Source organism: Theropithecus gelada, chromosome 15 (assembly GCF_003255815.1).
Source record: "Theropithecus gelada isolate Dixy chromosome 15, Tgel_1.0, whole genome shotgun sequence".
NCBI lineage: Eukaryota > Metazoa > Chordata > Mammalia > Primates > Cercopithecidae > Theropithecus > Theropithecus gelada.
Window position 1 is genome coordinate 33,929,711 of NC_037683.1, and position 288,358 is coordinate 34,218,068.

The 288,358-nt window shown below is 40.0% G+C and overlaps 2 protein-coding genes across 3 annotated transcripts; one reads left to right on the forward strand and one right to left on the reverse strand.

Annotated features, from left to right (window-relative positions):
• Positions 1-68,880: 68,880 nt before the first annotated feature.
• Positions 68,881-220,736, reverse strand: ZNF462 (zinc finger protein 462). 2 transcript variants are annotated; one of them, XM_025360577.1, is made up of 13 exons: positions 220,478-220,736; positions 159,986-160,235; positions 156,418-159,455; positions 152,892-153,056; positions 151,029-151,132; positions 147,902-148,020; positions 144,191-144,382; positions 110,993-111,260; positions 108,674-108,810; positions 98,581-98,804; positions 79,113-79,245; positions 72,860-72,983; positions 68,881-71,702 (listed from the first exon to the last, which is right to left on the reverse strand). In XM_025360577.1, exons 2-13 carry the CDS (start codon positions 160,203-160,205, stop codon positions 71,495-71,497), a joined length of 4,932 nt encoding a protein of 1,643 aa, XP_025216362.1. In that variant the 5' UTR covers positions 160,206-160,235; positions 220,478-220,736; the 3' UTR covers positions 68,881-71,494. The 2 variants fall into 2 exon arrangements, with proteins under 2 accessions (XP_025216362.1, XP_025216361.1); XM_025360576.1 differs by having other exon boundaries at positions 153,823-159,455.
• Positions 220,737-223,290: 2,554 nt separating this feature from the next.
• LOC112608737 lies at positions 223,291-223,869 on the forward strand. Its single transcript, XM_025360803.1, is given in 4 exon segments — positions 223,291-223,335; positions 223,337-223,702; positions 223,704-223,808; positions 223,810-223,869. Coding segments are annotated over 4 exon segments (576 nt in total).
• The last annotated feature ends 64,489 nt before the right edge of the window (positions 223,870-288,358 follow it).

The following is a 288,358-nucleotide window of genomic DNA, read 5'->3' on the forward strand; positions in this document are numbered from 1 at the left end:
TTTGTTACATACCCCCTCCAATCTGCTCTGCATGTCTCCTTCTACCATACTTATTTGTTCTATTAGGTTGGTGCAAAAGTAATTGCACCATTACTTTCAATGAGAAAAACTGCAATAAAGTTTGCACCAAACTAATATCATACTTTTTAATTCACTCCTAGCACTTAGTACTTATCTTCTTTGGAACTTGTGAACTGTGGTTACTGTTGCCAATTTGGTGAATCTGTCTGCATTTTACGGTTTGAATTTTTGAGACCCCGATCAGCTAATTTTGTCCCTATTTTGGCAGTACTTTTGACAACTAGATTAACTAAGTTGTTAGCATGCAGTGGCTGCTCTTGGATCAGGTGCTGAGAAAGAGGGCACCACACCATAATGCATGATTGCCTAAGGCTGAGCCCTCAGCAGGGGCTCAGGAAGGGGCAGGCACCAGTGAAGGGGCTCAAGGATGCGACCTTTACCATAATTTACTTCTCTGGTTTTCTTGCACCATGATAAACTCTGTGGCTAGAGGTAATTAAGAGAGCTCTTGATGGTGGGAGACACAGAGTCTAGTAGATATGGGACACTAGATCAGGATTAAGGTAAGACATCTTCTGTGTGACTATTGCAAATCAGCTGTTTTTAAACAAAGTATAACATAAAAGGGCTTAGCAAAGAATTGTTAAAGGTAATTAGAAGTAAGCTATTTATGACCGGGCACAGTGGCTCTCGCCTGTAATCCTAGTACTTTGTGAGGACGAGGTAGGAGGGTCACCTGAGGTCAGGAGTTGGAGACCAGCCTGACCAACATGGTGAAACCCCATCTCTACTAAAAATACAAAAATTAGTCAGGCATGGTGGCACACACCTGTAATGCCAGCTACCCAGGAGGCTGAGGCAGGGAATCGCTTGAACCCAGGAGGTAGAGTCTGCAGTGAGCCGAGATCTTGACACTGCACTCCAGCCTGGGTGACAGAGCGAGAATCCATCTCAAAAAAAAAAAAAAAAAAAAGGGGGGGACAATTTGAAGGAATTGGGAGAAGTATGCATTCCAACGAAAGAGGGTAGTGAAAATGCACTGCAGTGTAGTATTAAGAACAACGACTTTAGAGTCACAGATTTAGGTTGTAGTTCTGGTGTATCTCAAGCTAACTGAACGACTTTAAGCAAGTTATGTAGGTTTCTGGAGTTTGGTTTCTTCATCTGAAAGTGAACTAATAATATTTACCTTGGAGTTTTTATAAAGATTAAATGCAATAATGCATATAACATAGAGCCTAGAACATAGATGTTCAATAAATATTAGTTGTTAAGTTGGTGCAAAAGTAATTGCAATTTTTGCCATTAAAAGGGCAAAATTACTTTTTGCCAGTGCAGTAATTACTTTTAATGGCAAAAATCACTATTACTTTTGCACCAACCTAATAATTAACAACGATAAAGATGTGTTCATGGCGTCAAAAAGGTTCTTGGTTTACAATGCCTGGGAAGTCAACAAAAGATCAGCCTTGTAGCTAGGAGAGGAGGTCAACCTGAGCTGGGGTACACTGAGGGCGCCTGTTTGGGTCCAGGGAGCTGGACCATTAGCCAAAGAAGTTTCAGAAACTTTAGGCTTTGAAGTCCATTAGGATTTTTCCCCAGACACAGGACACTCCAAGCCACAGATGTGCATATCAACAGGAGTTCAATTAATGATTATTGAATCAGAAAAGTCAAAGAGATCGGAAACTTTCATGAGAAAGGGGAGTGCTATAGTTCATCCTTGGACCTTGGTTACTCCAGCCGTCAAAAGAGGCGATTCCTCTGAGTTATGACATCTTAGGATGGTGTTTTTATTTAGTATTTTAAAACTGACAATAAAAATGGCCTGTATTTATGATGTACACCATGATGTTTTAGAATATGTATACACTGTGGAACTACTAAATCAAGTGAATTAACATGTACATTGCCCTCACATGCTTATTTTTTGTGGAACACTTAAAATACACTTTCTTAGCAACTTTCAAGTATACAATATTAACTATAGTCACCACGATGTACAACAGATCTCTTGAACTTATTCCCGTGTCTAACTGAAATTTTGTATCCTTCAGCCATGATCTCCCCACCCACTCTAGTACCCCCAGCCACTGGTAACCACCATTCTGCTCTCTACTTCTATGAAGTCATCTTTTTTAGAGTCACATATGAGTGAGGTCACGTGATATTTGTCTTTCTGTGCCTGGCTTATTTCACTTACATGATGTCTTCCAGGTTCATCCATGTTGTCACAAATAACAAGATTTCCTTCTTTTTAAAGGTTGAATAGTATCCCGTTATGTATATATACCACATTTTTCAGGAAAGACTCTTCTAGTAGATCAGAGTGGGTGAAGAGTAAAGAAAGGAGACAGCACCAGCACACGACACAGCTTTTTTTCTTTTAAAGTCTCTTATAGAAAAAGTTACTGAATTTGGAATCTCCTAAGATTACTGTTAATTTTGGAGAAGTTATTTGCCTGCATTTATTTCTGGGGACTCTTCTGTATTTTTGTTGTTGTTGGTCTTTTTTCCATAGACTCTAACACTTCCTTTTTTTTTTTTCTTTTTTTGAAGCAGAGTCTCACTCTGTCACCCAGGCTGGAGTGCAGTGGCGCAATCTCAGCTCACTGCAATCTCCGCCTTCCAGGTTCAAGTGATTGTCCCACCTCAACCTCCCAAGTATATGGAATTACAGGTGCCCACCACCACATCCAGCTCATTTTTGTAGTTTTAGTAGAGACGGGGGTTTCACCGCATTGGCCAGGCTGGTCCCAAAGTCCTGACCTCAGCTGATCCATCCGCCATGGCCTCTCAAAATGCTGGGATTACAGGCGTGAGCCACCGTGCCTGGCCACATTTCCTTTCCTGTCAGAAGTAATTTATGTTTCAGTGAAAACCACAGAAAAATGTCCCATTTCACAGATATTATCAGTAAATTCCAGAGCTAGCATGGGGACTGGCAGGGGGTAGGCACTAAAAAAATGTTGGTCATATGGATAAATAAATGAAGTGTCTTAGAAATAGTGCAATCTGCCTATTTTACAGATTGGGAAACTGCAGCCTGAAGAGGAAAAATGAGTTACACGAAGTCAGTGATAGGGCAGGTATACAAACCCAAGATTCTTCCAAGCTTAAACATTATTATAAAGTTCCAGGTTTGTAATGACTAGGTAGATGTAATTGTGAACAAAAGAGATTCAGTTTTAACTGGCAAATTGTCTCTGGCAGGCATTGGCAAAATTTTTATATATAAAAAAAGAGAGTAAATATTTCAGGCACTACAGGCCACACAGTATTTGTCACATCTACTCAGCTCTATTATTGGAGCACCAAAATAGCCATAGATAATATGTAAATGACTGAACACAGTTGTGTTCCAATAAAACTTTATTATTCATAGACACTAAAATCTGAATTTTATACAATTTACGTGTCATAAAATATTATTATTCTATTTTTCAACCATTTAAACATGTAAAAAAACATTCTTAGCTCTCAGGTTGCACAAAACCAGATAGTGGGCTGGATTTGGCCACACTTTGGTCTGTGACATTAAAAAAGAGAAAAAGTCTAACCATCAAAATTTGCTTTTTTTCAAAATTTTTGGCAGCTTCAGAAATTCCCTTAGCCCTTCTCTCACACTGCAATTGGGAAGAGTGTCGTAAGCTTAGAAGAATGGAATTCCAAAACTTATTTTAATTGTAATCTGTTTCTGTCCACATTTTTTCAAAGACAGTCTTTTCAGGATTGGACTGTTTTCTTTCAGAATAGTTCTGTGGGTTTGTTCAGTGCTGAAAAAATTAAAATGATCTATAATGAGGGTTGGTTAAATATTTGTACACCCACATGGCATAATAAGCAGCCAAAACATTTATGAGATCTATTGATACGGAAAAATTGCTCATAATTAAGTGTGGAAAGGCAAGTTATTAAACGTTATGTCTATCAGTGTCATTGAAGTAAATTTAGTGCTGTGTAAATCCACAGGAAAGTTATAAGTAAACATAACATATTAAACAAAGCTAACATGTTTTATTCGTATATTTTTCTATTTTTATTTTTCTATAATTCATAATGATTGTGTAATAATTTTAAAATTACATGCAACAGAACCTTTAAAAGGACAAAAGACTTCCGATTCTTTTTTTGAAATTAGGAATTTATTATTCAGTTTTAAGAGTTTCCTTCTTTATATAATCTGAATATGTCCTTTATGAAATATGTGATTTGTAAATATTTTCTCCTAGTCTATGGGTTTTCTTTTCATTCTTTTAAGTATGTCTTCAATAAAGCAAGTTTTTAATAATAAAGTCTCTAACTGGTGATCTTGAAGCAAACTGTACCAAAGACCAGATTCTACCCATATAACGGCATTGACTTAGATCCTTCCTGCTCTGCATATTTTTCCACACCTCAATCCTGTTCAAAGGGCACAGATGCAGCCATACATGACCATTCCTCCACTTGTTTTCTTTCTTTTTTGTTTTTTAAGCTACAAATCTTTCCATTTTACAGACATGCGCCTCTTGGATGGAGGAAGCACTGATAAATTTGTTAATAGATAAATCAATTTCAGCATCCAAGAAAAGAACATTGTTTGTCAGTAGAGCAAACTTCCAGCCTTATTTGGGGGAATTTCTGTAACGTTTTATCTCATGCAAATCTAATCCAAATGTTAGATATAATTAATGACTCAAAAATATTTCAAGGACATTATCTCTTTTGTTTATGTATAAATTATTAAATTAGATGTGGAGGAAAGAAGGAAAGCAGAAGTAAATATTTGTGGACTGACTGCTGAGTGCTGGGCATTGCACCTGTCTTTCTTCATTTACTTCTCATACAACTGTGTAAAGAAGTTAATAGTCCCTCTTTATAAGTGAGGGCTGCAAAGCTCAGAGAGGTGAAGTAATCTGGTCAATGTTACACAGCTAGTATGGAGAGGAGCAGTATTAAGAGTACAACTCCACCTGGCTTCAAAGACTGTGTGCCTTTCATTATGTCAAGGTTATTAATTCAGTTTTACCCATGTAAATGGGGCTCACTCATTTTGCTTTTAGGAAAAATTTAAGAAACAAAAATTTTGTCAACGGCCTTAAGTCTCAAAATGAAACAATACTGACTAAATATTTAATAAGCATATCTATTACACAAGTTTACATACAATTAGAGCACACATCTCAGGAACTGTAATGAAGCAATCTGAAAACTGTTCTAGAATCCAAGATTTTTAGAGACATGCGAGAAAGAGATTCTGTAGTCCAACCAGCTCATTTTACAGATGAGAAGACTGAGGGTCTAAGAAAGGAAATGGTTTATTGGAATTCCTAGCAATCAGTGAGACAGCTGAGGCTAGATTCAAGTTTTTCATCTCCTCTTTCCTTCTGCTTAATCAGAGGGTTTCATGATTTTCTGTTCAGCAAATTAGACTCTGAAATGTTTGAGAGGTTTTGAGAGCTCAAACTGAGGAAGGAAACAAAGATGAGTAAGAAAAATGCCCTGCCCTCAAAGAACCTACAGTCTATTGCAGGAAAATCCCTGGGAAATGAATTCAGCATGTTCAGTGTTAGAATAGAAGGAGACATACGTTGATGGTGCAAACAGCTGCAGGAGGTAAATTGATTTTAATTTTTCCTGTGTGTGTGTGTGTGTGTGTGTGTGTGTGTGTGTCTTTTCCATAGGTGACCTCTTAAATTCTCAATTAAATTCTGTTTTGAGTCACAAAAAAACATATTTTAAGGGTGTCCCTAAATTTTGCTTCTTGAGATATGAGTTGGATTCATAACTGGTCCATTGCTTAGCCTCTCAAGAAGTAAAATTTAGGGATACCCTTAAAACCTGGTTTTTGTAATTCAAAGCAGAATTTAATTGAGAATTTAAGAGGTCATCTATGGAAAAGCCACACTTCTTGAGATATAAAAGTTGGATTTATAACCGGTCAGTTCCTTAGCCTTTTGTTCAGGTCCGTGTGGCTTGAAGAAACAACTCTAGTTCAGAGGGAAAAAATGCTGACAGTTCACAGCAGAGCATTCCCCAAGCAAAATAAAAGTATTGAAAATCTTTTCGGGTAGCCAAACTCTTGGCAAACAAGGAGTTTGTCAACCTGCTTGGGTCCTTGCCAGAAGGCTTTGTTGCACAGCCACACAGCTCCTAATAAATCCTTTTGAGGCACAAACTTGTTGTATGCCTCTTGGTGCTTCTCTTTTGACAGCATCTGAAGGTCTTTATGAAGAAAAATAGCCTTTAACCAAGGAACTGGCCTGTGCTTCAGACTTGTTGTGTAATCTTGATCCAGTTTTTTTCTCTCTAGACTTCAGGTTCTCTCTCTGTAAAAGGAAAATGTAGGACTATCTCCGGGGCAGCAAATGTGTGCCATTTATACCAGTGGTGTGCTAGAATTTCCTTGTACCAGTTCATGAGAACTAATTGTTAAATTTTTAGAAATTTTGTGAGCCAGTTCACAACTCAGTGCTTGCTTGAAATCAGCCATGTGAGAATGTTTACACCACATAAATTGATAAATGCTACAAATCAGGATGTCACCTCCCCACTGCCATCAACCCTGAGAACTAGTTACTAGTACTAGTTAAACATTTGCCAGTATACTACCATCCTTATCCCATATCTGTGCTGTTCTACACTCATGGCAGATAATGCTAATCTGTCACAGAATTCTCACCTACTCCAGCCTGCATATGACTTAGCAATCTTCCCTCTCTCCCTTCCTCTCTCACCTCTATTCCCTCTCTCCCTTGCCCTCCCTTCCCCTACCCTCCCTTTCCTTTCCTTTCCTTTCCTCCCTTTCCCCTCCCCTCCTGCCTCCCTTTCCCCTTCCCTCCCTTCCCCTCCCTCCCCTCCCTCCTCCCTTTCCCCTCCCCTCCGTTCCCCTCCCCTTCCCATTCCCTTTCCCCTCCCCTTCCTTCTCCCTTTCCTTTCCCCTCCCCTTCTGTCTCCCCTTTCCCATCCCCTTCCCCTCCCCTCTCTTTCCTTCCCTGCCTTCCTTCCTTTCCCTTTTCATTCTTTCAAGCAAAATAATCTTTAAGTGCCTTCATGTACCAGGCAGTGGGGATGGAGTAATAAACAAAATCTGTAAGATTCTTCTCATAAAATTTATTTTTTAGTGGCAAGGAACAGATACTAAACCTGTTAAAATGAAAAGAAAACATAACTTCATACAGTATAAGTGCTGTAAAGGAAACAGACTCAGGTGATATGATAGTGCCTACGGAGATACAGTCATCAGGGAAGACGTCCCTGAGGAAGTGGCTTTGAGCTGAGACCTGGATAAGAAAATAATTGCCTTGCACACCGAAGGAAAGGGCATTCAGGGGAGAGGGAACAGCAAGTGCTAAGGCCCTGGAGTGAGAACAAACTTGTGTTGAAGAAAGCAAAAGTTGCATGCCTAGCCTGCAGAGAAATAAGAGAGGTGAGAGAAGTCGGCAGGTTCAGATTTGTAGAGTCTTATAATATGTAGTAATGAATGTGGAATTAACTGCAAAAGAAATAGGAAGTTGATGGGGCAGTGGGAAGGGTTCAGCTACTATTCAGCTACTATCAACTGATGAGATTTCTAAAAATTAATGGAGGTGAAATTCATATAACATAAAATTAACCATCTGAAAGTGAGCAATTCGGTGGCATTTAGTACACCCACAATGTTGTGCAGCCAGCACCTCTATCTAGTTCCAAAGTATTTTTATCATTCCAAAAGAAAACTCCAGAGCCATTAAACTCAACTGACAAGATTTGAAGTGCTAGATTGAGCTTTCGTGGTAGTGGATCATCCCTCACTTTTGCTCTACTTCATATGAACCTATGATTCCATGAGCCTAAATTACATACAGCAGAGCTTTTTGGGATACTGAGGCCTCAGCTTTTCAGGTGGAGAGGAAAATGTCTCAGATTAAACCTAATGTCTTTGAACCTGGCCTGATGACCAGTGGGGTTATCTCTTTTATAATATAAAACATTGTGCTAAAATTTTAAGAATTAATTCTTAGAGGAACCTTATTTACTTTCACAGTTGTTGCAGGTAGTACTTCTTGTAGTAGGTAATTTTAGTTACTAAAATACTCAACATGGTTTTTCATTACATAGTATCAGTTTACTCTATTTGTGAACCAAAATCTCAATGCCTTTGGCAAGGACTCTAGAGGTCTTCATTTTCCTCTTTGATCAACTTCTTTAGCTCAGTGGGGCCCATCCTGCCTCTCTGCACCAGCCTCTTCGCCACCTGAGATAGTGCTCATGTGCCTAGCACTGTACGGTAGACTGATAACATGGGTGTGACTCCTGGAGTTGTCCTAAACCATCAGAAATGGCTCCTTCATGACCAGGTTTTATCACACATCAAGGTCACAGGAATTGAAGATTATGCTGTTAATATATATATTTTTTCCTTTGGAATCTCATTCTGCTGCCCAGGCTGGAGTACAGTGGTGCCATCATGTCTCACTGTAGCCTCAAACCCCTGGGCTCAAGTGATCGTACCACCTCAGCCTCCTGAGTAGCTGGGACTACAGGTGTGAGCCACTGCACCCGGTCTTATGCCATTAATCTTTAACATGTTCTTATATATCCTAAAATTTCAGACAATCCAATTCCAAAAGCATTACGAATCTCACAGCTTTATTAATGTTGCTCCCTCTGCTATGCCTCACTCATGGAGAGAGGAAAACATGGGTGGATGTTAGTGAAATTCATCTCTCTCTCTCTCTCTCTCTCACACACACACACACACACACACACACGCGCGCGCGCACACACACACACACGAAAGAGAGATGGAGAGGGAGGGAGGGGGAGGGAGGGAGAGAGAGAGAGGAGAGAGAGAGAGGAGAGAGAGAGAGAGGAGAGAGAGGGAGGGAGAGAGAGGGGAGAGGATAGGCAGGGAGAGGGGGAAAGGGGAGAGAGAGAGAACGAACAAACATGAGATAAGAAGATTTGGAAGTGGGATATAGGTAATTTTTGGACATGTTTGAGAAATATACCAGTACAACATCTAAGTGAAAATGTGGCAATTGTGTATGTGATTCTAAGGTTGAGGAATGAAGTCTGTGTTGGGAGTTAAAAATTTTAGTCGTCAGATTGTATATGGCAGTTGAAGCCATGGGATTCCATGAGATGGTCCAGGGAAACAATATAAAGTGCCCATAAAAGAAGACCTAGGGCAGAATACAGTACCAACATTTAAAAAAGACAGAGAAAGAGAAGATTCAGGATGCCTAAGAGCTTTCTAGAAAAGGACGTACTATAGTCTTCTGGGCAATATACTTTCACGAAGGGGCACAATTACTTCTCCGGGCCAGGAAAAGCTTCGAGGTGGTACAGAAGTACCCCATGTGATACTCTTGAGGAACAGTATTTACCAGATGTCCTCTGGTCACTTCTACTTTCCAACACAGAACGCTCCTGAACTTTAGACCTATATTTTCTAGTGTTTCCTCAATGCCTACCAGCATCTCATCCTTCTTCGCAAAGTCAATCCCCATTGAAAAGTGTTTAGAAGGTGGAATATCAGGGATCAGAGACTAACAGCAGGAGTGAAGACAAGGAAGGTGTTGACCCATTGAAGGCTGTACCATCCTTTTAAAAAGAAGACATGTAAGGAGAGAAAAGCTGTATGTTTTTAAAGATGTACTTTCAGAAATATTTCCTTTATTAAATTTCTACGTCTACTATAGACTTGAGCTCTTGAGAGCTAATGCTGTATTATTTATTTCTGTGTCCGAGTACTTAAGGCAGTGTCTGGCACAGATAAGAGCTATGAACCAATGTTTATATCATTGATCTGAATGCACTTTCAAATGGGGCCAGCAACACCTTCCCATGAGAATTTATCACAAACATTCCCTAGTCACTTTTGCTTAGGCAATAATTTCATCAGTTAAATGAGGGAATTGGGTCACATTCTGGGACAAGCAACATAAAACTTTTCTCAATTGCACCAGACCAGTTATTACACCTATCTACAATGGATACTTTATCACTAATACCATTGTTTTCACTGCTAACACACACACACACACACACACACATATATATATCTGGAGTGAGAGAGCGAGAGAGCTCCATTATATATATATATACACACACACACACACACAACCATTATATATATAAAACCATTACAGATACATATATATGTATGTATACGCATTATTGTGTATTATGTATACACATACATATGTATGGACATAATATATATACACACATTACATACATATGTATATTACATAGGTACATCATGTGTAAGTATACTATGTATATACATAAATATATAGTTTTATATATGCATACATAACAGTTATAAATATTATGACTATATATTATATACAATGAAATTAAAACCTTGGTTTAGAGCAACTGAATCATTAATTATCCACGATAAATTCTATATTTAGAAGAACCATCAAGGGAGTGAAGAATGGGTGTTATTGTTTATGGGAAAGGAATTTCAGTTTTACCGAGTAGTGGTGGTTGCACAACAGTGTGGGTGTACTTAATGTCATTGAACTGTACCTCTAAAAATGGTTAAAGTGGGGTATTTTGTGTTATATAAATATTGGCACCTGTATTAGGAACCACAATTAAAAATAATAATTAGGCCAGGTACACTCACACCTGTAATCCCAGCACTTTGGGAGGCTGAGGAGGGCGGATCACCTGAGGTCAAGAGTTTGCAGCCAGCCTGTCCAACATGGTGAAACACTATCTCTACTAAAAATACAAAACTTAGCTGGGTGTCTTGGGGGGCGCTTGTAATCCCAGGTACTCGGGAGGCTGATGCAGGAGAATCACTTGAACCCAGGAGGTGGAGGTTGCAGTGAGCCAAGATTGCACCATTGCACTCCAGCCTGGGTGACAGAGTGAGACTCCATCTCAAAAAGTAATAATAATAATAATAATAATAATAATAATAGTAATAATAATAATAATAATTTACAGCTCAATTTGAAAAAAGGAACTGTAACTTTTCTTTTTTCTTTTTTTTTTTTTTTGAGACAGAGTCTTGCTCTGTCACCCAGGCTGGAGTGCAGTGGTGCAATCTTGGCTCACTGCAACCTCCACCTCCCAGGCTCAAGCGATTCTCATGCCTCAGCCTCCCAAGTAGCTGGGATTACAGGCACGTGCCACCATGCCCAGCTAATTTTTGTATTTTTAGTAGAGACAGGGTTTTACCATGTTGGCCAGGTTGGTCTCAAACTCTTGACCTCAAGTGATCTGCCTGCCTTTGCCTCCCAAAGTGGTGAGATTACAGGCATGGGTCATCGCCCCTGGCCATTATCATTTCTTTTTTAAGAGTTTTGGGGTTACTATTGTCTCTGAGTGGGAAGGTGGAGAGGAGGTGGAAGCTGGGGTACTCATCTGCAGTGCATGAAGGATGACGTTATGTGACTCTCTGTGAGTAAGCTGTACCGGGAGGGTTGTGAGTTGAATTGTGTGCTACCGCAAAAGATGTTTAAGTCCCAACCCCCAGTACCTGTGTATCTGACCTTTTTTGGAACAGGGTCTTTGCAGATGTAATCCAGTTAAGATGAGGTCATACTGGGTTAGGGTGTATCTTAATCCAACATGCCTGGTGCCCTTATGGAAGAAAAGGGACATGGGGAAAGGAGACACTCAGGGAGCTCACCATGTGAAGAGGGAGGATTGGAGTGAGGCACCTACAGCCAGGGAACACTGCGGGTTGCCCACAGTAACCAGAAGCAAGGAAGAGGCAAAGAAGGGCTCTGCTGCAGCCTTCAGAGAGAGGGCATGCCAACACTCTGATTACACTCTTCTGGCCTCCTGAAATGTGAGAGGATAAATTTCTGCTGTTTTAAGTCACTCCATTTGTGGTAATTTGTTACAGCAGCCTCAAGAAACTAATACAGGTGTCAAGGAGAAGAGGATCCCCACTAACCTTTTCTGGGTTGCAAATACATTTGATTGGCTAAGAGAGATTGGCTGATATCAATCATCTTTACAGAGCTTTCTGACTGTACACCAACCTCATTAAGGGGTATGTGTGTGTGCATGTGTGTGTGTGTGTGTGTGTGTGTGTAGGAGGGAGTCCTGCCATTACAGGCAAGGACTCATAAAAGAATGACTGACAGTCTTTCTTTGATGGGTGACAGGAGGCAGAATTTAAAGGCTACCTATGTGTTAAGAAGGTATGACAACACCAATCAAATGTTTCCATTTCAAGGAGACACTACCAATATAGTTAGTTTAACCACTTCTCTAAAGGAAAGATGCAGTTTGGAGTATTGGAAAGAATGTGAGTTTTAGCATGAGATGAATGAGAATGAGTTACATGCTTTAGGAAGAAGCTTATAGTCTTGAAAGGGTAATAAGATGCAAATAATTAATCTATTTAAAGGAAGAACGATTCAACTTCATCTATGAGATACAAAATGCCCCAAGAGTACATATGACTCTAACTCTCCAGAAAAATGTCCAGAAAAGAAGGGCACCCCAGTGGACTTCTGGGAACATGGGGGCACAGAGGGCTGGCCATCTAGTTAGGAGGAAGAGAGTGAATAAAATGCAGAGAAGGGGGCAATCAAGGCCTAGGGAAGTTTAATGAGAGCCTTCATTCCATAATGGCAGGTGGCATCAAAGGCCAGGCTAAAAATTACAGGTTCGCTTTTCCAAATGCTGAGGAGACTCTGAAGGTTTCCGAGCAGGAGAGTAATGTGATCAGAGCTGGGCTTTGAGTCGAGTATTATGGTGGCTGGGTTTAATATGCATTAGAGGCACAAAAATACGGAAGCAGGGAGAACAATTGGAAACTTACTGTTAAACCTGGAGTGTTTTCTTGGGTGACAACTAGCTTCTTGATTTTCTATTCTGTAGAGATTTAATTACAAATGAGGCTTGGAATCCATAAGGAAAGTTCACAGAACAAGAGAGTCTTCAACAATAAAGTTAGAACATAGGAGCAAGTCAGCGGCCTCCATTTCCCCTCTTCCTGTCACCCTAAATAATAATAAATATCGGGGAAGCAGCTGATTCATTTGTTTTTATCATTTCTTTACAGTTAACAGAACGTAAAAAGAACAATTTTTCCGAGCAATTTAGTTGTGAGCGCCTGATTTCTAGTTATAATACAGAATTACTGTAGGCTAATTGAGATTTACTAGTCACCTACAAAGTCCACTTTGAGAAACCTTAGCCATTATTTCCAAAAGAGTTAGAAATACTCTACTAGGTGACAGTAAACTTTTTATTTTGCACTATCTCTCCCCTCAAAAAAGTATATATGACCCATTTTCTATCAGACAAAATGAAAAAAATAGCTTTATTGATTCCTGTGGAAAAATGTGTATTTTAACAATTTGATACCTGTTATATTTTAGTTTAGAAAACCATGTAGAGAAATGCCAGTTAAAGAATTTGGCACCGCCTTTTAGTCACTAAAATGTTAGTTTCTGGGAATATAGTGGAAATTGCAATAAAGAAGCAACTTTCTAATTTCTAACTTCATGCTTAAATTATATCAAAGATAACATTTGCTGTCGTAAATTCACAAATTAGATTCTATGTGTAACTAGGTGGGCCAATGCATTCTTCAGGCCAAGAGTTTGCTTATTGCTGATTCAGGCATAGCTTTTTATTGCACACCTGGGAAAAAGAATTCCAAAGATGTGAAGTGATTTGCTTGTGGTCACTTGTCTAGTAAATTATTTAATTCTAGCATAGGTCATTCATTTGGGAGCCTGTATATTTAGTGTCTTGTTATTTTCTTACTATTTACACTCTCAAGTAGATCCTTCTCTTAGGTTACACAGAAAGCAATCTGGGTCAATACTCTGTCATTCACTTCTAAAAGCAAAACACCATTCGCAACTTTTCAACTCATTTTCAGAACTGTAGATTTTTGGGGTTGTTACCACTACTTGTATTGGTTCTGTGAGAATGTAACCAGGACATCAGTTCTTTCCTGTTCTCTTCTCTGAACGATCCTATAGAATTAAATTGTACAACAGCATTTGTGAACAATGTGGATTTCACTGGAGACTGTATAAGGAACGCAGAGAAGGTTTGTACCATCCATTGAACAGCATTCAGCTTGGAATCCCAAGTTCAGACATCTCTCTTTATCTCAGTCCTTTTTCTATTGCCCAACCACAAGCGGTCCTTCTTTTCTATCCTTTGTACCAGTGGCAAGGTGACCATTTTTCTTTCCCACAGGGCAGCTCCACCCCAGTTGCTACCTCAAAAATACCTCCAGGGTCTCAGTGAAAGAAAAGGTTGGCCAGTTCATAGACCCACCACCGTAGCAAGCAACGGAGGAGTCCCCTTCTGTACTTGATCATGACTTTTGAACTCTTGCTCTTACATACATAGCTTTCACAGCATTTTCCCACAAATTATAGAAATGCTCTACGGAGGAGAAATTCTATTTTCTACTCATTATTGGGGTGATATATGAGCAAAGCAGGTGATGTCCCTCAGATGTTGTAGATGAAAACTTAATGTTAATTTGCCCAAGGAGGGAGAAGAATCTTTAAAGTCACTGATTGAGATTTTGTGTACTCTTCTGTGCTCAAGGTTGGTTGTTTAATTAATACCATCTGGCTCATTCACCACTAGCTAACACAAGGAAATACTTAGAGGACTGGTTTTCTGATATTAAATATTACTTTTGAAACCCAAATAGTTCTTCTTATTAAGCTGAGATCAAAGTTGAATTTAATTAGCTTTAAGAATAGAACTGTAAATAGAAAAGGCATTCATCAACAAGATTATTATCCTTCCTTGCAGATCAGCTTACACATCATGTATCTCTTCATGATGAAAAATAATATGTTTTGGGGAAAGTATTAGCATAACACTATCAAAGGAATTTGCCTGATATAAATGTAATATACATATATACATACATTTTTATATAAAAAGGCTTCTTTTATCACAGTAGCATCATATTTCTCCATGGCTTCAATAAGTTTTTCTAAGATTTTCCTCACCATCAGACATTCAGAAACATTTCCTGAAGGATCCTTAGTAAATTAAATACTGCTATATTAAGATTCTTAAATCCTTTAATAATTCTTTGGATAATTCCTAAATTACTCTAAGAACTGTATCCTTGGAAATAAATCCTAAGAACAAAACGAACATGGTTTTATTGGAAGGACCAGCTAGAGAAAATAGGCATCTTAAAATGCAGTTGAAAAGTGGCAAAAGCTTTTAGACAACCATTAGCTATCCTCATGGAGGAATAGATTAAAATGTCTAAAAGAAATAGAAATGTTAAATGTTCTAATTTTGCATCGAGTATGTCATTTCTTTTTTTTTGTTTCGTTTCATATCCAACCAGTTGGAACCTACAAAATAATACAGCACAGATTTCTTTTTGTTGGTCCTATAATACTTCCCCTGGAACAATTATGCATGTGATTCGGGGACTGTCACAGCCAAACTGATGTCCTCCCTTGGGACCATGAGGAACAATTGCCCTTCCCCATGGGGTGGCTCTAAAAGCTGAGTCTAAAAGCTGAGCCCGTTTGATGAATGGCAGCAGCCCTCTGGACTGTGCCACTCTTTGTGGATGGGACAGAGAGACTACACAATTGGGCCAAAATACTTTCTCCCAAATGGTCAACTGCAAATTGTGTGTGACTGCAGCAGAGCTCTATAATAACCAAGGAAGAGAAACCGTGACAATTTTTAAAAGTACTGAAAAACATGTTTGTTTGTTTTTCTAAATCCCTAAGGGTCTTTTTATTTTTTTACTTGTCCCAGTTTGTTTCCATCCTTTTCCAGGCCTTCATGTCATTAAATGAACAAGGCATGGACATTGTATTTGCAAACCAAGTAACACGTAATATATTTCTGTGTTCCAAACCCCACATGATGTAACTTCAAATCCACAAATGTGTGAAAAATACATATTCATTTAATTACTCTCTAAATATCTTTTTCAAAATCCTCTCTGAATGGCTCTCCCACCTCATAGTGTTTTAAAACTTCCAGAAAATGCAATGAGTTCTAATAGACCCTGTTTTTGCCTCTGGATAGTGGAACTCTAGCATTTATCTCAGGCTAATTTGCTAAAGCTGGGCACACATTAATAAAATAGATTATTTTAGGGGAGATGAAGGTGTCGAATTATTGCTTATGTCATTCCTTAAGAAGTTGTGCTCTTAATGCTTAAAAGAAGGCTAGCATTGTTAGAATCAAAAGTTGGTGATTCCCTCCCGCAAATAGTAATGAAATTACTTCTGTTGAGTAAACTTTTAAAGTCATTTGAAAAGATGACAAGTTAAAAAAAAAATTCTGGAAAACCAACCTACGGAGTGTATCATATGGGGTCAAAATGTGGGCCTTGGAGGCAGGGATTGAAATCCTTGCTTGGCTAACACTGCAATTTTTGGAAAAAAATTTTAGCCTCTCTGAAATTCAACTTCTCGTCCATAAAATGGGCCAGTAAAGCTTTCAGCGTACGTGGAAGGATTATAGAATGTGAAATACAGTCCTCAGAGAAGAATAAAGGTTAGCCTGGGGTTCAGGAGCCAGCAGCCTGGGTTTGATTTCCCCATTCAGCCACTTACTATGTCCATCAAGCCCCTTCACTTCTCTGTGCTTCATTTTTCTCATACGTAGAATGAAAACAGACCCAGCACAGCAGTTCACGCCTGTAATCCCAGCATTTTGGGAGGCCGAGGCAAGTGGATCACTTGAGGTCAGGCGTTCAAGATCAGCCTGGCCAACATGGTGAAACTCATCTCTACTATTAATAAATATACAAGGATGGACATGGTGGCTCATGCCTGTAATCCCAGCACTTTGAGAGGCCAAGGCGGGTGGATCATGAGGTCAGGAGATCGAGACCGTCCTGTCCAATATGATGAAACCCCGTCTCTACTAAAAATACAAAAAGTAGCTGGGTGTGGTGGTGTGTGCCTATAATCCTAGCTACTCGGGAGGCTAAGGCAGAGAGAATTGCTTTAACCAGGGAGGTAGAGGTTGCAGTGGGCCGAGATCGCGCCACTGCACTCCAGCCTGGAGACAGAGGGAGACTCTCTCTCAAAATAAAATAAAATAAAATAAATATACAAAAATTATCCGGGTATGGTGGCACTGGCCTGTAGTCCCAGCTACCTGGGAGGCTGAGGCAGGAGAATCACTTGAACCTGGGAAACGAAGGTTGCAGTAAGCCGAGATCACACCACTGCAATCCAGCCTGGGTGACAGAGTGAGATTCCATCTCAAAAAAAAAAAGAAAGAAAGAAAGAAACGAAACCATTATGTACCTTGGCTGATTATTGGAAAGCTTAAATGATTTCATATATGCAAAGCACTTAAATGCCTGCCCCATAGTCAATACTCAATGAATGCTTGCCACTATTGTTGAACAGCATAACTCCCCCTGCTTTCAATCTACCTTCTCATGTTAATGGGGTGTCAGAGGCACGTCTCCTCTCTCCACCCCAAGCTCAAGGATACTTGAGTGAGCCTGACCAGGTCCAAAGTTCAGCTTCTTTCCCATACAGGGAGATAACGCAGTGTCCCTTTATGAGTTTATGAGTGTGTGGTGGTTTCGCTGGGAGGTGCCCACAGACAATGGCTAGATTTGTCTTGCAAGGTCCAGAAATGCAGGTAGGGTGTTGATGGCATTCATTCCAGGGAAGAAAAAGTTGCAAAGCTAAGTGATGACCCCACTCACCAAATGGTCCCATCTGCCCGGGCCAGTCTGTGGGGCTGGGGTTAGTACCTTAGTCTAGCAAGGGCTCCTGGTTATGATCCTCATTCACGTTACACCTGAGACACCTGAAGAAGACTCAGTGCTTCTGCAGAGCTTTGGATTATACAGTAGGCGCCAAAGAGCTGACCCCCAAGAAGTACTCGCCTAGTCATGCCAGGCAGAGCTGGACCCTTGCTTGTGTACAAGGTGCAGGGAATGATTGGCCCCAGGGAAGTCATAGTGATCCAGTGAAATAATTGATTTTCAGAGATCTGGTCATGAGAACTGCCTCAGGAGAATAGACCAACAAAGTTGAGTCAGCCCAGCAGAAGCCCAGACCTACTCTGCAAGAGGAACTTCAGACATTTGATACTTGCCGCAGTCAGGGAAACCATAGCATCCAAGCACAAGCTTTGCAAGTGGAGTTTTATTAGACTTGCACACTTCCATTAGACTGGGGCCTTCTCACAGTAAATTACTATTAAATTAAGTTTGGCCTAAAGCTGCATCCATACATATTTTAATATTAGCTTAAAGGTTTCTTCATACATATTAAACTGTAACCTGACTTGCTGTGTACACAGAGTGTAATGTACTCTCATAACAAGTAGCTGAGTCTCAGCCAATCACTGCAGCCGAGTATCAGTCCATTACAGGCAGCCAAATGTTTAAACAGCGTTCAGATAAGGCAAACGCCAACCTGTACCTAACCCTGCTGTTTCTGTACCTTGCTTGTGTGTTCTGTATGTCACTTTCCTTTTTTGGTCTGTAAATGTTACCCAACCAAGTCGCATCCCTGGAGTTGCTCTGAACCTATTCTGGTCCTTGAGACTGCCCAGTTGGTGAGTTGATCTTCATTCAGTTAAACTCTTACATCTGATTATTCTAAAGTTTTTCTTGTAATACTATTTTCAGAATTTTCACATCATCTGGGTGAATTCTACATACTAAAAACACCCTCTCTCCTATAATCTGGGTGACTTTGGATAGTAGAATAAGCCTACTATAGCGGGTGAAGCAATTAGTCCCCACCTGTGTATTTCCTGGATGTGGGCTCCTTGCTCCTCCAGGCAATGGATGTGTAAGCAGGTGGTTGTCCCGCTTTGAGCCGGCACACCCAGTGACACTCTACACGTATACCCCAAGCTTGCAAATGATTGCTTAAGGCCAGCGGTTCTGATTTGTGACTTGGGTGCCTGGCCTGTCATATATACAAGCCTTTGGTAGTGAGATTTGTAGGGTCCCTTTCCTCTTCATTTTTGCCCTAATATAATTTAATCCCAGGCCCTCAAAGCTGACTTTTTGCATAAGAAAAGGACTTAATGGAATCTTGTGAAGGCAGAACTCTAGATACTTGATCAAAGCCTTCCTTTACCAATTCTCCAAAGGTAAAAGACAGTGGTGGTGGGGATGTTGGGGTTATTACTACTCCTGGAGCTTCCTCTTCCTCTTAAATAGTACCCCAATCTTAACTGGATAACCTCAAAATAGGTCACTAAGTAGTTTAGCAATCCAGAAATAATCCTTCACAAATATCCTATAATACCTCTACCTGCCCCAAAGCCATCCTATTCTGAGAAGCACCAAATGAACCCTGTCAGCCAAGGTCTTCTTTTTAAAGATGGACAGACAGATTCTTGCTACAGCAGAAAATAAATGTGTCATCTGCAGGCCATCAAAATAGCCAGGTATTTGGTGGGATAATTTGCTATATTCACAATTTTTTTTAAAAAAATAAACTTGAGGTCTGGACTATAAGATCCTTAGGGACCCAGCAACTTGTTGGGATATTTTATCTGAAATATTTGGCCATCAGATTATTGGAAAGGTTATTCTGGACAACTGTAGGCACTTCTCATGACTTTCCTAAGATAATTTAAAAACTTTGAAAGCCTGCCAATCTCAAGTTATCTGATCCATTTGAACCATCTTTCTAAAGCTCAATCCTAAATAGAACTCATGAAACCAAAAGCTTTGTCCCTCCTTGGTGACATTATCCCTAGAGGATTATTGTAGAATGCTGAGGATGTTACTTTACCTGAATAAAGGGTTGTGGCATGGGAGAGGTGGTGCTGACGCGTTGAAGACTCAGCATTTGAATGACTAATTTGGCCTTCTTCTAGCCTAGAGCTAACAGAGTAGATCTCACACCAGCACTACAGCATGAAGGTAGAAACAGCATGATAATGGCAAAGTAGAATTACCACAACCTCAGCAAGTCAGTACAGTCAGAATCAAGGTTGTTTGCTTGAAGGGAAGTGTACAGAGGAGAGTTAATACTGGCAGTAAAGTGGGTGTGGCCTCCCTAGAGGCCAGTATTAAGCTGACATTCTTAAGGTGGTCTCACTGGCATCCAAAAGCAGATACTCATTTAACTCATGTACACATTTGTAACATCCAGCAATTGTCATCACCTGATTTAGCTACTAAGGCCTCCCCTGGAAAGACTGCTGAGTCCCTTGCCTGTTTTATGCACAGACATTTCCATCTTATTTTGGGACAATCCCTGAAGATGCTAACGTCTTGCTTTGATTTTTTGCAGGTGATTTCTTCGGACTTTACCCTGTCTTTGTTTTGATGTCTGTAGAGAGTGCTGGAACACTGGCCTGGCCATGGTTACTTCCTTTTTCAGCCTGGCTTGGCTTGGCTCCTGAGTGATTTAAGACCTGTTTTGGAACTAAGTGTGGGAGTTGGAATGATGTGGAAGAGAAGGTCAGATAAATAACCATTGTGATGAGGAGACCCAGGCAGAAATGGGTCTGCAGAGGCACAGAGAATGTTCTTCATGGGCCCTGTTCCATTGGTTACAAATGGCCCTTTTATTTTCCTTGGAAGGGATAAGGAAAGTTGTCTCCTAGGAATGTTCTCACAAATCCAAGGCCCCTTGCTCTTGCAGAAAGATATAAGAGCTTATAGTCCTGAGGGTTACCTCTTTCCAGGAATTCCTCACTTGGAAAAAGAGATGGTGTTGGAATTCACCTGAGATGCTCACATGTTGGGGTCAGAAGATGGTGATGGGATGGATGTAGTTTTATTTTTCTAGTTCAGATGAATAAAGACTTCCTTTGCTACTGCCCTAACTGAACCTTTTATAAAACACAAATCAGATCATGTCCCTTCCCTGCTTAAAGCTCTTTGATAGTTCACCATTGATTCCACAGTCAAGTGCTAGATTTTCTGCCTGCCATTTTAGCCCTCCATGATCAGCCACTGCTTATCTCCATGGCCTTTCCCCTCAGTGTGGACCCTCTCTACTCATCCTTTATGGCAAGGGGTTAGCATACTGCAACTCATAGGCAAATTTGGCTCTCAAGGACTAAACTACAAGCTAAGAATGGTTTTTACATCTTTGAACAGCTACACATTAAATGATTATGCAAAGGGCCTACAAGGCAAAAGGGATTCAGTTAAGAGTTTTCCAGGCAGATCAACAGCATGTGAAGCCATACAAGTGTCAAGACATCATATCAAGAGAAAGTTGCTGTGGGGTCATAGAAAGATGTTTAACAGAAAATGGCAAAGTCATATACGCCCTGTATGGTAGGAACAGAAAGGAGAGGGCAGGGCAAAACTGGGGGCAGGGATACCCGACAGGAGGTGATTGTACTTGTTCAGTTAAGCAGTCATGATATATAAACTAAGGTAAATGTAAGGGTGAGGGGAAGAGGATGAGCACTCAGATCTGAGAATGCTTAATGAATTATCTGTTAAAGATGGGCTGTCACTGGGGAGTGGGGGAAAGCTTTCCTCTGGTTCCCTCTTATAGGTGACTGGTTCTGGTCACTGCGAGGATGATGGAGAGACACCTGAGCTAGAGGATGCCTTAGAAGTCAAGGTGCTGGCATGCAGGGAAGATGAGGCATTGTTCAATGTGAATGAATCATCATTCAAATGTGAATGAATACCTTCAGGCATCACCTCTTCTAGGAAGCCTTCAGGCTGAGTTAGGGTCCTCCTCTGTTGGAGTATTTGTTAGTCATTCAGAACCTTTACCAAGTAGCTCTTAACTGATTTATACTTTTATTGTTTACCTCACTTAGATGGGATGAGCTCATTGAAAGTTGATGTAGTGATTAATCTTTATTTTGTCGGGGCCTACAGTATTCAGTTGCTCAGTAAATGATCATTGAGCTTCACTGAATAGAGGTGAGGCCTCTTGGGGAAGGTCCCCCTGGGTGATGAGGTGGGCAGAGCAACAGCTTTGTCCTCTAACAGACCTGTAGAATCTTTCCACTTTCTACCTTTGTAAGTGTTGACGAAAAGAGTGAAACTCTATAAAATATTTGAAGAGATTTATTCTGAGCCAAATGTGAGTGACCATGGCTTGTGACCCAGCCCTCAGGAGATCCTAAGAACACGTGCCCATGGTGGTCAGGGTGCATTGGTTTAATACATTTTAGGGATACATGAGACTTTAATCAAATACATTTAAGAAATACACTGGTTCAGTCCAGAAAGGTAGGACAACTCACAGTGGGATGGAGGGGTGGTGGGGGTAGGGCTTCCAGGTTAGGTTATAGGTAGATTCAAAGTGTTTCTAACTGGTAATTAGTTGAAAGAGTTATCAATAGAAAGGAACGTCTGGGTTGAGATAAGATGTTGTGGAGACCAAAGTTTTATCAAACAGGTAAAGCCTCCAGGTAGCAGGCTTCAGAGACAATAAATTTTAAATGGTTCTTATCAGACTTAAGGTCAGTGTTGATGTTAATACCGGAGAGGCATAATGGGGTATGTCCTACCCCCACTTCCCTTCATGGTCTGAACCAGTCTTTCAGGTTAAATTTTAAAGTGTCCTGGCCTAGGAGGAAGTCCATTCAGATGGTTGGGGGATCTTAGAATTTCATTTTTGGTTTATATGAGCTTTGCCAGATCACTTCATTTTAATATAAATAGTGGCATATCTCATTTTATTGTGCTTTCAGATTTTGAGTTTTTGACAAGTTGAAGGTTTGTGACAACCTTGGATTGAGCAAGTCTATTGGTGCCTTTTTTCCTACAGCATGTGTTCACTTATGTGTCTCTGTGTCACATTTCAGTAATTCTTGCAGTATTTCAAACTTTTACATTACTATTACATTATTATGCTATTATATTAAACCATTACATTATTATTATTGTATCTGTTATGGTGATCTGTGACCAGTGACCCTTGATGTTACTATTGTAATTGGTTTGAGGCACCACAAGTTCTGCCCATGTAAGATGGCAAACTTCTCTTTTTTTTCATTATACTTTAAGTTCTAGGGTACATGTGCACAACGTGCAGGTTTGTTACATATGTATACATGTGCCATGTTGGTGTGCTGTACCCATTAACTCGTCATTTACATTAGGTATATCCCCTAATGCTATCCCTCCCCACTCCTCTCACCCCACAACAGGCCCCAGTGTGTGATGTTCCCCTTCCTGTGTCCAAGTGTTCTCATTGTTCAGTTCCCACCTATGAGTGAGAATATGCGTGTTTGGTTTTCTGTTCTTGCGATAGTTTGCTGAGAATGATGGTTTCCAGCTGTATCAATGTCCCTACAAAGGACATGAACTCATCCTTTTTTATGGCTGCATAGTATTCCATGGTGTATATGTGCTACATTTTCTTAATCCAGTCTGTCATTGATGGACATTTGGGTTGGTTCCAAGTCTTTGCTATTGTGAATAGTGCCGCAATAAACATACATGTGCATGTGTCTTTATAGCAGCATGATTTATAATCCTTTGGGTATATACCCAGTAATGGGATGGCTGGGTCAAACGGTATTTCTAGTTACAGATCCTTGAGGAATCACCACACTGTCTTCCACAATGGTTGAACTAGTTTACAGTCCCACCAACAGTATAAAAGTGTTCCTATTTCTCCACATCCCCTCCAGCACCTGTTGTTTCCTGTCGCCCACTTTTTGATGGGGTTGTTTTTTTCTTGTAAATTTGTTTGAGTTCTTTGTAGGTTCTGGATATTAGCCCTTTGTCAGATGAGTAGATTGCAAAAATTTTCTACCATTCTGTAGGTTGCCTGTTCATTCTGATGGTAGTTTCTTTTGCTGTGCAGAAACTCTTTAGTTGAATTAGATCCCATTTGTCAATTTTGGTTTTTGTTGCCATTGCTTTTGGTGTTTTAGACATGAAGTCCTTGCCCATGCCTATGTCCTGAATGGTATTGCCTAGGTTTTCTTCTAGGGTTTTTATGGTTTTAGATCTAACGTTTAAGTCTCTAATCCATCTTTAATTAATTTGTGTATAAGGTGTAAGGAAGGGATCCAGTTTCAGCTTTCTACTTATGGCTAGCCAGTTTTTCCAGCACCATTTATTAATTAGGAAGTCCTTTTCCTATTTCTTGTTTTTGTCAGGTTTGTCAAAGATCAGATGGTTGTAGATGTGTAGTATTATTACTGAGGCCTCTATTGTGTTTCCTTGGTCTATATCTCCTGTTTTGGTACCAGTACCATGCTGTTTTGGTTACTGTAGCCTTGTAGTATAGTTTGAAGTCAGTTAGCATGATGCCTCCAGCTTGGTTCTTTTGACTTAGGACTGTCTTGGCAACGCAGGCTCTTTTTTGGTTCCATATGAACTTTAAAGTAGTTTTTTCCAATTCTGTGAAGAAAGTCATTGGTAGCTTAATGGGGATGGCATTGAATCTATAAATTACCGTGGGCAGTATGGCCATTTTCATGATATTGATTCTTCCTATCCATGAGCATGGAATGTTCTTCCATTTGTTTGTGTCCTCTGTTATTTCATTGAGCGGTGGTTTGTAGTTCTCCTTGAAGAGGTCCTTCACAACCCTTGTAAGTTGGATTCCTAGGCATTTTATTCTCTTTGAAGCAATTGTGAATGCGAGTTCACTCATGATTTGACTCTGTTTGACAGAGAAGAGTCATATTTTAGAGTCCAAAAAAGGCTTCAGCTGTAAATTGTATACATACATAAAGAGTGGCCCCATGGTGAGTGTGACGTACCACTCACATTCCCCCCTTCAGAGCTGAGACATTCACGCCCCAGCTGCTGGCAGTGTTGCCTGCTGACTATCGACAGAAATCGTCCTTAGCTGAAGGGAGCTGCCTTTCCCAAGGTAGCCCCTCCATGGGGGATGGCCTCTATTCAACCACTAGTCATGGTGGGGATACAAAGTCCCAGCCCTCTCATCTCAGTTTTGGAGATCTCTGAGAGTCATTTCAGCCTCAGAGCTCTCCTGGGATCTGTTGGAACTGCATCTCATCTCAACTTCCCCTTCAACTCCACCCAATTCTGCTTTCTTCACTTCTTCACAGGTATTCCTTAAGGCATCCCCAAGAAAACATCTGCACACAAATTCAGGCATTTCCCCTTAGACTTGATCTCTGACTTCTCCCCTGGCTTCTGGACCTCTATGGACTTGGCTCAGGCTCCCCATCAATAAGCCAAGGTGGAAGGCCAGCAAAACCTGGGCTCCTTTATGCTTCTTACTCAAGAGTTACAGAAATGCAAGTTGGGACCTTTTACTCTAGATTTTCTGTGTATCCCACTGTACTTCAAAATAGCAAAGAAGATTTCTTCTCCCAGGAAAACTATTCTAAAGTCTAAAGTCAGAGAAAGCAGTAAGTCAGAAGGATTGGTCAGTAAAGCCCCCTCCAAATGGTGCCATGGCAAAAATAAAAACAAAACACACTAGGAAAATATACTTAAAGAAGCTTAACTCTATAAATCAACACCTGGAAGGTGGGGGCATAAGCTTTCTTTTTCATGGGGCTTGCACCAATTGTCTGAGCCTCACAATTTGGTCAAATTTCAGTCACAAGATTTCTTCTGATATCATAAGTCTTGGAATGAAGAAGCTAGAACTTCATTCTGTTCCCCCAAGTTCAGTGTACTACAAAGGGGGAAAGAAATACATTTAAGGAAAAGGAAAAAAGATCAATGGTTGGTTATAATTCTTTGAATAGCTAGATAAATATTGACTAAGAGGGCCTATGAAAAAGAAGCATTCAGATCTGCCTGGAAAAATGAGCTTCCCTTCCTCCCTCCCTCCCCTACTGCTCAGCCTCTTCGCTGCAAGAATCTGGCTCCGTTATTTCTCTCAGTGGGAGCTGCCATTTTAATGCCTCAGCACAGCACTTTTTCAGCAGGAGATCCTGCCTCAGGTGGCAGATCAGGCCTGGGAGAATTGAGGTCTCATTTAAACTAAGTCAGAAATTTCCCAACTTGTTTTAAAGTGAAATAGATTTGTAAAAATAACAATAACAATTATTTGACAGTGCTGTTATAGCTCCCAGATCAAAATTTAATCTTTAAAGTGGAATCCATTCTTTTTCTTTCCCACGGAAACTAACTTTCCACTTCTCTGTCAGGCATCACCAACCTGAGTTGAAACATTCACCAGCTCAGAGAAATTTCATGTGCTTGAGGAAGACAGCAGCAGAATAATTCGTTTCTTTGAGGTCTTTCTTAAATATTCATTATTGTTCACATATTAGCCTTTATATTTAGATTTTAAAAAGTTATTTGGTCTTCTTCATACTTTAAACCTCTTAAAAATGTGTATAAAACCCAAACTTCTTCATTTGGGGGAAATGGTTGATATATTTCTATGTAGCTTACATCATTTTTTATAAAGTTGCCATCATGAGTTTTATTTCATTTCTAAAATTAGGGTATAATTTACACACCCCAATTAAAATGCACTAGTCATAAATGGGGCTTGTTGTCTTCCTTAGTCTGAGGTCCATCTGGTCAGCTCTTCCCTCCCGTTTTCTCAAAGTCCCACCCAGGTCAGCCCTGTCCCATTCCCAAGCCATTCTCCTCTTGGGATCTCCTCTGCATTGGGCCTCTATAAGATCCCTGTCTATCCTCAAAGGCCTCCTGGTATGCTCTCTACACCGCTTCACCTGGACTGAGACCTGGTTGCATCTGAGCCCACTGTATCTTTTATGGCTGCAATGGACTGAATGTTTGTGTCCCTCACATTTATAAGTTGAAACCCTAAATTCCAATGTAATGGTATTTGCAGATGGGTCCTCTGGGAAGTGATTAGGTCATGAGGGTGGCGCTCTCATGAATAGGATTAGTGTCTTTTTAAGAAGAGCCCCGAGAGTGAGTTAGCTCTCTTTCCTCCATGTGAGGATACAACAGGAAGTTGACAGTCTGCAACCCAGAAGAGGGCTCTCAGAAGAACCTGACTATACTGGCACCCTGATGGTATACTTCCCAGAATCCAGAACTGTGGAGAAGTCAATTTCTGTTGTTTATAAACCAGTTTATGGTGCTGTGTCCTAGCAGCTGGAGCCAACTAAGCCCTTTCAAGCAAATGAGACTCCTGCTCTCATACCTTCCACCTCAAGACCACACCATGGAGCTAGGAATCCTCCTACCTTTCTGCTCACCTGTCCAGAATACTGTAGGACTCTTTCCTTATGCATCTCCTTTAAGGCAATCCCACTGCTCTTTTCCTAACTGCAGTGATGTTATTTATCAACCTCTGTGCCATTTTCAGTCATGAAGGATTTTTGTACCCTATTCACAGACTTCTTCTCCTCCCACATGCCTGTCATCTTTCCTAAAGACTTGAAATCTGCAAAGATGAGGTTTTCAACCAACCCCTTTATATATCCCTAAGCTTGTCCCACTGTCTGGTTTTCTTGATGGCCACTTCTACCCAGAACTATGAACATGTGGTATCTCCCTGTTGCCCTGGGCCTCTGAGGCCCCAGCCCTCTGTCCAACTCACCAGCTCATGAGGCTCCTGCAAACAGCATTTCTCAAACTGGAGCAAATATCTAATCCTCCCCATCACGTCTTCAATGGCTTTCCATTGATTTGACTGGGATCTGCAAGTGCTGCCATACTCTTTTCAACACCCCAATCTTACACCCTTAAAGCCAAATTCTCATGTATTATTTTATAATTTGGACCTTGCAGATCCATATCACGGTAAGCTGGCTAGCTGTTAATCAAACCCATTCACTCCTGCTCTGATCATGCAGTAAGACTACATTTCCTGCTTTCCTCACTGATAGGTGGGGTCATATAATGGTAATCTAGCTGATGGAATATGAGTGGTGGTGAGGTGTGTCCTTCTGAGGCCTGGCCCACTAATACCTCCCATAGCTAATCCTTCATGCTCTTCTCCTTTTGCAAACTGGATGCTAACACCAGGGTGACCTTGACAGCCACTTGATGCAGATGGAAAACTCCATCACCTTGAATCCCTAAATGGAACATAAACCTGTCTCTCCCGGCCCCTGTGGACTGGCTCCCCTAGACTGAAGAAAAACATACACATTGACCACAAATAAAAAGCAAGCTTTTAACGGAGTTAAGCCACTGAAATTTTAGAATTTTTTACAGCAGTTAGTTTCACCTAACAAATACAATGTGTAAGGAGAAGGAATTCTAAAATGGATCATATTCAAATAGAGTCATCAGGGATGAAGAACTGGGCCACAGGGAAGGCAGCAAGATTTGGGAGAGGCAACAAAGAGATCTGAAGTTCTCTCTTCTTTATGGATTTTTAAAAAAATGTTTCATTCTTTCCAGAATGGTCCATTCATGGAACTGGGGCTATTCCTGTCACTGTGTGTAATACCAGGTAGGAATGAGGGAATGATCCAGAGAAAAGGAGGGACTCAGCAGGGTGAGAGGAGCTAATAATGATCTCCCCTCCCACAGTCTGGCCGTCCCCCATCCTAGCGGTAGACAAAGTGTTTATGTTCTCTTTGTGGTAGGCACCCATGAGGGACCTGTGACATCAGTAAGCAGCTAGTCAGGAATTTGGAATCCTGGATCCTAGCTGTCTTTTCTTTGGTCATAACTGACCACTGGAATTAGAATGGGAGGTGGAACACAATCTAGGTAAGAGAAAGGTTCAGGACCAAGGCTGCGAGCAAGGCTCTGGAGCCCCTTGTAGTCTGTTTAATGTGTGAGTGGCATGTGGCCCAGGGTAGAAACTAGTGGGTGTTTCTCCAGTGAAGGATGCCACATAGGCCTGAGCATCTGGACCCAAGCCCCTAACTGGCAAACTGGCATGTCTCTGTGCTTGCTGTAATGGATTGTTCTAGCCATGATGCTGATGAAAGAAATTACTTAAGGACCAAGTCTTCCCCCTCCACCCGCCTCTGTTCTGTCTAGCATTCCTGCAGTCTGGCATCTTTGCTTAGAAACATTATCTCCCCAGATCTTGCAGATTCCCTAAGTGGTAGCTGTAGCATATCGCCTTGGGGAGTTCAAAGCACCTTATGAATATTATCTCATTAAATCCCCCAGCCTTTTCCCCAGGAGTAAAGCCACACCCCTCCCCCACCCCAACTCACAATCCCTGCTTCATTCAAACCAGACTCTGAATAATAAATATTGTGATTTATTGCAAGTCATTTAGAAGGAACTGTAAATGGACCCTCAACTTCTCCATCTATCTGAAAGGCACCATCTTAATGTGTGTAAAGAGGAAATAATGGCTGTTCTGACACCCACTTACCTGGAACACCAATGATTTATGGTTCTTGGGTAGAGATTGCCAGGTGCCCTTTACTCCCACCGGACAAAGAAATCCCAGAATCCTTATTCTTTCCCTGAATACTGGCATTTCATGCCTTCCGCTCCCCTCACTATCCCAGTAACACACCAGGCATCTGGAAGTACTTGCTGCTCTATAAATGTACCAATTTTCTTCAGGCTTTCAAAGCTTTGAATAAACTGTTTCCTCTGTCAGAATGCTCCTCCCCACCCTAGTCATCCTCTACTTTGTCATCTCCTGTTCATCCTTAAGGACCAGCTCAAATCTCACGTCTTTCACCAAATCTTCTTTGACTTCTACAGGATGAGTTAGTTGATCTTTCCTCTAATCTTCCACAGCTTCAAATAGAAGAGCTACCACTTCTACCAGGCTCTACTTACATGCTGTACATATATATTATCATTTAATTCACATGATACCCTCTGAAGTTGGTGATATAATTATAACTAATTTTACTGATAAGAAAAAAGAGGCTTGAAGAGGTTAATAACTCCCAATGTTTCATTGATAATTAGGAGGTAAAGCCAAATTTCAAAGTAAGGTCAAACAGCAAAGCCCAGATCTTTTTTTTTTTTTTTTTTTTTTTTTTTTTTTGAGACACAGTCTTGCTCTGTTGCTCAAGTTAGAGTGCAGTGGTGTTATCTTGGCTCACTGCAAACTTCATTTCCCAGGTTCAAGCGATTCCCCTGCCTCAGCCTCCCGAGAAGCTGGGATTACAGGCATGAGCCACCACAGCTGACTAATTTTTGCATTTTTTATAGAGACAGGGTTTCACCATATTGGCCAGGCTAGTCTTGAACTCCTGACCTTAGGTGATCCACCCGCCTGGGCCTCCCAAAGTGATGGGATTACAGGCATGAGCCCCCACACCTGGCCAGCAAAGCCCATAATCTTTTACTTCATAAGCTGCCTCCACTTTGTTTTTTGTGTGTGGGGGGGTTTATTATTATTATTATTATTATTATTATTATCATCACTTGTTGGCCTATCAGGCTTGAGCTTCTTAAGGTAAGGGATTATGACCTTCATGCTCATATCTTTGTACCTAGCACAATGCTTAGTACAAAATAAGTGCTCAGTAAATGTTGGTGGAATTAATGAATTAAAGAAAGAATGAATACATAATTTTGTTGCTTCAGATAAATTTGTTGTATTTTTAAATTTGGGGGAACATGTAAGTTGCCAGATTTCCCTTCTGATGAAGTATTGGGAAGAGGGGTCCCTATGGAGAGAAGAGGATTATTTCACCAATGAGGCAAATCCAGGAGTCATTAAAATTGGGTTATACACTTGAACTCACGGAAGACCTTGAAGAGCTCAGCCTCCACTAGGCTTCCCCATAGAGTAACTGGAATACAAACATAATCTCTGAACTCATCCATTCAACAAATATTAATAGAGTTATATGTGACAAGCATTGGGCTGGGCTTTGGGGAAACAAGAGTCAGCACAAATAGTCATGGTCCTTAAAGTGGACTCCTGTTGTTTGCCTGTCCAGCATCTCTTCTGCTAACAGAACCACTCTTTTCTCTTGGGAAAATATTCTTCCTATTTTCAGACTGTGTGTTTTAGGTTGGGCTAATTTCCAGTTCTTGGCTTTGAGTCTGGGCACTTGGCCAGGCATGACCAATCACTGTGTTGTGTTCTCTCTATCCACAGTGATTAGTTTAGGAATGGTCATGTGGCTCTAGTTGGGCAAATGATCATCAGCAATGAGTTTCTGACTGGAACTATAGTCATGTATCACTTCTCAGTGGGACTCATTGAGAATACATTCTGAGAAATGTGTCCTTAGGCGATTTCGTCATTGTGTGAACGTCATAGACTGTACTTACAAAAACCTAGATGGGATAGCCTACTACACACCTAGGCTGTATGGTATAGCCTATTTATCCTAGGCTACAAACGTGTATAGCCTGCCACTGTACAAAATACTGTAGGCAATTGTAACACAATGGTAAGTATTTGTGTATCTAAACATAGAAAAAGTACAGTAAATATATAGTAAAATCTTATGGGACCACATGGTCCATTGTTGTTTGCAATGTTGTTATGTAATGCATAACTGTATTAAAAAAGTGATGCTTTGTTTCTTCTGGTTAAATATAAACCTGGAACTACTGACAAAGAATAAAATCAATACAAAGGAAATCAGAACTGAGATTTTGAGGGAGCAAGAGTAGACTGATGGCATAATTTCAGGCTTTAGAAACGGCCACATCTAAAGCCAGCAGAAGCCCTGGATTTCCCACTCACATGAGCCAATACATTCCCTTTTCTTCTTAAGTCATTTTAAGATGGATTTCTTTCACTTACAATGAAATGAGACCTAAATAACAATAACATTGGCTCTTGGAAGTGAGGTTTTGTAAGTGACATCCTAAAATGTAGAATTGGCTGAGTCACAGTAGGTTGCAGAGCACCAAGAATTTCTCTGTTCTTGGCTGGGAAGTCAGCTGGATTGAAGTGTTTTATGTAATATCTTAAGGCTCAAACCATGTTCTAGAGATAGAAAATATAATTATATTGGAAAGAATTGTTATTTCTTATGGCCTTCAGTAACGTCCTATAAGGAAGAAGGAAGCTTAATGGGAAGAAGAGAGAACTTCTCTCAGAGAAGCCCACCCTGTATCAGTCAGCAGTTCAGAATGGCTGAGAGGAGCACTGTGAGTTGGAAAAGCTAAATTCTCTATCCCAGGATAAATTTAACATAAATGAAGTGAAGGGAGGCTAAATACAAAGAGAAGAGACTGGAACTTGGAGGTAGCATGATATCCAACCCCTCCAAACATCATCTTTCTTCCATAGCATAAAAAGCCATTCTCTGGGATGCAACAAGAAGCAAAATAAATTTCAGTCTTGCCTCCCTGCCTTAGTGCATCATTAGCCCGGTGGATACAACAGGAAGGCCTGCTGCCAAGGAACAGAAACTTCCGGACGGTGGTTGAGATTCAAGGACCCATCTTTCTGACTTTGGATTTGACTGAATGCAAATTGATCAAGTGTTTATTAAGATTTAAGAAAGTTGTAATGCCTGAAAAGCACAAAACCTGACAAACGATAATCTGCAACAAAGTGGTCAACAACTGGGGCAGTCCTAGGCTCATGAACTCACTAAGAGAAAGCAAGTAGCCACAGGAAGGGACACCTCTTGTTGTCCCACTTAGTTATGGCCACAGGGTCAATAAACAAGGGATTTCCTGCCAGAGCAGAATGAGGGGAAGCCAGATGGGTTGACCAAGGAATACCTTTCATCACAGGGCAGAGATGCCCTGATTATTCCTACCCACCATGCACTTATCCCCATGGTAGATGCTATACAGTTGATGATTACAATACGTTTTTTCTCCACTCTTTATCAAACAGAGCTTTTAACGGTAGTTATCTTTTTCTTTCTCATTGTGTATCATATATTTTGGGGAGGAGTGAGTGAATTTGTCATTTACCATGAGTTTCCAGACACATGAAACTTCACCCACACCAGAATAGAATTTTCATTGCAGAAATCCTGTCTTTGAAGAGAGATGCAGTCAACTAGTTAAGATTGTGTAGAAATTATAAGCACTGGCTCTGGAATCAGATTGCTTGTGTTGGTATCCCAAATACACTACTTACTTGCATAACTTTGGGCAACTAATAACACTCCATTTTGCCTCTGTTTCTTCATATGCAAACCCGGGCTAAAATAGTAATCTTTTTTTTTTTTTTCCCGGAGACAGAGTCTTGCTCTGTCATCCAGGCTGGATTGCAGTGGTGCAATCTCGGCTCACTGCAAGCTCCACCTCCCGGGTTCACACCATTCTCCTGCCTCAGCCTCCTGAGTACCTGAGACTACAGGTGCCTGTCACCACGCCCGGCTAATTTTTTGTATTTTTAGTAGAGACGGGGTTTCACCATCTTAGCCAGGATGCTCTCAATCTCCTGACCTCGTCATCCCCCCGCCTTGGCCTCCCAAAGTGCTGGAATTACAGGCATGAGCCACGGCACCCAGCCAATATTTTTTTAAATAATTTTGTGAGGCTTAACTAAGTCAATACATGTAAAGCAATTGTAGTGACTGGCATAAATTAAGAGCTTAATAAATGTCAGTTATTTTATTATTTATATAGACTTCTCTTTAGAATATGTATGAGTGTGTTTTCAGTTTTAGATGGAATATTTATACCATGTTAGGTGGGGGCATTTTGGAAATTGTACGTACATATGTTGGGCAATGGAGTTGATTGAATGTGTGTTGTATTTTTCTTCTGGTAACAGAATACTTCTTTTCCTTAGAGAATCATTTTTGTGATACATGTGGGTTGGATAAGCCTTATTACCTTGGCTCCTCTAATATGGGGTTAATAGTACATACCACACAGAGTTGGTAGTATTAAATTTAACAATCTAAGGCACTAGAACAATGCTGAACACATAATAGTGAGTCCAAAGTCTCAGGACTCTTCATTGATGCTGCTTCTACTATTGGACCCTGGAACTCAACAATGGCAAAAGAAATAAACGATTCAGGGACCCCTCTCCCCAACATGCTTACCTGCTGCTTGGCCCCTGATCTTTTACTTCCTGAAATGGGCTGTTCTGATAAATGTCTATTAATTTGGTGCAGGGAAGGGGTAAGGGGAGAGTTAAGTGTGTCACTTTGAAGCTAATACAGTCTAATTACCCACATTCTGGTCTTACCATTGTGGCTAGAAGGCTCTCAATCTCCCCTCTGTGCACCTGCCCACAATGTCCTCCCTCCTTCCCTTCCTCTACTCAGAGCTTAAATTGCTTTTTAACCCCAAACCCAACTCATTTCTTCCCTCCTCTCCAGCCACCTGCACCTCACTTTGTCTTGGCCAATGCAATATGTTTTGCTCTTTCAAGTCTCTAGAAGAAGATTAAGCAAACTATGATCCATGAGAAAAATCCTGTCTTTCCCACCTGTTTTTGTAAATAAAGTTTTGAAATGCCCATTCACTTTTGTATTGTTTGTGATTGCTTTGTTATAATGCAGAGTTGAGTAATTGCCACAGAGACTCTGTGGCCAATAAAGCCGACGATATTTAATATCTTACCCTTTACAGAAAAAGTTTGCCAGCTCCTGCTCTAGAATGTAGGCATTACTTAGGAGCTTGTTACAAGTACAGAATCTCAGGCCAACCTCAGACCTACTGAATTAGGTTCAGTAGTTTAACAGATTCCAGGTGATTTTTATACACATTGAAATTTGGGAAGCTGCTTTGAAGCCTTTTTAGGGCAAGCAGGGAACCCTGACTCCAATTCACAGCACTTAGCCTACTTCAGGATATGCACTAGGGTCTCAGCTGGTTCAAGCTGATTGAAATGGATAAGTAGTAGGAAAGTCCTGGGCCTAGATAGTGGTTCTCAAAGTGTGGTCCTCAGATCCCCCCATCATCCACATCACCTCAGAACTTGTTAGAAATGCAAATTCTAGGGCCCACTTCAGACCAACTGAATTACAAACTCTGGGGATGGAGCTCAGCCATGTGTGTTTAATGAGCCCTCCAGGTGATTCAATTGCAAGTTACATAGCGCTCCGGAGATTCTGATTAATTTGGTTTAGGGTAGGAACCTGTTATTGAGATATAGTATATATAATCTCCCAGGTAAATCTAATTTTTAGCCAGGATTAAGGACCTCAGGTTTAGATCCTCTCATCCAAAAAGGATTTATTGTGCACATACGATGTGCCTGGCACTGAGCTAGGTCCAAAGTGTGGACATATATCTGTATCTATATTAATATCTACCTCTATCTATATGAATAAACAAAGTCACTGCTCCTGAAACAATCATCACCTAATAGAGGCACCATGTAAATCAAATTTCATTCACGGTAATGTTTGCTATTGCACAAGTAGCCTGGCACCCAAAGGAGGGGGGTAATAAACTCATTTAAAAGGTCACATAGGCCTCCAGAAGGAGGAAATAGTTGAGCTGTCTTAAAGAATGAACAGGACTTCCCAGGGGAATTTCAGACAAAGGGAATAGCATGTGCAAAGGGCACAGAAAAGGAATGCATGAAATTATACAATCAGAAAATTGCAAGAAGCTTGATGTGGCAGTGCCAAATCTGAAACTGGAAAGGTAGCCGAAGAAGCTCCCAACCTATGGGGAAAAGTCTAATGAGGTGGACCTAAATAGTCTTTAGTTCACTGAGCGTTTGTGCCAAGGTTAGTTAGAATCTATCTGCATCTCGCTGGAAACCATCATTCTCAGCAAACTATTGCAAGAACAGAAAACCAAACATCACATGTTCTCACTCATAGGTGGGAACTGAACAATGAGATCACTTGGACACCGGAAGGGGAACATCACACACCAGGGCCTGTTGTGGGGTTGGGGGGAGGGGAGAGGGATAGCATTAGGAGATATACCTAATGTAAATGACGAGTTAATGGGTGCAGCACACCAACATGGCACATGTATACATATGTAACAAACCTGTACGTTGTGCACATGTACCCTAGAACATAAAGTATAATAAAAAAATAAATAAAATTAAAAACAAATAATCTAGCTGCATCTCAATGCCTAGTGGAGAGTGGCCACATGTGGAGAAAATCAGGTGCAAACAGAATGCTCTGGAGGAAGAACAACAACCAGTGGCTGAAGTCCCCAAGCACGCTACTTAAGCATTCAGGTCTTTGTCTTTGAAGGGAAAGCAGATTTCAATGAGTGGGAACTGCAGCAACTCTACATCCAGGTATACACACCCACAGGCACACCTGGGCCGAGACGAGCTGGCCCGACTTTCCCTAGGAATAAACACCGGCTATCTGCCCCTACCCAAGCTAAGAGGCGCCCTCCTCAGCTTGTGGGTCCAACAGACAGATGAGGCTGGCAGGGCCGCCCTAGTCGTGCAGCCGGAGAGCGGACGTGGCAATACACAGCTGCTGACTTTCTCCCCCCTCACGTTAAGCTGGAACATTTTGCACTTTTCTTCTTCAACTCTTTCAAAGCAAGTCATTTTCCTCCTCTGGAAGGACGCCCATTGTTCCTTTGACATTAAAGATAGGTCTTCACTGTTTTCTCTTAAGGCAGCAATTGGTGAAGTTAAGATGTATTATGGGGACTTGTCAGAAGGATACAACATTATACAAAGGAATGATGTGAAACAAAAATTGCTCTCTTCAACCTTCCCAACCTCTCCCGCATACAGATTTCAAGCCATTTTTCTGTCCTCATGTGTTCCCGGCGCAGCTGGGAATTGGGGGTAATTGAAGAGATGGAGTTTGTGGTTCTCTGCAGATGGCCCCTCTGGCTGCTGGGGAAGCAAGGTGGAACTGCGAATTATTCAGTGGACAGTGCACGAGCAGGGAGAGGGAGGAGTCAAGGGAAGGGAGACTCAGGAGGAAAACCTCACACATGTTTTTCTTAGGAATTTCTTAGGAATGCTTACTTCAGGTTCTCAGGGTTGCAGGATGGCTGGTTAGTTTTAAAAAGCTAAAGGTCTTCTCTTTCCCACAGTGAATTCGGAGTTGATTTCCCAGTGCCTTTTACTCAGGATGACATGGTTAAATATTACTACTGAAATGTGGTCCTATCTCAATTTTGAGCGGAGGGTGGAGCCAGATTCACCATTTCCTCCTTTGTTCATTAATTTGATGGGGCTCTGGTCCCCACTCTATCACTTACTGAATGTGTCACCTTGGGTAAATTAACTAACATCCCCCACCTCAGTTTCCTCATCTATAAAATGCGAATGAGAATTAGAGTTTCCTTATAGGGTTGTTGTATGGGTTAAGTGATACAATGCCCATAATGAACATGGTGCCTGGCAGTCTAAGTCCTCAATAAATGTTTGGCACATGTTATTATTTTCATCATTATTAGGCCACAGACATGTGTTAAGTGCCACTTGTACTGACCTGTGTTCTGGACAGTTAGAGATGAACAAAATGGGAAGTCGCTGGTGTTCCACTGGGAGGGGCAGTGATGGTTCATGGTTGGTGGTAAACTCTGGGAAAGAGGGGTCACAGGTTGCCGTGGGCAGGCAAGGGAGGGGTACCTGCCCAAACCCAGTGGTCAGGGAGGGCTTCTGGAGGTGGTGGCTCCTGAGGGAGACTTGAAGGATGAACAGTGGAAAAGGAGATAGTGTTAAGCGCAGAAGTCAGCAAAGTCTCTTCCTGCCAGAGAGAACAGCATGTGCAAATATATCAAAAGACCCTGAAGCTTTCCCAGAACTGTGTGCAGGTCTAAGTGCCTGGAGCACAGATAGAACTGTTTGATGGAGAGTTGCAGGGGATGTGGCTGGAAAGGAAAGTCTGGTCCCCTCAGGAAGTGCTTTGGGCAGGAGATAAAAGACTGGGATTTTACCCCGAAGCAATAGGGAAATACTTTATGGTTTTCAGTAGGCATGTGGCCTGGCTGCTGGGAGGAGAGTGCGTTGGGTGGGTAAGAACCTGGTCAGAAAGACACTAAAGGGATTCATCAGGGCCCTGAAGAGAAAGAACTGAGACAGAGGCCATGTAGATGGGGACCCGTGGGTGCTCCTTGGGAAGTTAGGAGCTAGAATATCTGGCATTCGGTAATAACTTGATGCAGGAAGGGTTTGGGAAATACCCCCCAACATAAACCACCAGGTCTCTGCCTTCAGTGACCTATGAGTGATCCTTCACAGAGATGAGACAGCAGTAGTAGCCAGAGAAGACTCTGATCCGTTACAGACATGCTGCATTTGAGGTGCTTTGTGAGATAGCCGGGTGGACACTATCAAAAGGCTTGGGGATCTCAGGGAGCTCTGGGTAGGTGATATGCATTATCCACACAGAGGGAGCAATTGAAGCCATGGGGTGGATAAGGTCACCCAGGGCAAGGAAAATGCCAAAAGAATGTGGCTGAACGCAAAATCCTGGGGAGAGACAGAATGAGGCCAGAAGTCAGTTAGGAGACTTAATTAAAGGAAGAGGCTAGAGTGGTATGGGAGGAAAACCAGGAGAAAAGGGATGTTATGGAGAATCACGAATGAGGAGTGGTCACAGGCGCTGGTGGCCACTGAGAAGCCAATTGAGGTAAGCATCTGAAAGCGGCCCCTGGACTTCCAGTGAAGGCAGGCTGTCAGTGATGGAGGCAAGGACAGAGCCAGTTGTGGTGATGCTGTAAGTTGAGGATGGAAGATGGAAACCGATGAGGCAGGGTTTGCCGTTAGAAACCTTGGCAGTTGGGGAAGCTGCAATAGAACCTTGTGCTTTTTGAGCACTGCAAGTACCTGTGGTGTGTGTTATAAACACAGCCACATAGGCCCTTACAGATCTGCTGAAACAGTCTTCAGAGGTGGAATCTGAGAACCTACCGTTGGAAAAGGCTGTCTTGGTGATTCTCTGGTGATTCTGCAGCGAGAATTCCAAATGCCTGGGATTGGGGCATAAACACTGGGGTTAGCATCAGAAACATTGGGTCTAAATCCAGCACCAGCCCATGTGAGTTGGAAACCACATAAGTGGGGCATGGATTTGATTACAGATCAATGGTAATTTGCTATCTACGTGAGTGGGCAAGTCATTAGCTTCTTCCATACCCAGCCTTCTCATCTACAAGACAGGGAGCGTTCTAACACTCTCCAGGTTATTGCAGGGGCTGGTGAGAAAATCCACAATTGAAAGCACTCATTATTGTTTTATTAATGTTGTTAGCTACATGACCTTGGGCAAATTTTACAAGCTTTCTGGACTCTCATTTCCTTTGTATAATAGGAGCAGTTGTTTCTTACTTAGGTATTAGAAGACCAAGTCAATAGTGCATGGGGAAGTCCCTAACATATAGCAGGTACTCAGTGAATACTAATATTGTGCATTAGTTAGTGCAGGAGGTTACACTCAGAGATAGTCACTAGTTAGGCTGTCTGCAGTGGCAGCTCAAGCCTGTCCTCTGCCTCCCTAGGTACTAGCAGGGTTTGTGACTGTGTAGGGTTCCTGCAGGTGAGCTGCAGAAATCTGGGCTGCTGGTTCTGGTCATAGGCTTTGCAGAAGGAATGATCAGAGGCCAGGGCCAGCTGCCAACTATTAGCCATCCCAGTCTGTGGTCCTTAAAATTTGCTGTTACCACTTCCAGACTACAGGGTAGCCTCTGGTTCCATGGGAGATGGGTGGCCCAAGGACAGGGTCCTCTACATACCCAAAGGCCGTGGGAAACAAGGCAGAGGCTGAGAATTGAGCTGTTCACACCAGCAGGAAAGAACTAGCCAAATGCCCTGGATTTTCCTCATGGCTATGGCATAGCCAGGGACTCAGAGCTACTGTGCAATATGGACAGATTTGTAGCTCACTCTAATCAGGCCCAGTGGGAGAGAGGAAGTGGACAGAGGGAAGGATGGACAGTGAGGTGGTGCTCAAGCCTGCTTCCTGCCTTCTAGATGCTCTGGGGACACCGTTCTGCTGTTCTGTTTAGGGCTCCTGTTGGAAAGTTGGGCTCCTTTGGGATCTCAGTTACAGATGGCAATATGACAGTGAGCGATATTCATTCAGTGCCTTACAACTGACAAAGCACTTTCACCTAAGCTGGATCATTTGATCTTTTTAACCGCACAATACTGGAGGTCCAGCAGGAAATGACTGTCTCTGTTTTACAGATGAGGAAACGGTAGCTTTGAGAGATTTACTTAGGCCTCAGAATTGGTGTGTGCCAGGGCCTGGATTCAAATTCAAATTCATCTGGCTCCAAAGCTGCTGCTCTTTCTACTAGCCAGGAGTTGCTCTGAAAATGGTAGCCCTGGACTGAGAGACAGGAGAACTGGTTTCTTTTCAAGACTTGTCCCCAGCCTTGCTCTACGGCCTGTGACAAGGCACTTAACTGCTCTTGGGTTTGAGTTAGCAATGCTAACAACCCAGATCTTGGAACAGAAAAATCCGAAAGATTCCTTCCAACTGGACTATCTCACTGTATTAATGCTGGCAGTGCTCCTGGTCACCAGTTGTTCCGGAATCAACCTCTGAAGTGCTAACTTCTGAAGGGATGCTCTAGACTCCACCCAGCTCCCCAGGGAAATATCCCTTGCCAGAGAGCTCTTTATTCCTACCTGAAAGCCACAATGAAGTATCTGAGAAGAACAGAGCTTGATTTAGAGAGGGGGAAATCCACAGACATCAAAAATCACCAGCACAGCGGCACCATCCTCCTTGCCAGTTCCTGGCATCTGTGCCCAGCTTCTCCCCCAAGCATGACGCCAACCCTGGCTCTCTCTGCCCCTCTAGGGCCCTTCTGTAGCATCTGCAGAGGTTTTAGGCTGAATAGGTCTCCCTTACTTTTCTGATTGGCTTGTGTCCCCAGGGTCTGTTCAAAAGCAGCAGCTCAGCAAGACCTCAGCACCGCTTGTGAAACGAATCGGTAACAGAATTATCCATCACTCTGTGGCTTTATGTCCACTCAGGCTCTGCCGAGTGGCATCTTCACTTCCTAGAAGGACCTGCTGTTTTCCTCCTGAGCATCCGTTTTTCCTTGGGAGCCAAACTTTGGTTTCCGTAGTTCACAAACACAGAAAATGCAAAAGAAAATTTTAAAAATTACTGAAGCCCTTCTCTCCTAGAGCTCACCTTGTCAGGCTCTTCACTGGGTGGAAGGACGGAAGTGAAATTTCTTTGCACTCGGGGAGAGCACGTCTGGGGCCTGGTGGTCTGCCCAGTTCTGCCAAGCAGAAGGAAGGCTGGACTTCCCTGGGGTCCATACCTTGGCCTAAAGGCCACTTCCTTTATTTTGCTTTGGTTTCTTTGACCTTTAGGCTCAATACACAGATTAAGGAGAGGGGCCTAAGGAACAAATCCTCTCCAGTGCCACATGGATTATTCTGGAATTAGGCCGCTGCTGTCTATTTTATTTGGTGATCCCAGTTGGATCTCCAAATTATACCTGTAATTTGGTGCACTCTGTGTATTGCAGTCTGTCAGAGAAATCCTATAATTATTTTTTAAGTGACAAAGTTTTAAGGAACAGCTAAATAAATGTAGCTAAATTTAGTGCACTGTCTGTACAATGAAATGTGGCAGGAGGCAGAGATATGATCAGTGGCTGGTGGAAAGAGAATTTTGTTACTATCCAAAAGGTGGCAGCAAAAATTACCTCAATTAACTTAACAAGAAGCCAGTCCTACTCTGCCAGCCTGCCCGGGAACCCTGGCACGCACCTTTTGTCTTTCCTGCCAGGATTCCAGGCCTTCCTCACCAAGCTGTCCCCGGCTCCATCTGCTGCTCCCGTCTGAGGCTGATCCCCTTGCCCTAGTCACGTTCTGCCTCCTCCCTGAGATACTCCAGCCCGGCATTCCAGAAGGAGCAGGGTCAGGAGTTCACACCTCCAAGAAACCTCAGTGCAGATCAGCACCTAACAGGGAGACCAGAGAGACAAAGCAAGGACCCGTTTCTGCCCTCTACATACTCCATAGAAAATGAGAGATTTTCTACAAACCCAAAAGCATAAGATCTTGGGAGGAAACATGATCCATACCTCATCTAGCTGTTCATTTAAGCTTTTAATTGTTTTTGTTTTTTGAGACGGAGTCTTGCTCTGTCACCCAGGCTGGAGTGCAGAGGCGCGATCTCGGCTCACTGCAAACTCTGCCTCTGGGTTCAAGAGATTCTCCTACCTCAGCCTCCCGAGTAGCTGGGATTACATGTGCCCGCCACCATGCCTGGCTAATTTTTGTATCTTTAGTAGAGATGCGGTTTCACCGTGTTGGCCAGGCTGGTCTGGAACTCCTGACCTCAAGTGATCCGCCCACTTCGTCCTCTCAAAATGCTGGGATTACTGGCATTGAGTCATCGTGCCCGGCCTAAGCTTTTAATTTTGAGAATCTACTCTGTGCTGGATTTTTAGAATGACTTAGGTGAGTGAATGATTCCTTAAGAAAATATTTATTTTGCTTTTACTATGCGCTACATACCCTTCTAGGTTCTGGGTTTACAGCACTGTACAAAAGGGAAGTGCTTGCCTGCAAGTAACTAACATTCTACTGGGGACACTAAACAAGATAAATGGAAAAACTACGTGCTTGATTATAGAATTACGTGCTTGAGAAGTACAAAGGAGAAAGAGAAAACAGGATAAAGGGCATGAATTATAGAGGAGGCTGCTACAGTTTTCGATAGTGTGGCCAGGGCCAACCTCGCTGAGAAGGACAAGGACGTGAAGGTGGTAAGGAAGCAGCCCTATACTGTATGAAAAGACCCTGAAGAAGAAAATGTGAAGTGGGCTGTTGGAGAAACAGAATGAGTACTGCAGGCTCCTGCTTGAGAAGGTCAGGGGGAATTGGAGAAGAGAGATATGTTTAAAAACTAATTACTATTCTAAGTTCAATGTAGTTGTTTAGGCCAGGGATCAGCATGCTATGTGTTTTTGTACAGCCTGTGAGCTAAGATTGGTTTTTACATTTTTAAATGGTTGGGAAAAAAATCAAAAGAAGACTATTTTGTGACACATGAAAACTATATGAAATTCAAATTTCAGAGTCCATAAATAAAGTTTTATTGGAACAAGGCCATGCTCATTCATTTATATATTTTCTATGGCTGCTTTTGTGCTATAATGGCAGAGCTGAGTAGTTATGATAGAGAACATATGCCCTGCAAAGCCTAAAATATTTACTATTTGGCCCTTTGCAGAAAACATTCACCAACTCCTGCTCTAGGCAATACGAGAGAGTGGTTAGACTTCGGTTCTGGGGTCAGGAGCCCCTGATTCCAGGTGTGGATAGGGCCACCACTTGGTGGTTGTAAGACTTTGGGCAAATGGTCTATCTACTCTGTGACTTTTTCCTCATTTCTGAGATAGGGACAAAAGTCCTGTATTATTAGTCCATTTAATGTTGATATAAAGGAATACTCAAGGCTGGACCATTTATAAAGAGGTTTATTTGGCTCACGGCTCTGCAGGCCGTTCAAGAAATATAGTGCCAGTATCTGCTTCTGGTGAGGGCCTCAGGAAGCTTTCAATCACAGCAGAAGGTGAAGGTGGGGGAGGGCCTGTCATGTGGCAAGAGAAGGAGCAAGAGAGAGGGGAGGATGTGCCAGCCTCTTTTTAACAACCAGATTTTGCATAAACTAATAGAGCAAGAACTCACTCATTATCATGTTACCACCAGGAGGGCACCAAGCCATTCATGAGTGATCTGCCCTGGTGACCCAAAGACCTCCCACTCAGTCCCACCTCCAACACCGAGGATCACATTTTAACCTGAGATTTGGAGGGAACAAATATTCAAGCCATATCAATGACCTACCCTCTTAGGACTGAGAATTGAATGAAATTTAAAAAATGAAGCACATAGTAAGTGCTTGATATTTGTAGTCATTATAACGATCACACATAGTAAAGCAGGAAGTCAGGATAAAGAGATTTATGGAGAATGTTTGTATCCCCCTGAAAATTCATATATTGAAACCCTAACCCCTAATATGATGTTATTTGCAGGTGAGGCCTTTGGAGATTAATCAGATTTAAATGAGGTCATGAGGGTAGAGTCCTCATAGATGAGCGCCCTTAAAAGAAGAGACCAGAGCGCTTTCTCTCTTTTCCACCACTATGTGAGGACACAGAGAGAAGGTAGCCACCTGCAACCCAGGAAGAGAGCCCTCGCCAGAGTCTGACCATGCTGGCACCCTGATCTTGGACTTCAGCCTCCAGAAGTCTGTTGTTTAAGCCACTCAGTCTATGGTGTTTTTTTTATGGCAGCCTGAACTGACTAACGCAAGGTAGGAGCAACTATCTTTACCTGGGGCAGTCAAAGAAGTGGCCACTGAAGATGAACAGAATTTACCCGGGTGGAGAAGGAAGGAAAAGGCAGAGGAACCTATGTGCAAAAGCAACGGTGATATGAATGAGCGTATGAATGGGCATGGGGTGTTTGGGGACTGGAGAGGACAGTTCTGGCCACTTGCAGCACAGACAGCAGTAATGGAGGTGAGAGAAAAGAGTGGGATTTGGCAGAGCTAAGGCTGGAGAGGCACATTCGTGAAAGGCTTGCATCTCATACTCCAGGTAGGCTTGTTTAAGTTCTGCCCATTTGATATTTGAAGTGCTCCATTCTCCGTCCCTGAAGACATTTTAGACCATCGGGAGAAATGTCAGCTAACAAGACGAACTCCTACTTGTTCTTTCATGGCTGTGGATGGTTCCTGAGCTCCTTCTCTGTGGCTAACAGCTGCTTATCATGGGGATATACTGTGGTGAATAAGAAAGACACAGCCCTTGATGTCAGGGAAAAATAATGTTATGAGAAATAAGGATTTTTTTAAAAAAAGAAAAGAGATGGGCACAGTGGCTCATGCCTGTAATCCCAGCACTTTGAGAAGCCAGGGCAAGGGGATTACCTGAGTCCAGGAGTTTGAGACCTTCCTGGGCAACGTGGTGAAACCCCTAACTACAAAAACTTAAAAAAATGAGCTGGGTGTGGTGGGATGCACCTGTGGCCCCAGCTATTCCAGAGGCTGAGGTGGAAGGATCACTGAAGCTTAGCGGTTGAGGCTGCAGTGAGCTGTGATTGTGCCACTGCACACTAGCACAGAGAGAGGTCCTCTCTTTATATTAAAAAAAAAAAAGGAAAAAAAGAAGGAACACAAGATGCTGAGGAAAAAAATGTATTGAGTGTATTGCAGCATAAGGTTTTTAAAGGGTTTTAAATATGCAAGTGATGTTATCAGTTTGAGGTTTTTTGTTGTTGTTTTGAGAGATGGGGTCTTGCTACATTGCCCAGGCTGGCCTCGAACTCCTGGGCTCAAGTGATCCTTCTGCATCAGTCTCCGGAGTAGCTGGGATTACAGATATGCACCACCATGCCCAGCACTGGCCATCTTTTTGAGCCTGGAGGGAGCACAAATGAAAGAGGCTGTTTCTATAGCCCATGGAATAAATAGTGGTAGCTTAAGCTAAGGAATCGACGGTGGGAATGAGGGAGTGGACCTGCAGAAAAAGGCGTGGAAGAAAGAATTCACAGGGCTTGCTGATTGGGTATGGAGTGTGAGGGAGAACAGACAATGGGCAGAAATCCGCCTATGCAACTGCTGGATGGTGATGCCATTTGCTGAGATGGGGAATGAGAGAGATCACTGGTTTTAGGGGAGGGAGGCTGCAGTGGGGATCATGAGCTCAGGATTAGGGATGTTGAGTTGGAGATGCTTGTGGGATCATCCCTTGAGGTATTTTGCTATCTCATTCTGAAGATCAGGGAAGAGATCTTGGGCTGGAGCTAGAAATTGGAGAGCTGTTAATAAACAATGGTAACCGATGCCCTGGAGTGGTTGAGTTCACCCAGTTGCAGGTCCTGTGTGCCCACATGCTGCCCCCAGCCATGGAATAAACCCTGCATAATAGTCTGCCTTTTGAAAACAGACAGACAGATACACATACACACACACACACACACACACACAAATATTCAATCCCTGATGACTCAGTGGCACGTATCTGGCCCTGATTGTGCAGACAGTTTTACAGGAAGTTGCCAACACAATGAACCATCTGAAGCTTCTAATGAAGCAATTATAGTATGTGGAAGGAACAATCAATCAACTGTAAACTCAGTGGTGAGAATATTACGGAGACAGAGGGTCGATGACAGGCTTGCTGCGGTTAAGTCAAAGAGAGTAACTTGATCCCTTATTGGAGATGAAGTACACATGATATGAGAAATTCCCCACCCCTCTGCCAACAGACACAAAGAAAATAATTCCTGTAACAAGACTACTGCCCCTCGCACCAATCCGTGCTGCCCTCAAAAGTGTTGTCATGAAATCCTGAAAAAAAAAAAAACAAACCATTGCCCACATTTTGGGATGTTATGCTTCATAAAGCCCTTTTTACCCCAGTGAGATCTCTCTATAGGTCATACCAGTCAGTGCTCCACCCTTCTCATTTGATTCTTGAATCTCAAAGAGCTGCGCTCAGGGAGATGTCCCATCAAAGGCAATGATTATGGTATTCTTATTTCCACTGCTCTATACTAGTCCTCTACATGTATTACTTCTAATTTTCATAATGAGCCTACAGAATAGGTATTACTTGGCTCCATTTATGATGAGGAGAGACTCAATGTTTACATAACCTGTCCTATGTCACAGAGCTCAGATGTGGCAGAGCTGGATCAACCCAGGTCTGTCTGACTCCAGAGTGCATCTCCTTCCCCATGGCCTGCCGTCTGAACACCTTGAGTGACCTTCCCTCTGTCCAGCCCATTCTCTTGACTGCTGGGCTATTAGAAGATTCTTACTGAAATCTCCACCCATTGCTCTGGGCTTACCTTCTAGAGACACTCACATAAAAGATTTAGGATGTTTGAAGACAGCAATCATACCCTTTCATTATTCTCCCCTGCAGTAAACACTTCCAGTTTCTTCAGCCCTGTCCCATGTGCTATGGGGAGGCAGTCGCTGCTGGCTGCCTTCCTAACAGCTATTCTCTCTTCCCACGCAATTTCCTTGCCAGAAGCTCACCTCCTACTGTAGAAGCTGAAAGGGCCAGAAACTCACTCCTAAGAAGTGAATACTGAGAAGTTGATTTTGGAGCCAGGGAATGAGGACATTGGAGAGGCAGAGAGATGAATGTGGCATAAAAGAAGCATGTAGATCCTGATCCTGACCCCCACCAGCTGTGGGCAACTTGTTTAAACTCTCTGGGGCCTCAGTCTATTCGTCTCTAAAATGGGGATGACCGTACTCACTCACTGCAGGGTTGTGCTGAAGACAGAATTGCATTAAGCATATTAAGCACCCAGCATAGTGCTGGACACGGAATTACATACTAGATGTACGCGGTTATTTTTATAACCATTACTGAAGATGGGAACTGCAATTCTTCACGGACTTTTGTTGATTTTATGCAGTGTATGGCATGAGATTCACACATAGATTAGGCAAAGGGGCATTCATATCCTAATGTTTATTCAGGTATGTTTTCCCTCCCTGCAAAATATAACACGCAAGCAGTAATATTTGTGCATGTAGATTCATTATTCATTGGCTCTGTCTTATTGGGTAAAAATGTTATCCCAACCACAGGTGCCAATATTTGTCTCAGGAAAGAAATTCTCATATTTTAGGAAATAGATACATTGTTTAGCCTTCCTTTCAAGAAGCTTACAGTCACTGAAAGCCAAAGATATAAGTGTAAATTATAATTACCTACAGAATTCAGTACAGTAATAGGCTGTACAGAATTTGCCGCCTAAAAATAGGCTATATGCCATACAGCCTAGGTTTGTAGTAGGCTATACCATCTAGGTTTGTGTAAGTACACTCTGATGTTTGTATGATGACAAAAATCGCCTGATGACACATTTCTCAGAACATATTTCCATTGCTAAGTGATGCATGACTGTGTATACATACATTAATGTAAAAATACATATATATCTATATATGCTTATATACATTTATACATACACACATACATTCCTGTGTTCTCCAAATAGCTCTGATTATTCTCCCTTCTGGGAACACAGAAGGACTTAATGTCTCCCAATCCCCTTATGATGGTGTGGGGTCCTATGACTAGTTCTGGTCAGTGAGTTGTAAGCAGAAGTGACATGTGACTTCCGACATGTGTCACTTCCGGATTAGAACATTTAATTGGCAGGACACACCCCTTCAATCTTTTTTACCTCCGCCATAGTGGCTAGCAACATTTAGATCTGTGGTTACTTGATCAGCTTTGGTCCCAAGTAAGGGAATTTAGAACAGAGCTCTCAACTGCCCCTCAGTGTACTGATAGTGTGAACAAGGCAGAAACCTTTGTCACCAGTCACTGAGACTTGGAGATGGTGACAACATAGCATGGCCAGTCCCAAGACTGAGGGCCTCCAGCAGCCCCGTGTTCATAGGTGTAGTTCATGGCTTCAGCAGAGGAAGAAACTCTCCCTTTTCAGCACCTTAATAGGCTGTCTCATGGAGAGACCCTCTTTGGCTTTCTTTTGTTTTGTCCTATCTTTGTATCCATCACCGAGGACAGGAAGATGTTGTAACAGAGTTGGCCTGGTCTGGACCATGTGGCTTTCCTCTAGACAATGGAGAAACACTATGATAGGTGGTCCTCCTGGAAGCATTTCTCAAACAGAATGAGGGAGGCGGCACAGAAAATATAACAGGGACTGTGACCCATGGACATGGCTAAGGGTCTTTTCTTTCGCTTTTGCTTTCTTAGCTTGGTTTCTTCCTTCCCTTTATGGGTCTTACCTCATCCCCTACCTCTTATCCATGACAGTACATTTTCAGCTTTCAGAAACAATGTTATAGCTTCCTTGGTGTCCCCAGTACCCAACAGAGGGACTCAGTAATTGTGGAGGGAATAAGCAGATGAAAGAGGTTGTGTAAGATAAGACAGAGCCAGAATGAAGAAGCACATTTTATTTTTTCTGTGACTGGGAGATCAAACATCAAACAATGGTCTATATTGACATAAAACCTTCCAGGATAGGCCAAAAATGTTTAATTCTCACTCTCTCTAGAATTCCCTTTAACAAATGCAACCAAACACCTGGAAACGAGAGACCTGCCACTGTATTATCCATTTGATTTCAAACTGGAAACCCTAGACAGATTCCCTCGCCTGCAATTAGCCAGGTGGAGCACAGACAAGTTAATATCAACAGCTCATCTTGATGCCTACGCTGTCTCCAGAACCCAGGGAAAGGTGTTCTTCCCCTTAATCCTCTGTGGCAGGACAGATGGCACTTACAACCCAACCCAGCACTTGGGAAGTGTTTTTTATGCCACCAATTAAGATGCGTTTTCTCCACTGTGTCTATCACTTGCACCTGCAGGACAACCAGTAGCCTCACCATGAGCCTATTCCATTTGATCGCTCCCTTGTCCACTGGGGCGTGTTGCTACAGATCCAAAAAGTGTTGCCAAGGAAGAAAGTGAGAGTTGCATCTGTACTGGAAACTTTCTTGTATGCTCCTGGAGCACTCAGCAAATTCTTTTATGTTTCCATCCAATTGACAATTACCATGAACCTGCTATGTGCCAATTGATACTAAAGGGAAAGGAAAAGGTGAACAAGACTCTGCCCTTGAACTCAGTCTTGTAGAAGAGACAGATTATTATATAACTAAAACTCATTGTGAAAACGCTCTAAGTAGAGATAAAATTCAAGTACTGATGAGTCCAGAAAAGGGAAGTCTCACTAATTTGGGGGAAAGGCCCAAATCAAGCCTCAGTTATAGGGAGGCCATGTAAGTCTATATTTGTATTAAAATAGTAACCCACATTTTTACAGTGCAATATGGTTTTAAAAGCATTTCCACATATTTATCTCATTATTTCCAACAACCTTTGTGTAGAAATTACTCTTCTCTATTCACAATTTAAGGAGTTAGGGCTCAGCTAGGCTAAGATATTTGCTCAAAATTACAAACAAAAATAGAAAAGCAGGACTCAAAACTAGGTTTTTTGATTTCGGAGTTTATTTTGAACTTATTTTGAATTGATCAGGGTTCTCAGCTGCAAGCAAAAGTTAACCACAAAACTAAAACACACACACTAAAAATCTCTCTGGCACTAAGCTTGCAGGCTCTGTAGCCAAGACCCAACCAGGATTGAGAACTGTCAACTGAGCTGGTGAAGTCACCAGTGTAACCTCCCCTGAGCATTAGATACCATAGCACGCATACCTGAAACCACCAACATGCCTTGTGCCGCCTCTTGAACTTCTGCTTCAGGTGTTTCTAGAAACTCAGAAGAGTTGACCCACCCCTTGACAGGTAGATTCTCAGTAATCCCTGCTTCTTGGGATTGTAACTTCAGGTAGAATCTGGAATTACTGCACTGAGGGGCAGAGTCTCCATCAGGTCCCCTAAATGCGGGGAAAATAAGTGCCTGGTATTTTCAGTTTCTTTTGTGGGCATTGGACTCAACTTCACACATTTGGTAATTCCCAGGCATGAGAAGGAGGCTTAGAAGGCAGGTGGTAACATTTTATATTCCCTTCAGCGTTACCTCTCAGTAGTGCTTATTTCCCTGCTTAAAAATTATATTTACTCTATTTGGCTGTTTCTCACTCCCTGAAGTCCTTTTTAACCCAGCACGAACAAGGAAGACTGCTCCTAACCGCCTCCTGCATTGTGCAGCATGACCACGCCTTCATCAGCACAATCATGCCAGAAATAGTTCATTTCATTATCAGTCAAACCAATTCATTTAGGTGTGTGGTTACAGCCTCGTCCCTCAAAGACTGACCAACCAAGCTTAGAGTTTAATCATGAAAAGCCAGTGACTTTCACTTCAGAGCACTGATTGGGAGAGAAGGAACAAGAGTCCCCACTCATCTGTGAAACGAAAAATGTCTTCCTCTATTGATAGGGAATAGTGCTGGTGGCTCTGCTTTGAAAAGGGGTCACATGGGGAGTGACTCGCTGTCTCAGATCTGTGAGTCTCTTAGACCCTTCATTCCTCTTTTTTTCTTTAAACAGGGTGCACGTGAACTTAAATTTACAAACCAAACCAAACAAACCACCCCATAAAAAAGTAGGCAAAAGACATGAACAGATACTTCTCAAAAGGAGACATACGTGTGGCCAACAAGCATATGAAAAAAAGCTCATCATCACTAATTATTAGAGAAATGCAAATCAAAACCACAATGAGATACCATCTTATACCAGTCAAAATGGCTATTTAAAAAGTCAAAAAATAACAGATGCTGGCTAGGTTGTGGAGAAAACAGAACACTTATACACTGTTGGTGGGAGTGTAAATTAGTTCAATCACTGTGGAAGACAATGTGGCGATTCCTCAAAGACTTAAAGACAGAAATACCATTCGACCCAGCAATCCCATTGCTGAGCATATACCCAAAGGAATATAAATCATCTATTATAAATAAAGACACATGCATGCATATGTTCATTGCAGCACTATTCACAATAGCAAAGACCTGTGATTCTTCAAGTGTGGTCTCCTGGATGGCGGCAGCAGCAGCAACTAGGAACATTTCAGAAGTGAAAATTCTTGGGTCCCATCCCGGACCTACTGAATCAAAAATTCTGGAGGTGGAACGCAACCACCTGTGTGTTAACAAAACCTTCCGTGTGATTCTGGGGCATGCTGAAGCCTGAGAATCACTACTTTAGACCAAGAAACTACTTCTGATGTGGGCACCAAGCTTAAGATCTTTCATGTACTCAAGTATCTTTCAGTTTCCCTTAGTGAATCTGGATGGGAACTGAAGAAACTTTATTTAATGCAGTAAATGTATCCCAGATCATCCTCTTAAGTCTAATCATAAAAAAGTCAGCCTCAAAGAAACCTACTACAGTGGGCACTCCAACAAAATAATGACTAACCCTTGCATTATTTCATATCCATTTTCTCATTCTGCCCACATTACAGCCCCAGAAGGTAAGTCATTTTCAAGATGAAGAAACGGACTAAGGAAGGTTAATTTCCTTGCCTAAGGTTACATATCAAGGAGTGGTGGAGCTCATGGAGTCTATACTGTGTCAGGGCTATGGGCATGATGGGGGACCATGGCGGGGAGTTCTCTCACCACCCTTCTGTAATTATATCACAAACACCTCAAATAATCATCTCTTTCTGCTAAAGAAGTGTGTCTCTTTGACTTGGTGAAATTCTCAATAATTTTTCTTTCTTGAGGAGTCCCTCTTTATAAGAGCAATTTTAATCAAATCTCCCATTAACTATATGGCTTTGTAACAAAAATGATTTAACAGACGAGTGTGCAAACCAGGCAGTCCATCCTAGGAGAGAAAAGCAGAGGGTATGAAAGGGGGATCAAGTAGCCACCACACCGAACTTGTCAGGTTTAGACACAAATGGTCTCTTACGCAAGTTCTTGTGAAATGAGATATATATTTTTAAGATGCTCCTAAGCCCTCTCTTTACTTTTATTGCAATATTTCTAATCACATATAAATATTTGCCCCCATTAAATCCCATCTGTATTAGTCTGTTCTCATGTTGCTAATAAGGACATACCCGAGACTGGGTAATTTATGAAGGAAAGAGGTTTAATTGATTCACAGTTCAGCACAGCTAAGGAGGCCTCAGGAAACACAATCATGGCAGAAGGGGAAGCAAACACATCCTTCTTCACCCAGCATCAGCAAGGAGAACTGCAGAGCTAAAGCAGGGACAGCCCCTTATAAAACCATCAGATCTCATGAGAAGTCACTATCACAAGAACATCACGGAGGTCAAAGCCCAATGATTCAATCACATCCTGCCGGGTCTCTCCTACGACTCATGGGGATTGTGGGAACCACAATTCAAGATGAGATTTGGGTGGGGACACGGCCAATCATATCACCATCCAATTTTGCTTCCTTCCTAACCTATCCTGAATTCAATGGACAGTTATTTCAACTACATTCAACTTTCTCAATTCCCCCTCGTCCTAGCAAACACACACTCCCCTCCTGCCCTGGATAAATTCAGTGTTCTCTTTGCTCCAGTTCCTAAACTATCATCCACTCCCAAATTAAAGTGCACAATCATGTTTTGGATCAGGTTTCCTTAAAATCTATACTTTCCTGGGCAAAGACTTCGTGACTAAAACACCAAATGCAATTGCAACAAAAGCCAAAATTGACAAATGGGATCCAACCAAACTAAAGAGCTCCTGCTCAGCAAAAGAAACTATCATCAGAGTGAACAGGCAACCTATAGAACAGGGGAAAATTTTTGTAAGAAGTATTAAGGAGTATTGACTCACGTGATCACGACGTGAAGTCCCACAATAGGCCGTCTGCAAGCTGAGGAGCAAGGAAGCCAGTCTGAGTCCCGTAACTTCAAAAGTGGAGAAGCCGATAGTGTAGCCTTCAGTCTGTGGCGAAGGCTCAAGAGCCCCTGGCGTGCCACTGGCGTATATCCAAAAGTCCAAAAGCTGAAGAACTTGGAGTCCGATGTTTGACGGCAGTAAGTGTCTAGCACAGGAGAAAGATGAAGGCCGGAAGACTTAGCCAGTCTCTTTGCATAGCAAGAGTGACTTTTACTCTCATTCCCAACAAGTTCCTCATCTCCATCTGAGACCACCTGAGCCTGGACTTTATTGCCCATATCACTATCAGGATTTTGGTCAAAGCCATTCAATGAGCCTCTAGGAAGTTCCAAATTTTCCCACATCTTCCTGTCTTCTGAGTCCTCCAAGTCTCTAGGAAGTTCCAAACTTCTCATTTTTGTCTTCTTCTGAGTCCTCCAAACTGCTCTGACTTCTGCCTGTTACCCAGTTCCAAAGTCGCTTCCACATTTTCGGGTATCTTTACAGCAGTGCCCCACTACCTGGTACCAATTTACTATATTAGTCTCTTCTTATGCTGCTATGAGGACATACCCAAGACTGGGTAATTTATAAAGGAAAGAGGTTTAACGGGCTCACAGTTCAGCATGACCGGGGAGGCCTCAGGAAACTTACAATCATGGTGGAAGGGGAAGCAAACACATCCCTTTTCAAGTGGCAGCAGGAAGGAGAAGAATGAGTGCCCAGTGAAGTGGGAAGTTCCTTATAAAACCATCAGATCTCATGAGAACTGACTCACTATCACGAGAACAGGATGGGGGAAACCTCCCCCATGATTCAATTATCTCCACCTGGTTCCTCCCACAACACGTGGGGCTTATAGGAACTATAATTCAAGATGAGATTTAGGTGGGGACACAGCCAAACCGTATCAGCAATTAAGAGGAATGCCTACAAATTCACACAGCAATGGAAATGAAATTCACAGACATATAAAGAAAAGAAGCCAGACACAAAAGGGCATATACTGTATAATTCCATTTATATGATGTTTAAGAATGGTCAAAACTAATCCATGGAAAATATAACCCTGGCAGTGGTTGCTCTGGAGGTGGTAAGATTGATAGGAAAGGAACATAAGAGAACCCTCTGGGGTTACAAAAGTAGTTTATATTTTTATCAGGAGTGTGGGTTACAAGGGTGTATGTATTTTGTCAAAATTCATAGAACTGTAAGATATGCATAGTTTGCTGTATGTAAGTTATACCTCAATTTCGAAATTCTGAAAAGAAAAATTTATTGAAGTCTTTTACTAGCGCCTTCTCCCTCTTAAGTCAGAACTGCTTGGCAGAGCAGGAGGTGCGGGACTGGGGAAGGGTTAAAAGATTGTTGGGTGAGGCTGGAATTAGCACAGAGGAAGTAAGGTGAATTGAATGTTTAATAGCATTACACTAAGATGCCTGATGAATTTATCTCATAATGAGAGGGCCTGCCCTGAAGACTTGAAGTCTATCAGCTACAATCTCCTTTGGGTCATCTAAAGCTGGAAAAAAAAAATCACAAAGTTCAGTGGTTTAAACAGAAAATATTATATTGTTGCTCACAGTTCTGTAAAATGAGCCTGGCTTAGCTGGGCAGTAATTTACTGGTCTTACCGAAGTTTACTGGCTGTTTTCAGTTGGCTGGTCAGTGGGGGCTGAATTCAGTCAGAATCCTGGGTTGCCTGGGTCACCTCTCTTTCCATATAGTCTCAGGATCTCTTTCTCCACGTGGATTTCTATAAGGTCTCTTCAACAGAGCTACCCTGTTTCTAACATGGAGGCTCAGGGTTCCTGACATCAGAAAAGTAGAAGCGCTAGGTCCTGAGGTTTATGCCTATGACTGGCACAGCATCACTTCCTCTGCAGTCTATAGTTAAAGCATGTCACAGGACAAGTCCACATTCAAGAGAAGGGACTAAACAGAGTGTGGTTCATTGAGGGCCATCACTGTAACAAAATCTTACCAATATTTTGCATATATTGATTTATAACCATAGGAAAGCACTTTCCAATAGGAATGCCCACATCTGTTTCTGAAACTCTTGATGTTGCCTAGTATTTCTAACTCCATCTTCTGAATAATATATCTACTAAGATATAATAGGGCCCAGTTTTTTTGGGGTACCACTCTCTTGCTCAGGTGACTTTGCATAAAGGAGAAAATTTACTTCCAAGTTCTTGACAGAACATCTTGGCAGAACATCTTTTAGCTTGCAGGTACTGACAATTATGATTTTAGGGAGCTTTTGCCCTTGCTATGCCTTGTCTTTGCCTTCCATGTCTGGGTTTCAGAACCAGCACAGATTTGAGCTCTGACTATTTTCAGTGGTGTTTACAAAGCTGCAGGTATTTGGCAAATAAGCTAGGATAAGATTTTGAGTTAACCTGAGAATTTTCCATGCTTCACATACACATACCTCCACATTTCTTATGTATCATGGGAACCTTCTACTTATTTCAAGGCAGCAACTAGGGCAATTGGAGCTCACTGGCTTGAAGAAGGGAGGCCACAGCCAAACAAAAGACAACAAAGGCATCAATTCTCAATCTTGAGTTTCAAAAGAGCCTTTTCAAAGCCCTGGCAAAGAAAATAGGTTGATAGAAAAAGCTGTTGAGTTTCAAAAGCTTGGCTTTTTTTGTGCCAAAAGCCACATGCTAGGAGAATTGGGGCTACTGAGTGATAACATATAAAACTAATGGTCTACTTCTGTAGAGTCTGTAAAACTTCCAAGGGCTAAACTGAGGGAGGGGGATCTGAGGGGGAGCAAGAAACTTGCAGAGAGTATTCATGAGAAGGGATCATGAACATGATTCAGCTTACCAAAAACAGAAGGGCAGGTTCTCTCAAGTAGACTCTGAGATGAGGTTTGGGGTACAAAATACTGATTTGTAATTAATGATTAGGAAAAGAAAAAGAAGAAAGCAGAATTGGGTTAAGGGAAAAGTTGAACTGCAAGGCAACCTTGACCAAGACTTAAGCAGCAGGAACTCTGGAGCAAATAGTACTACCAAAGTGATTCTGTGTTGGGCAGAATGGCTGGACCTTTATACCCCCACCTTACTTAGTCACTGGGCACAAGCTGCTCTGGGAAGGGCATGACCTTGGGCAAGGTTCTTCATCTGCATCTGGGAGAAGCTGACAGCTGGAGTCCATCTGCTGACTGTCCTCACTCCCTGCACCTGAGTAACAACATCTAGCATAAAGAGGGATCTGGGCAGTCGTTTATCTCTGTGTCTGCCACATTAATTACCTCCTCCCTGAGCTTAATCTCAGGCCAGGAGATAATGGAACACTTGAATAGGTTTGAAAAGCCTGAAGAAAGAACCTATGTAGAACTTCCCAAGTGTAGCCCAAAAGCAGTCTAGTGAACTGGAAGCAGAGAGGAAATGTGAATAAGACACACAGAGGCTCCAAAATAGCTTTTTCAGTCTCGTATGGTTCCAGTCTGCCATGGGAGAGTGTCCAAAAGTTTCTGAAGTGCCTGTGACCTTAAGAGGGTCTGGCAACGATTAATAAAGGGTCAACCACGGACTGCTCGGACCAATTAACACCTGGAGTTGACGGTGGAGCCCAGGACATGTCAGCTTATTAAAATGAGATTAACCAAAGACCATATAGAACAAAGTTCTTAGTAGATTCCAAGCAATGTCAGATGCCAGCCATAAACCAAGTCTCCCTCTCCTTTCTTCTGACAGAGGCAAGGATTCTATAAGACCCCTCTGAGCCCTGTGATTTCCATCAATTTGGATACATCTCAGGTCTTAAGCAGAAAAAAGGGGTAGGGAAAACCCAAATTGACTAAGTTTAAACTCGAAGTGACAGAGAAAATCCTAAGTGACTGAGTTCCTTAAATAGATTGAGTTTTCTGCCATTAGACAACATGGGAACTTTAGGTAGCTACTAAGTTCAATTATAAGAAAAAGTATTTAAAAGTTATATTTTAATTCACATGCATCATGGATTGAAAATTCATGCTGCTATATAAATATGAAATGATCAAAGAAGTAATTATTGCATTAACCAGTAGAAGAGACAGAAATGTAAAACAACAGAAAGATTCAAGCTTACTCTTGGCCAAGTGTATGGCACAAGTGAGGATGGTATCTTAAAATCCAGACACTGCTGGTACAGTTGATATTGGTAGATAATTTCTGCGAAACAACTTGGAAATATGTATATACACACACATATATATCATATATGTGTATCATATAATATATATGTGTGTATATATCATATATGTGTGTATATGTGTATATGTATCATATATGTGTGTATATATACATATATGTATATGCACACATATATAATCAAGAACCTTAAGTTATTTATTTTTGCAATTTTACTTTTAAGTAGGAGGCTTAAGAAAATAACCAGATAGCATTCTGAATGCCATACAAAGAATAGAGGAAGCAAGGAAATGGGTTAGGAGACTGATCTTACAAGATTCTGGGCAACAAACATTAGCATTTTGCACTTGGGTGATGGCCGTAGAGATGGAAGACGTAGGAAATCGGATATTTTTGGAGGTAGAGGTAAGACTGATGGACTAAATGTTTGTGAGGGTTAAAGGTATGACTTTTAGTTTTTGGCTTAAGCAGTTGGGTGAATAGTGGTGGCATTTACAAATATTGGGAAGATTGGAGGAGGAAACATTTTTGCAGAGAGAGGGTAGAAAGCAAGAGATTTATTATGGCCATATTGAGTTTTTGATGCTATTAAATATCTGTAAGGCTCTGTCTCTTTGACATCTAGTCTGGAGCTTGGTGGAGAGGACAGAGCTGGAGATATTAATTTGAGACTCACGCACTTGAAGACAGCATTTAAAGCCATCAGACTGGATGAGATCATTTACTGAGTGAGTTACTGAATGTAGATATAAAAGGAATCAAGTGGATGATAGGATCAAGTGTATGAGATTATTACAGATTTTTATTTGCTTCTTTATTGTTTTCTATATTTTCCAAGTTTTCACAATGAAAATACATTAGTTCTATAATCAGAAAACAAGTAAAATTATAATAGATCTGCCGCTGCCACTCAGAAACACATCTATGCAACTCCTTGCTCTTTTTTCCCCAGAAAAAACATTTCGCTTAGTTGGGCCTTAAAAATCTAAATGTGCCGATTTAGTTGGGAATCTCTGAGACAATGTTTGCATGAAAATCAACATCTCACCTCTTCTGCAGTGCAAATGAGCCACTCATCCCCTCATACACTCCCCTAACCTGCATCTCGCTGCTGATTGAACCTGTGCCTAATTATGTGTTGCTGCTTGAGTTCTGAAGTACGTAATAGCAATGTTTACTTGCCAAGATTGACAGTGATGACTAAGTAATTTTCCTCTTCATGTTTTTTTTCTGTTTTTAAGTGAAATAGAGGGTAGCTCTGCCTGTCATGCTACTACCCCAAGAGAGTTGGTGGGGTTGTCCCTGGCTAGTGTGACTCGAGGCAAAAACCCAGATATCTCCGGAGAAGTGTGTCAGAAGCCCTAGTGAGAGCGATTTTCCATAATTCATTTGGCATGACTTTCAGGCAATGGTAAAACGGTTTCTTGGCCTGAACATTTATTCATTCAACTGAAATTCACTATGTCCCCTCATTGTTCCTGGCCCTACATGCTGAACTGAGACACAAAGATAAATATGACCTTGTATATGCTCTCAAGGAATGCAAATTCTAGTGATTCAATTTGAATTCAGTTTATTAAGGGTAATGATGAGGGAAGTGTGGGATAACACAGGAGCGCATAACCAGAGAGAGGGGTATGGTTCAGGGTCAAGGCTACTTGGAAAGGATAAAATAGCTAACATCTATTGAACTGCCAGGCACAGTTCTTCATGCTTTACATGGATTAACCCATTCATTCCTTCCAACAACCTGTGAGGTAGGTACTCACGGAATAATAGGCTATTATTCTCATTGTATGGGAGAAAAACTTGAGCCACAAAGTGGTTAAATCTGAGAAGAGTATTTAAAGTCAAAGAGAAATTAGTTAGGCTGGGGGTGGAGGGAAGTGTTCCCAGAAATTGGAGCAGCATGTGGAAAGGTGTGAGAATGAAGTCATTGAGGGACTTCAGGTATTCATTAAACTGGCATTTATGTTGGGAAGAAGTTCAGGGGAGGCGGCCAGAGAAAAAGATCAGAACCCGAACCCGTGATGGCATCGTTGAGCTGGTGATCCTGCTGCATGGTGTATCTGAATTCTGATTTTCTGGGGGAGAGATGGAGCTGGAGGTTTTGAGATGTTTTCAGAAAGGTAGTGATAGAGTCTGATGTGCCTTCTTTCAGGCTGCTTTATGTGGTCTGGTTGGACTGGAGGAAACCAGATAGGAAGTGGTTATAGTGGTTTTGATAAACAATGAAAAGTAACCTACAGCCACCTGGAGTGAGTGTGGACAGAGGCTGATGGATTCAAGGGGTCTCATGCAGTAAACAATTGGACCTGGAGACCTATAGGAGGTGAGGGTCTAATGTGAGGAGTCAGAGCCAATGTCCAGGTTCCTCCTTGGGTAACTGGGTAAATGGCAGTGTTTCCTTGAGACCAGGAGACCCAGCGGAGGAGCAGGTCTTGTGTAGACAGATGGTCCATGGGGTTTGTTCTTTGAGGTGCCTTGAACTTGGGTCTCTGGGGAACAGGAGAAAACAATGCTCAAGCAAACTGTCAGAAATACATAAATGTATATAGATGGAAACCCAAATGCAGGAACAAACCAACCAACCAACAAACACCTCTCAACCTGCCTCTTATGTGCAACCTGAAATTTCAGCATTTTCCTGAAAACTAAAGGGGAGGAAGATCTTAAAGATGTTCTTACAAGCAAAGGGTGGTAAATAGAAATTAATTGGATTGCACTTGTTATTAGTGTTTTAATACGTGTTAAATGTCACTGACATTTTGCACCTTTTTAAAAACTCTATTTTAGGAAAAATGTGAAACTTATATTCATGAGACCTTTCCTAGGTTTATTGTTGATGTTTCCTCCTCTTCCTCCCACCCTCTGTTCTCTGTAAGGTCTTAATTTCTCTAAACCCCAATTCTCCTAGTCTGACAGTTCAGAAGCCCATTCTTTCTGGTAGGGAAGGCAGGTCTTTATTTATGAATGTCCTGTTTCACAGATAAGGAAAAGAAGACTCACAGAGAGTAAGTGATTTTCTCATGGTCTCAATCTGAGTCAACAGCGGAGCCGGGGTTTCAGGACAGACCCTTCGGGTCCCAAAGGCCCATGTTTCCATCTACCCTCACCAGCTCCCTGAGAAGTAGGTTGGGTAGATATAGGACACAGGCTTGGAAGAGGGGTTGCACTCCCTTCATTGTTTCCAAGCAGAGGTTTCTGGTTCTTTAAAAATAATGAGCACTGAACAGTGTGGGTTGTAAGTAAGATAAGAGCAACAGGTCTGCTGAGCTCCTTTTTAGAGTCAAGGAAATGGTCTGAAATGAAGCGATGCGGTGTTGCTTGCAAAAGTCTAGAAATGTTTTCACTTGGCTAGAGAAGTTTACCACTATCCTCTCTGAGCAAGAGGATGGTTGAGAGAGAAGCATCAGATTGGACATGGTTCTATTGTTTCTTAAGTGGAGGACATTTCAATGCCAGGAGAGGTGCCATGAGAGCTTCAGCCCCTCCCACTTTGTTGATGGACTTCCCCATTGGAGTAGTTTCTAGGAGCACTAAGACGCACTTATTCATTCACCAAATAGTTATTTAGCACCTATGTAAAGTGTACTCCCGGTCGTTTAGCCTACATCTGGCTCTACTTTCCTCCTCTCTAATTAAACCTAGATTTTTTTTTTATATATCTCATTCCTATTCTCGATAGAAATCATAATTTGTCTGAGTTTTTAATTCTTTAGTAACGTAGGATCTTTGTTTCCAAGAACTCTCAAAGTGTGATTTGGAGGTCAGTTAGGCTCTTCTAGAATCTTCACAAGGTTCATAAGCAAGAATCCTGCAGTGTTTACATTTAAACCAGGACAGTGACTATATTTCTAAATCTAACCATAATCAATAACCAATTTAGGATAATTAATAGAAACAAGACATCTCATGGCTGCTTAGTCAAAGCATGACCATCTATCACTTGGGAAGCCTCTTCACAGGCAGTGTCAGGCGTGGGGTGGTGGGATGCATGGTGACTGGCTGGAACTTTTTAAGTATGAGAAACTTCCGCAGTGGCAGAAAAGTATTTGCAGAGCAATACTTCTGCTTCTAGAAGACTCAAACAGAGCTACAGTACAGAAAAAAAAAAAAAAAAAAAAGACTAATAAGTGAGGGTGGCACTTGCTCAACCAACTATACAGAGTGAGATTATGAGACCCCCTTGGGTCACACCTCCTTTCAAAGATCAGCACTGAGCTTCTGCCTCACTTCTCCAACAGTCAGGCTGCAAATACTTACGGAGCAGCCCTGCAACAAGCCAGGTATGCTCATAGGTGTGGGGATACAACAGGAAGCCTGAGAGAGCCCCTGCCCTCAAGGAGTATGTATCTCACACTCTGCAGCCCTCCTCTGGCCCAGATACTGCTTTATCACATGGCATGTTCACAGTGGATACTTTTATTCCCCTTTCTATGGATTAAAAAAACTAAGGCATAAAAGAGGCTAAATAGCACCCCAGGTTTCGAAGTTCATAAGAGAACTCAAACCCGGCTCTATCTGACCCCAGAGCCCGTACTGTAAGCTCTACCATCTTCTATCATCATACTTACGATGGAAGAAATCAAGCCATTTACATTTCTGCAAGGCCAGCAACAGAAAAATCAGGGCATGTAATAGAGCTGCACTAAAATCGGTGGCCACATATCAAGTGTCTACCACACACCAAACACATCATAGTCTCTTTAGTCTGTTTTTATTTTAAGCCACCTTAAGAAAGGAGATCTTATTGTCCTTTCTTTGCAGATGAGGAAACAAAGGTTCCAAGTCATTAAAGAATTAACCACAATAACAATGAGAATGATGATGATCAATTATACCAACTGAGCACAACCTATGGGAAAGGCCTTACTTATTGTATTTAATCCCTATAACATGTATGTGACTAGGTACTTTTATGTCCATAACTTTTATGCCAAAAATAGATGGAGAAACTGAAGTGTGGGAAGGTTAAGTGCCCAAGGCTGCACTGTAAATGGAGCAGTCAAGATTTGAATAAGGCAAGTTGGCTTCAGAGACTCCACTCTTAACCAGGCTGATGCCCCGTCAGGGACAGGACACAGAGGCAGGGCTTCCCTGCTTGACAGGCTACCAGAAGCCAGAGTCTTGGGGAGATGTAGATGGGCCCAGCCCTGCATCTGCAATCTTCCAAACAGCCCCCTGGAGGAGGTTCTTCTAGCTCTAGGGGAAGGTCAGAATTTCAATCTCATGTTTTCACACATCTTAAATGGATTTCAGAAGTACTGGGGCTGCCCCGGCTCCTCTCTTTAAACAATGTGGTTAAGCTGCTGTAGCATTGCTAGCGACTGCATTCCTCCTGCATTGTGATGTGGTTTTTGGAAGTCATGCATGCAGTTAGCTAAACCAAACTAAGCTGTTTCATTAATGGGAGCAAACTCAAGAGAGAAATTGTGAATAGAAACAAGGCAAGTTTGCTATCCAGCCCTAATTCAAAAAGCCAGATAATTAGGTAGGCGGGGAAAGGTAGTGTCCCCTCGGATTCCTAGAGTGACTCTCTCTCTCTCTTTTTTCTTTATTAGGTGGTGGTGGTGTGTGCATGCTTATCTGCATTTGTGTGTGTGTGGAGGGATGTTGTGAAAGAAGTTCCAGCAAAAGATCTATTACTCTGGACCCTCTGGGTAAGCTTTCTCTGTCATATCAAGAGCATAATTCTGACTAATCGGGTTCAGCTCTGTTCAGCTTCCTTTTCCTTCCACCAGTTCTCTTCTACACAGCCCTCAGCAGCAGCTCCAACCCTTCACCTCTCTGCCTACTCATCCCTCTCCTCTGACTTCGGATCCCACCTCAGCATGAACCCCGTCACTCCCTGAACCTTTCACCTACATGGAGAGGAGAGCACATTCCCTTTGCTCTTTCTTCCCTCTTCATCTCTAAAGCCAATTGTTCTCCTGTGCCCTGTATCCAGTAAGGGTTTGCTTGTCAGTTCCCCTACAACTGCCATGGCTCCTTCTTTCCAGTGTGATAAACGTGTCCAAGTCACATGTATTCTGAAAAACAGTCTTCCCTTAACCCTCTTTCTCTCAAGCTACCTTCCCACTCTTACTCACTTGCCTTCACCACTAAGCATCTTGACACAGTCTGCCCTGTTAGTCACAGCCAAGGGTCTCCACTCCCATTACAGCCAATTTTGGCTTTTCCCTCCTCCTCTAGTAGTGGTCAGTGCTGCTGTCTATTATAATTTTCAGACCCAGGGGATCGCTTCATCCATTTCCTGTCCACCTCTAGGCAAGGAAGGAGGAGGAGGGTCAAGGTGACCTCTGAAGGGGGAGTGTTGGTATTGAGTTCTCTGGCATTTTCTCAGAGAGAGCCTGGAGTTGCAGACAAAGACATTTTTCATCTACCAAGCTGCATATTTTTACTTAGATATTTTAAAAAGCAATATCGAGCTCTGAAAGAAAATGTAACATTGATGCCAAATCAGATGAGAACTAACACTTGGTATCAACAGGAATATATTTGAATTTAAAAAGGCTAGCTGCATCTGACAGCAATGTGTCTCAGCTACTTAGAGGCTGAGTGGGGTGGGGGTGGGGGAGAGAAGAACATTTCATCATCCATCCATCCATCCATCCATCCATCCATCCATCCATCCATCCATCCATCCATTTCTTCCACAGACATTTATTGAGTCCTGATTCAGGGCCAGGTTCTGTGCATGGCACTAGGGAGGCAACAATGAATAAGACAAAGAGAAGGGTGTACAGCAGTGGTTAAGGGAATGCACGCTGGCTGCTTGAAGTGCTCCACCCCTCCTGAGCTGTGAATCTTGGGCAATTATCTAGCCTTTCACTAAGTGTTCTGATTTTTAAAATGGAGCTAATAATAGTAGTCACTTCATATGTTTTTTAGGAGGACTGTAGTGGGTTCCCCCCACCCCCAAAGATACGTGTACTTAGAATCAGTGACTTTGATCTTATTTGGAAAAAGAATCTTTGCAGATGTTATTAAGGATCTTGAGAGGAGATCATTCTGGATTAGGGTGCGTGCTAAGTCCAATAACAGGTATCCTTTTAGGGAAAGGGAAAAGACACAGAAGAGAAGGTGATGTGAGGGGAGACGGCAGAGATTGGAGTAACGCGTCTGTAAGCCAAGGAACACCAAGGTTTTCCCACAGCCTCCAGAAACTGGGAAAGAGGCACGAATCAGGTTCTCCCACAGAGCCTCCAGGAGGAACCAACCTTAATGACACCTTAATTTTCCACTTCTGGCTTCCAGAACTGTGAGAGGATACATTTCTGTTGTTTTAAACCACCAAGTTTGTAGTCATTTGTTACAACAGTCTTAGGAAAATCAGTACAAGGATTAAATGAGATGATGTGTATAAACTATTTAGAACCACTCCTGGAACATAATGAGCCTTCCATAAATGTTTATTAAGATGGTGGGTAGGTGATAGATAGGGTGATAGTCTATATCTTGTGACTCATAGGGAGGCAGGGAAGGCTTCCCATCAGAAGTGACATTTAGGCTGAGTCTTCAATGGGAGGTAATTCCAGAAGAGAAAAAAAGCGTAGCACTCAAGATGCGTGCCGTGCGAGTTGTTTAGAAAGGAACTGACATTTTCAGGAAATGATGAGCATGATATTTCAAGGCACTTTATAATTTCTATGATAGAATGCTATTCCCTATCAACTCCCAGGTCCTGCCAGAGAAGCTTACTGGAAACATTTTATTAATACTTCCTTTCCTATTTCCTTTCTGTTCTCTACCTGAGGCTAATAGAGAAGACAGTGAGATGGGAGAGGCTGATGTGATTCCTCATATTTCCCACCTACAACTTGGCCTTAAATAGCCCCCTCATAGCTCTGTGACACAATGTGACTGCTGGAGTCGAATTCTACCTTCCAGAGGGCTTCAAGAAATCACTGGCTGAAGCTCAGTCAATATAGAACATGGAGGCTTCCATCTTACCATTGCTTTTGGAATTGTTTCACTCAGGAGGTTCAGTTAAAGAAGGCAATTGCAGTGAACTTGTCTCCACTTCAGCTGGCTATCACTTTACAGCAGTAGAAACTGCTTTCCGTTATAAATAACAAAAAACCTAAGTAACAGTGGTTTAAACAAATGTCTTTCCCCCTCCCAATTCCATCTCAGAAGAAATTCAGGATGAGTCCAACTAGGCTTCTATAGCATAACCACAATGCATTTAGGAACCCAGCCTCCTTCAACTTTCTGGGGCACCAGTAGGTCATACTTTAGAAAGCATCACACTTTCACACTCCCGTGGTCTCATGGTTGTAACATGGCTGCTCCATGTTCCAGAAAGAAAAAGGAGGAGAGGAGGTAGAAGGGGATGTAGAAGGGGAGAAGAATGCAATGTGGAGAAAAAGGTGATATCTATAATTGGAAAACAAAAGTTTCCCAGAAAGTTTCAGCTTACATTTCATTGGCCAGAAATGTGACATATGGTGTTCCTAGCTGCAAGGGAAGCTGAGAAATGTATTTTTTAAAGCTGGGTACATTACCATTCCAATTAAAATTAGGCTTCAACTAAGTAAGAAAAATGGGAGTGATAGCTATTGGGTGGGCAATTAACCAACCAGCATTGCCTTTGTTAGTTGAATATAGTTTTTGTTAAACTTAAATCTGATTGTGTCAATCCCTTGCTTAAAATTCTTTATTGAGTTCACAATTCTTACAGGCATCTCCACTTCTTTATGGAAACTCTTTGGCATGATATTGGACACCCTCATGAATTCTCTGATCAACCTTTCTAGCTTTGGCTTATCTTCCTCACTTGGCATTCCTCATTGGGTCATCCAGTACCACCTGCCATTCCCAGAACACCAGGCTCAGCACTTTTCACCTCTATGATTGCATAAATGCCCCCTTTTCCACCTGGAATGTCCTCTCTCCATCACTTTTTCTTCCTGGCATACACTCCAGACTAGTCATTTAAGACTCTGTTCAGTGGTCTAGCTTTTCCAGTGTTAACCACTCCCCATCCCTCAGGCAGCCAGTTCTTCCCTCCTCCTTGTTTCTGAATGACCTTATATTGTTTTGCGAATTGTCTCTGCAAGCCCCAAATGAAGTCAATATAAACAATTTATCATTGGTGCTTGCCATCAGTGTTGGCATCATAGTTTTCAGTGGGTCTTGGGCCATACAAAATTGACTAAGAATTCTTCTCCTTCTAATTAAGCACATTTTGTTGAGTCTTAACATCGTTTTAGAGAAAACTCAAATAGGAAAATCCAGCCTCTCAATTGTGAATATCTGGGCTATGCTAAAATATCTAGAAATTTTTAAATTGCAATTAAAGCATGCAAGATGAATGGTTGAATATTGTTATCTTCATTTTACAAATAAGGAAACTAAGACAACGGGGGTAGCTTGCCTGAAATCACACAATCAAGTGGGTCACCTGGGATTTGAATCCAGGTGGGCTGACTTTAGAACCTACATTCATGATCATGGTATCTCTGTCTCTTTTGTATATTCAAGGGCATGATTAAGTTATTACTTCCATTCATGGCTGGTGTTGGTGCAAATTAATAATACCCTTTTGAATGCTAATTGTACCTTTGACAATTTATTTTAATGAAATTATCCAAAAGTGTGGCTGGGGATGCCATGGGCAAGATGTTGTCTACATTATTATTTATAATATTGCAAAATCTAAAAATCTAAATGTTCACTCACTCATGAGTTATATATTATAGTTATGTGTTTCCATTCAATATGTTATGTAGTTCTGAACATTTTTAGTTGTGAAGACTCTATAGCAACATGGAAAATATACTATTAAGTGAAAAAAAAGATGTTTTAAAATTGATTAGAGCCATGTAAAAAGTGCTCACGAATGAAACTAGTAGAAAACATTCTTGGATATGGATGTGGGAAGTAGGAAAGTGACTTTATTTTGATGTCTCCTCTAATATTGTCACATTAATAATTGTAAACATAAAGTTTTAAATTCTGAAGGTAAAGACTTCTCCAATCCTTAAAGCTCCACCTGTTTGCATGAGTGGAGTGTACACACAAGTGTACAAGTGAAAGGAAGTGAGAGATACTTTTGTTTTGCTAAGCTTATTCCTCTGAGAGCTATGCCATAATGGTGGCAAATAGTGAATCAATAAGTATAGTTGCAAGGAAAGAACATATAGTAAGTTTCGTTAAACTTAGGACTAAAAGACTTGACGAATGTATGTGAGTAACCAATTTCTTTTATGCCTCCCTAAGTCAAGTATGTTCTTTTGGATGGACAGAAAAAAACACATTTACTATCAAGACCATGTTTCCCAAGGGTTGCCACGATCAATGCAGAGGTGCAGTCAAAGCCTCACACCAGGAAGCTAACGGGTCCAGCAAGCCCCAAACATCTCCAGTGGAAGTCACATCTCCAAATGTTGCATATCTATGCTCACTATTCATGAGCTGTCAGAAGACACATCTCATGTCTGTCCTGTTTCTTGATATAGCTAGCACCAAATATTTGCTCAGAAATCTTGGTTAAGTGCATGGGCAATGCGGTGGGATCAGCATCCTGTACCTTCCAAAGAACAGTTTCTTTCTCTACCAGTTCCTGCCTATGGTGGAGGCTGCTTGGTCATGTGGTCTTCCTAAGCACACTGGAAGCTCACACACTTCCCAGTCCCTTTGTGGACAGGTGGAACAATGTGACTAGATCTAGCCCATAAAAAGAGACTGAAAGTGATGTGTGCTACTTCCTGGATCAGGCATTTGAGTGGGTGAAATACTTCCAAGCTCTCAGCATTGACCTTGAGATTCATGTGTTGAGATGACAGCATCACCACATGGAGCAACCCAGACCCCCGAGTCAACAGGTCTAGGACACCTCACAGACATTCACAGGGAATATGTATAAGAATCAAATCTCTATGGTGCTAAGCCAGTGATTTCAGGATTTGCCTCGTTGCAGCACTTACCATGACTTATATAGCAATAAATTCCATTTATTTTACATAAACAAAGTGAGAATATGGATTAGACATGAACTCAGTAAAAGCACTGTTCATAAAATATTTCATGGAGACCATGTTTATCGCAGTGAAGTCCATTAAGTCACTTTCTCTCCTTTCTGAAAACATACAGGAGAAACTTCTCAACCTGCAGTCCTTAGAAAAGGTTGAGTATCTCTTGAGTATTTGAATAGAAAACATTACTCAGAATGCGATCTTATTGATTGATAGGGATGGGGAGGAGGAAGGGTGAGAACCAAGTTTTTAGAATGAACACGGAACAAATGATTCAGGAGCCATACTTCTAACACTGTTAAGAGACAGATAGTGTAACTCAGCTCTGAGTTAATAATTAATGTTGTTGATTTTAATTTACTTTTCTTCTAGGCTTCAGGACTATTAATTTTTCCATTGCTTTATAACAAGGTAGCTCAAAGAATAAGCTAATGGTGAGAATTATGACTGCAGGATGTGCAGTAAGGTAGTTTGTGGCACAGGCTTTCGTAAGCAAGTGGGGCAATACTGAAATGGATCCTGTGCAGTGGGTGTGACTTGCAGTTAGCTTAAAGTGACTGTGCTTGTGGATTCAGGGTCCCCAGATGCTGTTTAATCACTGGCACTTCCTCCTTCTGAAGTTCACACATCACTTTGATTCACATTTTTGATGGAAAATATTCCTTCCCTAAAACTCCCTCAGTTGATCAATACCTGATGCAGAAATATTAACATTTGAAAATCCCAGCTCAACCTCAACCTCACCTCAGCTTTACCTTTGCTTTCCATACCTGTGTAGATTCAATGACTTAAAATATCTCGTGTACAGGCATTGAAAGATAGTGCTGTAATATTTCTAGATTTCATATCTGTAAATCATATCTGTAAATGATTTACAACAGATGCACATAGACACATGTGAAAAAAATTCTTTATTAATTTCTCACATTTCATTACAAAATGTATGTTGCAAACAACTTGAATAACCTACTTGTGGTTTTTTTGTTTTGTTTTTGTTTGTTTGTTTGTTTTTGTTTTTAAACCCTTGGCTTCAAGGACTCAGGGTCTCCCTATCTTTTATGAAGTTTTGGGAAACACTGATTACGAGAGTCAATAGGTTATCATTTTGCTATTTATTTTCTTCTCTCAAGCTCTGAAAAAAATGTCCTCTGTATAAATTAAACAACAACAAAAAATGTTGTAAATTCTATGTCATTACAGTCAACAGAATTATAATAATGCATCCAAAATGTGCGGCCACAAAATATCAGGTATATGTTTGAAAAAGAAAAAAAAATGACATTCTAGCCTTGTTAAAAGGATAATGGTCCCATATTTTTATTAACAGGTTAGCAAAACAAAATCCAATGGATTACAATATTTACATGTTATTTGAAAAATAAAGTAGTGATAAAAGCATGTCACAATTATTTTCTTTTTTTTTTCCTTTTTCTTTCTTTTTTTGTTTGTTTTTTGGTAACCATTACAAACACCCAATCCAGGTATGGAACTGTTTAATACATTTGAAATGAGGCCAATTAAAAACAAATATAGACACAAAATGAATCTTTGTCTGGATAGTTCACACTTTCCCCATTTTCTGGTTTCCACATGATGGCCCCCATCCCTTAAAAAATTAAATTAAAACAAACATCCTACAAATAAAAATTCTTAACGGTAAGAAAATAAAAGAAGAACATGCTTTTCAAGTAAGCACTTATTCCACAAATGCAACATCTTTCCATGGATTTTATTTGAAGCTGTGTGGGACACTGTCATCTCAGCAATTCCCCTTCCCTTTCTTCCCTCCCACCCTCCCACAACCCTTCCAAGTAAAAAAAAAACAAAACATGAAAACCAAAGGACTCACACATGCACACATGCACACACACACTCATACACGCACACACACACACGCACATCCAAGCACACACACACACGGGCTTCTAAAACCTAGGCTTCAAGAAAAGTTCTTTTCTATTTTTTGGAACGAAACCCTTTGTTCACAATCAGAACATATTATAAATGTAGGCTTAGATTTCGTCTAAGCTGCTCCCTCCTGAAAAAGCTGATATGGGGGACAGAGCAGCTGGCAGCTAGATTTAAAAAAAAAAAAAAAAAAAAAAAGAAAGTAGTTCTCCAGGCTCCTTGTAGGATGCACGTTATTTCTTGTCCACTCTCACCAAAGGGATGGGATTCTAGTACATCCCCTCGTCCCCTAAATAAATGAAAACCCCCCGCAAAACACAATGCCAGCAGAAACAAAACACAGATTTTAAAATCACACACAAAAGCCAGCCAATCCTAACAGAAATTATTTGTGTGAGACGGATAATGCGTGAATTTGACAGGCAACAAAAGGGTGAGGAGGACCTCCTCGTCTGGCCCACAAGCTGCATAGCTGTGCCGAAAGTTTGGTTCTTTAGTTAAATTAAAAAAAAAAAAAAAAAAAAAAAAAAGAAAGTTAACTTCTTTGTTATTTCCATGTTTAAAATAAAAACATTCCTATTCACAAAAAACTAAATCTCCCTTGCCCCGAAATTAAAACAACAATAACAACACACACACGAAAAACAATTCATATGAAAAACTGAATTGTGCTGTGTTTGTAACACTCAAATTGATAGAAAATAAACATGTGGCAAACAAAACTCCACAATCACCTTAAAATTAGCTCACATGAATCTACCAAATTCTAAATTATAGTTGAACACTAATAAACAGCTTACCTGGAATAAAGGATGACAATTCACAAACAGTTATCTAATAATTAAAGTCTGTTTCTTTTTTTTGTTTTGTTTTTTACTAAAATAATTAAAAAAATCACAGTATTTTAAGAAATAAAACCCACATGGGGATTTTAAGCACAATTTGTGTTCCTTTCTTTAAAACTCTTTTTTTTTTTCTCCATTCACCATCTTGCCCAGCAGTTCTCTCTACATTTAACCACAACGACGACAGGTAGTACTGACAAATGCAGAGAGTTCCCTTGGTTAAGTTTGAGGTACTAGGAAACAGGTGACTGTTTTATGCAAAGCAGTTTTTTTTTTTTTGTTTTCTGTTTTTTGTTTTTTTCCCAAAGCGGCTGCAGTTAGGTCTTGAAAAAGCTTAAGGTATTAAAACTAGAAAAACGCACCAAAAGTTGTGCGTCAAAAAGTTGCTCCCCAATGAGAAGTCTTCTACTGTCACGGAGCTTCTGTTTCCATATACTGTCCAAGACCACCACAGGGTGCACCGTACCCTTGGGAGGTGCTTCCATATTCCGCAACAAATGAAACTTCCATGATGAAGATCCGGAAGAAAAGATGTAGTGATGGAAAAGGAGCCACATATTCCAACCATTTAAATAACTTTAATTTACATACTCACTCACACAGGTACCAGTGCTTTGAAAATAGATTGTTCAGTCCTAAAAAGCAGCTTTGTTCTGTCTTCTCTTTTCTGTCCCTCCCTTCTCAGCCCAAGCCAGCCCTCCCACTTTTTCATCACTGTTCAAGTAAGGTTTGATTAAGGATTTCACCAAACGCTTATTCTTTTTTGGCCTCTGCATTCTCCAGGAGAGATTTGTCGGCAGTTACTACACAGATGGCTACTGTTTCATTCTTTAGGGAAAAGTCTATCCCAATGGCCTCGTCATCTTCCTTTTCCTCTATGGAGGGCATTTTAACACTGTTCTCCATGATCTCTTTTGGGTGGATTTCTTCTCTGCTCACCTGCTTGGTGTCATTCAATGCCCTGAAAAAAACATGTATCGAAGAGACAGATGAGTATAGTATATATATTTTTCTTATTAAACAAATAGATAATAAAAACCCTCAAGTGTCCTTATTTTCCTGATCCTATAAAAGCCTTGGGGTTTCCTTTGAACAAATGCCATGGGTGTATGACAAAATACCAAGTGATTCACCCCTGCTATGTTTTGCTTAAGTTATATATTTCTGTATCTTAAAGATTTGAACTTACAGAAGTATCCATTATTATACTATACATTGATTATACCATGTTTTGTTTCTAGGTAAGCATAATCATTTTATGTCACTTCTTCTACTGGATCATCAGTGGTAATAGCAGGAATTGTCTTATGCTCAAAGTCATCAGCCGAACCCAGAAGCTTGGAGATTTGGTCATATTTATTAAGTCTAAAAGAGTAACTCAGGTACTAAAGATTTGTTTGTCAGGTCCTGAAACAAATCATGAAAACAAACTAAAAGCAAAAACCTGAAGATGGAACCCATGTCTTGGGAAGCGTGGTTATATTCTCTGAGGTCTAGACCCTTGAGGCTTCAGGGATCAAGCTTCAGGCTTCATATCACCACACAAGCCACGTTTCCTCCTGAAAAGACCACATCCTTGGTTCTCTCTGTGTCTGGTGGACTAACGGTGCCTTGTTGAGGGGCTGATTCTATGTTCAGGGATCTCATAAGTATTTTACAAGTATGCTCTCACCTACCTGGGAGGCAGGCAGAAGCTGGCTCTGTCCCCGAGGCAGTACATGGGAATGTTCAGGGCCACTCAGGGAATGGTCAGTCACAGAGGCAGGAACAGAAGCCATATCTTTTGACCTCGATTCACATTCTATTATAGAATGTCATGCTACTGAAAACTAAAGGGACATTGGCTGGAGAAAACACTATACTTCTGCACATGGGCTTGAGTGGGACTGGTCGTTCATAAAGATGATTTTTTTCCTTATTTGACTTGTGGCTGGGTGACCATTTTAAAAAACAACAGAAAAGGAGAAACTTGGTTCCTCACCATTGCCTCTCCTCCCATGGCCCAGAAATGTGACACAGAGGGGTGTACATACTGTCAGGGGAACTAAAACGAGAGCCCCTCCCTCCCTCCCTACCTCTTGCTTTGGACAAAGGCATCCTTGAGATGGCCCGACTTACATGCCGTGTCTCAGCACATGTCTTTCCCACTCAGAGCCCTGTGAAAACGCCCGTCCACAAAATTCACATGGAAAACGCTTCTCAGTATTAATAGCAGCTCCGTGGTCAGAAAATCTCATCAGCTCTGCAAAGAGAAAGCAGAAGTGCTACCTGTGTGCTGTGGGAATCAGCAGAATAGGTAAGTCAGCATTCATTAGGATATCTTCTCTCCTACCTTCACTGATAAAGCCATGCGGTGAAAGCAATTTCCAGCTTCCTTACTTTTTCTTAGGTTTCCCCCTTAGGGCATTTCTTGAATAGCATGCAAGAACTGTTTCTGGTTCTTGGGCCCCAACACCTCATTTCTCCTCACCTCCCCAATGCTTCTATCACATACTCTGGGTCTTTCTTGACTGAAGAGCCCCTTGCCCATTCCAAAGGAATCTGAGCATTATTTTTTCCAATTTATTCTCCCCTTTGTGTGATGATTTATATCAGTGCCTCACAGGTTAGCATCTATTCATTTCCTTTTTGACACAGGTTTATCTTTGTTCACTGAAAAGAACATACGCTACCAAAAGCCCTGGACCAGGTTATGTGTTGTGGACCTCAGGGTTTCTACTTGTTCCAAGTAAGGCTGAAGGCTCATGACTTGTGGTCATCCATCATAGGTATTATAATCAATACCTTACAGGGCGGTTATGTGCACTGAATGAGATCTGCAAGCGAAGACTCTACCATGAACATGAATCTGGATGAGTGGGAACCAGTATGTGAACACATGTGCCCAGCTATTGAGAGGTCCTGGCTAGCTGCCCGGCACCTACCCCTCAATTGGTGGTATTTATGAATACGGGGATATGCAGACATTTCTGGACGGTCTGTTGTAAACATCAAATATTGACTTAGTTGTTTTGTTTCCTCCATGGTACTAGGCACATGGTAGAAGTCTGATAAATGTGGATTGGCTGTTTAACTGTTTTCAGGCCACGTCTCCCGGCAAACTCAAAGATAAGAGCTTATATGGCCATTGTGTTAGCCTGAGTTCCTAGCCCATATGTGTTTCATTATACCAGAGGGCCAAGTCTTCATGTAGGTAATAAACGGCAGGACCTTGCCAGTTCTGCAGCCGTGTTGCAGAGTGAGGGCATCGCATAGGGAAGTGTTGATCATCTTTACACTCTGATCACTCTGGTCCACACATACAAGACATTACAGGAAGATGCCTCCTGGTTGAAATGCCCCATCTAGTAAGATTCTCAGGACGATGTTAACAGGATGGGGGGCTCTGTGATGCCTTAATCTTCAGCACAAACAGCTATGTGACTGGGGCCAGTTTTAACAAAAGATGAAACATTTTCTCACAAATTAAGAAGATCACCACACAAGCCATTAAAAATAATTGCACAGACTATCTTCCTTGATTCTTTTCATTGGAAATGAGACAGCACCATCTGCTCTGCGCATTAATTCCTTAGCAGGGATTATCTTGGGCAAGAAATCAACAGAATGCCTTCCTGACTCCTCCCCAACTGCATAATGAGAGGGGGGTGGGGAGGATTCTGCTGGGGTTAATTTTGATTTCTTCATGCCTGGATTCTTCTCTTTCAAATCTCCCCTGAGCTTCCTAGGCAGGACCTGCAGCGTGTCCATATTCAGTCCAGCGCTTGCGTTTAGAAAGGAGGTAGGGAGTGGGATGCCTGAGAGGCTGTGAATCCCCTAAACTGAGGGTGTCTGATAAAAGTCTAAATTGCCAATAAGAGGAATAATGTTCCTGGTACACTTGCTCCGTTACCCTTAATCTGTAAACAGGAAACCAGTCATCTGTCCTTTCCAATGGCACATAATAAGTTCCATCCTCAGAGGAGGAGGCCACTGGGCACTGGCCACTCTTCCAAGAGCTCTCCACCAGCCCGAGAGCTGCGCGCAAGCCACCTCCGGCCCTCTGCTCCTAGAAGCTGGGATGCCTGGCAGAAACACCCGAGGCTATTGTGTGCATTTCTTCTTCTTGCCAAGAATATACCTAGATGGTGGAAAGTTGATTCTCGGTCTATTCAAAGGAGTTGGGACAAAGGAGGCTGCTCTTTCAAGGATCGGTGAGGGGGAAGGGAAGGTTTAGGCTTGTAATTTCCATTAACATGACTGGAAGTTACTCATGTAAATCCCCCACCCTCTGAGAGGAATACGTGCTTCTCCACCCTGAGGGCTTTTTTTTTTTTTCCCCATGTAGTAAAGCTCATGAATGTGGATACTATACTTTTCCCAGTGAGAAGCGGAGACCCTGAAGTTCTTTCCAGCCAACCCACTCCTGTGTAATGCCACAGTGCCAAGTAAAAGGGGGCTGCCAAGTAGGGTAAAATGAGGAGGTCTGCCTCGTGTCCCACACACATCCCAACTACCATCTTCTAAATTCGAGTTTTCTTTCTCTCCTTTTCTTTTTGTATAAGGAGTCACAGGGGAGCAGAAGCCTAGAAGGTATTTTGTCTTTATAATGCTTATAACCTTTGAAATCACACATGCTCAGCTTTAGAGGTTAAAAAGCCACAATAATATCCAATGAGAAATAATTTGTTTCCAGAGGAGAAAAGGCAAGGCCATAGAGCATTATGAAGAAAAAGGAGTCTTTCTGTCAAAAGTATCCTCTCCCAGAAAAGTCCGGTAATAGTGCAGGGATGTTAAGAAATCATTGTGAAGAACCTACTCATGAAATGGTTTGAAAAAGAAGAAGAAAAAAAAAGCCATGCTTCTCCGATCACAACCATTTTCCTTGTAAGAAATGGACTAATACAGCCCCTACTGATAAAAGTAATAACTTTATGAGAACAATCAACCTATATGGTAAGGATGTTTTATTTGTCCATGTCTTTTTCAGGTTAACTGTAGGCACAGGGTTTTTGAAAGGGTAGTGTATCTTGGCTGTCATTTCCTGCTGACTGTCTTGATCAGGGGTTCAAGAGCCAAACTGGAGGCCCCCCTCTGCAAACCCATAGTCTTCAGCCCTGGCATCATGGTAGGAGGGTGAGTGCAAGTCAGGAAAAGGAACAGGGAACACCTTGGAGCGAAGTAGCCCACCAATAGGCTTCCTTAATGTTTGCAGACAGAACAAGCAGAAAACACAAATAAATTCTGCAAAACGGCTCCTTAGAGCAGGGTCCCAAAGGCCACGGAATCCAGAGATTTCAGGGCCAGGTCCCCTTCAATGAAGATTACACTACTCGAGGCATTGGGAAAGTGATGTGCAGGGTAAGAAGAGGGCTTGCCTTTGGAGCTAAAAGATGTAAATTTGAATTGAATTTCATCTCCAGGGTTTATGTTTTTTTGTTGTTGTTTGCTCGTTTTGTTTTTTACTTTGAACATGCTCTTAAATATCCTGGGTCCTAATTTTTCCATTTGTGAAATCACAAAAATAACACCTACATTGCAGGCTTATCATTTTATTAGGTAACTGCTATATTCTAGGAACTGGGCGAAGGTCTTGTGTGTTATCTCATTTGATCTTTACAACAACCCATAGAACCACACCCTGGATAGCCAAAACAATCTTAAGCAAACAGAACAAAGTTGGAGGCACCACCTTACCTGACTTCAAAATTGACTACAAAACTATAGTAATCAAAACAGCATGGTACTGGCATAAAAACAGATACACAGACCAACAGAACAGAATAGAGAGCCCAGAAATAAATCCACACATTCATGGTCCATCAGTTTTCAACAAAGGTGCCAAGAACACATAATGGGGAAAGGGCAGTCTCTTCAATAAATGGTATTGGAACAGGTGGATATCCACATGCAGAAGAATGAAATTAGACCCTTATCTCACACCAGATACAAAAATCACCTCCAAATGAATTAAAAACTTGAATATAAGACCTAAAACTATAAAACTACTAGACAAAAACAAAGGGGAAAAGCTCCATGACATTGGTCTGGGCAATGATTTTTTGGATATGACCTCAAAAGCATGGGCAACAAAAGCAAAAACAGATAAACAGAATTACATCAAACTAAACAGCTTCTGCACAGCCAAGGAAACAATCAACATAGTAATAGACAACCTATGGAATGAGTGATAATATATGCAAACCATACATCTGATAAGAGATTAGTACCCATGCTATATTAGAAAATCAAGCTACTCAATAGAAAATAACCTGATTAAAAAATGGCAAAGGATCTGAGTAGACATTTCTCAAAAGAAGACATACAAATGGCCACCAGGCATATGAAAAAATGTTCAACATCACTAATCATCAGGGAAATGCAAATTAAACCACAATGAGCTATCACTTCACACCTGTTATTATCAAAAAGAATAAAGATAACATGCTAGAGAGAATGTGGAGATAAGGGAACTCCTGTGCACCTCAGCGTTGGTGGGACTGCAAATTAGTGCAGCCATTATGGAAACAGCATGGAGGTTCCTCAACCAATTAAAAGTAGAACTACCACATTGATCTAGCAATCCCACTTCTAGGTATATCCAAAGGAAATGAAAGCAGGATATTGAAGACATATCTGCACTCTCACGTCCACTGCAGGGTTATTCATAATAACCAAGATAAGTAATCAAGCTAGGTGTCCATCAAAAAATGAATGGATAAAGAAAATGTGGTATATACACACATGAAATACTATTCACCATTAAAAAATATGAAATCCTGTCATCTGTGACAACAGAGATAAACTTGTAGAACATTACGTTAAGTGAAACGAGCCAGGCACAGAGAGGCAGACACAAATACTGCATGATCTCACTTATATGGGGAATCTAGAAAAGTCAAACTCATATAAGCAGATAGTAGAATGGTGGTTACCAGGGGCTTGGGGATTTGGGGAGATGTTGTTCAAAGGATACAAAATTTCAGTCAGATAGGAAGAATAAGTTCAAGAGATCTATTGTACAACACAGTGACTACAGTTAATAACAACATATTGTATACCTGACAATTGCTAAGAGAGTAGATTTTAAGTGTTCTCACCATAAAAATGACAAGTATGTGAGGTAATGCATACTTTAATTAGCTTGATATAATTTTCCACAATGTGTATGTATTTTGAAACATGTTATACATCATAAATATATACAATTTTTATCAATTAAAAATAATTTCAAAATAAATTTTAAAAGTCTGAAATCTGAAGTTTTAAAGTTCAAAAAAAATCTTTACAACAATCTTAGGAGGGAGATGATATTATTCTCATTATTATGACTGTTATTATTTTACAGATGACGAATGTACAAGGAGATAAAATAATTTACCCGAAGCCATCTAGATAGTAAGTAGCAGAACTGGAAACCAAATTCGGCAGGCTAAATGCACAGTTCTCTTAGTCATGAGATTAAAGAAAAATGTTATATAAAAACCACCAGCACTGAGGCTAGCACATAATGATGCTCAGTAACGGCAACTATTCTCATCTCTGGGTCGATATCTGCAATGTTGATTTCTGATGTTTATGTTATCCACGTGCTTTTGATAAATCTGCAATAACTAAAGTAATATATCTCAACCTATATTCTTGTATATATAGTCTGGGGTTTTCCACAATATTCTATGTTGAACAATATAGAAAACCAACGCTGAATCACATAAATGTATATCCACAACTAAATATACTTTTGAAAACTTTTTCATTCTGAAATGATTATAGACTCACAGGAAGTTAGAAAAATAGTACCAAAGTCCCACAAAACCTTCCCCAGTGTATTCTGTAAATACATAGTTGAATGAGAGAGGTGGTCTCTCTTTCTCTCTCTTTACAAAGCAAGTCAGAGCACAAAGGGGGTTAAGAAAAGGGTCATGCAGACGGACATCAGGGGGTAGGGGCTCAAGTTCTTTGCACCCTCCCCTACAGTTCCAGCAGTGTGTGCCCCAGCAGCAGTAATTTTAAATAAGCATTCAACTGGAAGTTCATTCTCATTCCTCTAGAGCTCTACAGTGTCATCCATCTTGCTGTCTGCTTGTCCTTATTCTGAAGATTCCCTAGATACCAGTTTTCCTTATTAAAAACAAATCACTGCCATCTATTTTTTCAACAAACATATATCTATAATTAGGGAGAAAATGTCTGTTTTCCTTGGCGTTTCTATAGCTAGTAATAGTTTACAAAGACACAGCTCTTGATGTGTTTCCTAAGTCAGTCTGTTCTGCTACTTAACTAAGAAGGATCATTCCTTCTGTTACTCCCACAACAATCTCCTGCCTCCCTTCTGTCTCACTACGGACATGACAGATGCCATCTGGGATTGGGAGGGCAGGATGAGACTAACCTCTGTCTTCAGTCTTGCTGTTCATTTCGTCTTCCTTGTCCTCATCATCACTGCTGGAGCTCTCCATTTTCTCCTTCATCTGTTCCAGCTGATCCAAGTTAACCCGTCCAACCAGCTCAAAGTTACGGCTTACCTGAAAAAGGCCCAAACAAATGATGGAATAATAAGCCGCAGACCAAATAGGATTCTTCCTGATGGAGAGATCTTTCCGACATCATTTTACTGTGACTGTGGTTTCGCAACCAGGACCAAGCAACTCCAGGGCCTAAGAGTTCTTTGACTTTGTTTTGACTCTTTTGGAGATGGAGCTGCCCTTTGCTCCCGCATTCCATCATTTTCACTGGAACTTTTGCACACTGGCCCTTCATTACCAAACTTGTGAAGAAACATGAGCTGTAGTATGCAGGAGACCAAAAGTAAAATGAAGCCTAGAGTATAGAGTAAATATCCAAAACACACTTGTTATTTTAGTTGAATTCAAAGGTGTAACTCTCATAACAACCCATGTTTCAAATACTTCTGCAGGTGAAGAAATTCTGCAAGCATGCTGACCACTAGCAATGAGACACAATACAAGCTTCTTTGCCATCATCCCATCAACCAGGGTGTTGCGGGGTGTCCCAGCCTAGGCCAGATGACAGCCATCTGATCCTGAACTCTAGTTTAAATGGAAGATAATTATTATTATGTCAAGCATTACTACTGTTTTTGAAGCTGACCACAGCCTATATATCAAGGCTGGGATTATCTGAGGAAAACCTAGATGACTAACCCCTAAAAGCCCTTTTAAAGTGTTAACTATGGCTGGTTTTTATTTATGTAAAATGTGGTCAGAATAATGTGGAAATCCAAGCTTTCTTCAAAATATCATTGGAGGGAAACAAAAATCTATACTAAGAAAAGTCTTTAATGATTTTCCATTTTGGGTTCTCAGATCAATGGCAGCACAAAATTTACCTTCATCATGAATTGATTTTCAGAACCTCTCCAGTTGCATGCATAGAATGATCAGGAATGACAAGCTGGTGCAGGGTTAAAGTCAAAAAACTGCCCTGGGCTACGTGTCTATGTAAGGTGTTATGCTCCCCTTGTTGGAGGCATGGGGAGGGTACACACAAGATGAATGAGATCTGGTTCTGGCCTCCAGAGGCTCACAGTTGAGTTGAAGAGGGAAGACAGACATCATTAATCAGATTCCAAGGCAGACTTCCCTAGCTGCCACAGTAGAGACAGAGTGTGATGAAGGCACAGGAGAGGAAAGAGATAATTTACAAGACAATTCCAAAATAGTCTCTGGGACCAGACTGGAACAAAGATTTGCTGAATGCCACCGATTCCATGTGTCTGGCAGATGGGAACATCATCATCGATTGTGACAAATGTAAAGAGCCTCAGAGTACCAGGCCTTAGATACTGAGGCTGAATACTGTCCCAACAACATCCTGTAAGAGATAGGTAGCCGCCGGGCGCGGTGGCTCACGCCTGTAATCCCAGCACTTTGGGAGGCCGAGGCGGGTGGATCACAAGGTCAGGAGATCGAGACCACGGTGAAACCCCGTCTCTGCTAAAAATACAAAAAATTAGCCAGGTGCGGTGGCGGGTGCCTGTAGTCCCAGCTACTCAGGAGGCTGAGGCAGGAGAATGGCGTGAACCCGGGAGGCGGAGCTTGCAGTGAGCTGAGATCGCGCCACTGCACTCTAGTCTGGGAGACAGAGCAAGACTCCGTCTCAAAAAAAAAAAAAAAGAGAGAAAGAGATAGGTAGCATTCAGAAGGGGGAGAACTCAGGGAAAAACCTCTTTTAAAACAGGAGAAACAATACACTGATCTATCTGTAACAATGAAATCCATGAAATTAGTTAACTTTGAAAACAACTCAACATGGGGGTGGACAAGACGCAGACAACAATCCCAAAGCTAAACAAGCAGGGAAGGCAACTTCTTGTTTTTCTCAATTAAACAAGTTCTAAAAATTAAGGGACTAAGGCAAGAGGAAGAGAAAGAGGTCAATTCCGAATCCTGATTTCTCTTTCTTCCCCTCTAAGTCCACAGTAACAGTTTCCAAAGGAGTTTTGCTCGTAGCACCTTACTAACTAGGGCTTTAACATTTTCATTGATTTCCTTTTATGACATAAAAGTAAAAAGGGATAGCACAAGAACATGTGCTTTGAATTCAGACAGACCTGAGTTCAAGTTTAGGATTTGCCATTAACCACTAGATTCTGGATAAATCACTCAGTATATGTACTTGATATATTTATTTGTAAAAGGAGGTCAGCATAGTGCCTGAAACACAACAGACCTCCAACATGTAATTTCCTTTCCCTTTTCTGGGAATGTGAGCCTTTTCTAGTTTTGGCTCTTGGGAATGCTCACAACAAGCATTGTAAATGCATATTTACGAAGTTATGTTTAGCCACAAAGTCTACATTTTAGCCAAACAGCATTTATGATAAATATTTGAATAAAAAGTTTTCTGGCTTGCTGGTTTTTCAGGAAAAGTGGGCAAGGTTCCAATTTGCCTAATTTTTAAATACATTTGAAGAAAAGTATTTTTAAGTGACTAGTACATAAAAGGCAGCCTTTCCTGAGCCACTTTCTCCTGCACTTCTCACCATTAGTAATCAGGGAAACTATAAATACAAAGGACATAAGGGGTGGGCTGTCACCAGGAAACAAAAATAATGAAACCAAGGAGACCAAAGAAGAATCCTCAAACATCTGCTTTAATCCAGTTGTATTCATTCATTCATTCATTCATTCATTCATTCATTGATCAAGGATTCCTGGAGGGCTGGCTTGCTATGTGCCAGCCTCTGGGGTCCAGGCTGGAACCCCTGCTTCTTTTGGAACTCTTGGTGACAGAAGGAGATCTGTCACCAAACCAAATGTTATTTTTTTCCCCCCTCATTCTGGGTTTTTTTGAAGACTGTATTTGTCCATTTTCCCAGCACCATCATCCCTTCACTGGAAAACTGTTAACATTTTAAATTCTGCATGATTTTAAAATAGTACATGACATTTTCACAGTATGATGTTCATCCCAGGCTAACCCAGGATTTATTTGGTCCTGAAGATTTCTAAAATCTTTGCTAGGCAATTAAAAGATTTAAAAATGAGAACCAAAATTTTTGCTATGTAATTAGAATATTTTAAAATAAAAACTCTTTATTGTTTTGGGTTATGACGGTATTTGAAATCCCCAAGCCATCCATCTAAATATTAATCCTAACACAAAAGGAAGACTCTTTTCTGCATTCCTGAGCCCATTATCATTGTTTACCTGGATTACTGCAAGCCCCTTCCCCTCCCGTGTTCGTCTCCCAGCACCTACTCTTGTCCCTTCTTGTACCTGATTCTTTAGTGTGGTCAAAGCAATTTTTTAAAAAATTTAAATCTCTTCATGTCAGTCTCTGCTTGCCCTGAGGATGAAATACAAATTTCTTACTGTCATTTACATGGCGGGCTCTCATGTTATTCTGGCCCATCTTCTCCACGCTCCCCCTTGCTCCCACCACCCTGAACTTATGGAGGTCCTGGAATATGTCATGCCCTTGAGGAGTCTGTGCCGCCACCATCTCACCTGTCTGAAACTTGCTCATGCCTGCCGGCTTCACGTGTTGAGTCGTTAATCTCCTAGCCCCGCTTCTGTCACTTCTTCTGGGAGACCTTCTCTAAACTCCTCCTGTGTTCAATATCCTTGCTCCATGTGTTCATAGCACTCTGCACCCCCACTTCAAGAGCATACCCCATTCAGTAATGAATTGTTTATGGCCTGCCCCTCCCCAGTCCAAATACAAACTATGAGAACAGACTTGCTGTGAGTCTTACTTACAGCTGAATCCCCACTGGCCAGTACAGTGTCTAGATTAAGAGAGGGTGTTATTCTCTCCTCCTGGCTACTGGATATCTTCATTTTCATTTCAAATCGTTTCTTTTATATAAATATTCACAAAAAATTTATGAAAATACAGAAAAACTCATTTGAAGTTCAACTCCCTATACATAATAACTGTTAATGAATTATTGTATTTCTGTATTCCTATTCTCCATCCGTAGCTTATTTACATTACTGTTATCATTTAAAACAAACAAGTGTATATCCAGCTTTTTCATGCCTGGCATAGTGTACACATCATTCTCTGAATAAATATAATTTTAATCACTACATAGCATTTCATCAAGTGGATATATGACAGTTTACTTGACTATGCATTCCCGCATGAATTTACAGTGGATCATTTCTGGCTTTTCATTATTAAAAATGTTTGTTACAAAAAACAATGAACCTTATTGTATTTAAGCCTTTCTTTCATGCTTAGTTTTAATTTTATAGGCTAAATTTCCAGATGTGAAATTACAGGGTCAAAGTCAAAGGGTATAGACTTTATAAAAGTTCCCATGTATTTTGAACTGATTACACCACTTTCTGGGCCCGGAGATTGGTGTGTATTTGAATAACTCCTTGATGATGCAGACGACATACTGAGAGAAACACACTTTTCCCCTCTAAAGATGAGAAGCAGTTTATTACCATTTCCCCAAAGGCCCACAACAAAGGGAGAAAGAGCAAGCTTAAGAGTTTGAGATTTAGAACCCGGCTCCTTGTAGGCTCCTTCTGCAGGTGAAAGAGGCCGCATGTTCTTGAAGGGTGGATTGTTCAGACACATAATAATTCAGACTAGAAACCCATATGCAGATCTTTATTCCTGTGAAAGCTATTTGTGAATGCCCACTCACTCAAGGTGCCCTATGAAGGCCACTAACCCAGAGTTTGAAGTGATCCATCTAATGAGAATGTGAGATGAGGGCTGGGTGTGGTGGCTTACACCTGTAATCCCAGCACTTTGGGAGGCTGAGGTGAATGGATCACTTGAGGTCAGGAGTTTGAGACCAGCCTGGCCAACACGGTGAAACCCCGTCTCTACTAAAAATACAAAAATTAGCCAGGCGTGCTGGCAGGTGCCTGTAATCCCAGCTACTTGAGAGGCTGAGGCAGGAGAATTGCTTGAACCTGGGAAGTGGAGGTTGCCAAGAGCGAAGATCATGCCACTGCACTCCAGCCTGGGTGATAGAGGAAGACTCCGTCTCAAAAAAAATAATGATAATAAAATAAATAAATAAAAATAAAAGTAGGATGAGGTGTCAAATGTTTTTTCCTTTAACACTGAAGTGAGGACACTGCAAAACCACTTCCACATTCAAACTTAAAGTTCAAGCTTTGTCTATTTGTTGACTTTTAACTATTCAGCAAAATGGTTTAGATCTGGTCTTAGCATGTATTTCCATACTTCTGGCATATTCTAAGGTGATAATAATTATATGTGACTTACAAATATTATCAAGTTGACTATGCATTTTCATATTGTACTAGGGTAGCAAATCCAGTCTGATAGAAGACTGATATAAATGTGCTTGCTAATGACAGAATGGAACTGGAACCCTTATCTTCAGATTACATTGCAGGCATCAAATAGGAGAGATTGTGATTGAGAAAGTCCACTTAATGTTTCCAGAGTTTTCAACTGTAAGGCTGCCCCTCTTACTTAACATTTGTACCTTCAAACAGAGGCACCCAGCCAGGATGCTCATATTACCTAATACTGCATGTGGATGTTAAAAAGAATGCACAGTGCTGCGAAGATTTTGAATGACTTATAACACAGGCTGGTACACTTTTTGTGTAAAGGGCCAGATAAGTAAATATTTTAGGCTTTCTGGACCCTATAGTCTTTGTTACAACTATTCAACTGCTGTTGTAGCTCAGAAGCAACCATAAACAGTAAGTCAATGGATGAGCATGGCTGTCTTCCAATAAAGCTTTGTTTAGGGAAAATGAAATCTGAATTTCCTATTTCACATTACAGTTTTTTTGATACTTTTTCAATCATTAAAACATATCAAGACCATCCTTAGAGGGTGGACCATATGAAAAAGGAGGTGGGCCAGATTCGGTCCTTGCACCATAGTTTCCCAACCCCTGACTTACTAAGTGGTCTACTCAACAGACAGGTCTTCTTTGCCTGTCCTCAAAAATCAGAATGGGAATGAGGGAAAGAAAACAGTTGGAGAAAGATTCAGCAAAGTATTGTCTCTATGATTTCTTACAGCAAGATGGTCAAAAGTGCAGGTAAAAAAATCTTGCTTTCTCAGATAAGAATACCTCAATTAGAGTTCTTGTAAAAGCTTCAAGGAAGGATATTCAAAGTTTGTCCATACTGTCCCAAATGGTTGCGTGTCCTTGTTTCCCATGGCTGAATAATATGCTATCGTGTATTTATGTACCACTTTTTAAAGAATGCATCCATCAATGGATCGTTAGGCTGCCTCCATGTCTTGGCTATTCTATTGTGAATGCTGTTGCAGGGAACATGGAAGTGCAGTAGCTATTTGAGACACTGATTTTGTTTCCTTTAGTTAAATATCCAGAAGTGAGATCACTGTATCATATGGTACTTCTATCTTTACTTTTCTGAGGAGCTTTCATGCTGTTTTCTCTAATGGCTCTCCCAATTTACCTCCCTATCAACAGTGCACAAGGGTTCCCCTTTTCTTCACATATATCAAACCATCACATTGTACACCTTACATCTATACAATTTCATTTATCAATTATACCTCAATAAAGCTGGGCGGGGGGGGGGGGGGGGCGGGTGGAGAAAGAAAAGATATTCAGCCAAACAAACCAGTCAGGCAGTATTAAAGTTCTATGGAACCTGAGCCATGAAACTGTATTTGTTGTGCACTGTGCTCCTCTCCAATTTTAAAACTACCTCTTATCAAGCAAGTAACATGCTGAATTGTGCTTCTCTGTTTAAACTTGTCTCACCTAGTTGCTTATAAACTCTTCCAGGGTAGCAACCATTTGTTATTTAGCTTTATAGGCTCAGTGCAGAGTCATCCACTTGACACACAATAAATGCTATCTGAATTTACCAGTAACATGAAAACCCATGAAAGATCATAAAGTATAAACACTTCATAATATTGCCATAAGATCAACCTACAGAATGGGAGAAAATTTTTACAATCTACCCACCTGACAAAGGGCTAATATCCAGAATCTACAAAGAACTTAAATTTACAAGAAAAAATCAAACAACTCCATCAAAAAGTGGGCAAAGGATATGAACAGACACTTCTCAAAAGAAGACATTTATGCAGCCAACAGACACATGAAAAAATGCTCATCATCACTCGCCATCAGAGAAATGCAAATCAGAACCACAATGAGATACCATCTCACACCAGTTAGAATGGTGATCATTAAAAAGCCAGGAAACAACAGGTGCTGGAGAGGATGTGGAGAAATAGGAACACTTTTACACCGTTGGTGGGACTGTAAACTAGTTCAACCATTATAGAAGACAGTGTGGTGATTCCTCAAGGATCTAGAACTAGAAATACCATTTGACCCAGCCATCCCATTACTGGGTATATACCCGAAGGATTACAAATCATGCTGCTATAAAGACACACGCACATGTATGTTTATTGTGGCACTATTCACAGTAACAAAGACTTGGAACCAACCCAAATGTCTATCAATGATAGACTGGATTAAGAAAATGTGGCACATATATACCATGGAATACTATGCAGTCATAAAAAAGGATGAGTTCATGTCCTTGGTAGGGACATGGATGAAGCTGGAAACCATTCTGAGCAAACTATTGCAAGGACAGAAAACCAAACACCGCATGTTCTCACTCATAGGTGGGAATTGAACAATGAGAACATTTGGACACAGGATGGAGAACAGCACACACCAGAGTCTGTTGTGGGGTTGGGGGGAGCGGGGAGGGATAGCATTAGGAGATATACCTAATGTAAATGACAAGTTAATGGGTGCAGCACACCAACATGGCACATTTATACATATGTAACAAACCTGCATGTTGTGCACATGTACCCTAGAACTTAAAGTATAATAATAAAATAAAATATTGCCGTAAGATTTGCATCCCATGAAATAAAGTTGCTTGTTAATGAGAAAATGAGTGGACACTTTCTAAATGATTTTGTTTCAATACTTACCAAAGATCGATTATGTGCTAAAAATACCCCTGTAGTTTTCACATGTATCACTTATCCCTTATGACCATTGTGTAGTAAATGTGTTGCCTTCTATATTTGTAGGTGAAGAGCACAAAACAGGAAAGTGATAAAGCCAGGATTAGTTAGGACTCAGATCTCCAGATGACACAGTTCAAGCTTTTCCCATTATAATGCAAATCATCTGCCGAAATGCAAAATTACTCACAAAGTATGTCAAAACTACCATGGCTATACTGGCTGAACACAGGAAGGAGAAAGAAAAAGTATTAACAATAACGTGATATTGCAAAATGTGATGGGATAGAACAGTAGCATCCTTTCAGAATTTCTTTCAAAATAAAAGCCTACGAATATTAAAAACAAAGGCTGATAGAGTACCCAGAAGGATATAGAGCACAGAAGTCAAGGAAGATATCTACTTTCTTTTGCAATCACTGTGTCACAATCAGAAAATATATTACCATCATACCTAACTTAGCAAAAGTCCAGACAAAACCACTTATTTGGAGAAACTCAGCATAAATTCAGACACAAGTACTCAAGGAAGCTAGGTGAAAGACATCACTAAGAAAGGCTCAGAGCTTTGTGGCTGGCCAGTTGAGCAGTTGTCAATCTCCTGGACCCAAAATGCAGAGGGAAAAGATGCTAATGGATGCTGCCACATTTTGCTTATTTCAACAGGATACTTAACATTTATTTAACAAACAACTCCTGAGGCTTTACTGTATGCTGGGCACTAGGTTAGATTTTGAAAGAAAGGTGAGATAAATAAATCTGCCTTAAGAAAGGAGAAGAAAAGTTCTATGGAAGCTTAGAAGCTGGGACGAAGACTTTTGACTGGGGAGTTTAGTGGATGGTTTCAAAGGTAAGGTAAAGAACATCTTCAAACGCCTATTTGAGAAATACTGTTTAAGGTTTTGCTGGACACACCCCTCTGAAAAATGGTCACACCTCTTGCTCATCTAATTCTGGTTTCTCTGTCTTCTACAACACACGGAAGAGACAGAGCCACGGTTAACAAATAAAGAAACAGAACTACATGAGGGAAAGCAGAAATGAAATGGCACAGTCTTCTAGAGAAGGCTTCAGCTTGCAGAAATCATTGTAGTTGATAAAGCTAAAGCTGCTAGCATTTAGTTCAGAAATAAAAAGCAATCAAAAAAAAAATGTGGCCAAAGGTGTGTTTTATAATTTGGGAAAAATTCGTCTTATGATTTATTTGGGAAGAATCTTTGGAGAAAGATTCTTCATTTACTTCTCATTTCCTTTTCTGGAAACAAATGTCCTATGTGACTTTTTTGGCCACTGTGGATTTCACTAGTCCAAAAAACTGAGCAATTTTATTAGAATAACTAAAATGTTGATGATTCCTTCTGAGCTTAATGTTTTGCTGTTTCCCTCAAACTGGCAAAAAGTAAGATATGAGTTTCTTAAAGAGTTCAACTGCCTGAGGCTCCATTTATATAAAAAATTAAAAACATTTCAAAGTAAATTCAATTAGTGAATGTGTATTGCCTGAATAGACTATCCTTCTAAATTTAATATACTGAACATGACAATTTTATGAGCAGAACAAGTTAGAGATAATATATTTTATGTTCCTTAAACTAGCAAAGAGACTTCAGAATCATAAAGAACACTAACAAGGTATTGCATATAAACTTTCTTTAAAAAAAACTATGTGTATTTTTTAAATGTGAGAAATGCAAGGTTTGTTTTTCTTCATGACTTTAAGGTTCCTAAAGATGTTGTCTTAGGCTGGGCACAGTGGCTCACACCTGCAATTCCTGCACTTTGGGAGGTCAAGGTGGGAGGACTGCTTGAGCCTGGGAGTTTGAAGCTGCAGTGAGCTATGATTGCGCCACTGCACCTCAGCCTGGGCAACAGAGCAAGATCCTGACTCAAAAAAGATAAAACGTTGTCTTCATCTTTCAACATTATTGCTAATAAAGGGCAATACTGATAAATAATTCACTATATGTGTTGGAGGGGAGAATGTTGGGGGACAGAGAATGCAGGGAGTGAAGGAAGGGAGAGGGAAGTAAAGGGGAGAGGGGTGGAGGGAGAGCCTACACTAGCCAACCTTCTAGAGGACCCACTGAGATTAAAAACAGACAGGGAGTCAAAGGATAAAAAAATAAAATTTCAAATAACCTGCACTGTTTACTTTAGATCCTAAGAGATTAGAAGTGATGCCTTGCTCACTAGTAACAAAGATAAAGATCTAGGAGGAAAGATTGTGTTTATCACCTATAAAATGAGAGTTCTGATGGTTATCCCTTTTGTACTCTGGCTTCTGAGGATAAACATGCAGCCTAAATCGAGTGCACTGGAGATTTTGTTTCTTAGAAGGAATGGTATATTTGACTTTAAGGACCTTTCTTGCTGGTACCAGGATTCTGTCCAGTCTGTGAATGATAATAGTCTGACATCTTTATAGATGTTCCTGAGGTTTACAACCTTTGCAGGCAGAATTCAGAAGTCTACTTTTGAATGTTCAGTTCTTTTTAATGAAATCCTTTAACTGAAAGTACATTCTACGTGTCTTATAGTTTATTCCATAGATTCTCCCTACCACACAAATCACCTAATGCTATTTGTAGAAGAATATAATGAGCACTGCACTGTTTTACTGGGAAAAAAAGTGAATCCCTATTTGGAACCAATTGCTAAGTCTATTCCACATTAATCCAGATCCTGAGTATCTTGTTGACATAGCTGTTCTCAGGATGAACATCATAAAAAGACTACAGGAAATTAGCATTTATTGAGGACCTACTGTGTGTTGGGTTATGGGAAACTTGCATCCGTTTTAGATATTGAGGTATAATTTACCTACTATAAAATGTATCTATTATAAGTAAACAATGATTTTTAGTAAATTTATATATTTGTGCAACCCTCACCACAATCCAGTTTAAGAACACTCTCATCACTCTGAGAAGCTCCTTCATATCCTTTGTAATCAATCCCTGCTCCCATCTTCCAGGCCCAAGTAACTTCTTAGCTGCTTCCTGTCTCTATCATGTTGCCTTTTCTAGAAATTTCACAAAAAAAGAATTATAAAATACGTAGTCTTTTGTGTCTAGCTTCTATCCACATAACATTTTTTGGATTCCTCAATGCTGTTAAATGTATCAGTAGCTCATTCTTTTTCATTGCTGAGTAGTACTCCATTGCATGGATACGCCACATTTTATCTATTTATCCACTTTATGTGAAGGTACGATTGATAGGTCAGACGGCAAGTGTACGTTTATAAACAAATGCCAAACTGCTCCAAAGTGGCTATGCTATTTTACATTCCAATCAGCAATGTATGAGATTCCAGTTTGTCCACATCCTTGCCAACACTTTTGATACTATCAGCCTTCTTAATTTTAGCCATGCTAGCTAGTGGTTGGGGAGTAGAATCTTATTATTGTTTTAATTTATATTTCCCAAGTGGTGAATCAAGTTGAACATCTTTTCATGTGCTTATTTGCCATTTGTATATCTATCTTCTTTGGTAAGGTGTCTATTCAAATCTTGTGCTCATTTTTAACTGAGTGGCTTATCTTCTTATGGTTGAGTTGTAAGATTTCTTTAAATATTTTGGTTAGAGCCCTTCGTTAGGTAATTACTTTGCAAATATTTGCTTCTAGTCTGTTGCCTGCCTTTTCATTTTCTTAATGGTGTCTTCTTTTTTTCTTTCAGTTGTCCGTAACTTTTGCATCATATATAAATTTTTTTTCCCTAACCCAAGATGATATAATCTACTATTCTTCTAAAAGTTTTATAGTTTTAGTCACACATTTAAGCTTATGGTTCATTTTGATTATTATTATTTTTTGAGTAGAGAGTGCTGTAAAGGTCCAGGGACATAATTTGCATACACAAATCCAATTGTTTCAGCACCATTAAAAAATAAATAATCCTTTCCCTATTACCTTAACACCTTTTATGAAAATCAACTGATCACATATATGAGAGTTTATTTCTTAACTTTTGCTTCTGCACTACTGATCTATGCATCTATCTTATGTCAATTTATAGTGAGTTTTGAAATCAAGATGAGTGAATCCTCTGATTTTGTCATTTCTCCACACTAGGCTATTCTAGGTCATTTGCATTTCCATATAAATCTTAGGGCCAGTTTGTCACTTTCACCCCCAAAAAGCCTACTGGGATTTTGATAGAGATTATGTTGAATCTGTGTATCAGTACGAAAAGAATGACCAATATTGAGTCTCCCAATTAATAAACATGGTATATATTGCATTAATTTAGTTTTATAAATTCCTCTCAGCAGCACTATAGTTTTCAGTGTATAGTTCTCATGTTAAATGTATTCTTAAGACTTTTGTTCTTTTTGATGTTAGTGTACATGAAACTGATCTTCTTAAAATTTCATTTTCAGGTTGTCCCTTACTAGTATACAGAAACATAATTGATTTTTGTATATTAATTTTATATCTTGCAACCTTGCTAAGCTCATTCACGTTCTAGTAGCTTTTTTTTTTTTCTTGTAGATTCTGCGGATTTTCTATCTATAAAAATCACATTGTCTATAAATAAAAAGTTGTGTTTCTTCCTTTCCAATTCTCATGCCTTTAATTTCTTGTTTTAGCCTTATGGTCCTTGACTTTTATATTTGAATTGTCAGCATAATTCTGTTTAGTACATTGTACACTGACACCCCATTCCTCTCTCATGAACCCTGAAATCAGGTGTTTGTATATCTTTCCCCCTAACAAATGACCATTTTTAGCCAGCATGTAATTCCACTGGCTGTCAGCCAAAAATTCAGTTTCAATAGCACTGCCATCTTTATATACAAAATAGTGCTTGGAGAATTATTTCAAAAATTCAAATTGCATTTTGTACCCATCATGTAGGGAAAAAAGATTAGAAAATGAGAAAAAAAAGTATTGCTATCTCAGTAATGAGTCTCATAAACCTAACAATTGAGACAAACATGAGAATCATTAGGCATGCTGAAAGTCGCAATTCTTTAGCCTCAATTAGGTGCTCATTGGACTTAATAAGCTGGTCAACCATGAGGAAGAGAAAAAAATTAAAGAACATAATATGACATAGTGAAAATATTACATTAAAGACTGTGTCTAAGAAATGAGACAGACAGCAACACAATAATAGTGGGAGACTTCAAAACTCCACTGACAGCACTAGACAGGTCATCAAGACAGAAAGTCAACAAAAAAACAATGGATTTAAACTATACCTTGGAAAAAATGAACTTAACAGATATACACAGAACATTCCATCCAACAACCACAGAATACACTTCTATTCAACAGTGCAGGGAACTTTCTCCAAGGTAGACTATGACGGGCCATAGAACGAGCCTCAATAAATTAAGAAAATTGAAATTGTATCAAGCAGTCTCTCAGACCAGAGTGGAATAAAACCAGAAATCAACTCCAAAAAGGAACCTTCAAAACTATGCAAATACACAGAAATTAAATAACCTGCTCCTGAATGAGCACTGGGTCAAAAATGAAATCAAAATGAAAATTAAAAAATTCCTCAAACTAAATGATAATAATGGTATAACCTATCAAAACCTCTAGGATACAGCACAGGCAGTGTTAAGAAGAAAGTTCATAGCCCTAAACACCTACATCTAAAAGACTGAAAGAGCACAAACTGACATTCTAAGGTCACACCTCAGGAACTAAAGAAATAAGAACAAACCAAACCCGAACCCAGCAGAAGAAAGGAAATTACCAAGATTAGAGCAGAACTAAATGAAACTGAAACAAGCAAACAAAAAACAATACAAAAGACAAATGAAACAAAAGCTGGTTCTTTGAAAAGGTAAATAAAATTGATAGACCATTAGCAAGATTAACCAAGAAAAGAAGAGAGAAAATCCAAATAACCTCATTAAGAAATGAAATGGCAGATATTACAACTGACACCACAGAAATACAAAAGATCACTGAAGGCTACTATGAACACCTTTACACACATAAACTAGAAAACCTAGCAGAGATGGATAAATTCCTGGAAAAATACAACCCTTCTAGCCTAAATCAGTAAGAATTAGACACCCTGAACAGACCAATAACAAGTAGAGAGATGGAAATGGTAATTTAAAAATTACCAAGAAAAACAGTCCAGGACCAGATGGATTCACAGCAGAATTCTACCAGAATTGGTACTCAAAGAATTGGTACCATTCCTTTTGACACTATCCCACAAGACAGAGAAAGAGGGAACCCTCCCTAATTCATTCTGGGAAGCCAGTGTCACCTTAATACCAAAATCAGCAAAGGACATAATCAAAAAAGAAAACTACAGACTGATGCCCCTCATGAACACAGACACTAAAATCCTTAACAAAATACTAGCTAACCAAATTCAATGACATATCAAAAACATAATCCACCATGATCAAGTGGGTTTCATACCAGGGATGCAGGGATGGTTTAACATACATGAGTCAATAAATGTGATACACCACATAAACAGAATTAAAAACAAAAAATCACATGATCATCTCAATAGATGCAGAAAAAGCATTCGATAATATCCAGCATTGCTTTATGATTAAAACTCTCAGCAATATCGGCATACAAGGGACATACTTTAAAGAAATAAAAGCCATCTATGACAAACCCACAGCCAACATAATACTGAATGGGGAAAAGTTGAAAGCTCTCCCTCTGAGAACTGGAACAAGACAAGGATGCCCACTCTCACCAGTCCTCTTCAACATAGTACTGGAAGTCCTTGCCAAAACAATCAAACAAGAGAAAGAAATAAAGGTCATCCAAAATTGGTAAAGAGGGAGTCAAACTGTCGTTGTTTGCTGATGATATGATCATTTACTTCAAAAACCCTAAGGACTCCTCCAGAAATCTAGAACTGATAAAGGAATTCAGCAAAGTTTCCAGATACAAGATTAATGTACACAAATCAGTAGTTCTTCTATACATCAACAGTGACCAGTGGAGAATCAAATCAAGAACTCAACCCCTTTTACAATAGCTGCAAATATACAGCTTAGGAATATACCTAACAAAGGAGGCAAAAGACTTCTACAAGGAAAACTACAAAACACTGCTGAAAGAAATCATAGATGACACAAATGGAAACATATCCCATGCTCATGGATAGGTAGAATCAACATCGTGAAAATGACCATACTGTCAAAAGCAATCTATAAATTCAATGCAATCTGCATCAAAATACCACCGTCATTCTTCACAGAATTAGAAAAAACAATTCTAAAGTTCAAATGGAACCAAAAAAGAGCTCACATAGCAAAAGCAAGACTAAGCAAAAATAATAACTCTGGAGACATCACTGATATGGTTCAGCTCTGTGTCCCCACCCAAATCTCATCTTGAATTGTACTCCCATAATTCCCATGTGTTGTGGGAGGGGCCTGGTGGGAGATAATTGAATCACGGGGGCAGTTTTCCCCATGCTGTTCTCGTGGTAGTGAATAAGTCTCATGAGATCTAATGGTTTACCAGGGGTTTCCGCTTTTGTGTCTTCCTCCTCTTTTTGCCTGTCGCCATCCATGTAAAACGGGACTTGCTCCTCCTTGCCTTCTGCCATGATTGTGAGGCTTCCCCAGCCACCTGGAACTATAAGTCCAATTAAACCTCTTTCTTTTGTAAATTGCCCAGTCTCGGGTACGTCTTTATCAGCAGTGTGAAAACAGACTACTACAATCACACTATCTGGTTTCAAACTGTACTATAAGGCCATAGTCACCAAAACAGCATAGTACTGGTATAAAAATAGGCACATATACCAATGGAACAGAACAGAGAACCCAGGAATACACCCAAATACTTATAGCCAATTGATCTTCGGCAAAGCAAACAAAACATGAAGTGGGGAAAGGACACCCTTTTCAAATGGTGCCGGGATAACTGGCTAGCCACAGGTAGGAGACTGAAACTGGATCCTCATCTCTCACCTTATATAAAACTCAACTCAAGATGGATTAAGGACTTAAATCTAAGACCTGAAACTATAAAAATTCTAGAAGATAACATTGGAAAAACCCTTCTAGACACTGGCTTAGGCAAGGACTTCATGACCAAGAACCCAAAAGCAAATGCAATAAATACAAAGATAAATAGTTGGGGCTTAATTAAAGATCTTTTGCACGGCACAAAGAATAGTTAGCAGAGCAAACAGACAACCCAGAGAGTGGGAGAAAATCTTCACAATCTATACAACTGACAAAGGACTAATATCAGAATCTACAATGAAATAAACCAAATCAGTAAGAAAAAAACAAACAATCTCGTGAAAAATTGGGCTAAGGACATGAATAGACAGTTCTCAAAAGAAGAGATACAAATGGCCAACAGACATATGAAAATGTTCAACACCACTAATGATCAGGGAAATGCAAATCGAATCCACAATGCAATACCACCTTACTTCTGTAAAAATGGCCATAATAATAATAATAATAATAATAAAAACAGTAGATATTGGCATGGATGCAATGAAGAGGGAACACTTCTACACTGCTGGTGGGGCATAAACTAGTACAGCCACTATGGAAAACAGTGTGGAGATTCCTTGAAGAACTAAAAGTAGAACTACCGTTTGATCCAGCAATTCCACTACTGGGTATCTACCCAGAGGAGAAGTCATTATTCGAAAAAGACACTTGCACACGCATATTTATAGCAGTACAACTCACAACTGCAAAATCATGGAACCAACCCAAATGCCCATCAGTCAATGAGTGGATAAAGAAAGTGTGATATCTATCTATCTATCTATCTATCTATCTACCTACCTACCTACCTACCTACCTACCTATCTACCTATCTGATGGAATACTACTCAGCCATAAAAAGGATTGTATTAACGGCATGTGCAGCGACCTGGATGAAATTGTAGACTATTATTCTAAGTGAAGTAACTCAGGGATGGAAAACCAAACATTGTATGTCCTCACTGATATGTGGGAGCTAAACTATCAGGACAAAAATGCATAAGAATAATACAATGAACTTTGGGGACTTGGGAGGAAAGGTGGAAGGGGGCAAGGGATAAAAGACTATAAATAGTGTGCAGTGTATACTGTGGGGGTGATGGGTGCACCAAAATCTCACCAATCACCACTAAAGAACATACTCATGTAACCAAATTCTACTTGTATGCCAATACTCCATAGAAAAATAATTTTTTAAAAAGACTGTGTCTAAGATGCAAAGTATAATTAGTGATTTTGTAAATATGTTTTAGGTCTTCAGGAACACAGCTGCCATTATGATAGGTACAACTATTATTATATTTGAACACAATTCAATTAACAAATATTCTAAGGAATGTATTGGGTCTCAAAGTGGGGGAAATACAGGACTTCATTTAATCTTACAAAACTTCTGAGAAAGGTGTAACAATTCCCATTTACAAACTGGAAAACAAACCCAGAAATTTAAGTAACTTGCTGAAGCAAATGGTGGAGACAAGATTAAAATCCAGATCTTTTCGGTTCAAAAGCTCTTAATTGGGCCGTATGTTCCTGAGCAACTCATTTCCATGATCCGTACCTCATAGCCTCAGCCTTGCGCCCACTGCTGAGGAACCCTCTGGTTCCAAGTCTGTTATGGTTTCTAACATTTTCTGGATTTCCCCAGTGATTTACAAGCTATTGTGCAACAACTAGAGAATAATCTTCTTCCGGATTTGTTCTGTCTGAAAATATCAGCCTAGAGGCTTAAACACTGTAATAAAAAGGTCTGAGGTAGTTATGTAAATAAGATACATGTGAATAATTATAGAAAGCTTGGTTTGAAAAAGATGAGTAATTTACCCTTGAGGTTGGGGAAGAAATGCCCAGGAAGTTTGAATAAGAAAGGATATGAAAAATTTTAAGTGAGGTAATTCAGGCTTTTCCTCTTTGCTTCATTTTTTCAGGCAGACATATTGGAAAATAAATGTATTCCAAAGCAGAGAAGTTACCATTAAACTGTTCCATTGTGGACAGGTGACAAAGCTCAGCCTTCTCTCTCAACACCCCACAGAACAATTCTAACCTGTGGATGCAGATGATTCAGACTAAACTCTTTATAACGTGGGTTTGTAAGACCAGAAAAGAAGGGCTATATTTCCACTCATGAGGATACGGAGCAAGGAAAAAGCAAACAATATCAAAAGTGCTTCTCCCTGTGCCTTCAGTAAACACTCAATAGATGTTTTGGACTTGTTGGCTAATTAAAAAGCATTTTGATAGGCTCTTGTCATTAAACAAATACTAATTATAGCTTCTCCAGCCCTCTGGGCAATACATAAAACCAGAAATGATCATCTCAGTTCATGAGATGCCAGATGAGCCCTGCGCAGAGTGAGGAAGTTGTCCTGTGTGATTTCTACCCTCTGATCGGCAAACCTCTGGAAGAGGATTTTTTTTACAAATCCTCCATTTTATGTCCTGTACTAATGTATTCATTCTCGAGTCTCCTTCCCCTCAAAACATACATTTTACAATCCTTATAAATGTTCAGACATACTGGGTAATGCCTTGACAAATCTTTGTAGTTAGCAAAATAATGGAAACCACCTACATGATTGAGAAACACAGAGGTAATTCTATCAGAATAGGGGTTGGCAGCTGTGGGCCCACAGCCTGTTGCCTATTTTTGGAAATAAACTTTTACTGGAACACAGCCTTATTGGCTCATTTATGTATTGTCTATGGCTGCTTTCTTTCTTTCTTTTTTTTCAGACGGGGTCTCCCTCTGTCGCCCACGCTCAAGTGCAGTGGCACTATCTCAGGTCACTGCAACCTCCACTTCCCTCCTCAACCTCCGAAGTAGTTGGGACCACAGGTGCACACCACCATACCTGGCTAATGTTTTTTATTTTTTGTAGAGATGGGGTTTTGCCATGTTGCCCAGGCTGGTCTTGAACTCCTGGACTCAAGTGATACGCCTGCATGGCTGCTTTCTTAATTAACACTGAGACTACATTTTAGGCCTGCAAAGCCTAAAATATTTACTATCTGGTCCTTTATAGAAACTGCCAAACCTTGTGATTTAAAATGCATTAACATTTCAAATAACATAGCAAAATACTTCTTTTAGAATAAGCTTTAAAAAATGCAAAGTATAACGTTTTATGTACAGTATAATCACAGTGACATAAAACAAATGAAAGTTGGTCTAGAAAAGAGACCAGAAATGCTCAGCATTTGGACTGGTGTGGTAGAATGACAGGTGATTTCCCTCCCACCCAACCTGTGTTTCACAATTTTTTAAAATGACCTTATGTTTCTAATAGAAGACACTAGACCTCACTTTGAAAGCTCTTTGAGTTCACATCTCCATCTGGTACACAGTGGGCGTGACCAAATGCAGTGGCGTATCCCCCCTGGCCCCTCCCCACAAGTGTGCTGAGGCAGGAGCAGGAAGCCCTGGTAAGTACCTTATGCTCATCCCGAAGGTGGCTGTCCAGTTCCTCCGTGTGCTTGGTCTCATAGTAGCAGAGCTGGCATTTGTAAGGTTTCAGTTCATTGTGCTTTTCTATATGTTGCTGGAGGCTCTCATCACTGGAGCAGGTGAAGGTACACTTATCACAGCGGAAAACTACTCCCTGCAAGTATTTGGACAGTTTGGACCGGCAAACTTCAATGGGGACGACGCGCTCTTCTGTGGAAACAAATTGAATGGAAAGATGGGAATTTTTACCGATGGCAAAGCAGATGTTCTTTCTTTGGAATGTAAGAAGAAACTCACCCAATCTTGCTGCTTCTCATGGATCCGGTTCCTTGAACTGACATACATGCACACTGCCCCTCCCCTAACCCCCAAACAACATATTCCTCGGGAATGAGAGGGTGTTTTTTGTTTTTAAGACCAAAAGCTTCTTTGTGTACTCAGTACCCAGAATGACCTACAAATAGAGGTGGGGCGGGCTAGTAGGTGCTTGCTAATTCCTGAATGGAGGTGATTAAGGCAAGGGGGAGGAATGGAAGTAGCTGCAATTTTTACCAACATTAACGATTACTGACAATAACCATTAGCATGCCTTCCTTCCTCAGCAAGTGTAACTGAGGCTGGACTTACAGATGTTTTCAAAGGGGAAAGAAACTGACATTCACCAGGCACCCATGTGCTGGTACCTTTCTATCAGCAACTTCAGGAGCCTGGAGTTACTCTCATTTTTACAAATAAGTACACATGGGTAACAGAGTCTTCAAGCAACTCTCCAAAGGTCATAGACATTTGGCAAAGCAGAGATGTGAAACCAGGTCTGCTTAACTGTAAATCTATTATTTCTCACTATTTCCAATTCCATTCTCATTTCCCCTTCTAAGGTATTCTCAAAGAGACTCTTCCCTCCTTTTGAAACTAAGGTGATTTCTCATCTAATATTAAGTCTGAAAGCAAACCTGTACACTTTCGTTCACTAAAACTCCAACTCCAACTATGAAGAGCTCACAAATGAAATGACTGCAGGCAACAATCGCGGGGGGGGTGGGGTTGCGCAGGAGACATGGAGGATTTGTGTCTTTTTAGACAGTCTGTAATCTGATTGTCAGAGGGAAAAAATAAAAGAGAGAGAGGATTTGGGTGCTTTTCCCGTTAACATACCAAATGCTGTAGGGCTGGAAATGTGTGTGCTTGTTTATTTTGCACTCTCTCACCCTTGTGTTTAACTGCTCAAATTAAATTTCACACCAGTCTGCCCAGAGTATCAGCGCACACGCCAGATATCCATAACTGGGATAAAATTAAAATCTGTGCTATTTATGCAAGAATCAAATATAGCGTGTGTTTTCATGCTGTGTCTGGATTTCAGAAGACTCAGAAAGTTTACAAATGGACGCACACAACATATACTTATATTATTTAGAAACAGCAATGTATTATTAAGTCAAGAAAGCACGATTTATTCCCAGAGTCACTGAATAGCAACATTTCCAGGGCATTGGTACGTTGTGCGCCAATGCGACTCACTCTTCAGAGTCCTCCCTTTGTTGTTGGCCAGTGTGCAGGCCCTAGGGAATTTCTTCCCCACCCAATGTCATGCCTTAGTCTCAACCACAACACTCTGATTGTAGGGCAGTCACTGCCTTGCGAGTCCTTGAATGCAGCGATTAATCGGCCAGCGAAATGCTGGGCAGAGGAAGCGTGGAAGGTGGTATCTGCAACATACTCCCTGGAGCTCTAATGCATGTTATTTTCCCTATACAAAGAATCAGTTGCTTACTTAGAAATATAAATATTTTTAAACCCAAGTATAGCAGACAGCTAAGAAACACATGATTATAATGTAATCCACACATTTTTTTAGAATAGCAACTGTTTAAGTCCTCTAACCATTCAGTTGTATGGTTTGGTGTAAACGGAGAAAAAAAAATGCTTTGGCATAAACTAGTAAATCTTAAGGAGCTCATGCTAGGATATTCTATTCCTGTAACCCAGGGTTTCTAAAAAGTAGCGTTATTGAGATTTTGGGACAGGATAATTCCTTGTTGTGGGGAACCAGCCTGTGCATTGTAGGATGTTTAGCAATAACTGTGGCCTCTACCCACTAGGTGTCAAAAGCACCCCTTTTTCTCCAGTTGTGACAACCAAAAATGCTGCAGACTAACACACTCTGGGGAGGCAAAACTGACCTCAGTTGAGAATCACTGCTCTAAGCAAAGTGCCAGGCATTACCTGCAACTACGCTGGGTAAGGCACTCATGGACAGAACCCATGAACAAGCTGGTGTCAACAGCAAGAGATGGGGCATGCAGGCTGAACTGGGGGAACTGCCCCCATGCTGGGGACATGCCTTTAGACCTTAGGAGTTCGTGGGAAGTGTTGACACGAACTTTACTGGCATCTTCCTTGGGACTGCATCCCCTTTGCTCTCTCTACATTTTTGTTCCTGATTTATATGTTATCATCTCTACTGCTTCTACTCTCATTCTTTGGCTTTGCCCTGTCCTGCCTGCCTTGGTTCTGTTGACCTCTGCAGTGATGAAGAACAGCCGGGTATCATTTTTCATATAATGATGTCCCGCACGCCTCAAAGATAGTCATTCAGCGACTCTCCAGTCTTCACTTCTCCACAATTAATAATCAGTTCTTTCAAACTTTTTTTATGAGTCTCCTTTTCAATTCCTCTACCACTTAGGTTGGTTTTCTTTGCAGTTTCCAATTTCACTATGTGTGTCCAAGTGAATTTTACACAAAGTCATGAACAGTCAGAATCATACTCTGAAGTTCAAGTAATTATTCATGTGAACGCCACTGCAGTCTATTCAGCGCTCACAATGGTTCAAGCACCGTTAGGTGTTCTGCTCTTGACATTCTAACTTTTTATTCGCATGACACCCTGCAAAGTCAGTTCTGTTTTCTTCAGTTTGTTGATGTGGAAACTGAGAACTAATCAATGTAGCTACTTCCTCAAAGTTACACCTCTGGTTCAGCAGAAAGTTGTGACGTAGGAACACAGGTCTTCTGATCCCTGCCAGGGCCCTCCTCCTGCACCCCTGATAAGAACTCTCCAGTCTGTGTGTGTGTGCTTATAAGCTTTTCATTTATAATATTTAAAAAATGCAAACGCTACAGATTTCTAAGGTAACCCTTTATGTCGGAATGTCTTTCAAGCACCTTCTACAGTTGAGGAAAGGGTCAAATCCCTGCTTAACTTAATCTGAAATCTAGAACTTCCCATTTCCAAACTAAGACATTGCCAGTCTACCAAATCTCTTCATTATGTGAGTTTTTACTAAGATATTAATTTTAGAAAAAAGTTAGCTTTTTCCCCTTTCTAAAAACATGGTTAACATGACCAAGATAAAAATAAAAAAAGACAGACTTTAAAAGGTGGGCAAACGACTGACAGTGTTTTCTGAATGAGGTCATTCATTCTTGAGGCAAACGAAGGACATAAAAGTTAAAAAGTGGAATGGTTCCAGGTATAGACTGGGCTCTCCCTTGGTTACAGAAGCTCAGTGCTTAGGGTTTTTTCTATGGGGGCAGTGACAACTGTGGGTCTTTTTGACTTCACACCTCTCAAAATTACCTTGGGTGAAAACTCAAGGCCTGAATCACACTCATTGTGACTCAGCTTCTAGCACTGGCTGCAAAAATATTATGACTTCACCAGTTCGACTACAAGATGGATTGTGTCTCTCATCTCCTCCTACTCAAAAGATGCTTGGTGCTACAGCAGGACATAAAACCAAAGAGGCTGGGCCTGAGAGTAATGTCACATTGAAGCACATGTGTACTAAGGTGCAACAAGAGCTGAGAATAGCATGCTTTCAAGCCTCCATGGAGGTCAGTGGAAAATTCTGCACAGTGGCAATACAGAGGGTTCACTTCTGCTCGCATTGGTGAGAAACCACACCACTGCAGAGCCCAGATTCATCTAGTAAAAATCCTTCCTGAAAGGCACACCACAACACAGGTGGGTTTCCTTCCCAGAACATGCCAAGTCTACACGAAGCAATGAGATTTGAAGTTCTTTACTCCACCAAAGCTTTGCATGCAAATTGCACCAAAGCGAAGAAGTGACAAAGTCTGAGTATTAGAGAAAACTATGAAGAAAATAGCATTATTTTTAAATTATCAATCATCCCAAAATGTAGCCATAAACAGATACACATAAACACAAGCAAAACAGTTCCTGGTAGGAAGTATGAGGTTTTGATGTTAGCCAGGCTGCCATCCTCAAGCTAGAAGGAACTGGAAATCGTACCTCCAATTCTATCAGGCAAAGGTATTTGGGGAAGTTGAAAGGAAACATGTAATTTCACTGAATAAAATTAAAGATTGGCAATTTCACTGTAAACTTTATTCTCAAGAAAAGTGACACTGATCAGACAAGTTAGGGGAGACTACCTCCGTTCCCAAGGCTCCCACTTGCAAGGTTCAGATTCAGCATTTGTCTACATATTAGGAAACAGAAACTTTAAGTTAATATGCCAATTAAAGACCCATAGCAGTGATTTCATGGTTCCAAAATTACAATGTAAGTATTTAGCAAAACTGTGTTTCATGCCTAAAATCTGTGGCCAGTTTTTAAGGCTCACTATGGATGTACAAGATACATACATATGGGCAAAGCTATGCATGAAACATTGTGCTTTCAATGGTGATCAACTCAATAGGAATACCCTCATAAAACTATTTATTCACCTGTTTTTTTGTCTCTCTTCTCATTCAAGTTCAAATTCCTTCAGTGCAGAAACCTTGCCTGACTCTTCATGGCTGTATCCCTACAGCTTGAAACAATGCTAGAGCTGTCTCCTCCAGCTGCCCAAGATGCCAAGAGAAAAAAAGGCCAAGGGGAAGAAGATGGCCTTGACTCCTGCTGTCATGAAAAAGCAGGAGGCCAAGAGGGTGGTGAATCCCCTGTTTGAGAAAAAGCTTAAGAATGCTGGCATAAGACAGGACCCCCCGCCCCAAAGGGACGTTAGTCCCTTTGTCAAATGTTCCCACTACTTCTGGCTATAGTAGTAAAGGGCTACCCTAGAAGCAGCTCCAAATGACTCCCGTGATTAACCAGTTCACCCATGACTTGGACCCCTAACAGCTCTCAACTGCTTAAGCTGGCTAGAGACAAAACAAGAGAAGAAGACTGTTGGCCTGGGTTGAGAAGAAAGCTGCCAGCAAAGGGAATGTCCCCACAAAGAGGCCACCTGTCCTTCCAGCAGGAGTTAATACTCTTACCAGCTCGGTAGAGAACAAGAAAGCTCAACCAATGGTGACTGCACATGATGTGGATCCCATGGAGCTGGCTGTCTTCCTGCTTGCCCTGAGTCCTAAGAAGGGAGTCCCCTACTGTATTTCAAGGGGATGGACAAATTGGGGTGTCTAGTCCACAGGGAGATCTGCACTACTGTTGCCTTCACACATGTTAACTTGGAAGACAAAGGCACTTTGGCTAAGCTGGTGGAAGCCATCAGGACCAATTACAATGACAGATATGATGAGATCCCACATCACCGTGGAGGCAAGGTCCTTGGTCCAAAATCTGTGGCTTGTACTGCCAAGCTGTAAAAGGCAGAGGCTAAAAAACTTGCCACTAAACTGGGTTAAATGTATACTGTTCAGTTTTCTGTACATAAAAATAATTTTAAAATCTCCTTCAAAAAGCCAAAAACAAAATATGCTGGCATATAGTGGGTGTTCAATAAATATCTGTTGCACGAATGAAAACCTATCAAAAGTCCTACCACTGACTTCATCCTTGAAACAGAAGTTCAGGGCTTAATTTTTCCCTAGTTAAACTCATCACATCATGGTCAATCTCACCAAATATTGATCTGACCTAAGTTCCTATTTCCTGAATGAGATGGGTCTACCAATCCTTTGCTTCAACCTTTGCTAAATTAGTATTCAATAAGCGTCTCATCAGTAACCTGATCAGAATTTGTCCTGGCTTCCCATCTGTCTCCTGACTAAAGTTCCAACTTCTATATTAGTATCCAAGCACTTCGTACTTTGGCCAGAACGTACTTCTCTGGTATGCTTCCCATTCTCTTCAGGACACCGGAAATGTCTAATACCATTCTGCAAATATATGTTGCTTCCACTGATCTGAGTAGTTTATTAAATTGTCTCTTCCCTCGTGTAGTGGGTTGAAAAGTATCCCCCATAAACTTAAGTCTACCTGGAACCTCAAAATGAGACTTTATTGGTACACAGGTTCTTTGCAAATGCAATCAGTTAAGGCCACACTAGATTAGGGTGGGCCCTAAATCCAATGACTGGTGTTGTTATAAGAAGAAAAGAGGGTACAAAGAGATACACATAGGGAAGAAGGCTCTATGAACATGGAAACAAAGACGGGAATGATGTAGCTATAAGCCAAGTAGTGTCAAGGAACCCCGGGAGCCATCAGAAGCTAGGAAAAGGCAAAGAAGGATCCTTCTCTTGTGCCTTCAGAGGAAACATAGCTCTGCCAACACCTTGATTTCAGATTTCTAGCTTCCAGAACTGTGAGAGAATACATTTCTGTTGTTTTAATCCACACAGTTGGTGGTCACTTGTTACAATAGCCCTTTTAAACTAATACACCCTGCCTTAAGTCTTCTCTGCCTGTTGAAATGTTATCATAGATCAGTTTGAAAGCCACTCCTCTCTACCACAAACAGAAATAAACCTCCTAGGTACCCGTCACTCACTGTCTTGTGTATACTATGCATATGCTCATCTCTGAGGAGAGTGGGTACTGGATCTTATGTTCCCCATTTTGCCCAAAGAACCAAGCATAGTGTGTTATGTAACAAGCAAATAATGAATGCTTGCTGAACACATGAGTAAACATCATACTATCTTTTGCTGTGGCCAACACAAATCACTGATTAGTTCACATTCAGATTTCCCATGAGCGAAGGAGATTCTCTCCCTACTTAAATATATCAATTTATACAGACAAAAAGCAATGGAAACTCTATTTTTGCCAGCAGTAGCTCTGTCTCTGGGCCAGTTCAGAAGTTGGTTTTCTTGCTTTTCATCCCACATACTTTAATTAACTAAGACCTCAGAAAGATCTTGTACTGTGGACCTGAGAGACCAAGGATGTCATGGATAGAGCAGGAAGAGGAAAGTTGCAGAAGGAGCCACATCTTGTTACTTTGAGATCAGCCCCAATACAAAATTGCAAGGCAGACACCCAACCCTGTCTCTCAACTTGTTAAGGTCAGCTTCCTACTGAGCTGCCATTTTGAGTAGAGATGGACACCAAAGCCAGGCTGGGACACAGATGGTTGACACGGCTGTGTCCTGCCTGTGGATCCATGGACTTCCTCTGTGACCTCAAGCCCGTCTGATAATTCTGTCCTTGAACCCAGCTGCCACAGCTACTAGAACACTCAATAGGGTGACACTACCTCTCTCAGCGTGAGAGAGCGATGCCTGGTGGGTAAAGGCAAGAGCTGTGGGTCAGACAAGCCTGAGTTTAAATCCCAGCTGGATTACTTATTAGAGATTTCATGTTCGTCAACTTGTAAGCCTTTCTGAATCTATTTATTTCCTCATCATGGGGGACAACAGTCATCCACCACACAGGGTTTTGTGAGAATTCTATAAAATGACATACTGTAAAGCACTTAGTACAGTACCTGCTAGGCAAGCAACCGGCAACAGTAACCAGTGTTGTTATTATTGTTAATGTTATTATTACTATTCATCCTCAAATGCTCATGTTCATTTCAGATGGATGTTTTCTGACCTTGATAAGCACTCTGAAAATGATCTTTACAAGTAAACAGAAGAGACCACAAATAACCAGTGACAGGTAATGTGATGAGACATGGGATCAAAGGACTGCGATTGACTGCTTACCAGTTGGATGACTGTGGGTGAGTGATTCCAGCTCTCACGGGCCCTGCAAAACTTACTATTGTATTTATGGCGGGCACAATAAACACTACATTATACACTGTCCCCTTCAGGAAAATCTGCCAGACAAATTTCTGAAAATTTCCTGAACAACATTTCAAAAAAGTCTAACAAGCATTTGAAATCTGGTTGTTACTGTGGTTTTCTTTTCTCCCATGGCAGGCAAGGAATCTCAGGGCCAAATCTGCAGCCCACTGTGAACAAGTGCATGGCACCTCACAGTATCCACTGGGTATCCAAAATCTCAGCTAGCTTTTTCATACTTAGAGGTGAACTTTCCATTAGTTTCTTCTTATTTTGCATTTACCCCAATTTCCTCATTTGTTTTTAATCCTATAGTTCTGCAGACAAAGGTTCTTAAAACCTTTGTGAAATGAAGTAGATGGGAAATAAGTACATTAAATTATAAAAGAAATAGTTTGTCTCAATCTCAAGTTTCACACGCATACAAGGGGAATAGAGCAATCGTATCCTTCACAATGTTGCTGGAAGATGAAGTGAATGTGGGTGTAAGTGGCACTTTGTTGAGGGTAGAACATTATGGGAGTATTTGTGGTCGTAGTGTTTAATCTCTCTTTGCTTCCCCCCTTCTTGTGTTCTCAGCTCAGGGAGGGAAAGTCATTGAGCTCGTTAGGCATCAAAGCTCTGTTCCTGCCAGGCAGCAATATGGGAAAAGAAAGGAACCAACCACAGAAAGTGAAGATTCACCGTGTCTGTTTGCTCGGCAGCAGCCCTGCTGATGGCCCCTTACCAAGCTGTGATAGGGCACAGAGCCACCACAACACATGGGCTGGGGGACCGGAAGCCAGGTGACTGAGGCGGAACACCAGGCGGGACCACTCGGGCCAAGAATTCCTGCCTAAATGTTCCTATGCTGCTTCTCCCAGCTTGCAGGTGGACATCCTAGCCAGCAACGATCTCATGTCTCGTTAGAGTACAAGGGGGAGGAGGGAAATCTGTGTGTGTTAAATGTCCAGCCTTCCACTGAGTTTGCACAGACATTTGTGTGTCACAAATGTACTGGCCAAAGGCAATGGCTCAGGGAAAATGTGAAGTGTGTTGCAAATGGCTCCCAAATACCCAGCATTTCAGAGTGAGTGACATCTCAGCAAGACAACAGATGACACTCATTGCTTTTGAGGTCTATGTGACAAACATTGAAAGGCTTTCTAAGGTCAGAAGCAAAGGAATAAAGATAGGAGGGAAGAGGATGAAAAGAAGGGATGGAGAGAAAGAATGAAGTAGATGGAAAGATCAGTAGAAACACCAATCAAGACTGGCAATGAGCACCCCACTAATCTTTTTCTATCCACCTGTGGCTTGAATCTTTTCAGGACAAAACAGGTTCTACATAACACATTTTTCCTTCCAATGCAGAGGAAGCCTGTTGTTTAACAATGTTTTAATTGACCAAGGGTAAATGCAACTCTAAGAAAGACCGAAGTGGACTTAAAAGAAGTATCACTGTTTATCAGCAGGAACCAACATTTATGGAACAGTCATTATGCATCCATTATGAAAAACCACTGGACACTTTACCCATTATCTCACAGGTACAATCATCTCTTTTAATGGATGGAGAGGTTAAACACAGTAGGCTCTAAAACCAGAATTTAAATCCAAAGCCCATGGATTTTCTGATTATTACTAGAATATATAATAGAGACTATTACTAGAATGCATAATATACATTATCTTAAAGAATTCTCTCTCCCTCCAACCATTTCAAGGGAAGTTCCACGTTCTGCTTTGGAAATCATTTTGGTCTTCTTGAAAGAATCTCTCACAGTCATAGAGCTCTTCACATTTCACATTTGCTTTCACCCACCCATTTTGTTTCTTGTTCATTCCTTCTACGCAGTCTACGCAAGGCTGTGGGTGGCAGAATTTTCAGAATGTACAAATCCGCCATGCTGGGAAGCCCTACAGAAATGTTCACTGCAGAATCCATCACCTTTGCCTCCCTCCAGGTGGAGGAAATACACCCAGCAGGAAGGTGTTTTTACCCTGTTGGCTGTCACTGTGGTTATCACTATGGTTTCTTGCCTGAAGATAAGGTGAGGAACAAGGCACAGGTGCTACTGCCACTCTGAGACAGCATCCCTAGAAGGCCGTCTCTGCTGCCTGCCCACCCCCTGCATCCAAGAAAACCAAGTGAGAAAGGTTACCTCGGTGCAGCACGATGTGGTCAATCATGTTGCGCTTGTATTTGGTGTGATAGAGGCAGAGAGGACAGCGAAGATCTTTGGGGCCCTCCTCGGGAACCGCTGAGTGCCCAGCTTCCACATGCATAGTAAAAGCAGATCTAGGAGAGAGATTGGGGAGAGAGGTAATGTGTGTAACCAGGGATCACTGCATTTTCACATTTCCTGCTGGCAAACCTGTTATATATGTCCAAGTGCGGCTCTCCTGCTTGCGGGGCTAAAAAAAAAAATCTGTTATTCATGTTTGTTGACCACCCAGAAACTTGGTCATTCAACTGATATCTGAACACTGTCAAATGGTGGTAACTTCTTTCCGGAAACTGTGCCCTGGGCTGGGTTCAGAGCCTAGTTTGAAAAGAAACAAATTCCCGAACACCTTATTCCTTTTTTTTTTTTTTTTTTTTTTTGAGACGGAGTCTCGCTCTGTCGCCCAGGCTGGAGTGCAGTGGCACAATCTCAGCTCACTGTAAGCTCCGCCTCCTGGGTTCATGCCATTTTCCTGCCTCAGACTCCCAAGTAGCTGGGTCTACAGGCGTTTACCACCATGCCCAGCTAATTTTTTTGTATTTTTAGTAGAGACGGGGTTTCACTGTGTTAGCCAGGATGGTCTCGATCTCCTGACCTCGTGATCCGCCCGCCTTGGTCTCCCAAAGTGCTGGGATTACAGGCGTGAGCCACTGTGCCTGGCACACCTTATTCTTAAAAATTAAAAATTGTCTATTAAGAATATGAAAACAAAATCCCAAAAAAGGAGCTGTTTTTCATCATGCTTGGGAGAAGAGAGACTATTTTAAAGCTAGGTTGACTTAGAAATTGCCTGCATAATTCCTCACAGGTAAGGAGGGGCGGAGGGCAAGTTGTCCAGGAAGTCAATCATCATGATTGACGATTAGGTAAACTAAGTGTTGTTGTACCAGCTTAAAGGTGGAATGGTACTGCTGCCTCTTCCTCCATCCTTTTCAAATCTTCAAAATTTGCAAAGCCTTAAATGTCTCATTAAAATCATAAAGCCAAGACTTTAATGAGCAGGGACCCTTTCTTATGAACCCGAGTGCTGCTCTCTGGAGAAAGCCTCTGCCTGTCTGTTGGCTCTTGCCCTCTGGGGTCCTCTAGCCTTCTCTCAGTACCAAATCGCACACGTATTTATCTGAAAAGTAACTAGAGCAAATTAATACAGATAGAATACATGTTCCACCAAATCCCAGCTACTACAATGCTGGTGGGAAAGAGACTTCTTCTTCCAATTCTTCTTTTTCTTTGGACGTGAAGCCTAATTTCCACAGCCTTTCTGTGTGAAGCATGTATTGAAGTAGTCTAAGGGTTAGATCCTGATTACAATAGGAACAGAAAATAATAGCTTTATATCTATACCTAATGCTATATTATTATAATAGCTTTCTATCTATGATATTATGATACTTACTAGTGTTTGCTTTGTGCCAGGCACTATTCTAAGTACTTCAAGATACACTGGTTCATTTATTACTCATAGGAGCCCTATGATGTAGGTACTATTATTATCTTTATTTTATAGATAAGAAAATAGGGACACAAGAGAGAATCTTAGCGACTTTTCCAGAATTACCCAGGCAGTCAGGCTTCACACTCTACACCTGTAACCACTAACCTAAACACTATCTCACAGGATGAGATTCAACTGCAGAAGTTTAGATTACATCATAGGAAGCATTCCATTCTTTAACTGAGTCCATCAATTCTGTCATCCCACAGGAGCAAGGGTGACTATGGATTCTCTTTTTCTAGACTGGAACAATCGCTCTAAGATTGCTCAAGCATAGTCTTGGAAGTGCCGGGGTATTGATTCTCTATGTGTCTTTCAATACTATGATCTTAAGAATTAAAGAATTTTCTACCAGGGGAGCAGGGAAGACACTACTGCCAGATGTTTTCTCTTGAAAAAAAAGAATATACTTTTTTTTTCCCCCCCAAAGCTTAAAAAAAGGAGAGGAGACAGTTCTCTGAAGGGAAACACCACTCCAAGCCTGGGAGGAAATCATTTGCTTCAATCTCACACTACTTGGATCCCATTTGCTCCAATTTTAAAACTCATTTGTTCTGATATAGCTCTTCATCCCTTTCCAAATCCCAAAGCAGTCTTCTGAAACTAGCCCCCTTCCATGAAGCCTGGACCCAACCCCTACATCATCACATGGGCAGGGCTTCCCATAAGCTCCAAGTAGGAAAGTATAAGGGAGGCCTGCAGTGAGGGGTGGAGCAGGGGCAGCCACCTTGTTCTCCACAGCTGTTCATGACATCACTTACTTAAAGCCTGTGTAAAAGGAGCAGTCTTTGCACTTGAAAAGCTTCTTCCCACCATGCTTGTCCCGGTAGTGGCGCCTGATGCTCTGGATGTAGCCGGAGGAGAATTCACAGAATTCGCAGTGAAGCACGGCTTCGGTTTTCTGCTCAGTGCCAGCAGCAGCCCCAGAAAGAGGCACAGGGCTAACACGGCTGTTGTTCCTTGCCAGGGCAGCTGACTGATAGTGGTTCAACTGCTGCTGAACATCTGGGGGCTCTGAATATGATGAATCTGTGAAGAGATGGGAAAAATGACACGGGGCACAGAGAACACAGTAGAGGTTCGACACTTGAAAACCCCTGACATCAGGTTTCTTTTTACCCTCCAGCTTTACTAAGGTATAACTGACAAACAGAAATTGTTTATACTTACGGTGTACAAGATGATGATTTGATATGTGTATCCATTGTGAAATGATGACCACATCAATTTAATGAGCGTATCCATCATCTCACAGTTACCATTTGTAAAGTGCAGGGAACACACCCAAGACCTACTCCCCCAGCACATTTCAAGTAAACCACACAGTATTATAAATTACAGTCACTATGCCGCACATTGGATCCCCAGAACTTATTAATTTTATAACTGAACATTTGCATCTTTTGACCAACGTTTTGAGGTTTTGTTTTTTTTTAAGAGGGATGATTATGATTCCGTCTTTTATCTTCATTTACACTCTACAACACAGATTTGGGGAATGCATGTCGGGAGGAACTATCACCTCTTTAATCTGACTTTGAGGGCTCATGGCATTTAAAAATAAAATTTTGAGGTTAAAGGTTTCAAAGCATAGGAAGAAAGTAAACTGCTTTTTTTTTTTTTTTTTTTTTTTAAAGGAAATAACAGCATGGCAACAGGTTGCCACAGAATACCTGTCCCGGTAGGTGAGAAAAGAAACCCGCATAATGTACACAGGCGTCTACATGAGAAAGGAAAGGACATGATGCAACATCTCCTCCTTTGCAGCCTAGATTTATTCAAGCCAACCAAATAAAAAAAAATCAGTCTTTAACAGAAATGCTCAAGCACAAGGCACTCACACAAATATAAAAATGTTTTATGCCTTCACACTCAAGTGATTTAAATTTTAAAATATAAAAATCCAATAGCGTTCTCCTGGAATGATGTTTAAAGCTTAGTCAGCATTAAGATGGAGATTTATTCATAAATCCCATTAAAATGAAATTCCAAACAAGTTTCCCTGAAAGGTATTTTAAAGTTCGGGATTCTGAGGAAAATGTCGGAAATGACAGGCACAAATCTTAACCCCGAGAAGCTTCAATGGCATGTGGTGGAGAAATCTGATCTAGGAGGGAGGAGGGGAAATCTCAGCGTTTCTTCTTTGAATTAAAAAAAAAGACAGAGAGAGAAAAGTAAAAATAAATAAATAAAGGGGTTGGGGGAGAGGAAAAGTAAAAGGTCTTGAACCTTTTCCCAACATGCTGCTTTCAATGTGGAGGTTAGAAACGCAAAAACATTGTCCTATATAACCTACAGCTGCCTATGACTGACACAAATGAAGTCCATGAATACCACACAGATGAATTTCAGTGTAACTTTCCTTGAAAAGAAAACAAAGGGCTCTTTTCTTAAGCCTTTCAAAAAGCAGGGGGGAAAGGGGATAGAAACTGTACAAGCCTCCTCCTGATTTGATGGACACTTAATTTTCCAAAGCATAATTCCCTAAGGCAGGACATGGAGGAATTCTCTAAAACCCATACTTGATGAAACCAGCACCATCCATCCCGTCAGCCTCTTCGAACAGGAAAACAAAAGCAGAGCAGCCTCCCTGATTGCTGGGCCACCGCCTGTCTGCAAAACACTCAAATATCTTCCCCTTCTTGTCCTCCTCCCCGCCTCCTCAATTCATATTCCTCAAGATTGAGAAAAACCCCTTTGGAAATTGTAAACAAACCTGCCACACACACAAAATAAAACAAAAGGAAACCTGAACAATCTCTCTAAGCCTCCATAGGTTCATTACCAGGTGTAAACGGAAGACAAAGGAAGAAAGGAATGACAACTGAATTCATTTTACCAGTTCTTTTATCTCCTTTTTCTTTATTCCTCTACCCTAGCTGATGAACCCACTCTGGATCACAATAATGCAATTGTCAACTTCTCATTCTTTCTTTCAATAGCAGGTTTGTTTACCATTTCATGGATTGTTTGAGATGTTTTCTATTTAAGCCCTCAAGTCTAGTTTCTGCTTGAAACACATGTACAATGAAGCACAAAACACACTCTACCTCTCTTGTTATCACAGGCTTGAGCTCTAAGTTGAGCACTGCCAGCCAGGATCCCTAGATAGCTTCTGTCCTCTTGGTAATGTTGGTCCTAGTTTGCACTCTTAGCTCTAAAGAATAGAAATTCTTCTATAACCAACAAGGTCAAAGCCAGGTCCTGCTGGCCTGTGATCTGTCCACTATCCACAAATCCACCCAGTGACCAAAACAAATCTCCCAAGTGATGGTCTAGGTCTTAAAGGAGTCACAGTCCCCTCCATAACAAGGCACATCCCTGGCTCTCCCAGATTAGTATGGATGCTGGCAGTGGTCTCAGATAACAGGTACCTGATATCTTCAGTCCCTTTCTAGCAAAACTATAAAGAAATGAATGGCTCCTCATCAGATGATAAGCCAGATGAATGCACTCCCAGACCTTCCATCCACTCCCAACTCAACACATGCACTGATGTGTCAGGCAGACCCCCTCCAAGGACCCCAGTCTCTTTTAGTTCACACATTTTTATCTTGTCTCTAGGGCCTATTGCATATTATTTCATTCATCTCAAAAAACAAATTCAAAATTTTAACTCTGGTATTTATATAGTATGGAAAACCTGAAGAAATAAAAATGCAAGTCGTCACGGGAAAAGCATTCCAAGAAACAGAGGCTCATCGCCCTTCTCAAATGGCAGTGCAAAAGGAACAGCTGATGTGTCCCTGTCATCAATTCCTTTTTTTTCCCTCCTGGTTAAAATCAGATGGACAGGTTTATTGACAAAAATAAGAAAATCCCATCATTTATGATACATTTGTAACAATGCCCAGGTTACAACTTTTTGTATTTTCTTAGGGCTTTACTTTCCTCTTTGCTGCCAACATTCTCAATTTCGCTCTCGCTCACGTGGAATTTGTGAATAATGTAGGATTTTAGCACTTTGGGCACTAAAGTGATAAAGACATGAGTGTGTATCATTCCACCGATCCTTAAAAAGCCCACTTGCTAAGCTACATAAAATTCCTGTTTGTTCATGAAGCATGGCCTGAAGAGCAGGAAGGAGGTCGTTTTGTGCCCAGGTTAGAAAGGCAAACAGATTGTTAGCTGCGAAGGGCATGTCATATAAGTTAAAAATCATCATTAAGACTATTTTCTTTCATTTTGAGCTTAAGGAAGGAAAGGTTAAAAATATCCCTGTGTTGAGAGAGTCAGAATTCTGGTCATGGGGAAATACAGCAGCTGAATCACACGGATGTGAATTCAGTGGGAAGTTCTGCACCCAGCTGCGGCTCACACAAGTTACATCTTCATCACCTCTATGGCCAGTGGTATCCACAATGGAACCAACAGCAAAGACTTTAAAAGCAGGTCATGGCTTAGCATCACCATACATTCCCAACCAACCAACCAACCCTGACACATACAGTCTGAGAAAAGAGTTTTATTCTCTGACTTGTGACTTTAATTACATGCGAAGTTTTAGAAATGAAATTATAATGTATAATTGTAGTCATAAAATAAATTTAATTAAGTTATATGCAGTTCTGCAGTTTGTAAGCTATCATAAGAAATGAATTAAAATCAGGATCAAACTAGAATTTTAGCAATGATGGTCACAGTGCCTACAGGATTTAGAATTTATTCAGAAGCCAGCAATGAATTCTCACAACTATGGTGTGCAGTCTAATTGAGTTTACATCTCAATTTTACCAGTGACGTAGCTGAAGCTGAGGATGACTGGTCACACAGATACAAAGAAGCAGAGGGAGGATTTGAACAAAGACCTGTCTGATTATAAAGTCTGAGTCTTGTGTCTTAGGCATCTGTTCTCAATGGTGACCTCTAGGGTTCTGTGATACGAATCAGAGGAGCCAAAAAGAACATGAGCGTTCTCTCAGCAATAAACACATAGCAGAGAGGAAAGAGAGAAAGTGATAGAAAGGTTAAAATAGTTAAGAAAATAACATTAGAACAGATGCAAATGATAACAGAATAGATAGAAAATAACATTAAAATGAATTCGGAAGAAAACACTTAACATTTTGAAGCATTATAAAAAAAAAAAAAAAAAGCAAGACTCAAGTAAAAGAGACAGAATATCCGAAATTTCAAAATACTTATATAAACAAAATAAGGGACCACGCAGGAGACATTTCTAGAAGTAAGTTGTGAAGATAAGCCCTGCAAATACCCAGAACTGGAAACCTATCTGTCTAAATGTCATGCTTTAGTTAGATGCTTGATAAATTGTCCTCAAATAATAACACTCTAACATTCCTCAAGTGGGGTTTGCCTGGGAAAAGAAAGACACACAAATGCAAGTGAGGGATGGGTGCTTTTTCGTTGCTCTTGAACATCTCAGGATTTCTATTCTAGAAATTTCTATTGCTGAATTCTAAATGGAACACCCTAACCCTCTCATTTTTCATGTTCCTGGAGAAATTGGATTTTTTTTTTTTTTTTTTTTTGGCTAATTACAGCTCTCCAGAATAACAGTTTGAGTTGTTTTTATTTTTTTTTCCTTTTTTTCTCCAAAACTTAGTCAGCATAGAGACAAACACAAGAAATTTGACTTTATAAAGGCAAACGACAAATAAATGGACTCTAAGCCCGAGAGAACGAGACTTTCTTGAGTATTCACAGTTCTGATTCCACAACATTTAGTTAACACCGTCCTAGTGCCAGGTCATGTGCTGGCTCTGGGGATTCGAAGTCAAAGAAGACATGAGAGATGCCTTCTAGAAACTCATATTTATTAGGGGAGAGAGCTGAGCAGTTGACTTATGAAAATATAGGCCTCTCCGTGTCTAGCAAACTTACCCCACTGATTGAAGGAATAAAAGAGGCAAAGAGAACAAACGAACAGTAACAGGAGAGTTCAGCTATTGTAAGATTAAGGAAGACACAGGGAAGCATAAGAGTCAATTGGGCAGCAAATTGTAGGAGCCACAGAGGACAGCCCCCTTGCATACTCTAAGTGATACAAAGAGGAAGCCATACCGGAGGATCAATTCGCAATTTTCTGCAGCCCTGCATAGAGAATGTGAGTGAAGGTGAAAGGGAGCAGCAGTACCTCGGTGCCAGCAACTACATTTCATTATATTTGAGCTAGATTTTTGTGCAGACTTGGGAGACAGGCTTGTTGGTCACTGTGAATCAAGCACCAAGAAAAAATATAAGACAAGGAATTTTAGGCAAGCAAATTTTAGAGGTGGCCAAGGGGCAAGTGATTCAATTACACCCATTCATTCAGCAAATATTTACTGAGCATTTAAGTAAATAGGAGACCCTGTTCTGGGACAGTAAGACTTGAGCCCTGACCTCAAGCAACTCACTTTCTCAGACAAAGATGTAAATAATTGATCGTGATACAATGCAAACAAAATGTTTTAATAGAGGTATTTATAAAGAGGCAGGAGAAGGAAGGAAAAAGCAGCACTTTGTGCCTCATAGAATGTGGGAGTGAGAGAGATGGAGAGGGGATGTCAAGAGAACTATGAGTGTCCATTAATAAATATAACTAGTATTAATTAGTGTGCTAATTAATGAAATCAACACTAGACATACAGTTACCTAAACGTTCAACTCACTACACCTCCACCTGAAGTCATACATTTTGGAGAAACTAAACAGAAATTCAACAACTACATTATTATCACAATGAAAAAAAAATGACCTAATTTCCCTAGGGTAAAGAAATGATGAGTCTGAACAGAAAAACATGTACATCAGAGGGTGGGGTAGGTTGTGTAAGGGACAATTTAAAATCGCCAAGTTCTAAAATAGCATAGGAAGTTCAAAATAATACATGGATTGTAATTTTCTTTCGAAAAGCAGACTATTTAGCAACTAATGGTTGGTAGCATGGGCCATTAGAAACAGAATATTATCTGTGGATAACTTAAGATACTGTAAAATGCCCAAAGTGAGGAGGTTGAGGGAGAACCCAAATAAGCTAGACGTATAGACCATTATTTCTAGTCAAGAAAATTTGAGAAAGGCACACGAACAAAGGTAAGAGGGCAGCTAAAAAGTGTACTTTATTTAACAGTCAGGAAACTTTTGGGATGGCATGCAACTTCTATTATACAACTGCTAATAAACTTAGGCAAAGGACAAAAATAGTTTCAGTATTTTAATGTGTGCGACAGTGATCCAGGAATCTGTAGTGACCAGATACAGAATTCTGCCATGGGAAACCTACTGAGCTTTGTGATCATCTGAGTCTTCATCTAAAGCTGAAAAACTGTTCAAGCTCTGTGTCTGATGGACTCCTGAAACTCACCACGTTGAGAACTGACACCATCTTTCCCTAAACATCTCCTTCCGCGTTCTGAATGTTGGTAAATGGCCCACCACTTTGTTCGAGCTCAAATTGTGAGATTCTTCCTTCAGGGTTTCAGATTTCTCCCTTTCCTGTGGCAGCACATTTAAACAGGTATCATGCCTCAGAGACATGCCTCATGACCCACCTCCATTCATTTTCTTCCCTAGTCCTGCCTTCCCTACCCCTTGTTCATTCAGCTCCTCCTATCACATGTGGGCAACTCTTAAAACCTCCTACCTGGTCTTCTTCTAAGATCAATTCTAGTTCAGCCAGTATACATATCATTACTCATATATGATTATGATATGACTGTGCCCTATTGCTCAAGAGTAAAGCTATTCAGTCTGGTCTCAGCCCATGTCTCCAGCCTCACTTCCAGCTAGCTTCCAATTCCTCGCACATGCCACGTATTGCATCCTTGGGGGATCCTTGATCAAGGCCACCAGTGCGCTTTCTCTTCTTTTTGCCTGACAAATTCTTACCCATCCTTCAAAACTCAACTGAAATGTCACGCCCTCTGTGAAGATTTTTCCCAACAATCCAAACAGAACTCTTTGCTTTCCTCTATGCTTTGCCAACACATACACATTGTGATTCTTGCCCTGATCTCATTATACCTCGTATTACATTTACAAGTCCTCCTTAAGCAAACTTGGCTAGATCAATGTCTGTGACCTTAAAACATTCTAACCAAAGAAGAACCATGGCAACAGTGGTGTCTAGGCTGATGTTGTGCACCATCCTCTAGCAGGTCCATCCATTTCTGCTTTTGGCATTGGACCTAATGCTAACAAGAATCACCAGTTTCATTTGCTCCTAAAACTTTTTTGTACCAGTTATATTTGCTACTGAGCTCATTCAATTTAATTAATATTCTATAAGATAAAATATAGGTATAAAAGTGTTATTTCTATGAAAGCTATGTTGAATGCTTTGAAAAGACTTGATAAAGTCAAGTTGCTAAAAAAAATTACTGTTAAGTTACATTTTGGCAAGACCAACTATAAAAGATTGAGATCATAAAAATCTTGAAGGACTCTGCTCTAAGACTGTTTTACAAATGTCTAAGTTCTCATTCCACTTCAAAGAAATGGAAACTGGAAGTAGCACACAACACAGTGTAGGTGAGTGTGGTTTATGCAAGGGAGGAAACAGGGAACTTCAATCAAAGGAACCAGATTCAAATACATAGGCTTTACCCTGTATCACAATACTGGTGAATACATGTATTTACATTTTAAATGAAATTAAAATGCTTAAGGCATTTTGAAAAGGATTCCCTAGTTAGGATGGTGATTATCAAAAAAAAGAAAATAAGTGCTGGCAAGGCTGTGGAGAAACTGGAACCCTTGTGTGCTGTTGTCTGGAATGCAAAATGGTACAGTCTCACGGAAAGTAGCATGGAATTTCCTCAAAAAAAATTAAAAACAGAACTATCATACGATCAAGCAATCCCACTACTGGGTATTTATCCAAAAGAATTGAAATTAGGATCTTGAAGAGATATGTACTCACTATAGCATTAGTTACAATAGCCAGGAGGTAGAAGTAACCTAAGCGTTCATCAACATGTGAATGAGAGAAAATGTGGTGTATAACACACACACACATACACACACACACACACACACGAATATTATTTAGCCTTAAAAAAGAAGGAAATCTTGGTATATGCTATAAGGCAGTCACAGAAGGACAAATACTGCATGATGCCACCTCCATGAGGCAGCTAGAGCAGTCAAACCCATACGGACAGTTGAATGGTGGTTGCCAGGGGCTGTGGGTAGAAGGAAGTGGAGAGTTGTTGTTCTATGGATATAGAGTTTCAGTCATGTAAGACGAAAGAGTTCTAGAGATCTGCTGCATAACAATGTGTATACAGTTAACAATACTATCCTATATACTTAGAAATTTGTTAAGAGGATAAATTCCCATGTTATGTGTTTTTTACTGCAGTAATTTTTTTAGGTGCCTTTAGACAAGATAATCTGTTAGGTTCTTTACAAACTTCATAAACTTTAATTATCACCATAAATACTTAATGACAGTACTTAAGAAAATATCCGTTAGATTGAATTTGTGGACAACCGTGCTATACAGGCACACAACGCATTGTTCCTGTCAATCTGAAATGACAACCAAGCAGGTAATGTCAGCTCCACAGGAGCTAGGGTTCGTGCTGTCTTTTTCACTGATGTATCCCAATTGCTTAGAAGTGCCTGGAAAGGTACTTAAGAAAATGTTTCCTGGATTGAATTTGTGGACAACTTTCTTAACTCCAGGTACACATATATTGTTTTAAGTTACTACAACAGTGTGTAACACAGAGCTATCAAGATGATTCACAAACTCAAGAAGTCTGCTCATTTAAAAGATTTTTCTTGGTTCTATCCGAATTCCTTTGTACTTCGATTTAATTCCTGTTCTCAAAATACCTGTTTCTTAAGTGCTGTTAACACTGTGCAGAATTTGGCATCCAGAGAAACAACAAAAACCATAAATCACCAATGCAACTTTCCAAGTATTTCTTCTGAAGAGCCTCAAAAATGTTCTTTATCTATGGACTATTCCAAAAGAAAATTATATTCGAAACTAAGCTTTAGAACACAAACCATTTTCATTCCTTCTGGATAGTGTCTAAGGGGGAACATACATCTCTAAAGGCAGTCATATTATTTTATTTCCTTCTTTTGATTATGCCTTGAAAATCTCCAGGCCAAGGACTCTGGCACCTCCTTGTCTACTGTCATCGGTGGAGCTCTCCGGCCTGGACGCACAAGATTATGATACAATGGCCAGGGGGACAATGGACGCTGGATGACTATATATAGGAATTCTGGACTTCGTTGTCATGGAGGCAAATGGAAAAACAAACGCCTAATCCTGAAAATAAGGTTGAGGCCAAACTTGAAGGAAACACACACTGAAAACTTCCTGTCATTCTGATGCGTAAAAGCAAAACCTTGAAATATGATCAGGGAATAGATTGAGAAAACAAAACAAAACAAAATATTAGCCTGCAAAATGACACAAACGTGGCAAAAAATGGGCAATCTTTCTCTTTTTTGAGATCTGGTTTCCCATCATACTTAAATTCATTGAAAAGGTTTCTCAAAGGCCTTATTTTGTGTGAAGCTTCATGTTTTTTCTTTATATTTTTGAGGAATCCAGGCAGGTCTGACCTGAGGCCAAGGAGGATTCCTGAACTTTTCAATTCACTAGGTCTTATGTTTGGGAACATATCCATTTGTCTTTCTACATTTTTTCTCAATGGCATCACCATTCATTCACCCAGTCAATGAAATCAGAATAAATCTTTGATTCATTTCTCTCTTTCGTTCCACACATTCACTGAGTCAAAAGCTCTGTTGGTTCAGCCTCCTGAGAAACTCTATCTCTGTGATCCACTCACTAGCCCACTGCCATGGCTCTTATTCGGGCCCTCATGGTTGCTGTGTGAACTTCTACTGCAAAATGTTCCTAACTGGCATTCTATTTTCCAGTTTCTTCTCCCTCTAAGATTCCTTTCTTTTCTAAAATACAAATGTGATCATGATACCTTCTTACAGAAAAAAGTCCAAACTCTGAACCAAGGGGCTCACACTCTCCTTCATCTTTCCAGGCTGATCCTCACTCCCATGCCCACACTGTTCCCATGCTGTGCTTAATGCCAGTCACATACAAGGCTTCTAATATTCACTTTTTATGCCTTTTTTCCCTGCATCATTGTACATTCTTGCAATATCCTTCTTATACTTTTCAGTCTGACAAACTCTTACTCATCTTTCACAATTGAACTCAGTCCAAATCTGCCATCACCATGAAGATTTTCCTTGACCTTTCTAGATACATGTATTAAATTTCCCCCTTAGACTCCCCTACTACTACATATCATGCTGTATTAAGGTTAATTTATTTTACCCCCACCAGACTATGATCTCTTTGAAATTAGGCCATCCATCCATTTACCCGTTCATGTATCCATGTGTGCATCCATCCATCTATCTATAATTGTTTTAAGTTGATGTACCCCAGAACTTAGTCCAGCGGCTGGTCCAAAGCAAGTGCTCAACAAACATGTTAAAAACATCCAAAAAAAAAAAAAAAAAAGAGTACAGACTGAAAATACTGTTCTGCGAAAACCCACATTTAAAAAGAAAATGGAATTGATCAAATGTTACTCTCTCTTTTGGATACTGGGGTTTCAGAGTCTTCCTACTGAAACACTGAACCACGCTTGCTGAAATAAGCCTGGGTCTTTTTTAATTACATGGACAATGGCTTCTGAACATTTAAGAACTTGAATGCAGTGTAATTCAGAATCCATGGCTGTCTCAAGAAGCCAAAGGCATTAATTTCTAGTCTTGCCCCTAAATTAGCTATAAGCCAAAACTCAAAACAGACGCTATCAGCACATCTGGAAGCCACTTGAGATGATTCAGTATGCAGCTCTCTATCCGTCATTTTTTTCACCCATCAGTAGGCATTGATGTTTGTGAGATGCTCACATGTAATGGGTACCATGTATTTAAATGCATCATGGCTTTTTGATAAATAATCAACACCTGAGACCATACAAATAGAGCCCTTTGCAATCTGTGAGAAGGTATTCATGGGTTACCTTCAGGTGTTTAGAACCATATTTTCACTGCATACACTGTTTTACCAATTTTCCTCCATCAGAAATGTACTCATCCCAGATATGTAGCATACAGACTACCCATTTTGCATAAGGACTTGTAGTGGCTCAGAAAAGCAGAGATGGGTTTATGTTGCCCAGGTAACCAATGAAGAAACTGAAGCATAACCTGGGGGTCCTGCATGCCCAGTCCCAAAAATGTGTGTTTGTTTTTTCTGCCACTGCAGCTATTCCTTCTTCATTAAACGGTATTTGTAATTCAAAGTGTGTGTTCTTAAAAACCCTCCTTGAAACAGGCAGGAAACTTGTAGGGAAACGAATGTGCGGTGAAGGATCCTTTTTCTAACATTTTTTGGAGGAAACTCTGGGTGGTATCTGCCATTGTTAATTGAGAAGCTCTCACAATACCGAATGCATAATTCACCTGTGAGTCTTTTGAATTGTGTGATGAGGAAGTCAGGTTTCCTGCTGTTCGTTTAGATCATATAGATGTCTTTACCACACTGAAAAAATCCAACAAAAAGTGTTGAGCACAAAAGCCTCTTTATATAAATGACTTGGCCTCAACCGTACAGAGCTTGCGAGCAACCTCAGATGGTATTTAGAGCTCACAGGCCGTGGGCAAGGCCACAGTGCTTCCTCCTCAAGACCTGACTTGAGGGAAGATGCCTACTGACTTCAAGGAGTTGGTCACAATTGATGGCTTGCTATGAACAGTGCTGTGAGAGCCCGGAGGGAACAACTGTGGAGATTTCTTAAAAGATTCGATAATCAAGAGGAAAGAACACATCTGGATATAAGCATATATATATATTTAGATACACGTAGAGCTCTAAGTGATGCTATACGGAAATCAGGTGAGAAAGGCTATGGTTGATCAAGAACAAGAATGAGCAGCCACATTTCAAAGCACAGAGCTCTTCTAAAATTGTCCCCGAGCGGGAGTCTCTGAGCCAACAAACCCAGTGGGTTTCTTACCCTTTTTTTCTTTTATTTTCACCTATTTCCATGCAGTGTAAGAAAAACCTTGCTCTAGGTTAAGCTATATTTTTAATCACCGTTAAAGCAGTAGGTTGTTCCCTTAGGATAGCTCCTCCACCCACTCCAAACTCACCCACAGAAATGTTGCCCAGTGATGCTGGACTCTGGCGTAGGGTATTAAATTTCCAAGAAGCTGGAGAGATCAGATAGTGAGATCCAGGTTCACCTTTCACTGTCTTAGCCAGCTCTGTCTAGCATCTGTGTCAGGTGCTTTTTATAAAGTCTCTTGTTGCCTTTCACCATGACCTTATGAAATGAGAATTATTACTTCCCATCATATAGGTGGCAAAACCCAGGAACAACTGAAAACAGACAACTTTTCAGCTCTCCAGAGTGTGTTGAGCAGCCTCCTCCTAGGTCTGCAGCAACTTTTAACCCGACAGACCTCTGTGTCCTCATTTGTCAAGTGGAGAAGATAACACTGGCAACTTCATAGGGTGCTCTGGAGATTATATAAGACCAGTGTGTGAAGTCCAGTGACTAGCACATAGCAAGTGCTTACAAGGGCGTCAGTTCCACAGCAATGAAGTCTGCATCGTATCCATTCTCCACCAAATAAGTGTTTATGGAGTATGTTCTATGGATGGAAGCATTTGGACTCCTTTACTGGACTGCAGAACCAAGTGGAACAGGGATCTCTGACACAGCTGTAAAATACGTAGTTTTCATCCCAGCTCTAGGCACATAGTAGCTGCTTGGAGGCTACTTTTTGACTGACCAGTTCTGGCAGAGCCAAATGCATTGCTACTTATGGCAGCAACTTGTCCACTGATTTTGTAGGTGGAGATGGCTGAGTGGGGAGGGGATTGATTGTGGGGCTTGGATTCAGCTCAAAGGCAGGGCTCAACCTGAATAATACCACAGACAGAATGATTCACTCCTATTTTGTTAGTTAACAATGCACACGGAATGGTCACAAATCAACTTGCTTCAAAAAGTCACCTCAGGGCAAATTCAATTCCCAAGCTGTACAGGCTTTCCTGGCAATGATTCTGGGGTCTATTTCCTTTTCAATATTCTTCAAGATTACCTGCAGCTTTGAGCAAGGTTCTTGGTATCCAACTGACAGGTTTGGCCTCCATCATTCCTGTCATCAATGATGCCCTCCCCAACCACCTTACCTGACACACCAACTCCTATCCTTTCTACCCTTCACCTTGGTTTTCTTCTCTCGATGGTACTTCTTGCCACCTCATCTACAATGGATCTGTATTGGTTGACTGGTTCTCCCTGCTACCCACGAGGAATGTTACCACGAATTTCTCAGTGTGCATGGATCTTTGGATTTTATTTCATGATTGATGAGGGCATCTCAGCTTCCTTGGGAACTTCTGGCTCAGCTAAGTATGGGTTACTGTTCAGGGGTGTTTGCCTACTACTCATTTTGAGAAATCTTAGACTCTGTGCTGAGAGGTGCCTTCTTCCCACCACAGATCTACAAAATAATTTGAAGAGAAAATAAGTGGAGAAGGGCATTCCAGGAAGAAGGAATAGCAAGGGCTAAAGTATGAGACAACAGGACCCTTTTAAAGGCAGGGTATTCAGTGCAGCTGTAGCACAAGGGAAGAAGTGGTGAGGACTGATCCCAGTGAGAGATGCAGGGTCCAATGAACTGCTTTCCATGCTGAGCTCAGAGTTTATTCTGAAGGCAATGTAGACAGCTACTGAAGGGTTTTAAGCAACAAGCAGGTGAAATAGTGGCCTCCCAGTTTTACCTTTGTCTGTAAATTGTACCCACAGTCCTGACCTCTCAGATGGGAAAGGCAGCTTGGTAGAAATGCATTCCCATTGTGAGAAAAACCAACTGGTAGCACATTCCCTAGTGATGATGGAATATCATCAGCACCCCATGATTCCATACTTTGTTTTGTTAAGTAGAAAACACCATCTTTTCTTCTCGGGATTTTACTAGCAGGTTAGAATTGTTCATCTGAACTGTTCATCTAACTGTTTCTACTGAACTCAATACACTCACATCTCAAATGGACTATGGCCCTACCTATGGGAAGGAAAGAAAGGAACTTAGTAGGCCACCTTCTCTGCTCCCTACCAACCCTTCATGTGCAAATAGTAACAATAATGTAGAACAGGTGACCAAGTGCTTTATCCATGTGCTGCAAACCACAGTGTGTAATCATCAGCCACCCTTTGCTCTATTTCCCAAATACAAACTCTCAGCAACATCCAAAATATTTCTAGGTCTGCATTTTACTCTTAGGCTTAACATCCATGTGTCAACTCAGATGCTTAATACATATTTCCTAGATTCATTTAGACTTAAAGCAGTGATCAAAATATTATTTTGCAAAGCGATGCAATATTCTTCTGGATGTCTTAGCTTTTTATAAATGGTTTGATTACTCATGATATATATTATATGTACTATACAGGCATACCTCATTTTATTAGGCTTTGCTTTATTGCACTACATAGATACTACATTTTTTCCAAGTTGAAGGTTTAACTCGAATAAGTCTATTGACACCATTTTTCCAGCAACAGGTACTCATTTCCTGTGTCCATGTCACGCAATATTCTGTAATATTTCAAATGTTATTATTATTATTATTTCTGTTACAGTGATGTGTGATCTTTGATGTTACTATTTTAGTTGTTTTGTGGTGTCATGAACTGTGCCTATGTAAGATGCAAACTTAATCAATAAATGTGTGTGTTCTGACTGTTCTACTGACCAGCCATGTCCCCCATCTGTTTCTCTCTCCTTGGACCTCCCTATTCCCTGAGCCACAACAATATTGACATTAGGCCAATGACTAACCCTAGTAGAATGGCCTCTAAGTGTTCAAGTGAAAGAAAAAGTCCCACATCTCTCTCTTTAAATCAAAAGCTAGGAATGATTAAGCTTAGTGAGGAAGGCATGTTGAAAGCTGAGACAGGATGAAAACCAGGCCTCTTGTGCCAAACAGTTAGTCAAGTTGTGAATGCAAAGGAAAAGTTCTTGAGGAAAATTAAAAACGCTACTCCAGTGAACACATGAATGATAAGAAAGCAAAACATCCTTATTGCTGATTATCGAGAAAGTTGTAGTAGCCTGGATAGAAGATCAAATCAGCCACGACATTCCCTTAAGCCAAAGCCTAATCCAAAGCAAGGCTCTAATTCTCTTCAATTCTATGAAGGCTAAGAGAGGTGAGAGAGCTGGAGAAGAAATGTCTGAAGCTAGCAGAGGTTGGTTTATAAGGTTTCAGAAAAGAAGCTGTCTTCAAAGCAGAAAAGTGCAAGGTGCAGCAGCAAGTGCTGACGTAGAAGCAGAAGCTGCAGCAGATTATCCAGAAGATATAGCTAAGATAATGGTTGAAGCTGGCTCCACTAAACAACAGATTTTCAATGTAGGCATCACAGATTTTTATTGGAAGAAGATGCCATCCAGGACTTTCACAGCTAAGGGGAAGTTAATAACTGGCTTCAAAGCTCCAAAGGACAGGCTGACACTCTTAGTACAGACTAATGCAGCTGGTGACTTTATGTTGAAACCAGTGCTTTTCCCATTAAAAAAATCCTGGGGTCCTTAAAAATTATGCTAATTGTACTCTGTGCTCTATAAATGGAAAAACAAAGCCTGGATGATAGCACATCTGTTTACAGCATGGTTTACTAAATATTTGAAGCCCACTGTTGGGACTTACTACTCAGATAAAAAGGATTCCTTTCAAAATGTTACTTCTCATTGGCAATGAACTTCATCACCCTAGAGCTCTGATGAAGCTATACAAGATTAATGTTGTTTTCATGCCTGCTAACACAACATCCACTCTGTAGCCCATCGATCAAGGAGTAATTTCCATTTCAAGTGTTATTATTTAAGAAGTATATGTCATAAGGATTCAGTTGCCATAGATAGTGATTCTTCTGATGAATTCTTCTGACTTAGGCAAAGTAAAATAAAACACTTTTGGAAAGGAATCACCATTCTAGATGACATTAAGAACATCTGTGATTCATGGGAGGATGTCAAAATACCAACATTAGCAGGAGTGTCGAAGAAGTTCATTCCAACTCTTATGGATGACTTTGAGGGTTTTAAGACTGTGGTGAAGGAAGTAACTGCAGATGTGGTACAAACACCAAGAGAACTAGAATTAGAAGTAGAGCCTAGAGAGGAATTAGAAGTAGAGCCTGGAGAGGTGACTGATTCTCATGATAAAATTTCATGATAAAACTTGCAAAGATAAGGAGTTGCTTCTTACAGAAGAACAAAGAAAGTGGTTTCTTGAGGTGAAGTCTACTTTTGACGAAGATGCTATGAACACTGTCGAAATGACAAAAGATTTAGGATATTTCATAAACTTAGTTGATAAAGTAGTGGCAGGGTTTGAGCATATTGACTCTAATTTTGAAGGAAATTCTACTGTGGGTAAAATGCTATCAAACAGCACTGCAACAGCACTGCATGCTACAGATAAATCTTTTGTGAAAGGAAGAGTCAATCAATGTGGCAAACTTCATTGTTGTTTTACTTTAAGAAACTGACACAGCGACTCCCAATCCTCAGCAACCACCACCCTGATCAGTCAGCAGCCACCAACATCTAAGCAACAATCCTTCATTAGCAGAGATTATGACTCACTGAAAGCTCAGATAATCATTAGCATTTTTTAGCAATAAAGCATTTTTAATTAAGGTATGTATATATTTTAGACATAATGCTATTGTATACTTAATAAACTACAGTATAGTATAAACATGACTATTATGTGCACTGGGAAACCAAAAGATTTGTATGACTTGTATATTGCAATATTTGCTTTACTAAGGTGATCTGGAGCCAAACCCGCAATATCTCCAAGGTATTCCTTTATGTTAGATATCTGATAGATACAAAGATAATCAGATCTCATATTTCAAGAGCTCTCAGGTTGTTAGGGGATATTACAGCAACACACACTAAGATGAGTGAGTGCTCAGACAATCAAACAAATGCCCACGAGTCCATTATCTGTTGTTCGCAGCATGGCCAGAAGACAGTGGGGTTTTGGAGTCAAAAAACCATTCAAATCTTGATTTACTACTTTACTACCATGACTATTTACAGGACACAACAAATTTTCATTTTACATTTACAGGACATCTACTCTAGGAAGGAAGCAGTCTTATATTTATTGTTTAGAATAAAAACATGACACAAACTCTGCTCCTAAAGAGCTCCCTCCTGGTAATATTATGGAGCCAGCAGACTGAACTACATGTTCTCAAGAGAGGTAGGGCACAGCATTGAGGGATTTCAGAGGAAGAGTTGACTCACATCTCGGGAGATCACTGTTGCATCACAGAAAGGAAGGAATTTGCACGTGGCTTTGAAAGACAAGTAGCGCCTGGGCATGTGGAGATGAAGGAAAGAGGACACAACACGAACAGAGGCAAAAGGACGAGGAGAGAGATGCTCATTCCAATTAGGCTAGAATATCAGGAGAATGAGGCAGCTGATGGAAAGAGAACAGGCTGGGTATAAACATGGAGAATACTGACTGAGTTTTTTTTTTCCTCTTTTAAACAGGCTGATATGGTTTGGTTCTGTGTCCCCACCCAAATCTCATCTCTAATTGTAATCCCCACATGTCAAGGAAGGGACCTCGTGGGAGGTGACTGGATCATGGGGGCAGCCTCCTCCATGCTATTCTTGTGACGGTGAGTTCTCACAAGATCTGATGGTTTAAAAGTATGGTACCTCCCCCACCCTCACTCTCTCTGTCCTGTCACCATATAAGACGTGCCTTGCTCCCTCTTTGTCTTCCATCTTGATTGTAAGTTTCCTGAGGCCTCCCTAGCCATGCAGAACTGTGAGTCAATTAAACCTCTTTTCTTTATAAATTATGCAGTCTCAGGTAGTTCTTTATAGCAGTGTGAAAACGGACTAATACACAGGCCATGCAGAGCTGTTAAAGACTTCTGAATAGGAGGATGATATGAACTCTTAACCTTGCTTAGAATAGAATGAATGGAGGACTTTGCAGGTGGGATAAACATGGTAATGGCTTAGGTAAGAGATGAGGATAGGAAGGAGGGAGATGGATGTGAGAAGAATTAAGGTGATATAAACATCAGGACTTAGCAAACAACAAATGACTGGCTGATGGAAAGTGGGTCCAACAAGACTTGTAGCAGAGGATACTGGCTAGGTCCCAAGAGCTCTGGGAAAAGGAGAAGTTTAGCGGGAAATTAATGAGTTTCATTTTAGAACCTTTGAAACGAAAGTTGAATGAGGCCCACAGATGGAGAAGGTAGGGAACAGATAGAACAGAGGGTCTCAGACTTAACATGAATGGTTAGCACTGGAAGTCCTGGTGGCATCAGAAGAGGGCAAGTAGACTTCATGTGTTTGTAAAGAGAGACAGAGTGCAGAGAAGAGAACTGAGGACCAGACCCAAGTACATGTAAAGGGAGCAGGAGAAAGGTAGTAAAAACAAGGTACAGGGAAGGCATGATCAGAGAGGCTGCAGGAGAGCCTGAAACACATAGCACGACCAAAACCAAGGGAAGAGAATTTCCCCAGGAGGAAGGTCAGCAGTTTTAAATGCCACAGACAGAAAAAGAAGGATGAAGAAAGAGCAGCGGCCATGACCTTGTTTGACTGAAATCACTGATGATCCTTGTGCAAGCCATTTCATTATAGTCATAGGGATCAAGGTCATGCTGCAAGGAATTCCAGAGAGAGGGAGGGGGAGCCAAGGAGGCAGCAGGTGTAAACAGCAAGAAGGAATGCCTCCTTCCCCGAGAAAATGCCACTGCAGTTAGCCAGTATTAGATCACTTCACGAAAGTGGTTTCAATAAAATGCTGAAGGCAGAACATTGAGTCTAGCAGTTTACGAAAAGCAAAGAGTGAGTGGTGAGAAAGTAGAAGTTGGGATTATTGGTTTTTTCCTTCCAAGAGATTTGGAAGATAAGATTGCAGAAGGTCACATCCAAGAATGGTTTTAATATTTCAAACACAGAGCACTTTCCTGGGGCTCATATGTATAACCTTTTTAAGATTTGCCAGGGGAAAAACAGTACATCTAAGAACTGAGGCTTAGGGAAGCAGTGACACGGTAAACAAAGTTTGGAGTCAGACTGATGTGCCCCCTAACCCCAACTCTGCTGGATTTAACTATGACCCGGGGCACACCACTTAACTTGCTTAAGCCGATTTTCCTCCTTCCTAAACAGCAAGGAGCTGGTCATGGAAGTTCCTGTCTCATGGGATTGCTGTATGGCTTAAATAAAATGAAACAATGTTTATAAAGTACTCAGTCAGTAGACATGCAATAAGTGATAGTTATCATTAATTAAAAATGATCATCGATTAATGTCAGTAATAACCACAGTAATGATGTCTCACACTGGGACTCATCAATGCATTCCACTAGCCCATTAGAGTATCAAGTGCTAAGGAGTTTCTTGTGTGGGTGGTTTCAACTAAGTCCTGAAGTTCAGGTAAGTTTATATCATCAAGGCTCCAGATTAAGCACCACCTTCCAAACACTGAATTGTTTTAGGCTCCCAATAAAGCTCATGATGTAAGGAAACTTCATTCAGCTTGAGGCTAGATGTGAAATTTTTTCCTTTTTTACTTAAACCCATTCTAGGGTTGATTAAAAATGATCATAAATTGACAACAAATTTGCTTCTACTGTAGTATTTTCATAATAGCTACTATTTCTACAGTAATTTAGAATATGAAAGTACTTCCATTGTGTTATCTCATTTGATCCTTGAAATAACCCCATAAAGTAGGCATCATTATTTTGCATATTAGCAACTGCAAGGCTCAGAGAGGGTAAATGCTTTAACTAAGGACATGCATGTGTGATACGGAGCTAGACAGGACCTCTGCCTAAGGCTGCACATTTCATTAACAACAATGTGAATGATACTTCCTGGACTTGAGCCTGCAGCAGCTTTCAAGCCAAATCTCAAACTCAGGGTTCCAACATCTCCAGTGTGATCTGTACACCATTAAGTAAAGATGATCTATATGGAGAATTGGGTTCAAAAAAATCATTTGCCCCTAATTTTCACTAGCTCCAGTTGGGTGAAAATGATCCCTCCTGGTATTTGCTCAATCAAAATGAACCCAGCAATACACCGCAAGAGTCACACTTGATGCCAGTACAGCACCACAACTCCAAAATTCCACTGGAAAAAAAAAGAAAAAAAACTGTTATGACTTGGGGAAGAAGTTCCATGGAACATTTGGATGCTTCCCCTGGGTGAGAGTGCCGGACTGGGGCCGAGGCAAGCAAGGCGGCCTGGGGTGGAACTTGGACAGGCTTATGGCGTCCTCAAATGTTGCAAATTCATTGCTGTCAACAACCCTCCTTCCCCTTTTGGATACAGGAAGCCCAGCAGCACAGTGAGCGCTGCTCCACCTGGGCTGGGGCTGTGAGGCTGGGCTGCTCTCAGTACTTTGTTAACAGTGGCTTTATATGGCCAGTCCCAGTAGAGTCACCTCTTTTCATTGGGATTATGATAATTAATATAAAAACAACCACCAATGTGTGCAGCATAGTATAGTTTTCAAAGCTGCTTTCTTACTCTTGTTTTCGCTTTATCTCAATTTAGAAAAGGATAATAAATAAATGAATAAATAAATCTTAAACCTACACTTGCACGGAACTACTTCTCTAACCTCAGGTTCTCCAACTCTTATTCTGCTCTTGGCAACACATAGTGGGTGATATCTGTTTACTCAACGTTCTCTCCTAGGCATGCTGTGATTTAGAAAATACCCAAAAAAATTAGGAGAGAAAGAAGTATGGTGAAAAGTACTATATATCTTTTAGTTAAGTTATAGGGGTAGAGGCACATAATAATGAAGCTATTAAAAAGTAACTAAAAAGCTTTCATTTTAAAAGAGAAAAAGCAAATCTTTTGAATATTTTATTTAAACTTGAACTTAGATTCCTTTTTTTTTTTTTTTTTTGAGATGGAGACGCACTCTGTCGCCCAGGCTGGAGTGCAGTGGCGCGATCTCGGCTCACTGCAACCTCTATCTCCTGGGTTCAAGCAATTCTCCCACCTCGGCCTCCCGAGCAGCTGGAAATACAGGCGCCTGCCACCACGTCTGGCTAATTTTTGTATTTTTAGTAGAGATGGGGTTTCACCATGTTGGCCAGGCTGGTCTTGAACTCCTGACTTCAGGCAATCCTCCTGCCTTGCCCTCCCAAAGTGCTGGGATTATAGGTGTGAGCCACCACGCCTGGCCTGAACTTAATTTTTTAAAGAGTTATTGTTTTCCAGACTTCTGTTATGGAGATAAAATAGCTAAGATGCAACAGGATACTGTAACCATATTAGCAAAAATCATCTTATTTTATTGTTCATATAACACCACACAGAATTTATCAATTTTAAAGTGCTAATAGGGAACTGCACTTATACTTCACTGTCTGCCTGTGGTTTAGTTATCATAATTATTATATCTCTTCTAACAGACATATTGATGACATTATTCTTGCTTACATGCAAGGTAGATGTGAATTTCCTCATCTTTCCTTCTCTCTATTCCTAATTAAAAACTTACCCATGGGCAAAATTTTAAAATACTATAAAATCAGAGTAACAATAAAATCACAACTCACAAGTACAATAATTTGTGATTGCCACAGCTACTAACTATACAGCTGCTCACTCCCTTTAGTTTGGGATAAGTAAGATAGACTACAGCTATTTGCAACTTCTAGCACATTGGTTGTGGCTCTATTCCTGTCTCTTTCACTTAAGAAAATACCTTGAAATACTTAGGTATAAACTGACATTACATAGGGATAAGTCTGACTCAGCTCAAATTTATTTTGAAAAGTAAATTGGATTTGTGATGAACAAAGATACCCTGGAAAACAGATCGGAAAAGATGGAGGTTAGAATCAGAAAGACTGGCTAACATCAGAGGAAGGGCAGGAGTGAAGGTTATTCAGGGTTGGAGTCTGGCAAGTTGGAAACCAGAGGACAAGCAGGCAAGAGAAACTAGGATGCTGGAGAAAGCCCCTTTGAAATGGCTAACCCTCTGGTCAGGTCTAGGTTGGATGGGGAAGGAGACTACCTGCAGTGGTCAGAGTAAAGGCAGATTTGAGGTGCTGGAGACGGAGCTGTTATGGTGAATTTGGCCACAGGTGGGCAGCTGGAGGACAGTCAGGAAGGAGATAAATCTCCCTGGCTGAGGCGACTGAAGTGTCTGTTGAGTTATTACCATTGAGCGTAGTCTATTGTAATTCCAGAGCATGAAGGTTACATTTGGATTAGAAAGGAAGGCTGTGAGCCAGTCACTGAGTTCATAGAGGAAGACAAAAGAATATTCCAAAAGAGAGGAAGAAAATAAGCAGAAAGCAGGCATTTGAAAAAGGATCATTAAACAAAGGAAGTAGAAGTACTCTCAAGAGGTGGCAGAAAGTAAGGAAGGCACCCACTTGTCTCCCTGGCTGCTTGGAAAAAAAGGAATTGGTTGCTTCATTTGCAGAAAGTTTAAAGGGCTATGGTGTTGCCATTGGGGTGGGAGGAAGGGAGAAGTTAGTTAACTCAAGGACGGGGGAATGATCAATGAAACGTGCAATAATGTGGGATGGCACATCTTGCTATACACACAGCCAGATTCCATTGGCTTTTTCCAGATTCCCAGGCTTGTTCACACATAAATTGTTCTCTTGGCTTTCCTGGTGTGTGGTTGCTTTTGCTGTCCCCATTCAAAACAATTTAAGAAATATCTATTGAATGGCCTACCCAGGGCTGGGGCTCTAGAAATGAATAGGAAATGGTCCCTGACCTTGGAGAGCACACAGTTTAGCTGGAGAGACAGGTAAGGTAGCTAATAATTACAAGAATATTTGGCAAGTCCAGGAATGGAAATAAATGCAGGGGTCATCAGCTACCCAACTTACTTTGTATTTATCCTTTCACAAAATCTTATTTCTAGCCCATTACTCTGAACGGTCTAGACAGTCTGTAATCTTGATTTTTGTCTTTTAAGAACCGTTTACCAATACTGTAAATGTATTAAGTCTCAAGTAAGTAGTGAGGAAAGAGACTCTACTTGAGTAATTTTTGAAGAGGTGAGTGAGTCTCAAAATAAAATTAATGAATTTTTGATTGGCAAAGTCTCAAAGGCCTTCTATAATTCTGAGAATCCCACCTTAAATATATGTGTATATATAATTTATTATACATAAAAATATATTTGAAACCTTTAAGTACTCAATATTTATTATTTGAAAAGGAATTATTTTTGTTTTGAGATATGAACCCTTATATTTCAAAACTATAGTAAGTCATGTGGATGGAACCCATCAAGTGACAGCAAAAACACATGAAAGAAAAATAGTTTGTGTAGTTCGGTTCCAGTTTTGTAAAAAAAACAAACAAACAAAAAAACAAACCTAAACTAAATGACAACCTATATTTGTATATTCATAGAACAAATATCTAGATGACTTCAACAATCTGTGAATAGAGATTATTCTGGGTAGGGAGAGGCTGGCATGATGGGTGACCCTTACATTTTGTTATGTATTGCCATAAAGCTGTTCTTTAGTCACGAGTTGGTATTACTTTTGTCATCAGAAGGTAAAAATTCTATGCAGCTATCTTAAAAGAAGATGACTACTACCCATGACTAATTTCATTGCACATTCCTTCTTCAAGACCTATTGATGCTAGCTGAATGCGCCTATAGCTCGAATGTACTCTGGCACTTCTGGAGAGGAAGGAATCTTGCTGCTTGTCTTCCTCATTGAGTGTTTCTTAACAAATCCAAAGTCCTCTTCCCAGTGTTAAGTACTCCTGTTGTCTCGCTCTCACTCTCCTTACCTCACCAATTGCCCTCCCACTAACCTCACCACACATCCTTTGTTCCAGCCACACTGGTTCTTTACAGTCCCAGGATCCTTTCTCCTGTATATCTGCTCATGCTGATACTCTTCCCTCCTTGCCTCTTTCCATCCACCTGCACACATCCACTCACCCTTCAAGGTCCAGCTTGAGTACTGCCTCTTCCATGAAGCCCTACATGACTCAATTCCTTCTCATATCCACAGCTACAGCCATTCAAATCCAGACACACAATTTCTCACTTTGTTCTATTCTGGTCTTTTAACTTAAGACTATCTGTACATCTGTTAACTTAAGCTCCAAATATCAGTAAGTAATACATACCTGTCTTTCATTTCCCTTAGAAGATTCCAGAGCCCACAGACATATAAGCAGCCAAGGCTTCACCACTCTGGATCATTTCTTGGGTATGTGTTTTTGCTATTAGACTCCACTGAGGCACAAAGTTCAAAGGCACAGGCTTCAGAATTGGACAAACCTGTGAATGAAACAGCTCCACCACGTACACGCTTTGTGATGGCTGACTCACCATGTCACTCCTTGTGCCCCTCTCTTTCAAATGAGATTAATCATTTATACCTCCAATTCATTAGACATATTAAAGCAGATGACATATTTAAGACAATTGGCAGAATAAAAAAAAATTATTCTTCATCACTTGGGAACTGAACGAAGAGACATGCAGAACCCTTATGTAAACCAGAATGAATGACTTTCAAACTGGCCAAGGGGGAAAAACATAACTAGCAGTGCTAAAAATGAACACATAGGTGAAGAGTTTAGAAGGTCCTGCATCTCTCAATGTGGCTATCATAGCAGCTCTGGTGGAGGACTCACAGTGCATCAAAATAAAATATGATGTAAGAGAGTGACTTGTGCGAGTCATCTAAGAATGTTTTGTGTCCCCATGGAAGCTGAAGAACCTAGCCTTGGAATGACTTCTCCACAAGCAGTGTGCTAGGAAATGAAACCTTAGCTGGGCCCTACACTCTCAGCCAAATACTTCCTTTGGGTTGAACTTGATGACTCGGAAACTGTTTGCAAAGTGGAAGAGCCCCACTGGCAGGAATACATCATTTCCTGGGCCTAAACAGAAAGGGACTGAATCCAGCAGAGGGCAAGCAGATTCTCCCACCTGTATACTTTCCCCTCATGTCACTTTTGGCCATTTGTTACTTCACCACTTTTGTTTCATCACCACCACTGGGATTTTTCTGTTGGCTGTTATTTACGGTTAATAAAACATGTTAACAAAAATATGTGTACATCACTTGGACATGCTTTCCTGGGACATACAATCAAAATGTATGTAATTTATTTTTTCCAAAAAAATAATTGTAGCTAAAAAGTTATTTATGGCATCTTATTCTCACCTCCATACTAATTTACTTTTATTTTATTTTTATGTTTTTATAGAGGTGGGATCTTGCTATCTTGCCCAGGCTGGTCTTGAACTCCTGGCCTCAAGAGATCCTCTTGCCTCAGCCTCCCAAAGTGTTGGGATTACAGGCATGAGCCACAACAGCGTGGCTCTTCCCACTTTAAAAAAAAATTATTTGTTTACATACCCATCTTTCCAAGGACATTCCCTCGACTCTAGCAAGGCTGTTGCAGGACTTCTACCTCTAAATCATGGCTCACTCTTGTGACTTCTCCCAACTCAAATGCCCTTCCTTCTGCCTGTGTAAAATCCTCTCAAACACAGTAGAAAGAGTGGAGAGACCTATGAGTCATAAGAAGTCTCAAGACAGTTTGAGGGATTTTTATCTCAAGTAAAATTGGGCTAAAATACTAGCTTCAGCTCCAGGGACAGAAAATTTGAAGTGGGCAATGAGAAGACAAGGAAAGATTCTTTCTTTTAAAAAATAACTGAGATTAGTTGTTTTAGATGATTCAGCTAATGACTGACTATATTTTTCTGCTAAAGAATAAAGTAGATTTCTTCCCTTCTAGATACTTTCCACAAATGAGGCCTGGAAGACTTGAGGTAATCTCCAAGCAGTTCACCCAGAGATGTGAAAGTCAGATGTGGAATTATGAAGCAAACTCCAGTGTTTCTGGGAACTAGTTCTGAATAAGTTTAGTGGTATATGGTTATATTTCTGATGAACAATGTTTTTGTTGGCATGGGAAGAGGGAGATGAGTTAGTTGACTAAGTTCCCAGGACACGGAAAGCCTGCACTTGAAATGTTTTCATCTCTGGCACAAAGGATGATATTAGCCACAAAACTATGGCTAATTCAAAAAGTCACAGAATTTCCAGGCAGGTTGGTATCTTGGGAAGTGTCTGTCACATGACCTTTGAGTTCAGAGCGGTGATAATTTTGGAGGGTTGCTCTTTGCCACTGAGGTAGAGTTTTAACAGTTAATCCCTGTAATAATAGAAGATTCGGGGTCTTCAATGCCACTTTGCTCCACTGAAGTTGCAGACCTCTTAAGTCTTTACAGTAGAAATATAGAAATATAGTAAGTGTTAAAATGAACTTTAGGCCACATTTTGATGTAGAAATTCTGATATCAAAAAGAGAAGGTTAGTTAGTAGCTGGTCAGATAATTTTGAGACCAGCAGAACCTATTAAAAATTATAGTCAAGCCATTAAAATTATGTCTTACATCGCATGTGCTATAAACGATGTAAATTTTTGTACTTTACAATTAGTTATTCACTTGGGAGTCTCCATTTCATGACTGTCATTTTTAAAGAAACCACCTCATTTTTTCTTTCAATCTGATTGCAACTGGAACCTGTGTGGAAGGGCTGATGCCCTAGCAACTAACTGGATCCTCTTAAAGGTTGAATTTTATGTCTGACCTATTTAGAGATCTGAAAAGCTTCTCTTCAAAAATAAAGCATCCCAGATCTTAATTTTTAGTTGTCAAGCATTGCTGCAGCCAAGGTAAAATGAGTTGATAGTTTGGAGCTAGACTCAACATAATTCTTAGAGAAGATTTTCCTTTTAAGCTTAAATGTAATTCATGCACTAACATTTTTTAAACTTTATCTAATACCTTACATTTCATATATGAATCTAATAATATATTTAGGTCAAGTTACATTTTTAAGTGACATCTAGGAGTATTCCATATGTTAAATATAAAGGCTCAGAATGACATTTGTTACAGACTGGATTAATCTCATGGGTATTGCTGTAATTATTCCCCCCAATCATCTCATCTACGGCATAGGTTAGTGAAGTATCATTCATGGGCCTTCCCTTTGTTTTTGTACATACAGTTTTATTGGAGCATAGCCATGTTGTTTTTTTACATATCGTCTATGGTCACTTTCATGTTACAATGACAGAGTTAAGTAGTTGTGACAGAGACTGCATGACCTACAGTGCTGAAAATATTTTCTGTCTGGCCCTTTTTATAGAAAAAAATTGCCAATAAGCTGGCACAGAAAGACAAATACTGCACATTCTTATGTCCTATGTAGACGCTAGAAAAGTTGATCTCATAGAAGCAGCAAGTAGAATAGTGGTTACTAAAGACTGGGAAGGGCATTAGGGTGGTCAATAGATATAAAATTATAGCTGGATAGGAAAAACAAGATCTAGAATTTTACAGCATCTTAAGATAACTAGAATAAACAACAACTGATTGTATATTTACTAACAGCTTAAAGAGCAGATTTTGAGTGTTTCCAACACAAAGAAATAACAAATGTTTAAGGTGATGGAAATGCTAATGGCCCTAATTTAATCATTACACATCACATGCATGTATCAAATTATCACATGGTATGCCACAAATATGTGTAATTATTATGAGTCAATTTAAATTTTTTTTTAAAGGAAAAAGTTTGCCAATCTCTAATGTTCAGAAAAACTGAGTCTCACCAAATGAGTCTCTTCTAACCAATATATTGTTTTAAAAGTCGATGGGAAAAGTTTTCAGGTAGAATAGAAAGCTCTACTCATTGACAAGTTTTGTTGGTCAGTTTATCACTATATCGTCTTTGAATCTGAATTTAACTGCAGCCAAACACTGTATATTGACAGAGACACAGAGAACAAATTAGCCCACTCTAAGATCAATAATTGTGTGCACTTGCTCCAAGAAGCAACTCTGCTAATAGCTGGCCATACTAGAAATGTTCATCTCTCCAGCTCCATCATACTTTCTATATCCCTCTGAGGGACAGAAGGGTTTATACCCTGTCTTAACCTTCAGCTTCTCCCCTATACAGAAGGTCTCACCATGCAGGGAACAATGACAACATTTAAAATGCTCTTTGTCAAGGAAGATCTTTTTATCTTGGCAGAGTAATTGCGTCCGATAATTAATGTTAGAGCATTCCCTAAAGTTTCATCTTCAGATTGTCTTTTGACCTGCCTCTTAAACGGAAGTGAAATAAACTCATCCTGTGTAATTTGGTTAGTGGAGTTAAAATGTATTTGAGGACCCAGTACAATTAACAGAACTGAAAACTGTGATGCTTCCAAGATATCATGGGTCCATGAAAAGAATAAGTATTTAGTAAGTACTTACCTAACTGTCCATATTGGAAAATTAGGGGACAGAAAAAATAGCATATCTGCAAGTACTAATAGAGCACCAGGAAGATGAGGGATAGAAGAGTATAATAAGAGTACGTTTGGGGCCAGTGAAAATCAATCCTTAAAGGAAGTGAAAGTCATGGACTAGTAGAGAAAAGCAGACAGGAAAGAAATCCATCTAACCTCCCAGCAGAGCTTACTGAAAGTGAGTAGAAGTACAAAGCAAGACATTAAATGTTTAGGATAGTAAGTAGAGAGATGGCAGGAATGTCAGTATTTGCTAGTGAAGCCACTGTGCAATGATGAAAGCATGACTAAATGGTGAACTTTGGATGCAACGCTGAAGACTTTGATGTGAGAGATAATAAGTACGTGTGGTTCCTTGATGAGAAATGTCTTGATAAAAATAGTGTTTGTCAAGTATTATTCTAGAGCTTAGAGGAGAAAAACCAATTGAGATTTATTTAAAAATCTGTACAAAAGGAAATTGCAAAGCTCCTTGCAACATTTTTCTATTAATTCATAATATCACAGACTTCTCTTTTGGGTGGACTATATCAAGTTCTATATTATAAATGGAGGGTTATCACAACCAAGTGTTCTTTGTGTTTTCTCTGGGTTGCTAACTAAGGCACCGGCAAAACAAACAAACAAACAAACAATGTTACCATCATTCACCTTACTCACTTTGTACCTGGTCTGATTTTTGTTTTTGTCCTAAATGCATCATAGTAGCTATTTTCTAAAGCAGGTAATTCCATAGCATAACTGCATAGATAGAAGAAACAAAATAACTTATTAGTCCCCGGGAGAAACTAGAGGCAGGAAAAAGATGGAATGTCATCACTGGCTTGACTTAACACATAGTTGAGTTTTAAGTTATATATCCATTGGCCATGTCCTGTATAGCTTCTCAGACCTAAAACAGATCTCATGGCTAAACTACGCTGTCCTAGTTTCTTGGTTATTTTACAGCTGTGCGTATATATGTATTTTTCTGTACTGAAAGCAGAGACTTGGAAACAGTCGGATAAAAGCCAGTCCTGTGTTGTACATGGCAGGAGAAGGAACACAGTAAACACAAACACAGCAGAGCATTTCCCTTTGTTGACAACCTTATTGTTTCCCCTTAATGCATTGTTTAGAATAGCAATTATGTGTCATTGCCCATTATCTTATAGACAAAACCAATACCATAGAGCCCTCGCTCTTCTTTCCAACAACTGATCATCATGAATATATAGAGGATTCGTGTGCTGGTGAAACATGTCAAGACTGACAGCTCAGAGCCCAAGAGCACGGTTGAAGCACAGAAGAGGTGTGTGGCCAGGCAGCTGGAGTGAAATCTCCCCTCTACCTTCTCATTTTTGCTTTCTTCGCTCTTCTCCCTCCTCTGGGTCGGGAGGGAGAGCAGCTTAGAAAGAACATCCCTTTTCAGGCTGTTTCCCTCTGCCAGAGAAGACTGGCTCCCTCTCAAGACGGCAAGCATTTGACCACTGCAAATAGCAGGAACATGTCAACTTGTTTTATTCACATCCCTCACTAGGGAATCAGAAAGCCAAAGACATACTGGTGATTTCCCTGGTTTTATGGATCTTGACTCCCCCCAGGCCTGCAACACATTTTTGGTTGGTGTGTTCACATTGTCCTGGCATCTGCAGTGTGGGAAACCTGAACTGAGAGCCAATAGCCCCACAGCTTCTCTCTATTAAAATGTGCAATTGGATTTCACATGTGTGTTTCTAACACCATTCAAGGCATAATTTACAGGCTACTATCTAGCCCCACAGCTGTTTTTCCATCCTGTAGACTTAGCTGTTTCTAGGAATCCACCATCCGGCTCCTTAGCAAAGTCTTCCTACTTTGGGCCTGCTTAGCCATTCTTGGCTATGCAAAACTATACAAAATCTATAATAAGGATTCAAGAAAATACTTACTGAATGAACAACTATTAACTACTCTTTCCACAGAATTATTCATTCATATGAATAGCCTTCTTTTTATTTACCTCATCTAATCAGCTTTTATGTCATCAAATTAAACTAATCACTGCTGATCCACTGATATAGGTCATTTATATACATTAAAAACAGTACAGGCCCAATGACTTCTGTGTAGGGCTCACTGAATAGTTATCACGCAGAGCTTTCAGTTACTATGTTCTCTCATAAGAAGAAAACTGAGAATCACTTTTATATATTGCAAATTATTTCCCTGTGCCTAAACAAAAACAGACTATCCATGTTATAGAGAGAGCTACTCAATATCACTTTGTCGTATTTCTGTGACAACCACCCCTCCCCACAGTCTATCCTCTAAGAATCTGAAATCACTCCCCAAACAGGTTAGGCCTGAGGCTTAGGGTTATGGTTAGTTCAAATGTAAGTGCTAATAATATCATCTAAACAATTGATTCTAAGTTGTCAGAGGGCCAGAAAAATCCTATACTCATTTCTGATTCTTCCGTGCATAGCAAAGTCCTCGGGAGAGAGTACAGGCTCAAGAATTTAACTGAACTCAACTCTTCTTAGTCTATGCAGAGGCTAACAATACACGCAGTGGGGTGGGTTTAAAGGACTCCCTTGACCTCTGACTGAGACCCACCTTTCAAGGAAGAAAGACAAAGGAAAAAGAAGGTATGACATTGAGAAAAACATCCCAGCGAAAGCCTTTGCTAGCAATGGCACTGAGATGAATCTGTTCCATTCAAACGGCTCCACAAATGTAGCTTCCATGTCAGATGAAAACAATTACTTAAAAATCACATTAATAAAGATCTTACAATGTGGGTCAAGTTAGATTTTGCCCTTCTGGTCGCAATATACCAACCCTTCCTGGTGAATAGAGTATTTCAGGTGAAAAGGGGACATTTTCTTTACCCTTGCACAGGTACTGTCACCCAGTCCTAGATGTACGACTCTAAATTTTCCCAGAAGAAAAAAAAAAACAAACACCACAGGCTTCCTTCCACATTTTAAACTACTACACAGTAGCTAAGGAGATTGTGTGGTCACGTCATCACAAGTCGTAGCCATCATAACAGGCCTTCTTTGTTAAACAGAAGTCCTTTAAGGCAGGGATACCAGTAAGGAGCTATAGTGTTGAACGCTATAAAGGATTTGCAAAGGAAAGACCACCAAGCTTCAAAAATGTTTTAAAAAGCAGTTTTTCATCTTAGGACTTACCATTTCATTTCCTCCCACAGGTGTCTGCTCACAGGCCTCATGAATAAACACTACTCATTTACTCTTTCGATAATCTGAGAATTAGACCATGTTGACAAGTTGGGCTGTCAGATCGTCAGGTTATCTGAAGAGTCTCTTGGTTTAAACACATACATTAAAAATAACCAAAATTCGTACTTGTTATAAATGGTCCCAAAGGCCAGAATTGCAACCAAAGGATGAAAAGTACAGAAATAAAACGGCCGTTTATTAAATACCTACTATGTGTCAGAGGCTGTATTAGGTATTTTACAGGTGTGTACCTTTTCTCATTAATCTCTGAAGATAATCGGTTGAGGTAGATATCACTATCCCCGATTTTACATATGGGAACAAGAAGCTAAGATTGCCCAGGGAAACGTGACCACCATTGAGAGAAGTGAGATTTCAAATCCAGGCTTTTGTTCGGCTTTCTTTCCAGTCCACTAAGCTCCTCCCAAGAATGTAACAGTAGACCTTGGCAGACAGTCGTTCCTTGACCTGGGAAGTACTCAAGCTGATGGTAGCTAACTGGCTCCCGCAGAAGGGACTCAAGAACTAGAAGGGGTTGGAAGAGAGCAGGTCTACCTCGAAGAATCTGCAGACTTCCTCTACTTCTTTTCCAAGTAGCTGATTCTGCAATCATTTGAGGTGAGATGAGAAATCAAAACAGGTCTGCTTCCTGGTCTTATAAAAACAATAAATAAACTATCCCTTTGCTTACTATGCCACATCTGCAGGCCCCAAGGTCTGGACTCTCTTTCTCTACCCTACAGCTTTGGTCACACTGCTATCAAGGAGACCCTCGCCCTGGCTTCTTGTATTTCTTCTGAAACTCCAAAAGTAAACAGTAACACACTCCTCCCAACTCATGCCTCCTTAGCATCCTTTAGCTGTAAGAAATCCCTATGTCACCCCTAAGGTATCACATGGCTCAATGAGACATACTTCCCCACTCATTCACCCTTTGCATTCCTACGCTGAATTTTGTGTCATTAATGTACATACCTGTCACCCCAAACACTTCACAGCACATCTTTTTTAGAACAAGACAGGATATAAAGAAAAACAAACAAATTGGCCTGGTACTCCATTCGCTTTCTTGCTTGAAACCACAGTGGAACGATTGAAAACTAATCCATCCCACCTGACTGTCTCTTTCCACCAGCAACACTCCCATGAGCGCTGACTTCCGTTTTCAGCGTGGCGTCACACAGATGCTCAACAAGTTCATTTCCCCTTCCCACTCCAACTTCTACACCATTTCAACCTTTTCACATTTCTTCCTTCACTTGAACCATCATGTTTTCACGTAAGATTTTCCTCTAAAAAGAATGACTGGCAGTGAATCCCAGCCCACCTCAACCCTGAGTGGTTAATTCCAGCTTGGAAGCCCATTTTTACCGTTGGAGTCTTCCACTTCTTCAGCTGGGGTAGCTTTCTGGGAGGAGTGGTGGGAGTGTGAGGAGAGGAGACTGACGATCCGTGGCCTGGGAAGGGTCAGGGCTTTTCCGTGGACCTTGAGGGAGTGTTCCTTCAGCTGGCTGATTGTCATGGTGGAGAACGAGCACCAAGAACACTTGTAGGCATGCTCACCTGGAAGAGGATGGTGACAAGAAATAGAACAGGAAAAAGAGGGGAGAAGGGTATAAGGCCGGGGTGGAAACAAGATAACTCAGTTAACTCACGCTAGAGAAGCGCTTCTCAAGCTTCATGTTCTATGAACGAACCTCACAGACCAACCTGCCACAACCACAGTGCTCCTTTGGAGTGGAAACTCTTCCATGAGCTCCGGAATCTAGTGAACTGGTCCTTTTTCATTTTGGGCTCTACTTACAGGAGTGAAGCTATGAATTGATTCCCCAACAGGAAGTGAAACCCAACTGCCTATGATACCTCCTTTAGAAAAATTTCCAATCCCTTTTCCCCCCTCTCTACACTAGAAATGACCATGTCAGGTTTCATTCAAGGTTGCCTTTTTGTCAGTCACAGAAAATAATATGCTTAATTATTATTCCAATGATCTATTAGTGGCTTTTTAATCACAAAGTCATTCAGTGCAAGCTCTGCTGTGCTATTCTATTCTGTATTTCCTTGCTAACTATACACGTTCTCATCCCACATATATACATTTTTGGACCAGTTCACAAACCTCAGCACAGAACTCCATTTCCCTATCTAGTCAATAGCACAGAAATGGGCAAAAATAAGTCATTTCTCTAAGGAAGGGAGCTGTATATGTAAACATGGGGGTTTAGGGGGTACAGTGTGTGTGTATGTGTGTGTGTGTTTATCTCCAATATTCTTCAATAAAGAGTGCCTCTCAGTAAAAATAAGTACTATTTTTTAAATTAGTTTTATGCCACTGAAATGTAACACAGATCACCATGACCAAATTAAGTTAGAATGGGATTTACCTTTGCCATATGTTACCTTTTAAATTAATTACATTTTAAGAACTAAGAGTGTGAAGTGGGCATGCTTAAATTGTTGGATATATACACACCGATAAGATCAATTCAGAAAGCCATTTTGCTTTTAAGAACAATAGACACAGAAATGCTCATGTTTCTAACCCAGTAATTCCATTTCAAAGAGTAATAAGAAGATATCCTTTAATAAATATAAAGCTTTACTTAGAAATATGCATCATTTATGCTTGAAAAAAGTATGAAATAACCTAAATTTACAACTACAAGGAAACAATTAAGTCAATCTTGGCATATCCTATTGATGATTTATTTTATTCAATTAAAATAAATTCTTGGAATTTATAATAACATAAAAAATAAAAGTAAATACAAAGGCTAAATATATATATTCAATGACATTAGTATTACAACTGTTAAAAATAATTATAGAGAAAATGACTGAAAGGAAATATATGAAATGTTAACAATAGTGGTATTTAGATAACAAGATTATGAATGACTGTATTTCTTCTTTCATTTCCAAATTTTCTCTAATGAACATGTACTTTTAAAATTAATTTTTAAGGTGACATTTAAAAGTTAGAGAAGAAAGAAGAGAAAACAGAATCATAAAGTTTTGTGGACCAGTGAAAATGAACAGAGCTGTGGTCTAAGGATTAAAAGCAAGAAAAACAGGTATTGGAAGATCATTCTTTGCCCCTGCTTTTCTGAGATCATTCTTTCCTGCCACCATGAAAATTACTAAATGGGTTCACATGTGAAGTGAGTCTAGCATCCAAGTTCTATAATTAAGCCTTCCTCTCACCACTGATGACCCTCAGAGCTTGCATTTCCAAAAAAGTCTTGAAGAAAACCACAGAAAAACTTGAATTGCTCAACATCACGAAGCACAAGGAAGGACAGAAGTTCAAAAAAGTCAGAGGACCCAACCAGGAATACCAGTCAGTTGTATCTCTTTAGGAGTTAGATCACAATGCTGAGTATGATGTTTACTTGTATATATATATATATATATGTGTGTGTGTGTATTATATATATATATGACAATATATAGAATACTACTGCCCTCTTTATTCTATTTTTTCATTTTTTTTTTAAATGCAAGCTTGGTTGTGTGAACCTTACTGGTGGCTGTGAGTTGCACGACCTGAGAGAGAATTCAAATCCAGATGTTTGGGTTAGCACACATAACCTTTTCTTCTTTAAAATAAAATAATCCACCTAGAACAGACAAGATGAGTCAAGAGTCTTTTAGAAAAAGTACTGGCATTTTCGAAGCCAAGCCCCGCTCAGTCGCTCAAAGCAATGTCATGGAGGCCAAGGTTCCAAGGTATGTCAAGAACTGAATTACATTGCTCCCAATCTCTCTTACTGGATGCACTCTTCTTGCCAGCCAGTGAGCACAGGGAGCCAGTTTGCTGGGTCAGCTCCAAGAGCAGACACTTCAGCTTAATATGCTGGCATCAGTGTGCAGGCTCTGATGCTCTCTTCAAGTCTTTCCCACAGGCGGAATCATCTCTTCCCAGCTCTCGCTGGTAAAAGTGCTTTTGACGAGGCTAAGGCCTATGGGCAAAACTCACCAGGATAGTGTCCCAGCTGGATAATTTACAATATACACAAGTTAGAAAAGAGTGATTTGAACCCTGAAGCCACTCACTTCATGGACTTTAGTAGAAATTTCCCAGAGACAGAAAAATACAAAAAGATAGAGAAAAGCCCCTATAGCTAACTTCCCTGTCCCATTCCTGACTCCTAGTGGAGTTTGGGGCAGCTGGGAGCCCTGGGCAATTTTATTGCATTAAGTCAGTTCAACAAACTACAACACTCAGAAGATAGTGAAGAGACATGGTCCTGTTTACACAGAGTATGAGGAGCTAGCAAAAGTGAAGGACTTAGGTTCTGAGCGGTTCTTACAACACTGTTCAGAGTGTGACCAAGGGTTATACAAGGCACAAGGGATGTGGCACGATGTCTCCCCTTTAGGACTATTGTAGGACCAAAGAAGATGATACATATAACATGCCTAGTGCAGAGCCTGGTGGGTAAGGGATGTTCATGACACATCAGACGTCAACAACAGTGGTCTTCAGATAAGACTATAGATGACTGACTGTGTTTCTTCTTTCATTTCCAAATTTTTTCTAATGAATAATGAGATGGAACAACAATATGATAGAGACCAGTACAGCTCCTGGACACTCACCATCCAGTCATTTTCTATCTTATGTACGGAAACGTATCTAAGGGTATCTTTGAAAAATCTCACACACCTTGAGCTCCCTTTGCCCTTTCTAACTTCCTTAAGTTGTTAACTTTATTTTAGCTGGGAAGTCTTTTTAGTACATATAACGATTCTTGGCAATAGCATTAGAAAGTATAGGCAATTTAGAAATTTCTGTAAAAATTGCCAACAGTCTAATTCTAACTTGTTAGTAGCACGAACAAACTAACTATAACATGGGTGACATAGGCTTTGTATTATTTTGGATTTAGGTGATTTTGTTTAACTTTTACTTTTTTCTTTATTTTTTCTTTACTAGGTGAAAATAAAACTGAATATACATCCATCCCAAGAATAACATTCTCAAGTGTAAGGCAGGACAGTGTTTCACTCAATAAAGACCATCAGGTTTCAAACTCAGAGAGTGCTAAAGAACTTGTGCATCATCAGTGCACAACTCACCAGCATGAGCTTTGAGTATATGTGTTTTCAGCCGGCTGTTATAGGAGGACTTGAAGGAGCAGAGTTTGCATCGGAATGGTTTATGGTGTCCGTGGTGCGTTTGCATATGGCGATCCAAACTTGATGTAGAAAGGAAACAAAAAGAAAAATGACAAAATTAAAAATTGCATAGAGGATTTGCTCATTGCCTTTTTTTCCAGGAATCCTACTTTTAGGTCGTTCAAAGCCTTTTTGTTTACTTTTCAATAATGGCATTTATCAATTTAATTAATTAATTTTCAAGAGTTGTACCTACTCTAAGAGGACAGGAAGCTAAAGGAAGAGATCAAGAGATTTTTTTTTTGGACTTAGAGATATGGCAGTGGTAACAGGTCATGGTAAGAATCTTTATTGTCCCTTCTTATAGATCTGATAATTGGAAGAGTGTATCTAAAAAGAGAAGGTACAATATGGGTGAATTCAAGCTTCCTGCCAAGCCAGTGAGAGTGCCTATCAATTAGTCCTCTAACTTATTCAAATAACAGAATGGGAATTAGAGAAATTTAGCATTTGAAAAGAGCTGACTTTCTTTTTGAATTCTAATTCTACTTTCATTGTGAACACTAGAGTGAGGAAGGGAGGTTTCGAAGTGGCTGACCTTCTTGCAATGGGCTGTCTTGTTTCCAGGGTCTATATTAATTTGGAGGCAAAGTGCATGCATGTTTAAAGGAGTCACATGGTCAAAAGGCTGCACATCCCTTCTGATACACACAGCCATGTTTGCTGTAAGTCTTCCAGAAGCAACTTACAAGGGAGTTATTTAATTACAACGAACCCCTAGTACTTCATAATAATTATTAGCCTAAAAAAATAATAAATATACCAAACAAGGTGTGGGAAGAAGTTCTAATTTGTATCAGTACTCCAGAGAACTAAAATCCATTCTAAATGCCTCATGTGGGAACGGTACTGCTACCATTTCAACATATAATGCTCTCCTGAGCTCCAAAGCAACATTTTCAATTGCCCCTGGACAGCTCCCTCTGGGTGTCCTTTAGTTATCTTTAACTCAACCTGTTCTAAACAAACCCATCAGAGAGTTGTCTACAAAACAAATTCTCTTCTTCATTTCCTTGTTTCTATAAACAGCACTAACCTTTCTCCCAGTTGAGTAAACTGAAAACCTAGGTGCCATCTGTATTTTACTTTGTCCCTCATCTCATGCATTGAATCAATTTTTCCAAGTCAGGCAAATCCATTCCTTCAATCATTCCGTAACTTCTTGAACTAGCTACTTAGCTACTATTATTGCTTCTTAATTCCTTGTCCCCAGCCCCCATGTTTTTTCTTTTTTTTTTTTTTTTTCATCTCAAGAGCACACACTATGGAGTCAGACTACCTGGGATAAAATCTCAGCCATTACTTATAGGTTGAGTGACCTTGGGCAAATTACTTAATTTTTCTAGGCTTTACTTTTCTTATTCATAAGATGATAATAATGGGGCCATACCTTAATGGAGCATTTGAGAATGAAATTAAGTAATACTTAAAGGCACTTAGTACAGTGCCTGGTATACAGTGAGATGCAATAAATGTTACCAATTATAATTATTTTACTAATTTGACTCTTCCTTTTACCAGTAATTTAAATTATGAAATACTATTTCCTGGCATTTAAAACTCCAAATGTGTCTCCTTTAAAGTATTTAGACCTTATCTTTCACTATTCCTTTACATGTAACTTAAGGATTAGTCAAACTGAACCCCCAGCTACGGCCCCAGTCAGCTTCATGGTCTCCTCCCTCAGCTTTTCCTCTACATCTTATGTACTTTCCAAACTACTCAAAGTCCTATTTTTCTACTTTAAGACTTGACCCAAATGCTCCTTACTCCATAAAACCTTCCTGACTCTTCCAAAGTTGACGTAACATTTCCCTTCTTTGACACATTATGGTATTTTACTGGTATTTTCAAAGACGTGCTTTATTTTACTGAGTCAGTGGGGTTTTTTTTTTTTTTTTTTAAATTTTCATAAACCAACCCTTGACCCTAAATTCCCTTGGGCCACAGACCATGGCTTGTGTCTTTATATTTCCCCAAAGTACACTACCTAGGACAGGATACATTCATTTATTCACAATTATTTACTGAAGTTCCACTGTGTGTCAGACAAAGTGATAGATGCTGTTCAATAAATACTTCATGAATTGAAGAGAACCCTACAAGTTTTATGCCAATGTATGGATCTGATGACAAAGATTAGATATTAGGCTCCAACTCCGTCTCAAAAAAAATAAAAATAAAAATAAAAATAAAGTGTTTACAACCCATCCTAACCTCTGTGAAACCACCACCTCCTTCTTCTGTTCAACAACCACTAACTGGCCCTTTATCTTTTGTAAGAAGCAAACGGTCCATCATTTATTTCATTAAAAAATTTGTTTTAAAAAGCATGTCAGTCTTAGTCACCTTTATCCAAGACTGTCCAAATGCATTATTGAATATTTATCTCTCTTTTATATGGCTGAAAGAGAAAGGCAACAAAAAGTTGTTCTTAAAACCACCCCTCTTTCCATGGCCCCAAAAAGCCTTACACACTTGTTCCAAATTTACACTTTCAAAGCTGTGATGAGTAATAGGAAGCTCCCTCCCCTCAATCTCCCTGTATGTCAAGCAACTCTTTGGCATCCATGAACTTCTTTACCTTTCAAGGTCTCTTGAAAAATTGCAAGCAACGTTTCTTTGGTCACACGGGTTAACAGTCCTAATTTTACCTCTTTCGCAAATCAGTTTTCCAAATGGACTTTACTTCCTCAAACAATGACTAGATTTTGACTGAATGTTTGACAGATGAATCAGGAGACTCATCTACTCTCCACAGCTGCATTTTTCCTTTGGGTAAATCATAGCGATTCCTCCAATTCTCATTTTTCAAATGCCTGCATTTGCCAGATCTAATGCCATCCGATCAATCTCCTGTTCTCAGGCCCATTTTACAGAAAAGGTGACTGAGCCTCCAGGTAACAGAGCAGGAGGTGTGAACCATGAGTGGGGCCTTCTTACTCATTCAAGCTTCTGCTTTAGCTTAGTGCCTTCCACTGTGACATCTTCCCCCAGTAACCACTAGTGACCCCCCAATAGCACTTACTTGTGCCTGAAAGCAGAAACAAAGGAGCAATACTGGCAGCTGTACTTGTCCTCGCGGGTAAACATGGCCAGGGCCAGGTGGCTCCTCTCATGAGAACGCAGCCCCTGCATGGACATCAGGACTCTGTCACATTGACTGCAATGGTATCCCCCCGGCCGGGTTTCATCCTCCAACATTCCATCAAGCAAGCAGTGTTCACCATCCACCCGGCCCACCAGGGCGCCACTGGCGTCTTTGGCTGCTTCCAATCCATCCAGGAACAAGTGGGCAGGGTCATCCGCCTCCTGCTAAGAGAACCACACACACACACATGCCCCACCAACAAAATAAATATCCATCATCATTGCCCCCAGCTTTCTTTTTCTCCCTTCATTCTCCCAAACTCAACAGCACTTCTTGTCAAAGCTTCCTCCCCTGCCTCTCCAGCTACCTTTAGAGGGAGAGCAAGCCCAACTGTCATTCCTCACGCAGTGGAGGTGATTTTAGAACAACATACCCGGACACAGGTTGCTACTGTTTGCGAAATGTGAACAAGGGCTTCTCCCGCTCTGAAGACACTTCACTCACTTCTTCCCCTTCTTAAAAGAAAATTCCAACTGCAATCCCATCTAAGATGACATAAAATTGGGCTAGGGTTGTGGCTCACAGAAAAGAGAGGAAGAAAGGAAGAGAACGAAAAGCAAAGTAGTATGGTCATTGAGGAGCCTTGGGCCATTATCTGGAAAGGAAGCAAAGCAAAAGATCCTGCTGTCTGCCCCCTACCCTGTAGATGGTGACTTCACTCTATGACTGGAGACTGCTGCATAATCAATTCAAAAAATTAAGGAGCAGCCTAGTTTTAAGTCACCTGTTTTTCGAGATAGTTCCTTGGGTTACTGATTACACGGGAAAAGCCCTTCTGTCTCTCTCACGTGATCCCAGGAAACGAGCCTGGGACACACCGCAGTGGTGTGTGAAAGAAGCTGACCGCTGATATCCCTGGGTTGCCACCGTTCTGCCAAAAGACAGAAAGCTTCAGTCTTCAATGAAGAAAAGTAGAGACTTTATCTTCATGGTAAATTGGCAAAATAGGATGTAAGCTCAAGAAGGGCAGATGACAAAAATATATTTGCATGTACCCATAGAGAAAGGGCAGAACCCTGAAACGACTTCTGTTTTAATAAATAATAGGGCTGAGCAATATTCTGGAAGATGGGGATGGTGGCTTAGTTACTGACGTGGTGGCTGCTATTAGGATTATGATGTTCAAAACAGGTGGCCTAATAAAAGTTAGAGGGAAAAGGGAAGACATTTGTCGGCATCATATGGGAGAGGGGATGGAGGAGACAAACCAAGGCTTTCAGGGTCAGTTGTGACTTGAATGCTTTTAGTTTTAATGTCTTTTGCAGTCCCCAGAGGATCCAGGATAAGAAGACAAAGAGATTCTCCTAGGCTTTCTGCATCCTCAGCCAGATGAGAACAGTAAGAAGTCAGGAAGAAAGAGGAGCAGAAGACGATGGGAACAGAACCCACTTGATTCCTCTCAAGAGCTCGGGCAACTTGGAAGAACGAAGAGCTAATGGCACTAAACGCAGAAGAGAAGGACGACCTGAAGCCTCCCAGACCGAGAATCCTGGACCTTCTGTTGCCACCAAACTATCCACGTGGAAGGAAACCAGATCGAAACTCGACCTTTCCCTGAACAGAAAGATGAGGAAGGTCCAACCTGCAAAGAAATCAAAACAAGCCAAACCAATCCAAGTATAATTCAGGAATGCCCACATTCTGAGATGCTCTTTCCTGAGCTGCTTTAGGCAATGGGGTTAGTAAGTAACTCGAATCGCTCACACACAAGAATGCTCATCCAGACCTTCCAGTTCTCACCTTCACGGCAGCTGACACAGCTGGGACATTGCCATACTGGACGTGCTTTCGGAGGTGATTGCAGATGGCTCGGAGCGTTGGGTGCACTTCCACACAGAATTTACATTTGTAGCCCACCACTTTCCTCTCCTTGATCTTTGGCACCTCTTCTAAGTGACCAAAAGGCTGGTAAAATACAGTGGTAGCCATCAGTACTCCGAGCCCTCCCTCGATTGTCGGAATTTATTCTTGCAGTTTATTAACATATTTTATTTTAAAGCCGATTATCAGGTTAAAAACCAAGGGAGATATAGGCGAGTATTTTTATATAACAAATTTGTCAGCATCATGGCACGCTGCCTACTATGCAAAGTCTTTGGAACCCAAATACGTTACGGCTTGTGAGTAGAGAAGATTTCTGTGCAGAAGCTCATTGTCACTGCCACTAAGTTATCTGGTTTTCAAACCAGTTTCAACTAGGCAGGTGAAACGTTGCATAGTTGCGCCATTAATGAACTTCTTGATAAAATAAAATCTACTCCTGGAGACGTTAGGTTCGTGTAGCAAACACTGAAGACCAAGACATGGCTGAGAAGTGCTAATGGTACCAAGAGACAGCCCACACTGCCTTAGGAAAGAGCGAGCGTTGTTGTAAAACTAGGCTTCAGATAAAGCTACTTGGCAGAAAGACATACATAGAAACCACCCCAAACCTCCCCTGGGGAGCCATGGGAGGAGTCAAAGGGAAGGAGGGAGGGGAACGGGACCAAGGAGAGGGATGAGCACAGAATGGGAGATAATCAAGCTCGAAATGTTTAATTGACTTATTGAGCTCTCTGGCAAGCTAAGTCACTAGGAAGCCTGCAGCAGTTTGGCTGGCAACGAAGAAGTGCATGTGGGCACCAGTGATGAGAGGCCTCCTGGGGGAAGGGAAATCAAAACATATCCTTACCCTCTCTTGTTTGAAATCTGCAAAAGCACCATCTGCATATTTCTGCTTGCTCAAAAGCTGTTTCCTCCTCTCCTGACGTTTGGCACGCTTCTGGAATTCCTCATTGTGAATGTTCAAGTGTGAGGTCAGCTCGGCTGTGCTTTGCAGTTTGCTATCACAGTGCTTACACTGGTAGGTGGAGTTCTGTAAGCGGGGGCCGTTGCCCAGAATGATGAAGTCCCTCTTTAGGTCCCGACTGTGGTGGTCAGTGTAATGCATGCACAGCAGCTCTGCAGTGCTAAAGGACAACTTGAAGCATTTGATGCAGCGGAACGGGAGCCACTCGATTTCCTGAGCTTCACCCTCCACCTCGGCTTTCTCAAAGCTGCTTCTCTCCTCTTCTTCCATCAGCGTGGGCTTCTCATGCTCATCTGCATAGACGGCCGTGAAGTAGCCCCCCAACTTGCTGGCGTGCTGCTTCTTTGGGAACACCCCTGGGTGGCGTTTCATGTAATGCGACACAATGCCCTTCTTGCTGAACGACTGGAAAGAGCACAAGGAGCACTTTTTCTTCTCCACTGCCCGCCGGAGTTCCTCGCTCAGCTGAGGGGAGTCGTCCTTGGGCGGGGATGGGATGATCACTTTGTTGGGCTTGTCACTGATGGTCCTAGAGGCTGCCAGGCAGTGAGTGTAATACGCATCAATGTCGTGGCGCTTCTGGTAGTGGGCTGCCAGACCTTTGCGGATGGGGTTGGTGTAGGCACACAGGGCACACTTGAAGAGGTTGTTCTTGCCTTCCGGCTGGGCTCGGACATTATTGTGCTTGATGCGGTAGTGCCTGGCGATCCCCTTCCTCGTGGAGCAGAAGTACTTGCAGAGCTGGCACCGGAACACAGTGTGGGAGACCAGGTGGGAGGTAGAGAAGTGAGAAGTGGACACGGGCTCCTCTCCCACCTCCTCCTCAGTGATAGAGACTTGGGAAGGGCTCACTTCAGTGGTCATCTCAGGCTCAAGGGGGACTGGCAGCTTCGGGGGCGACTGGGAAAAGACATCAAATTCAGGCTGATTGTGATACTTCTCGTAGTGGATTTTCAGTTTCTCCAAAGTGCCATGCGTGTACGGACACAGTTTGCACCGGTAGGCGCCATACCCTTGCTTGAAGATCCTGCTTGTCTCCTCCACGTCGTTCTGGGATATGTCAGCAGACTGCTCTACGTCGTGCACAAAGTCCTCAGCGGTCACCTTGATGGACGGATGTCGCTTCTGGTAGTGGGTCAGGACACCGTGGATGCGGGTGTTGATGTATGGGCAATGCCTACATTTGTAGACGGCACCTGGGTTGATGTCAATGTCCTGGGCAAAGTCAGCAGCCTTCACTTTCATGCCAGGGTGCTTCTTCCCATAATGGGTGAGAAGACCGTGCAAGTTGTTATACTCAGATTGGCATACCGTGCACTGGTATGGGGTGGAGGATATGGCGGGGTTGGCTGAAGCTAGCTGCAGGCTTTTCTCAGGCGACAGTCTTGCATCCTCTGGACATTCAGCTTCCTGCTCCGGGAGAGGGGTGGGTATACTGTTTTCACAATTCACAGGGCCTGCCAACTCTTCGGATGAAAGAATGGGCTTCTCCACAGCATCTTTCTCCTTGATGATGTCCAACAGCACTGACTCATCACCATTCATGGCCCAGGGGTGGAACGCTTGGTAGTGATTAGTGATGTCCCAGATGGAGACAGCTTCAAAAACACAGTCCCTGCATCTGTAGGTTTTGGCTTCGGCTGGCATTGTGAGAGAGGGAGGGGATGGGTCTGGCCCAGCCCACAGTTTAGTAGCCATGTAGGTGTAATCAACATAGTGTTCTGGATGCCTCCGTTGGTAATGCAGGAGCAAACCATTGGGCTCCGTATGGGAGTAAATGCACCACTCGCAGTGGTAGCCAGCTTCTATCAAGCCATCTAGAAATGCCCATCGCATGATGGACGTGACTGTGGCTTTCAGGGCGGGGTGGTCTTTCTTGATATGCTTCCTCAGTGCATAGAAGTAGGGGGAGGTATATGAGCACTGCCTACATTTGAGTGCTCGGAGTTTCGTTTTGTCCCGCTCTAGGTTAGAGGCAGAGACAAGCACGCAGCTGGCAGGCTTCTTCTGATTTCGGTCGCAGAGGCTTCGAATGGTGGCTGTATGCTGCCGGATCACATCTGCGTTGGCCTTGAAGTCCCGGTGCTTCTTCTGATAATGAATGAGTACCCCTTTGACCGTCCGGTTCCCATAATCACAGTGCTGGCAAAAGAACATCTCATTCTCCACAGGAGGGCCATCTCTCTCAGAACTGCTTCGGTTCAGCTGTTGCATGGGGGCGGGTGGCCGGGGGGAGCCTTGGGGCCCTTCGACCCCTCTCATCATTGCAGCTGTGGGAGGAGCCTGTCTGATATATTTGGCAGTAACCTTTATTTCTGGGTGTCTTTTCTGGTAGTGGACAAGCACTCCCACAACTGACCGATTGCTGTAGGAACAGTGTTTGCAGTAGTAAAGCTCAGTACTGAGGTCTGGTGGCGGGGGTTGTGGGGGGGGTGGGGAACCCATGTTGGACATTTTGGGAGACATTGGAGCACCCACCTCAAATGATAATTGAGAAAGGGCAGAGCCCCTGTCCACAGACACCATTCGCATAGTTTTCTGGATCCTAAAGTAGGAAGCCTTTTCTTCGGGGTGTTTCTTCTGATAATGAACCAAGACAGAATGCATGTTGGGGCTTGCAAACGAACAAACATCACAATCATAAACAACAACAGTGTTGACCAAAGGGTCCTTCTGATTTTCACATTCAGGAGTAAAGGTCTTGGAAGGAGTGTTTTTGTTGAACGTAGCTGGCAAACCACCACCACGAGCCACAGGCGTGGAAGTCGCCATGTTCTTGGGAGCTGAATTCAGAATCTCCCTCAGGGTCTGGGATTCTGTATTCAGCCCTTCCTGCTGCTCCACGACATAGCTTGAAAATATCATCGCGTTGTTGATCTTCACCGTGGGATGCATTCTTTGGTAATGTGGCATTAGGCTTCTAACATTCGGGCTCGTGTATGAACAAAACCGACACCGGTAGATCAGGTCCGAGTGATCAAAGTTGAGTACATTCATGGCTTCTGGGTGGTGTTCACCGTAATGCTGCTGGAGATCTTCGAAGTTGGTGTAATCAATGTAGCATTCCAGGCACCTGTACACTGCACTGTGATCGTTGGGGTCCAAGATGTACCTAAAGCTGAATTTAATGTACGGGTGCATTCGTTGGTAGTGGGTGCTAACACTCCGGGCAGATTTGTTGTTAAAGTCACAGTGTTTACAATAGTAAAGCCTTCCAGAGTCACCAAAGTCTGTGTTTTCATTATTGTGCTCGGTCCCATAGATGGGAGTTTGGGTATTCAGCAGAGCAGTATTGGAAACTTGGTGATCTTTCAAGTTTGTTGAGGAGCCGTAATAATCCTCTTCATCTTCAGAAAGGGTGAGCTCAATCTCAGCCCCATTGGTGGCATTGTAATCGTGGGTGATGTTTCTGAAGTTGGGCTCCTTCTGGGGCTCACTGGTATCTCTTGCCCATATCTGTTGGGCAGAAAAGGAAGTGGGAACCTCTATGATGGGTTCTGTCGGCTCTTCCTCCCTGTCCAACTCAACTTCTATCTCGACTTCGTTGTCTTCCTCTTCCTCTTCATCATCCTCAACATTGATCACTGCATCTTCCTGCTGTTTAGTTTGGTTAATTTTGCTCTGAAGGTTGCTTGCTATCTCATCAATCCTGGTTCTCTTCTTCACGGGTGACAAATCTAGAGGAAAGTCATTGGCGAGCTTCCTAGAGGCCTTAGCTACAAAATTGTTCTTGGAGGACAACCCAAGAATTGAGGTCTGACTTTTCTTCACAGTGTTGCTGGAAGAGGGGTGGCTGTCTGTCTCATTTTCCAATGGTAGGCTTGAGGGCTGCCCCTCGAATTTTGGCAAGTTGTCACAGAATGAATGTTTATGCTGCTGATGGACTCTTAGCCCTTTCAGAGTTGTGGTGGAGTAATTACACATGGTGCATTTGTATGGGTGCAGAGGTGCGGCTTGTGTGGGTGGCTGTGGCTGCTGCGTTGGTGGTGGCTGTGTTTGTGGCTGGGATGGCACCTGATGTGGTGGCTGCAGCTGTGGTGGCTGTGGCTGCTGCAGTGGCTGTGGTTGTGATGGTGGTGGTGGTGGTGGCGGTGGTGGTGGTTGCGGTGGCTGTTGCTGCTGCAAGGGATCCAACATGACTCCTGACTTTCTACCATTGATGCTTGAGCTCTCATAAGACACCATGCCTTCATTCAGTGAGGATGAAATGCTTTCACTCTGGGAATTCACAGCATCCCAATCTGACGTTGTACCCGTGTGACACTGTTTGTGAGCCCCAAGTTTCAACGAGCTCTTGCAAGTAAACGGACATTCGTCACATTTGTAGACAGCTGTCTTTCCAGATAAGTGGATATTTTCTATGTGACGAGAGATGCTACGTCGATGCATGGTGAGGAAAGGACAAAAGGGGCACTGGAACCTATTCATGAATCTTCTAAACGGAATCCCCTTGGTCTCCAATAATTTGTTGCCATCTGAGCCCATCAGCTGCTCTGCAGACAGGCCTGATGTCTGGTGATCCATAACACTTAAACCATTCTCACTGTCTATTTCATTTAACTCTTCATCAGAACTAGAGTCATTTAGCATGCTATTAGTTTCCAGGTCAGCAGAAGAATTGGTCATGTCAGTCATTCCATAACGGGATCTCTCTGCCAAGTTAACTAGACCAGAATTGTGAGGTGACTTCGGCTTCATCTGAGGATAAGACATGGGCGAAAACTTGGAAGCTGAAGAAGAATTGGGTCTCATGATGGAGTTGCCCATGGAGCCCCTGAAGTTGGAGACGGTAGTATTGGGTATCTCCCGGCTTGCAGCATTCATGGTCAGATAGGTGGAGTTGGAAGTGGGGCTGGGGGCACTCTTGTTCGGCACATCGGGTAGATTAGTTCCTTCTTGTTGCTGTCTGAGACTGGAAAGGATCTTGACCATACTGCGGTGTTTCTTCATCATGTGGTCACACCAGCGTTCTCGACGGGGGGTCTGGTAGCTGCACCACTCACAACAAAAGTTGCCTCGAGATTTGGTCAAAGGCTTGACCATAGACTCTAAGATGCTGCGCTCCACAACCTCTGCTGGCAGTTCCTTGCAGGGGTCCTGCAGGGATACGGGCGGAACCACAGGGTCTGGCATTGGAGCAGGAGCAGGCGGGGGAGCGGTGGTCTCCTTCAAATTGTTTTTGTGATACATCTTCTGATGCTTAATTATTCTTGCCCTTCTTGGTGACTTATATGTGCAAAACTGGCAAGAGAAGACCTTTCCAAATCCCTCGTGCATCATGATATTATAATTTAAGGATCCCGGGACAGGGGGTCCTGACGAACTCCCTTCAGCTTGAGCTCCATGGACCTTTCTAGTGTGTTCTATGAGGAGGTTTTTTGACCTGAAGTAGCGTACGCAGAACTTGCATTGAAAAAACTTGTTTGTTGGTTTGGGATTAGCGGCAATATGATGACCATAATATCCTGGACTGTGGCCATAGTAACCTCCGGTCCCCAATGCAGTTGCATTTTGACCTAAAGAAAAAGCATAAGGAAAGTGACAAAGCAAAAGACAATTAAGATATCTAATCATGCAAATCAGTATCATTCCAATTATTCTTCATTACTAAACATCACATGCAAAAGGCCTGAAGTGTCAAGATGAGGCCTTGAAGAGTATTCACAAAGCATCAATGAAGATACCCGTACTGCACCTTCTAATGGATAAAGATGCAGGGTAAAGCTTTAGGTATTCTCCTCATCTCCATAAATGAGCCACATAGCTATAAAAATACAAGTTTCATAAATTGTACTACTTTTTCTAGAACTTTCCAAGCTACTACCTTGTTCTTCAAATTAAAAGGTAGGATATATGAGGAAGCTTTTGAAAGGATAACCACCTAAGATACTCAAGAAGAGATACATGATGCCCAAACCACAAAAATGGCTAGCAAAGCACAAGAAATTCTGCAAAAGCCACATATATTAAGAACCATGGCTATAGGCTAAAAGGAAACAAGAGCAATTAAAATACATCGGCTGTGCCAAGTTTAGTACAGATTTACCTGATAAATCTTCTGCAATGGCAAATTCATCCTTTATAGAAGAAAACTCCACCTCTGTCTGATTACTGGCATTCATGGACCCGCATCGTGGCTCATTCACATTGTCCTCAGCAACATCAGTTGGCTGCAGAAATGCCGTGTGGACATCCTGAATGTGTGCCTTGAGATCTTCATAAGATGGGGCTCTGAAATCACAGCCATCACACTGAAGCACCTCCATGATCTGAGTCTACCCTCTCACATTAGGAACCTGTGGCAGAAGTCAGAACAAAACATCTTAAGGAATGCACTAATTGCATACCTCGAGCTGATGGGGCTATATACCCATTAATGGGAAAAAATTCCAGTATCAGTAGATTTCTTATTGGACTTTGCCAATTGGAACATTGGCTAAAGAGAGGCAATCAGACATAATGGAGATGATGTCCTTAACCTCATAATTTCAAAGAAGGAAAAACACCAGATAAACATTTTCTAGCATGATATGTCTTCCAATGCCATTTGTCAAGGAAACGTTTAGTACTTCAAAAGTTTTAGAAGTTTCTGAGCTTTTCCACTGAATCCAAATTTCTTGGTAACTTAATGTTGGCTTTGGCTCTGCCTTGGACTCATTTTCTTTTTAAATTGGAGCCATCTCAAAAGAAGAGGATGTCCACACAGAAGAAAGGGAAAATTTCAACCTTCATTAGCTGTTTATTTAGTTATTATTACCTTGGTGTTTTATCACCAAATAGTGAAATAGTATTTAAATCTTCAGAGTTGAGGTAGGGCATTTTTACTGTAGCTTTTCTTATTTTAATAACTTTGCTAATATTGGGGTACACCTCTCTTTCCTCCCTTCTCCAAATAGTTTAGTTGTGGGTTTTTTTTTTTTTCCACGAGCTAAATGACTATTTGCTCTTTTACTACCTACCAATTATAACCTAACAGCTTCTTCAATCTAATTAGGTCATAAAATACTTCTCATGAGGTTTTCAAACAACCAACTTTGGATGACAATCCAGTTTCTGTTTAAAGTTGCACCTTGGCACCTCAATTTGCATGAAGACAACAGAAACTTGCATTTTTGAAGAAGGGCTTCTAAGTCATGACTTTATCTTTTTCCACTTCTTTCCTTTACAAACATGAAGTGCATACCTGGATGCAAAAAGCTGTGAACCTGCCATGGAATAAATCAAAACTTGCCCAGCTACTTTCATTCTGCTATTTACTGTGTGACTGAAATATACAGAAAGCTACACACTAACTCAATGGAGGGTCCCACCATCAAGAAGTCAAAAATATATTACAAAGGTGAAGTCCTTCCTATCTTAATGCATATTCTATGTTGAGATACCCTGTTATTGTCTTAATGAGTAAGTTACTTCATTAAGATCATCACAAACTCTACTGAGTCACTGTAATCTAGAACCAGATGTCCAAGAACTAACACTGTAGCCAATGTATTTTATGATGTAATACTCTATACTTTTACTGTAAAAGATAAATTATTTCTGCAGGAAGAAAAAGGTCCAGTAATAATATATTAATGTAGTGAAAGGAGCCATCACACAAGGATTTTCTATCAAAGAATGCTCCTCCTGATCGCATGCTAAAATAACTTCTGGCGAGTCCAGTTCTGGACAGACTGAGCTTGCAGAGTGAGCCACAGATATTTACCTCCTCTTCTTTCACCCAGCAATTTATCCTTTTTCAATAAACATTGAACTGTGCACCAGACTCTTTTCAGCTAAGTCTCAATATTCCAGATACACAAGCTTTTATGTCTAAGCAACAACCCAAATTGTGTGGAAGAGGTTGCTATCAGCTCTGGATCAAATTACAGCAGTCACTGAGGCCCCACCCCACTTCTCCTTTCGCACAGTCCATTAGACCTGAAAACAAATTTTTCCATGGTGCAGACAACTCCTGCATTTAGAACACTTCACAGAAAAAAGCAGATCATCCAGTGTGCACTCCCCATCCCCCAAGCTTAGTCCTTTCATCTCAGCCAAACAAGCCACAGCTCTGCTGAATGTGTTTATCACACTTTCAAGAGATATGAGCTCCTGCGTCACTGAAGCTCTAAGACTCACTAAGCTGCCCTAGTCCTCTGAGCTTTAGGGGCAGCCATTTTAGCTCAGAGCTTCTCCTCCGTGCACAACATGGCTTCTCCTGGATTCTGCTAGGCTAACAATCAGAAATGAATGCTAGAAGAGCAGGCTGGGCTCCTCCTATGCTCTTCTCTTCCCAACAAAGAATTAACTGTTTTCATTTCTCTTCGAAAAACAGCACCTTTCTCCTCCTCAAATGTCATTCACCAAGATCTCCAAAGGTTCTTTTATTCCATGATTGATATGCTGGTTTGTTAGTCCCAGCAGAGCCCTGGTCAGAGGAGGATGACCCTGGGCCAGATCCTGTTCTACACCAGGATTTAGGGGTGCAGCAGGGGGACCTCCAGAATGCCTTGACTTCTTGGAAGTCGTCCTTCCACACACAGAAGACATACCATCCGACTCTGCTTGCCAGATTCCAAAGTCTAATGACCTTTGTTAATCACCAGCCAGTCTGTCTGCATCAGCAGACCCTGCCAACAGACACACCCTTCAACACAAAGGCTGTAGCTATTCCTTTTAAAGGAGGTTCTCTGAAAGCTCCATTGTGTAGCAGAGAGGAAAACAAAATCTCTTCCCTTCAAAACTTCAAGCCTTTAGAAATAATGCAACAAAAGGCTTTCTGCTGTGTGTCTTTTGGAAAGTTTGAGCCTGATTTGCACAACATCAACAAAAGTTACGGCTCTGCAGAAGGAAAGCAGGGCACCTTCGGCATTAAGTCATTCACCTAGAGATGAAATTCATCTCTCTGTGTAGTTCTCTAATATCTTGGTGTCTTCTGAAGCTATTATCAAGGATGCTAACTGCACTGAACACAAACATAAACTAAGTCTCCTTGTTCTGCTACAAAGGAGATTAAAGGGTTATGAGATCAGAAAAAGAGCCACTGATTTGGAAAAAGAAGAGATGATGAAAGTGATTTCCTAATGGGTTCTAGCTTTCATGTTGTTGCAGCCTCTGCCTCAAAAATAGCTCAGAGCCTTAGAAGAGGTTAATCTCCAGGCCACTGAGAGAACCAGCATCAGGCAGAGCTGAATGGCCTTCAATTTCAGGTCTGCACCAAGTACTGAAAGGAGGATATAGCCTACTTTGAAAGCCATCTTGCCTTTGTGTACACATTTCTCCTGAAGACGCTGACAGAAGAAGAAAACAGAAGTTGCTGGCATGGCCCAATCAAAGAGAGAGAAACTTGATATGTTTATGAGATGGTACATGGGCACATGTGCAAAAAGTGACAGCAAGTGGAGGAGAAGGGAGTAGGGAAGGACGGAGACAAAAACACAATGGACATGAGGATGACCCATTCATGTTTTTGCAGCAGATGGTAATCCTCTAAGAAACCACAACCGAGAAAAAAAAAAAAGGCGAGAAATAAGCTCTGCATATCTATTTCATCAATCCCGAAGAGCAACAACCCTAAGAGGCTAACCTAGTCACTGATCTGCTATAAAATTATGATTTTAAGTTAAAAGCTTTGATCTCATATCTACTTACTTCATTTAATAATACTATGATGATGAAATGAGCAATATTTTTTCTCACCAAAATCAGCAAAATCAAAAGTAAAAGAGGAAGTTTCTGAACTAACTAAAAAGAGTCTATTTCAAAAGGTCTTGAGATGAATCTGCAAATCGAACAAGCACCCTGTCTTCTACCCCAGATATATGTCCAGGTCCTTCAAGGTCAAATAGGCCTCAGATGCCTAGACTTTAAACACCACCCATCACGATCCCTGCAAGGTGAACACAGATTCATTCTACAGTAACTGGCACCTAATGTGACTGGTGCTCCTAATATGAAACCCCCTAGACGATCCTAATTAGTCACTGCCTTTAGTACTACTTACTCGTTGCTGATTTGTTCAGTTTGCATTTATAGTTTGAGGATTTCAAAATGTGGGGTTTTGACGGGGAAACCCAAAATCCAATTGTTTATGTTCCACAAATTCTTGAAGATATAAAGAACATCCAGAGATGATGTCAAAGATTTGAAACATATATACAGAAATGAGAAAAAGTAAATTATGGACAAAGCCTGCTCATTTTCAATCTTAAGAACACCAATTTTAGTTTATACCACCTGCCCACCTACTTTCTGTGCTCAGAATTCCAGGGATCCAATATGCCTCAGTTTTCCCTCTTGTGAAGGAGGAAGGAGACAAACCACAGCTTCATCGTCCATCCTTCCAACTCACTGCTCAGACGTAACTGGAGCGGGCAGGTGTTGACATTGTGTAGCATTCTTCAGGCCCGCCACCATCACTTGGTCCAGGTCAGCTTGGCAAACACTGCTCTTTAGTTTGAGGGCCCAGGAGCATAAATGTGGTCCTCAAGTCAAAATCCCAGCTGTCTTCAGGAAGTGATCAAATTAAAAGGCATAGGCCTTGCCTGGATCTAACCTGTTCTCTGACTGAAGGACTGCAGCCCAGAAATAAAGCTGTGAAGCACCACAGCCATGTGATTCAGTAGCAACTAATTATAACCTTCAAAGCCTTTGAGAAATAGAACCAGAAACACCATAAGGTGCTTTTCCTCTGTCCACTCCAGAAACCTAGTTTCATTTATAAGACACTAAACTTCCCAGTTCTCCTCAATCATAATTCTAATAAAAAGCTCTCATTAGCACCTGTTGTTTGAACTTTTCTTAGTTTTCTTTCTTATGAATGGAAAAACCAATTATCCAAGGACAGGTAATAGAAGACATAAATTCTGGAATAGTTCAGCTAGAAAAACAGAAAAATCAAGAAACTAAAGATCATTCTAAAAACTATATTTGCAGATCAGAAACTGTTGATATGCTGAGGTCAAAGAGTTGTGATGTGTATTGGGAAGTTAGTATTTTTAATTGCAAACCCTAGGACCTTAAGATGAAAAATGATTTCTTTTTATAAAAAGGTACTAGTAAACTTGTAAATGTTGGGTTGCTATTCTTAGCAACAAGGGGAGTTCTGTATCACTACTAATCATTTACACTTGTTAAGGCTGAAGTGGAAGTTCTAATAATTTAATAATCATTTAAAGCATCTTTCCAAAGAGTAATGAACTGAAAAGTTGAGGTGAAATCTCTTTCAGGAACAGTAGTTATGGAATCAAAACTACAAATGCAAATACAGAATGTCCAAATATATATATATGCACACACACATAATTACATATATAATTACATACATATATATGTAATTAATTTTCTTGATTTAATTTTAACTCATATATGGGCATATGCCCTTCAAATTTAACAAGAGTGGGGCAGAATCAGTTCTTTTCTGAATAAATACAAATGACATAGGTACTATCTCCATGTTAGAGTGTAAAAAAATAAACCAGCAGGCCAGGCGCAGTGGCTCACACCTGTAATCCCAGCACTTTGGGAGGCCGAGGCGGGTAGATCACGAGGTCAGGAGTTCAAGACCAGTCTGGCCAAGATGGTGAAACCCTGTCTCTACTAAAAATAAAAAAAAAATTAGCTGAGTGTGGTGGCGGGCGTCTGTAATCCCAGCTACTTGGGAGGCTGAGGCAGAGAATTGCTTGAACCCGGGAGACGAAGGTTGCAGTGAGCCAAGATCATGCCACTGCACTCCAGCCTGGGTGGCACAGTGAGACTCCGTCTCAAAAAAATAAAATAAAATAAAATAAAATAAATAATAAACCAGCAAAATAAACCAACAAGCAACTTCCAACAACAAGCTACCTCCAACAATCCCATAGCATTTGGTACTATTATAGATTCTGGCTCACCATGTGGTCTTCAAATGTCCTATCAAATGTTTATACTGTTTGCTACATGATCTAAGCAGTTCTGTGTACTCTTGGCAATTCACCACACTAATGAAAGGTTTAACATATCAGGGAGGATAAATAATTAAGGAATTCAGAAGGGAGACACAGCTGTTCTTCAAAACCAAATTTTCAGAAGAGAAAGGATTAATTTGCAATCACATATGTAACCCCTAATATGAGACTGAATTTAAATAGTAGCAGGGAAATACCATGAGACCAAGTCCTGCCAATGCATGTGGCCTCTGTTGTATACAGTTGGCCTGGTCCATCTGTGGGACCTTGTACATAAGCACAAAGTCTGAAGCAGGCAATTTGCAGATTAATAACCCAGTCACCTACTGGCCAAGGATGCTAGCCTTCAGGTTACTTTTTATTTTAGGTTCGCTCTCCTGCACAAAGTTTTCAAGTACTACAGAGTATGCTGGAGTACTATTTCTTAATAGATACCTTTGGGATCATCATTAAAATGAAATGAGCATCTAGGGATGTAATCCAAGTGGCTAAAAATGTTGGATATGTAAATAAGAAGTGATTCTGACTGAGTGACTTGTTATGAAAGCAGGTAGTGAGTGTCTCATACAGAAAGAGATACTACATACCTTCTGGAGAATTCATGCATTCCTTTGCAATGATATAAGGCTAATTGAGGCCAACAGGCCAATAGGCAGTCTGCCAGCTCTCCTGTCCGTAGAAAAGGAAGCGTGTGATTTGAATAAGGAGATAAAAGGAGAGAAGGGACAAGAAAAGAAAGGGAGGAAGCAGGCTGATATCTCAGTAGCTTTAGACTTCATTGTCTGTAAAGGGGAACTTGCAGTTCACTGGATAATTCTAATTCTGAGAAGCGTCTTGACAATTTTCTTGAGATGTGGTTTAGAAACAAAACAAAACAAAATGAAGATGCCTCCCCCTCACTGAAATTCTCAAAATGCAACCATGATAAATGAGATTCCAGCTCATCATGTCCTTTCCAATGATGGGAACCCATTCTTGGTGTCCTAAGAATGAGTAAGTGAGAAATAATAAGTATTGAGGAATTCTCTGAAATGTCATGGGTTCACCAGGAAGTTCCTTGGAAACTGCAGCTGTTCTTGCCCTTGTACTTAGAACAAGAGATAACTGATTTCTTCCCTCCAGAGCTAAACCTCGCCCAAACAGCAGAGACAGAAAATCACGGTGTTGCTTTATCGACTCTTCAGAATGCTGGCTGGGTTTCTACCAACACTTTTCACACAAGAACTCTCATTATAAAAATTGTAAAATTAAAGGGAAGTTGCAGATATGCTGCTGGGTCTTCATTACAGAACTGATTAAGACGCAGAGTAAGCAGAAGCTGCAGTAAAAGTCATCTTCCACATCATGAAAGACCAAGATGTGAATTGAGAACTTTCCCTGGGGGCTGGTCAGCCTGACTGACCTTGGGCCTTGGGTGTGTCTTCATGGCCCCAAGTGTTCCTGGCTCACAAGATTCAGCTAAACATACCAAGTCTCAATTCTACAGATTCAGTGAATGAATCCAGGAACCATTTTTAACAACTTACCTTGTTTTCTATTACTATGCAAAGAAAAACAATGATATATGGCCATTGACTTGTGGCGGGTGTGAGGAAGTTTTGCTGAAATAACATCTTTTATCTGGGGAAAATCTCAATCTAATCTCCCCGAGACTTGCTCACTTTTCTGTGCTCATCATTTGCTTAAAAAATTCAGACAATTCACTTCCTTTAGATGAGAATGATTCTGAGCCTGCCTCCATCAGTGGCAGCCCCTGATGTAATAACCCTTCCAGTCTATTTTCTTATAGCAGACAAAACTGATTACCTAAGCCTGGCACTTGAATCTGTCTGTCTGTGTGTCTTTCTCCAAACCATGGTTTCTAATATAGCTACCCTGTGAGGATAAAGTCCTAAACTGCCTACTTTCTGAAAAGGCAAACAGTGCCTGAGGCCTATGTAGACCATACATGCTTTCAAGTCCTCCTACTCAAGGGGACTGTGATTTTTTTTTTTACCTCCTCTTGACTTCTACCTGTAGCAGAAGCCAATAGAAGGCTGTCCTTCTCCCTTATCAAAATAACCAACTGGCTCACTCAGATCCATTAGTTTTCCTACCCTTGCTTCAACAAATTAATGCAACCTTATAGCAGGAAAAACATCATATGTGTTTCTATATGGGACTGGAATATACCCGCAAATTAGAAATTTTCTAAAAATGAAAGCTAAGAAATTTCTTTTCTCTTGCAATCCGCAATATACTTTTAGTAAGTAAGTTTATTCCTAAAAATTCCTACATCCCAAGAACCAAGCGGAAAGCTTAGACATTTGTCCACCAACACAACAGTAGACTTTATTACCAGGTGAAAACACTACAGTGCTCAGTTAAGGAGCCAAGCCTCACATTCCATAAATCCTTAATGATAAATCCCACTTTTGCCCAACAAAGTTAGGTTTTTCAGCATATCCACTGTTGAGCTATTTAAAAAACAAAAGACAAACAAACAAAAAAAGGCATACAGAAATGCCTATCCAGTCAATTAAGGAATTTGTTCTCAGGTCACTAAAACCAAAAAGTGACAGTAGGTATGATGTCTCTGCCTGCCATCTTCACCTTGAGAACAAGTCTTTTTAGGCCCTTACTTTGATCATTTTGCTAAATGAAGAGATTAGATCATGATGTTCAACCTTTTTGTACAAAGGACCTGTTTTACAAGATTTTCCTCTCATATTTTGTAAGATTTTTTTTCCTGATTAAATTCGTTCCCTTACATTTTATTATTCAGAGACATATAAATGCCAACCTTCATGTGACTGCCTTCTTATAAATTAAATTAAATTAAATCCAGGGGCTTTCCTTGATAACTCTATCTAAAGTTAGCCACCACTCCCAACCCCTACAAAATCTATAAAATTGAAACCCCTACTCACAACACCAACCCACACACACAGTTTCTCTCTACTGCAATACACTACTTTATTTCCTTCACTATTGGCATGACCCTTGTTTGTCTGTGGTCTTTTCTTCCCACCAGAACACAAGTACTCTAAGAAGGAGTCTAGATCTGTCTGGCTCACATTGGGATCTTCAGCCCCGGGAACACTCAGTGTACTCAACAGGTACTCAGAAATATGTGTTGAATGAAGGAAGGAACAAACGAATGAACTAGAGCTTCTGAGTGATAGGATTCCAACCAATTGAAAAAGATTGATCATGAGTGTTAGATTACTCTACTAACCCTGTGTTGTCATAAAGCAGTAGTCCCAACCAGGGGCAATTTTATTCCCCACTCGCCCCAACTTGGGGCCGCCTGGCAGTATCTGCAGGCAGTTTTAGTTATCGTACCCAGCATCTGTGGGTAAAGGCTGGGGATGCAGCTAAGCATTCTACAACGCACAGGACAGCCCCCACAACAAATAATTATCTGGCCCCAAATGTCAATAGTGCTGAGACTGAAAACTAAATGATCTCCAGGTATTTTCATTCTCTGCATATAACCCACCTGTCTTTAGAGGCCCTTATGGGGTCTTGGCTGGGGAGTCTCTGGATCCTTAGAGGGTCAACAAGTTCCCTCCCAAGTCCAAGATTTTATAATTCTATGGTTTTAAATGATCTTAGCAGCCCTCATACTATATGATATCATGAGTTTTCAGTTTTATTTTTCTAATTTGGGTATCTTACCAAAAATTTTTTCAGAAAAAAAAAAAAAACAAGGTGAAGGTATGTGATTGGTCTGTCTTTCCTACTGATACAGCCCTTGCACCCAACTAGGACAGTTGATAATCCTGTGGGTTTGTGAGTAAGGGGCAAATGTCATTAAAAATGATCAAGTCAGCTGGGCACAGTGGCCTTTGCCTGTAATCCTAGCACTTTGGAAGGCTGAGGCGGGCAGATCACTCGAGGTAGGCAGTTCCAGACCAGCCTAGCCAACATGGTGAAACCACTTCTCCACTAAAAACACACACAAAAAAAATTAGCTGGGCTTGATGGCAGGCGCCTGTAATCCCAGCTACTCGGGAGGCTAAGGCAGGAAAATTGTTTGAGCCTGGGAGACAGAGGTTGCAGTGAGACAAGATCATGCCACTGCACTCCAGCATGGGTCACAGTGCGAGATTCTGTCTCAAAAAACAAAACAAACAAAAAAAGTTAAGTCTTTAGCATGTGGCCTCTGACTAAAATTTCTGTGAAAAACAATGCGTATGTTCTCCTCTCCAATGTGTAAAATCATCTTCTTTCAAAGTGACAGGGCCCCAGGCTACTATAAGTCACTCTTCAGAGGGTAAGTAATGCTTTTTTTTTTTTTTTTATTCTTATATCCCCAGGGCCCGGCATAGGTCTGGCTTTGATGAGATTTGTGCTATGTGTACTAACTGTATGCACGCCTTTCTTTCCAGGAGAAAATTAACTAGTGGTACCAAATTGAACTAAATGTTCAAGAACCTAAGGAATTCCAGAGAGCATTCATGAACAGCAAAACAAAACAAAACCTAGTGCTTATGAAGCTAATGAAGCTACATCGCAGTGGTTAGCCGACTACTGGGAAACTAGCAATTCTAAGTCTCCACTAGCAATTCTAAGTCTCCACTAGCAATTCTAAGTCTCCACTTATCCATAAGTTTTAAATAAATGACCATCCTCCTTTTCCTCATCATCCATGGAGAAGCTGCCTCTGGCTGCATTGTTCTACCTATGTGTTTATAACACTGCTAAGCTACCCTGAACTGATGTGACACCTGGAGTCATCACCTGACTACACTTGAGACCATTTGGTTGCCTTCCCTCCACAAAGCCTTTTTTATTCTTGTTTGCAAAGAATCCTGGAAAGCCTGAGGAACAACTCTGTCCTATAGCTCAAAACTGCATAAACATTTTCAGTGGAGGGAGTATAACAAAATTAGGTAGAAACAGAATTTTTTCTTCTTAGCCTCCCTGAAAGACACTGAAACAATATTATTTGTGCCTTCCTTAAGTCAAAGAGAAGACTCTACTCTAAAAGTTAACCATCAATAGGTTCATCGTGTCCAGTGGAGAGGAGATCTTAAAGACCAGATTTCAGAATAAACACAAGTATCTCCTCTACCCTGAATTCACACCCAGGAGAGTAACTGAAAAGGTACAAAATCCATTTTTTGCAGTTTGACTACTCAAAGCACTTCTTAGGCATGCAAGCAGCGTGTTTATACTTTGGAAACACATTTGGAAGGCTGAAAGTTGCTGACAAAGGTATACACAGAAGAACAAGAGCTCTAACACTGAATTATCTTTAGAAACCAACCTCATGGAGTCAGAACAAGGTTATGTAGTAGCTTTATGCCTGCCAAATCTACCCCACGAGAAACACTGTCTTGTTTCTTATGGAAAATGTGCACTGCCAACAAAGTCACTGAAGAGGCTAGCTGAACGAGCCTTAGGAGGATATGGACATAGCAGGGTCGGTTCATGTAAAATGGAAAGGAGAAGAGCAGTCAGCCTTACAAATGTCTGTCAAAACAAGCCAGCGTCTTTGGTGGCACACCTAGGGAGTGACTCAGACTAATGATACCAGAATATTGTTGATACTGGATTTCGCTTCAAATTATATACTGCATTCTGAAACCAACTGCAACTTGGAATATTTTTCTCTCTTTACTAATATGTTAATTTATCTTTATCCTTTATTTCTTTATTTATCTAACTTCATTCCTAGAGGGTATCTATATCCATTTGTTGGATATTTAAAAAATCTAAATGTATCAGAAAGTCTAGGAATCATCTTTAACTTTTAAAATATCTTCCCTAAGGGTCTCTTAGAAGAGTCTGTTACCATTCTGAAGAGAATAGCTTAGAAATCAGGAAGATGTTGAGATCTCTATGTTTGTTCATGGTTTTCCTCCATGTAGAACACTTCTACCTGCTTTTGGAAGGTCTAAGTAATCCCCACCTTTTAAGACAGTGGTTCTCAAAGTCTAATCCCTGGACCAGCAGCACCAGCATCACCAAAGAACTTGTTAGAAATGCAAATTATTGAGTTCCACCCAAGACCTGAATCAGAAACTCTGGTGTTGAGGTCCAGTAATCTTTTTTACATATTCTCAGGGTGAATCTGAGGTCCAAGCAAGTTTTAAGACCAAGCTCAAGTTTTCCTTCCTGTATGAAACAGTCCCTGAGACCACCAGCTAGAACAGTGAGCATTCCCTGCTCCACTGCATTGGAGCCCCACTTTAAAATGCTGCCAACTGGCTGAATGCAATAATAACTATGCAGTCCTTGAAGAGCACAGGAGACAACTACTGTTTGCAAATATTTAACTTCTTGTTTGGGAATTAATGAGAAAATACTAAGTTGCAGACCCAGCATCAGAAGCTAACACGAGTACACTCATAAAAGACAATTACTCGTCTTGAAAGAATGAAGACTGTGGCTACTGCAAGTGCTGATACTGATACCTATCTCCCCTAAAAGCTTCAGAAAGGTTCATGACATGGTGTCCTTGGTATTTCTAAAGCAGGACATGGATCCACAAAGGAAAGAATCAGGGTATTTTACCTGGAAAATACTAAGAGTTTGGGTAAATCCTCAGGATCCTAGACTCTTCTATGACAGGAAGCTTTCATGATAAATAAAATCTTATTAGAAAATACCTCCAGGCTTAGAGTGGTCATTTGATTGTTGCCCTAAAGCTATACTGCAGGGCTAACCTCTCAGTTAAGAACCAACATCTGAAGACACCGATGTGTCTGGAAATCCCTCAAAAGAAGGATATATGCTTTAGGCTAACCAAATAAATTTCCAGAAAAAAATGATGGCTAATTGTCTCACACTGCTAACAAAGGCTTGGCTAGGGAAAATAAAAGACAAAACATAGACAGTTTGGCCACACCAAACCAATAAACTTACAGGACCCTTGAATCAAAAGCAAGACTTAAAACTTAGAATCATGAAGTTCAGAGAGAAAAATTCAACGGTGTCCTTCCCAGGAACCTAGCCAGAACCCTTCTAAACTGCTGAAGGACTACCGAAGCAAGTCAAGCCATCAAGACACAAACTCAGGTTCTAAAAGCAGAATTAAGCAGGGCTTGAGGAGGGAATTTAAAGAGATGTTTCTCTCGTTTTTTGAGGGCCAAGAAAAAGTTCTGCTAGTTGTGCCCCGAAGACAAATGAGTTATTTAAAAAAAAAAAAAAAAAAAAAAAACAAAAACTAAGACAAGAGGTGGAGGATGACAGAAAAATATGGCATGGAAAACACCCATGGAAAAAATCTATTTTGAAGGAACAGGACACAGAAGAAAATTATATACAACAATTAACAGATTCTATGAAAGAAGAGATCAAAGACAAGATGACAAGACATCAGCACAAGATGAAAGAGAGGCTGGCAGTTGAAGAAAGAAAATGATGACAAAAATAATATCATTGCAGAAGTAATAAATATATTAAAGTTATAAGAGGTAAAATCCACAAATCAAAAACAAAGTTGATGACGTGGAAAACAGTCTTCAAAAAACTGCACAAAATGCAGAGGAAAAAGACAAGTAGATGAAAGCAAGTGGAGATGATGACAGATAAGAAGGTTTGAAAACAGACCGAACATACAGATAAAAGGTTTTGTAGAAGTAGACAGCAAAACAAAACTAAACTAAACTAAATATGCTTCAATCTCTGGTAGAAAATACTTAGTTGAAATAAAAGAGTATCTGATATTCCAAGAAAAAGTAAGACTGAATTAGTAAAATTGAAGCATCTTGGTGAGGTTACAGAATTTCAAGGCTTAACACTGAATCCTATATATATCAAGACCTTTAACAATTACTCAATTATAACAGAAAAAGTCAGGTGTCCTCCGACTTTTTCACGGTAACATTTGATGACAGAAAAAAAGTGAAGCTGTGTCTGCAGAGGCTCAAGAAAGAGAGAACAATACTCAAGTATTCAATTTCCAATTAAGTTCGCAACCAGTTTTTTTAATATATAAAAATAATAAAAAATGATTTTCTAATCAGCATGGTCAGAGAATGCAGCACGTAAGTAACTTTTCTTCAAAATACAACCAACAGAAGGTTCAAAATCAAGATCTCAAGAACAGGAAATTTAGAGGTAAGCAGAGGCTGTGAGCACCGAATCCACTCACATTTAAAACTACAATTGAATAATTGATAATACTTACAAAATAAAATTATAATTCCTTAAATGTAGTAGTTAAAATAACAATAAATCACCCCATAATAACTATAAAAGTATGTAGAATTGGAAAAAAAAAAACCTAACCATAATAAAATACATAGATGGAAGTGTAAAAGCTTTAGAGGATAAATATAAACGGGCAGAGGTGGCTCACACCTGTAATCCCAGCACTTTGGGAGGCAGAGGCAAGTGGATCATTTGAGGTCAGGAGTTCAAGACCAGTCTGGCCAACATGGTGAAACCTGTCTCTACTAAAAATACAAAAATTAGCCGGGTGGTAGGGGCACGTGCCTGTAATCCCCGCTGCTTGGGAGGCTGAGACAGGAGAATTGCTTGAGCCTGGGAGGCAGAGGTTGCAGTGAGCCGAGATCATGTCACTGCACTCTTGTCTGGGTGATAGAGTGAGACCCTGTCTCAAAAAAATATATAAAAATAAATAAAAATAAAAATAAATATGTATATACGGGCAAATATTCTCAACTTTCACAGCAGGACAAAAATAAATACACATACTGTTTCATTTGTGAAGTTAACAAATTTCCAAAAAAAGGTGTAAGAACATTAATTTAGTAATAAAAATAAAAACAGACTATATAGCTTTGAATTACTAGAGGAAAGAACTCAAAAGAAAATGCAGATTATATAATAAAATGAAGAGGACAAAGGAAATTGCACAGAAATGTAAAAGAGAATGCATAAAATTAATTAGAATTAGGTATATGTGATATACCAATAAATGTGAACTGGATAATTCTTCCTCTGGAAAACATCCCCAGAGTAAATTAAAAAACAATCTCTAACTGGATTTTGTCTATAAGAGACACATATATAGTAAAATGATACAAAAAGTTTGAAAATCTAGTATCATTAAACATACACCAAGCAAAAGAAAGAAGAAATCATGATTAATATTATTCATGGTTAAATTCAAGATACAAAAGCTTTTAACACGATAAAGATGAATACTTAATAATGTAAAAGTACAATCCACAATGAAGATTTATTATGAATATTTATGTTCTCTAGCAGCACCAAATAGATAAAGAAATAAAGATGGCAACAGATACAAGAAATAGGCACAAGCACTTAACAGATTAACTGGAGAAAGACCACCAAGGATATAATTCATACAATTCATAAAATTGAGTTAAGAGGTACATTTCATATTCTATATCTTGAAATAGAAAACATATTTTCATTTCAAGTATCTGTGAGACATCTACAAAAGTTTTCAAGTGCCCATGGAGGTTTATAGAAGTATTTCATGCCAGAATTAAGAGATTAATAAATTACAAATTTAAAAAACAGTACATAATTTCTACTTACAGTGAAATAAAGGTATGTTAAAAAAAAAAATGAAGAAAAAAGAAAAGAAAAATCCCAAACATTTGAGAAAATTTTTTAACATTCTCATAAGCAATTTCTGGGGTAAGCAGAAATAAAAACTCACCAGTAGAATATGACTTTTAAAATGCTACGTATTTAAATGTGGAATCTGGTAAAAGCAATACTTAGTGGAAACGTCATAGCTTTATGAACATTATAAATCAAGAAATAACAATACTAAATGAATCAAACATCTAACTCAAGTCCAGGGGGAAATGGAAAGACAGAAGAAGAAAAGTGGAAGAAAAGATTTGATTACAATAAAAATAAACTCAGGAATCAATATATTAAATAATAAGGTAATTTACTCAGTAACTTTTATTTTTTTAAAATATGCTATATAAAATTAAATTAAAACAATTAGCTAGCCTAATTAACAACAAAAAGGGAGGAGGGCAAAACATAAATATAGAAAATAAGTATAAGTAGAAGACAATATCCAAAAATGTAAAGGAAAATGTATTATAATTTTAAAATTACCATGTAAAACTCATGGCAATATGTGTAAAACTAATGTAATGTGTCTAGAAACACATATATTACCAAAGTTAATCCAAGAAGAAACAATATAAATGAAAGACTAGCAAACAGTCAAATAGTCAACCTAATCGCCAAAGCATCTTAAGTGACATTAAGGAATCAGTAAATCAGATGCTTTTTAAACTGGTCTAAAGTATAAAGCACAAGATTGTTACCAATCTATTTCCAAAGCCAGTGTGACATAGATTACAGAGCTTAGTCCACAATAAATACTAATAAAAAGCAGAGCAATGTCATTTAGAAATATTGAGGCAGAAATTCAAAATAAAATCCAGGAGCTCATTAAAGAAATATCCCTCCAAGATCAAGTGGGGTTGACTGAGAAAAGTCAGTTTCAATACAAGAAAATCTATCAACACTCCACTATATTAAAAGGTCAAAAAAGAAAATAATTTTATCAGTATCAAAGAGGCTGAACAGCACTTGAAGCAATTCGAGATAAACTCAGTGTTGTACTTAATGATGAAACATTAGAAAAATTATAAGTCAAAAACCAGACAAGGATTATCACTGGTACTTAGCATTGTTGTGGAAATGCTAGCTAATGCATTTGTACAAGAAAACAAAGAGAAACAATGACTAGAAAAGAGGACATAAAGTTTTCAAAATTTACAAATAAGGTAAAATTATCCAGGTGTGGGCCCAAGTGAATAACACTTTCATTTTTTACTTAATGATGTGAAAAATTTTCAACAAATTTCAACACTTCAAACAGTTTAAAAAAATCATCAAATGTAAAACAACTGGGGTGACTGGTAAAGTACTAGGTATCAATAAACTCAACTTTCTTACTCCAGATTACTAAGAATGTTAACTCTTCTGCTGACAATGACTTTTTTTTTCCACCCTGTCTGGGATTCTTGAATGACTACTTCTAAGTCAGTAACCTCAGACAATCCATATTCAGTGATTTTAGAAACTCCAGCCTTAAGGTTATAAAGATAATTTTTTATTAACTGTGTCTGTATATCAATTCTCAATCAACACGTTGCTCTACCCATACATTTAAAGGAAAAGCAGGGATTTCTGGTATCATGGCAGAAGGGAGGCAGGACTAGATTGCAGCTCCAGGCAGAGCAGCATGCGTAGGCTTGCATTGTGAATTTTAGCTCCAGGTCGACTACAAGAACAAACCAGCAATCCCAAGAGGACCCAGAGGCCCTCTGAAAAAAGCAAACTGCTCCTGCAGGACCCGGGAGACACTGAAAATACTGTGAGTGCCCCAACTGCAGAAATGGGAAAGAGAGACCCTCCTCTCCCAAACACACACCCCCACTGGAGAAGCTGAAGGTCTGTTTGCCAGAGAAGTTTCTGACTTTACCTGGGGCTGAGTCAAGTTAGAGAGCCAAGCAAAATACAGCGGTAGAGGAAGCAGCAGAAGGGCCCTGGGATCTCACTGGGTCCCCAAGCAGCCCATTCCTGCTTGGCATCACAGGGATCCATTGGGACGGTGGCCAGAGGAGAAGGGGGAAAACTCCACAGGGAGAATGAACTCTCTAGCTGAACTCTGTAACAATTTGAACGGGGTGAGAAGCCTCCTGGCCAGAACTCGGGGGAGGGCACAAATCCGACATGCAGACTACACAGGTGTGGAAGAACTAAAACCCTTTTTTCTTGCAGCTGGGAGGTGCATGGCCTCAGAGAAATTTTCAAGCCCATCTCGCCCTCCACCTGGAAACAGACTTGGGGCTATTGCGGAGGTCACAGCGGGAGTCATACCGGTCCTTCATGACTGCTGGCTTTCCCCCACTTCCCTGAAAACCTGCATGACTCAGCAGAGGCAGCCATAATCTTCATAGGTACACAACTCCAGTGACCTGGGAATCTCACCGTCATCCCCCACAGCAGCCACAGCAAGACCTGCCCAAGGAGAGTCTAAGCTCAGACACATCTCGCCCCACCCTACCTGATGGTCCTTCCCTACCCACCCTGGTAGTGGAAGACAAAGGGCATATAATATTGGGAATTCTAGGGCCCCGCCCACCGCTGGTCCCTCTCCACACTACTAGGGCTGATAGTTTTTAGAAAGTGCCACCTCCTGGCAGGAGGCCAACCAGCACAAAAATAGACCATTAAATCACCAAGGTAAGGACCCTCAGAGAGTCCACTGCACCCTCTGCCACCTCCATCCGAACAGGCGCTGGTATCCATGGCTGAGAGACCCCTTAGACAATTCACATCACAGGGCTCTGTGCAGAAACCCCCAACCAGCCTGGTGCTGGGTAGACTCGCTGGGTAGCTAGACCTAGAAGAGAGACAACAATCACTGCAGTTCGGCTCGTAGGAAGCAACATGCATAGGAAAAGGGGGAGAATACTACACACCAAGGGAACACCCCGTGGGACAAAAGAATCTGAACAACAGTCTTCAGCCATAGACCTTCCCTCTGACAGAGCCTATCCAAATGAGAAGGAACCAGAAAACTAACCCTGGTAATATGACAAAACAAGGCTCTTCAACCCCCCTGCAAAAAAAAAAAAAAAATCACACTAGTTCACCAGCAATGGATCCAAACCAAGAAGAAATCCCTGATTTATCTGAAAAAGAATTCAGGAGGTTATTTATTAAGCTAATCAGGGCTAGACCAGAGAAAGGTGAAGCCCAATGCAAGGAAATCCAAAAAATGATACAAGAAGAGAAGGGAGAAATATTCGTGGAAATAGATAGCTTAAAGAATAAAACAATCAAAAATTCAGAAAACTTTGGACACAATTTTAGAAAAGCAAAATGCTCTGGAAAGTCTCAGCATTAGAATTGAACAAGTAGAAGAAAGAAATTCAAGCTTGAAGATAAGGTCTTCAAATTAACCCAATCCAACAAAGACAAAGAAAAAAGAATATGAAAATATGAACAAAACATCCAAGAAGTCTGGCATTATGTTAAACGACCAAATCTAAGAATAATCGGTGTACCTGAGGAAGAAGAGAATTCTAAAAGCCTGGGAAACATATTTGGGGGAATAATTGAGGAAAACTTCCCCAGCCTTGCGAGAGACCTAGACAGCCAAATATAGAAAGCACAAAGAACACCTGGGAAATTCATTGCAAAAAGATCTTTACCTAGGCACACTGTCATCAAGTTATCCAAAGTTAAGACAAAGGAAAGAATCTTAAGAGCTGTGAGATAGAAGCACCAGGTAACCTATAAAGGAAAACCTATCAGATTAACAGCAGATTTCTCAGCAGAAACCCTACAAGCTAGAAGGGATTGGAGACCTATCTTCAGTCTCCTCAAACAAAACAATTACCAACAAAGAATTTTGTATCCCCCAAAACTAAGCATAATATATGAAGGAAAGATACACTTGTTTTCAGACAAACAAATGCCGAGAGAATTCGCCATTACCAAACCACCACTACAAGAACTGCTAAAAGGAGCTCTAAATCTTAAAACAAACCCTGGAAACACATCAAAACAGAATCTCTTTAAAACATAAATCACACTCACACAGGACCTATAAAACAAAAATACAAGTTAAAAAGCAAAAACAAAAAACCAAAGTACACAGGCAACAAAGAGCATGATGAAAGCAATGGTACCTCACATTTCAATACTAACATTGAATGTAAATGGCCTAAATGCTCCACTTAAAAGATACAGAACCAGAAGCACAGAATACATAAGAAGTCACCAACCAACTATCTGCTGCCTTCAGGAGACTCACCTAACACATAAGGACTCATATAAACTTAAAGGGGTGGGAAAAGGCATTTCATGCAAATGGACACCAAAAGTGAGCAAGGGTAGCTATTCTTATATTAGACAAAACAAACTTTAAAGCAACAGTGGTTAAAGGAGACAAAGAGGGACAGTATACAATGGTAAAAGGCCTTGTCTAACAGGAAAATATCACAATTGTAAACATATATGCATCTAACACTGGAGCTCCCAAATTTATAAAATAATTACTCATAGACTTAAGAAATGAGATAGCAGCACAATAATAGTGGGGGCTTCAATATTACACTGACAGCACTAGACAGGTCATCAAGACAGAAAGTCAACAAAGAAACAATGGATTTAAACTATACCTTGGAACAAATGGACTTAACAGATACATACAGAACATTTCATCCAATAACTGCAGAATACACACTCCATTCAACAGCACATGGAATGTTCTCCAAGATAGACCATATGATAGGCCACAAAACGAGCCTCAATAAATTTAAGAAAACTAAAATTATTTCAAGCACTCTCTCAGACTACAGTGGAATAAAACTGGAAAGCAACTCCAAAAGCAACCTTCAAAATCATGAAAATATATGGAAATTAAATAATCTGGTCCTGAATGAGCATTGGGTCAAAGATGAAATCAAGATGGAAATTTAAAAATTCTTCAAACTTAATGACAATAATGACACAACCTATCAAAACCTCTCGGATACAGCAAAGGTGGTGTTAAGAGGAAAATTCATAGCCCTAACTGCCTATATCTACATCAAAAAGTCTGAAAGAGCAGAAAAAGACAATCTAAGGTCACACCTCAGGGAAACAGACAAACAAGAATAAACCAAACCCAAACCCAAACCCGGCAGAAGAGAGGAAATAACCAAGATCAGAGCAGAACTAAATGAAATTGAAACAAACAAACAAACAAAAATATAAAAGATAAATGAAACAAAAGCTGGTTATTTGAAAAGATAAATAAAATTGATAGACCATTAGCAAAATTAACCAAGAAATGAAGAGAGAAAATCCAAATAACCTCACTAAGAAACAAAACAGGTGATATTACAACTGGCACCACAGAAATACAAAAGATCATTCAAGGCTACTACGAACACCTTTATGCACATAAACTTTATGCACATAAATGCAGAAAACCTAGGAGAGGATAAATTCCTGGAAAAATACAACTCTCTTACCTTAAATCAGGAAGAATTAGGTATCCTGAACAGACCAATAACAAACAGTGAGATTTAAATGGTAATTAAAAAATTACCAACAAAAAAAGCCCAGGACCAGATGGATTCACAGCAGAATTCTATGAGACATTCAAAAAAGAATTTGTACCAGTCCTTTTGACACTATTCCACAAGATAAAGAGGGAACCCTCCCTAATTCATTCTATGAAGCCAGCAGCACTCTAATACCAAAACCAGGAAAGGACATAACCACAGTAGAAAACTACAGACCAATATCCTTGATGAATATAGATGCTAAACTCCTTTACAAAATACTAGCTAACCAAATTCAACAGCATATCAAAAAGATAATCTACCATGATCAAGTGGGTTTCATACCAGGGATGGAGGGATGGTTTGATGTATGTGAGTCAATAAATGTGATACATCACATAAACAGAATTTTTTTAAAAATCACATGATCATCTCAACAGATGCAGAAAAAGCATTCGACAAAATCCAGCATCCCTTTATGATTAAAACGCTCAGCAAAATTGGCATAGAAGAGACATACCTTAACGTAATAAAAGCCATCTATGACAAACCCACAGCCAGCATAATACTGAATGGGGAAAGTTGAAAGCTCTCCCTCTGAGAACTGGAACAAGACAAGGATGCCCACTCTCACCACTCCTCTTCAACACAGTACTGAAAGTTCTAGCCAGAGCAATCAGATGAGAAAGAAATAAGGGGCATTCAAATTGGTAAAGAGGAAGCCAAACTGTCATTGTTCATTTGCTGACGATATGATTATTTACCTTGAAAACCCTAAGAACTCCTCCAGAAATCTCCTAGAATTGATAAAAGAATTCAGCAAAGTTTCCAGATACAAGATTAATGTACACAAATCAGCTCTTCTGTACACCAACAGTGGCCAATAAGAGAATCAAATCAAGAACTCAACCCCTTTTACAATAGCTGAAAAAAATAAAATAAAGTACTTAGGAATATACCTAACCAAGGAGGTGTAGAGGTGAAACACCCCTACAAGGAAAACTACAAAACACTGCTGAAAGAAATTACAGATGACACAAACAAAAGGAAACACATCCCATGCTCACGGATGGGTAGAATCAATATCATGAAAATGACCATACTGTCAAAAGCAATGTACAAAGTCAGTGCAATCTCCATCAGAATACCACCATCATTCTTCACAGAATTAGAAAAAACAATTCTAAAATTCATACGGAACCAAAAAAGAGCCCACATAGCCAAAGGAAGACTAAGCAAAAAGAACAAATCTAGAGGCATCACACTACCTGATTTCAAACTACACTGTAAGGGCCTAGTCACCAAAACAGGATAGTACTGGTATAAAAATAGGCACGTATACCAATGGAAGACAATAGAGAACCCAGAAATAATCCCAAATACTTACAGCTAACTGATCTTCAACAAAGCAAACAAAAACATAAAATGGGGAAAGAACATCCTTTTCAACAAATGGTGCTGGGATAATTGGCTAGCCACATGTGGGAGAATGAAACTGGATCCTCATCTCTTACCTTATACAAAAAGCAACTCAAGATGGATTAAGGACTTAAATCTAAGACCTGAAATTATAAAAATTTTAGAAGATGACATTGGAAAAACCCTTCTAGACATTGGCTTACACAAGGATTTCATGACCAAGAAGTCAAAAGGAAGTGCAATAAAAACAAAGATAAATTGCTGGGACCTAATTAAACTAAAGAGCTTTTGACAGCAAAAGAACAGTCAGCAGAGTAAACAGATGTGGGAGAAAATCATCCACAATCTATACATCTGGCAAAAGACTAATATCCAGAATCTACAACGGATTCAAACAAATCAGTAAGAAAACAATCCCATCAAAAAGTAGGCTAAGGACATGAATAGCCAATTCTCAAAACAAGATATACAAATGGCCAACAAACACGAAAAAATGCTCAACATCACTAGTGATCAGGGAAATACAAATTAAAACCACAACATGATATCATCTTACTCCTGCAATATGGCCATAATCAAAAAATCAAAAACCAGTAGATGTTGGCGTGGATGCAGTGAACAGAGAACACTTCTGCACTGCTGGTGGGAACTAAACCAGTACAACTACTGTGGAAAACAGTGTGAGATCCTTAAAGAACTAAAGGTAGAACTACCATTTGATCCAGCAATCCCACTACTGGGGATCTACCCAGAGGAAATGAAGTCATTATTTGAAAAAGATACTTGCACACACATTTATAGCAACACAATTCACAATTGCAAAATCATGGAACCAACCCGAATGCCCATCCATCAATGAGTGGATAAAAAAGTTGTGAGAGAGAGAGAGAGATATATATATATATGTATATATATGTGATGGAATACTATGCAGCCATAAAAAGGAATGAATTAACAGCATTTGCAGTGACCTGGATGAGACTGGAGACTATTATTCTAAGTGATGTAACTCAGGAATGGAAAAACCAAACATCGTATGTTCTCACTGATATTTGGGAGCTAAGCTATGAAGATGCAAAGGCATAAGAACAATACAATGGACTTCGAGGACTTGGGGGGAAGAGTGGGAGTGGGGCAAGAGATAAAAGACTACAAATATTGTGCAGTGTATATGTGGGTGATGGGTGCACCAAAATGTCACACGTCACCACTAAAGAACTTACTCATGTAACCAAATACCACCTGTACTCCAATAACTTATGGAAAAGTAAAACAATTAAATAAAATTAAAATTTAAAAAAAAGAGAGAAAATCCACACTATCTCTTCCTAAAGGAATTTAAGCAGGTGGAGCGAAAGCTGAGAATGAGCTCTTGTTATACAACCCACCCCTTTGTCTTCCCCACATAACCATCTGAAAAAAATGTCAACTCTGGAACGATCTTAAATGGAAAAATCTTAAATCTCCCAAATTCTTTTTGCATATCCTCAGATTGGTGTCCCTGCAAATTCATGATCTCAACTCCACCCAGTAATCTGATGTTCACATAGTTAAGTCTGTCTCCCATTGCTCACTGTGTCTGAGAAGAGGAAGAGGATTCCATTTTCTCTCAGGGTTTCCCTTCCTCATCTGCACAGACACCTATCTTTTCTCTCTTATCCTCGTGCCACAATGGAAGTGGTGCTCCCATGTCCCATCATCTAAGGCTGATTCCTTAACTTGAGCTCTTGAGTCAGTCCTCACCTGCCTCATCTGGGAGATGATCTGATAGTTATCCTTTTTGCATTTTCAGTTTATCTTTGACTACTAGCTAAGTCGTCCCCACCGTAAACTTTCACCCATCTAGGGAGAACACACACGCACACATGCACATATACCAACACTCACTCATTCTCTCTCTCTCTCTCTCTCTCTCTCTCCATGTCCCTCTGGCCTATCTTCTTCTCTAGGGAAATTATAGATAGAGTCAAAGAGGCCTGAGGTTGAATCCCGACTCTATGATTTATGAGCTATATGAATCCTTGACAAACTATTTAAATTCTCCAAACCTCTATTTCCTCATCCATACCGAGTAATCCATATATCACAAGGTGGTGTAGAATAATCTGGATAAGGAACATAAAGCATTTGGCATAGTCTCTGGCATATACAAAAACTTAATTACAATGCCATTGTTATCATTAATTCCTCCTTTTCACAAACTGCTTTTGTGTTCCTTACTTCTCCTTCAGTCTTCTACATCTGGCTTTTGTAACTCTCATTCTGCTAAACCAAATTCATCATGGTCAGCAACAACCTTCTTAGGACCAATAATAGGATACTTTTGCTTCCAAACCTTACAAAACCATTGTTTCTGTGCCATTCCCCACCATGGGCAACTTTTCCTCCAAATAACTGCCTTTCCTGTGCACCTATGACTGACTCTCTCCACCCTGACCCCCTCCCCCAGTACCACCAATGTGTATTCATCCCTCAATCTCAACTTACAGGAGGGTTTCTCAAACTCGGGGTGCTATTCACATTTGAAGCCTGATAATTATTGTGAGAGGCTGTCCTGGGCATTGTAGGATATTTAGCAGCATCCCTGACATCCCCACTAGATGATGGTAGCATCTTCCCTAATCCCCAGTAGTGACAACCAACAGTGCTTCAACTGTCTCTCTGGAAACACTGCCAAATGACCCCCTTCCACCTCCAGAAGGGTTAGTGCAAAATCATACCCAATTGAGTACCACTTTCTCTAGAAGGCCTTTCCTGGCAACCCAAGGCTGTGCTGGACCCTTCCTAGGTACCCTTGAATCTCCCAAACATTTTCACACAGCACCATCCACTTAGTTGCCTCTTTCCCCACAGTGTATTGTGAGTTTCTTGAAAGCAGGGACTGTGTTCTGTTCTGTTCAAACCTATCTCCAGGCAGAGTCCAGAACCCATACATTGTTGTTCCTCTATTTGGAGTTCTTCCTCCAAATTTATTATAAGACTTAGTTTAATAACAAATTTTCAAGGGAGGACTCCATGCACACTAAATATAAACTGATGATAACATGCATCCCTTTTGAGAAATGTATAAATGTGGGGAAAAGTGCATCTTAGCACTGACGAAATAAGGAATTACACATTTGCTAATGCTCAGGAACTGCAAGGCTGTATGTGTTTGTCGGGGGAGGGAGAGGGCTGGTGGAGAAGCTTGAGGATCAGAATTAGAGCACAGCTTTAGCCTCAGTCCCATATGGCCATGAGCTAGGGACTGACTGGCTTGTGGCTGGAGGCGAATCCATGGATCAGCAGGGCCCTGCTGCCAGCCTCTTTCCCTCTCTATTCTCCTTCCCTAATCTCAATGCCATCTTTGTCTTAAGACTGTCTAGCAGATCTGGCATTTTTGAACTTAAGGATACTTCTACCTTTGTCTTCCTTTTCTCATATTCTTGTGCATATTACTGTGCTCCTTATTCTGTCCCTGCCTCTGGCAATGAATTTCAGACAAAGAGGAGTGTCCTTACAAAACATAATTTTTACTCATAAAACATTACTACATTCCAGAAGACTGGTGTATTTAGGGGATGAGAAGCATCACGACTGAAAAGAACTGGTCTCCAAACAGTTTACTTCCATGGAATTACTAAAAAAAGTAAGTCTTCAAAGATCGACATATTAAAGTAGAATGAGGTCACTGATGGCAAAAGTTCAACAGTGTACGCAAAGTTCTCTTGTCACCAAAGCTAAGAACCCCAGGCATCTAGTTCTTTTTCCTACATACCAAAACCTGTACTTCTTAGGGAATTCTTAGGGGAAGTGTTCTTTCATGTTTATAGTTAAGTGAAAAAATAAGTTGCAAAACAAAACACATAATCTGTTTCTACTCAAATACTGATAATAATATGATGCAAATATGTAAATATAGAAAAATGACCAGAAGCCATATACCTTAAACTTTTACCGGTGAAGTTTTGTCTGAAGGGGAGGTTGAAAAGAAGTTTTACCCTTTCTGAATTCCAACTTCTATAGTGTTTGTGTGATTTTTATTAGTATGTGGGCTTTACAAGTTGGAACTTTTGTTTGTTTGTTTAAATGTTTTCAGAGAAATCAGAAAACAACCTAAATAGTCTCTCTCAAAAAATCCCCAAGTTCATGAATGGTTGGCCAACAAGTCAGCCCACATTTTAGGGAATGTGTGGGTGTGTGATCACTCTGGTGTTTAAATACTTAACATGAATCCACAAAATAATGTTGGCACGTGAAGAAAAGAGGCACAGCCAAGACTGACCACAGAACATTAACTGCCTATTAGCAAGTGGACCAAATGTCAATGCTTTGCGAGCTGTCTTCATAAACTTCAGACAGGAGCAGGTGTATCCCATACAAGAGACAGCAAGGTTTAGCAGAAACACATATTTGAACAAAATATTTCATCAATCAGTTGGTCTCATTGATCTAATGTTCAATTTTGTTCTAGGAGGCCCTAAGGAGGACAGGTTCTGTCCTCAGTGGATTATATACTTTACTTTCTACCCCCCAAACACAAATAAACATCTTAAATGTCACTCCAGGAAATATTAGAAGCAATATAACCCATTACCTTCTGGAGCTATATGGGATACTAGCCATGACCACCTCATCCCGCAACTGAGATCAGGTGGGAAATCTGAGATGCCATGAGGTCGCGTCTGGCTTAGAAGTGTCTTGTCATTGCCAAGGTCCACTCCACCTCACATCTAGACTGGTGAAGAGGGAATCATTGATCTGGAGCTCTCTGTCCTCATTTATAAAAAAATCATTTTCCATTGAGCCAAAAACAAATATTTATTGACCAGCTGCCACATGCCAGCACCATCCACTAACTAAACATCTGAGTGCCTACTACATAGCTAGTACGGTTCTAGACATGGGAGAAAAACAAAAACAATGAGGGAGACAGAAGGCTGGTATAAGGCATGTTCCTTCTCATGGAAGTTAAAAATATAGTTGGGATAAGACTAACATAAAAAAAATCAGAGAATGAAGAATTCCAAACACTCTTAATAAGGCATAGATTGTTATAGTACAGTTTCCAAGTACAGAGATGGAGAGGGCAGTTATGATTAGACCATTGGGAAAGAAAAGGACATGATTTAAGGCTAGAAAGGGTGGGTTAGATAATGAATGTTCTTGTTTTTTTTTTTTTTGCATTGCATTTCTTTTCATAAGTAAATAAAACCGTGATGTAGAGGGGAGGTGAACATCATAACCAGACTGAATGGTTTGCCTACGAAGAACTCCATGAATATATATAAGAAAGAGGTACCCAATACATAATCCCAACCCCAAAAAGATGGTATTACAGGAGTTTCAAGTTTTTGTTTCCATGAATGTTCTTGAAAGCTAGCAATCAGCACAGGTCACTAGAACTAGCATAGGTTTTAGCAAAGAAAGACAATAGGACCTCTAACTTCCTGACCTGTATAATGGGACTAAAATATATCCATTTCATAGGTATTAAAAAACATAAGATCTATCCAGTTTCAAATGTCAGAGCCTTCCCTCCCTCCCTTCATTCGGACAGAAACAGGTTTCTCTTATCATCCTTGATCAGGGCAATGTGATATAATGAAAGCTGTGTCCTATCAAGATTATTTTGGCAGCATTAAGAGGGACTCCTAGAGGTGAAGAGGATTGTGGGAAACAGGCTGCTAAGCAGCTGCTAAGATGGCCCAGGGACGAGATAAAGGAAGCCTGGGCCAGACGATGCACTGGCGATGAAGAGGAGGGGTCAAGCCTACATGATATTTAGAAGGGAACACGGACAGAAGCTAATGCTTGGTGCACTCTGTCTAATAACCAGGTCACCACTTTCTGACCCATCCAGAGTAACTAATGAGATGTGGTCTAAGCTCAATTTTTTCTAACACATGTCAAGAACAGTCTGCTCTTTGATAATAAATGAAAAATGATACTTCCAACCGAATTTTAAAAGAACAGTGCCAATGAAGGTATGGAATATTATCCAAGAAGCAACAGACCTTAGGTAGGAAACAGTTTAAACAAAGGGTACTCAGAGATAGTGCATCAACCTATGATAATGGTATTCCCATAAATTTCCTATTTAACTAGAGAGCAAGGAAATTACCTAGGCCAGCAATGTCAGATTAAAAAATCATGCCTGCCATGTATGTGATTTTAAATTTTCTAGCAGCTAGAAACAAGTGTAATTAACTTCAATAACATAGTCTATGTAGCCTAATATATCCAAAAATATTATCTCAATAATATTTTTGTATTTATCAGTATAAAACTTATATTTATCAATATAAAACTTACTGAGATATTTCATCCTTTTTTTTAATGAGCTTCAACATTCAGTGTATTTTAGACTTACACAGTAGCATATCCATTTGGACCAGGCACTGTTTCAAAGGCTGTTTCACTGTTTCTAGTGCTCAACAGCCACCTGTGGCTCAGGGCTACGATACTGGACAGCACAGACCTAGAAAACCTTGAAGGATTCCTTTGAACAAAGTACTTATTTAAGAGTTTTCATTGGCACTCACCTTGAGGTAGTTACCTAATGCAGCTGAACATCTGGAGTGAGAGATTTAAAATGCTAATCTAATCACATCTGTTGCCATGCTTACAGCCCTGTAATACCTTTACATTTTCCTTCAGATAAAGACCAAAGAGTCAGGGATTCCTCCCACTTAAAAAAGGAAAGACTGTTGTATTTTTTAATGGATGACTTAACTAATATCTTCATATCTTCTCTCCGTAATAGAGATACAAAGTTCTTTCTTAAAGCAGCATGTCTCTACTACCTACACTGTCAAACTGATTATTTACAGAATGCACCAACCCGAGAGCTGAGCCAGCTGAAAAACACCTTCAGCCAACAGGGGCTGTTTTGAACCTCGGCCTAGCAGCACCCAGTATGGCAGTGAGGAGCACGGGTTTGCAGCCCACCTACCGGTTGAAATCCAGTTTTTATCAATTCACAATGGTTAGATCTTGGCAAGTTGTATAACCTCACTCAGCTTCCATTTCCTCATTGTAAAAAGTAGTAAAGATGGTACTATTTCACAGGATTATAACAAGGATTAAAAGAGGAAGTACTAACAATCAGTTTGCACATAGTCTGTTGCCAATAATTCCTAGCCATATATTTTCACAGACTTCTCTAGTCCTCCAGAAATGTCAGGATCACACTTCTCAATAATCTCAAAGAGGTTTGTAGGCACCACTTCACAACGGATAGAGAGCAACTGACCTGCATTCACATCCCAGTTTTGACACCTACCATCTAGTACAAGTGTGCAAGTTACTTAACCTGTCTAAAGCCTCTGTTTTCTCCTATGCTAAATAGAAATAACAATAAAATTACATCCACTGCACAACAATATAGTGAGGATTAAATGAGACAACAGAAATAGCAGGGATTCTGACTCTTAGAAAATATAGTTCCTGCCATCTCCTGAGTACTATTAGCATTACCCCTTTCCCTCTCCATCAGAGCCTGGTGCTTTCAACATATTAGTCTGGGGATGAGTTGGGCGACACCTCTTCGTCTGCACTCTTCGAGTGCAGTTAAGGAAAATGAAAACAATTATGATAGTACTGTTTACTATTTCCATGGGCATTTGTTATATTACCAAATATTTACCATGTCCTTTTATCATCACTAAAATCCATCCTACAAAAGCCATAAAAAGCCATCTCAGCAACTGACTCCAAGGACTACTCTATGAAAAGGATGGTGATTTCCTTCCATGATGATACATTCTCACAAGGTTAGAGGATGTCCCCTGAATATCCCCAACTTCCTTTAAAAGACTACAAAGCATTTGTCATTTGCGGGTGAGTCATCCATGTTGTACTGGAAAGGGCTGGTCAGAAGACAAGGTTTGGGTCTCTCTCCTGGCAATCAACCAGCTATGATTTTGGGGAAGTCGCTTGACCTCTGTGGGTCTTAAGGAGAGCACATCTGCTTCATGGCATTGTGTTATGAAGAACACATTTGTATGTATACTGAAAGCCTTGGTCTGATTTCTAAAGAGCTTTGCCAATCAATGTAAGGCAGGGATTTGTTTAAAGCTGACTTCCACACTTTTATGTTCTGGTAGTATATTTCAGGAATTTGCTCTGATACAGAAGGGGGCTCTTGTGTTACGTCACCTGTGTCATCTTCCCCCTAGTTCCAAAGTCAGTAACTGGAGATCCAGACCTCTAACTTCGAGAGCACGAATGGGATGAGGCAAAGGCAAGAAGCCTGGGGCCAGGGTGACTCACAGCTGTGGAATCCATTAACGGTGAAAGGCTCTTTGCATTCCTCCTCCATGTCAAGTCTCTGGGTTAGCAAGGTACAGATGACAGACGGAGGAAACAGGCCTATTTCTTTGCAGACCAAATATTATTCATCTATGCACAACATGCGTGTGTGTGTGTGTGTGTGTGTGTGTATGTGTGTGTGTGTGAGAGAGAGAGAGTATATGCCTCCAAATAAATATGAAGGCAAAGATCTAAGCAAATTATTCTTCTGCTAAACTATATAAAACCAGAAACTGACTTGATGCAGTTGTCTTCTTTTCCACTGCCCTGGAGTTTGGCAAATTGAACCCCACAAATCCTTAGATACCGTAAAAATTTTCAATAAAAAATGTAAGTGAGAAGAACTCTTAGATGAGCCATTGAAATTCTCCAACATTGTGAGACTCTGAGATTGTGGTGTTACTGACTGGGGCATAGGGATGTGCAGGTTGTGTGACAAGTTTGATGATGTCCAAAAATGTTTTTTACTGGTAAAAACCTAAAGCAAATAAAGCCTGCATGATATGCGTATGTATATAGCTACCTAATCTTCTGAGTTGCACTTTTGTTAAACGGATGCCAGGATTATTATAGAACAAAAGGAAAGAACCTCAAAACGAACATTCCAAATACCTTGTGCTTGGATTTTCTCACAGCTGTAGTTATTAAAACACTATTAAACCAGCTGCTAATAATTTTCAAATGGTCCATTAGTTCTACCAATGACCTTGGGCCACCACCAATTTCAGACCTTGTCTTCATGTCTTAATCAACACATGCCACAAATGGAATCCCCTGCTCTTTCAATACAGAAATACATTTAAAAGAAAGATTGTTGATTGCATAGGTTCTTTGTCATTAGGGAATTTGTATAATATGGAATTTAACCTAAGAACCCCAAATCCTCCTGAAAGGAAAATGGTTCCTCTGAGATTTCTCTCTCTAAAGCAAGGTGAAAGCTAAACTTTATTATTATTATTATTTTCCTTGTTTAACAGAATAGAATGCATGGATGGGTCTCTCAGGACTCTTTGGAAAAAACTCTCTTGAATATGCTTGATCAACAATGGGAACCTATCCAGAGGGGAAAAATAAGCCAGGAAAACATACTCTAAGCTACTTCAGATAAATATCAAGAAACGTCACCTTTTCTATAATCAAGGGTGTGGAGAGGGGAAGAACTTGCAAAAGTGATTTCATGTTCAGATGTGATTTATTAATGGGACTAATGATAATTCAAAGAGAAATCAACACCATGAAAACAAGAACGCCAAGACTAAAAGGAATGTCCTTTTCTTAGGCTTGGAACCGAAAATATTTTTCTCTCTCGTGACCATCTTAACTTCAAAAGCAGAAGCAAGGAATGTCAATCTGTATGGAGCTCCTCTGGCCGCTTACTATGTTTCCATTCTTTCCACAGAGAAGGGGAGAGGCAGTCTATTGTGTGTCTCCGCCAACAAGATGAGGAAAAAAAATCACTTGTTTTTAAACTTTCGGAGGACACAGATAACTCAGGGAAAACAAAGAAAACACGGAGATGAATAAAAATTATTTTGGAATATTAGATTTTAAAAATCAAGAAAGTCTAAGAATTCAAGACATGTTCAGAACTCCTAATGGCAAAAAGCATGAGCTTCAAGGTTTGTGCACCAGGGAAATGCATTTTTCTTTTTTTGCCTCTTGTTGTTATTTATTCAGTACTTTTGTTCCAGGAAGAACTCTTCTTCATTACTGTATATACCAAACAATCTCCCATTTCCTAGAAATCAATCATCTCCTTTTTTCAGCTGGTGTATTTTCTGTTCCACCTCTGACTTTTTTACTAAATTAGCTAAAAATCTCCTTGATTTCCTGTACTAGCCATATGATTTGTCCAAAAAAGAAAAAGACTATCTTATTCTTTACTCAACCAGAAGGGTACAAAGAAAACCATCAGATTTTAAGGATGCCATTTAGTCTTCAAGAATAAAAGTGAGAAAGTTGCTTGGGTCATCTCTTTGTTCACCATTGCTGGCAAGATTCCAGGCAAGAGTATGTGGTAATCTCATGATAATTGAACAACATAGTCTATTATGCACTCCCTATGATCCAATATTGTTTCATGTCACAGCATGATGCAAGTGACATAAGCCTTAGTGCAGAGGACAAAGGCCGGGAATGACCTCCAGAATTCCGTATCAAAGCATATGCCCTCCGACCCTAGACACATTTGGCTAACCTGAGACATTTACCCATATTACGAAGGTAAACCTAAGTGCATCATCATTGTGAGTGGGGACAAGCTTCAAATGTTTCTCGCTACAAATGGAGTTGAGCCTAACTACACCATACAAGTGTAAAACCATGTCTGTGGACATACAGAAAGAACTGCAGGTGTGTGGATATGATATTTGATTAAGTGGTTTCAAGTGCTAGATTTTTGTATGCCCAAAAAGGACTCCTGAAGGAAATGAAGGAATTCTCCCGACAATGTTTAAGTAACTCCAAACCAAGAGACCAGAAGATCACTTCCTGGAAGGGGTACTGCATGCCCTGTTGGGTTGATGACTGAAATTCTTGAGGTGCATACACACAAATGATTGTGGAACAAAGGCTGACAACAGAATTACATAGCTCAGTCAAGGCCATGAAATTCTCATAGTTTTTATTGCCAAAAGAGCTAAATGCCACCACTGGATTTTACCAACTTTTAGGCAGAATATATACAATGATGTATGCCTGGTCTAAGAATCCTGTGGGTATGTTAACTGGATGGCAGCTGGAAAGTAAGGTGGAGTCAAGCTCCATACTAGAGCATAAAACACTCAAAGAAATGGTCACACCTATTAGTTGGCCTGGATATGCGTAAGTATCAACGCCACTGTAGCTTCTTAAGGCAGTTACCCTGCACTCTGATCACCTGGGTAAGCCAATATATCTGAAAGAATGGATAACAAGAAAGATACCCAAATAGCTTTATTTGGGGGAGTTGATCATCAGCAAATAAAGATAGCACATAAGCCAAATAAAATGCATTAAAACGCACCACTTCTAGCGGTGGTGGTAATGTGTTAGACCTGCTAATAACTAGAGATGTAAATACTAGATTATGAGCCTCTAAAAGGCAGGGTCTAGGTCTTTCATTTCGGTAGAGCCAACATTTAGCACAAAGCCTGGGAAGCAGTCAAATGCTCAGTAAGTATTTAAATGAATGAAAAAGTGTAAAAAACAAGTAAGCCCAGGGTACAGCATTCAGTAACAGGGAAACAGGCAGTCTCTTTTCAACTAACCAAGGAAAGTGTGAGCTGGGAAAGGCCGTGTAAACACCAATGGCAGCCACAAATCAAAGAGCAAAGCAGGGGGAGTCACAGTCTGACAAAGAGAGTTCTCCAGCCCTGTTCCCTTTTAACCAGACTCCCCCGTACCTATACCACATCCCATCACTGGCATTACTTTCAAATCCACAAGACAGCAGCAGCGACAGTAACACCCTGAGCTCGTTAACGATCACAACCCTCTGAGCTACCCCAGCACAGCGAAGCAGAGACAGGAAAGTTTTACAAGATAAATGGGGAGGCAGCATTTCTGAGGCCTCCCTTTTAAAAGGGGTGGGGAGGAAGGGTGTGTACATAGGGAGTGGACGTACTGACTGACTTCCACCTAGGTGCCCCATGAGGCCAATATTTTGCAAAACCAGGTGTGTGCAATTTGCTTATTAAAGTTCTCACCCTGGGGCAACTGACAAGACTCATCAGTCCTGGGAGATGTGTGCTATGACCCCAAGGCAAGTTAAAGCATATCCGGAATATTTTAAGCTAGAAAGAGAATCTTTCTGTTAAAGTGAAAGGGGATCATGCTGCTGAAACAACTAAGAGGAAAAGGAATTAAAAGTAGTTTGTTTCCAGTTTTGTGTAGAAATTACACCATTATCTTCCAAAAACAAAGGCTCAAGGTTAGATTGAGGTTCCAGAAAGAACATGGGAAAGGTTTTTAATCGATGATTCTGTAAGTGGTGGCACTTCAGAAGGAAATATTCCAGCAGAGGGTAAAAGCTCCAAGGTGGCCTACCTTGCCTACTTCCTAAGAGGTCCAAGAGTCAACACTTTTGAACACCAGGATCTTAGAAATCCAAGTTAACGCTCTCTCATTATTAGCTAATACGATGGGAAGAGTGACAGATGTGGAGTAGCCAATGGTAACAGACCGCAGTGGCATTTCATATAAGGAGCTATCTGATGCTGAAGACGCCAAAAAAGAGCCCCAATTATGTTTTCCAAACTGGCCAAGATGGGCAAATGGATGCAACTGAATGGGAAATGGCAGTAGCTTTTCCTATGCTGTTATCAATGGCATTCATCTCAAATTAGACGTTAGCAGACTGCTCTACCAGTGAAACACAGCTTCCTCCCTGCCAAACCCTATTCAGGGCAAAGTATTGTCAGTTCGTACATAAAAAGATAGCCATGACAGAACTCTGGTGGTAGATCTAAATCCACAGTTACAGAACAGCTATCATGTACCTAGCACTGGGCTAGACAACCATGAATTCATGGCATGCTTTAGATTGCCAGGCACATTTATCTCCCACATTCATCTTCACAACAGTTTGTCTTTGGAAGTAGAAAGGGTTCCAAAATTACACTTGAGAGGGTCGTGTTACGAGAAAATTTATTATCACTGTTTCCTTCTAAATGTACTACATAAACTATTTAACGATAACTCAAAAAGTCCTTCTTAATCACAGTTTCATCACTCTATTTGAAATCTACAGATTCTAGTATGTTGCAAGGCAATCATGACCCCTGTGAATTCAATGATAAAGAGTTCATTCGTCTCATTAAAATAAGAGAGAAAGGAAAGAAAAAAAAATACATATATATATATGCAATGTGGGTTTAGCTTTCAAGATCCAGAGGGTGTTTGCACTACTAAACAACTTCGTTACCTTGAGCAAGTCCCTTAAATGTTCTTGGATTCAACTTCTCTGGCTATAAGATAACATTAAATAAATAACTTCGAAGGTTCCTTCTAGTTTTATTGCAACAAGTAAGAAACCTGTCAGCAAGTATCTTGGAATACTGATAGTCAGGGAACCAAGGTTCCAGTTGGGCTCTGCATTATGACCTTTGTGAAACTGTTTTTTTACTTCCATTTATGGAGGGAGAGGATTTAGTAGATGGCCTAGGAGGATGTAGGCAAGGAAAAGCCAGCTGTGGATAACATGTAAGAACAACATGTAAGAAGATGGTGGTAAAAGAGATGAATGACTCCCCAGCCTTATCAGGGTTAGACAATACCAACAATGCAGAAAGACAGCTCTTCATGATAGGTTATAAAACTCATGGGGAAAACCTTATCATTCCGTCAAACTGCTACTCAACAACTTAGTTACCCTGGAAAAATCACCTGGACAAGCTTTTCTGAATGAGATTCTCTGCCCTTGACTAAATATTCTCTTCTTTGTTTGAAAACATTTAGAAATAGGATGTCTTCATGAACACCAAGGGAGAAAGTGTTTTGGTAAAGAGTAAGCCTGTAATTTTAAGTCACATAATTGTAAGGGACAGCCAAGTATAGGGAAGTGCCACCGCCTGTCATTTACCCTCTCCCGCCTATTGCAGACTTCTCTGCTTGATCTCCACACTCTTTTCCAACAAGCCTAGACAAGGTACAGGATCCTCAAAGTGGAGCTCCAGGCATTCTCCACCAATCAATCAAAATTGGCACGAGAAATAGAAGCTATCTGCCAACACTGTTGTAGTGGAATAAGCATGGATCACCAGGGCAGAAAACGGAGATTCCATTTCAGGCTTCCTTAACTAACTTCCTACACTGTGGACTTTGCACACATCATTTCAGCCTTTCCAGAGCTGTAAAATGAAGGGGTTAAGTGGGATGATTTCCTAGGTCCATATAACCAGTGACTTCACACAGACTGCGGATGACAGGCACACTCCTTCCTTTTCAGACCCTCTCTCTTCTGTTTTTTTTTTTTTTTTTTGTAGCTGACACTGTTGTGTATTTGAGGATGAAGATTTTGAATGTGCTCACAGTCTATGTCTGGATCCTCAGGGTGGCATCCTGGCATTTTATTTTTAAAACCAGGATCTAGTATCATTGCCAACATGCAGTGGCTTGAATCCTGAGAGTTGGATACCCTTGAGTCATTATCAACTTTCGAAATAGGCAGCACATTCACACAGCTAACAGAAAGACACTTCAAACTTTAAAATAATTTTGGATCTACATAAACATACCTGAGTCATGAAAAGACAGAGAAAGCTTGAAGAGTGGTCCAGTGAGGTAACAATCTCAGCCACCTTCTTAACCACCCCACCACTACTTTTCTTTTTTACTAAGTCAGTAGTGCTCAATGAGTCATTATGTGGCTACCTCCTATCAGGCTAAGGCTAACAAACCCACTGCTTGGGTATGAGTTACCTCTTGATTATTATTCAATAAAATACAAACTGTTCTAGTTTGTTATTTTATTTAAAATAGGCATCACACATTTTTTTAAGGCTACCTTGAGCATACGTTACCTTTTCCTGGGGAAAACAAAAGGTCCCGTCTATCTAGATGAGGAAACATCCAAAGAGCAAATAATTATGAGAACATGACTCTCTCTGGCATCCTCCCCTTCTCTCCAACTGGTTTTTATGAGGACAGGGAATAGGGATAGAGGAACTGGAAACTCTTAAGATATCAGGTGGGCTCCAAAATATCAAGCAGTCCTCAACATCAGTCCCATGTGCAAGATAGCCACTTCAAGTTGTCCTTGTTCTAAAGTCTTGATGGTAGCATGAGCTCTGCACCATACGCCTAAAGGGTGACCTAATGCTGAGTTCTGCTGGGGCAGCTGGAACTGGACAGGATTGTTTGCCACGGTGATCTGAGTCACTTCTCAGCAACATCTCAGGGTTAACAAGATCACATGTTCAGCTGCTACTTAAAGCCTTGGAGGCACTTCAACCTCTTAACTTGGGTAAGCATTAGGAACCTAGTAGGTAGTGTCCAACTCCTCAAAATAACTTTAAAGAGACTATACTCCCTTTCTTGAAGCTTCTAAGCATGGCAAGGACACAACCAAGAACCACAGGTTCTTGGGCCATGACTGCTGCTTTCTGTTACTAAAAAATTACTGTCAACCAGACAAATTTTCTCAAATTATTTTCTTTTTCTACTCAATTGTTTCTTCTCTTCTACTTCTAAATCAACATTCTTTTCATTCCCATAAGCTCTTAAAGTTAGAAGGAAAGTGAAGAAAGATTAAATTCTCTTAACAACATTTATTCTAGAGGCACTTCCTTTAATGTGTACAGAGAGTTTAACGGTAGTAGTGATAGTTGTTTTAGGGGTAGACAACATGTAAAGAAAATAAATAAATTCCTTGCATTTTCTCAGGAAGCTGAAGTGTCTGACCTGCCAAATTTTGCAACAGGGCCATTTTCCTTTTTATTGAGATTAAAGCAGAAATCACTCTAGAAAGGTTATGTTGACCACATACATTGCTTTGAAGCAGAATCTTTACCTCTCCATGTTACTTCTTATCTTTTGAAGAAACAGCTACTGAGCTGGTTCAGTCATTCACTAATAAGCATTGACGATCAACTACACATCAGGCATACTGTTAAGACCCTAGACCGTGTTGATCCTCTAGCCAAGGTTACTCTAATGTACAACTAGGTCAGTTAGCAGTGGCCCAATATCAGAGGCAACAGCTTCAAACCAGGCCAGGCAGAAAGCCATATGGAACAAGTCCTTGGTCAACAAGATTGCATCCCTTATTGTTAACAGAAAAAACAAACAAACAAAAAAACCCAAAAATTTACTTGGTGAATTCATAGCAATTTCTCTGTGTATAGAAATCAACAATGTGTTTCCTTTGTTTCTGCCAAATTAATTAATCTGAAAAAACTGCATCCAATTTAACTGATGAATGACAGATACTCTGTTTACACTGCCTCCATGGTGGGAGGAAGGGGACAGGGCAGAGGTGGATGATGGTGGTGGCAGACCACAGTATGTAACCTGTCACTGAGATGACATTTCCCAAACCTATATCACTCAGTATCCAGTAACCACAGTAGTGGGTAAATCACTCAGTATACAGTACCCGTAAGGTGCTCCGAAGGTAGTAAATTCCTAAAGAAGAAAAGACGAAAGCCTATTCCAAAGCTGAACTTATTAGCAGCCACAAATACCAAGTTCTGACAGCAGCTCTTTTCCTTTTCCTGCTTCCTGCATGTCAGCCCTTCAAGCACAGTGGCTGCTTCTTCCTCCCTTCCTTAATGATACTGCATTCCCAAGACCAGTGGCTCCTAAACCTGGCTTCTAAGAATAAACATTCTAGGCTCCTACCCTAGACCTAATGAATTCCTCTCCTGTGGTAGAACCTGAAAGTCTATTTTTAATAAATCCCTTTTTGTTTCTAAGTTCTCAGAATAATTCTGAAGATCAGCCTGGTTTAGGAATCACTGCCGCATACCACAATTTTATGGTGATATTTTAAAAAACTTTTAAAAGGGAGCTGTCCACCCTTCCCCCCCATATATACACACTTGTGGTTGCTTAAACATTTTTTTATGAGCAATGAAGACAGCATAACAGCTTCCTCTATTGCCACCCAAATATCCAGCAATTAGCAGACTAGACCTACAGATTCTTCACATTCTGAAGCTGTTAAAACAAACACTTGTGTGCCTGGTGTAGAGTTTGCTCACCAGCCCCCATGATTTGTGTAGGCTCCCCTGTCCATTTAAATGAACAAGCCAGGGCTGCTGGTTCCAGGTAAAAGGATAAATAAGTCAAAGGAGCCTCAATCTTAGCTCTGAACTCCATCCAAACTTCAGAGGAAAAGATTTACTAATCCCCTGTTTACAATACAAAAATAATAACACAAAAACAAAATCACCTGCCATTAGTCAACTCTAATCTAATCTTTCCTTGCAGTAATAATTTTACTTAGGGTACTTCAACACTAAACTTGGCCTAGCATGCACTGAAAAATGAACTAATGACGGAGGCCTTATACATAAGGTATTCTGGGGAAAATGCAACTCCTTAGAATGAACTGGGGTAAAATGTGAGGATTAAAATCAGAATTAGCAAACAGGATCATGAAGAGAAAAGTCTTTTCATTTTCCATCCACATACTATTCTGCCTTCACTGGGCCAGCATTAATATGGTCTCAGCTTCAGAAAGGCTTTGACTTTCCTGCCATTATCCTAGTCTTGCTTTAACACATACTTTATATTAGAATGCGTTCCAGGAAGCATATGGCATTAGAACTAGGTCAACCATTAACCAAATAACAGGAAACTGCTCTGTAGCGCACACCCTTCAAAAGCTTGCTTAATGAGCTGGCTCTTCAGAATATGTCCTTCAGTGAGGTTGGGACTAACAGGATCCATGGGTTTCTTTAATGCTGCAAGGTCACCTAATACCTAGAAGGCTTCTGCACATAGTAAACTTTCAATGATCTAAATCATTCCATTGAAATGTTCAATAACTAAAGTCAAAGGTGAAGAAGGATGTTTTCTGAATCTGCTTGACCATCTTTAAAGAACATGACTATCATCCTGGTTCCGTTGCTTCATTCTTCCAATTTTGTTAAATTGATAGGAAACACTATATACTCATCTTTTTTTTTCCATGACATTTTTCTCTATATTCCTTGAGGCTTCCATACCACCAATTTACCCTACAAAATACATGCCACCATCCATTTAGACTTAATAGGTCAAAGAAAGTCCTGGAAAAAGACCTATCTTCCTCTTTCATATAAAACTGCAAATGAGTTTTCTCCAGAACCAATGGCCTTGAATCACTGAATATTCTTGAGTTTGAATTTTTCTTCTCCAATGTTTCAGACTCAATTCTATGAAATTTAACTCTATAATGCACTGAAGAATCATTCAGGATCATACTAGTAAAATGTCATCCTCACATTAGTATCTTTCAAAAGCTACCAACAAACAACTTCTCCTTGGCTGCTTTAACCTAGACTGTCAGACATTTTTTTTTTTCCATGTTTAACAATCTTTAATTCAACTGTAAAAGTTCAATACAAGCCATTTATTGGGCTTGAGATTTGTTGGTCTTTTAAAAACAAGAAATGGGGAAATGCAACAAAATGATCTTTCCACTTTTCAAAAGCTTTCAAGTAAAGGACAGATCACAGGGCCATAAAATATCCATTTAATCAAATCCACTGTCACCCCCTACCAATTGTCCTACACCCATTCCACAATCTTAATACATATTCCTGAATGAAGATTTACAGTTCAGCTTTGCTTACATAACCATCTAAAAAATACTCAGCACCAGTGCTTCCTATATGCCAAACAAATCATGTAACTACTTCAATATTCATTTCTTCTTTTTAAAACAAAGGGGGCAGTTATTTGTAGAAAGCAATACTTAACCTCCAGATACATTTCCCAGAAATGGTATATGCCATCAAAGGCCTAGACACTCTCATGCTTTCAATGTGGAATACCTAACCTAATGTGCACAGAAGCATGAATGGCAAAGTTGAAGATCAATATTATAACTATTTTTCTATTTATTTGAAGTACAGTAAAAAAAAAAAATTGGTACAATTTGGAAATTCAGTGGCACAAGGTACACTGCCATAACTTGAGGGACATTATACAGTAAAAAAGAAAAAAAAAAGGAAATAAAAAGGAAAAAAAAATTCTCCTGTTCCAAACACTGCATTACATCATTTTACCTGCCCAAACAGACCATTTACAAATATTAGGTCAATAAACGGCTAGACTGTTAAGACATTCTTACTTCAAAATGTATATAATATGGGTTGTAGAGGTGGGTAGTTTCCTTTGAGAACTTACATTAACTTTCATTTTTTAATTGAATACTATAGGTCTAGTGATGTTTCAGGCAGCAATGACTGCTCAGAAGCAGCTAACAGACTATTTTGTTTCAGATATGTAGGCATTTTTAAAGAACTGATATTTAGGAGCAATATGACAGTTTTAAAAATGCTAGGTTTGGTTTACAGAGACTCCATACATTTTGATTGTGTACATCTGTTTTAGGCACTGCTCAAGGCACTAGTGAACGATGGAGACTCAGCCTGCCTTTCTGTAGCTTCTAGTCTAGACCTGCTCAGGAACTCATTATGAAACAAATCAGTGGTTGGCCTTCAAAGTTGATCAGCTAAGTTTTAACTCAGTAAGATCTTTTTCCTGAAACTAGTCAATAAGGCTTCCTGCGCACCAACACAAAGAGTTGCACACTGGACTAGAGGTGGCAGAAAAAAGGCTTGTAACACATTAAAACTGTTAAGACATTTGGATTCTAGATAATCAAATAGCTTACATCTGTGCCATTCTTGGAAAATTTCAGGTTTACTATAGAGGAGTTAGTCATGTAGCAATAGTCAAAACAAAAAACCAGAACCTCATCTAAGGAATTTAATATATAATCTATTACAGAATGTTCAAGATAGCACGAACAGAGGGTAAGGTACTTTTCTTCCCTTTTACCAGATTTTGGAGTCATGTTTCATAGGGGAGCACGCTGGCTTTGAAAAGTCACCATATAATAAAAAATACTGCTCAGCCGCTTTAGCCAAAAGGTATATGTTTACCAATCTCACCAGTACAAGCTTCAAGGAGCGCTCAATTGGGATTTCATGTAAAACTCAGGTATATTCTGACTTCTAATCAGATAGTCACTGTTTAACAGTGCTCTACCTATAATAAGTGTTTAATAAAAACTCAAAGATGGGAAGAAAGAAAATTAGGATTTTTTTATGTGTCCACTATATGTCAAGCTCTGCACTGGAGATTTATTTTCCTGATTTCCTTTATTCTTCATAAGAACTTTACAAAGTGGATTTTTTTTTCCAGATAGGGAAATTGGGGATCAAAGATTAAATCATTCCCTCAAGGTCACCCAGTTACTCACCGGCTCTGAGTATGATCTTTCCACTATACACCATGGCCCTCACCACCAAGGTCCTCACAGGCCTACCAATACTGACAGAAAAGGGTCCCCCTTCAACGTGTCCTCTGCACTAGAATCAAGTGCTCCTCCCTCATATGAGTGCACGCTGCTGCTCTCAACATAATCTCCAGGTCTAGTGTTTGAAAAGATGGTCTAGAGTTTCTCAGAGGGCCCAAACACTGATGATGGAACAGGGTCAAGCCAGTTCCTAAGATACGAAGCAAGATGAACTCAGCAGGTCCTCCTGCCAACTGTCCTCGTCCTTACTCATCTGGCGAAGCATGCCAAGGCCTGCCTGGAATGACGCAGGAAAGGGTCACCATGGGTGATCCTATACCCCTCCAAATTGTTACAAAATAAAACCTCAGCGCTGAGACAGGCTGGCTCCTTGAAAACCTGCCCATATTGTTTTGTAGGAATCAGAATTCTTAAAGAAACTATTTGTATCTATCAACGTCGGAGTTAAACCCAGGAGGAACGGAGTAACGTACAGGTCTAAAGGTGAAAGGTCTAAGAATCTGTGCACCCAATCCATCTTGGGAGTCCAGGTCCCCACACTGCCTACTAGACATTCCTTTTTAATTCACAAAGGAACCAAAATGTTTTACTTTTCCCTTAGACTGAAGTTCTGACGACAAACACATTTAAATAGAGAAATACAGATGAGTATCAGTTATAAAAGGCCCAACTTAAACCATTAATAAAATTATATCCCAACAACCACTCTTTCTATCCTAGCTGCTCCACAAAACTGACACCAGAAAGGCAGGATCACTGAAATTTAGAGCTACTTAACATAAACAAACACAAAGTCCACAGTTGGGTTAGGAGATGTGGCTAATTTTAGATGAGTGTTTTACACGGGATGCAATGGAGCCTTGGACTTCTCACTGGTTTAAGGCAGCCCTCGTACCTACATTTAGCCAACACCACCTCAAAGTTTTCTCAGCTATGGAAAACAAGTGGTGAGGTAGCTGAAAGAAGGAATTCATTTCTGCACTGTGAAGTTCTCACAGGCAAACTGTCCAGTCTGTCCCAGCTCCTGGACTGCACAGACTCAGACAGCATCATGAGCTGACGCCGAGAAGATTTCAGCATTTAGGAATATCTGAAGAGTCAGGCTTTGCAGTGCTTCCACTGATCAGCATCTGAGGCCAGTATTCATTCAAGAGAGGCTGTGAAAATCCTCCTGCGCGGGTGGCAGAAATTGAGAGGGCTCTTGGTGATTACGAGCAGCTCTGTGTCCCATTCCTAGGAAAGCTCTGGAATACTCCATGCCTTGAATGCATACAGAACACAGTCTCAGATATTAGAAACAAGTTAAATATCATGTTAAACTGGTACAAGGATCCACGATTCCAAGAGTCAGTGAGTTGCTCTCTCTCCCTTTAACACAGCTGTGAAGTCCACTGAATGTCCAGCCAAGTGTACTTGTGAATTTCTTCCCCTCTCATGCCAGTGAGAGGACCTGGTTTCAGCCTAGTGGTGTGATGTACTTGCTCATCAGCTTTCAGGTTTAACAAGGGAAAACAATCTACCCCTCAAATTGTAGAAGCTTTCTTTCCAGGGGAACTAGACAATCCTGATGGCTCTCTCCAGTTACATAGCAATTATGTAATTGCTAAGCTTCTGCAGAATCACTGGAACCATTCTGCAGCCTTCTACCGACTACAGCTGCAGCACAATGTTCCGAGATGATTGCAGGCTTTGAATGGATGGCCGGTCTCAAATCTGAGCACAAAGGGACATACAATGGGATTCCATCTCAAGCACAAAGATGCTCCTGCCTAATGAAGCCCTTTCTCCTCCTCCCAGTCTGGGCAGTAAACTCTTTCCTTTGCCCGCCCTACATGTGTGTGGAATGTGGTTTACTCTGTTTATGCTGACAGGTTCCAAAAGAGGCAGAAAAATCAGCTGAAGTTTTGCCATGGACCATGCACAAGGTAATCATTTAACACATAATGTGAAAGCTCCAGAAGAGGACAAGAGACAGGGTTGGGGGGTGGGTGGAAAGCATCTCTCTAGGCTTCCTGCACTGGCATGAAATGACTGCTTCCCTTCCTTCTGCCAGCTCCAATCCTTCATGTTGACATTACACATCCTGTACTGTAGATCCACCCCCATGCTGCTGCTTGCCCAGCTGAATTATCTCCTGCGTCACAGCGGTGGTAACAGAACTGCTGGCTCGGCAGACCTGAAAGCACCATTTCAATGCTTAATGCATTCAGCAACTGGACACATTACCAGTGTGTCAGGGCTGCTTTGTGGCCCTCTCAGCAGCCATGCAATACTTGACCTAACCTTCTGCTAACCAGATGGTCTGTTTGCCTCTTGGGACCAAACCATTAAACTTTACTTTATTAAATTCTATCCAAATGTGGGGACAGTTTACAGCAGCGTGTCTGGTTCATCTCCAACAGGGTTGCTAAGATGAAAATGACCTAAAAATAACTGGAAACTCTACTTCACACCAACAGAGAACAAGATATTTTGGAGTAAATATTTAAATGATCTGCCAGATTACGAACCACAGCAGCACTGACTATATGGTTAGCAGATTATATTGTAAATATATACACACAAAGATGTAGAAATGAATGCATCTAAACAGGAATCCACTACCCACAGCCTAAGCCACTCTTCACCATCCCCTGGCTCCAGGCTATTTGAATGTGGCTGAGGACACCTATCTCCATCATAATCACTCAATTACCAAAACAAAGAGCCTAACACAACTGTGATAGAGAGATCTCATATCCCCTGGGTTTGACCACCTACGCATACTGCAGTCATGCTTAGTACTCAAAAGGAGGAGCTCAGTAAGTGTTCGATGAATGAATAGAGGTATGGGCACATGTTCCTTAAATCAACAGCTTCTATAAAACACATGAAGATGAAGACACTAAATTCTTTCCAACTCTATCATCATCCCACAACTGCTAACTAAGTATGTAAAACCAGGCATTGGACGAATGGCAAGAGCATGCCATCTGTACCAGAGTCATTGGGTGGCCCCTAATTGATCATTGCAAATGAACTGTAGAGGTGGTCATTTACTGGGCCCCTGGCAGGGTGCTGAACACTTTACATATATTATGCCTCTCAGGCTTCACCAGAGAGAGAATTCCACTTTAAAGATAAGAAACTGGAGCAGAGGAGCAATTAGGAGCTTGACCCAGGTTCACAAAGCTAGGAGGTGGCAGGCAGGGTGTGAATTCAGGTCACACCCCAAAGTCAATCACTTTCCCACTACTCTGTAGTCACAAATAAACAAGGATCCTTCAACATGTCAAGAACTGAGCACATATGACAGTGGCATTCCCAAATAAAATACATCTCTTAAAGAAGTAACCAACTGGACAACCTTCCCACTCCCAGTCTTTAAGGGGTCCTAGGGAGTCCAGGATTCCATTCCCACTCTTTCATCCCATATTTCTTACTGTACTGAGGGCATTCTGTACTAATAACCACTGCCACAGCCACAGCTACATCTCTACTCCTTTAGTTTTGAGTTCTACCCTTTGAAGACCAAAAATCTCTCATTTAGGAGAATCCTAGAGATTTAAACACCAATAAATAAACACAAGGTTTTTCTTTCCTCCTCAAATAGCTCTGGACACAAAGTTAATGTGGCAACTCTAAAGTTTATTTATAATTAAAAAATAATAACATTCTGGCTGGGCACAGTGGCTCACACCTGTAATCCCAACACTTTGGGAGGCCGAGGTGGGCGGATCACTTGAGGCCAGGAGTTCAAGACCAGCCTGGCCAACATGCTGAAACCCCATCTCTACTAAATATACAAAAAAGTAGCCAGGCATGGTGGTGTGTGCCTGTAGTCCCAGCAACTCGGGAGGCTGAGGTGGAAGAATCACTTGAACCCAGGAGGCAGGGCTTGCAGTGCACTGAGATCATGCCACTGCACTCCAGTCTGGGCAACAGAGCAAGATCTTGTCTCAAAAATAATAATAATAATGATAACAACAACAACATTCCAAGGACACCTTTATTTCTCTGGAAATTTCCCAAATGTAAAATAAATAAATAAATAAATCATGGGTACTTTGCTTGTACAGGTGGAAAATCACCAGATGGTTTTACCAAAGAACCACTTACATGTTCTTCATCTTTCCCACTAACATTCACACCACCACCACCACACCACTGCCACACCACCACCACCATACCACCACCACCAATAAAGCTACCAATGAATGTCCTTTTGGCCAGACCCAATAAAGTAAGTCTGGTTAGGCCCTACCAACGCCACTCCACATTTTCCACATTTTAAAATATCACCTACTCTTAAAACACTCTAAAATTAGTCTCCTTACCCATAAGGTCTGAAAGCATCTGATATTATAGTACATTAGTAAAACCAAGTAGATGTGGACTATTAAAATAAACATTTGCACAGAGAAAACCAAAGCATTTCTAAGCCAGGCTACAGGGCAGTCCTCAAACTGGCTAAGAGATACCTATGTGAGTAGAGCAACAGTGAGGCAGACAACATTTATATAAACAGCACAGCCAATATTTTCTCTGCAATAAGGACAATTTTCTTAGACATATTATTTTTGCCAGAATGATACCAAACAATAGGAACAGTAATAACATCTTTCTTCTGAAAAGCTTGAAAAACTTCATGTTTATTAAAAATTGTTCCCCTACAACACTCCAGGGAATAGCTCTGCAAGGTCAGGTTGAAGGCGTTGTTACCATATAAATGTACTTTTTCCAAGAGGAAATGGCATCATTCTCGGGTAGTTTACAAGCTCCTACTGAATGCACACACAGCAATACGGAGTGCTGCTTCATCCACAAACCATCAGTTCAAGACGTAGTAAAGTCTACCTGGGAATGGACAACTGCAGCAAAGACTGCTCATCAGGAAAGGGAGACACAGCACAAAATTAAACAAGCGGGATTCCAAAAACTGAGTTTAAGACCAAGAACAAAATGCCTAATATACTGACCATAGATAAATGGGGCAAAGCCCTGGAGACGATCTCTGCCTCAGTTTCTCTATCAGTGAGGAAGGAAGAAACTATCACTTTCAGTGGCCATTATGAACCAGGACTCTTAGACACATATTATTTTTTAATCCTTATGTTAGTTCAACAGATTCAAATTATAATAATCCTTATTTTACTAGGAAATCATGGGGACAGAGAGGTTAAATGACTTACTCAAGGTCCCACAGCTAGTAATGGACAGAGACAAATTTCAGCCTCAGCTTGTGTGGCCCCAAAGAGTACACTCCACCCACTACACATCACTTTCTTAACAGAGACCCCTGCACAGAGAATTGCATTTTCACCCCAGAAATTCTAAGAGATGACTATTTGTACTTTTGATGCTTTAGAGAAAAATAAGTGCCTAGAGAGTATCTATCACTATGTATAGAGATACATGTGTGTACATATACATACATATGCACATATATACATATAAAGCAATTTATACAGTAGCTGAGTTCCTAGTTGTTCTTTAGACAGATGTATTGCACTGAAGTTCAGCCATGGTATGCAAGTTTTAAGTGCATTATTTTCCCATATAACTGCATGTCACAAAGGGAAGGCTGCCAAATGACAATCTGGCCTAGTGATTCACGGTGTCACGCTGACATACCCACACTGTATACTGTATCACTTCTGATACAGGTTGTTGTTTGTATTTCCTGGAAATCATTGACTTCATTTGGGAGATAAACAGTAAACAATGTCCCTAGTAATGACATGTTCTTTTTTATACCGGAATACACTGGCAGCAAATTTCATAATTTGGAGGAAAGGAAGGGGTGATAAAAAGTTAAAAGTTCTCGATTTACAGTTCCCTCAAATCTTAGTGATCATGTTGCTAAGGCATTATCTTAAACACAGATGACTCTCTTTTTCATTTTAAGATTATGCCTTATAAAGTAAAAGATCTATTCAAATGAATCATATTCAATCGACTTAACAGGTTTCATGTGCTGAGGAAAATAACAATCCAGCCAATTTGGGAATTTTATGCTTCAAAATTCCTATTTGCTGATTTATGAAAGCTCTGCAGTTATACTTGACCCCTAAAAACTTAAGAATTTCTTTTTCTGTAGACACCAACACAAGCTATACAATATGTGCATGGTCACAGACAAAATAATATTGCCATGACCTTTCTACTAAGATGGGGTAAAGATCATGGAAAGGGGGCAAGAGGGGAAGAAAGAACAGGCAAAAGCACATTGGAAACATCAGATATTCACCGTTAAGGAGCTGCTTCAAATAAGATTCCTAACACTTACCTATGCTGGGGTCAATTTTGGTAATTGTAGTTGACGTCTAGAAATGGGGTTATGAATATAATTATCATGAAGCAGCAATTGGGCAATCACAACCTAATTAAGCCCACTGACTAGATTATCTTGTTTTCCCCTAATAATCACCTAACATTTAACACTTGCTAATTTCAGGACCTATGGGTGATGTTCATTCATTATTAACAAGCTACAGCCACTGGTCAGAAAAAGAATGGGTGAGGTATTCTGAAACACTGAGTCAACCATGGGGCAGGGATGAATTTCAGGAACAGCTGACATCTGTTCTTCAACACCACTTCAGTTCTCAGGCCCGCAAAATTGCTAATTGGAGGCAAAGCCACGGGAGAAGATGGAATGAATGACAAAAACTTCCACACAAGTGGAAGGATACAATTCCATCTCCTTAAATCCGTGCTATTTTATGTGAATTATACAATGTACTTTTTAAATTATCATAGAATCCGTCTTTGAAAATGTGGTTTTCAAGAGAATCAATGATTCCTTTGCCAGGCCTGCACACATGAACTTTCTACATTTACCTCCTTAGAACATATCCCAAGCTTCCTCTCCTATGGAGCCCCTCACGTTGAATGTGTTCGCAAATTCCCAATTCTCACTGTATCCACAAAGATATGTTGACCCAGTTCACCTTGTTTCCTGCAAAGCAGTTCCTGAGGGTAGTCTGGGTAGGTTTCCTCAAAAAATTAAAAGGAAAACTGAAGAAGCCCATTGAGAACTGGTCTTTGAGACAGGCTGCTCTCTGAGGGATTATCCTAGAATGCTAAGCACTACTGCCTAGGGTCACAGTTTATGCCGTCCAGGGCTGAATGGAGTTCCTATTCCTCAAATTAGAAATTCCACCCTGAGAACAACACGCTTCAGTTCTATTTTACTCTCTTTAACTATACAGTTCCATTGTTCACTTTATATGTTTTTTCTGAGCTTTTTTTTTTTTTCTATTTTAATCCTTTATCTAAGAAAATAACGGTTTTTATAAATTGGGTAGATAATGATACGGATGAGAAGTAAAAATGGATGACTTTGTGGCCTTCTCTAGTACACTTTATAAACAGGACATGTGTTTATCCTTCTGCAAAGGTTTTGATTATGGGTCTGTCTGGGGACCAGAGATCAACCGAATAGATCCACAGCAAAGTTAAGATTTTATAAAACCACCACTAGTTTCTTCAGGGCTGAAGAATCTACTCAGCAACTAATGTCCAATCACCATTTGCAGAAAAGCTACTCTCCTGGATACCGTAGGGATATCTGGATCTGCTCTATCTCCCTTAGCACAGTGTGTCACTCTATTAGGGACACTTGTGCTCATCCATAAACTTACTACGTTGTAATGTTTCAGAGAGAGGCAAATAAAACCAAAGCACTCATCACATCTCCATGATCTAAACAGAGCACATGGTGATCACGAAAAGGGGTGGGGGGTACTAGCACCCACACTTTTAAGAGAATCTGCACCATGTCCCAAAAATGACCATTAAAGAGTAGAACTAATTTTCAAACATCTGCGTAGCTGTTGAGAACACTTCTCAGGCTGATAGTAACCAGAGCCAACATGGGGCACCGAGTTTTCAAAAGTGGCCCTATGAAGAAAAAAAGTACAACACCTTTTCTGCAAAAAAAAAAAAAAAAGTCACACAGCACATCAACAGGTAGATGGCTCATTTTTTTTTTTTTTTGAGTCTGATATAATTTTAAAATGTTTATTCCCTAAAGTGTCCCCTACATGGTCTCTTGCTTTTTTTCCCTATCATCTCCTCTCTAATTCAGAAAAGGGCGCTCTTCAGTTAAACACACTTCCCCAAGCTATTACAGTAAGTCATATATCTCATATCAACCAATATATTATAATTAATTTTCCATTATTCTCAGATTTCTTTCCAGAACTCCAAGGATATACTCCTGGCATAAGCAACTGGAAGAGATAAACCATGAAGAACATAAGCTATTAGCAGATGAAGTAATAACCAAGGCTGGGTCCCACCAGTTGAGAGCCAGGCCTCTGGAGGCAGTCCCCCATTCATGTGAATCCTGGCTCCCCCACTTTGCAGCCTCATGACTTTGGCTAAATTACTTTACCTCCCTAAACCTCAGTTTCCTGTACCCTATGAACAGTCCCTGGTTCATATTAAATGTTAGAAAAAAATAAAAACCATTGTCCAGTATTAACTGTGAGTCAGTCCAGGAGGGAAGACAACATTTTTTAAGGTCCTATGTGGTATTCCCACTCTGTAGAGTTGGCAGATTTTTTTGATGAAGCAATCATATTTATTTTCTATTGTTCTTACCCAATATTAGAACAGACAATATTCAATTGACAGCACAAAGGGGAGAAGTTCTGGCAGCTGAACTCTGATATTCAAATTAAAATGGTCTCTTCTGAGGACGGCACGGTGGCTCACACCTGTAACCTAGCACTTTGGAAGGCTGAAGCAGGTGGATTGCGTGAGCTCAGGAGTTCGAGACCAGCCTGGACAACACGATGAAACCCCATCTCTACTAAAATACAAAAAATTAGCTGGGCATGGTGGCTTGTGCCTGTAGTCCCAGCTACTTGGGAGGCTGAGTCAGGAGAATTGCTTGAACCTGGGAGGTGGCAGTTGCAGTAAGTCGAGATCGTGCCACTACACTCCAGTGACAGTGCAAGACTGGGTGACAGAGCAAGACTGTCTCCAAAAAAAAAAAAAAAAAGAAAGAAAATGGTCTCTTCTACAAAGAATCCCTTCCCACTTATTGTTATTAAATACTAATTAGTCTTCAAAGAAGACTAAGATAGAAAACACTGAAGAGAAAAGATTCTGGGTGATAAGTACTTGTAGCTGGTATCTATCTTTGGTCATCTTCAGCTATAACCCAGCATTCAAATTGTACCCCAAACGAAGGACCCCTCCATCAGGCCCATGGCAATCTGGGTTGAATGGTGCTCAACTGCTGACTAATGAGTCATAACACAGAGGGATGATGTAATTAGGGATTAGAATGGCTAAACATTCTGGACCACAGTGGCCTTATTTTGGATTTTAAAATGCTGGGACCGGATGGACAGACCAGCCTGTGACGCTTGGCTCAAGCCAATGGCTGAATCCCAAACTGACGCCAGGTAGTAGTCCATTCCTTTCCCCTCTGAAAAGGCATGTCTTTGTTCTTCATTTCTTCTAACACCCAGGGCGTAGGTAGAGAAGCTCTATGGATCACTTTAGAGAGGACTATCACATTTTCTGCCCATTAATAATGCAGCTATTTTCTGCTGTGCTCTATTCTCCGTTCATTTTCCAGGAAAATCTCCACCTAGGCCTACTTAACCAGTTCCCTTGAGTTTCCATCTGTCCTTTATCAGAAAGGCTGTAATTGTAACCCCAAAGTCACATAAATTGTCCTCCAAACCCAATTCTATTTTTTACAATAGGAACTGGCCAAAGAATGTGGACCTGAGCACTGGTCTTCGTATTTCACACGTGTTAGGTACCAAATTACAAGGTCTTTTTCTACTTGCTATATTGCTTTCTTAAAAGCAATGCCTTACTTCTTCCCGTAGGCTCTTCCCCCAGTGGACAGACTTCTTCAATTTGGCTAGTCCATTATTTTCCTGCTTCTCTTCTTCTTTTCCTTCTCCTATCCAACCAGTCACTCCTTCCCAGCAAATTTCCACCATATAATTACAGCAATGCTTTAGCCTACTTTCCTGTTAGCTTTAACAACCTTGTCTATTTTCTACTTGTGCTGATGCTACTGTTTGCTTTTCTGACGGGCTAATCCATGTATCCTTTCAAGGCCTAACTTCCCTACCATGATAGCAGCTGGAGCTCTAATTCACAGGTGCCTTCCAAAGCTTTTCATTAGCAATAGAAATGAGATGGTTTAGAAACTCATTTCTTAATCTGCAGGTGAGTATTAGAACCTTTGTGCAGCAAATATCTTTCAAGTATCCCACATTGTGCCACTGCACAATTATTTTTGGAGTAATAGGGACGATGTTAAAGCACATTTGCAGTGTTAACAGGGAGAATATTCCCTTAGAGGACATGGCTCCCATCCCCCAGTCTCTGGCATTTCCCAGTTCAAAAGAGAGGCACTCAGCTGACATGAGCAAAACCAAAGAATAATGGCATTACCTTCTTAAATCAGAACAGGAAAAAGAAGAATTCCAAAATTTGGAGGCCTTAGCGTGTGTTCTGGTTCAACTGCCCAGACGAGAACTTAGAGAGTGAGTTTGGCCTTCCCCAGCTGGGCTCTGTGGCGGCTAAGCCTCTCCACAAATCCTGGGCTTAATTACTTCTGACACAGTTGTCTCACCTGGGCCTACAGCTCCTTTTGTGCTCCAACCAAGCTGAATCCAAAGGTAATACTTCGCTTCCTCATCTTGGGCAAATGTTTAATTTCCTACTAAGTGATCCTCAAACATTTTAATCAGGATCTATTGGTTCCTAGCAGAATTTTCTCCATCTTTCCTGGTGTGGTCTTTGTTAAAATTTGTCTATGTGAAGGTCTAGCAAATAACTTCCTGAATTATACAGTTCTCATCTTCAAGTATTTATTTTTTGAACAAATAAGTACCTATCAAACTTCCTTTCACCCTAAAGAACAGGGTCTACTCTTTGAATAAGGTTGGGGGTAAGATGTGGACAGGCGCAGCACGAGTATTTTATTAATATCCAGAAGCAACATGCAGTAAACTGAACAAGCAAACACATGAAAGCAAGGAAATCAATACCAAAATACCCATGACCTGGCACACAAAAAAAACTTTCTCTCCAAGAATAACTCAAGAAAAAATGTCTCCAGCTAGGAATTAGGCAAGAATGCTTTGAAGACACCAAGTAATCTGCTCACCAGAAGTAAAAGGCAATGCATTTGTAGGTGACAATACTAGCACCTCCTCACACCACACCGCTCTATCCTTCTAAGCCACGAAAATAATTAACTTTGTGTTGGAATCACACACACATCTAAAGACTTTAAAAACCCTATATGTGCTTCAGCTGATGAGGATAGGAGGCCTTAGAAAAAGGATAAATTTTATGATAGCATTTCCAAGCACAAAATGTACATCCAAATTCCTTCCAATGGATTTCCCTTTTATCAGTGTGTGCAGTTCTCCAAATACAAAGTTCAAGGGGGAAAAAAAAATCCAAAAGAGCTTCCTAGCATAACGCAAATACAATCTAAATTCATAAAAACCCATTTTCCCACATTTGGAAACTTCTCCTGGGTCTTATAAATCCAAGAGACAGTTCAACTTACAATTATCTTCTCCCCAATGCCCCCCCCAACCCAAACTTTTTTCTTCTTCCTTTAGTACTGGCATGCAAACCATGCTGTTTTAACTTCTTTCCTGTTCTCCCAGTTCTTCTGGAACATTTTATTTTCGACAGTCAACTCATTTGGAGGAGTGCCACACTGAGGTTCAACTGTTTACAGCGTTAACTGTGTTTCTGCCAGAAGGTCCACATCCAGCACTACCTTCTCCAGACTGCCTCCTGGATTAAAAATTGATGCATTCGTTTGGACGGAGCTTAGGAAATGTGGAAACTTCCAAACATCACTCTTCTTCTCTACAAAATCACTTTTGCTCATCCAAGAAGAGACAGAAGTGGAAACCCATTGCACCCTTCCTTACAGGACTGTCCCATTGCCCATGGTTAAATGTTGTTTGTGTTGTTAAAAGTCACTTTAAGGATGATTTCATGTATACTGGGAAAATGGGAAAAGGTTAGCCACTGGTCTGCAAGAGAGTTCGGCTCCAAGAAGATACACGGAGGGCACATTTTGAATGAGTAAGAACATTGGAAAACCACCAGTAATTGTTTCAGACTGGATTTCACCCTCTCAGCCATTCATCAGTATTACAAAATGGCATCTCTGAAAGGAGCCAATTTAAATCTGCACCACGTTGCAAAATAGATCCTCAGAGTCCAATTGTGGGCACTATTGTAAGTTGCAATAGACTCACACAAACTTCCAAAGAAGGGCATTTGAAAAGGGCTCCCAAGCCCTTGGATGATGGAATGAGAGATGAGAGCAGCAAAGATGAAAAGAAAAGTACAGCTGCAAACCCAGGAGCTAACACTTTACTGAATGTCACATGAACAAAATTGGTCTCTGGATCTACGAATGAAGCCACGCTCAACCCTGGGCTCCCCAACACGTTAAATCCAACTAAGAAAAGTTCATACTCCTGCCCACTAGTGTATGAGCACAAAGTTTCTCAGAAAGCCGTGGGCCCTGGAGAAGACAGCGGCTATTTCACAACCCTCAACAATCAAATGCAATGGGGTAGTGGAAAGGGCACTAGGCTGGAGTCGGCCGACCTGAGTTCTAGGCCTGGCTTGGTTACAACTGAACTTTCTGACCTTGTGCAAGTCACTTCATGTCTTTGTGCCAGTTTCCTCTTCAGTATAATGCAAGTGGAGGGAGGAGACTTAAACTAAATGATCTAGGGCCTGAAACAACTAGCTTCTAAATTGGAAGTTCTGCCTGGTGAGTATTAAATACCCAACAGTCCTTACTTATAGTGTACATATTTGTCACTTTTAAAATAATTTTATGTTAATTTCTACATGAGAAATAACATTTTTGGTCCTCATCCCGAAACTTCAGTTTTCACTCCCTACTCCCTAGAGTTCTTCCACATAACAGTAAGTGCCTCTTTTCCTTTCTTTCTTATTTTTTTAAGCAACCTTCCCCAAACTAAGACTTGTGCTATTAAAAGAGCTTAGAACTTCCCATTTCCTTGCTAGGGCTAAAATTAAACTGTCCATTCCTTAGGGCCCAACATAACATCTGCCAGATGTCTTGGCATATCACACAAGGACAGGAATTTTCTTCTAGCATTATCTATTCTCCTCTCTGTTTTCTCATAATCAATTAATAGGTCACCAATACCCAGCTAATGTCTCTCTCAAAGCCATCATACTCCGTAAGTATGTGAAACTCACAAGATACTTGCTTTTACATACACTCACACACACTGACTTTTTTTTTTTCCAGTTCACTGGATTTTAGCTTTCAGTCATGGAAATATTCTCCCTTCACTTCTGTTGAATATACCAACCTCCCCAGTCATACATTCATATCAGATCCTTAGCAGTAAGAGTCCATTATGTATCTCCTAATTGTGACTGCAGCATTGTGAAACAGCATCTCTGTTCTCCAATTATCAGTTCAGAATAGCTGATACAGTTTTGTCAATTTCATGATGTAGTGAAGTGTAAGTCTGAAAAAGGCACATGCCATAAAGAAGATAAGTAAGGTTACCTTAACCAAGAAATCGCAACATCAAGGAATAATTTAAGACAGAGTAGACCCTATTAAACTCCATCACACAGAAAAAGGACTCTTTCCCATTGCAACTTTACCATTCCTTTCTTTCAGGAAAACCGACCACAAGTACTCTAAAGTCCATTAGTAGAGTTGGATTTTTTTTCTTCTGCTGTCTTCCGGAAGACTCATTAGGAAGAGTAGATAAGTTTGGTTTTTTTTTTCTCTAAAAGTTGTCTCCAACTCCAAAGAGTAAGGGGGAAAAACAATTCCTCGGGGAATGTGGTCAATGAATTAGACTGACATAAATCCAATATGAGACATATTATGGAATGTGAGGATACAAGAATTTTTCTTATGGCAGTGTGCATCATAGCTCGCAAATATTTCTCCATGATTTCTCCTTGTGATATATTAGAGCCATGGCAAAAATTTGCATAATAAGCCACATGAACTTGTTGCATAAACAAAAATGATCTTTGAGCTTTGACATTAAATGAAAATGTCTGATTTAATACTTTTTATTTCTCTCATGATGGTTTATTCCAAAATACTTGTCTTAATTCAAATGGGTATGTCTAGAAAAACTCAAAAAACCACGTCCTTAAATATTGTGGTGTTTGCCATGTTGGTGAAGGGCATCAGAGATGGATGTGTCTTAGATAACCAGTTAGAATGCACTCCCAAATTCCAAGATGCCTCTTAAATACCTATTTTTCCCTTCCAGAAAAGTTCAACTCTAAGACCCCAAAACATTTGCTTGCAAAGTAAAAAATGTGGAGAGTCAAACAGCTGGACTGACAACCAGATAGTCAGATTTTTCCCCCCTGCTGAAATAAGCAAATGAACCAATTGTCCTGCTATCAATAACAATAAAAAAAGGTATCATGAAAGTTTGTTTCAAGATCAATATATAATGTACTTATGTTTACATAAATATACATGGTTAATTAGATGTAAAATTATCTGGTAATTACTTTTCCAAATAACTCTTTATCCACTGCATCTGAACTTCCCAGTTTGGACACCCAGTTTGGTGAATCCATTTATGCATTAGCAAATTTAAATATAATATTGGTGAAATTTCACTTAAGAGCAAAAGTAATGGGATCAAAATATTACATTCAAAAATGAATAATAAAAGTTATGATTCCAAGTAGGATTTTTTTAAAGTGCCCTTGGAGAGGCCTAGGTTTTTCATAAAGGAGCAGATATCTAACAGAAGTATTTTTAAATGAGCATACACATCAACTGAAACCATACATTTTTGTCTGCACAAACATGGTTTTACTTCATTGACCATGGACAATTATCAGCTAAAGAACCATGTATTTCCCCTCTCCTTTCACACCCCTCAGAAGAACAATAACCCTCAATTAATGACACAACAGTTTGGTTTGAAAAATGTGATGTTGTCATATACAGCACTGTGCATTTACTGAGTGACAGTGCTACCAGCTACTCAACAGAATATAATTACATCTGGAATCTAAAACCACTTCAATATGCACAAAAATACTGTAGACATAAGGAACTTTACACACAAAAATCTGATACATAATGAGAAAGCAAAGCAAGAAAAATGCTGTTATAAGTTGCTCACCAATGTGTTCCTTATTTCTGTTGAAGCTGGTACCTTTCTATATTTCTTCTTAGTTGAAAGCAAGGTCCAATTAGCCTCCTTAGAATATATTAATTGGTTCTGAATCTCCTCCAAGTTTTCATTCCACCGTGGAGCCCTCCTCACCTATCTTCAACAGTTCATCTAAAATTCTTCCAACATCTTCCCTCATCCTCAAGATGGCTACCTCACCTAATGGAAAAGCAACATCTTCATGGTTGGCTTTTATAAATTCCTGAAGCATTTCGGGATTTAGTTCTTCGCTTGGGTCAATTATGTACATTCTCTAGAACTAATATGTGAAGAGCTCCCATCACTGCGTGGACAAGGGTAGGACTGGGTCCTTTTTTCAAATTATCCTCACAAAATAAATTCCTTCCTACATGTTTAATAAATTCCTCCCAATTAAAAAGGTGAAGATACCTGGACATAAGGTTTTCTCAACTGACATTGTGTTTTTCAAATTTGTTTCCATAGTGACATTGTTAAGAAGACATACTGATATTTCTGAAGACTTAGAGTACTTCAGAACACAGAAAAAAACAGCCGAAGGAAAGGGAAAGGGGGAAACAAAGAAACTAAAAGAAGGCCTAACATACAAATGGAACGACCTAAAGAGAAATGGAGAACCTGGAGAAACTGGTGTTAGTCAGTCTTAGAGTTCCTCTGAGATCTTGCAGGATTATTCTTATTATTTTTAATATTTGCAGAAATCAACCCAAATCAGACAATAAAGTCTTGCAGTGCATCAAAACATGATGATAACCAAGCCCTAGAACTCAAAAAAATCTCAGCTTAGGGCCATCACCATCTTCACAAGGAAGAAATCACATTTCCTGGTGACTTTCAGGAGACCTGGAGCAGTTTAAAGTTGTGTGAAGACCTCAGTGGAAATGTTTTAAGGTTTTTGCCTTGCCTTTCCTGAAGGAGGTCAAAACCCTTCAGGTCCACTCAAAAGGAGAAAAAAAATTCCAAAAGTTTACTTTAAAATGGAAACAAACGCCTCAATAACTTGTGAAAGCACTCCTTTGGTGGAGAAAAATCTGAGGAACCCTTAAAAGCCCTCATTTCCTTGCATAATGAATAGATAGTGAGGAACCACCACAAGGTTTCCCTCTGGAAAGAGAGGAGTAGGCAAGCAAGCCTCCTCCTCCTCCAGCCATCACCAACAGAGCTTCAAAATGGAGACATCCATAATTTTATAAACACTTCTCATCTCAGCTTTGTCTCCTGGAAACCCGCTCTCCTCCATTTTCTGGTGGAGTTACAACATGACACGGCTTACCTGACTCAGTTCCCAGCTCTTAACCAAACTAGTCACTTCCTCCAAAAACCTGCAAGCAACCTCCAGAAACAAAACCAAAGCAAACCAAACAGCCAACACAGACACTCAGACACAGCCCCCGGGAGCCCTGGGAGAAAGCCCCAACTGGTTGGTCTTTCCCCATCCCAGACGCGTGCTTAAAAATGAAACTTTTTTTTTTTTTCTTGGTTGGGGAGGAATATAAAAGGAACTCCAGGCAGCCTCCCTCCCTCCCTCTCTGTAGGTTAGAAGCTACAATGAAAAGAAAATGAGGGTTCCTTCAGGAATGGTGAACAGCCTGGAGAATGAACGTGAGAAGGAGCTTTGTGTTTTGGAGTCTGGACTGGAACCAAAGCAGACAGCTTGCAAATGGAGGACAGGGAGATAAAGAAAGGGAAAGAGGGGCTGCTCCAATGGGGGGCGGCTGCGGCTTCCCCTCGTGCCTGGAAGGAGGGCAGACCCCTGGGAACTGCACCAGGAGTGAGACGCCCCCCCCAGGCCCCTGCCTTCCTTTCTCCCTTCCTCAGGAGAGCCAAGCGTGTGTAATGGCTTCTCCTCTCCAGAAACCGTTGTCCTCCTCCACCAGACGCTTCTGAACCTCCAGCCTGGAGACAGCTCCTCAGCCGCTCCTGAACCTGCGCCCCCCACCCGGCCGGTGCCCCCCGCTCCTCGCCTCTCTGTTCACCAGCAGCACCGGCACCAGCAGCTGCAGCAGCCACCCCCCGACACATCCCGACCCCGCATCCCAACTTCGGGGAGAGAGAGAGAGCAAGAGAGAGAGCGAGAGAGAGAGAGAGAGAGAGAGAGAGAGAGCCAAATACCTGAGGAAGAGGGGGGGTGCCAATCCGCACGGCTTTGCCATCGGGCGGGGGACAGGCAGACAGAGAGGGGAAAGGAAGGAGAGGGACAGAGAAAGAAAGAGGTCAACCCGCTCAGGTCGGGGCCGCTTGCTCGGAGCTCTCCCTCCTCTGACCCTCGCTTGCTCCCTCTGGCTCTCGGCTCAGGTCTCCGGCCTCCCGCCCTCCGCCCCCCTCTCTGTCCCTACTCCTGTCCCCACACTCGGAGCATCCGTCCTAAGCCTCCAGCTCTCTTCTCACTCATCTTTCATTTTCTCTTCTCTTCATAGAACTACACGAAATTAATTAAGCCACCGCGCTCACTCCCCCCAGCAGAAGGAGCAGCCAGCAGGAAAAGCACAGCCACCTCTACTGCCACCACTACCACCTTCTCCTCCTCTTCCTCCTCCTCTTCCTCCCTCGCTTCTCCTCCTCCTCCTCTTCCTCCTCCCCCTCCTGCTCTCCCTCCTCCCCCTCCTCCTCTTCTCTCTCGCTTCTTCTCCTCTTCCAACAGCCAGTCCATGCAGGGTACTTCCTCTCCTCCCCGCTCCTCCAACCCTCCTTGGCCGAATGAATGAGCGCGTTTGTGCCTCCACCACCCCGCGCTCTCTTCCCCGGAGCACTCGGACCACCCCGAGGTGGTTGTTAATTGCAGTAACTTACAGAAGAAGCGTCCCGGCGCCGGGAGGTGCTTCGGGTTCTCCAGCCCCACCGCCTCCTTATCCTCTTTCTCTTTCTCCTCTTCCTGCTCGGGTTATTGTTGTGGAAGTTGTTTGGGAGTCTCATGTGCTTCTGCCGGGTCTCAGCAATGGAGGATCGCCATCTTCCCTGCCTTCCTCGGCTCCTCAGACTCGCTGCAGCTGCAGATGACCTGAGATATCCGTCTCTCTCCCTCTCCCTCTCTCTCCCTCCCTCCCTCTCCCTCTCACTCTCTCTCTCCCCTCTCTCCTCTTCTCTCTCCTCTCCTCCCTCTCCCTCGCGCGCTCTCTCTCTCTCCCTCCCTCTGTGTCTCTCTCTGAATAATGAGCAACCAGGGGGAGAGAGAAAGCAAGACAGAAAGAGAGAAGGAAGACAATCTTCTCCTGCCACACAAAACGCCGGAGCACCAGGGGGTGCGCGAAGCCTTTCTAATAACAACAACAACGTGCAGGAGAGAGGAAGAAAAAGAAAGAAAGAAAGAAAGAAATGAGGAAAAAGACTAGGGGAAAAAAGAGGAAGAATTATCCAAGAGCTCGAGAAGAGCAGAAGGAGAAGCTGGAGGAGATGCTGAGGCTGCTGCTGCTGTCCCCCATCCCCCCTGCTGAACCCCAGAAGGAGGCAAGGTGGTTGCAAAGTTAAGGCTGGGACATTGTCTTTGTCACTCAGAGCCAGGCCAGTGAGATGCAAGAGGAGGAGGTGGCGGCGGCAGAGGAGGAGGAGGTGGTGGTGGAGGAGGGGGAGGAAGAGGAGGAGAAGGAGGCAAAGGAGAAGGAGAAGGGGAAGAGGGAGATGAGATGAATAAAGACCTGCGGAGAAGGCGGTGCGAGGAGCGCGGCCGCCGGGCCGAGGCGTGCGCGCTCGCGTCCCGGTGGCGACCGGCAGCCCTGGCCCGCAGAGGAAGCCCCCGGTGAGGACCCTGCCCGGCAGCTCATAGCGCTCCCACCGTCAGCTCTGCCCGAGGCGCCGAGCCCGGGCCCCAGAGGGTCCCTTACTTGCATCCATCTAGAGGCCAACCTTTGCAAAGAACATACATGGGGAACTGGAGGTTGCAAGTCTAAACCCAGATCAACCACGTGGGGCTTTTTAATCCCTTTCCAGCTTGCGGTGTGAGTATTTCCAGTGAAAAGCTCAAATTGTCCATTACTGGCACGTATTTTGAAGTCTTCTCTCCTGAAATAAAGGCTCATTGTGCGTTTTATTTCTTTTCTGATATGGAAGGTGGGGGGTGGAGGAGGAAAAGCGCCCATCATTCCTAGCTTCGGAACCACCACTTTCTTTTCCTAACTTGTGAAATGTTTTGACTGCGCACCAGAAGAAAAAAAGAAAGCCTGCTTAAATAACTTTACACCCTCCAGCCCCGCGTTGTTTGCACTTTCTGGCTGATCATCTAAAGGCTCGGAAAGTAACAATCAGCGCTCCTAATGATAAGGTGTCATGGTGTTGAAGACACGCGAGCCAAGATGAAGCTTTCACACCTTGAATTTTTATTTAGTGTAATTTCCTCCGTATCGTTCTGAACTATTTCTTTTGCAAAGGAGTGGTTCCCCCTCCACCACCAGGTCGAAAGTCTCCTAAGGCTTTAATTGGACTGGGAGCGGTGGGGGGTGGGGGTGGGGGTTCTACAGTATCAAAAAAAAAAAAAAAAATCAATGCAGCAAGTCAGGAGCAATTGAAGTTCAAGGGCATGGGCTGATTGTACCATTTCTATTTCTCGGATCTTGGAGTTGGACATCAACAGCCTCAGGAGAGAGAAACGCGCAGCGCGCGGGGCAGAGACCTTAATTAAAGTTTCTTTTGTCCGCGTCTGAATTGGGGGATGTTGCTGGATTCCTTTGCATTGAGGAGCGCGCATCCGGTGAAGGCGCGGTGTTATCCTGGGCAAGACTGTCCTCTTTAAATACTCGCCCTTTCTCCTCCTTCCCCCCAAGCAACAGTCCGAGAAGATACACACCTATAAATCCATACAATAAAGGAGGAGGAGACGCGCGCGGAGTTGGTTCCCATCCGATAGCGGGGCTTCATAAACAGATCTAAATCCTCATTTTCCAGGATTTTCCCGACCCTATATTCCTGAGCAGAATCTCTCACCCCGAGGCACGATTTCACCCACTTCCAGTCAACACTTCCTGCCCTTTTCTCCTCCCACTCACATTGAAAAGCTCGGGATCCCTAAAAGGGTGTTGATGGCGGGGGTGATAAATAAATAAATAAATGACACTCTACGCGTGCGGTGGAGAAGAAAGGAGGGGGAGGGAGAGGAAAGGCGAGGAGAGGGAAGAGAAGTAAAGAGAGGAGAACAAGGCGCAGAAAGGACAGAGGCGAAAGGGGAACGGGAGTCACCGAGAAGAGAAAGAAGAAAGGAGAGAGGAGGAGGACGCTGAAGCTGTTCCGGACTGAAATGATCCCGGCTTTGTGCGGCTTTCGGAGGACTCCCCCTTCCGAGTGCCCGGAGGGACCTAGGGAAGTCCTCCTGCCCCGAGCTCCTCCCCACCGAGACCCGGGGGGTGTCTGAGCACTGGCCGCCGCCACCCCATAAATTCCTCGTGGCAACCGGAGGAAGCGCGCCAGGTCTCCGCGGTCCCTCCACTGTCCCGGCTGATAATTTACCTCTTTGTCTTTAATAAAAAGCTGACTTTTTCTGTCAAGCTCTGCACCGGGAAAATAACAATCGTATTTCAGGTTGAAAGCTCCTATTACTGCTGGGTTTTGGAGGCTGCGATAAAATCTTCATCGACGTGAAGGTACCTTCTGGGTTGGCTTGGGTCGTAAGTCCTAAGATGGGGGCCGTCCTTCCCTGGGGGCAGGGACGTAGGGAACCAGGCGGGTGGGGAGGGAGGAAGGAGCGACGAGGTCACAGGAAACCTTGGGTTTCCAAGGCTCCTGGGGCACCAAAGGGCTTCCCGCAGTCGGGGAATTGAGCCCTGGGGAGGAGCCTTTTGCGAGAACGTGAGCGCGCCCCAACACGCCTCAGACCTCGTAAACCCACTTGGCAAAGACCGGGGAAGCGGCTGGCGCACCGACTGCGGTGAACTCAAGAAATTAACCTGTGCTGCAATTAAACGGGCTGCCGCCCTTTCACACTCACCTCGAGCGACCGAGATAGAGAGAGCTCCCGAACCGGCCGCGGGGGGACCTGGCTCCACCCTCCCGTCCCAGGAGAAGAGGACAAAAAGGGGAGATGGACTTGGAGGTGGCCCCGCCCTTCACAACGCTCCAATCCTTGGAAACCAAACCTCCTCTCCAAGCCTCCACGTCTAGAAGGGACAAAGACAGCGAGGAGATCCAGAGACCAACGGGGGAGATGGTGGCTTTCAGGCTTCTGGTGTGGGTGCGTGGGGGAAAGGTACAATGGTTAAGTTTCCATCCCAAATACGGCACCACACGGTGGTCTTTAGAAGACACACTCGGTCTTTGGTTTAGAAGCAAATTGACTTCCTGAAGCTGTGAAGCGAACTATCGCAAAACTCTCTTGCTTTTTGAATGTGGGGGCGATACGAATTCAATTAATGATGCCATACACATCATCTTTTCGACTTTTTAGAAGTCACAAACGCTTTAACTCCCCAATGAAAATAATTGAAAGAGGTTACACATAAAGGGAATGGGCTTTTCTTTTTTCTTGTTTTTATTTGGGGCAATTTTTCAAATGATTAAAAAAAAACTGTATAAAAGCTGGGTCAGTCAAGGAAAGCGCTGTGGCCGAAGGTTTTCGTGAAAACCTTAGTAAACTTGGCATTTAAGTAACTGTAATTATGCTTTGCCATTAGCAGACCATTAAGATAAACAGGAGAAAGTTCACACCTCCTGCTATTTCGTTCCCTAAGAATATTCACAAAGATAATACCAGGCTAGTTGGTGGGTTATCTTCTCCATTAGGAGGGTTAATGTTTAAATTTGTTAATTAAAATACAAAAAATTTGGTTTCCTACACAGCCAACAATGTGAGGGAAGTCTCATGGGGACATCCTGACTCCTTGAAATTTACCTTTTGTTACTTTATCCTATGGCATTATCCCCTGGAGTCATATGGGGTTTCAAGACTATTAATGTTGCAGGGAATGTGAATATGTTAGAAGTCTGGACTTTCTTCTCCCTTATCATGGGTGACTGGCATACACACTCCTCATAAAGAGAAATTATGGCTCATCAAAAGAGTGACTTTATGAGCATTAATAGAATAATAAATCTTGCACTTTTAGTTCAAGAAACAGTGAAGTCTTATAATCAGAATGACCAATGCAAGTATGATCCATTCACTTGCCCAACTCTCAACAGGATACGGATAGTCTATAAATCATTTTAGTTTTTAAAACCTCAAAAAAGGAAGGCACCCAAATCTCTCAAAGAAAAGTGTTTATGGGGGGAAAGGGACTTCTAGCAAACCTGCAGGAAGAGATCTTGGAAAAACGAACAGTCGGTCCAGAAGCTGAATTAGATAGAATTTCCACCGAAGCAAGAATGGATAGATGTTCTAATGTCGTTGTTTCAATATTTATGTTCTATCATTTAAAAAGAGAAAAGTCTTCCTGCTTCCTGAAAGCTATAAAAAAAAGAAAAATCCAGTTGATAGCCCCATTTTCTAAATTCCAGCTGGAAAACTGTTCGAGTTGATGATTTTAGCAAAAGGAAGAGTAGGTGAATACAATGTGGCTTTTTAACCACATTTTACACATCTCTTAAGTTGGTGGTATTTCCCTATGTAAAACTTCCTTTCTATGCAATGCAATGTAATCTTTTTACTAATTGAGTTTGTGATTTTTTAATGAGTTATCTATTTTGAGATCTTTACTCTTGTTGGAAATTACTCAGTCTTCAAAAAATTTTTCTCAAAACTTCAGACTGGATAATTGTGGACGCTCCAAATATCAAAAAAGTGAAGTCACTAGCACACCTTCTTTCTAATCTCTTCCAGAAAAATCAATATATTGTCATAAACCCATATTTAAACATATATAACTAGGTAACCAGTGCCCATGCCTAGGGAAAAGTGACTAACAGAAGACAAAGGGGGATGATTCATGATTCTGAACAGCTCTCAAAGGAAGAGACATTGCAATAACTTATATTAAACTTACTCCATATGAATCTTTGTATATATGCCTTTGGATATCAAAGATATTTCGATAGTGATATTCTAAAATTCAAAAGAAAGTCTTTCTTCCATAGGTAGTAGTTAAATTTACAGTTCTATCAAACTAGTTATGGTAATATGTAATGTGTAATTTCATTCGATCATTGAGTGTTTAGCATCTGTATTATGCCATTCTCAGAACTGAGTACTAGGGATACAAAGATGAATAACTGAAATGAGTCAAATTTTTGATGCATGATCTACTTCATGAACCACTAGCTTCAATATCACATTACTTGGATATAAAACTTCAGATTTTTTACTCAAAAGCAATACCAGGATTTGGCCTATGATGAAACTATAATTAATTTGAATATTTCTGTTCTCACAATGAAGTTATTAAGGAGTAATATTTTGTCAAAATTTTTGGAGTTCATTGTAAAGCCAATGTGTTGGCTTAATTCACAATTTAACATGAAATTCTTCCTCAAAGAGATGTTTTATTTTATTTTATTTGATGGAGTCTCACTCTGTCACCCAAGCTGGACTTCAGTGGTGCTATCTCAGCTCAATGTAACCTCCACCTCCCAGGTTAAAGGATTCTTCTGCCTCAGCCTCCCAAGTAGCTGGGACTACAGGCGTGCACTACCACACCCAGCTAATGTTTGTATTTTTAGTAGAGACGGGGTTTCGCTATGTTGGCCAAGCTAGTCCCAAACTCCCAACCTCAAGTGATCTGTCCACGTCAGCCTCCCAAAGTGCTAGGATTACAGGTGTGAGCCACCCGGCCTAGTCAACTTCTTAAAAAGGCAAAATAACAACCTTAGATCAACTAGGGTTAGATTAACCAAATTCTGAAGACAAGACTCAAGTGACAGATTGCCCATTTGTTGAAGCATCGCTTCCAGCAGAAAGACTAGCATTTCCAGGTTCTTACTATTTGTTCTCTATCTGAAGCTTAGAGAAAGGAAGTGACTTATTCAGGAACACAGAGCTGGTAAGGAGCAGTCAGCCCTAGAATCAACACTTCAGTGGTAGTTTCTCCAAAGTTATCGTTCTCATATCACATTCAAGATTTCTTCTTATTCTTTTCCTTTTTTGTGGGGGGGGGAGGGGATATATTTTCATGTAACTTGGTCCTGTTATTTAATTAATATACATTTTTAAATGTCAACTTAATTTTTTTAACTTCATCATAAGCAATATTCACAAATCACAGGTCTGATGGGCCATTTACACATTTTCAATGCATATCAAAATACATATACTATTATCAAAATTGAAAGAAAGATTTTTGCATTAAAAAATGTCTGATAGTATACTTGCTAAATGGTATGCTAATGGTAAGGAGTGAAAGAGATGGGGAGGAAAGTGTTACAATTTGTGTGTGTGTGTGTGTGTGTACAAACATGAATCACTTTTGTAATTTAAAACATTTTTAAGAAAAAAATTATGTGGCATAGTAGTGGCTAGCATATCTCCAAATTAAGTCATCTCTTTGTATATTCTTACTAGGAAGTAAAAATTAGCACAAATCTTTTTTAGAGCAATTTAACAATATACGTTTAAAGTCTTAAAATGTTCACACTTTTGTGCCCTTAATTTCTATGCTTAGAATCTACCCTAAACAGAAATGAAAAAAATACATACATATAAAAGAAATGCTAAAGTAATCAAATATAAGTGATTAAGATAAGAGGAATAGTTAGGTAGATAATAATCTATTCCCATTATGACATATTAAGTAGCTTTATTGTTTGAGAATTTGTGCTTAAATAGAAAAATGGTCCAATATTAGGTAAAAGACCTGGATACAAAATTATGATCATGAATTACTTTTTTTCAAATTGTATACCCCAAAAATCACCTTGAATGGAAATATACCAGCATGTCAACAGTAAATTGACTTCTCATTATAAAAAATTTAGAAAATTTAGAATGTATACATAAGCTATATAAGTTATATAGTTATATAATGATGCATATATATATATATAAGCTATGGAGTCAGCTGCTTTATTTGGACTGAATTATCAATTATCTTTTTAAGTATTTAAAAACATTTTAAAGTTAAGTATAGAACCTACTTTTTATATGTCTGGTAATTGTAAATGTGTCTCCAGGAACATATTAATACTGCTAATGAAATAGTGGTACAGTAACCTTTTCACAGATATTTTTCCCTTCACAGATAATATAGGAAGAAAGTTTGAGTGGGCATTTAAATATATTTTATATAGAAAAGAAAATTTAGGACCAAAGAGATTGAATGATTTAACCTAAGGTCATCCAATGCCGATGGTATAAAGGCTAAAATCCAGGTCTCCTAATTCCTACTGTTACATTTTGAAATCTGTCATTCCACTACAGTTCAAAAATATTACCAAATATTAGCAAAAGAAAATTACTAATGGCCAATATGAAAAAAGTTCAATGTAGCATTTACATTGTATTAATTATTGTAAGTAATCTAGATTTAAAGTATATCAGAAAAGGTATATAGATTATATGCAAATATTATGCCATATTGTATAAGAGACTTGAGCATCCATAGGGGTCCTGGAACTGATATCCTTTGGATACCAAGGGATGACTATATACTGAATGTTTGTGAGTGTGTGTGTATTTCCCAGTTGTTAAGAGCGTATATAATTCCCAGTTGTTGAGAATATGAAAAAATAGACCCTATAATTCTCTATTGGTGAGAATGGAACTATGAAAAGTTTTATTCTTTCCAGATATACTAAAAGTATTTTATCCAGGAATTTAACTTTTGGAAATTGAATTAAAGAAATGTTCATGACTGTCATCAAAATTTTATGTATAAGGAGATTCACTGTAGCATCAATACCTAACAGCAAGTGATCAAAGAAATTATATTGATTTATGTGGTTGAAAGTTGTATAGCTATCAAATTCTGTAGGAAATGTCAAATGACACTGAAATATTTACATGATTTTTTGATAACCAAAAAAACAGATTTCAAAACAATGTACATAGTATTATCCCATATTTGTGTGTGTGGGGGGGGTGTGTGTGTGTGTGTAGCTAGGCATTGAAAAATAATCAGACAAGTATAATCAAAATGTTAATAGTAGTTTTTTCCAGGTAATGTCATTTTTTTCTAGCAATGTAATTATGTATACATTATATATTTTTTTCACTCTGGCTTTTCAGATTTTTAAGCTTTTCTACAATGAATATATCGCTTTTGCAATTAGGAAAAGTGTAGAGCTTGCAAATAAATTTTGCCAGCCCAAAATTTCTTCCATATCATAAGACTGGCCAAATCAAATGTTTTTCTAATTTATAATATTAATTCTGAGGTTTTTTAAATCATTATTTAAACACACACACACACCCCTTGAAATTCTTGGTGACATATCCATTTGATTTCCCAAACAGCCTTGACTCAGGGTTCAGGGCATCCAGTATGCAGTATGCTAGCACAAAGTTGACTTTGCATCTGCAAACTACCAGCCCGTGACTGATCCCTTGTAGATTTCATGTTTTTTGCCCTTTCACCATAACATGAAATCTACACATAACTGTCTTGTCCACTAGGGTGTGGTTTGATTTCTCAGCACATTACTAATAACAGTGTTTCACAAAAGTTACTCATTGGTTATGTTTTTCTAAGTATCTGGAAGGCAGAACAGGTTTATTTTTAGTATCTTTCTGATGTTTATTCTGAAAATTTGCTCATTCCAAACAATAGGTTTTATGTGAACATTTATTGACTTAATGTTTAGAACAAAGATGAAACCAAATCTAGCACTGAACACCTCCTCACTGGTTTCCACCTCCTGCTTTTGCTAGTGATGACCTTGGACAAGTGTCTTAATGACTGCATGCATCAGTTTCCACATCTGTAAAAGAGAAATAAATTAAATACTGATAGGATGCTATGAAGATTGAATAACATGTATATAAAGTATATGGGAGTCTGTATCTGTAAGCTGATATGCTCTAAATCCTTAAACCTTTACTGCGAGGTAGCATAGATGAAGCAAGAGCTCTAATTTTGGAATCAAGAGAGGTGTCTAGTCTAGAAAATCAAAACTATAATATGTACCCATGATTTTAGAAAAACAAGCCATTACTATTTAAATAAATAAGGCAACAACAATAATTTAAAAATTTAAAAACCTAAACATAATGAATGGTATCTAAATTCTGCTATTGCTGTTGATTTGCTGCTTATTAATTCATTTTGTCTTTTGCAAGAACTAATCAACCAGTTATGTGAGAGTAGAGCAAAAGCTATTATTTTTAAGTGTAAGAAAAACCTAAAATCAAGGAAGCTTTGTTTGCTGATATCTCAAATACAAGAAACAGGTAAGTATGCTTAGAAAAATCAGTATTTTGTAGGAATTGTTATAATAAATATAAATAAATAAACTACAGCAAATAGGAAACATTTTATTTCACTTCATTTTTTTCTGTTAATTGCACAGACCACCACTGTTCCTTGGTCTAGCTTCTAGTCAGCAGCATTCTGCTGGAGCACAATTGGAAAACCACTGATCTATTCCAGATGAGAAAATCGTCTCAAGGAAAAGTGATTTGCCCAGGGTTACATACCAAGTTATTGAAGAAACTAAGATCCAGACTTACTCAATCCCTCTTCATGGCTATTTCCATTACATCCAATTTGCCTATCCTAGCAAAAGAGATTTCCTTGAGCTGGTATTGAACCAAAAGCTCAGTTATCTTCTTTCCTTCCTTTCTCACTCTTTCTTTAACTTTCTCCCTCTGTCCCTCTCTGGCTTTTTCCTCCCTCCATTCTTAACTTCCTTCCTAAGGTTTCTCAAAAGTGAAAACCTGTACTTTATATGACCAATGATAATTAACTGCTTAGTCAATCAATAAATAATTTTTATGTTTTCTCTAAATTATTTTGATGACTTTCAGCTCATTTCATTTTCTTTTCTAACGTCAGAAGATTAGTGGAATAGCTAATTGTTTTCTCTGTATATCAATATCTTCTGTTCTTTGGGAGTATTTGGAGTTATCCTCTACCTTTTTTTTATTTTTCATTCTAAAAGGATTTTTATAGGCTTAGGATCAGGAAATAAAAAAGACAACAGAAGCATATGATTTTTCACCTGGAAAAATATAATTCTTTTATTTCTCATATAAATATAAATGGAAAATATAGCACTATTCTGCATTATCAGGGATCATATTAAATAAAAAGTGTTTCTTCTGGTCCTTTTGCATTTACTTTCTAACATGGAACACTCACAAAGGAATTATTTCTATTATTCAAAAAGAAGGACAGTTAATGTTTTCATTTGCCATATGATGGAACACAGAATTTGAAAATAGTTGGGACTTTCTGAATGTTATAGACAAGAGATTATAGGATCATGTGGTAATCAAATTAACTTTGCACATACTAGAATTGAATGGTGAAGCAACTGACATGGAGAAAGAACAGCAATAGTGATCTTTATTACAGTTTCCTTTGACTATAGCCTGTAGCTAGCATCTGTCCCATTCACTTAGGAGATGGCAAAATGCAAGACAGCCCCAGCTAACTGTCACCTGAACAACTCAGGAATATAACCCCTCATCAGGCAGAGAGATGTAGTGTTTGTAAGAGATGGTGCACAGATTGTGTTTGGAGGCTGGGAAAAGCCCTCACGTACTACATCAGTAACAGGAATCTCAAACATCTGTAAATGATCCTCACAAAGCATTTCCACATACATTTCAAAAACTATTCTCACAACAACTTGCAACATGAAGATTATTTCCTCTGTTTTATATTTGGAGAAACCAAGGCTCAAAGTGGTTCACTGACTTTCCCAAGATCATTCAACTAGCACTGGGATTTGAACTCAGAACTTCTGATTCCAGGTAGCACCTACCACCTTTCCTCATTGTCAAGTATTAAACTCCTGATATAGCATGGTAATATGTCTTTTGCATTTATGCATGTATATGTATATATACATGTTTTTTGATTAAGTAATATATATCATAGAAAAGTTAGCAAACACAGAGAAGTCTGAAAGAAAGAAAAATATTTAGCCCTCAAACACAGCGAGAACTGTTACTCTTTCCTCTGTACTTCTCCCTTTGTGATTTGACAGTTTATGTCCTTTGCTTGTTATTATTATTATTATTATTTTGAAACAGAATTTCACTCTTGTCACCCATGCTGAAGTGCAATGGCACGATCTTGGCTCACTGCATCCTCCACCTCCCAGGTTCAAGCGATTCTCCTGGCTCAGATTCCTGAGTAGCTGGGGTTACAGGCACCCACTACCAGGCCAGACCAATTTCTTTGTATTTTTAGTAGAGACAGGGTTTCACCACATTGGCCAGGCTGGTCTTGAACTCCTGACCTCAGGTGATCCTCCCTCCTTGGCCTCCCAAAGTGCTGGGATTACAGGCGTGAGCCACTACGCCCGGCCCCCTTTGCTTTTTTTTTTTTATTGGTATGATGTGTGAGTGTCACACTGACTTATGATGTTAATTTGTAGATTAAGAATTTTAGCCGCTTATGTAATAAAATATTTTTCTTAGTTTTAAATTTTGCTTTTAACTTAATAATGTTTTTTGATATATGGAAGTTAATTTTTGATATATGGAAGCTAAAGTTAAGTTTAAGTTTACCAATCATTTTCCTTACGCTTTCTACCATGAGTATAATATTAGGAAAGCCTTCAGAAACCCCAGTAAAAACAACTATTCATTAACTTGATTTTTAATCAGTTTCAGGAATTTTATCTACATATTTAACTTTACAATCTGTGTAGAATCTATTTCAACATATGATATGAGGTAGAGATCACACATAGTTGCTTTCCAAATTATTAACTAATTGTCACAGCATCATTTAAAAAAATCTTTTACACACTTAATTGAAATGTTATTTTATTGCACACTAAAATTTTATATATCGTAAGATATGTTTCTAGACTATCCATTTGTTTCCATTTATCTGTCCACATTAGCAAGTGTGTGTCAGTTTTATTTTTATTTACTTTAAACTGAAAAAGATCACAATATTAAATATTGCTTAGGTTTTATTAAATATTTGAGCAAAACTTCCATATATATGCATATATATGTATGTGTATATATATATCAATTAACTTCTCAGTCTGAATTCTGTCAGCATGTACACAAGTTTAGCTCATGACCCAAAACAGTGGTGTTTACAAAATTGCAGATACATTAGTGGGTTACAAATCCATTTAAAGCTTTACGTGAGCTTTTTTCTTAATATACAGTTGGCCCTTGAAAAACTCAGGGGTTAGGAGCACCAAAACCCCACCACCCTGTCTCCCGCCACAGTCAAAAACTGATAGATAACTTTTGACTCCCTGGAAGCTTAAGTACTAATAGCCTACTGTTGACTGGAAACCTTACGGATAACAAACAGTTAACACATGTTTTGTATGTTATATGTATAATGGACTGTATTCTTACAATAAAGTAAGCTAGAGAAAATAAAATGTTATTAAGAAAAAACCATAAGGAAGAGAGACTGTATTTATGATTTATTAAGTGGAAGTGAATCTTCGTAAAGCTCTTCATCCTCGTGTCTTTACATTCAGTAGGCTAAGGAGGAGGGGGAAGAGAAGTTGGTCTTGCTATCTCAGAGGTGGCATAGGTGGACCAAAAGCTGTGTGTGAGTGGACCTGTGCAAACTCATGTTGTTCAAGAGTGTACTGCACTTAGATTCAGGATTCTGAGTTTAATATCTTACACTACTGATCACTGTTAGATATTGTTTCAGCTCACTGAGAAAGCAGTGGCTTTAAAACTCATGAAAGAAAAGAGGAACAAGAAAATTCAAGTAGTAAAAGAAAAGAAAAAAATAAACAAGATTACATAATAGAAAACATAACACAATGTCAGAAATAAGAATAAGATGTCAGAAATAAAACTATTTGGTTAATATGTTTATGTCAATTTTAAGAATAAATGTTAATAGATAACTTCTTATTTTCTTATCGAGATATAGAAACTCATCCTGTTACACCCAATAGATAACCACAAACTTTAATCAAGTTTATTAAGTGGGTTGTTCAATTCTATATATATTTTTCTTTTTCTTGTCTGGGAGTCACAGAATCTGTCAGTTTCTGAAGGAGATATGTGAAATAAAATAGTCTGAGAAATGGAAAATGCAAACAGCTCTTTAAATAAATCATAAATAAAACTAAATGATCAAAAATGTTTGAAATAAAATAGACTAACCAGAAATCAGGTAAATATTATACAAAAGAAAGCAGAAAATATAGTAATATCAGGCAAAATAAAATCCAAGGTAAAAAACACAAGTGAAAAAGAAGAAAGTTTTAATTATTTATTTAATTTATTCCTCCTATCACAGAGGAATAATTATATAGCTTCTTAATATGTGAAGTGTAATGTGTTATATATAGAAGGAAAAACTGACAAAAACTACAATGATCATTGTAGATTTTTAACATGCCTTACCAAAAAATGACAAATTAAATGATCCTCAAATACAAAGTTGTAGAGGAGTTGAATGATACATTCATTAAACTTGATTAAATGGAGGTATGTATAGAATTGTGTGTCTGATATTCTTTTCTGGTACGCTTGGAACATTTTTTTAAATGGCCAGTTATTTAGTCACACATAAAAAGCTCTCCAAGTTCAATAAACATCCAAAATAGATCACAAACATAATGCAATAAAACTATAAACTTAAAGGACACACAAACACAAAATACTAAAAAACTTTTAAAAACCTCTTACAATAACCCTTAATTGGAAAGACTACCAAGCCAAAATTGCAGCCTTTTTAAGTAAAAACAACAGTGAGAATACTACTACATATCAAAACCTTTGTGATGTGACCCAGTTGTAGTCACGTAAAAATTAATATCCTTAACTTTATTACTTAGAAAATAGAAAATGTCGAAAATACACAACCACTTTCAAATAAAGGAGCTAAAATTATACACAAATTTTAAGTAGAAAGTATTGAGTTTTAGAAACAAAATTCTATGAAAATGAACAAATAAACTTTATCATTTAAACTATCAACTGAAAATCAGGTAAGTCTGATGCTGAAAGAAGAAAACACAAATAAATAACATTAAACTAAGAATACAGACATAACTACACAGAGGAGATTAAAAAGTTATGAGACTATTGTATCAATGAATTTAGAAATATTCGATAAAAATGATAATTTTTTAAAAGTCTACCTAATGATGAAAATTGTCTTAAGAGGAAGAAGAAAAAAAAAATCAGTTTTTATAGAATAAAAGAAAATATCCCCTAACCCTCACACCAGAAATGCTAGGTAGATTCCAGTACACCTTACAGAAACAAATAATACACATTCAAATACACAGAAACAATAATACATATATAATACACATTCTTGTGTATATGTATATATATTAAACCTCTTACAATAACCCTTAGGTGAAAAGAATACCAAGCCAAAATTACAGCCTTTTAAAGTAAAAACAACAGTGAGAATACTACATATCAAAACTTATGTGATGCCACCCAGTTGTAATCATGTACAAATTAATATCTTTAAATTTTTATATATATATATACACACTCAGAGATATATATATATATATTCACTTTTTATTATAAAAGTAATGAATGCTTATTGGAAAGTCTAAGAGTACAGAAAGCCTAGACATTAAAGTAAAAGTCCTATACTGTTTAAAGGTTTTGTGCTCATTCTTTGTGTCTAGTATTATTCTGTCATCTCACCATCCAACAAAGCAAATCAAAGGCATAAACAACTTTATAGCAATATTACTTGTAAATATGCACTTGAAACTCCTGTATAAAATATTTTATATAAAAAATCTAATGTTGTATGAAAGAAATGATTCTTCATGAATATATAAGGTTATCCCAGAAAAGTAAGGATGCTCAAAACCAGAAAATCTATTGATGTTCCTTATTATATTAATTCAACGCAGTAGACTTACCATGTGATCATCTTGATAGATGCCAAATAAGTAGTTGATATAATACTTATTTCTGACTTAAGAAAAAAACAGCATAAAGCAAAAGTAAATTTTTAGTAATCTAGGACTAGAAGAACGCTTCTTTTATTATCAGAGTATCAACCAGAAATTTACTACTGAAATACTACAGGCATTCCTATTTAGGTCAGGAATTAAAAAGGGGAATACCTGCTATTTACTGATAGAATTCAACACTTCACTGAGGTCCCAGCCTTTTAGATAATGCAAGAAATAGTAAGAAGTATCAGAAAGCTCAAAACCAAAATTCATTATTTGCAAATGCAAATTCGAAACTCTGAAACAATTCTCTAAAAAATTAGAGTTTGGTAAGAAAGCTGAATACAAGAAATATATACAAAAATCAACAATTTTTCCCTATGTCAGTAATATCTAAATAGGTTTGGATGCATTTAGCTGTAGTTAGAGAAACTGAATTAACTGAAGTTTAAACCTTGTTTCCTTAAAAGGAAATCTGGAGAAAGGCGGTTTGTCTATATGTTCAGTGGCTCTGTAGTATCTTCAAAGACTTCCGCAGTTTCCATATTTCTATCCCATCCTTGCAACTCCTTGCCTTTTTGTCTTCATATTTGTAGCCTCATGGCTACATTATGGCTATTCCAACCAGATATAACGCCTGCTTATCAGCATTGAAAGTAGGAAGAAAGAATGGAGATAGGAGCAAAGGGGCTTTCCTTGCACCAAGCAGTAAAATTTATCAGAATTTCCCTTATTACACATTTTATAAAGGTAGGTGGCAAGTGTAGTAGGAAAAGTGAATACAAAGGAAATTATGCAATCATTTGGATTGCTATATGACTGGCTTACACCAATCATGATTCATCCTCTGGGAATGGGCACATTGCTACTTCCAAACAAAATCAGAATTCTGTTAGAAAGAGAAGTGGTCAGAGGGCTTCTTGGTAGATGACTCTCAGTATATGCCACTATACGAATTATGACGCAGGTATGAGATATATACCAAAAAATCAATAGAAAGATAAAATCCCATTTACTCACCTGACAATTTTTCAAAACCCATAAAATATCTAGAATAAACAATAAAGTATGCAAAACCTGTATAATTATATTTCTAAAATTTACCAAAAGACAATAAACCATGAAAAATGGAGAGACATATCAAATGTTCCCATATGAAAAGCCTCCATATGGTAAAGTGTTGATTCCCCATATAATTATCTACAAATCCATAGCAGTCCTAATCAAAATGACATTTTTTATTACCTTAATAATTGATCCCAAAATTTATCTGTAGAAGGAAATGAACATTTAGAAAAATAAAACTACTGTGTAGACTGACTCCCCATCAGATGTTATAAAGATATAGTGATCAAAACAATGTGGTATTGGCACGAGAACAGAATACAATAGCAGAACAGAGAATGGGGCACAATACGGAGTACAAAGTCCAAATGCAGACTATGTACATAAAAGGATTAGTGTGCAGTCTACAAAATAAATTCTGTAGGTGAAGAAAGTTAGACAAATGACTGACCTGAAGAAAATGTTTACAAGGTATATAAGAAAGGATAAATGTTATTTGCAAAGAGTTCCAATAATTTGTTTAGAAAAATTAAATCTACATTTTAAAAAACAGGCATAGGGCATAATCAAGCAGTTGATAGAAGATATACCAAATGAGCAAAACACACATTAAAGAAGGCACTATTGGCCAGGCGTGGTTGCTCATACTTGTAATGCCAGCACTTTGGGAGGCCAAGGCGGGCAGATTGCTTGAGCTCAGGATTTAAGCCCAGCCTAGGCAACACAGTGAAATCCCATCTCTACTAAAAACACAAAAATTCTCCAGGTGTAGTGGCACGCACCTGTGGTCCCAGCTACTCTGGAAGCTGAGGTGGGAGGATAACCTGAGTCCAGGAGTTCAAAGCTGCAGTGAGCTGTGATCACACCACTGTACTCCAGCCTAGGCAACAGAGTGACACCCCGTCTCAAAAAAAAAAAAAAAAAAAGACTGTATCTTTACGTACTACTATCATTATTATTGCATTTATATTTTGTTACGTTTATATATGTTATCATATAAGTGTGTAAATGCATAGAACCGTATCTAACAGGAAGTTTTTACAGATCATTTTTTATAGGTTGGAAGATGGAAGGGGGTTGAAAGGGGTGAAGAAACATTAACTACAAAAGGAAGTTTTAATATTTTGGTCTATATATTTCTAACTGCTCAAAATTTTCAAAATAAGCATATATCATGTTGCTTTTGCAATTAAAAATATTTGTAAAGGAATCGTTTAGCATTCGGATCAGTCAGACTAAGGTTCAAATCCTATATATTACCACCCAATGGCAATGTGACTTGAGTATTTTTAAGTTCTCTGACACTACATTTCTTGGTCAACAAACTAGGCCAAACATTACTTACTTCATAGATGTGTTAACAGACCAAATGGAATTATTGTTGTTGTTGTTGTTGTTGTTGTTATTATTATTATTTTGAGACGGAGTCTTGCTCTGTCGCCCAGGCTGGAGCGCAGCCGCGCGATATCGGCTCACTGCAAGTTCTGCCTTCCCGGGTTCTCGCCATTCTCCTGCCTCAGCCTCCCGAGTAGCTGGGACTACAGGCGCCCGCCACCACGCCCGGCTAATTTTTTGTATTTTTAGTACAAAATACTAGATGGTGTTTCACCGTGTTAGCCAGGATGGTCTCGATCTCCTGACGTCGTGATTCGCCCGCCTCGGCCTCCCAAAGTGCTGGGATTACTGGCGTGAGCCACCGCGCCCGGCCCCAAATCGAATTATTATGAAAAACACCTGGCACGCAGTAGGTGCTAAAAAACGTTGGTTTCTTAAATAGCGATTTAGAGACAAATAAATTATAATCTTTATCATTTGCTTTTTTAATTTGGGCTTAAAGGAAGCATGGCTTGATTAAGCAGATTTGATCAAGCATTTGTACTTGAAATTTTCATTGAAAGATGGCAGACGTGGTCTATGTTTTCAGATGAATTAAATATTTAGTTATTTGATCATTCATTCATTTATACAGTGGATACAGTATTATTTACTATATGTCAATCAGTGTGCTAAATACTTGGGGGTGTGAAGTTAAACAAGAGATAGTCTTTTTTTTTTTCTGGAGGAGCTTGATAATTGCTTTAACTTTCTGCTTTTAACTTAGTGAGATAAATGCAATTCTAGAAACATTCATAAAATGCTAAAGATATATAAAAGAATAATGTTGATAAAACACAGATTTAGAGAATCTTTGAATTGAGTGGGACCAAGTGATCATTTTTCCAACTTCCCATCCCATACAAAAATCCGTTCTATAACATTCTTAGAAGACTGTCAAATACATTCTGCTAGAAAAATTATTACAATTTATTGAATATTTACTGTTGTTCCAGGCACTGTACTAACTCCTTATAGAAATTATTTCAATTCTGTCTATGGCTACACTACCCTGAACGTACTCAATCTTGTCTGATCTTGAAAGCTAAGCAGGGTCAGGTCTGGTTAGTACTTGGATGGGAGAAATTATCTCAGTTCAAACATCACAAAAAATCTGAAAGCAAGCTACCATTATACACAATTTACAGACAGAAAGTAATATCCAGAGTGGTTAAGTAACTTGTCTAAATTCCTACAGCTAATTAACAGGGCTAAAATTTGAATCTAGGTCAGCCTCATCTCAGAACTCAAGTTCTTAATCTGAACTAATACACTAGTGTCTGCACAGCTGGAACACTTCCAATGGTAAGAAACTCAATGTATCAAAAGACAGCTGTTTTGCTTCTTACAAAGTTCTTCCCTATAGAGTGCTTGAATCTGTCTTGTAACATCAGTTTCACACCCCAACAAGCATCAAATGACACCTCTGTTTAATTGCACCTACTAAGAGTATAAAGATGCCTAAGACATGGTTTCTACCCTCAAACAGTTTGTAATCCTGATTTTTCTCTTTGGAGGAGCATGGAACACCTGCCCCTTCTACAGGACAGCTCTCCAAAGATTTACAGCCTACCCCCATCCTCCTCCAAATAGAAAACACTTTACCTCCAACTGAATTTCTGATATTGTTGTGCATCAAACAGCCTCAGTTCCTTCAATTGTTGCTAAATTTCCAGAGGTTTTGCCACCTCAGTTTTCTTTCTGCAGATGTGTACTTGATACTGTCCTTAAAAGACAGGGTTTTGAAACAAAACAATACAATGTCATGGTAGTACAGAGGAACTTTAGCAGACTTTCATTTGAATATCGACTTCAATTAATATTTTCAGTGATAGTTCTAGCTTTTTCTAACAATGTTATTTATTTACTTATATTAAATGAACTTAACATGACTCTACCACTCTGTCGACCCCAACCTCTGTGTTTTTGTTTTGTTTTGTTTTTGTTTTTGTTTTTGTTTTTGTTTTTTTACAAATACTGGTCTATCCAGATCTTGGTTTTTCTCCTTCACTTTGAACTTATAAAATCAATTTTTCCCCCCCTAGGCTTAGCTCAGCTGAAGAGTGAAATCAAATGTTAAATTCTTAAATCAAGACTTTATTACCATCCTTGTTAAATACAATCTTTTAAAAAATGTTTGGTCTATCATTTCAGACTGCCAAACTTTTCTAGTCTTGATATTGTTTTCCATTTTATTATATATCTCCCAGTTGTATGAAATCCTCAATCCTCAGAACCCAGTGTTTTGTGATCTCTTTGAAGGATCAAGCCAAAGGAGGGAGTTTTCAATTGTGTTACTAATGACCTCTTTCCAAGATGGAATAGGTTCATTATTCAATCCTTTTTTGTTATCATTGTTCAGTTAGGGATGAATTCACCTAGCTAAGTTAGCATCTGATCTACTCTAAGAAACAAAAACTTGCTCTTGTAATTAGAATACATTTTTTTTTTCTGTATTTGTCAATTTGGCCTGGTTTATTCTTAATGAACCCATATAGATCCAATGACCACTGCATTTTTTCCCCTAAATGCTCACAAATTATTTATTTCATTTATCTACCTACCATCTTTCTTTTTATTTCTTTTTTGGTTCTACAAAGGATTCAATTCAAATTATACAAATAAATTTAATACAAAATAGAAACAATAGTTAAAAAGTCTGAGCAAAGGGAAAAATGAGTAGAAAAATAACAGCAGCAGATGTAACATGGGCACACAGAAGTGTGTGGCACAGAGTCCTACAGCTGCCTTCAGAGTCAGCCAAAACAGGTAGGACATATTACTAGTGACACGGCATGGTGTGCAGAAAATAAAAGCAAAACGAACTTTTGTTTGTTTTGTTTTTTTAAACAAGAAGCAGAGCTTTTTCCTGAAGCAGATAAGTAAGAGAGCCATTATGTCTGTGGATTCATCCTGTGAATCCACAGGTCCTCAAAAGACTGATTGGGATAACACCAAATTCTGATTGAGAATAGCTCTAGAAGAGTCAAAGCAATGAGTCTACGTGGGTGTGTTTATGACCTGACCTTATCCAGGATGACCCAGAGGATCTAGAGGAAAGAATATACTGCCATGTGTCAGGCAATTCTCTATTAATCCTGTTTTTTAAAAAAATTAATTTGGAATAGCTAGATCTCCAGTGAGAACATAAAGTTCAGACAAGCTGTGTTGCCAATTAAAGGCATATCTGTGTGGGTAAGTTCCCTGGAGAAAGTTATGAAACTTTACTAAGACAAATATTTGTCATCTATTTAATAAATACCCATTGCTTATCAGGCAGAGAAATACAGTTTCTTGAGACAATGGCAGTAGTTCACGGCATGAACTTATAAATAATTTCCTTTTAATGAGATATTCATATAGACATATCCACTATTAAAACACAATAAAAATTAATATTTATTTTAGCCAGATGAAATCCTTTTTGGTACTAGGTGGATCTAAATAATACATTTTAAAAATAAAAACAAGGAAGTAATACCACTTATAATACTTACATTTCAATAATTTTCTGTCTGTTTTCTCTACACAGCAGAAACTAGAAGATTTTCCAGAAATTTCTAGATATAAAAAAAGAAAGCAGGATGTTATATCTTCTAATATTTGTCATATTTTATTATTTTTAGGACATGACAAATACTGTTTAAAAGCTCTCACACATATATATTTTCCTCCATCTAGGATGTGCTCAAAAGAATGCTACCTGATCATTTGGTCAAATATCTTAATTCATAGTCTAAAAATAAAGTCCTGACAGTCTGCTCTCAGGTGGTGGTGAAGAAATTCTGCCACAATCAGATTTATATTGTCCTCCACAGCAGATGCTCATACCAGTTGAGTCCACCTCTAGAATCATCTGCAGCTGTGATGAGCATGCTTCTCAGTTTCTCTGTCTGGGAACTTTTGCTACCACCACAGGACATGCACAGGGCAATGTGGAAATGCTAAGTATTTAAAGCCCCCAGGTAGGCAACTCACAACCAATGAGTCTATGAACAACTCCTCCTGACAATGCTGAAGCGTATTCTATATGTTTCCTCAGAGGATTCCCATTAAGCTGAGGTAGTGGCATGCTCATTAATACATCTTTGGCCTCTGTCAAAGCCTTTTTTCTGGGTTTGCCTTTGGAAAAACATAAGCTAAGACATTCTGCTTCACCATTTCTGTTGACATTTCAGTGAACTTCATTATGAATGAGCAGCTCCCAAGAAGTCCTGTCTATAGCTCAGGCAAGGATGGTGTTATGGAAAAAGCATGGAAATAAGAGAAAAAAAAAATCTAATCTATGACCTCTGGTCAAATCTACTCAGACTCGATCTTTGTTTCACTCAACTGTTTTCTCCGTGAACATGCTCTTCATTTGGCCTCCAAGATTGAGCTCTTGGTTCTCCTCCAATCTCACAAGCCATACACTCTCAGTGTCCTTTGCTGGAACCTCCTCATTTTCCTACCTCTATTTGTAGAAGACATCTAAGCTCAGTCCCCAGACTCCTTCCCTTGGTTACCTAAACTCTCTTCCTATGTGATTTCACCCGGTTATGTATTTTAAGTATCATAAAGATAAAGTGACTCCAAAATTTATACGTCCAGCCTGAACATCTCTCCTAAATTCCAGAACCCTTATGCCTAAGTGCTATGCAACATATCTGCTTGAATGTCTAATAGGCATCAACTGAACATATCCAGAATGGAATCCTTGATTTTCACTTCCCCAGTCTTCTCTAATAGCAAATGGCAGTTCTATTGTTTTTTAAAACCTCAGAGCCACATCTCACATACACCCAACATAGATACACGTACTATATACCCACAAACATTGTTTTAAAAATTAAAAATCCTCAGAGTCATTCTTAATTTCTTACTGTATTATGCTCAATATTCAATTAATCATCAAATCATATCCCTTTACTTTAAAATACATTCTCAGTCTAGCTACTATTTACTTCCTCTGTTACTGATCTGAGCCAAGACACCCTCATGTCTTGACTGGTGATTTAAGTAACCTTCTGATTGACCTCTCTGTTTTTACCCTTGACTACTTAAATTTAATTCTGAGTGGCCTTTTTAAGACATTAAGTCAGAGCAAGTAACTGATATGGTATGGCATCATAACTCGTACAGTATAACATCCAGTATATATTGGATTATCTTGGACTATAGGACCTGATATGACCTTGTCTTCACTACTCTTTGGACTGTTGCTCCTGCTATTCGCCTTCTTGCTCAGACTGCTTCAGCCTTACTGGTCTCCTTTTTTTTTACTTCATTGTTTGCACCTACTGTTCCCTTCTTTGGCATTCTCTGCAATCATCTATCTTCAGGGACATTCTCTCTCCAACCAGGTCTCTACTCAAATGTCAACTTATTGAGATGCTTTCTCTCACTACTCTATCACATTCACCTCACACGTCAATACACACACACCTAAGTGCACACATACACACACTGTACATCGTTGTTAGCATTATCAAGCATCTTACAGATTTCTTTATTTGGATATTGCCTTTCTTCCTCAATGAGAATATGGGTTCTTTTAGATCAGAGACTTTGATTTATTTCCTGTTGTATGCCTAACACCCACCAAAGTTTCTGGTTCAAATCAGAAACCCAACACATATATTGTGAATGATATAATAAACCAGCCACAGATCAGGAGATGTTAACCTGCAAGATCTTTAATCTCTCTTTCATTCGAGTACAACATGATCTTAGTTGACTTTGAAAGCATAAAAGATTTGTTCAATGAGACAAAAGACTTGTTTTTCACTATTTTTGTTCATCTTCTAAGGTTTCCTGTCAACTCACATTTCAATACACAATGGGGAATGTCTATTAGAAGGCTTAGTTAAATTGATTTTATAAGGTTATATACATATCTAAAAGCACTTTTAAGCCAATATCATTTTTGTGGGTTTTCTTTCCCTAACTCGGTTATATTTTCTATGAACATTCTAGTTTTCTCTGAGTACATTGTATTTCCAGTAGAATTTGGATTTAAGAGCAGAAAAAATCAGAATTCTTCTTCTGTTCATGAACAGCCCCTTCTTCCTAAATATTTCCATCTGGCCATTTGCTACTTTTAGAAAACCAAGAGAAATAGAGGAAGGAGCAATAATACCAATTTTGCATCTATACAATTAGCCCAAGACACAGAGTCTCATCTTTTCATCTTCTCTACCCAAACCCATATGTGCTCATTGCCTTATATGTTCTCCACCTATCTTGATTAATGTTTCCTTTTTAATCTGATAAATTATTTTGGAAATTATAAAATATTTAAAGTTTATAAACACATAGTTCTTCTTTTTGGTACTTGATTGAAATCTGCTGGGATTAAGACCAGATTCTAGCCTTTCACAAATCTCTTTTCAATATCAAGTACAGTTGGCACATGATTGTTTAACTTTATTCATTAGTATGTTCCTTTTCCTCAGCATGGTTTTGATCTAGTCCTTTCTTTTGTAAATCCTATTTTCCCTTTTTTGGTAGTTCAGAAATGCTTTGTAATTATTTGCCAGATAGAATTGAGATCTTAGTGATCCTTTCCCTCATCACTCTATCACACCCACCTCACACACAAACACATACACACCTAAGTGCACAAATACACACACTGTTCATCTCTGTTAGCACCATCAGATATATTACATGTTTCTTTACCTCCCACTATTTCTAAATATCCCCATTAGTTGCACATTTAACATGCAGAAAAGAACAAAAATTAAATACATGTTAAAAATGAGAAACTCTGAATAATAAGAATGCATTTGTTGGATATCCTGTGAAAATAATGATTGTTTCCATTTGTTGAGGACCTCAATGTGTTGCCGTTACTGGTGTAATTTTGGTGCAAATAGCCACCTGTGGAGACTTCTTAGAAAGTTTCAATGATCTTTGTGTGTGGATTATCAACAGGATAGAAACAGAAAGGGTAAGTGGAGGAAAGGAAAATAACAGTGACAAAAAGAAAGATTAGATTTATTCATTGGTGTGTAAAGACATATTAAGTACTTGTTTTGCGCCAGGCAATGTCCTAGACAATGGGAATACAATGGTAATCAAGTTCAAACAATATCACAGAACTCTGGAGATCAGAGTCTAATAAGGTACAATGGAAAGAGGCTGGGGTTAGAGAAATGATTCCCTATGAAAATTGTTAAATTGCAGCCGCGATACATGTGAAGGATGGCAGGGCCACTACAGTGGTTCAGACTATGCCTCACCTAAAACACCAGACCAACGAGTAAATGATGCCTGAACACCAGTCAGAGCTCTCCCTGCTGAGTTTCTTGCAAGAAACATTAGAAGGGACACTTTTTTGAAATTTCCACAAAAGTGGGTTAGCAGGGACCTTGAAGGAAATGTTCATGGGAGCTTGTAATAGAGAGATCAAGGAAGGTTTCTTTGAGAAAAAAACAACCAAGGACAAGACATCTGAAAAAAGTTTTAAAAAAAATTAACCGGGGGATGAAGGCAGTAGTGGTTGGGGAGGGCAGTGAGAAGGAACTCAAGGAATGGTTTGTGCAACGAACTTGTGCAAGGTGTCCTGGAGAAGCTGAAGAAGGGATGCTGGACTGGAGTGAGAGATGGAGAACGAGAAAGCCAGGAGATATTCAGGGGCCAACCATGTAAACTGAAGCATGTAGGCTATATTAAGGATTGAGCTTTCATGCGGGGTAAATGGCTGGTGTTGTATTGTGGAGGCCCAAGAGCAATACAGATGAGTTAGGAGGCTACTGCAGTGATGAGCAAGAAATGGTGACAGCATAGTCTATGGCCATGGCAATATCTATACAAACGTTTAATAAAAATACATTAAAAGAGTGACAGACATACTTATTGGAAGCATTGTGGAAGGAAAAACTGTAGTGTGAAGAGTAGAATTCAGAACCTTTAGGACCCAAGGCATGATTTTCTGCCTTAGTAAACAGAGCAGCACAATTACAATTTGCTTTGTTCTTGATAATGAAGGTTCTCAGTCAAGATGAGTTATATTGATTTTTCATGAGAAGAACCTGGGGTGATGAATTCACTCTATGCTAGTCTTAGCTGTGCCCTGAATTAGTTCCTTAAAATTGTTGACATCAGACTTATTTCTTATCCTTTATTTGCATAAACCGAATTGCTGTATGAACTACCCAATGCAACATAGCTACTATAATGGAAAACTAATGATCTAATTACTTTAGCAATCTAATGTTGTTGACTAGTTGGCTGTTGCCAAACTCTAGTTACTTTCTTGTGATAAATTCTGGAGTGATAATTTCTGGGTTATAGGACATACATGTATCTAAGGCTTTTGACAGACATTGCCAACTTCTCCAGAAAGTTTTGATATTTTGCTCTCTCACTAACAGTGTAAGAATGTTTGTTTCTCCACACTTGCACCAACATTGGATGTTTTTATTAAGAAATTAAAGTTTGCCAATTTTTTTTTTTTTTTTTGAGATGGAATCTCGCTCTGTCGCCCAGGCTGGAGTGCAGTGGCCAGATCTCAGCTCACTGCAAGCTCCGTCTCCTGGGTTCAGGCCATTCTCCTGCCTCAGCCTCCCCAGTAGCTGGGACTACAGGCGCCCGCCACCTCGCCCGGCTAGTTTTTTTTGTATTTTTTAGTAGACACGGGGTTTCACCGTGTTAGCCAGGATGGTCTCGATCTCCTGACCTCGTGATCCGCCCGTCTCGGCCTCCCAAAGTGCTGGGATTACAGGCTTGAGCCACCACGCCCGGCCAGCTTTGCCAATCTTGTAGATAAAACAGAACCTTATTATTTTTCTTTTTCTTTTACAATATCTAAATTTTTTCAAAACTAAATACATGTTAAAAATGAAGAAACTGAATAATAAGAATGTATTTGTTGGATATCCTGCGAGAATAATGATTGTTTCCATTTTTCTGGAATGGAAAAATTTAGACATGTGTATTTTTTTCTTCTAAAACAGAAGAATTTAGACGTGTAGTTTTTCACCAAAATTTCTGTTGAGGTTCATATTTTTTACTTACTGATTTTCAAAGATTGAATATTCAATTATAGAGGAATCATAGGGAAACATAGTAAACTTCCTCTAACCTTTTAAACAGGATTTAAAACATTCTGCCATTTCAGCATGTTTTATTGTTTTGCTCACTTTTAACTTAAGGTAGATTTTTTTTTTCTTTGTTCTAAAAATTCAGAAAATGATTACCAAAGAAAATTAAAATCAGGTTGAATTTTTGCAACTTTAAGCATGAGTAAAACTCTCAGACTTTGGTTATTCATTCATTCTCTGATCTATTATGCTGCTACATATTTGAGGGTGTATATTTTAGAATGTGAATTGTATAGGAAATTTATGATTAAACCTGTAATAATGACCTAGAAGTTAGTGATGTGCTGGTAAATATTTAACAACTGGTTCTCGTTGTAGAATTTACTGCTTTCTGTGTTATAAAGACTCCTATCCTGGCTAATTTCAAGCTACCAATGTGAAGTTGCATAGTGAACTCTTGAAAACTGGTACTGAAGCAATACAGGGTTCTAAAATGTCATCTGAGTCATCAGACAGTTTAAATTCTGTAGCACAGAGTTTTGTTGTTAAATGTATTTCAAATTTTTAAAATATTAAATATATGGAGAATATTTGATTAATCTGAAAATCCCATTCACTGAATTAGCCAAATAAAAACTTTTTAGTGTAATTTTTTTTTTATTAGGACTTTTAGGTTCAGGGGTACATATACAGGTTTGTTATATGGGTAAACTGTGTGTCATGGGGGTTTGGTGTACAGATTGTTTTATTACCCAGGTAATAAGCATAGTACTCAATAAGTATTTTTTCTTATCTTCTCTCTCCCCCTACCACCCACCCTCAAGTAGGCCCCAGTGCCTGTTGCTTCCCTCTTTGTGTCTATATGTTCTCATTGTTTAGCTACCACTTATAAGTAAGAATGTGTGGTGCTTGGTTTTCTGTTCATATGTTAGTTTGCTTAGGATAATGTCCTCTAGCTCCATCTATGTTACTGCAAATGACATGATCTCATCCTTTTTTATGGCTACATCGTATTCCATGGTATATATGTACTGCATTTAAAAAAATCGAATCTACCATTGATGGACATTTAGGTTGATTTAGTGTCTTTGCTATTATGAATACAGCTGCAATGAACATATATGTGCATGTGTCTTTATGGTAGAGCGATTTATATTTTTTGGGGTATATACCCAAAAATGGGATTGCTAGGTGGAATGGTAATTCTGTTTCAAGTTCTTTGAGGAAGTGAACACTGCTTTCCACAATGGCTGAGCTAATTTACAGTCCCACAGGCAGTGTATAAATACTACCTTTCCTCCACAGTCTCTCTAGGATCCGTTACTTTTTGAATTTTTATTTTATTTTATTTTGTTTTGTTTTTATTTTTTGAAATGGAGTCTCATTCTGTTGCCCAGGCTGGAGTGCAGTGGCGGATCTTGGCTCACTGCAACTTCCACCACCCAGGTTCAAGCAGTCCTCCGGCTTCAGCTTCCCAAGTAGCTGGGACTACAGATGCCTGCCACTACACCCTGCTTATTTTTGTATTTTTAGTAGAGATGGGGGTTTCACCATGTTGGCCAGGCTGGTCTCAAACTCCTGACCTCAGGTGATCTGCTCCCACTTGGCCTCCCAAAGTGCTGGGATTAAAGCTGTGAGCCAGCATGCCTGGCCTTGACTTTTTAATAATAGCCAATCTGACTGGTGTGAGATACTATCTCAATGTGGTTTTGACTTGCATTTCTCTAATGATTAGTGATGTTGAACATTTTTTCATATGCTTGTTGGCTGCATATGTGTCTTCTGAAAAGTGCCTGTTGAGGCCGGGTGCAGTGGCTCACATCTGTAATCCTAGCACTTTGGGAGGCTGAGGCAAGTGGATCACCTGAGGTCAGGAGTTCAAGACCAGCCTGGCCAACATGGTGAAACCCCATCTGAAAGAAAAAAAGAAAGAGAGAAAGAAAGAGAAAAGAAAGAAAGGAAGGAGGGAGGGAGGGAAGGAGGAAGGGAGGGAAGGAGGAAGGGAGGGAAGGAGGAAGGGAGGGAAGGAAGGAAGGAAGGAAGGAAGGAAGGAAGGAAGGAAAGAAGGAAGGAAGGAAGGGAAAAGTGTCTGTTTATGTCCTTTGTCTACTTTGTAATGGGGTTGTTTGGTTTTGCTTGTAAATTTGTCTAAGTTCCTTATAGATTTTGGATATTAGATCTTTGTTGAATGCATAGTTTGCAAATATTTTCTCCCATTCTGTAGATTGTCTGTTTACTCTGTTGATAGTTTCTTTTGCTGTGCAGAAGCTCTTTAGTTTAATTAGGTCTTGTTTGTCAATTTCTATTTTGCAGTTGCTTTTGGTGACTTTGTCATAAAATCTTTGCCAGGTCCTATGTCCAGAATGATATTTCCTAGGTCATCTTCCAGGGTTTTTATAGATTTAGATTTTACACTTAAGTCTTTAATCTATCTTGAGTTGATTTTGGTATATGGCATAAGGAAGGGGTTCAGTTTCAATCTTCTGCATATGGTTAGCCGATTATTCCAGCACCATTTATTGATCAGGGAGTTCTTTCTTCATTGCTTATTTTTGTCAGCTTTGTCAAAGATCAGATGGCTGTAGGTGTGCAGCATTATTTTTGGGCTTTCTATTCTGTTTCATTGGTCTATGTGCCTGTTTTTGTACCAGTACCATGCTATTTTGGTTACTGTAGCCTTGTAATATAGTTTGAAGTTGGGTAATGTGATGCCTCCAGTTTTGTTCTTTTTGCTTAGGATTGCCTTGGATATTTAAGCTCTTTTTTGGTTCCATATGAATTTTAGAACAGTTTTTTTCTAATTCTGTGAAGAATGTCATTGTTAGTTTGATAAGAATAGCATTAAATCTGTAAATTGCTTTGGGCAGTATAAGTATCTTAACGATATTGATTATTCAGAAGTAACCAAAATCAGAGCTGAACTGAAAGAAATTGAGACACACACACACACACACACACACACAAAAACCATACAAAAGATCAATGAGTCCAGGAATTTTTTTTTAAAAATTAATATATAGATATACCACTAGGTAGACTAACAAAGAAAAAAAGAGAGAAGATCCAAATAAACACAATTAGAAATGACAAAGGGGACATTACCACTGACCCCACAGAAATACAAAACACCCTCAAAGACTACTATGAATACAAACTAGAAAATCTAGAAGAAATGGATAAATATTTAGACACATATGACTTCCCAAGACTGAACCAGGAAGAAAATGAATTCTTGAACAGACCAATAACAAGCTCTGAAATTGAATTGATCAGTAACAAAAAGCCTACCAATAATAATAATAAAAAAGCCCAGAACCAGACAGATTCACAGCTGAATTCTACCAGATGTATAAAGAAGATCTAATACCATTTCTACTCAAACTATTCCACCAAATTGAGGAGGGACACCTCCCTACTCATTATCTGAGGCCAGCATCATTCTGATACCAAAACCTGGTAGAGACACAACAAAAAAAGAAAACTTCAGGCCAATATCCTTGATAAACACTGATGCAAAAATCCTCAACAAAATACTAGCAAACCAAATCCAGCAGCACATCAAAAAGCTAATCCACTATCATCAAGTAGGCTTTATCCCTGTGATGTGAGGTTGGTTCAACATACAGAAATCAATAAATATGATTCATCACACAAACAAAACTAAAAACAAAAACCACATGATTATCTCAATATATGCAGAAAAGGCTTTTATTAAAAATTCAACACTCCTTAATGTTAAAAGCCCTCAACAAACTAGGCATTGAAGGAACATACTTCAAAATAATAAAAAAAACTATCTATGACAAACCCACAGCCAATATTATACCGAATGGGTAACAGCTGGAAGCATTCCCCTTGAAAACCAGAGCAAGACAAGTATGCCCTCTATCACCCTTCCTATTCCACGTAGTGCTGGAAGTCCTGGCCAGAGCAATCAGGCAAGAGGGGAAAACAAAGGCATCCAAATAAGAAGAAAGAAAGTCAAAGTATCCCTGTTTGCAGACGACATGTTTCTGTATCTAGAAAACCCCATAGTCTCTGCTCCAAAGCTCCTTGATCTGATAAACAACTTCAGCAAAATTATACAAAAATCAGTAGCATTCCTATAAATGAACAACATCCAAGTTGAGATCCAAATGCGGAATGCAATCCCATTCACGATGGCCACAAAAAGAATAAAATACCTAGGAATACAGGTAACCAGGGAGGTAAAAGATCTCTACAATGAGAATTGCAAAACACTGCTCAAGTAAATTAGAAATGACACAAATAAAAGCCAAATAAAATGTACTTGTAATTTTTCCACTTAAACCAACACATCATGGGAAATTCAAGAAGTCTTTAGGTAGGAAATAATGAAAAATTTTAATTCAAAGTTATTTTCTAACATACCAAATAAGTCCCATGGGGATGTTGGTGGAGGGAGAGTAATTATAAAAATTTGGGTTAATTCATCTAGAAATGAAGAGGTTAATGACTGCATTAATACTGATATTCAAATGCCTGAGTGGTGATAGTTAACCAAAACCAAACCACCACCAACACACACACACACACACACACACACACGCACACACGTTTTTCTTTATTTCCCTAGAGTTAATAACAAAATAAAATAAACACACATTAAAAGAGGAGGGATTTATCATGAATTGAATAAAGACCCGCCTGGTTGCAAAGATGATAAAGAATGAGTTAGTTTTGTAGTCTTCCTTTGTTGTGATATATCTTTTGAAATAATAGAATGCTGTCTGTCTGGGATCATTTTGGTGTGATTTGTAATATATCTGATGAATTTCATACATTGGATATACTAGTTTTGTTTTTCAGTACGGAGGAGGAGAATGTATAAAACACAAACAACTTAAAATATCTAGCAACGTGGAGCTCTTGAAATCCAAGCATTTGTAATGACACTGAGCATGTGAATATTGCCCTTGTAGCGGGGAGAACTGAGTGATTCAGGGAGGAAAACCTCAAGTTGGGGGTAGAGTGACTGGAAAATGCATTCGGTTGCTTTAAAAGATCATCTTAACTCTGGCTCAAGATTCACATTTCCCACTTGTGTCTTGTCTTCAAAAATAAAAAAGAGGAAACCACCAATGAGAACATGTGGCATTATAAATCATTCTGACTATTGTTAGAAAAATGAGTAAGGGTTCTAAACAGTTTCAAAGGGCCCTGACCAGCTCTTTTCACTCACCTTGAGAAGAACCATAAAAGTGAGAAAACAAAAGGAATTTTTTTTTTTCTTTTTGGACACCAGTCATCAGCAATGTTCTCTTCGGGCTGCTGGCATCTGGGCCCAGTTGCTGGGTTACAGGCAAATATAATCAAAACAAACACTAAAAGGTACTCTTTTGGCTCTTAACATGTTGGAAAGGTCTTCTGCCTTCCATCCTCTGTGCTAGCCAATTCTCAACACAGAAGTGTCTTTCCCACTTGTCCTTCCCTTTTCTTCTTGCAGGACAACTTCTGATTATAAACTTGTTGTGGAGTAGAAGCAGCCCTTAATAAGGCCATTAGACCTTTAGACCTTTTCTCCAACTTCCTGCTGAACGGCACCAGGAATTTAACCTGTTTCCAGTCACTCTCTCCTAGTAGAATTTACCACCCTACCCCCTCCTCTGAGAATTGGTGAGTGTGACCCTTCTACAGTAGCATTAACCCTTTGCTCCCCACTTTTTCTAGTTACCAAGGACAGATTGCCAAGGAAACAAATGGTATTTTCCATTCAGGACTGTGGTGCCAGATTCAGTGATGGGCTTCCTGCTTCTCAGCACTTGTGATGTGTTATACTATATTTGAACTTGGACAGGAAAGCTCCAGGCATGCATGCATGTTTAGAAGTTTGGCAAATAAGATCTATGGCAAAAGTCAACCCATTAGCCACTTTGTCTAGAGTATTTTATTAAGGTCCATGCACTTTAATAGAGTCAGGGCATTTCAGCACGCTCTGTAGAAGTTAAAGGCACCAGGATGATTTGTCCTGGAGAAGAGAAGAGAAGAGTGAAAAGAAGCTATTATAAATCCTCCAGGATTGAAAAAAGTTTATTTATTTATTAATAAAAAGTTTATTTATTTATTCAGAGGGTAGTAACCAATTGTACTCCAACTCTGCTAAAGCTAGAACATGATGAAATACACTCGAAACATTCTACATACATTTAAGGAAGAAATTCCCAACAGTGCAAAAGGTTAAGTATCTTGATGAGTTCCCTAGAAAGATGGTCACGTATCCTTTCTGAAAACCTAGACTGAAAAGGCTTGCCTCTTATCTGCCTGAAATGGTTTGGTTGTTTGTGTGTCATTGTATGTATGTGTTTTTCTGAAGACAAGAGCTGGACTGACTTCTAATATGGGAAAATTCTAACCATGACTGATCTTTTAAAAGCAAATAGTCACTATATTTCTGGAAAGGTCAGAGGTAAGTGTTTTTATCCTGGTGTTTTGCAAAATCTGAACCAAAGAAGACAAGATACCTTTTCCAGGGTCACCTGAAATATGAATGTTAGAATCAAACATAAATTTTTAAAGTATATATTGTGTTTAAAAGTTTGGAATCTCCAGAATGAATTTTACCCTAGTGAACTAAATAAAATCCCTATATTTTTCCAAGGCTGGCTTATGGTGGTTTTGTGTGTGTGTGTGTGTGTGTGTGTGTGTGTGTGTGTGTGTCCTTTATTCTCTTTGATCATCACAGCTACTATTCCTTGAACTTCTGCTATGTCAGGGATTGGACTCAGAGTCTTATATGCATTTTTATCTCTTAATCCTTACACCTATTATATGAGGTAGGTATTGTTATTTTTATTTAACAGGAGATGAAACTGAGCTCAGATAAATTCTGCTGTGACTTGCCCAGTTGCAGTTACCAAACTAGTAGGTGGTGGAACCAGAATGAAAATCCTGGTGTCTCTAAATCCAAAGTTCTCCTTCCACTACAGTAGTCTACAAGGGAGAATCTGACTTAATTGTATTACATCACAAGGATTAAACTCTTGTTAATACAAAAAAATAATTTATACATACTAGCCTTTCTGAATTGCTAAAACATATATGATTTATGTTCATTAACACCCTTAAAATTGTTGAAAACCCTTTTCTGCCTAAGAAAATACAAAACAATCTTCAAAGCAGAAAACATTTTAATTCCCTTACTATCCTCTTTCTGTAATGATTTTCCTGAGTGGTTATAAAGCCATAAGATTGAATTTATTTGAGCTATATTTCATAATATAACTAGCATCAAATTATGGAAACCTTCTCTAATGGCCTAGATCTTATATTCAACAGTTTAAAATTATTTTACAATCTGAGTAAGGCATGCCTTTTACTTCTGGCTGCTGGAATATTCTAAATTCCTTTTAGAATGACTCTTCTACTTGGACCTCCTCAGCCAGAGATTTCCTCTCTCTTCTCATGATCAGATCAAATTTACAGGCTCGCTACTTAATAAGAGAGGCTGCTGTCTAGAACAGGCACTGGCAAAATGTATCAGACTCAAGTGTAATTTTGCTTTTTTTTTTCCCTAGCCGCCAGACTACCAGGGACCAAATGTGATTTTGAACAAGACTCTTAAACTCTTTGGGTCCAGGCTTTTCATCTGCAAAATGGAGGTAATGACCCTGATATCTCCCAGGTGTTGTTAAGAGAAGGTAGATGAAATGGTCAACAAGAAAACTTTGTTAAATGTATAATAGGTGTTGTTTGCATTTGCCGTGTGAATGGGGTTATACCTTGGTTCACTCTAGATCCAGAAATGTGTAATAATTAACCGATTCATCACATGGTTCAACTGACCTTCATATTCATATTCTGCTTTCTTCCATAAAAGATAGAAACACTTTGATGGAAAAACGGAATGCCTTTTTCCCTTTGTTTTAAATTTTCTCTGATCTGGACCTCTACCAAAACAGAACTCATTATTTTCTCCATAAAATATGTTCCTCTTCCCATTTTCCTATTGATGATGTCACAATACAGCCAGTTTCAATCCCAATCTCCCAAGTGGAAATGTTAGGAGTATTCTCTTTCTCTCTCTACTCCCTCCTCTGCCTTACCACTTCCTTCCCTTCTCTTCTCAATTCAGCTACACTCAAATTCAGCTGATCCCATCAGAGATATGTCTATTGGATCTATCCTCCACTTAGCCTGGATTATCTCTTACTAGGACTAGTGAATCCTTTTCTGCCAGAGTAGATAGACTTCCATTCAAAGCCACGGCCTACAAAATTGTGTCTAAGGAAAAGTATGTCAACAACAGTCTACCAATTTACCCTCTTTTTCTAGTTGATGTGGCTTTTGTTTCAAATTCCTACATGAGGAATTAAATCGGATAATATGCCAGCTAAAAATATTTTGTTGGCCTAAATAGATTTTATGTTGGTCTTATTGGGGTATGGTAGGTTGCCAGAAGGTGAGGACAAGACCCAAGCCTGTCTTATCTTACTGGCTGTATGGGAAACAATTTATAGGACCAAGAAGCATTCCATGGAAGAAATGGAGGCCAATGGAGAAGATCTCTCTAAATATTTTTCCATGTGGGATCAAAGATGTCCCCCACTTGGCTTCTTTCTCAGAAAGCTCCAGCTCATAGTACCATGGTCCAGCTCTGTGTTCTTGGTCTCAATCCATCACTAGAGCTTGGTCTACTACTCAGGAGTAGAGCTGGGAAGAGAAAAGGAAGACTTGGGTTTTTCCCAGAGTAGTACTGTCACATTAGGTGTCATGAAATCATTTTTGTGGGCTGTGACCAGCAGTTAAGAAAAAAACAAAAAGTAATGTTATAGAGTGGAAAGAAACAGGAAACAACAGAATAGAATGTATTAGAGTAGATGTCATAAGTTAAGGGTATAGCCTTTTCATGAAGCCTTTATTTTAGTCATATATGAGGGTAATTTTGTATGGGTTTTTGTGTGTATGTGAGTGTATTGGGTCACAATATGAAACATATTCATTACTCTGGGTCAAGGTCTAAACAGTTTGGATATTGTTAGTTTAGAATATATAAACAACATTCTTTCTGCTTCTAGTTTTCCCCCTTGGATCCATCCTCCAAACCTCAAATGGTCACTTGGATAGTGTTTCTATAAACCAATGGGATTGGGCCATGTGAGGTGGTTCACGCTTGTAATCTCAGCAGTTTGGGAGGTCGAGGCAGTGGTGTTGCTTGAAGGCAGGATGTTGAGACCATCCTGGGCAACATAGCAAGACTCCCCCATCATCTCTACAAAAATTTAAAAATTAGCTGGGCATGGTGGTGCATGCCTGTAGTCCCAGCTACTTGGGAGGCAGAGGTGGGAGGATTGATTGCTTGAGCCCAGGAGTTCAAGACTGCAGTGAGCTGTGGTTGCATCACTGTACTCCAGCCTGAGTGACAAAATGAGACCCTGTCTCTAAAACAAAGCAAAGCAAAACAAAGCAAACCAATAATCACCCTGTGTGAGGAGCTCCACTACTCATAGGACCAATTCATGAGCATGACATTCAATATCTTCAATAATCTGATTCCAACCACTTTTCCAGTTTCCTTTACCCTGCATCCTTCTTACTCATCTACTCTATCTTTTCTGAAAGTGCCTTTCAAATTTGTCTTTTTGTCTGTACTCATATTGTTCTTTGGGCTAAAATGACAGTTTCCCTTCTTAACTTGTCTAAATCCAACTCATTAAAAATGACATTAAAATTTAAAATAACATTACTTAACATAACATTAAAATAACATTATTTCTCTGACTATAAATTTTGGATATTACAGAGATTACTAAATATAAAATAAAATCACATAATCCCACAATCCAGAAATAGTATGGTATCTTTAGATGTATTTTCTGATCTTTGCTTCAAAGTACATATACATACTATGCATATATACATGCATATATATATTTATTTAGAATCCTTCTTTTTTGTTGAGTATATTATGAAAATTTTACAATGTCATTAAATATTCTTCTAAAATATATATAATGGATGTATATTATATTAATATATTTTATCTTTATAAGTAATGACTTGATCTATGTCTTTATTATTTCCTCTGATTTTTCTTTCCCTTAGAATAAATTATTAGATTTGAATTTACTGAGTAAAGTTATATTAACATTTTTAAGGGCCTTGATATGTATATTATGTGATCTCTCATAAGAACTATAAAAAAAACCCCGTGTTTGCCAATGTTATAGAAAAAAAAAGTTCACATTACTTTAATTTGCATTTTCTGAGTATTAGCAAGGTTAATCTTTCTTTTTAATGTTTATTGGTTATTTATATTGCATTTTGAGGAAATTGCTTTTTCATGGCTTTTGTCTTTTTTTTTTTTTTTTAACTAGGGAGGATTTTTTCCCATGTTTTCTTTTCTTTTTTTTTTTTTCTCCTCATTATAAATCCTGTTTATGCCTCAAAGCTCAATTAAAAACATATTTTTCATGGAATTTTCTTCTAGTGTTTTAGTTTGAATCTTTGTTTTTTCATAACACATTATTTGTACCTGTATTTAGAGATCAATTTAGTCTGCCATATTGATTGCTATCTTCCCCATTTAGTTACAAGATATTTGAGGATAGAAAACTTTTTCTATTTGCTTTTGTATATCTCTCCAGTAAAAGCCACGAATCAAGTATTCAGTACATTTTTCCTGTATGCTTTTAGAATATTCTGTCTGAGGCTGCAGTCACGTATATTTCGGAAGATTTACTGAGCACCAAATGCATTCTTCTTGGGGTGCCGGGGAGGAGAGAACGATGCCCTTTCTGAAATCTACTTGGTTATGTTTCCTACCTCCATTTAAAGTAATTTCTCCAGCATTAGAGGCTTTGCACTCTGGGTGATGTGAAGTTTTTTTTAATTCCTCTTTCTCTCAACACCATGGTGTTCTGTTCTGCCTTTATACATTTATAAGACATGTGAGATCATTTAAATGATTTTTGCAATTGGTTGATAGTTAGAATCATAAAATGCAATTGCTGCATAAAACCTTGGAGATCATCCCATTTCAAACCTTAGATCCTCTACCAGTTTCTACTTCCAAGACTTCCTTCACTTGAGCTGGCATTAGCTTCTCTCAAAGTCTAAGACTCAGGCAAAGCATCAGGAGGCAATTCTCCCTTTCCACTCTTTTATTAAAAAAAGTATTATTATTTGTGTGTGTGTTTATCTTTTTAAAATTATTATTATTATACTTTAAGTTCTAGGGTACATGTGCACAATGTGCAGGTTTGTTACATAGGTATACATGTGCCATGGTGGTTTGCTGTACCCATTAACTCGTCATTTACATTAGGTATTTCTCCTAGGGCTATCCCTTTCCCTGCCCCACATCCCACGACAGGCCCGGGTGTGTGATGTTCTCCGCCCTGTGTCCAAGTGTTCTCACTGTTCAATTCCCACCTGTGAGTGAGAACATGCAGCATTTGGTTTTCTGTCCTTGTGATAGTTTGCTGAGATGACAGTTTCCAGCTGCATCCTTGTCCCTGCAAAAGACATGAACTCATCTGTTTTATGGCTGCATAGTATTCCATGGTATATATGCACCACATTTTCTTAATACAGTCTATCATTGATGAACATTTGGGTTGGTTCCAAGTCTTTACTATTGTGAATAGTGCCGCAATAAACATACGTGTGCATCTGTCTTTATAGTAGCATGATTTAGGCCGGGCACAGTGGCTCAGGCCTGTAATCCCAGCACTTGGGGAGGCCGAGACGGGTGGATCACGAGGTCAGGAGATCGAGACCATCCTGGCTAACACAGTGAAACCCCATTTCTACTAAAAAATACCAAAAAAAAACTAGTGGGGCGAGGTGGCGAGCGCCTGTAGTCTCAGCTACTCCAGAGGCTGAGGCAGGAGAATGGCGTAAACCCGGGAGGCGGAGCTTGCAGTGAGCTGAGATCTGGCCACTGCACTCCAGCCTGAGTGACAGCGAGACTCCATCTCAAAAATAAATAAATAAATAAATAAATAAAATATAGTAGCATGATTTATAATCCTTTCAGTATATACCCAGTAATGGGATGGCTGGGTCAAATCATAGTTCTACTTCTAGAGCCTTGAGGAGTCACCATACTGTCTTCCACAATGGTTGAAGTAGTTTACAGTCCCACCAACAGTGTAAAGTGTTTCTATTTCTCCACATCCTCTCCAGCACCTGTTGTTTCCTGACTTTTTAATGATCGCCATTCTAACTGGTGTGAGATGGTATCTCATTGTGGTTTTGATTTGCATTTCTTTGATGATCAGTAATGATGAGCATTTTTTCATGTGTCTGTTGGCTGCCTAAATGTCTTCTTTTGAGAAGTGTCTGTTCATATCCTTTGCCCACATTTTGATGGGGTTATTTGTATTTTTCCTGTAAATTTGTTTAAGTTCCTTGTCAATTCTGGATATTAGCCCTTTGTCAGATGGGTAGATTGCAAAAATCTTCTCCCATTCTGTAGGTTGCTGTTCACTCTGATGGTCGTTTCTTTTGCTGTGCAGAAGCTCTTTAGTTTAATTAGATCCCATTTGTCAGTTTTGGCTTTTGTTGCCATTGCTTTTGGTGTTTTAGTCATGAAGTCCTTGCCCATGCCTATGTCCTGAATGGTATTGCCTAGGTTTTCTTCTGGGGTTTTTATGGTTTTAGGTCCCACATTTAAGTCTTTAATCCATCTTGAATTAATTTTTGTATAAGGTGTAAGGAAGGGATCCAGTTTCAGCTTTCTACTTATGGCTAGCCACTTTTCCCAGCACCATTTATTAAATAGGGAATCCTTTCCCCATTTCTTGTTTTTGTCACGTTTGTCAAAGATCAGATGGTTGTAGATGTGTGGTGTTATTTCTGAGGCCTCTGTTAGGTTCCATTGGTCTATATCTCTGTTTTGGTATGAGTACCATGCTGTTTTGGTAACTGTAACCTTGTAGCATAGTTTGAAGTCATGTAGCGTGATGCCTCCGGCTTTGTTCTTTTTGCTTAGGATTGTCTTGGCAGTGCAGGCTCTTTTTTGGTTCCATATGAACTTTAAAGTAGTTTCTCCCAATTCTGTGAAGAAAGTCATTGGTAGCTTGATGGGGATGGCATTGAATCTATAAATTACCTTGGGCAGTATGGCCATTTTCACGATATTGATTCTTTCTATCCAAGAGCATGGAATGTTCTTCCATTTGTTTGTGTCCTCTTTTATTTTGTTGAGCAGTGGTTTGTAGTTCTCCTTGAAGAGGTCCTTCACATCCCTTGTAAGTTGGATTCCTAGGTATTTTATTCTCTTTGTAGCAATTGTGAATGGGAGTTCACTCATGATTTGGCTCTCTGTTTATCTGTTATTGGTGTATAGGAATGCTTGTGATTTTTGCACATTGATTTTTGTATCCTGAGACTTTGCTGAAGTTGCTTATCAGCTTAAGGAGATTTGGGCTGAGATGATGGATGGGGTTTTCTAAATATACAATCATGTCATGTGCAAACGGGGAAAATTTGACTTCCTCTTTTCCTAATTGAATACCCTTTATTTCTTTCTCTTGCCTGATTGCTCTGGCCAGAACTTCCAACACTATGTTGAATAGGAGTGGTGAGAGAGGGCATCCCTGTCTTGTGCCAGTTTTCAAAGAGAATGCTTCTAGTTTTTGCCATTTCAGTATGATAATGGCTGTGGGTTTGTCTTAAATAGCTCTTATTATTTTGAGATACATTCCATCAATACCTAGTTTATTGAGAGTTTTTAGCATGAACGGCTGTTGAAAAGCTTATCCACCACGATCAAGTCGGCTTCATCCCTGGGATGCAAGGCTGGTTAAACACATGCAAATCAATAAACATAATCCATCACATAAACAGAACCAACAACAAAAACCACACGATTATCTCAATAGATGCAGAAAAGGCCTTCAACAAAACTCCCTTTTCACTCTTTATCCTGAGGAACCATCCCTCTAAGTACCTTCTCTAGAGAAAAGCATGAGTTTGACTCACCAGTAAACCACGGCCAGCAGCAGGTGCCACTCCAGAAGTCACCAGATTAACATTTCTGCCTGCCTCCTTGGTGAGGTTCTCCAGGAGTGGCATAACTACCAGACACAAGGATTTTCAGTCTTCTTCTGGAAATTTCAGTTGCTCTCAGACGTTTATCAGGTTTCTTATTGATTAAGTCTCTTCTATTCTACTTGCACTGGGAACTTTGCAGATATTCTATCATTATTTCTTTCAGTTGTTCCCATTTTACATTTAAAGAATTGAAGCTTGCAGTATTTAAACCCTCAAGGCCACACAGCTGGTCAAGTAGGGTAGTGAGGACTCAAGCTCAGGTTTGCCTTATCCAGAGCTCCTGTTATTTTCACTATACCAGGTTTCAAGACATAAAAAGGTGATTTGGATTACTGAAACCATATGTGCATCCCTGAGAGACTTTCACCCTCTTGGCAATGCAACCACTGAATTTTAGTGTGAGAGGGAGAGGAGTTGTTCTAACGAACATTTATTTTGAAAGATAATTATGAGTGTTCAGAATAATGAGTGAATTAGGTGCTTATAGGTACGGTATGAGAAATTAAAAATGTAATAGGTGAACAAAAATACTTATCAGATGAAAGATAATTATATGCTTATTTTAATTAAGAATATGTTTGATTTAATGAGGAAGTGAGATTTGGGACCCACAATGCCAGTTTTGGAGGCAGAGTAGAGTAGTTATAACCACAGACCTTGGAGTCAATCAAAACTGGATTTAGATCCTAGTTTAGCCATGAATACTTCATCTGTCTATAACTAAGTTTACTCCTCTGTAAAAAGGGGTAGTAATTCATTTGCCTTGGTCACTCATTGAGATAATAGATTCATTCATTTCTCTATTTACTTCTTTGACAAAGATATTTTTGAATGTTTACAATTTGTCTGATTCTGAAGATGTAACCATGAATGAGATACATACATGATTCCTGCCCAAAGAGAACTGATAGTCTTATGGTTAATTGTAAAGTATTCTTTCTTTTTTTTCATGGTGTCAGACACATGCTAAGCAGTAATTCATGGCAGATGTTCTTATTATATTATTATCATTATTATTATGAGTGTGCGTTTCTAAAACTGCTTGTAATTTTGACATATCTTACATTTGATAATAGGTGTGAGACCTAGTTAACATTTTCCTGTATTGGCATTTCTAATTAAAGGATAGCATCATAAGGTACCAAGCAATTATTGTTAACAAAGGAAGTACTGTATAATCAGAACCTTGCCTCAAGAACGTAGGATTTCTTCTCTCCTCCTTATTTGACTGCTCTTCCGTGTTTAGCCACATGAAACACTCAGAACAGTGTCTGGCATGATGAATAACTATTAGCTGAAAAAAGAATGTATGACTGAATGAGGGTTGCACAAACTCTAAACACAGTATCTGGCTGTTGCCTGAAAAGAGATGCTATCTAGTTATAAGTTGTACCGTGATAGTCTCCATGCAATAAAAACTTAAGACTTTTTTGTAAACTCAAGCATCTTAACTCGGGGGAAAATCCAAGGTGGGAGACTCTAATCAGGAATGTTATTTTTAATGTCATTACACTACAATAGGGGGAGAAAAAGTGAAAAGGTTGAATATACAATAATCATTTCCTGCAAATGAAGGAATCTAGTCTGAGGGAATTAAACGCTGAAATAGTCATTCAGGTATTTTTCCGTGCACCCATACATTTTACAATGAGTTCCTTTAAATGTAATAATTTGAGTTCGTATTTTACAATAATTTACTACATTTTGAGATTCATATGTTAGAATTTAATGCCTTATTCAATGAAAATAACTTTTACATGCACTTAGTGCATATCCTTGAAAAGTCTTTAGTAATGAAAAAAACATGTGGCATGGAGTTTTGAAAGGGTTTCTGCCATATCAGATTCACATTCATAAAGATAAATTTGTTTATATGGGTCAGATTCCATTTCAACAAATACCTGTTTGCAAAAGATGAAAAAGCCTCAGGTTATAATCTATTCACTTTGCATTAGGAGATGTGCCCATTTAATATTATATTAATCAACTCATATAATATTATATGAAAAGTAGCATAACAAAAACTACACTTTTATTGAACTTAAGATCGTGGAATTTGACCCGCACATTATTTAACTATGATTTAACGGTATAATTTCTAGACCATCTGGAGAAATCTTCTGTTCTTAATAATGTTTGGAAGAACATTAGTGGTTATTTAGTTTCAATGTTTTCACATTGTAATTCAAACTCATTACCACCATAAGGAAGTTAATGTGATCAGTATGAACACATTTTTACCTTTAAAGACATAATCATAATAATTTTAATATGTAGGCCAAGTGATGTTGATAATGAAGTCTAAAGGAAGTTATAGCTTTCCCTCCCTACCCCCCTCTTCTTTCCCCCAACACACACTCATTTTAGATAAACATTGCAAGTTACAAGTGTAATACTCATTTACTGAAATATTCACTGAATTAAAATTTGACCCATAAATTCCAACCTACATCAGCTACTGTTTTTTCTCCTTTCCCTTTCCCTTTTAAAAGAAATATGCTTTTATTCTCTACGTATTGAATGTAAATCAGAGAACCAATGCATCAGAGATGAACATTACTTTTCGAAACCTATCTATACACAAATGCTCATGTATCTCAAGCCCTAATTGTATGCATGTGTGCATGATGATTGCACACAGTGTGTAAAAACGTTGTTATGGTGGGTGAGCACTTATGAAAATAGAAATCAGTCAGCACTAGTTTAAGCCAGACATGGTGCGGGTAGGTAATATAAAAGCTTCTTTCTGCAGACCTCTTCAGTTGTCTGTAGCATCCCAATTCTAAGCTAAAACCTTCATTGCTATTCTAGTCATAGAATTCAAAGATGGAAAACACCTATTAGGTTACTTAGTTTATCCCCCTAGGGCCAGCACTGAAGATTACTCTGATAGCATATTTTATTCCTTCTTCTACTTCTCCTTCTGTATTTGGTCCACCCTCATTCTAAACTGTCTATGCTGACAGGGTTTCAGTGTGTTTCCTTAGGTAAGTATATTCACCTTGATTTATTTACATTCCTTCGATATTTAGACACATCTTGTACTTTGCAAATACTATTGCGTGCTTGTAATCAGATCAAGGCAAATGACTTTTCCCTCTTCACAGTATTAATCATCTACCCATGGATCATAGCATACCAAACAATATGGGGGTAGTAATAACAATAGCTTTGATGCATTTTTTGCTTCTCTGTGTAGACGTTTGTGTACATGTACATAACTGGCCACCAATCTGTTTCTCAGATTGCTTATCAACAAAGGCTTATGAAAAAGCAAGAAGATCATCTGAATTATTTGTAACGAGCCATAAAATAGAATTGCTCCAAATCTCATTATTAGAGCAAATAGGGTATGGCAAGATACTTTGATTCAGTTCAACTGAAGATATCTGGACTTTAAGGGCAAATCTAAATTGTTGACCCTTCTTAAATCAGAAATCCAGTTGGATATACCAAAGTGAATGGTGAAGAGTTTAAGATGTGTCAGGATTTTTTTTTTAAAGCACTTCACATATGTTAACTCAACCCTTCTAACAGCTTTTGGGGATATGTTTTAAATAACTCTTATTTTACTGAAAACACTGAGGCGCAGGTTCACTTGTACCCTGTCATAGGACTGGTTAGCAATCCAGTAGGTCAGAGTCAGAGTCCTTGCCCTTAACCACTATGCTGACTAGAGTCGGGGGCAAATGAGTGAGCATGTGCTTTGGAGTCTGATGGACCCTGCTTTGAATATTGGTTTTGTCACAGCTGTTGAAACGTCATACAAGTCAGTTGTCCTTGTTGAGCCTCGGTTCCTTTGTCTGGATAGTGGGATTAGCAATATTCTCCTCTTAGGATTTTATGAGGTTTAAGTAAGAAAATGCATGTCCAACACTTGGTACAGTTTGTGACATGTGATTGACATCAAATGAAAGTTTGTTACCTCCTTTTGAAGTTCTCTCTAATGGCATGGAGGGAGCTTGGCCATCCCGCTTTCTTCTAAATCAGGGGTTCCAACCCCCAGATCATGGACCACCACCAGTACATGGCCTGTTGGGAACTGGGCCACACAGTGGGAATTGAGCAGCGAGTGAGCAAGTGAAGCTTCATCTGTATTTACAGCCGCTCCCCATCACTCGCATTACCATCTGAGCTCCACCTCCTGTCAGATCAATGGCAGCATTAGATTCTCAAAGAAGCATGAACCCTATTGTGAACTGCAAATGCAAAGAGTATAAGTTGAGCACACCTTATGAGCATTTAATGCCTGATGATCTGTCACTGTCTTCCATCACCCCCAGATGGGACTGTCTAGTTGCAGGAAAACAAGCTCAGGGTTCCCACTGATTCTACCTTATGGTGAGTTTCATAATTATTTCATTGTATGTTACAATGCAATAATAATAGAAATAAAGTATACAATAAATATAATGTGCTTGAATCATCCTGAAACCATTCCCCCACCCTGGTCCATGTAAAAATTGTCTTCCATGAAACCGGTCCCTGGTACCAAAAAGAGTACGGACTGATGTTCTAAGCCACTCATCTAACATTCTTAAATTATTTTCTAAGTGATTGGCCTTTGTTCTCCACATAAAGGGCATGTGTTTGTGCTAAAGTGTGTTAGAGATTTTGTGGTATGCAAGTATAAACTTGTAGAATCAAGTTGGGACACAGTCTGACCAGTTTCTTCATATGATGTCTACCAACTAAACTAACGTGTTTGTTTACACAGTGTCTACCAACTAAACATGTTGGATAGCCCCCAATTTAAAAGTAATTCTGCTCCAAAAATGTGTTGCAATTTGTGACTTGGAGCATGTTTTCTTCTAAAAGCTTTGTCATAAATGGTTAGTTCACACATCTTTTGAGTTCATAAGATATCTAAGCTGTCCTAGTAGCCTGTAGCAAAGACTGTGGTTGATTGGCTTGCCATAAATAAATTCTTCTATTTAATATCTAGTTTAATCTACTCAACTTAGAGTCCTGAAAGGACAGAACTGAGTACTACAATTTCTGATAAATGGAGAAATTTTAGAAAACATAGCTCCAGCAGCTGGCTGGTGATCAATGAAGAGTTCTCCCTATAATTTAAAATGAGTCACAAAAACTAACTAGGGCACAGAGACACTACACTCATGAACAGATAGGGACAGAGTCCATCCAATGGCCATGTCATGTATAGGGCAAGAATGGCCAAGCTGGTGTATAGGAAGAAAAGAACAAAGCAGATGTATGCACAGAAAGAAGCCATGTGGTTCAGAGAGTTAGATGGAGTGAATAGGTACCTGATGACCTTCCAGGTCCCATAAAGCCTGGTTGTAGTATTCTACAATTGGACCTCATAGGATCCTCTTGTGTTATTTTGATAAATCCTTTTTACTTAAAAAGTGGGTTTCTTTTATAGGCAACAAAATGATTCTTGGCCAAACTAAAGTGCTCAGATCAGAAGCCTTCTGAATTCTACTTGTTGCCATTCTGGATGGCTGTCTAGGAGTGAATGGGCAGGGGCTCTGACGTCTTGATCTGATAGTGTTAATGAAAGGCTCTGGGTTGGAAGGAATGGGAAATGGAAGGCCTGGTCTTGGTCACAGTCTATTTTTGTTAACTCTGAACCCATAAGGCACTGTTGTCATCCCCTCAGAGTCTTCCCTGCTACATGCAGTCTACCACTTTCCTTCTGTTTCACACTGTTCCTGTCTTGAATGCCCTTTTGTTCCCCTTAATTTATACAAAGTTTATTCTGCCTTCATTGTATCTCAAGATGAGTTATAGAGAGTTATAGAGTTTTATGGCAGGAAGGGGGCAAAGCCATCTAGTTTAAAGGCTCAAAGAGGTTACCAAGGCCACTCAACTAGAAAATAATGCTGTCAGGACTTGAACTTAGGTTCTGACTTCAGTATGTTTTCCGTTAGACAACTCCGCCTGTGTCCACAGGGCCTTACCTCCTTTTTAGTGTATCAGAGTGACCTCTATACAATACAGTATTAAATTATATATTCTTCTGACTTAAAAGTACTGCAAATACTGCATTGCCTAATGTATCTTGTGTAACTTATGTTTTTCTTAGTAGACCGCAAGCTTGTTGAGAGCAGAAATAGTACTTTCTTTTATTGTAGTTCCTCTTAGCTCTTCATGGAATGCTTGGCATATAAGTGATCAATACATTTCTGCTTATTCCTTAAGTGATTGAAAATATCACCTGAAGATAAATGATGAACTTCACAGTTTCCAGAGCTGACATATTTAAAAGATGAAGAATGTTTTTAACATAGATAAGTCCTATGAAAATTGTTTTATTTTACAACCACTTATGCCAGAGAATTTTGCTATGAAGGGTAGGGACTGGACCTTTGCACATTTTGAGTGGGAGCCAGATTTTGAGGCTGGAAGCTGCATTAATTGCAGAAGTCAGATGATGCTTAGATAAGCACAGAGACAGGGTGTATATAGCAGTCATTCCCATGTAGGTGTAGCTGGTGGTGTGGTATATCCAATTGGAGTAGATCAGGTAATTCATGGATTAACTAGTTTATTTCAAGTGATGATCATGTAGCTTTCAGACCAACATCCTAGTGATCCTCCTCTAAGATTTTGTACTTCGTAGGGAGCATGGATGAGAGGGTGAGTTAGCTTTTGTTTTTTGCTGATTCTAAGCATGTCTTCTTGCTTTCTGATTTTCCTACTAACTACCATCTTCATGGTCCTAGGTTTCATTGTTCACACGTGTATCTTAATGCATTCTGACTGTATATTGTGGGCAGCATAGACAGAAAATTCAGTTTGGGTTGTGGGAACCAGCAAGCGTTAGTTAAACTTTCTGGATTCTTAGACTCATTAAGAGAGTTCGTCTTTGCTGGGACCACAGAACTGTGATTTTCTTTTAGATCATGTCTCAAAGTGAAGTTCTTACCATTCACTTTGTTGTATCCAATTGGTATTCCTGGGTTTGAGAAAGACCAGCAGCTTAGATATGCTGTTTTTCTATTTATTATTTTTTTATTATACTTTAAGTTCTAGGGTACATGTGCACAACGTGCAGGTTTGTTACATAGGTATAAATGTGCCATGTTGGTTTGCTGCACCCATTGACTCGTCATTTACATTAGGTATTTATTCTAATGCTATCCCTCTTCCTGCACCCTCACCCCACGACAGGTGTGTGTGGGTGTGTGTTGTTGTGTGTATGATGTTCCCCTCCCTGTGTCCAAGTGTTCTCATTGTTCAATTCACACCTATGAGTGAGAACATGTGGTGTTTGGTTTTCTGTCCTTGTGATAGTTTGCTCAAAATGATGGTTTCCAGCCGTATCCATGTCCCTGCAAAGGACATGAACTCATCCTTTTTTATGGCTGCATAGTATTCCGTGGTGTATATGTGTCACATTTTCTTAATCCAGTCTATCATTGATGAACATTTGGGTTGGTTCCTAGTCTTTACTATTGTGAATAGTGCCTCAATAAACATACATGTGCATGTGTCTTTATAGTAGCATGATTTATACTCCTTTCAGTATATACCCAGTAATGGGATGGCTAGGTCAAATGGTATTTCTACTTCTAGATCCTTGAGGAATCGCCACACTGTCTTCCACAATGGTTGAGCTAGTTTACACTCCCACCAACAGTGTAAAAGCATTCCTATTTCTCCACATCCTCTCCAGCATCTGTTGTTTCCTGACTTTTTAATGATCGCCATTCTAACTGGTGTGAGATGGTATCTCATTGTGGTTTTTATTTGCATTTCTCTGATGACCAGTGATGATGAGCATTTTTTCATGTATCTGTTGGCTGCCTAAATGTCTTCTTTTGAGAAGTGTCTGTTCATATCCTTTGCCCACATTTTGATGGGGTTATTTGTTGTTTTCTTGTAAATTTGTTTAAGTTCTTTGTCAATTCTGGATATTAGCGCTTTGTCAGATGGGTAGATTGGAAAAATTTTCTCCCATTCAGTAGGCTGCCTGTTGACTCTGATGCTGGTTTCTTTTGTTGTGCAGAAGCTCTTTAGTTTAATTAGATCCCATTTGTCGGTTTTGGCTTTTGTTGCCATTGCTTTTGGTGTTTTAGTCATGAAGTCCTTGCCCATGCCTATGTCCTGAATGGTATTGCCTAGGTTTTCTTCTGGGGTTTTTATAGTTTTAGGTCTAACATTTAAGTCTTTAATGCATCTTGAATTAATTTTTGTGTAAGGTGTAAGGAAAGGATCCAGTTTCAGCTTTCTACATATGGCTAGCCACTTTCCCCAGCACCATTTATTAAATAGGGAATCCTTTCCCCATTTTTTGTTTTTGCCAGGTTTGTCAAAGATCAGATGGTTGTAGATGTGTGGTGTTATTTCTGAGGCCTCTGTTAGGTTCCATTGGTCTATATCTCTGTTTTGGTATGAGTATCATGCTGTTTTGGTAACTGTAACCTTGTAGCATAGTTTGAAGTCGTGTAGCGTGATGCCTCCGGCTTTGTTCTTTTTGCTTAGGATTGTCTTGGCAGTGCAGGCTCTTTTTTGGTTCCATATGAACTTTAAAGTAGTTTCTCCCAATTCTGTGAAGAAAGTCATTGGTAGCTCGATGGGGATGGCGGTGAATCTATAAATTACCTTGGGCAATATGGCCATTTTCACGATATTGATTCTTTCTATTCATGAGCATGGAATGTTCTTCCATTTGTTTGTGTCCTCTTTTATTTTGTTGAGCAGTGGTTTGTAGTTCTCCTTGAAGAGGTCCTTCACATCCCTTGTAAGTTGGATTCCTAGGTATTTTATTCTCTTTGTAGCAATTGTGAATGGGAGTTCACTCATGATTTGGCTCTCTGTTTGTCTGTTATTGGTATATAGGAATGCTTGTGATTTTTGCACATTGATTTTGTATCCTGAGACTTTGCTGCAGTTGCTTATCAGCTTAAGGAGATTTTGGGCTGAGATGATGGGGTTTTCCAAATATACAATCATGTCATCTGCAAACATAGATAATTTGACTTCCTCTTTTTCTGAATTGAATACCCTTTATTTCTTTCTCTTGCCTGATTGCCCTGGCGAGAACTTCCAACACTATGTTGAACAGTAGTGAGAGAGGACATCCTTGTCTTGTGCTGGTTTTCAAAGGGAATGTGTCCAGCTTCCAGTTTTTGCCCATTCAGTATGATAATGGCTGTGGGTTTGTCCTAAATAGCTCTTATTATTTTGAGATATGTTTCATCAGTCATAGTTTATTGAGAGTTTTTAGCATGAAGCATTGCTGAATTTTGTTCAAGGCCTTTCCTGCATCTATTGACATAATCATGTGGTTTTTGTTGTTGGTTCTTTTTGTGTGATGGATTACATTTTCTGATTTGTGTATGTTGAACCACCCTTGCATCCCAGGGATGAAGCCCACTTGATCATGGTGGATCAGCTTTTTGATGTGCTGCTGGATTCGGTTTGCCAGTATTTTATTGAGGATTTTCGCATCAATGTTCACCATGGATATTGGTCTAAGACTCTCTTTTTTTGTTATGTCTCTACCAGGCTTTGATACCAGGATGACGCTAGCTTCATAAAATGAGTTAGGGAGGATTCCCTCTTTTTATATTGATTGGAATAGTTTCAGAAGGAATGGTACCAGCAGTTCTTTGTACCTCTGGTAGAATTCGGCTGTGAATCCCTCTGGTCCTGGACTTTTTTTCATTGGTAGGCTATTAATTATTGCCTTAATTTCAGAGCCTATTACTGGTCTATTCAGAGTTTCAACTTCTTCCTGGTTTAGTCTTGGGAGGGTGTGTGTGTCCAGGAATTTATCCATTTCTTCTAGATTTTCTAGTTTATTTGCGTAGAGGTGTTTATCGTATTCTCTGATGGTAGTTTGTATTTCTGTGTGATTGGTGGCGATATCCCCTTTATCATTTTTTATTGTGTCTATTTGATTCTTCTCTCTTTTCTTCTTTATTATTCTTGCTAGTGGTCTATCAATTTTGTTGATCTTTTCAAAAAACCAGCTCCTGGATTCATTGATTTTTTGAAGGGTTCTGCTCTGATGTCAGTTATTTCTTGCCTTCTGCTAGTTTTTGAATTTGTTTGCTTTTGCTTCTCTAGTTCCTTTAATTGAGATGTTAGGATGCCGATTTTAGATCTTTCTTGCTTTCTCTTGTGGGCATTTAGTGCTATACATTTCCCTCTACACAGTGCTTTAAATGTGTCCCAGAAATTCTGGCACGTTGTGTCTTTGTTCTCTTTGTTTTCAAGGAACATCTTTAATTCTGCCTTCATTTTGTTATTTTACCCAGTAGTTTTTCAGGAGCAGGTTGTTCAGTTTCCATGTAGTTGAGCGGTTTTGACTGAGTTTCTTAATCCTGAGTTCTAATTTGATTGCACTGTGGTCTGAGAGACAGTTTGTTGTGATTTCTGTTCTTTTACATTTGTTGAGGACTGCTTTACTTCCAACTATGTGGTCAATTTTGGAATAAGTGCTATGTGGTGCTGAGAAGAATATATATTCTGTTGATTTGGGGTAGAGAGCTCTGTAGATGTCTGTTATGTCCACTTAGTGCAGAGTTGAGTTCAAGTCCTGAATATCCTTGTCAACCTTCTGTCTCGTTGATCTGTCTAATATTGACAGTGGGGTGTTAAAGTCTCCCATTATTATTGTGTGGGAGTCTAAGTCTTTTTGTAGGTCTCTAAGGACTTCCTTTATGAATCTAGGTGCTCCTGTATTGGGTGCATATATATCTGGGATAGTTAGCTCTTCTTGTTGAATTGATCCCTTTATCATTATGTAATGGCCTTCTTTATCTCTTTTGATCTTTGTTGGTTTAAAGTCTGTTTTATCAGAGACTAGGATTGCAACCCCTGCTTTTTTTTTGTTTTCCATCTGCTTGGTAGATCTTCCTCCATCCCTTTATTTTGAGCCTATGTGTGTCTCTGCACATGAGATGGGTCTCCTGAATACAACACAGTGATGGGTTTTGACTCTATCCAATTTGCTAGTCTGTGTCTTTTAACTGGGGCATTTAGCCCATTTACGTTTAAGGTTAATATTGTTATGTGTGAATTTGATCCTGTCATTTTGATGTTAGCTGGTTATTTTACCCATTAATTGATGCAGTTTCTTCCTAGCATTGGTGGTCTTTACAATTTGGAATGTTTTTGCAGTGGCTGGTACCAGTTGTTCCTTTTCATGTTTAGTGCTTCCTTCAGGAGCTGTTGTAAGGCAGGCCTGGTGGTAACAAAATCCCTTAGCATTTGCTTCTCTGTAAAGGCTTTTATTTCTCCTTCACTTATGAAGCTAGTTTGGCTGGATATGAAATTCTGGGTTGAAATTTCTTTTCTTGAAGAATGTTGAATATTGGTCCCTATTCTTTTCTGGCTTGTAGAGTTTTTGCTGAGAGATCTGCTGTTATTCTGATGGGCTTCCCTTTGTGGGTAACCTGACCTTTCTCTCTGGCTGCCCTTAACATTTTTTCCTTCATTTCAACCTTAGTGCATCTGACGATTATGTGTCTTGGTGTTGCTCTTCTCGAGGAGTATCTTTGTGGTGTTCTCTGACTTTCCTGAATTTGAATGTTGGCCTGTCTTGATAGGTTGGGAAAGTTCTCCTGGATAATATCCTGCAGAGTGTTTTCCAATGTGGTTCCATTGTCCCCATCACTTTCAGATACACCAATCAAACGTAGATTTAGTCTTTTCACATAGTCCCATATTTCTTGGAGGTTTTGCTCATTTCTTTTCACTGTTTCTTCTCTAAACTTCTCTTCTTGCTTTATTTCATTAATTTGATCTTCAATCACTGATACCCTTTCTTCCACTTGATCAAATTGGCTATTGAAGCTTGTGCATGCGTCATGTAGTTCTCACGCCATGCTTTTCAGTTCCATCAGGTCATTTTTTTTTTTTTTTTTTTTTTTTTTTTTGAGATGGAGTCTCGCTCTGTCGCCCAGGCTGGAGTGCAGTGGCGCGATCTCGGCTCACTGCAAGCTCCGCCTCCCGGGTTCACGCCATTCTCCTGCCTTAGCCTCCTGAGTAGCTGGGACTACAGGCGCCCGCCACCGCGCCCGGCTAATTTTTTGTATTTTTTAATAGAGACGGGGTTTCACCGTGGTCTCGATCTCCTGACCTTGTGATCCGCCCGCCTCGGCCTCCCAAAGTGCTGGGATTACAGGCTTGAGCCACCGCGCCCGGCCCCATCAGGTCATTTAAGGTCTTCTCTACACTGTTTATTCTAGTTAGCCATTTGTCTAATCTTTTTTCAAGGTTTTTAACTTCCTTGTGATGGGTTCGAGCATCCTCCTTTATCTCGGAGAAGTTTGTTATTACTGACCTTCTGAAGCCTACTTCTGTCAACTCATCAAAGTCATTCTCTGTCCTATTTTGTTTCATTGCTGGCGAGGAGTTGCGATCCTTTGGAGGAGAAGAAGGGCTCTGGTTTTTAGAATTTTCAGCTTTTCTGCTCTGGTTTCTCCACATTTTTGTGGTTTTATCTACCTTTGGTCTTTGATGTTGGTGACCTACAGATGGGGTTTTGGTGTGGACGTCCTCTTTGTTGGTGTTGATGCTATTCCTGTTTGTTAGTTTTCCTTCTAACGGTCAGGTCCCTCAGCTGCAGGTCTGTTGGAGTTTGCTGGAGGTCCACTCCAGACTCTGTTTACCTGGGTATCACCAACGGAGGCTGCAGAGCAGCAAATATTGCAGAACAACAAATATCTAGAAGCTTTGTCCCAGAGGGGCACCCACCTGTATTAAGTGTGAGTCAGCCCCTACTGTGAGGTATCACCCAGTTAGGGTACACGGGGGTCAGGGACCCACTTGAGGAGGCAGTCTGTCCATTCTCAGAGCTGAAACACTGTTCTGGGAGAACCACTGCTCTCTTCAGAGCTGTCAGACAGGAACGTTTAAGTCTACAGAAGTTTCTGCTGCCTTTTGTTCAGCTATGCCCTGCCCCCAGATGTGGAGTCTACAGAGGCAGCAGGCCCTGCTGAGCTGTGGTGGGCTCCACCCAGTTCAAGCTTCCCTGGCCACTTTGTTTACCTATTTAAGCCTCAGCAATGGCGGACACCCCTCCGCCTGCCAGGCTGCTGCCTTGCAGGTCAATCTCAGACTGCTGCGTTAGCAGTGAGCAAGGCTCTGTGGGAGTGGGACCTGCTGAGCCAGGTGTGGGATATAATCTCCTGGTGTGCCATGTGCTAAGACCGTTGGAAAAGTGCAGTATTTGGGTGGCAGTGTCCCAATTTTCCAAGTACAGTCTATCATGGCCTCCCTTGGCTAGGAAAGGGAAATCCCCTGACCCCTTGTACTTCCTGGGTGAGGTTATGCCCCACTCTCCTTGGGCTTGCCCTCCATGGGCCGCACCTGCTGTCCAACAAGTCCCAGTGAGATGAATCGGATGCCTCAGTTGGAAATGCAGAAATCACCAGTCTTCTACATTGATCATGCTGGGAGCTGCAGACTGGAGCTGTTCCTATTCGGCCATCTTGGAACGGTGACCCACCAGATATGCTCTTAATGTTTAGATATCTTCAGTTGAACAAGGTCTCCTTGTTATACTTTATTTGCTTCAACAGTGAGATTTGGAGCAAGTTTGTGGTTTGTTCTGCATGAAGTGTTTTATATAACTAACATGGTTTGCTTGTCTTTTCTTCTACTTCTGTTGATAAGCAATCTGAGAAAAAAATTGGTGACTCATGAGATAAATATATACACACATATATATATGCATAGAAACAAAAACGCATTAATATAATATTAACAGATGATTAAATTAAAGTGAGCTTTCACTCCCGACATTTTATGAGTATACATTACTTTATAGTTAAGAAAGCAATAAGTACTCTTAAATATGCAATAACGAATAATTTTGAAATATAGAGAGATATCACCATTTATGTCTTAGATGCATTCACTATGTTCCTAATTTTTGTTTTTAAATTATAAGACCACAGTTTGGGAAAATATAAGCTAGAAAGAAAAAAATGTAAAATTTTCTGCAATGCTTAATTTACTCAATAATTATGCTATGCTCATTGGCATCAATGAATATATGCATGTTAATTTCCCCATGATCTTTAGCTTACAGATACTCAGAGGGTGATGCTGGTGATCTGATGGAAAGAGCATTTTTCTTACAATTTTAGCTGAATATTTGCTGTGTAATCATTGGCAAGCCAGCCAATCTTTCTGAAATTTGGTTTCCTCATCAGTAGAGTGTAAATAATAATAAGAGCTGTTGTAAATGTCAACTTAGATAATATATGTAAAATGTCTTTTAAATTGTGAGAGGTATTGTATGTCTAGAAGCAATAATAATTACCATAATTTTTACCTTAAAGTTCATAGACATCCTTATCAAGCTCTCATTTCTTTGATGGGAAGGGACTGACTGAGTCTCTCTCCTATTAGAAGCAATACCTGGCTTCACTGGGCAACCCTAATCTGTGACTACAAGAAAAGTCATGTTACTGTGACTTTGCCCATATTTTTCCCTCCACCTGGAATCCCGTCCTCCACATTCCCTGCAAGTTGCCCTCTTAGATAGGCTTACCTCAACTCCTCTTTCACAGATCAGCTCAAAAGCCCCCACCTCCATGAAGCTTTCTCTCTGTCTCTCTCTTTTTTTTTTTTTTTCTTGACAGATCCTTGCTCTGCTGCCAGACTGGAGTGCAGTGGCACAATCTCGGCTCACTGCAACCTCTGACTCCCTGGTTCAAGTAATTTTGCCTCAGCCTCCCAAGTAGCTGGGATTACAGGCACGTGCCACCATGCCCAGCTAATTTTTGTATTTTTAGTAGAGACAGGGTCTCACCATGTTGGCCAGGATGGTATGGATCTCCTGACCTCATGATCTGCCTGCTTCAACCTCCCAAAGTGCTGGGATTACAGGTGTGAGCCACCGTGCCTGGCCAAAGCTTCCTCTGATAATCCTTCAAGAAGACCTCTCATCTTGAATTTCCTTAGACATTACCATAATTAGTTGTTGACAAATCTGTCTCTTTAACCAGATAGGTATTTGACTATTGGGTTAAAATTGACAGCTACATCCTACACCATGAACCCTTTCCTGGTGTACTATCAAGCATTGGTCTAAGTGTAAAGTTTATTTTTGCTGTAACTGAGTACACTATTTTTTTGGTTGTTGTTTTGTTTTTTGAGATGGAGTCTCACTCTGTCACCCAGGCTGGAGTGCAGTGGCATCATCTCGGTTCACTGCAACCCCCACCTCCTGAGGTCAAGCGATTCTCCTGCCTCAGCCTCCCAAGTAGCTGGGATACAGGCACGTGCCACCACACCCAGCTAATTTTTGTATTTTTTTTTTTTTTTTTAGTAGAGATAGGGTTTCACTATATTGGCCAGGTTGGTCTCAAAATACTGACTTCATGATCCGCCTGCCTCAGCCTCCCAAAGTGCTGGAATTACAGGCATAAGCCACCACACCTGGCCTTACACTCATTTATTACAATGTGTAAGAAGGTACATTGAGTTGAGTAAGTGTATTAGTTCATTTTCACACTGCTGATAAAGACGTATCCATACACATTTGTAAAGAAAAAGAGGTTTAAAGCACTCACAATTCTATGTGGCTGGGGAGGCCTCACAATCATGGCAGAAAGCAAATGGCATGTCTTACATGGCGACAGACAAGAGAGAAAATGAGAGCCAAGCAAAAGGGTTTTCCCCTTTAAAAACCATCAGATCTCACGAGACTTATTCACTATCACAAGAACAATATGGGGGAACCACTCCCATGATTCAATTATCTCCCACTAGGTCCCTTCCACAACACGTGAGAATTATGGGAGTTACAATTCAAGATGAGATTTGAGTGGGGATACAGCCAAACCATATCAGTAAATTATGCAATGTGGTCGAAAGCAGGTTGCTAGTTGCTGCAAGGAGAGCTAAATATTGTCAATAGCAGACCAGAAATGGATAAAGATCAGAAATTTATGTGTCATGCCAGAGCAGCCCATGCTTTACCCAACAGTGAGACACTACTTTGTGACTGATGGAGGAAACCTAAACCCTTCAGATGCATGCCCAGATTTCTGGTATTTAAAAATATATTCAGTATTTAAAAATATATTCTTGTGTTTAGAAATAAAAAATACAAAAGGAATTGAGAACTGCTGCACTCACTGTACTTGATGTTGAGTTCCTTGAGGGTGTGCATGAGTATTTGAATAGGAAAAAAAGAGTAATACATGAGAATCAGAGTTAATAGATCTAAAAACATAATTAGTCAAATAATTTTTTGTTAAGTCTGGCACTTTTCTACTGTGAAGTAAAAAGATTTTTGGTATGGTAGTGGCCAACGATTTCTGGAAACTTAAGAAAATAGGTTCAGTTCATTTTGTGGTTAAGATCTTGTGCTTTGAAATCAGATGGATCTGTTCTCAAATCCCAACTTGCCTATTTACTACCTATGTGATTTGATTGCTTAATGTCTCCAAGCCTCAGTTTTCTTTTCTTTAAATGAGGCTAATAGAATATATGAGTTGGGATGATTTTGGCTATAAAAAACAGATGTTCTGATAATAAAATAATTGATTATTTTACATAGTGAGAAGTTCAAAGGCACAGTGGATTCCAAGGTTGTGAGAGATTCAATGACACAGTGATGTTATTTCCATCTTTTAGTGTTACCGTTTTCAGGGTTGACTTCTTTCAGAAGCAAACTCTCATTTTCAGAGGGCCGCATTTTCCCGTGCCTCTTAAATGTGAAGGAAATTTTATTTCAAGACCACTGGTATGGCTGGGTGTATTGGCTTACATCAGTAATCCCAGCACTTTGGGAGGCCAAGGTGGGAGGATCACTTGAGGCTAGATGTTTGAGACCAGCCTGGGCAACATAGTGAGATCCTGTCTCCACAAACAAAAATAAAATTATCTGGATGTGGTGGTGCATGCCTATAGTCCTACCTACTCGGGGGGCTGATGGGGGAGGATCACTTGGGCCCAGGAGTTTGAGGCTGCAGTGAGCTAGGGCCGGTGACAGCGCAAGACTCTGTTCCTAAAACAAACACAACACAACAAAACAAAAGGCTACTGGGTTAGTGGCTTATTCCCAAAGTAATGACTAGCAGTGAGGATAGAATTATCATGATTGTTGCAAATCAGTCATCTCAAGAGAAATAAATGTTGGAGAGTCGCCATAGCTACTATAGAATCAACTTTGAATTTTTTTTATTTTTTGAGAAAACTGCTTATGAAACTCTGAGCTCATTGTCCCACATAGAGTAAGAATATGGTAGCTTTTCTTATCAACCAGTCACTAATTTGGACCTAAAAAGTCCGCTTCAGATTTTTGGTTTGTAACATTTCTTGCACCTACTTTCTTTACTCAACAATCATTCTGTTCCTAATTCCTTTTCTCTCCTCTGGCCAACATTTGGGAGATGTGTGCCTCATATAAGAGTAAACTTGACAGTGAGTATCTAAATGCATTGATGCCTCTTGACCTGTCTGGTTTTCAGGTATTGTTTTGTGGAACTTTCCTTTGGCCTGAGAAATATGAATTCTGTTGTGTACATGGTCTTGAGGAAGGAAACAGTCGGTTCCTTACAAGTCAGGTCCTGGGTTTAAGTGCGTTCCTATAGGATTTCGCTGAAGGAAACCTGGGCTGCTCTGGCCCGTCATACTCCACAGCTGGGCAACCTTGTGCAGACCACCATATCTTGTGGGTCTTAGTTGTCTTTTTGGCAAAATAAGGAGGATCTGGGGATCATGGAGCTAATTGCTGTGGAAAGGCTTTCTTAATGTTTTAACTCATTGAATACACTAGTTATTTTTGCCCACTGGGTAGCTTTTTTGTATAATACATGAGCATAATAGATAGGCATAGCCTACATAAGGGGAAGGTGCAAAACAAACAATGCAATGACTTGGTCTGGGAGCAACTTCCTATGTTTAAAGAAAAAAGAAAGCTCGTTTCTTCTGCTCCTCTTCTGCAGGTACTTCCCCTCCGTTGAAGTTTTTAATAACCTCAGTGGAGTCTCCCCGCGTTCAGAAAAATGTCTGTAACTGAACAGGAGCAAAGTTGATTGGTTTGTTTGGTTTATGCACCTGTGTTAAGAGTTTTCCATTTCATCAATGAAAAGTGAAGCTATTTGCTTTTCTGTGTACGTATGGACAAAATGCCACAAACATCTACAGTCAGTAAATCAATGAAATCCAATAATATTCAAGGATGAATATTATTTCTTGTTATAAAAATTAATTTTTTAATTTTAAAAATTGGTATATACAAATTATACATATTTATGGGGTACATAGCGATGTTTCAATACATGTAAAATATAGTGATCAGACCAGGACAGTTAGAATATGCATCACCTGAAACATTTATCCTTCTTGTGTTGGGAACATTCAATATCTTCATTCTAGCTATTTGAAACTATACAATATATTATTGTTAGCCATAGTCATTCTACAATGCTGTAGAACGCTTGAACTTATTCCTCCTATTTAGCCATAGTTTTGTATCTTTTAACAAATCTCTCCCTATCCTCCTTTCCCACCCTATGGTATCCTCTGTTTTACTTTTTATTTCTATGAGATAAACTTTTTCAGCTTCCACATGAGTGAGAACATGTGGTGTTTAACGTTTTTTATTTTATTTTATTTTTTTGAGACAAAGTCTCACTCTGTCACCCAGGCTGGAGTGCAGTGGCACGATCTCGGCTCATTGCAAGTTCCACCTCCGGGGTTCACACCATTCTCCTGCCTCAGCCTCCTGAGTAGCTGGGACTACAGGTGCCCGCCACCATGCCCAGCTAGTTTTCTGTATTTTTCAGTAGAGACAGGGTTTCACTGTGTGAGCCAGGATTGTCTTGATCTCCTGATCTCATGATTCACTCACCTCGGCCTCCCAAACTGCTGGGATTACAGGCGTGAGCCACCACACCCGGCTGGTGTTTAACTTTTTGTTCCTGGCTTATTTGACTTAAAATAATGTTCTCTAGTTCCTTCCATGTTGTTGCAATTGACAGGATTGCATTCTTTTTTATGGCTGAATAGTATTCCATTTATATATATAATTCCATTTATATATATAATATATATATGCACATTTTCTTTATCCATTCATCTGTTGTTGGACACTTTGATTGATTCCATGTCTTGGCTATTGAGAATAGTGCTGCAAGAAATAGGACAGTGCAGATGTCTTTTTGATATACTGATTTGATTTCTTTTGGACAAATGCCCAGTAGTAGGATTGCTATATCACGTAATCTTTCTATAATATTTGTAGTTTTTTGAGGAACCTCCATACTGTTCTTCATAGTGGCTGTACTAGTTTACGTTTCCACCAACAGTGTATAAGAGTTCCCTTTTCTCCACATCCTTGCCAGCATTTGTTAATTTTTGTCTTATCTTTTGAACTTAAGACCCAACTAGTCAGAGTTGTCTTTCAAAGAATGAGAACTGCCATTCCTTAGAAAGCAGCATGAAATAAAGTGACTCGTAGGGATATTCCTTGGCCCAATCTAAAATTGAAACAGACAGTGCACATGGCTTTATTTAGGATCCTAGAAATTGAACATAGAAGGAATTCTTAGCTCAACATTCTTCCAGATTGTAGAAACTAGTTGATGTTTCCTGACAAGGCCTCTTGCCAATCTCACCTCTCCTAGCTAAGCTCTTTTAACTCTGGTCTTAGGCTGATCTATCTCCTGGCAACAAATCTTCTTTTAAATAAAAACAGATTTCCTAGATGGTCTTGTTCACTCTTTCCTTCTATTGACTACCTTTGTTGCCCATTCTCATCACTTTCTCAATTTAGTCATATTTTTCTTTTTTATTCTCTTCCTTCAAGCTCTTTATTTTATTGTTTTCTCTTCATCCTTTTAGATGATGGTTAGGTTATCACTGTCCAATATGGGAGCCACTAGCCACATGTGTCTATTTAAGTTAATTAGAATTAGAGAAAATTAAAAGAAAATCAGTTCCTCTTCAGTCACATTTCAAGTTTTCAATAACCACACACGTCTAGTGGCCAGCACAATGATTGGACAGGGCAGATACAGAAGATTTCTGTAATAACAGAAGGCTCTATAGACAGTGTTGGCCCAGGTATTTAATTTCTCTACTTCCTTAAGTGTTTTTCCACTTTCAGGAAATTTCTACCCATTTTCACCCTTATTACTATAAAAAAGTCAAAGATACATATTGGAAACAAAGGGAATATCTTCATAGATTGTTCACATACCTGGAGGACAGTTTCTTCTATCCTCTTGGTCATAGTCATTTCATAGTCTCTGTAATTGTTTCAGCACATTAAATAGAAGAACAGAGAGCCGATGTAGTCTTTAAGATTTTCATCCTTAAAAGTGGAATTGCATATAAACTCTGAAGATATGCAACTTATCATGCTTTTGGGTGGCCATGACCACAATTCAGTAATGATTGCTGAGTGGAGACTTTGCCATCAAAAGAGGTGGACCTCAGCAGAGAGCTGTCTGCACACTGTGGCCCTAGCTTTCAAATTTTATTTCTCTGTTGTCTTCCCTTTTAGTTTCTGCTAGCTCTGATCTTGACTTTTTCTTTCCTGCCTTGTGTCCTTTTCAACCCTTTAATTAGTGTTGGCATCCTTTTCATAGGAGTCAGACTCAGATCTCAGCCATCCTTTCTGTCATTTCCATGCTAATCTTACTAAATTTGATGACTCGTCTGCATTGTTGCCAATGTGTGATCTTTCCCTGCACCCACATTTTGCTTTGTTTTTCAGAGTTTGAAGGAACACTTAGAGCTTGAGGAGACTCGACCCATTTCTTCCTTAGCAAGCATGAGTTCTCCTGTCTTCCATTTCCCTTCACTCAGCTTGGAGAGAGTGAAAAGAAGAAACAAAGAAAAATGTTTACCTTCAAAGAGTTTACATACTAATAGGGAATACAAAAGATAGTTAAGAAATTAGGCCAGATGATTTGTAGAGAACTCTGTGGCTGATGTCAGCACAACTATCAGAGTTAAAATAAGGGTTTGGACTATTTCATTAGAAAAATACAACATGGCTTGATGGGAAAGTTTAGACAAGATTTGGACTGGCCAAGTGAGGGCATCTCAGTTTGTAAACTGGGGCAGGCTATATGAGGCAAGAATTGCTTAGGTCTTGTTTTCCTTCTACATTATTCTCCTTTCTTCTTCATTTTCTACTGACAGTTATGTCCACATCTGGCCCAGGGTGTCTCCATCCTTCATTCTGATGCTTTCTTGTATTTGATTTTGCTTGGCTGTCCATAGTAGGGACCTATTATCACAGGGAGCTTAAGATTCATTTACTTTTTATTTTTACTTTCGGCCATAGATTAAGACATTATAGATATGTCATTGGGGATGATAGTCATTCATTCTAAGAGCTGAGTTTAAATCTGTAACTAACTGTGCCCACATCTTCTACAAAGAAGGGAAAAAAAAAGAAAAATTGCTTATTTGTTGTTTTCTGGGGGCTTCTGAGATCTGAGATTTTAATTGTTTGGAGCATTTCTGTTGAGTTCTTTCTTTTTTTTTTTTTTTTCCATGTATTATTCTTGAGTATAGGCAGGTGCCAAGGGTTTATACATTTTGTTTTTCAGATGAAGAATCTGAATTTCCAGAATGGGAAATGATGAGCTCAAGATGTGAGCTCCTCTAAAGGTTGGGACTGTTGTTTTTCTTTGTGTCTCCAGTGCCTGTTGCGGTTCCTAGAACATATCAGATCCTCAGAAAATGTTTCCAGGGCACATACTTAATGAATATCTCAAAAAAACAACAACAATGATCCAGGGTGAGCTCAGCTAAGCTGAGGAGCTGAGGATGCAATCCTTCATCTTTTCGCAATGTTTTCGAGTTCTTCTACTTGTTCAAGAGTGTTTCATGCTTAAGATTATGTTCTCTTTGAGCTGGGCACAGTGACTCAGCACTGTAATGCCAGCACTTTGGGAGGCTGAGCAGGGCGGATCACTTGAGGACAGGAGCTGGAGACCAGCCTGGCCAACATGGTGAAACCGTCTCTACTAAAAATGCGAAAATTAGCCAGGCATGGTGGTGGGTGCCTGTAGTCCCAGCTACTTGGGAGGCTAAGGCAGAGGCAGAGGCAGAGAAGATGAGCCTGGGAGACGGAGGTGGCCATGAGCCTACATTGTGCCACTACCGCCTGGGTGACGGAGTGAGACTCCATCTCAAAAAAAAAAAAAAAAAAAAAATTATGTTCTCTCCGAAGTTTTTCATGACATCCCCTCTTGGCTGTTATATGGTTTCACAGTACTTTTATCTTTGAAAGCACAAAACACATTATATTTTAGTGACCTCTTTATATCCCATTCCTTCTGCTGGGTGTTGAACTTTTTCGGAAAATGATTTCTTGTTCACTTTAATAGGCCTAGCACTTGGCCCAGAACCTGGCACACAGTAGGCACTAAATGATTATTTGGTGAATAAATAAAAGTCATATGTCATAGTGGATGCTGTTGGTGATCCAGACAAATCTCCTTGGATACCATCCTACAACTTCTGGCTGTTTTGCCTCTAACAGCTTATACCAGTGACCTTCTGAAGAGGATCACTTTTGAGCTCTTGGACAATTTTTGCTTGGACCTCCCAAGAGTCAAAGTGCTTGGTAGTTTACATCCCTTGAGGGCATCTGAAGCCAGTGTTTCACTGGTGCAGCAGTATGAAATTCCAGGTCCTTTGCGCCGGTGTGGACCAAACTGCAACATTAAATATCCTCCAGAATTCCCCACAGATTCAGGTTGAGGCTGAAACTTCACCTGCTATAACATCACGTTCAGCTTCTTCCTTTTTCCTATTCTGATTTCCTGACACTTACCAATTTCTCCAGAGAATCCTTCTTTAGTAAGTCACCCATGAAAGAATCCTCATCTCAGCTTCTACTTCTGGGAAACTCAAATGAATACCTCTGTTGATTCTCAGTGCTAGAATTATACATGCAAGCTTATTTATTTATTTATTTTGCCATTTACACTGAGGTAATACAAATGTTCCAACTAGCCAAGTAACTTCAAAAAGCATTAGAGATAGAACCTCTGTAATGATTTTCCAATCTCATTTCTATATTGTAAAATACCTTTTATGGGGAGGCATATGCATTGATAAAAATATTGATGGGAAAGACTGGCTTTCTTCCTGACAAAAAGAACTGCGTATTTCTAAAACAAAAACCAAAAAACAAAAAAACCCAGGAAGCCAGCACTGATGTTAAATCAGAACACTCATATGCTAGAGCCGATGAGATGGGACCCTAACATATGAGTCACAGAAAAAACACAGCTGGAATGAAGCAAGACATTCCAGCACATTCAGGAATGTCACTAATTTATTTCTGAATACTTGGGAAAATGTAGTCAACTGTGTAACACATACCTCTCTGTTTGCTATTTCCCATTTCACCTCTTGCTTTCTCTATTTCTATCTCTCTCCAGATCTGTTTCTCTCACTGTCCCAAAATAGCCCGTCGAATTTCCTTCCATCCTCTGGTGACTGTAGCTGCAGTAAAACTGAGGTGCCAACGGAAGGAGCAACAGCTGAAAAATATGGCTTTCTTAATGGCTGTGTATATTTTCCAAAAAGAGTAGATCGCTGGCATTTTAAAAGGATCGTAAATATATCATGAATGAAACTGGAAGCCATCATTTCAGCAGCCAGATTAGTGTCAGGAGTTGACACTGTTCCTAGAGGAGGGAAGAGCACTAAAAGAAAATTATCCAAGTCCAAATATCTCCATGATGCACAGACATTGGGTGAATGACACTTGGGAAAACACACACATCAATATCTTTCAAGTGTAAACTGTCCTTTCTGAAACCCTTGGGCTGGTGACAACTTGACATGGAGAAGACATAACTCTGCATAGGCTATTTAACCAAGTAAAGATGATTGTCAGTTTTCTCCAGTTTTTCTTTGTTAATAGTCTATAAACACGGATGTCCCTATTAGGTGTAGCTTCCTTTATTTGAAATCACCATTAAATTGCTCTCCAAAAATATTGTAGAGCAGCCGCAGACCTCACTGAACAATAACTTTATAAGCTCTCCCTCTCTCCCTTGAGCTTTCATCTGCTTAGCTGCCCGTCCTCAGGCTCCGAGTGTGTAATCAGGCCCAGCCTCCTGCAGAGCACCATCAGGAAAATGGCAGCTCTCACTGAGAGACAGCAGAGCCATTCACAGTCATGGAGCTATTGAAACATTGACAGATATGACAGACATTTCCAAAGCTGTGCAAAGCATTAATTTTAATGTATGCTGTGTGTCCTTACTTAGTAAATATTTATTTGACTGTGAAAGATAGGAGAGGTAATCGCTGCTTTCCTTCAAATACAGTTGCTGTGCGAGCCCCAGCCCCCTTTTCTTGAGGGAGCTGAGGACTCAGTCCTGGAGTTTAGAAACAAAACATGGGAGAAGAAAAAGAGGCAAGAGACAAGACCTCTATTCTAGAGTTAAATTTTAATATTCTTTCATGTTTTACTCAAAATGTTTCCTTTGGTCACATGGATACAGCATAATCACATTAGCTCAGCAACTAACAAGAATCATGCTTAGCTAGGAAATAATTTCTAGGAAGTCTGGATTGGCAATAAGATTTTATCTGAAGGAGGGTCAACCTAGCTGACATTGTCTTCTATTCCAGCTTTCCCATCTGAATCTCCTATTATGATCTTCTCAGTTAACCTCTATCGTCCTTGACTATCTGATCTATATAGAGCCTCACTATGGGGTCACCATATCTTCAGATGAATAGCAGAAAATGTAGACAATTTCACTCTTCAAATTAAATGGATGGAGAAGTGGGAAGGCAGTGGATTGGGTCACGACAATCATCACTGAGCACCTGCAAAGGGATAGTTATGTTTACATGTACTATCTCAGATAATCCAAACAACTCCCTGTGAGGCGGCAGCATTAGCACTCTTTCCAGTGTCACATAATGGCAGGATTGAAATGATTGAGATATAGACTTAGGTCTTTGAAATGCAAGGTCTGGTACTTTGTCTGCTACACTGCAACAGAGTACTGTATACATAAAATCGCTTTGTAAACCTTAAATCTTTATAAAAATGCTAGCTACTGCTACTGTGGACAGTGGAAAATGTGCTTGTTTTTTTTTGTCTGGCTGGTTAGTCATCCAGGGCTTTTCTAATGAGGCAATGAACCCAACAGGGGTGAGAGGATGAGTTGCCAAGCCTTTCACATCAACTTCGTGTGCACTAATTAAACATCATGCCTGGATAAATGGCCCAGGATGGCAAAGTCCACAGCTTCTCACAGATGTTTCCAGGAAGTCTCTTGGTTGCCTGAAGATGATTTAGTCATGACTGAGGTACAACCTCAAGCCTCCTTCACTGGCTCTGTGTGACTGGGTACATTAACCTTTCTTTGTATCAGTAGCAAACTGTGGTGTGAATGTCCAGTGGGCCCGAAAAATCAATTTCTCCTTGGTGAGTACTTGTTAAATGTATGCTTATTTCATTCTAATATACAAGGAGAGTGACATATATTGGATTTTAAAATACTAATTTATCATAAGTTTTTTTTTCTTTGAACCTATGCTGTTTATCTTGGCAAGCTCTCTTAAATATCCTTTGACCTTTTCCAAAATGGCTTATTTGTTCAGTTTGCTCTCTTCAGTTTTTTGTATTCAGTGAAACTCTTTGGAATTTTCCTCAGACAAAATTTTACACTGGAGAGGGAGCCACACATAGTCAAAGTTTATGGGGAATAGATTTATGTTTGAAAACTAAGCCAGATACTAATCATGCATACTATGTTATAATATCAAGGCAGCTCTAGTCTACTGTCTTAAAATCAGCTAGTTTCGTACCCAAAACTTTACTAAATCTGAGGGATACTCTACCTTTTCTGTCTGAAGTTCTGCATATTTTTTTTTTTTAATTTAAGCAGTTGTATGGTCAGATTTTTATGGCTTCTTTACATTGAGGTAAACGTATGTTCTCTTGTTGCGCCCCTAAAATAATCACAATCAGAAAAGCTATGACTTCTTAAAAGTCCTGAATTTTCTAGTCACTCAAATAAGAACGCATTTGCTGATGGTTAATATAAAGATGGATCATGTATGGTCTCCAACTAATATGACTCAGGATCTATAAGTTCAATTGAGCAAAGACTTTTTCATTAGAACTAAGACTTATTCTATTATGTCATTAGAACAAAGACTCAACATCTGGCATAAGCAGACCATGATCTTATTTGGACCCCAAGCTGTTTTTCTGATCCAGTATTGATGTTTGGGGGCAAGTCTTTATTTACTTGGTGCTGTGTTAAGTGTTTTCACATGTATTATCCCACTGATGCTTAAAAAAAAACCCTGTAAAGTGGTACTATTTTCAATGTTTTACAAATAGGGATAATAAGCCCCTAAATGTTTAATTAATTTGCTCAAGATTGAAGCTGGAATGTGAACCTAATGTTTCTAAATTTTGATTCTGTGCTCTTTTATTGATGATTTGTTATAACTGGTGCCTATTGTTAAGAATACATGGTATATTGAGCAATGAGGAAACCACCAAGCTGTTCTGGTTAATTATATCCATCAGTCAACTCAAAGGCATCCTTAGTCTGCAACCTCTTTTTAGCCCAACATTAAGCTTGAGAATGATGAGATATGATGGCTGTGTAATAATGGCCCTGCCCATAATTCTTTACATTCAACCAAAGCAAATGGTGAACTATTGCCCAAAATGACAATGTTTGGTCATTCATTTGCTTCAAATAACTGGCCTGGGGCCTCCTCCTACCCTGCCCAAACTAGGATTCTGGTGGAAAAAAATGTTCTCTCTCTCCTGGTAGATATCTGCTTTATAAACCCTTTAGATCATCATTAGCCCTTTAGTGACATCTTCTGCGATCAAAATTTCTTATTCTAGAAGAGTCATGCAATTCATTATGGACCTGGGACATGATAAAGGGCTTAGCCTTATTTGTAGAGAAGAATCTGTCTGCTAAGACTTGAGAGGAAGAAAAAATGTAAAAGGTGGAAGGCCTTTGAAATATTGATTTGTAATAAAATTATGGGTTTCTTGGTAAATTTGTATGCAGCTACTTCCTGAAGATGAGTATGCATTGTAAAAAGTGGTTAATTTAGTCCTCCAATATTTCGAGGCTGAACAAAGTTGAGGCATAAATTGTTTATGGTAAGAGACTGGTTTCTGTCAAGAAAACAGTCCCAAAAATCCAAGGAGCAGTTTTTTGTTGATGAATTCAGTGCCAAAGGATGCTTCTTCTACATGACACAGTGAGGTGACTTAACCATGGTTACATTTTGTGGAATAAAAGTGTGAAAGGTGAATAGCTCTAGGATGGCTTGAAGACATTATTTTTGGAGACCATGTAACATGGATTGCACTTCATTT

Excerpts from the sequence above, each read along its gene's own strand:
- ZNF462 (XM_025360576.1), bottom strand. The coding sequence starts at position 160,205 with ATGGAGGTGCTTCAGTGTGATGGCTGTGATTTCAGAGCCCCATCTTAT. Across the intron at positions 144,383-147,901 it reads TATACTCAAAGCTCATGCTG|GTGAGCATGCCTACAAGTGT; the intron begins GTGAGTTGTGCA and ends ATCCTCTTCCAG. Across the intron at positions 111,261-144,190 it reads AGAAGTGGAAGACTCCAACG|ATTCATCATATTCAGAGCCC; the intron begins GTAAAAATGGGC and ends ATCTCTTCACAG.